The sequence below is a fragment of the Phaethon aethereus genome, assembly GCF_964289735.1.
Source record: "Phaethon aethereus genome assembly, chromosome: 5".
In the NCBI taxonomy this organism is placed as follows: domain Eukaryota; kingdom Metazoa; phylum Chordata; class Aves; order Phaethontiformes; family Phaethontidae; genus Phaethon; species Phaethon aethereus.
This window is the reverse complement of record NC_138579.1, coordinates 57,243,125-57,531,482: the sequence shown is the minus strand read 5'-3', so window position 1 is coordinate 57,531,482 and position 288,358 is coordinate 57,243,125. Positions and strand designations below refer to the sequence as shown.

Sequence of the window (288,358 nt, the reverse complement as noted above, 5' to 3'; positions counted from 1 at the left end):
GAAAAAAAAAAAAAAATAGCCAATATATTCAAGGCGTTGAGATTTATTAACAGATATGAGAAACTGCCAGCTCAGGCTGAAAATTAACACGTTCAGCAGTGCTCTACAGAAAGTGAGGCAGGCACAGGAGATGGTACACAATTTCTGTTGCTTTATTTTACCATGACCTATTTCACTCTGAGATCCCAAACATTGATTTAAGCCCCGCCTCCCATGCTCAGTACTGTTTTATTTCTACAGCTCCAGTAACTAACAATGTTTAAATGAAACCCGTCTCCTCCCACAAGTATGCACAGAAGTCCCAAAAATTATTTTAGAACAAGAAACTGGACAGAACAGCCTCAAGCTTAAGGAAAAGTTGTAATCAGGAAGGGTAGGCTCATTCAGATAGCATCTAATGTTTTAGCAGATCAAGTAAAAAGCCAGACAAAATTGGCTGCAGCACTCAAGCTCTTCCATCAGAAAGGATTTCTGCCTGATACTAGGAATTAAGTGCATACTCCACCCCTCCAATGACTCATGAGAACAGAGTGAGATTCTCCTTTACCTCACCTTCACTGACATGGCAATATTGTGTCATGTGAGGCAGCACACGAGTAGAGAAAGGAAAGGGATTAGAGCACAGATACGAGGCTGTAACCCACAAGGTTTCTTGCAGGTTTAACCACATGCAGGAGGTACTCTAAATCCCTGCACCCAGCTGCAGAATAAAGCATATCAGGCATGAATACTTCTGTGTCTACTCTGGTACAATCAAAAGAGAACCGTACTTGTAAGATTAGACCAGAGAGGACAGGCCACCTTGGGAACCAATGACAATAAATATCAGCTAACCATGAAATTTAGTACCTTTTTTTAACCTTTTGTTCAGGATACTCTTTAAAAACCTCATACTTCCCATGGCAATTTTATTAGGTCAGATCAGAGTTTAACAGATTATCATGCTTTCACTGTTTCTGAAACACAGAAGTTACTGTTTAGTGACTTTTTTAGAAATATATTCTTAACACACTTACATACTTATATAAGTTTCTTCATAGCAATTAATATTTGAAAAATGTAGAGTAGCTTGAAATCCTGTTTAAACCACGGAATGTATACCACGTGGATGGTGGCAGGACAAACTCCTCCATGCTGCTCTCACCTGCTCTTTAGCCTTCCAGGTTTTCAAATGCTGGTTGCTCCACTGAAAGCTATAATGCAAGTGACATTTCACGGTTCTGCAAAAACTGTTACGTGTTCACAATCACCAGCACAAAGTGACTGAGGATCCTATTCCCCCTATGTGAAAACTCATTCGGGACGACTCAGAGCTGTCCCATCTTGACTTGGACTGAAACTACTGAATCCTGAACATGAACAAATGGCTATGAATTATTACACTAAGTAACATCAAAGAGTCTAGAAAGTAAGTAAACAAAGCAGGTACTATACAAAATATCATAAGGCAAACAATATAAGCTGAACGATACAAGGTGAAGAACTCCTCAGCTTCTCACAAATACTTTCCTCAGTTTAAGATCAGAATTGTTGCTGCCTTTTTAATCTTATGAAAGCTTTAGGGGCATGATGCTCTGTGACACTTAATGGGACGCCAACTCTTTTTTTAGCTCAGATAAGAATGGCACTGCTGTGCAACCACTTTGTGGCCCATATGAAAACATCTAAGCAAGGCACAGAGAAATCAGTCTTCCTGCTTTTAAACACCACTCTCATTAAGAAAAGCATCTGGAGCTAGTCTGGTACTAAAATACACTCATAGGGAAATCACTCTGCCTATGCAGCACTAAGTAAATAGTTCTGTATGACATTTGTTTCAGAGCTGACAAAAAACCAAACCAAAACACACACTAAATCCCTCTTCCCTCACCCTCAATTACCAGCCACCACCTTATCAGCGGTACCATTACAACTGCTTAGTAAACTAGTTCACTGAAAAGATCGGGCTTAAAGTAGCTGGGTTAAGATGGAGGACAGTTCACCAATCCAGCTTACAGTGTGGTCATGCAGAGATGCATAGACAAGTTAAGAAGACAGCATGCAACAATGCCAAGGCATGAACTGAAGTCTGTTTTGACACTGAAGCAAGCCCATCAAGGAACTACACTTTCTGCATACCCCAAGGAGAGGCTAAGGGTGCAGGAGCAGTTCGAGTACTAAGAAAACAAAACATTGCATTCTTATAAAAATCTATTCACTTAGCATTTAGAACACTTTACACACTACATCAAAATACCCAGGACACTACACTGGAGCCCATTCACTAACTTGACAGTGTAACTAACAGCAGGACCCTAATCTACTTGATGAACGAGTCCTCCAAAGTCTAGATAGGTAAACAGCACAGAGGAATGAAGTTTCTTGAAAACAAAATTGCTGCATATGACAAAACCATTCTTACACGCAATCCAAGGTTCCTAGTGAGTAGAGAGGTGAAGCTCTAAATTAGGAAAGTGAATTTACCAGCTTTATACCTTGAGGATCAATTCCTTATGTCCCTTGACTGCATCCACACACAAGTCCAAGTCCCTTAGCACCACATACCCGAATTTACTTTTTCTTCTTTAGCCTCTTACCTCTCCTGCTCCACTATCTTACCTGTCATGTCTCCAAAGCAGGACCCTTCATCCCATCCTTTCCCAACTCTGACTACCCCATCTACTCATCTTTTCCCTTACCTCTCAACCCTCCTGAATATATACAAGATATACACAGATTGTATCACATTATCTAGTGATAAATGCAAGATAACTTACTCTTTTTCAGGACAGCAAATGTGAGGTAGCCTGATAGGAGAAGGCTACACAGGCTAGTTGTCCAAGACCCCAGGCAGTCACTTTGACTGCTAATGTCTAAGACAAAGCCTGTGTGTTAATGAAACTAGAAACTACTGCTTTGTCTCTTGTAGTGAATTCCTGCTTTGCTAGGTCTTAGAATGAATACTAAAGACTGTGTGGTCAGAACTGAAAGGTATAAAATCAAACACCCTCATACCAAGTACTTATTACTTAGTGGTCCCAACCACTAACTCCAGGAGCTGTTTCAAAGTGAACCTTAGTGATGACACACTGAATTTCTTGGCTGGGGGAGGTGGGAGGAGAGAGATATTTTCCAGCCCATCCATAACACACACACACTTCCCTCACATGTTCCTCCATCACATATTTGAGAAACAGAACTTGAATAGTAACTAAAGGGTTGGTATATGCAGTGGAGATTAAAGGCTATATGTTCAAATAGACACTAATTTTGGTGCGTTGGTCAAATTCTCCCTACAGATTTTCCCCTACTGGATATGGCGGGGAATATTGTCTCCAAGGACGAGGACAAGGCTGAGGTACTTAATGCCTTCTTTGCCTCAGCCTTTAATAGCCAGTCCAGGTATCCACAGGGTATTCAGCCCCCTGAGCTGGAAGACGGGGATGGAGAGCACAATGTACTCTTCATAATCCAGAAGGAAGCAGTCAAGGACATGCTAAACTACCTGGACACCCACAAGTCTATGGGGCCTGATGGGATCCACCCGAGAGTACTGAGAGAGCTGGCGGAGGAGCTTGCCAAGCCACTCTCTGTCATTTATCAGCAGTCCTGGTTAACAGGGGAGGTCCTAGATCACTGGAGGCTTGCCAATGTGATGCCCATCTACAAGAAAGGCCGGAAGGAGGATCCTGGGAACTACAGGCCTGTCAGCCTGACCTCTGTACCGGGGAAGATTATGGAGCGGTTGGTCTTGAGAGTGCTCACAGGGCATGTGCAGGACAACCAAAGGATCAGGCCCAGCCAGCATGGGTTCATGAAAGGCAGGTCCTGCTTGACCAACCTGATCTCCTTCTATGACCAGGTGACCCGCCTAGTGGATGAGGGAAAGACTGTGGACATTGTCTACCTGGACTTTAGTAAAGCCTTTGACAGCGTCTCCCACAGCATTCTCCTGGAGAAACTGGCGGCTCGTGGCTTAGACAGGTTTAATCTTCGCTGGGTGAGGAACTGGCTGGATGGCTGAGCCCAGAGAGTTGTGGTGAACGGCGTTAAATCTGGCTGGCGGCCAGTCACAAGTGGTGTTCCCCAGGGCTCAGTTCTGGGGCCGGTCTTGTTCAATATCTTTATTGATGATCTGGATGAGGGAATCGAGTGCTCCCTCAGTAAGTTTGCAGATGACACCAAGTTGAGCAGGAGTGTTGATCTGCTGGAGGGTAGGAGGGCTCTGCAGAGGGATCTGGACAGGCTGGATCAATGGGCAGAGGCCAACTGTATGAGGTTTAATAAGGCCAAGTGCAGGGTCCTGCATTTGGGTCACAACAACCCCATGCAACGCTACAGGCTTGGGGAGGAGTGGCTAGAGAGCAGCCCGGCGGAAAGGGACCTGGAGGTGCTGGTTGGCAGCCGGCTGAATATGAGCCGGCAGTGTGCCCAGGTGGCCAAGAAGGCCAACAGCGTCCTGGCCTGTATCAGGAATAGTGTGGCCAGCAGGAGTAGGGAAGTGATTGTGCCCCTGTACTCGGCACTGGTGAGGCCACACCTCGAATACTGTGTTCAGTTTTGGGCCCCTCACTACCAGAAGAATGTTGAGGTGCTGGAGCGTGTCCGGAGAAGGGCAACGAAGATAGCGAGGGGTCTGGAGCACAAGTCTTATGAGGAGCGGCTGAGGGAACTGGGGCTGTTTAGTCTGAAGAAGAGGAGGCTGAGAGGAGACCTTTTTGCTTTCTACAACTACCTGAAAGGGGGTTGTGGCGACAAGAGTGTTGGTCTCTTCTCCCAAGTAACTAGTGATAGGACAAGAGGAAATGGCCTCAAGTTGCGCCAGGGGCGGTTTAGATTGGATATTAGGAAAAATTTCTTCACTGAGAGAGTGGTCAGGCATTGGAACAGGCTGCCCAGGGAGGTGGTGGAGTCGCCATCTCTGGAAGTGTTCAAAAAACGTGTGGATGTGGCGCTTCAGGACATGGTTTAGGGGACATGGTGGCGCTGGATTAATAGTTGGACTTGATGATCTTGAAGGTCCTTTCCAACCTAGTGATTCTGTGATACAGTTGTTTTATTCTGGGAACCCCACAATGGAGAAAAGAATGCTTTTGATATTCACATTTCAAAGAGCACACTTTTGTGAATATTTTCAACAGAAGATGATAGCACTACTGATTTATATAGACTGTATATAAACCTACACATGCATATGCACAAATATATATAGCATATACATATCTATACGTAGAACTGTCTGTAACAGATAAAGAGATTCTTTCATTTTGCCTTTTGTGCTGCTCGCTCCAGGAATCTATCCTTGATCTTGACAGAACTGATAGTTTATAATGAATACTTTCCCAGCTTTCATGGCTGGCATCAAGGAAACACCTGGGAGTAACATTTGTTCACTGTGGTTTGTGTATTTCTTTTTTAAACATAGTTACTGTGCTGTTTGCCTCTAATAAACATTTTTATTGTGTTTAAATATTTTATTAGTTCAGGTAAAAACAAAACAAAACAAACAAGTAAACAAAAGGGTCTGCTGTACTGCTGCAAGTGAAAAGATACCCTGAAAGGATAAAGAAACTGGGCCAAAGTCAGGAGATGTACCACTGATTGTACTATGGATTAGCTACATGTGACATTTAATAGTGCCTCATTTTCCCTTTAGTTACCTACATAGAAAGGGAGATGTAGGAAAATGGTGATAACTCTCAGGAAAGCCCTGACTCCTGTTTAAAGTACTTGCATGGTCCTCAGAATCTTGGCACTCACTTTCTTTTATACCCATCTCCACAACAACCCTGTGACATTCAGAATATGTTCTTCTCGTCTAACAGAAAGGAACCAATGCATTAAGAGGCTAAATGATACACTGAGGTTGACACCAGAAATTTCTGGCAAAACTCTAAATCTCAAATAAAAGATACTAACACTTTTAAGTACGGCATATTTTGTTGCATCAGTTTAATATAACTGATATTAATCCCAGAAATAATATCAAAAGGATGATAATATAACAGATGTATAGCACGGTAAGAGGAACATTTGAAGGAGAAATTTAGAGACAATACCCCATTCATTCTATTTTAAGGAACCAAGTCAGCACAGCCAGATAACACTGACGTTCTACACTGATGTGGTCAGACTTCCTTTGTCATTAGGACGTTCTTTCCTCCTTTCTTTCTGTGTGTTTGCTTGAGATTAGAAACCTCCTTGAATCTAGGTACTAGACTTAAAACTTCCTATTCCAAGATTTGAACTATACCCAATAACAACTACTGTTCTAAGTAAGTTATAGAGATTAGAAATAGAGGTAGCTGAAAAGGTATGATGTATTTTAGGTCATCTGTTTTCAAATGCTTTTCAATAGTTCTGTAAACTGAATAGGAAAAAAATTTTTGAAGAATCATAGATCTCACAAAATCGAGAACATCTGTTCCACAGGTACAGGCTTTGTTAGTCAACCCAAATAGTCAACTTGTGATCTACAGTTAAAGCCCTGGTTTGCTATCTTCTTTGTATGTATGAAAAATTAATTTTAAATAGTCTTAAAACACAATCAGTGAGCGAGGTCTTATTCTATCACCTCTTTGCAAAAGTATAAATTCCACACAGGGTAGAAACCAGTGAAGAGTCAGTCCTTTGTTCACCTGCAGATTAGCAGGAAGAGGCTCTTTCAAGGCCAGTGAAATGCTTACATGAAAGCCCTAGAGCTTATGTAGTCAGTTTAAGACAGCAACTATGGAGTCTGTAAACCTCAACATCCCTCTGTAGTTCTACTGCTCCAGCTGAGCATGCAGAGGAACAGCATTCTGCAGGATATATTTGCTTCCTGTGATACACTGCATTTTAGTTTAGCCCATCTCTGGAAAGAAACATCACTAGAAATTCAATCAATTCCACAGCTTCAAATATGTTTTAAAACTAGCATACACGAAAAGGGGAAAAAAGGAGAGCTTCTAATTCTGTCTCTTTATAAATACTTATGAAAATATGTGGATCAAAGCCTCTTCCTCTGCAAGTAAATTTCGAGCCTCCTGTAGGACTCAAAGCAAAAGTATTAGAATTCATTTTATATTTCAGTTAGCATACAGCACATGGTCTCACAACAGGCTTTTCCCTAACTTGCAGAGAACTGCTTCAGAAATGGAGCAAAGCAGTCTAAACAGGTTAGCTACCTGCCAGGTTAAACCACAACACTCTGTCATTACCTTAACAAGTAGCTCTAGCTACCTTATGCACATGAAAAGTATGCTTAAAGAGAGAAATGACCCTAGGTTAAACATAACCTCCTGAGCTCTCTTCTTGCTAAAATGAACATCAGACAACCCAGTATCTGCCAAAGCCCTTTTGACCTCAGGATTATTGATCATACTGAACATTTATTTGAACACATCGGTCACAGCTCTTCCCAATCACTGTCATTTCTCCTGGAGAAGAATCATTCTGTTGCTAAGGGACTGACCACGATGGAGAAGTTCAACATTCAATACTCAGCCAACCTAAGAAGGGCCTGTCAACACAGAGAAATACATTTCACCTGAGTTTCTCTTACTAAACTCTGAGTTGCCCAGAACCCAAGCAGTCATGTTAGCACAGGGCAGTGCCTTGGCTACCATGGCCATTCTCCTGAGGGTGAGCTCCTCAGCAAGGCCTTCTGGCACAGGAAGAGATCTGCACCAACACGGTTATAACAACTTCCAGGCCAGCACTAGATAACATCTCCACAGCAAAGACAGCAGGCCGAGGACCGTGATGAATCCACCTAACTCAAAAAGTCACGTGACCTTTTCCTGCACCATCCTTTATTTTTCCTACTCACATACCTGTTAAGAAATTTGGGAGAAAAAGAAGTTATGTGTACAATGTTTGCTCTGTATGCAGGACAGAGCTGCAGTGGCTACTGCGGTTTGGTCTTTTGGGTGAAATTATCTTTCCAGTGAGATAGAATTAGTACCACAACAGGATAACCAAGAAAGAAACACAAAAAAACATGATTTGGAAATACCTTTTTGGATGTTAGTCAGAAGGAAGAAAGAAAAGAAGATGAAAGAAAGCAGTTAACTGAGACTTAATTAAGAAACTTCCTATGCTTAGGAGGAGGGGAGTTTCTGCTAGTAGGGAGAAGTTAGTTTTGAAAAATACCTGCACATGTTAAGTAGTACTGCGAAAGGAGAACACTGAATTCTGTTGAGAGAGCACCTCCCAACTTTCAAAACCTGCCCAGGACCCTGGGAAAGCCACTGATAACAACAGTTTTGTGTTGGCACGGAACTAGTGCATCTCTTATTGCATCTACTCAAATGCCACATAACACCAAAACCTCCAATAACTAGCCATGAATTTCAGAGAACTCAAAATAGGGTAATGGCATTTGAATATTCAATAGCTTTGAATTTTGGTGCACATCAGTTCGTTCTTTCTTTCCACATTTATGGACATTTATTTTGAGAAGAAAAAAATAACTAGGTGGTATCTCAGGAGAAAGGGAGTCACTTCCCAGTTCTGGCACAGACACAATGCACAATTTAAATCATTTAATCTTTGAGTCTCAGTATGCCAGCAGTAAAAACCGGGCAGCAGTTCATTTATTCTGTTCTTTGTCTCATTTACATATGTTGTAAATGCTGAAGGGCAGGGGCCATCTCTTATTATGGATTTGTGCGGTGTCTAATACAATAGAGATCTGAACACAGCAGGGCCATTAAGAGCTATCTCATGTTTGAAGTACATTGAAAAGTACATTGTTCCATATGTCTCCCAGAGCTTATTACAGTAAGAACTAAATAAAGATTCATTATCACTGAATATAATTTAGTGTCAGAAATTAAAGGGTCAAAAAAAGCATCTATTGATAATTGCCCGTCTCCCCTCCTTCCCTACATAGATTACCAACAATAAAGTATGTGGGAAAAGAAAGGGGACACAAAAGCTAAACCTGGCTTTGGTGAATAAATAGCAAAAAGCTCCTAGGAAATCTCAGCCTAAGTTCTGCAGCCCTAAATTGCCTACAAAAAAAAAGTTTCCATAAATTGGCACTAATGAAGAACAATCTTCTTGCTTTGTCTGGCATGAAGAGCCACCTTTTCTAAGAAAGAAATGCACGACAATCTAGAAATCCTATTAATAACATTAGAGTCCTGAACTTTAATGTATTAATGAATGGATGTGCACCCATGCTGTAATCATGAATTTCAGCATTGCCTTTGATGCTTCATTGGGCACAAAGCTCTTACAAAATGTTTGAAGTGTCTGGCTGTGTAATAATGATTTATAATTCTCTTGAACCAAAGCAAAATTTGCTAGTAAAAATCATTTTTGAAATAAAAAATAAATTGTAACTGGAGGGTCTGGGTTTGTTTCAAAAAGAGATCACCCACAAGCAGCAAATTATTTAAAAAGCCACTGGTTCTAGTGTTTTGAGATAGGGAGCGTACAACTCAGAATTTCAAAGTACTGTTAATTAAGATCAGTTTATTAAAACGTCAATCTTTTCAACCAAAAATTCTACTATGAATACTAGCTGCAAGTTCCTTCACGTTCAACTTCTCATGAAGAAAATTATTTTTCCTCATACCGCATATTCAGTTTTATCTCTTTTCCTTCCGTTTTCTTCCTTCCCTGCATCATTTCTGTCAGGATTTACTTATAGAATAAGTGGTCTTTGTCTTAGATTACTGCTTCCACCCTCCCCCTGCACTATCAGAAAGGTCTCTGAATTAGGTTAAGAGCTGTGCTTGGCATTGGGAAAAAAAAATAAATATTAGTTTAATGAATTTTCTTTTTTCCTTTTCAGCTCAGTCCAACAGCCACCAGAGTCAATGAAAAGAATATTTTTTACTTCAGAACAATGTGGATCAGGCCGATGTTTGAAATTAATTTCATAATTTTATTTTCATGAGTGCTTCCATTCCAAGACTTCTTTCTGGGAAAGTGTGAGGAAACAGGGGAACAGAAATGAACCTGGCAAGAGTATGTCCTTATCACTCTCAAAACAGTTATTTTTGAAAAAAATATTTAGCAGATCAGTCCCATATTAAAAAAAAAAAATCTGCCAAGGAAAAAAGAATGTACATGGTACAGCTAGAGACAACCGTCTGTATTCCTTTCAGGAACTTGGAGGCAAAAGACACAGAGTGGGGTTGGGGGGGGTGTGGAAAAACAATTTAAACAACTTTCATGAAGTTCTTCTAAGTCCTCACACCAAATAAGGAGGTTTACTTCTTTTGCTACATATTGTAATTCCTTCTTCAAAAACCTAGTGGCTGTGAAAAGTGTTATTTAGTCAGACAATTAACTGTTTAAGGTACATGTGGCTGATCTGCTCACGCCAGTTGTGGAGCCAAGCAAAGCGATTCTGCCCTGGTCTATGATAAAGTCTCTTCTGCTTATGATAGAACAGGAAGAGGAACTGAATTTCTTCCCAGGTAAGCAGCCTGTAACTATATGCAGCACTCCCACGTGGCTGTAATCATACACATCTTAGGTACACCTACAATAAGTTTAGTTCAAATTTCAGCAAAAGCAACCTGTTAAAGCCAAGAGCAACATGTTGGCTTCTCTCGAGACAAACACCAAAAATGGTTAGGCATTCACCAAACCACCAACACCATGTAATGAAGAAGCTTGTAAGCACCTGAAGCCACATCCTAGGTACCACTGCTATAGTGGTCAGTTCATAGACAACTGAGACTCTTCTGGCTCTTTTGCAGAGTAATCACATGTATTTTTTAAAATAAAATTGACATTTGGTTGGGTTTGTTGTTTTTTATTTAAAGTTTTTGTCAGGATCTTCCCCATGTGGCCCAGAAGAAGTTGTCTGACTATTACAGACTTAAAGCAAAAAGGATATCAATATAAAATTATAAAATACATGTAACAAACCAGAGAGCATATGTGCACACTGGGCAGGAAGGGCAAACAGGGCAGTCCCATCCTAGACCAAACTGACCCTGGAAACCGAACTGCATCAAAATTCTGGCATGACGTCTGAGAACATGACTACTCTTTTCCCAGCATTTGCAGAGGAGGAGATTCTACTTTAAGTTTTAGACTGATTTTAGACTTAAGACGCTCATTCAGTTGTGTTCCTTAAGATTATCTTCACTTATGTATGCTTCAAACTGGAAATAACCACCTGGATTTTTAATAGCAAATTAAAAATTATTTCTTAACTTTTCCTTCAAGTGGCAAGATTATGTTTTTAATATTTGTGATAAATGTTATGGTTTCTTTCCCTTCTCAACCTTTACAAGGAATTCCTTTACTTTTTATTTCAAATGAGGCTGTGTTGCTGAAGGAGTTACTCCAAAGCAGAGGCAATGAGCAGTGCTTCTAACTATGTCTACAGATTCAGTGCTGAATGAACTCCAGAAATTCAAGAAGACCAAGAGTGGAGATTATCTGTGGCACACCACAGCAGAAGAAATACCTATTCACTGTCATTGTGAACAAGAGTGTTACACCTTCTCACAGAATCATTAAGGTTGGAGAAGACCTTTAAGATCCTCAAGACCAACCATCAGCCCAACACCACCATGCCCACTAAATCATATCCTGAAGTACCACGTCTACACATTTTTTGAATACTTCCAGTGATGGTGACTCCACCACCTCCCTGAGAAGCCTGTTCCAATGCTTGACCACTCTCTCAGTGAAGAAATTTTTCCTAATATCTAGTCTAAACCTCCCCTGGCACAACTTGAGGCCATTTTGTCTCATTCTATCGCTAGTTACTCGGGAGAAGAGTCCAACACCCTCCTCACCACAACCCCCTTTCAGGTAGTTGTAGAGAACGATAAGGTCTCCCCTCAGCCTCCTCCTCTCCAGACTGAACAACCCCAGTTACCTCAGCCGCTCCTCATAAGACTCGTGCTCCAGAGCCCTCACCAGCTTTGTGGCTCTTTCGACATGCTCCAGCACCTCAACGTCCTTCTTACAGTGAGGGGCCCAAAACTGAACACAGTACTCTAGGTGTGGCCTCACCAGTGCCGAGTACAGAGGTACGATAACTTCCCTACTCCTGCTGGCCCCACAATTCCTGATACAGGCCAGGATGCTGCTGGCCTTCTTGGCCACCTGGTCATACTGCTGGCTCATGTTCAGCCAGCTGTCAACCAGCACCCCCAGGTCCTTTTCCACCAGGCAGCTCTCCAGCCACTCCTCCCCAGGCCTGTAGCGTTGCATGGGGTTGTTGTGACCCAAGTGCAGCATCCAGAACTTGGCCTTATTAAGCCTCCTACAACTGAACTTGGCCCATCGATCCAGCATGTCCACATCCCTCCAGCAGACCAACACTCCCACTCCATCTGCAAACTTACTGAGGGAGCACTCAATTCCCTCATCCAGGTCATTGACAAAGATATTGAACAAGACCGGCCCCAAAACCGAGCCCTGGGGAACGCCGCTTGTGACCGGCCGCCAACTGGATTTAATGCCATTCACCACGACTCTCTGAGCTCGGCCATCCAGCTAGTTCTTTACCCAGTGAAGAGTACATCTGTCTGAGCCACAAGCTGCCAGTTTCTCCAGGAGAATGCTGTGGGAGACAGTATCAAAGGCTTTACTAAAGTCCAGGTAGACAACATCCACAGTCTTTCCCCCATCCACTAGGTGGGTCACCTGGTCATAGAAGGAGATCAGGTTGGTCAAGCAGGATCTGCCTTTCACGAATCCAAGTGGGCTGCGCCTGATCCCTTGGTTGTCCTGCACATGCCCTGTGAACACTCTCAAGACCAACCGCTCCATGATCTTCCCTGGTACAGAGGTCAGGCTGACAGGCCTGTAGTTCCCAGGATCCTCCTTCCGGCCTTTCTTGTAGATGGGCATCACATTGGCAAGCCTCCAGTGATCTAGGACCTCCCCTGTTAACCAGGACTGCTGATAAATGACAGAGAGTGGCTTGGCACGCTCCTCTGCCAGCTCCCTCAGTACTCTTGGGTGGATCCCATCAGGCCCCATAGACTTGTGGGTATCCAGGTGACACAGCAGATCCTTAACTGTTTCTTGCTGGATTATGAGGAGTTTATTCTGCTCTCCATCCCTGTCTTCCAGCTCAGGAGGCTGAATACCCTGAGGATACCTGGTCTGGCTATTAAAGACTGAGGTAAGAAGGCATTAAGTACCTCAGCCTTTTCCTCATCTTTGGTGACAATGTTCCCCCCCATATCCAATAAGGGATGAAGATTCTCCTTGGCTCTCTGTTGTTAATATATTTGTAAAAACATTTTTTGTTATCTTACAACCATGGCCACATTGAGTTCTAGCTGGGCTTTTGCCTTTCTAATTTTGTCTCTGACTGACCTAACAAGATCCTCGTACTCTTCCTGAGTTGCCTGCCCCTTCTTCCAGAGGTGATAAACTCTCCTCTTTTCCCTGAGTCCCAGCAAAAGCTCCCTGTTCAGCCAGGCCGGTTGTCTTCCCCGCCAGCTCTTCTTACGGCACATGGGAACCACCTGCTCCTGCGCCTTTAAGATTTCCTTCTTGAAGGCTGTCCAGCCTTCCTGGACCCTTTTGCCCTTCAGGACTGTCTCCCAAGGGACTCTCTCAACCAGTTACCTGAACAGGCCAAAGTCTGCCCTCCGGAAGTCCATGGTAGTTTTGCTGACCCTCCCTCCTTACTTCACCAAGGATTGAGAATTCTATCATGTCGTGGTTGCTAAACCCAAGACGGCCTCTGACCACCACATCTCCCACCAGTTCTTCTCTGTTTGTAAACAGCAGGTCAAGTGAGGCACCTCCCCTGGTAGGCTCACTTACCAGCTGTGTCAGGAAGTTATCTTCCACATACTCCAGGAACCTCCTAGACTGTTTTAACTTGCCTATAAATTGTTGGAAAAAATGTGTGCTAGGATATGCCACCATAAAGAAAATTATGCCAAGAGGAAGGCATTTCCTAAGACCTCACTAAGCTGAGACAAAAGGGCAACAGCCTTTCTTCCCATTAAGACTTGGGTCATTATCATGTATGTTTGAGAAATACACTTAGCATTAACAGAGCAAACATCATCCCCTTGTTCATTTTTGTCTTTTCTTCCTTGATCCTTTGCCTCAAGAAAAAGATGAAAGAACAGGATCCCACTGCTTCGCTGTATGTTTATTTCCCCCCCCATCAGCTCCTCTTTCCACCTTGAATGTTTCCAGGGATGCTGTTCCAATGTTTCACCACCCTCGTTGTGAGGAATTTCTTCCTTAAATCTCATCTAAATCTGTCCTCTTTCACTTTAAAACCATTATTCCTTGTCCTATTGCTACAGACCCTGCTAAAAAGTCTGTCCCCATTTTCCTTATAAGCCACCCTTTAAGTACTGAAAGGCTGCTATAAGGCCTCCCTGGAGCCTTCTCTTCTCCAGGCTGAACAACCCCAACTCTCTCAGCATGTCCTCATAGGAAAGGTGCTCCAGCCCTCCGATCATTTTTGTGGCCCTCCTCTGGACCCTCTCCAACAGGTCCATGTCTTTCCTGTGCTGAGGGCTCCAGAGCTGGACGCAGGACTCCAGGTGGGTCTCACCAGAGCAGAGTAGAGGGGCAGAATCACCTCCCTTGACCTGCTGGTCATGCTTCTTTTGATGCAGCCCAGGGTATGGTTGGCCTTCTGGGCTATGAGTGCACATTGCCAGCTCACGTCCAGCTTTTCATCCACCAGTACCCCCAAGTCCTCCTCAGCAGGGCTGCTCTCAATCCCTTCATGCCCCAGTGTGTGTTGACACTGGGGCCTGCCCTGTCCCAGGTGCAGGACCCTGTACTTGGCCTTGTTGAACCTCATGAGGTTCACATGGGCCCATTCTGTGAGCTTCTCCAGGTCCTTCTGGATGGCATCCCATCCCTCGGGTGTGTCAAACACACCACTTCATCTCGGTGTTGTCTGTAAACTTGCTGAGGGTGCACTTGATCCCGCTATGTCATTGATGAAGATATTAAACAGTACTGGTCCCAATACGGATCCCTGAGGGACACCACTCGTCACCGATCTCCATCTGGACATTGTGCCATTGAGATATAATGTCATGAACCAAAGCAAACTAGAGACGCTCATATCAAGTTCAGTCAGGATCTTAACACAACCTACTTTCCTCTAGAGGCATCACTTTAGTTAAAAGGTGTAACTGATGTCTTCATATCCTGTTCAATTACCAAAATTACCAACCCAATTGGCTTTAACTGATCTTTACTTTATGGAAATTTCTGTAAAATTAGTATTGCTGCACTTATGTTCCATACAGATTAAAATCTGTTTCTTCCGTATTTGAAGTCATATCCACGTGCAGTAACTGTTTCCACCCACATTTCTGTTTTTAAGTCATGGATAAGCATCACAGCGCAAGCTCCTACTCTGCTTCCCATGGGAGAACAAGAACTCTGGTAACCACTGGTTGATTTAAGGGAATTCATATATGACAGAAGGCACTGAGGAAACAGTCTTGGATCCATCACTGCAAGGAAGTACAGTTCTCACTGTCATCCTCTCTTTTAAGGAAGACGCTATTCCAGATCATAAGTTGTTTAACTAGGTCATCTTCTGACAGGCTTTTAGCTTGTAGAGGGAAGAATTCCTTTTCTGCTGAAACACCAGGTTTCCCTATATAGACCCTGTTTGCTTGGGCATAGACAGAACTCAGTGTAACGTAAATAAATTTTCAAAGTCTGGCGATTTAGCTTCCTCTCACTGAAGTCAATGGGATTCTTGCCAGGGAGAAGTTCAGTCCTTTCACTTTGAGACTAAAGATTTCCTGCCACCACTCCAAAGGTTTTTTTTTTTTTTCTTCTCCAGTAGAAGGCAGCAACTAAGCCTGGCAAAATGCCTTATCAATTTATGCTCCAACACAACAAAACACATTAGCTGAAATAACAAGCCACTATTTGCAAAATATGAACTATCTGTAAGTGCATTCCCTAAAGCTGTGTGTTGAGACAAAAAACACCCAAACAACAAATAATAGAAGTAAAATCTGCAGGAAGCAAATGATGCAACTCCTCCCATCCTCACATGATATCATGGAGGGGGGGATCACATTAAAATCTGACAAACATAGTAAGACTAAGTTTTCAGGTACACTTTGCTTCCACTAAAGATATAAAATTCTATTGCTCCTTTTTCCAAAACTTTCCTCATAATACAATACATTTTTGTTAGGTGCTCCTACATTATAATAAATACCCACTTTACAAAGGCTTTAAAAAATTACTCATTTTCATAGTTATTATTGAGATATACTAATAGTACAAATCCAGTTTCAGTGCAAATACCTGCAAGAGGTTTATGCTACAAACCTCCTGCCAGTCTACTAACAATCAAGTAGCCTATTTTCCAAAACCAAGGCAGAGCTTAATCTGATAATTTATCCTTTAGAAAGCAAAGGCAGACAGATACAGTGTATTTGCTACAATATTCCAGGCTGGCCATATTTTAACATTGCAAGAGGTTAACATGCCTATATTATTGGTAAAAACACAAATTTTTAAGTACCTGTATCTTTTCATTGATATTTTTATACATTTAGGTATTATATATTTATTTATTTATAAATATTTATACATACACATGCCACATTCATATGGCATAAATATTTAGTACATGTATTTTAAAATAATTCATATTGTGCTTATATAGAAAGATGATGCATCATCCAAATTCCTTCTGATAATGATTTAGGCAGGATACTAGCTTTTAATACGAATTGATTAATAACAGTAGAAAGAAGAGAATGAAGATCATTATAGCAAGATCCCCAAATCCAGCAAAATACAGTACTGACACAGCAACCTAACAACTGTCATATTTATATAGGCACCAATGAGCCAATCTGCATAAAATCGGATTTGAACACAAGTCATCTTCACACAAAGGTTCAAGTCAATGCAACAGCTTTTGCAGAACTAGGATAGATCTGTCTAGATAAAATAGAGATGAACTGGAGGTGCCTTAAAGATGACAATGTTTTGAAGCCAAGTATCACTTATTTGAGCACCATTAGCCAAGCACAAAGACACTGCAAGCAGGATATACTTAACTGAGAAGTATCATGCAATTACTTATTGGTTAAACGCATGCAAAATACAGTGAAGATTTAACAAGCTATGAAGCCAAGCATTACTGCTCACCACGCTAATAAGGCAGCTGCACAGTGTTCACAGGCTAGGCAGGCAATAATCTGCCTCCAGAGTTCCCTGGAAGGCGTTCTCAGCCTGGCTGAGTTGCCACCTTCTACCAGCTTCATCGATGCAGACTCTGTCCCCCGTTCCCTGACTCCCCATTTCGTTTTAGGATTCTACACCTTTCCATGCTGGCTTTTTCCCTCTAGAACACTGGAGCTACTAATGACCCTCTCTCAACAATTGTGTGTCTGCCTGTATTTTTTACATTTCTTATCTCTTTACACATTTTTATCACAGGTCTTCTTTAGCAGCTTACAGCCCAGATGAAGCAGCTATGCTATATCAGCACTGGGCCTTGAATCCTTGGTACACAGGCAACTTAACACTTACAGCAGGACTTGCAAACCGGGCACTACACATGTCTCTGACAAATCCAAGTCTCCAGTATAAAACAATCCAGAATTTTGTGAAATAAGCTTCTTGTTACACACAGCAGCTTTCATGATGGCACATTTGGTACAGTTTTATCCAGGGATTACAATGAGGTAACAAAATGATAAATCATGTCTCCAACTTCTAAACCAGCTTCCCTTATAGACCTGGGGCCCATTGCCATTGGGCTCTGAAGTCTGCTTAACTTCCAGCACTATAAAGGAAAGCCAAATAATTCACTCTATAATAGCACATTATACAAACATTTTAAAACATTCAGATGTATCTCAGTGTTTGTGGAGAACAGCGTCATGTTGTAGATTTATACCATCTTCAGGAGCTTTTTTTTAAGTTGAAAAAGGGAGGATTGTCATGTAACTAGGTGAAGAGAGCACTATGAAATTTAAGCAAGGAGCCAAAATCGATCCCATGCACAGACTCTGGAGGAATAGAGTATTTTATTCACAAGTCCATCCAGAGCTAGTATCAATATATTACTGTCTAGATGTCAAACTGAGGACAGACTTAGCTTCTCTCTGCATCTCTGGAAAATGAGAAAAACTACTTCCCCTTTTAAAACATACTCTGAGGTATGGCACCTTAACATTTCTTTAACACAGATTCTCAGGTAGAATGCATTGGCACTACATAAGTCAAAGTATTATTCTATTATTACCTATTTAACACCTGGTTAAACATTGCTTAACCCACTGGCATAAACCCAATACATCCCCATTAAGTTAAATATTGCTAATGCACTATTGTTTAAATTAAGCACTAGTCTGAGCAGCAGTAAATGTCATTCACTGTCATTAGGGTAAATTGGTTCCCTGGGCAACATAGCAGGAACGCAGGTGTCCTGATTACATGGGTCCTCATTAAATACAGTACACTATTTCTTAAAAATGGAACTCAAGCTGATTGTGACAAAAACCTCCACTATTCCTTTTTGCAGTGAGGGAAGATGCACAAACACAACTACCAGAACATACATGTGCCCATCTCCCTGCAGCAACAACCTGGTCCCTTTACAGAACAACATTTGCCAATTGTGTCATGGTTTAGTCACAGGCCCTGAGCACAGAAGCAGCCCTACCAAGATAGGGATCTACGCCAGAACAAGGAACTATTGAAGCCAGATCTCCTCCTGTAGAGAGCTCTTTATATGACTGAAACCTTGAAGCAGATAAGGCTCTGCACAGATGGGAAGTACTGCTCCTGTAGTAAATTGCGGGAGCAGAGCTTGAGATGATAATCACTTGCTATTTATCAAGGATTGTGTCTTCTGTGAAGACCCTAGTATACCTCAAGGGGTTAGATAATAGTGAGACATACTGTATCTCACACACCTGAAGTATTACAGATCATCTGTGATAACACATTCATGTTCTTATTGCATTTTACAGTTACTAACGTGATCAAATAGCCTAAAGTGCATTAGCTTAATAACCATAAAAAACCCACAGATTTACAAAATGTGCTACCTTCCTTTTAAAAAGAAACACAAGCTTTGAAATGCTAACTTAAGTATTTTTATTTCTCTTCAATAAGGGATTCATGCATTGGAAGAGTTAAGAAGTAATAGTAGTGCTGAGAATCGTATGAACTGCTCCTGTTAGCAACTACTTTATGGAACTGAAGGACAGCTGGTGATCCTTGCCTTGAGGTTAGCAATTCGATATCTATTTCATTTTTTTCTTGACAATATGAACCCTATACATCATTTACATAATGCAACACACTTGCATTCTTCTGCTGGGCTTCAGAATTTAGATTAGTAACAGAAACATGAGTTACACTGGTTAAACAATATAGATGTCATCCATTAAAATATTAGTTTTACTCATTGTCCCAGTGCAACCTTTTAAATAGAACATTTTCAGCCTGGAGACGCAGTTCCTTCCACACAGCCCTTTCTAATAAAATTACATGTAGACTGAATGACAGAGCGCTGTTTATTGATTCTATGTTCTATTGGTAATGACAACCAAAGCAATTCATTCTTTGGAACCTACAGCAAAGTAAGACCATTATGACTTTAAAACGTGGCTATGCAATAAACATTAAAGATATGTATGTTAAGAATCAACTAGAGAAACTGAAATGAAAAATGGGCTTATACGAAGAATGATAGCATTTTACATAAATAAGGCATCATACAGGTGCAAAGCTGTATGAGCACATGCAAAGAAGAAGAGCCTAGGAGGACTATGCTCCTTCATTAGTCATTTCTGAGGCCCTTAGAGCAGCAAGCATCATATGCTAAGATGTCAAAGTGTGCTCTCCTCTCCCCTCATTCCTGTTAAGCAGCAAAGCCAGTAGTCAGGCAGCAAGTTTGACAAAAATATAGTAAACCTTACACAAGAGTTTACCTAGAAGCTTTTATATGGGGAAGAAATGCAAGGAGAAGTGACTGCATAGGTTTGGATGAAGTCCATCACACTGAAAGCAGTCAGATATGGTAAGTCATCTACTCAACTCCCAAAACTCCTTGAGCTCTTCCAAATGTATGCAGCAAAACCACAGAAAATTTGAAAAATTGCCTAGTTTTGAATTTTGTTCTAAGCTTGAAAAAAATCACTGTCTCTATGAAAAGATTTGCTAAGAGACTCATGAACAACACACATCAGTTTTAAGTATGTCAAGACTGAGTAGTGAGTGACAAGAGGTACTATTATAGAAGATCTTACACAATTTGCCAGTGTCTTAATATATAGGTAGCTAGATGTTGGAGGAAGTTCTATCTCCCCAGAGACTGGGAAATTCTGCTATAAATTTTAATATTATCAATGGAATCTGGCATTGCCAAACACAAACATTTAGAAAACATAAGCCAGACCATTATCAAATCATGAGATTGAACTAGAAATTGTGAGATTTGAAATACACTCAATATGCATTTCTTCCAACTGACTTTTTAATTTCTAAGATTTACATCACATTCAAATCTCATTTTGAGATATTCATGGACAACAACAACAAAGAAAAAAAGGAGAGAAAAAGAGGGGGAAAAAGAAAGCTTCTTGCCTACAGAATTAAAGAGAACTGAAGAAAAGTATTAAATGAAGCAGTAGCAGCTGACAGGAGAGCTAGCTTGCTCTCCTCAACCAAGTCCTTTAGACTATTTAATTCACTAAATAGTCCTTGAGACTATTTAGTTCGCTGTTTAGTGAGCCAACACAATGTTTACAGTGCCTGTCAGGGTGCAACTGCAGTTCACACAGACACATCAGAAACAGTTTGAATGCTGGTAGAAGTGCACTAACAGCATACACAATAGGCCAGGCCAGAAGCATTCAGCCAATATTGCAGCCACAGTTTAGCAAACCAAGCTCAGTGCTGCACTAGTTTCACAGCCATGGGTACTTGCTTTTTTTTTTCTTAGTTAAAATTTATTTTAGCTAAGAGAATGTGATATGCATTGAGTATAGCACATTCCATTCATTTCTTATTATTTCAGTTCCTTACCTAATTTGGAACAGTCCCTTTTTTTTTTTCCTCATCTTTACTTTCACCTGTCTGATTGCAGGAAACTTCTCAGGACAGTGTCTTACTTTTTGTTAATTTCATTTAGGTGTTTTTTTAATCAGGTATATGGAAAACGCCCAACGTAACAAAGCTAAATCACAAGTGGTGTTTGCAGGCACATCTCTCTAACAATTGTACAACAATTGTACAACACTGCTGTTGAAATCTAGTAAGCACTTGCAAAGCTTCCTATATACTGAAGCCACACACTGCTGTGGAAGATGCTTGCAAGTGCAGATGTGGTTGAAATTTTGACCCTTTGCATTAAAAAAAAAAAAATAGAAAGGTTCAGTTCAAACCACAGTCTGGGACTTAGATCATCCTAAAAGTTCAGTACTGATGCAGGCTCTCCCCACAGCAGGAATAACAACAGTATCGGTAAAGTGTGATAACATGACTAATCTATCTACTACGCAGAAATCTTAATATAAATACAGAGGTAGCCTATAACTTAAAATAGCAGTTTATGCTCAGATTTCTAGAAACAAACTTAGATGAGAACTTGCCAAAATAGTCACAGAAATTTTTCTACCTGGTTAAACTACTTAAAGAAAAGAAGAAACAGTGGCTATGTAACAGACCATATAACCTGATAACAAAAAAAAAGCACTGACAGAACAGAAATTGGCAAAAGGACAAACAGATAAGCACAGAAACATCATTTCTGTAAAACGGGGGGAAATTAAAAAAAAAATTAGCTCCAAGACCCTCCTTCTCAGTAATATTGTACTTCTGAGTCGGCTCCTCCCACAATGGGACTTATCATCAATGCAGCCACTTGGAATACATTCAGCCATGGCTTTTTCAGACAAAAGAAGTGGAAAGGAGAAAGAAGAGACACACAATAGAATGCCACATGGCACAAGAGTGTCTATCACTTCCACTGCTAAATACCAATGACTTTTGTATTTGTGCTTTTAGGCAGGAAATCCTGTCTCCTTAGCCAAGGAGCCCATCATACTGTGGCTATGGGAGGAGGGGATTTCCCTCTGCCTTATTCCCGTAACAACTCTGGCTACTTTCAGAAACTATGTGGAAGAGTTCAAAAAGACTACATTGCATGAACATGGTTCCAACGAAGTGCAATCAATCTGCATATTTGCTGTGAGGACAGTCAAATTATTCCCATACCTGGTTGTTTCGTTTTGCCTCCAGGAGTGCTGTATCCCTGCATTTCCTGATGATATGAAGAGGTGCAGAACTTCTGACCTCAATGCATTTCTGACTTGATAACAGATTGGTATGCACTGAAAACTTACTGCATCCCACCAGATGACAAAAATTGCTCCCACCAGTTGAAAAGCTAGCACTTACAAATATCTGATTAAGGAATGCACTTCCAATCCTTCAGAAGAGCATAGGTTTTTCTGAACCTGGACAACCCTTAAAACTGTTGCAATGGCCTCCATCTGCAACATGGCATCAATACCAGGGGCCTGAGCTCTTACGTACAACAGTCACCTGTTCCAGGACAGGGGCAGAACAAGAGTCCAACAAATAGCAAAGTAAGCCCAAAACAAAAGGAGGGTGGCTGGATCTGGGCATAGGTCTACAGAAATGCCAGGAATTACACACACCTCTACATGCTGACTATCTGGTCCTGACTCCTCTTGTCCTGTCAAATAAATGGGGACAGAGAAGAGGCTTGCGGGTGAAACATACTTGCACTTTGGTCACCCCAATTCTCATAAGAGAAAGCAGTTCTCTATCCCATGGTGCAGTCAGTCAGAACGACTGAGCCGTAAATCAGTCCCCTCCTCCTTCCTCGTGCCAAGCAAACCACAGCAGAGAAGAGAATCTGGACTCTGCTCCTTTGATATTCTAGAGGGCCTACACCCTAATTCACTAGTTAAAGAAGCCTTATTGCCTTTCCCTGCCCCTTATGGAACCTTAGTGATTACAGAACATCATGCATGCTTTGAAACCTCTCCTTTACTCACTCATCCAAACACCAAACTTTGCTCATAGCTTTGTACAACGCTCAAGATGAGCGCAGGCAGTGGAAGCCAGGACAGGTATCCTGGGATGCGTACAGGGACACTGCCCGGTTGTGTAGGGATGGGGTCAGGAAGGCCAAGGCACAGCTGGCACTGAACTTGGCAAGGGATGCAAAGAATAATAAGGGCTTCTACAGGTATGTCAGCCAAAAAAGGAAGGTCAAAGAAGGCATACCTCCCTTGGTGAGTAAGACTGGCAGACTGGTAACAACAGATGAGGAGAAGGCTGAGGTACTCAACGATTTCTTTCCCTCAGTCTTCACTGGCAGCCTCTCTCCCCACACCTCTTGAGGGGAAAGATGTCAAGACAGGGACTGGAGGAGCAGAATTCCTCCCGCTGTAAGAAAAGATCAGGTTGGTGACCACCTGAGGAACCTGAACATACACAAGTCTATCGGACCTGATGAGATGCATCCCAGAGTCCTGAGGGAATTGGCTGATGTAGTTGCCAAGCCACTCTCCACGATATCTCTATCCCAGCTGAAATCAGGACAAAGAGTCATAGCAGTCAGGTGAAGTGCCTAGTGACTAGAAAAAGGGAAACATTGCACCCATTTTTAAGAAGGGTGAAAGGAGGACCGAGGAACTACTGACCAGTCAGCCTCAGCTCTGTGCCTGGGAAGACCATGGAACAGATCATCCTAGAAGCTAAGGCACATGGAAGACAGGGAACCGATCCAAGACAGCAAGCATGGCTTCACCAAGGGCAAGTCCTGCCTGACCAACCTAGCGGCCTTCCATGACGTCCACATCAGTGGACAAGGGAAGAACTACAGATGTCATCTATCTGGACTTCTGTACAGCCTTTGACATGGTCCCCCAAAACATCCTTCTCTCTCAACTGGAGAACTATGGATTTGATGGGTGGATTGTTTGGTGGATGAGGAATTGGATGGATGGTTGCATCCAGAGGGTAGTGGTCAATGGCTCAGTGTCCACATGGAGACTGGCAACAAGCGGTGTACCTCAAAGGGTCCATACTGGGACCAGTACTGTTTAATATCTTCATCAATGACATAGCGAGATCAAGTGCACCCTCAGCAAGTTTACAGACAACACCGAGATGAAGTGGTGTGTTTGACACACCCGAGGGATGGGATGCCATCCAGAAGGACCTGGAGAAGCTCACAGAATGGGCCCATGTGAACCTCATGAGGTTCAACAAGGCCAAGTACAGGGTCCTGCACCTGGGACAGGGCAGGCCCCAGTGTCAACACACACTGAGGCATGAAGGGATTGAGAGCAGCCCTGCTGAGGAGGACTTGGGGGTACTGGTGGATGAAAAGCTGGACGTGAGCTGGCAATGTGCACTCATAGCCCAGAAGGCCAACCATACCCTGGGCTGCATCAAAAGAAGCATGACCAGCAGGTCAAGGGAGGTGATTCTGCCCCTCTACTCTGCTCTGGTGAGACCCACCTGGAGTCCTGCGTCCAGCTCTGGAGCCCTCAGCACAGGAAAGACATGGACCTGTTGGAGAGGGTCCAGAGGAGGGCCACAAAAATGATCGGAGGGCTGGAGCACCTTTCCTATGAGGACATGCTGAGAGAGTTGGGGTTGTTCAGCCTGGAGAAGAGAAGGCTCCAGGGAGGCCTTATAGCAGCCTTTCAGTACTTAAAGGGTGGCTTATAAGGAAAATGGGGACAGACTTTTTAGCAGGGTCTGTAGAATAGGACAAGGAATAATGGTTTTAAAGTGAAAGAGGACAGATTTAGATGAGATTTAAGGAAGAAACTCCTCACAACGAGAGTGGTGAAACACTGGCACAGGTTGCCCAGAGAGCTGGTAGATGCCCCATCCCTGGAAACATTCAAGGTCAGGTTGGACAAGGCTCTGAACAATTTGCTCTAGTTGAAGAGGTCCCTGTTCATTGTAGGGGAAGTGGACTAGATAACCTTTAAAAGGTCCCTTCCAACCCAAACTATTCTAGGATTCTAAAACAGTTACCTGGGAGTCAAACACTATGCATGACAAAAGAAAGCAATAAATAAATAAATGTTGGGCTGTCAACTGAGGCAAACTCTATAAACTATTGTGTTTGCAATATCACACTGCATGTTTCAGTACTCAAAGTCATACACTATATACCTTACTGATCGATTTGCATACCATATCGATCTCAAGGGTTGTATAATGTGTTTGATTTGTGGCACTTCTGCATAATTTTCTGATTAAGTTACTTATTTAACCTATTGACCTTTACTCTTAATTAAAGAGCCTATGTAAATGTTGAGCAGTAATCAACTTGCACACTACTGAGTGGAATTTACATCTTGTGGAATTTACTTACTCTTTAAGGCTTTACACTGACACTGTGTGGTATGCAATGGACATTTTCATCCTTTGCAGTTTAAATTTGTGAAGCATCCTAGGAATCTAACTTTACTTCCAACAACTTTCAAACAAAGTTCCCATAGGCATTTGGTGCTTTACAAAAAAAAAAAAATTAAATCACACAATAGAAATTCCTACTTTGAAAGCCTAAAAGAGAAAGAGCAAGTTAAATCTGTGTCTTGTTTTCTTATGCAACTGGTCACTTGTACCAATACCTGTTGAACATTCAAGAATTCAGTTTTGGATCAGATGTCTGTTGCGTACACCATGTACACCTATGCTGTACATACCCAACAAGAAGACCCTGCTCCACAGAGCTGGCAGCACATTACATTCAGCATTGGTCACCACTCAAAATTTTAAAGTTACAGTAGAACTGATTATCCCTCACTAGCGTGGAATTCTAATTTGAGCAAATCAGTTGGTGAACAAAGCAAAAAAAACCCACAACACAGTCATTGCATTGCACTACATTTTGTTTATCATTGTTGAAAAGTCCAATTTAGTTTTAATAATTTATGGCATGTGGTTGTTCTTACTAAGTTTAATACAGTATTTTACTGATTCACTGTAAAGCTAGAGGACATCTCAATAATTCAGTTAAGAAACAAACTGCAATGCTTTGCGTGTGTGCAAAACGTTATGTTCATGGCTTGGAAAGTTGGCAGTTTGACAGCAGACATTAACTAAGTACTTAGAAGCTGCAGTTATATCTTCCATACAATCACATATCCCTCATCTCTCCCTGCATATACCCCAACAGAAAGATAAAGATTAGATAAAAGATGACAAGATGATAACGTTCAGTTATCATTCTGAGCCAAAGAGTTTGACAATGCCATGCCCCTTGAGACAGTTCTTATTGCTCCACAATGAGCAAACAGAAAAAAAAGTCACCGACTTGTTCAATTACTGATGGCCTTAAGATCAAACTATGCCAGTGGTTAAATGCAAAGGTTATAAGTCAAAAACTAACAGGCATAAGGATAATGATATAAAACAAGCTGGTGAATTGAAGCTGAGGGGGTTGCACTCCATGCAGATTGAACAAAGCAAAAGACACTTCCAAACAATTGGAACTAAACCTCCAGCCTTCCTGTACAACTGCTTGCTAATAGCACTCTACATTGAGGTTACCTACAAGAAGGTCCGTTTTCACACCAATCTTAGTTCTCTGCCCCCCACCCCAGCTCAGAAAGCCTTTCTTGACTGGGGATTTTACTCACCTTGTTTCCATATGGACAGCAATCACAGGCATTTTTTCAAACCACCAATATTCCTATCATGCCATTTTTTAAGTTCCTGAAACACACAGACTGAAATCTTTCCTTAGTGAAGGATGCCACCGCATACAGTTGACCACAGGTGTCCCTGTGTTAAAATCCATAGTGAAGCAAACAAAATGGCAGAAGGAGGCTTGACTCAGATTGAAGGAATCAATTCTTCCCTGCAATACGTGCAAACAAGTCCATCAGCATTTTGCAAACAGAGGAAGAATTTACCCCTAGATTAGGCCCAGAAGACCACCAAGGCTAGAACAGGTGAACTTTCAAGACAGACAGGGTACCTACTAGACCTTATTATCACATGTGGGTGGAGAGTAGGAACGTATGGAATTGAGTTTTCAGTATTTATTCTCTTTCCCCTCTCTTCCACCCTGTATGCTTCACTTTTCCCTCAAAAAAAAAAAAAAAGACATCTTAGTCTTCTCTTAGTCTTCTTAATTGTACATTTTACCATTATACCCTAAACTAGTTAAAATGCATTGTTTCTTGTTACATTGTCTCCATGTAACTTGTTCAGTCCTAGTGCTGAAAAATGCTGCTACCAAATTTTCCACAGTGACTGTTTGTACCTCCATGGCTTCACATATTTCCCAATATATTCTGGCTCTTATTGGCATGACAGGAAGAGACAAAACTACCATTCCTCTACTTTTGTCAATTAGTTTAGAGACATTTAGAGACATGACTGAGATGCACTGAAGAAAGAATTCAGAATTAAAACTGAATTAAGACTATCTGAATGAGGACAATGATCACCATGAGAGGGCTTTAAAGATCAGTTACTTCTATAAGAAACCTGCAGACCAAATTGAGGTGCAAAAGTCATATGCATCCTTGCTATTGGTAGGAACTGCTATGGTAGGAATGTGTTCCAATGTAATCCAATGAGAGTTATCAAAGGGAAACAGTGTCGTTTGCTCACTAGGGCTAATTTTGATTACTTCTTCTCTAAGCTTTACTGGAGGAAGTATCAAAGCAAAAGCTCACATTCCTTCCATTGTCAGTAATGCAATAGCTGCTGGTGGCTTTTTGCTAGCCATGTATATAGGCAATAAGAGGTCTCCAAGCCAGTTACCAGAGTACATAAACTCTGCATTTAAAATATTCAGCTTGCTCAACAAAGAATGCACCTTGATTAGTAGAGTGTATTAAATTTCACCTACTTAACTTTGCAGCTTGATTAGTGAAGTATGCAGCTTAATCAGCACAGCATGCAACTTATGACAACATGCACCACCTAAAACTGAAAGTAATGGTAGGACCTAACAGAATCTCCAGTATATGTCTCCAAGTAAAACATGTAGTGCAGGAGATTCAAAGCAGGCTCTTGGGTCTGTAAAAGAACAATCAAAACGTTCAGTTCTGGCAGCAACCTTGTGGCTTTGTAAGGTGTATGATTTAGGCTGTAAAGTTTCAACTGTCTTGCACTTGTCAGGCAACAGCCAGCTTCTTTCAGTGCAAAACCAAGCAGCGCCCTCATCAGTAAAGCTGGTCACTGTGACAACAGCCCTTTACTCACCATCCATGGGCAGTACAGAGCCAAATCCGACCTTCAGTATTTAAGAACACCTGAAATCATCTGTCATCCAAAGCATGATTTCATTATCCCAGGGAAATTAGGGGAAATATTTGAAGATAGCAAGCATGTCAGCAATTGAGGTAAATCACCATTACAATTTTACACACTAGCAAGCTAAACATAAGAGTTCGACAGGGGTTCAAGTCTACACAGTTAGGATCCGGAGGCATTTCAGATATGAGCCAAATTTGGATTTTAAATAATCCTAAAGCTGAAGATTGTTCAGAGACAGTGTTTTGGCTTAAACTGCTTTGCTGCGCAGAAATAAAAACAAACTGACATAATTAGGAAGTAACTTCAGTTTTGGTAGAATTGTAACTACATGTTCTGTCCCTAGACTATAAAGAAATGCTGTTATAGCTGTATCTTTCTGTAGCTATCGCTCTGCAAAGTATTTCTTTAATGATTTCTTTTTTTTTTTAATTCTCCCTCCATAGTCATCCTATATGCTGTCAACACGAGATGAATTCAGTGTTGTTATTTACGGTACAGATTCTAAGACTGCTGCAGTTAATGGAAACATTGTGTGCTGTCTACAGGAGAGTTTTGCAGAATATGTGGCATTTACCAGAGCATAAATCTTAGAGGTACCTGTACTCATATAATTCTTAAACCACACCCTTCCTTTTGGATACTACACATTCACTAAGGAAGAGAAAAATAGGTATGTGTCTCAAACTCTCAGATACGCAGCTGTTTCTCAGCGGGACTGGATGCCATTCCCATCTCAATAAACCTAGAGCTATTAATAGTCAAAGTTTTGGCCTGGCAACTTCTGCAACACTTAGAAAAAATACACAACAATTGCCAGACAAATAAAGTATAGCTATTACTATTTACCATGCCCTGTGTCAAAAAAAACCCCAAACCCACCCAACCAAAAAAACCCCCAAAATCTAATCTTTTTAATTCCTCAGAAAGGCTCTCATGACTAAGAACAAGTAAATACCAAACAGCATTTAACTTTGATTTTTGAGGTTTCATCTTATAGCTCCTACACAGCAAATATAAACACACACAAAAAAAATCTCAATCTTTCAATCAAGAAGTTAACCCCCAGGTAAGACTGAAAAAAAGCTGCATTGTTCACCCATCTTTAACCACATACCGAAAAAAAACAGAATAGTGATAGAAGTATGCTAGCATCAATTCAGACCCGCTTCTGAGAGGTGATGCCAGTAGAAACAAGAAGGATACAAGGCTTCACAGTTTGGGAATCAGGACTTCAGCAGCAAACCTGAAAATCCAAAAGTTAGTTTTCAGCCTGTAACCTTTCTATCACAACTTGCTAGACTGGGATTCCCATTCTGTCATGTTTCTGGAAGTAGTTCAAAGGAATATTTAGAAGTCCTGTGTTGGTCCATGCACCCATTCTGCTATAAACATATGTAGAAAAAAAACCTTTGATATCCTTACACCATTTGACTCTAACCTTTCAGTCCCCTGTGCCAGCTGGGTGGTACTGTCCCTGTTGCTCATTGCTGTACATGTATGCAAATATTTCTGCCACACCTTTCAGAAAAAGTAGTAGAAACTTTTATACTTCCAAAGTGCTATTTTAAACATCTTAGTTTGAAACAGAGTAATGTCATATTTTTAGCATCTATATTTTAATTAAAAGTATTTTCTTATTGAACGCTAATTGGAGTAGCAAATTAAAATAAACAGTGTTCGCTTTCTAAAGCATTCCACTGATCACTTCCTGGTACGGTAAAGGCTACGATGTTAAGTTCTCATTCTATGAATTTAAGCAGGAGAACTTGCAATAGAACTTGAAGTGTATTTAACATAAGATTGAGTGGATTAGGAAAACACATCAGATTAATATTATAGGTCTTACTGAATGCAACACACCACTGTCTATGGCATTCCCAATACAGAAGACTCAAAACTTAGTAAGTCTGAGAACATTAGTACTCCAACAAAGCGTAGTCCACAGGACATACGCCCTGAATATGAATATAGATGTGAAGGAGTTTTAACCTGTATTTTTACTCATACCCATTTTACACCGTGCTGTATGCATATATCCTTCTTCCAAATATACAGTAATACAACTCTGGGTTCTGCTGTTCTTTGAATTTGGCTGCCAGAGGTTTTTGCATAAATTTTTGGTTATTCTGAATGTTAGGGAAAACATTACCATAGAAAAGATCAACATAATAGCATTGTTTGAAGTACACTACTTTCCCTATTTGAAACCTTGCCAGTTATTCCCTATCCATTCCTGAAACCACAGACACTAAAACGGCAAGTATCTTATTGACTTCAGTTGAAGTAAAGCATAACTATCAACCCAACAATCACCCCTCTCAATTGTGTACCATAGCTGCAGAACTTTTGCACTTGATTTTACAGAGACAACAGAAAAATCGTTTGAAAGTTAATTTTGGAAGAACAATGCAAGTTTAGTGTACATTCTGAACACAAAATTTATCCTGGTTATGTTGTTGGCAATATCTTTTTCCTTTAAAATAATGCGCAAGACAAAGCTTTGGAAAATCTAGCAATTTTCAGCAGGTTGCTAGTTAGCATTGCGATTTACATGTCCCCTGGAAATCTGATGTTTCTTTAAGCAAGGTGAAGATGGCATTTCCATCTATTAGCCTAGGATTAGTCAAGAGGTAGAGGTTATTCTGAACCCTCCTTTTCTGAAAATAGTCTCAAGTATTATTTAGAAGTCCTATCAGCTATGAAAAGCAAGACCAAATGCAACACAGATCAGCTCAGTTCTGAGACAGAACTAGACCAAGAAACATGTACAAGTATTTCCTGGTTTTGTTCAACCTAATCTCTCCCTTATTAAACAAAAAGTCCATTACAATGGTCATTATTGCAGCTGGTATAATTTACCAAATCATTCTACATAGCAGTAACACAGGAGTGATGAGCAGTGGCAAGACAACAAGTACCTAACATTACTAAACAATATCTAGTCATGGTTATTGCCTGGAATACAGCAGAACAGGGGAGAGAAGGGAGCTGGATGACAACAGAAAATTGGTTAAGGAGCTCATGTAGATTCAAGATATTTCAGATGCTTCCCACAGGTACTTCCCCCCCTATTCAAAGAAATAGCTGCAGTACCACAGAATCCAGCATGTGGTGTCTGTTAGCAGATGTTGACTTTTTCATGGCGACTGGTATAGGTACATCTAGACTGTGTATTTAAACATAACAGTTTTGTTTTCATTTCTTGCAAGAAGCATTTCACTGAGGTTAATGTTTTATATCAACAGAGTAAAAATAGCTAATTCTGGGCCCAAAGGTCATACACATCAGCACAACTTGAGTTCTGAAGTGCTTTTAACCTTGATTTTTCCTTGTAAACCAGGTCCTTTAAAATATACAACACATTTAACCCAGTCTAACAAGCACGGGGGGAGGTGGGGGGTGGAGCAGGGAACAAACACCAAAACATTTCTACTGTCTTTGGAAGACCATAATCATTTGACTATCAGAGGGGTCTGACTGTATTTGAGGCAATACTTGACAGGAAATACATCAGACAAATACAGTTCACTTTACAAAAAGGAATACAAATCAGAAATATCAGCACACAGAAAAAGAAAAGACATCTTCCCTATCTGATTCATGAGATTTTTGGCACCCCAATTAAGTTCTGACAAGCTAGTATTCCAGGCACAGTAAAATATTGTTGTTCCACTAGGCTTGCTCCAATGTTTAGTCATAAGATCCACACAATAATAACAGAACAGTGGCCTATCTTGACCAACAGTACATTAGTTATTATCTGCAGCACAAACACCTACCACTTTATACTAACATTTTGGCAGTTAATCTAAACATAGCACTTAAAGCTACATCATAATTTTGAGATCTAACTGGGTCATTTTCCTTCCAGCTGGCACCAGTAAAAAGTATTTTATAACAAAAAAGTAAATGAAACTTTTTTTACGAGGGCTTTTTTTTCATTCTTTAATGGCAGGAGCACAAGTATGATTTCAAGCACACACGACACATTTTTCAAGGCCTGTTCGTGGTGATGCTAGCTGGGTGAATTACAATAAGATTTATTGTGCAGTGTTGTATGTCTGATTTTCCATCTACTGCTGGGAGCTTCAGTTGGCGGGAACTAACAGAGACGCCCATTATGTACAGCCTGGTTCAAACTGTGGTTTTGGTGCAAACTCTCAGGGACAGGAACTTACTGCACATGCTGGCAAGAGGACAGGGAGAAAGCTGACGAAGAGAACAAAAAAGGACTTTTTAAGTGGCTTCTTAAATATATGGTATCCCATCCCTTCTCCAAATTGTTTTGTAGCAAGGGGAGAGGCGGGGAGAACAGAGAAATCACAACAGATTTTCTTGTAAAAATTGTGTCATATTCAATGGATATAAAACAAGGCAGCTAATGACTTCTTGTTATTGTAGTAAGGTCCCCTGCTGACAGGATTCAAAATTAACAGGAGCTCACCAGAACAAAATTCTCAATACTTTACTCACCCTGGCCTTCCCCCTCCGCCTTCCCCCCCCTCCGCAAAGTACTGGAAACACAAGTCCCTTTTTAAACAACCAGCTAGAGACTTTTTTCCCTTACCTTCCTCTACCTTATTCTGGTTCTCTCAAACATTCCATGTACACTCTCAGCTAGCTGACTTGACACAGTCCATGTAAAGTGAAAGTGGAAAGAGGAAATAACAGAAGGAAGAGAGGCAGAGAGAAGAAAACCAGAAGAGACACAACAAGAAAAAACAAAGTCCTGGAGAGGTAAGAGAGAAGAAGAGCAAGACTCTGGCGTCAGGATTCCCAGCAAAAGATACACACAGGATATGAGAGGTTAGCAGGGATGGAGAGAGAGCTTGAGGAAAGGAAAAGGTTAGTAAGAAAAATTTTTAAATGGGAGTGGAAAAACCAGTATGAATAATATAGCGGGAGGGTGAAATAACAGAGTAAATTACTTATTTAGAGCAGAGCTGGGATCCATCTTGCTGAGTCTCAAAGCACATCATCATCTGAATATGCTGAGCACCTCATCTCAGAGATGTAGATGGAGACAAGCTCCACAACCACAACCCTGCTTCCTTGGGAACAGCTTGTCAGGGAGAGAGCAAACCATACAACACACCATGCTGCTTCTATGCCAGAGCAATGGAGGGGGAAAAAAAAAAAAAAGATTATTTGCATAGTCTGCTCCACAACTGGCACTCAGAAAAGTTTTGCATTTTGCTTTAACAATGCAAATCAAGCAAAAAGTGAAAAATACACAACAGTCCATAAACCTGATGTTCTTTCTCATTGGTTTGCAAACATTCATATAACCAAACACAAAATTATGCTTCAAGTTTACAGTACAGAGTGATGAACGAGGAATAATATCTTTTTCTATCTTCTGGTTTATGTTAGGTACCATTTAGTGCCCTCATAACATCTGTTTATCAAATCTGATGTCATCCTTTCGATTCTGTCAGGGGTGCTAGTTTGCCATCTATAACCTACAGTGTAGTTCCGTAGCCACACACGGGATGGCACTGTTAAAATTAGTCCTCACACACCAAATCTCTCCTCCACTCTGACTCTTTGTAGGCAGCAGATTCCAGACAAAGGTACATTTTTAGTCCCCAGAATTGTATTTATCCACCACAAACTGACATCACTTATTTTTATGCCTGGTTACTCAGTTATATTTTTACTTTGTATCAAGCATGGAAAACCAGTGCCCGTAAATGTATTAATGCTATGTTACGATTTTTGGAAGGTTTGGCAGCAGAGAGAAGAAGCAAACGATTGGGTGCGGTATTACAATGTGCAATGTGGTATTTCATTCTCTCTAGAGATCTGTAATTTTATGCATGTTGAAAAAAATGTTAAGGAAGCTTAATGTACGGAACATAAGGAACCAATTTTCTTCCTTAAGGAGAAAAAAAAATAAAAAACAAAAACACACCTTTGGGCTGTAAGCATTAAAAACATCAGTCCAAATGAAACCATTCAGCAAACCAGAGTGAGGAATAGAGAGGGTAGGCAAAGTTAAGAAATAACCATTAATTTTTGTCTGCCTCCTCTTTCCAGCCACATCTCTCAATCACTCAATTCATTAGCGCACTATAATTGTATGTCCATGTGACCATGAACTATATATGGGCAGATGGAGACTCCCTTGTACCACATTGACCGACTCAGAACAGAGGACATCACAGAAGTTTTTTGTTGTTGTTAGATAAATGCATAGACAGAACAAGGTCTGAAAAAGACAGATAAAGTACAGTTAGAGTCCACCTAAAGCTAAGTCTCAAAAAGGCAAGCTTTCCTCAGATTTCTGCTATTACACCCATGCCAAAAATCCCCTTCTGATCTCTAATCAAGCAATGAGCTCAACCATATGCAAGGTAGCAAAAGTGACCCAATACTGTCATGCAGAAAACAACATGGTATTGTACAGCGCAGCCCTGTTCTATGTCCCGACATAGAAGCATGGCTCCAGAAATAGCATATACCTGTAGGTGATATTTAAAAAGAAAACCCACACATATGCTTTCAAGGACCTTTAGTACAACATACACATTGTGTGGACTGTAGTCTGGAACAGGATATTTTATAATACGCTGCCAGACAGGCTTCTCCGCACTTAGATTCAAAAACAAGTACTAGACATAGCACATCCTTGATGCCAATGCCTTTTTTTGACGAGCAGGAAGGGGTACAGAACTCAGTGTTGTAGAAAATGGTTATTAACATCTGTCCATTGATAGCAGGGGCCTGGAACTGCATATTCTTTAGGTATACCTTTATCCAGTCTTGTGTAAGAGCTAATGGTAACTGCAGCCCTCTTCTCCACTTAAGAAACCTTCACATTAGACTTGAGAAACAGACGAATTGCATACTGCTGTAGTTGCCACTAGCATAAAATAGCACCACCACATCAATAACATGTCCTTCCAGATAACTGGGTAAGCTCGCTGTTGTCTTTTGGACAGGAAGAAGTTCCACATCCAGAAAAATTCCCTTGAGAAGTCGTCAGAGATCTTTGAGAGATACCGATTTGGCACAAGACACAGTAAGGAGGGCATAATTATCTCAAGCGTCCAATGGATTCACAGCACACAAACCAAAATGGGCAAGCTGAGGTAACCTCAAAGGTTGCCAGCATTGTTTTCTATAGACTGTCACCCGCATCCTTGAAGCCTTCTCTATCCTATTTTTTTAATGGGTGGTTCAACACAAGGAGCCAGGAAAACTGTCATCCCATGACACGAGCACAAGGAAATCTGTCTACCCTTATGCCTCTCTAAACTCTACATATCTTTCCCCACATAGTCTTGTCATAACCCACTCAGACCAAAAGAGATGAAAAAGAATAGGTGGAGGATGCTGTGCACTAGCAAACTAACTTCACAAAACATCCAGGAGGCTAGGATCAGCATTTGGGGGCAACAGTTCCCCTTCACAACTTCCACTTAAGGTCTTGCAGGGGTTTTAGCATGGCTGCAATTAGCGGCCTGGGCCTTACTTTCTAGTAACAAAAGAGAGATCCATCAGTTTCTGCTGGAAGCTGAACAAATGTAAGAGTGCAAATCACAAGTTTTCTTGAAAGTATTCACAACTTGCATGAACAAAACAAATTTTTTTACCAACCAGTATTACCTGCATAATTTTTAAGATCATAAACTAAAAGAAAGGAAATTTTCAAAGGCTGTTAATCACCAAACTCCATCTGCCACTGGCCTTTGTGCTGGAAAATCGCTGCAAAATATCAAAGACAAATTTCCGCTGCGTTTGATTATGAGTTCGTTGAACTTCACCACTACAACACATACTGGTAGAAGTACTATTGCCATTACATTTAAAACCAGAGGAGCATTTCTTTGGATAAGCTGAGTTCCAAATTACTTTGAAATGCTTCAAGACTTTGAAGAAACCCTACTTTCACATGTATTTCTAATAAGAGTAATAAAAGAAGCAGATGTCATTATGCTGTATTGTGAAGAAAGCAGAACAAAATAACCAGATAAACCAATTTACTGAGGAAAAGAACCCAAATAATCAGATAGACAAAATACTAACAGCTCCAATTTACACTACCTCTTTCTTTATATAGCTGTATCTAACAAACTGAACAAACTCAGGACAGAGCTCACCTAGGAGGCCATAGATTTCTGAAACTGCAGTGCAAGGTTTTGCGAGTGCTTGTAGTAAAGCCTTCTAGCTCTACAGATGTAAGCCCTCCTTCCACAGGAGCAAAAAGCAGAGTTCTCCCCCTACCTCTTTTATAGAGAACAGGTGTCATACCTTCCTAACACATTTGTATGTACGAGACCCTGATGTGGATGAGTGGGATCTTCCAAGGAGGGCGGTCTTCACTAAACAGAGATTTGAGACACCTGTGGCAGTATTTCAGTTCCCCAGGTGTCTTCTTCCTCACTCACATCCACCTGGGCAGCACACAGACAGATTGAGGGGGTTTTCTCCTTCCTGAAAAGGTCTTTGTCAACATAATAGGGCAAGGACAGATTGAGCTCACCTGTACTTTAACATACTAGGTCTGTAGTGCCATCCCAATATGAAGAAGCAAACACCAGTGACAGCAAGATGAAGTCAAGGACTGTGCTGCTTGCAATCAATGCTGATGCAAGCAGTGCCATTCTTCATTTTTTTGAGAGTTATACAGGTACTTGGGCCCTGCTTTACACAGACCTGCCTTGGACTTACTACAGCAGCTGGCTTTGGCAAAGTAAAGGTACAAGACACTCCCAAGGCACTGGTGGTGCAGCTAGCTTGTTCGCTTGTCATCCAGAGCTTTCCAGTCAGATTACTCATATTGAAAATGTAGGACTGGAAAAGAGGCAAGACTAATTAAAAAAAAAAAAACACACACACCAAAAAAACCCCCCAAAACCCCTAAGAATTCCTACCTTTGCTGTAATGTGAGGAGGAGTCCTGCCCAACCAATGTTTAATGGTGTGGGAAGGCAGATGCAGTGATAGTTGTCATTCGAATACATCTCTAGCAGTCACATTATCCACTGATTAGCTTCCATGATTAAAGAAACCATAAAAGGTATCACAGACAAAAATGACATTTTATGAAAAAGAATAAAGTGAGAATGAGTTCCCATTTCCGGTATTCTGTCACATTTCACTGTAGTGTGCAACATCAACTCATTATTGATAGACTAATTATTTACCAGAATTTTTTGCTATTGCAATATAGAAAATATCAGGCTTGAGGTCACTCAAGTCATCAAGCCACCCTAGACTTCAAGTATGCAACAGAGCTTTGTACTCTGTGAAAGGAAGCAGAAATGTTGCAGGCTAAGGAAAGTCACTCCCAAAAGTTGAGAACTCAAAGTGTTTATTGTTCATTTTCAGAAAACATCAAGCATTTTAAGGCTAGGATTTTCAAACGAGCCTAATTAGAATTAGGTACTTCTAAACCTATTGCATTTCAGTGGAATTTAAATACCTCTATTTCTAAGTCTGCCCTGAAAGAGATTTAAGGTGGATTTTTTCCTTTTAATTTACCATTCTCAAGCTTGGTGCCTTATCTTGAATGGGCACCATGAGACATAACACAGACCCCTCAAGTCAAAGCCTTCCTGGGAACCAGGAATTTGCTACTGTAGTGGTGGTTGTAGGACTGGAATTTCTCTTAGCAATTTTTCAATTTTGTTTTTCAGTCACTTGTACTGTAAATTATTGTCTTCTTTCTTGCATTGGGAGGAAAAAAAGCAAGCATAAGAAGAATGCATCATTCAGAAATACAAGCAGATAAATTTCTGATTAACATGAGGTAAAAATCCCAACATCCATTAGCCTAACAAGAACCCCATTTGCTGTTTAAAAAAACAAACAAACAAAAGTGTGAGAAATTACGCATCTGTTCCCACCAACAGCAGTAAAAGCTAGTAACAGGCTTGCACCCAGATAGCTACATTTTGGGTGCCAATATTACATTAATTACATTAAAAATGGAAAAGCAGAAACCCTTCTGCCTTCTTCATTTAGCTCATAAACACTTTTTTTTCTATTTTTTCTAGAAAATGAGTGTTTTTCCATTTAAAAGGTGAGAGCCACTCCGTAGTTACAAGTGGTACTTTTTGACTTTCTTAATACAACCCTGTGGCTACAATTAACACAACGGATAAATAGCAGATCAAATTAAGGTCTGATCCTGTCTTACTTATAGGTACAATCCTTGCAATAAATTGCAGGTTAAGCTGTCGGAGGTAAATGAGGAGAGGTGGAAAGCATGATCTATGATGCCTGAATTTTAAGTGCTCAGACATTAAAAGCAAGCATGTGAGAGAATATAAGTAAATATCAAGACAGAAAAATTCAACATTTTAGGACACTTTAGTGATTACTGTAGGATTCGAAATATAGTCAAGATGCATGTTTTGCATGAAGCTTTAAGAAAATGTAGCAAATTCTGTATTTCTCTATACGAGCTATTTAATGCTTACTTTTATCCCTCACATGGGAATAACTTTTTCAAAAGAGAACACCACCACGATTTTTCTTCTCATTACTTCAGAGCACTTTAGGTTCATTTCAGAACTTCATTGTCTTTGACGTCTGGGGAATAAGGGAACGCAGACTGTTTCCGTGCATGGTCTTATTGTTGTGGAAATCCACCATTTCATCCCCATAAAAATGAATAAATAACTGAACCAACTGGAAGTCCTTCACAACCTGCGATTCTTACATGCATCTGAAGACTGCATACTGTCTGATCTATTTCATTTACAATTCAATCAAAACTTCCTTGCAGTATAAAAATCAAAACATTGTAAAAGAAGTGTGTACTGTCTTTAAGCATGATCAGTCTAAGGATTTTTAGGGAGGGATTAAATCAAGGAAGGTAGCTTTATGAGTCATTGTCTGAGGCATATAACATCTAATATGAATCCTGTGATTGTATCTGGAAAAATACCGTGCACTTACTGCCAAGCGCTGAGCCAACTGTCCACTTCCTGTGACACAAGTGGGAGCAGGACGTACTCAGAACCACAAAGCGGCAACCTGTTATCTGAAAAAAAACCCAAAAAGCGCGACCAGGTAATTTAAAATCATTCACTGCCCTTTATATCATGAGGTGTTTACCAAACAATGTATTTTTGTAACTCCACTCTTCCTCTCACCACACAAATTATCAAAAGACAGAGCTAGTGACATTTCTGCATTCTCCATCACAGCCTTAGCACTTTCAAAATGCCGTTTGATAGGGTGCCTATCAAGGTTGCTCAGTTACACTAGACCTCTCCTTTCCTTTTGTTTTTTTCCCCCCATTAAACTCCAGAGAACACTGTAAACAAAACATGAGCATATATCCCAAACTCTGCCTTTCACTTCTTCTACTGCAAGAAAGACAGAAAGAACAGTACAAACTACCAGCCCTCACATTCTCAGGTAACTCTGACCTCTCTTCACCCAGGCCAAGTTTGTCCCACAGGATCAGGAATTTGTGCCAGCTGAGGGCACTTAACCCATTCGTCCCTTTGTATCAGCTCACAGTCCAACAAGAATCACTTGTGTGGTAGAGCCTTCAGGGCTGGACCCACAGCTGTTCTGCTTAGACTGCATCATCAACAGCCTCTGGGTCCCACTGAAGGTGGGCAGATACATTTCAGACAAATTCCTCAGCACCAAAGGCTGTAGTAGGAAAAAAAAATGGAAGCTGGGTCAAAATTTGAAGTTTTAAACTGTAATTTTCTCTGACTGTTCATACCCTGTGACTACTGAATTACACAAGAAAAAAAGCTTTCCTATATCCATTCAGAGGTCTTTCTGAAGGCAATTCTGCTTCCAGCAGACTGTGAGAGTCGCAAGACTTGGTCCACGTTCCTCACATCCCCTCCCAGTGACACAAGCCCTCCTCAGCCTCTCCCAGGAGGTCACCCTCAGCGCCAGCACCCGCAGCAAGATGCGATGGAGTAAACGCTTTAACCTCTACCTGCTTTCTCTCAGGTCAAAATAAGCCCGTTCGAAGAGGACTGGAGGTGCTGAGAGGGTGCCAGAAGCGTGGAGGGGACGGAGGGGTGTGTTTGCCTCGCCCTCCCCTGCAGGAGGATGGGAGGCGGCGGGAAGAGGCGCGGGCGGAGAGCCGCTTACGGCACCGGGAGGGCCGGAGAGGTGGCTGCTCTCGGCCCGGCAGGAGCGGCGGCGGTGACCGCCGGCAACCGCTGCCCTCATCCCGCTGCGCGCGCGGGACCTCTGGTCGGCCGTTACTAACGGCCCGCCGCCCAGGGCGCGCGCCGGGCCGTTGGAGGGCCGTTAGCAGCGGGACCACCCTCCCGCGGCGGCAGCGCAGGGCGCGCGCTAGCCCATCTTTGCGGGGGGCCCGGGCGGGGAAGGGGGCGCGCGGCGCCTGTAAGCGTGGCTGCAGAACTGATGGACGCGAGCGGGCGGGCGGGCCGTGCTCGGCCAGGCCCGGGCCGGGCCTCGCCGTCTCGTCCTCCCATGCCCTCCGAAGAGCTCCAGAGCGGCGGTGCTGCGCGTTTAGCCGTGGCGGTCCGGAAGTGGCGTGACTGTGAATATGAAACGCTGGGCGGCATCTCGGCAAGAAACGGTCTACCCTGTGCGGGGCTGAGAGTGGGCTGGTAACGGCCGACGGACACGACTTCCAAGCTGGCTGAACTTGGCGGTCTTGCTGCCCACTGACCGCGGGAGGGGCTGGTGACTTCTACTAAATATGAGTCTGCTCCTAAGTTTGTAGTTTTAGAGGTCCACCTTAAATAACTGATAAATTGCAAATACAGCGAATGATCATTAAACAATTTATCATATGATAGAAGAGCCATTAATCTTTTATAAACTACTACACATGCTTACATGTATGCATGGGAGAAGTGAAGCGATGCCATTTTTAGTAACAGGTTACTGGAGCTCAGTGAAATAGCATAATGTGAATATTCATACTTACTCATTTTCCTTGAAATAAGGCCTTTTTTCCTTAAAATAACCTAAAGCTGCTAGGGTATCTAGTGCTTCCCTCCTGTAGTTAGAGTCATACAGAATCAAAGCAGTGTTTAGGGGGATTTTGCAGGCTCTGTCCACAGGAGACACATGTAGATAAGATCATGTAAGGCAACTATCCCCCACTTTTCCTTTCAACCCGTATCATACCTGTCAAAACTAGAAGACGTTACTAGTCTCCACAGCCACAGTTCTCAAAAAATGTAGTTTGTAGCTAAAGGTTTTTCCAAAAGCCCTTTTTCCTGCATGATCTCTCAACATGTGGCAAAAGACTTGCATTTCTTTTTGTGTGGGAGGGTAGGTTTCGAGGGATTTCTTTTTCCCTCTCTAGCACTTGCCCTTTGGTTTTCCAGCAGCTGCAGCTATTCTAGTGGAATTAACTAAGTCTTGCATCAAGTGTGGATTTCCTGATGTTTGAATAAAAGAGATTTCATTGTGATTGAGTAATTTGATCATTAAAATCGATGATCTCCAGATTTTCTGAATTAAGTCTGTAAAGTTTTAACCAGATCCTGCAAAATAGTTGGACTTGATGATCTTAAAGGTCTTTTCCAACCTTAATGGTTCTGTGAAAAAATGGGAGAAATTTAGCATCCTAAATATTTTAGATCGTATGATAGACTTGGCAGTTCAGTTGTACATAGACTGACTGTTTTGATTCTCTGATTTTCTTCCATTAAAAAAAAATAAATAGCGCTGTTACAAAACTCCTCAGCAAGGCCCTTCGTTGAAAGATGAGGCTGCAAACTTAATTGCTAATCTGCCCCCAATCACGTCATCTACCAAAACACCACACCGCGTTCCTGAGTAGGAAAGGGCTGTACCCGTCAGTGGCCCAGCGCAATGGCTGTAGATGCTGAGGAATATGAGAACGAGCCGCAGATGTTGGCTGGGCTCAGATGCCCTCATTAGTTGCTATCTGTTATTGCCGCTGTTGAACATAAAATTATGGGGCTAGGTGGACTAGTAATATAACCCTGTAGGACAGTTACTGGGTTTTCAATTTTATAGGTTATTTGTGACTGATTAGTTGTGAACATACAGTAGCTATAAAGACATTATTAGCCATCGTGGAGCGCTGGTGGCAGAGATACCTCTCCACGTGCTGGTTGGAGTGCCTTGCAAGCTGGGGTCCCTCTGCATGACTTTGAATCATAGCACAATATTTATATTTCCTGATAACCCTGTGTGACCTCAGTTAAAAAGGAACTTAGTCATGTGTCTGAAGTGATTCATAAAATTAAAGCTGGATGTTGTAGAAGTAATGCGAGAGTCAGGGGGGGTTGTACTTCATGTTTACAGCTTTTGAGCTTACATCCCATTTTTTAAACCTAATTTAAGACGATTGGTTGGTTTCTTATATGTCCTGCTAGTAGCTAATTAACCAGAAGAGTGGCAAAAAAATACCCAAATAAGCGATATGCATTTCTTTTGTAATTTGATTATTTGAAGAGAATTATTTAAAGCTCTAATAACTACCTTTTTTCTTACTGAGTGATCCTTTGCTGATGAGCTACAACAACAAGCAGACCTCTAAGTAGGTTTTAATACAAGTATAGAAGCTTTTCAAGTCTGTGGTGTCAGAGTAAATTAAAGTGTCCCTAAGTAGTTCTTAATACAACTGACCACAGTGATTTCTACAGGGCAATTATATTTTACTGTGTCAATCATCCAATAGGCATTAATATAAAGCAGAACAGCTCTGAAGAAATTTGTTGGGGACTGTCATGTCAAGAACCCAAATGCTAACCTGCAATGGCCTTGGTATTATTAGAACTACTAAGGGTCAGATTCCAATTAATCTGCAGATTTAACAGTCCTCCACTGTAGTGGGTCTTGATACAATTAAGTAATAATGGATGACAGGAAGGATACTTCCTGGCAGTTAATGACCAATGGCAGTATTTGAAGGCCCTTAACCCAGCTGGTCATTAACTGCTTAGAGACACAACCTGGAGCTCATATTTTCTATTGTAAACCATATATTAAAGAAATAAATCAACTACTATTTTTCTCCCCTTCCTCTCGCTCCCTCCCCCTCCTGTGTGAGCTGTTGCTGTTGGGCTGCTGTGGTAGCAATTAATCGCCACAGGAAAATCCCGATGCAAGTAACCAGTGGGGAGACAGACCATCAGCCCGAACCTCGTAATCCTGAAAACGCCCAAGTGCAGTGAGTCCTAAGGGCTCCCAAGGAACCCGCCGCTGCAGCTGGTGAGCGGAGTTTGTGTTCTGAGGCCACATTTCAGTGTTCGGCCAGAGGGAGGAACGCGTCTGAGGGAAGGAGAACAGACCTGGGTAGCAGGAGCGCCTCAGTTCTCATCTTGGTTGTGCTCTGTCACTCGTTTGGTGCCAGAGAAGTTACTTGGCTTCCAATGCGGTAGGTCCTTCCTGTGATGACTAGAATAACAACAGTAACGGAGGAGGCCAAAAGGCTTATTTATTACTCATCCAGCACTGTGCTAGCTTTCTCTTATAATGGCCTGATGCATACGCTGTATTATTAGCAAAATTTCTGAAGGCTAAGATGGCCACGTAGAGTGACAACAAGGCTAGCGCAGGGAAGCCAGCATGATGGTGTTGGTCAGAGGTGCTGTCCTCCAGGGAAGGAGACAAGACAGTACCTGTGCATGGCCACCTGACTGTCCTGGGCACACAAATCCCCTTGGCACCAGGAGCAACATGTGGGCTGCTCTGCAGCCTCCAGCACACTACTTTCTTCAGAAGACTGTTGTATGTGCAGGACAGCACCCTGTTCTGCATGGTAATTTGGGTGTATTTTTTTAGATTGACATTTAGAGGTATCAGATAAACATTTTGTCTCTTATTGCTTGTCTTGGCTTTGGCTGGGATGGTGGTGTTTTTTCTTCCCAATATTGCTGCAGGGAGCAGTGACTTCTTGTATGCCATTCCTCAGCTTGCTTTTCATTGTACCCGTGCAACAACCCAACTGATACCCTCAGTGTTTTCCCAGATTACTGATCATTATTCATAGCTGCAGATTCCAGCAAGACAAGGAGACAAATCATGAGGGGTGCGTGGGGAAAAACAGAGAAAAAGCTAAAATTTGGATGGCATCAGTTGACTTAAGTGGAGAAATATGAAAATACAGCCCCAGAGCATTAGATCCCATTTCGGATCTATGAAAGCAAAATTCAGGCCCAAAGACTTTGTGCTTCATCTTCAGCTACCTTTGACATTAGTAGTTTAAGTTGGACTGACTATTATCTATGGCCTAATTCTGTTTTTCAAATTTATAGTATGGCCGTTGCCACATTTTGTTGAACTGTTGTAGATTCAGTAGCAGAAATGCAGGTTTTTGTGCTGCCTTCTCCTCAAGACCACTTTAGTGTTGCAGTCTAAGTAAGTAGTCGATTGCTTACCAGAAGCCAAGGCTTAAATTGCACAAGTAAATAATTATGTATTTATCCATTATAACATGTTGGTCAGCAACTTCATTATATCCAATTTCGACCCTGAAGTATTTAATCAAATAGGTTCATGATGCAGTATGTAATTGTTAATAATTTCAGGTATGATGGTCTCTCCAGGGAAGTAAGGATTCTTTCTCACTTAGACGTTTCAGGGAGGTTTGTGCAATAACAAACTAGGCTGAAATCTGATGTAATGCACAATCAAAATGTTCTGTTACATTATAGTACAGTACACTTCAATGCAATTATTCTTTTCCTACGAGAACCATGATTAATTACTTGGTCAAAAGCCAGTCATCATAATGCACAAATGGCAGCAGTTTACAGACATGGCAATATGGCAACTATAGTTTTTTTTATTGTCAACTTCAGTTAGTTTGTTTAATGCTATATGTGGCAGAAAAGGGGAAGGCAAAGAAAGCAGAAAGATGAGAACCGTTTTGTCTCACTTCTACTCAGTAAAAATCCTTCTGAGATTATGTTGCTACCAACAGCACTTCCTGCTTACAAAATTGACGGTACCCAGTTAATATTATCAAATTAGGTTGGTTATCATGCATGTCTTTTACAGCATATGGTGTTAATGGATTTCAGAGGCTGATAAATGCCTTTGTAGAATGGAAAGGCATGAGGAAAACCTAAGAGCTGGAAGATTCAGTCACCAAATTTAAAGGAGGCCAGCTGAACAGACCTAGTTGCATTTTCCTGTCCATCAAATCATCATGGTCAATCTTTAATGCTAACTTCAAAGGAATAATAAGGAATGCATAGAAGAAGTCACACACACATCTCATAAAACAAAATTTATCTTTAATTTGTAAGTGTCAACAGCAGTACAAAAGATGGAGTGATGGTGAATAGATTAAGGGTAGAGAGGACAGTCTTGAGGTAAATGAGCATAAATAGGCAGTCTTATAGACACTCCCCTGAGGGGTCTAAACCCCTATCATGGCATATACTGTATCACCCAAGGATGACATGTTTAACATATCAGGAAAGCACCTTGTGCAAAAAAAAAAAAAAAAAAAAAAAAAATTAAAAAAAAAAAATCCCCCCCACCCAAAACATATAGGTAAGGTGCCAACGTACACCAGAACATACTGTATATGGACAGTGTCTTTCAATTTTGTCTTTTCCATTAATAACTGAGGCAGAGGAGGAGAAGACTCTTAAAAGTACCACTGAAAGATTATTTAATATTTAATTTACCTCACGTCAATACTGCACAACAAAATCCAAGAAGTCTGTTTATGCAATGAAGCAGAGCTAAGAATAACTATTCTCTTTTTTAAATTGAGAACAGATTTTTTTTTTTTAAATCAGTATCCTTAGCAAACTTTTTTCTTTTTTTTTTTTTTTTACTGTATCAAGAGGAGAGTGTGAGATGCGATGGCAACCTTTAAGTTCATTTAAAAACTTTACACTGGACTGTACAAGATTTTTTTGATAAACTATTTACATTTTCAGACTTTAAAACATATTCAAAGCAGCAATAGACACTAGTTTTTCCTCTAAACGCCCAAATAATTACCGGCCATGGGCCTGGGTAGGTACCTGCATTGTATATAGAATTTCTACAAAGAAAACCTGCCCATTAAGTTAGCCAGTGGGTGTCCAATGAGCAGCCCTTGCCGTTAAGAGCTGCACCCACAGTGTTGCTATAGGAATCAAAGCATAGTACCTTGACAAGAGAGTCTCCGTTGTCCCAACAGCTCTACACAAACTTTACAATTTGAAACAGCAGCTAGCATGTCAGTCCAGCATGTCAGTGAATTGTGCTGATTAAATTAACATAGAGTACAATCTCACAATATACATCACAAACAAATTACAATGTCAGGAAATAAGAGTTACAGTAAGATAAGTTATGTAGTAACAGCTTATAAGCTTGTCTTAATGTAATAAAAAAATTTTTACATGGGAAATACAATAATGAATGAACATAAATGCTAAGCATTCTAGTTTGCTACAAGCTGAAGAAGGGTACAAGAAAAAAAACGTTGCTTTCTAGAAAGCAAAACACAAATGACAAAGGAAGACAAACGGAGAATGCACACTAGCAGGTCTGCAATGTGCAGCATACAAACAGTTAAATATTTGCACATTCCCCATACTCCAAGAGCACCAAGGACCTCACTTGTGGTTTTTAGAAAGCGGAAATTACAAAGCAAGCCATGTCACTAAGTTGCTTTATAGCTTTCATATTGCCATAAATACCAATTTGATAAGTTTTCCTTTATCCCAGTTCACCCCACCCCACCCCCTTGTTACCCAGCGTGTGAAATCTCAGAATACTTCTTTGTCACCATTTCCAACAAATCTGGTAGTTAAAAAAGGGCAATGGATTAAAATGAAATAGATTTGCATATACATTTTTTTTCCCTTCTGTAGCAGGACATTACAGTATATAAAAAATGTGGTTTGATCTGAGAAAAATCACAGATATTAATGGGTTATATAAAAAAAAGGGCTTGGGGGAAGTTTTTTTTAAAGGAAAATGAGTGTTTTGTAAAAGATCAAATGAGGTCATATAGTATTATTCTTTTAAAAGAACATGCTTAAGTGCCAACTTGAATCTTAAAAAAGCATGCAAAACACCAAGGGTCCAAGCCCGTTCATTAACTTCTCATAAAAACATGAAGAACTCTATCATACATTCTGCTGGCTGCGTCTCCAGTGCAGTTGTTCACACTGTGGCCCTGGCTCAGCAAAGTTTGCCCCGCTTAACGCTATCGCTTTACTGGTCCTCATGACCGCCATGGAAGTACTGACATGCTTAATGTTAAGCAGGTAGATAAGTGTTCTGCTGGGGGAGGATGGGGGTGTTAATCTTGTAGTATGTGTGGCTAGGAAATGATTTTGAAATGCTACGCCTTTGATGTGACCAAAAAATAAAACCAGAAAGCCAGCCCAGAGAGAGGACTATGTTTTAGATTGCGTTGGGAGGTGGTCGTGTTTGGACTCAAAGCAGGGACTGCCCACAGCTGACTGCTGTACGCTTTGCACAGGGTATCCTATTTATTGTGACTAAGGCTGCTGTTTGTTTTGCATTCCCATCCCGGAGCAATTCTATCTTTTGTCCTCCGCCTGCCTCATGCTGCACCTGAGTACGCTGATTTAGGAGCACATTGCGATCCCGTGTATTCTCAGCAGGCGGTTTCACAAGCTAAATAGTGATGCCCAAACATACAGGCAGACCAGAAGTGGGCCAGTTCATCAGAGTAATTTCTCTGTGTAAACCTGAACCCTGGAAAGCAGTTCCGTTTCCATTAAGACTTTTATCTTCCATTTTTATGAAATAAGAAGTGAACTATTCTAGCTGGTATCAGACTGTTTCGGGAGTGTTCTTCTCTTGAAAATAAGTATTTTATAATTTTCCAAAAAGAAAATATATTGTATCTGTTAAGTAAATAAACTGTCTGTTCACAGAGAAAATAGTATTACTATATTTGTGCATTACCTGAATGGAGTTGTTATTTTTTTCAGCCAGAGTTATTAAGGGGGGGCTCAAACACAGTGCTTAAAAAGCAATTCCACAAGTCCTCTTTGTGTACTGTGTGAACAATTTCCCCTGGTATTATAGCCTAATACAATAATAACATGATTTAATGAGTGTAGAAAATAAAGGTTTGATAATATTAAGTCTTGACTGCACTGCAAGGGCCATCTTAGTCATGATAATCTTTCCAGGGATATGCTTTTGCCTTCCAAATGCCATTCTTGTTAAGAAGTAAAATATCTCATCAGTTTTACTTGGATTCAGAAGACTAACTCTGTTTCCTATCAAATGTATCAGAAATTTGGTATGTTTAATGTATCAACTTTCTAAAAAAGAAGAAAGTATTCTGTGTTTGTGGAATATGCTATTAAAAATCAGTGAGAGCACAAGTGAGGCATCTTGCTGTCCCAGCTACAGGTCCACAATACTGCGCTCACACTGCGGGTGTAAATTCAGCATCTACATGAGGTACAGTGACTTGTCAGCATTTAATATGGACCAACATACACTGATATAGAACAAAAGTAAATACATAACTTATACTTCACTAAGTATCCATGAACAAAAAATAAAATTCTATTTCCTATGTTATATTTACACAATTTTAAAAAAATCTAAAATGAGATGGTAAATTCATCAAAAACTTTGTTTTGAGCTCCGATTAATAAAGTAAAAATGTTGTTTTTTATCCTTATGATTGTCCTTCCTTGATTTTTACTGACATTTTAGAGCCAATGTCGGCTAATAAATAGAATAAAATGCTCATATGCACAATTCAGATTCAAATATGTTCCTCCCACTCACCCAGCCAATAAATGCAATTTCTACCAGCTGGTGATACCTGAACAGCCAGTCATTTTCAAGAATGTGGCTTTAACATACAGAGCATCAGCATTGAGGCAGGGCTGGAGCTAAAACAAAGTGTTCATACATACATGTATTTTGCATAAATAAATGAAATAACAAGACATAAAAATGACTCAAATCCGGCAACTGTGAGGCAGGCCCACACGAGTCGAAACAGATGACTTTTGTTCATGTAGTTTTCGTACAACAGTTTCACATTAGTCAGAAGTGATAAAAAATACCATTTATATCCAGTGCTTATAACACTTATGAAACAACATCTGTGAGTGTGTGTTTTTTTGTACTACAAGCAAAATCAAGTTTCAGTCCTAAAGAACAGTCCTTTGTTCTCCACAAGCCTGCAGAATATTATTTTGGCATGGTCATAAAATTAAAAAAAATTAACCAACTAATCTAAATGTTTGCCTTTGTGCAAAAAAATAATTACATAAAATACAATGCTAGCAATACAGCATTCTACCTATGCAACAAAACCAGAAAAAAAGAGAGCAAGAGAGAAAGAAATGACATGGGGGGAGGGAGAGATACTTCTAACTGGAGAATTATGTAAGACATTAATAAATAGTCATTTTTTTAGGAAATAATGGTCTCCTCCCCCCAATCTGAGCTGAATGTATTAAAAACAGTTCAAATTCCCAAGCAGTTATAAGAACAAAACCCACTTTCTATCAGTACCTTAGCCAGCTTAAAGAGGGCGCTCACCAGCTAATGACACAGCATATGCCTTTAAAGTCTTGGCTAGACCAGTTTATTGCTTATTAGACATGGACTCAGAACACATTTAAATAAATATTAAAAATATAGCATTTTGTTCCAAATTACAAAATGGTCAGAGAAATTTGACCATTGTGTTTCTATGTCATTATCTTTATAATTTGTCCTGTAAATTGAACAATCTTCTTCGTCTCGGGAGTTGTTCTCGCACATTTAAATGTGATTCCTACAGTGGCGACAATGGCTGTCTCTGCTCAAACGGGTATTAGTGGGGCTATGAGGAGGATGACTGCTGCTGATACAGCACCTTGGAGTATAGCTAGCATTAACACTAGACTTCTGTCATTGTCTGGGCCCTAAACAAAGCCTGTTCAGCTCGGTGGGAAGATTCCCACAGACTTCAAGAGGAGCTGCTCTAGGCCCACTCATACCTCTCAGCCCGAGTCTGAATTTATCACCAATGTGCTGAACATATCCAATTCAAAATAAAAGCTGAGGGAATTGAGGAGCTTTCAGCACGTGTATTCATCAGGCCCATTGGATCTGCATGTGTATACAGTGATGTATTTGTGAATGGGAGTGGAGTGTGAGGGAAAAAAATAAAGGCAGTTTCTTCTCTGTCTCTGAAATTTAATAAATTTGCAATCTTTGAATATCTCTCTCTTGTATATTTCCCGGAATTTTCTCTAGCAATTGCATTGTTTCTAGTAGTAAAACAAATAAAAATCTGAGTTTCTATAGCACCTTACATCCAGAGATCCCAAAACACTTGACAAGCACTCATCAAGGTCTGGCTCACATTCCCACGTGACTAATATTCAATAAATATTTTTGATGCACCATTTTCCCAGCTTTGCAAGTCACATATTTGTGTGGCCTTCCCTCCCCCACTAGGAGTCTCACATATAAATCACTGCATAAATACTTAAGGTAGCAAACAGTTCCTTCAGGTGACACCAGGAACATGATGTACAGAGCCATGATTCACTGCAGGATTCTACAGGCCCTAAAAATTCATCATGGTGGACTCTACATGCAGTTTGGATTTTACATCTGCCTTTGCTGTCTGTCCAACTATGGAGGTTTATAGCTATAAACACTTTTTTTTTTTAGGAATATTTGTACTGTATGTACATACAAAAGTACTCGCTTTATTTTGCATTACATATAGCAGAGTGTTTCCAAGTGCTCCTTGAACATACATTGTTACAGGAACAACTGAATTTCTCACTCATAAATGTCAAGTTCATTTTAGTAGCAGGTGCACTTTTATTTTCATATACCTGTGTGATCTAGGGGAGGAGAAAGGGGCTCTTTAAAATATCAACAAGGAATTGTAAGTGTAATGCCACCAACAGTACTTTTAAAAATAAATATTAAGTATCTGGACCCTTGACATTCTGGAATGAATAAATTACTTAAGAGAAAATGTGTTAAGACTGAATGCAAGGGTTAAAAGCAAAGGGGTAAAGAATGTAATCAGAGGTGGCCTCACACTGCTAAGACAGGCCTGTCCATAGCTGGTGATCGCTCTTTTGTGCTTACTTAAAATTTCACACTAATGGCACATCAAGAGGCAAAAGCAATTGGGCACATGCACTATGGCAACCATGTTCACTACTTATGAGTATCCTGTCTCCAGATTCCTGAGTACTTTACCATATTCTGGAAAAAATTAGGTTTTATATATAATTGTTTTAAGATGCCGAAGGATTGTCTAAGACTTTACAGTGTCTCCTTTAAGACTTTTTTCCTAAATGTTAAGATTCAAAAGTTATGAAAAGTTTGGCACATCAGAAGTTCAGCTATACATATGGAAAAAATGGAATTCAGAGACTATTTTTTAAAGACAAGCTATGATGCACAGATGTGCACACTTGCGGACTTGTTCTGTTTCACAATATGAAATCTGCAGTTTTTGTTTTCTAAAATAATCCAGAATAAAAACACATTCACAACCTGTAGGCTGGCACAGCATACCTGAGTGAGAATGTATAACCCCCATCTAAAACAGTAACTTAAACCTTTATCAGCATCCATAAGGAAAAAGACAAAAGGTAAGACTTGTAAGACAGCTATTGATTCATATAAGTTTTCAAGTTCTGATGTCTGATATTTAATATATGTCTTCATCTAAATTAAAAAAAAACAAAACAAAAACAAAAAACCCAAGTTCATGAAAAATTAGGGAAACAATCTGTCTCACACGTTAAGAAACATTTAAGACCATTCTGCTGATGTAACTTGTAGGAGCCACACATGCATGCAGGCTCTTTAAGAACTTTTGTTCAGAAAAAAACCCAAAAAACCCAAATGAGTCTGAGTACTTTAATTCTGTGAACACTCCTCAGTTGGCACTGACTGCCTCATGGGCTTCGTTTTCACTACTATAGTCTGATTTGGGATCATCTTCATAGTCCTCGTACATTTCTATTTCATCCTCTCCATTTATCATTTCATTTCCAGCAAGGCTTCCGCTGTCCGTCTTCATACCGTAAGTGCTCTGAATGACGGGGATGCTGGGCTCAGGGCTGGCAGAGGTGCTCGAGCAATCTGATGTCATCTGAGGTGATGGCGTGGTAGTCGCCATGGTAATAGCACCAGGATAGACAACCCCCGTTCCCGTGGTGATTGGAATTTGAGGCTGTTGTCTGGAAGGAAAAACAAGAGGGGGAACGTGATTTGCTGTGTTCAGAGGAGGGAAGACCACCTGCAAGTCCAAATGCAAGAAAGGCAGGTGGTTTCCTAGAAAGGCTGCATGCATTCCTCTGGGGTTCGCAGTCCGCTCCCGTATGGTATTGGTTCATCTTAGCTCCCCCCAAGAACAACTGGGAAGTAAACTGTTTAGTAACTACCAGATGCTGATTCTTTTATGTACTTCATGTGTTTGTTTAAACCATACTGCAAACTAGCACTTGGACAGAGATCATCAAAAGGCTTCAGGCACCTGTGTGATGCCTAACTGCTACTGTAGACATCATGTATCAAAAAATCTAAATCCTCCAAATGCCTAACAAGAGCTTCTATTAATGAAGGGACTTCAAGATTACTTGTAAGTACCTAAAATGGCAGACAGGTGACTAAGTAACATTGTCTAACTGTAAGTATATAATTTACTATTTAACAGCTAAGGTAGGCTCCTACATCACTTAGAAATACTTTTGATATTTTATTGCTGGCTTTTGATTTTTATTTAAATCCATGATCAGAATGCCATTTGTTCTTCAGGATTTAATATGTAAGACTGAGTTTTCGAAGCAATGTCCTTTAAAAAAAAAGAACAAATGTTCTTTTTTTTATGGTAACGAACAGTCTACAGAATTTAAGACTTCCTCCTGAGGACCCAATATCAGATCTGATTTATTCTGACAATGCAAATAAATGGGAATACTCAGTTAAGGGTGTGCTACCTTTACTTCTGACACATCTTACCTTCTGATATCTTTGTACTATGTAATGTTGTCTTTTTCATGTGTGTGATTTTAAGAATACTGCAGCAATACCACACTTCGACTAAAATAGGCTTATATCACTGCCAGTCAAGCAATTCAGCACAAGCTTTACTGTAAGCATGGACATAGTTTTACAAAGTGATGGATGTCTTTTCTTACAGTGATGTATGTATATTCTAATGCTTTGCTGAGTACAGGTCAAGTTGCTGAACCCATTCCATGATCAAGTCCTTATTTGCTACAAATAATTAAATCTACTTCTTACATTTGGGTTAATTAACTAGTAACATACTTTCTATATTAAAATACTCATACAAATATTCGCATATTATTTCTGGATCATTACCTTTAGTAAAGCTAAGAGAAAAAGAACAGATATAACTTGTCTGAAGGAAAAGAATCTCCATCATACTTTAGATTGCATGAATATATTCCAGTACCAGAAATACCTAAGTGCCCTGGAAGATGCTGTTTTAGTATTGACTAGTTATTGAACTTACATAGCTATTTGCATAATCTGTTTAAAGAATCATATATTTCAGTATATTCCCAACCTTCTTTAGAGCAATACTGACCAAGTATTAGAGAACTCCTATATAATTTTAGCAGAAGAAATAGTCAGATGTGTTTGAATAGTCTAACGAATCTGTAACTTCTTGACCACTATGTCATTCTATGTTAAATTCAAAAGGACATTCCATAAACCAGTCTCTTACAAATCCTTGATCACTGACTAAATCAAGACACAAAAAAATGTAAAGGTTATTTACAAGACCCTAAATGTTGAGTCTTTATTGTTTATTGACCAAACTCTAATTTTGATAAAGCTCACATTACAGAGTTACTGGGAACCAATACAGACAATCAAATCATGAACACTCTGTGTAAGACAATGTTAAAATAGCATGTAGTACTGTCATTGCTGGTACTGCTAGCCTGACTCTTAAAGCCTCTGCACAGCTTGAGAAATTCAAACATCTGTTGTACAAGTATGGTACACCTGGCTAGCAGTGAGCAAAAACATCGCAGTAATTCATTTGACACAGTCATTATACTCCTTTTTGCAAATGATGATTTGCAGATGATTTACAAACAGCTAGGGATTTTTCACTAAATTTTCACTTTTTAAATGGTCTGATAAATGTTCTGTGAAAACAATTTTCAGCCAATGTATTTGCTTCCTAGTGATTTTCTGCAAACATCTTTCAATACTTTATCCATAAAGTTGAACACCTACCTCACATGGGAACATTTCTGTTTTAGGATTGCGTATTGTCTGGAGTATAAACTGTTACTGTTAAAAGCTCACATGTACATCCTCCACAACTTTTAGACACAGAAAATGTTCACATCAATGACTGGTTCCACAAAGCAAAGGAAAAATAAACCCACACGTGGTCACAGCAAAATTCTACGTAGTTGTCAACAGGCCATACACACTTATTTCTCTCTAATCTGCCCATCTAACGACTGCTGATTATAATATATTCCCAATATTTCTTAGAATAAATAAATTCACAAAACAAAGCATTCCCAATCATTCATCATAGAACACCACAATATTAATGCCAAAAGATGTTTTGAGAAAAGTTGTTTTTACAGCTCTTCTAATGAGAGTCGCAGAATATACCCAAAGAAGATTGAGTGCAAGCTGCTCTTGTGTTATAGATGACAGTAAGGATCAGAATCTTAATATCCACCTCTTCCCCCAAAAAGTTTGCATTTTTTAGAAGCAAATTGCCTTTTTATAAGCAGCAAGAAGGAAAAAAATCTGTTTAAGACAGTGGTGTCTTGATAAAATGATGGTTCTCAGTGATAAGCCCTAAAGGACAGACTAAGTGAAGAAATTCAGATACTCTTTCAAATGTTTATCAAGTCAGCAAAACTCTTTTGCATATCCATATTTTAGTGTGACAGTGTATGTTTGTCCAAGTACCACCCATTTGAAAGTATAAAGGGAGTGAGTCATCTCAGCATAATGAAGCAGAATTTACAGAGCTACCTTTTACTTGAGAATGTACCAAATACATAGCAAACTGTAGAATTAATCTAACTGGTAAAGAATTTGATTGGTATAACAGGAAAGTTAAAGGCTTACTGAATTTGTCATTCATAAACGCAGCTTTTTTTTTACATGTTAATCAAAAATCAGACATGGTGTGCATGCTTGCTTCTGGGTGGGTAATAACTGTGTGTTTTAAATTACCTATATCTCAGTGTGGAACTGTAAACATGTGGTAACTGTACCACCTAAATGGGAAGTGTCTCAAATTGCTACCCATTTGCTAGCAAAAATTTGCTAGCACTTAAATGTGGGCACCCACACACCCCCAGTAACTGGACACCTCTCACATGAGCCCTGTTGTTATTTAGAACTAATCAGGTTGTCACTGTAAACTCTGCTCAAGTTGCTGATTACATCTCAGAAAGCCTTATTTTGAGATATCACAAACTATAGGGATGGCATATGTTACTGGAGATGAGTGTTACCATTTTCTAAGTAGTTAAATTTTATGGGAGGGGGGAAGAAGTCAGAGTATTTATTTAAATTCTAACCATTGTACCTGAAAGGAAGGGTTGGAGTTTCTAACCTATGACTCTGGACAATATGGTTTCATTTATCTGTAGTTGTTAAAGGCATTCTTGTTAATGTTATTTTTTATAACATTAAATTCTACATGTTTAATCCTTCTATCTAGCTAGAGTTTTGCCTATCATAGGACCTTGGAGTGAGGAGATAAAAACATGCTTTACTGCAAGCTACAGGTTACAATTCATCTCAGTTATGGTTAAAGCAAGGATGTTTTCTGCCTGGTTAAGATTTCCAGAACCCAACATAAATCTTCCTGTCTCTTCAGATCTGTGAAGAACGGTGACGGATGGCTATGTACCCCAGCTTCAAACCACTCCTGTCTCCACCATCTCCTCTTTGCCCAAGAAATCCTTATGTGGCCAATTAGTACAGGTCACTTGCCTCTCTGCTCTGCCAACATTGCTAACATGTCTGTCCAGTCTGGGGCCAAAGATTTGGCCCACAATAGTTAGGTAAATATAAAAAAAGGAGGTAATATGAAAATTCTTAGACCAATTGACCTGCTCACAAGTTTGCGGAATTAATATTCTCAGGATTTTCCTGGAGAACGTTCCACTTTTGACTTTTGCAAAACTAGCTAAACATTTAAATTGGCAAACTACCATTCTTTTCTGATCCCTTCCCAACTGTTTTCTGACAGCTCTTTAAATGACTGAAGCAAAATCGATTGCATTAAGGAAAATGCTTATATGCTACACACCCCTGAAACTTACATTCCCATAAGGAATGAAATAACAGTAAATCTCACAAAAGCACCCATTGTGTACTTACTTTAAGTTCAAGCTACAGGAGTATAATATTACAGCCTTATTCAAAACCGTAGTCTAGCAACATTCAGACTATGTGTGTGCAGTAGTTATAAACACTATAAAGGCTTTATTCTAAACATCTTACACTGGTAAAACACACAAAACGTTACTGCTTACATCATTTTGCAGAGAAATGTATATATCATATACTTGTATTTAGAGTGTATTAGACTGTAAAAATGACTAAGAATTGAATTATTTTTGTCAGACAAGGCAACAAAAGACAGACTCTTAACTTAAAATGTCTGAATTTATGGCTTATATATGATCCATTTGTTAGTTCACATTTATTTATGCATTACAAAAAAAAGTACTGTTGGAGAGAAATTGTAAATCACTTGAAGTCTGTTCAGGGATTAATTTACGCTGAAACTATCATTCACAACTTCCCATTAATAATTGTATTATTAAAATAACTCAATTATTTTAAAGACATAGCTGGCTTCAGATTCAGCTTCCACTAGGTTATAAACAGGAAATTTTTAATATACTCTGCATTAAACATTAAATTATTTCTGTCTATTATCTATCTGCCTTATTTGGACAAAACTCATTCACGCAGGGATGCAACAGAAGGCCTACACACATTTTAAGTTCCACTCTGTTCTTTAAAATACTTGCTAGTTCCTAGATTTTTCTTCTGGTCTATCACATATATAACATTCATCTCTAAACATGAATTTCCTGCCCAATTTATTCCCAGAAATCTTCACTCTCATTCAGTTCTTTGGAGGCTTTTCTTCAAAAATCAGAACAGGACCTGGCCATTCAGTAGCTTATTTCTCTATTTTATTTTAAAGCCTGGCTAGTTTGTCTATTGAGATTCTCTAAACAACTTTTGCGCATCTTACCAATGTTTAACAAAGAATGCAGCTCACTGAAGTAAGCAGTGTGAGCTTTTTGCATCTTAAAAGTTCAAGCAGTGTAAAACTCTTCCTATGTTTGTGGTGGTGGGTGTTTTAGTTGTAACTAAAAAAAAAAAGTTGTAACATGTACACATGGAAGGATTATTCTGTGCTAGCCAATGGCTCACCCAAGGGCATCTGATGGGAACTAGCCCCTTCTGGATTGCTTAAGCCATAAATGTACATTTAGTATAAGAGAATACCAAACACAGATCTGAAAGAATATGATTTTTCTTGCTATTTATACTTTCCTCTAGCCATCTGTTTTGAAGGTCTATCTTTCTTATTACACATCTCCTATTTATCTTCTTATTCTGTGATGATAATTTTTTGCCATTTTGGCATACCCATTCCCAACTTCATCGGTATGTTCTTTAAAAAAAAAACAAAACCCAAACACAAAACCAGCAGGACTTTAAGCAGTATGAAGCACTTAGCAGATTTCATTGGAGTCTGTTTTGTACTTTTGTTCTCTATCTTACACTGAAATATTTACTGTAAACATAGAGTTTATTGAATCCTAAACCCCACATTTGTCTCCTATTTTTTTCTGAAAAGGAAACTGCATCTCAACTCCCACGTCTACAGTTCTGAACGACGGTTTATACTGTTTGTTCCATAAAAACAGTGGAAAAATGATGGGTCTACAAGATCAGCTAGGAAAACTGTTCCAGCTGATACTTTATGTGATATTTATGTTAAACACAAGGAAGAGTAAGTTTAAGAAGTTGATGGTCTCAGTTACTGTGTTTCACTTAATTATAATCTGATTTGGATGAAGTGTTGCTTTTTATTACTCAGTAAACTATTCTGCTGAAATAAATAATGCCATGTTTTATGTTTCAGTTCAAAAAGCTGTCCTGGTCTGTTTTTTTCACCTTTTTGCTTGGTCTCTTCCAATAATTTTGTTATAATTTTTTCCTTAGGGAAAAGGGGCATTTGGGGCAACAATGGGAAGTCACAGGAAAGGATGAAATATTTTTTTTAAATCACAGGCTGTGTTTCCTCCATATCAAAATTTATATTCATATTGAGCTTCAACATGGATCTTGTTTCACCTTTACTGAACACATCCATTCGACTTTATATCCTCTTTCATCACTTGCATAACTAAAAGTCATTGTTTCTGGTAAAGTCCACTGCATCATTACATAAGTGTGCAAAGATAATTTACTCTTACTTTAAAATTTCTTCAACAGGGAAGTATTGCATGAAGTGGACGTAGCATAAATATGAATTAGAAGCAATTCTTTCAAGAAAATTGTGACATTCTCATGGTTTTTCTGATGATACTGTTTGATATATGTGAAAGATGTTACATTTAGATTGTACCAGCAGTTTAATTTTAAATAGTTTTCATCATTTTTTTAAATCACGATATCACTCTTTAAGTAGGCACTTTTAGAAGTTTCTTAAATCCATCCTCCATATTCACCTCCATTTTTAACCTCCACTTCCAATGTGTAAAATGCTACTGCTTAATACTGTTTTGAATTAGCAAACAATTCTCAAACTGTTCAGACTCCTGTTTTGGCATTTCTTCTGCGTTTCTTGTCGAGATGTGATTTGGTCTGTCAATCTGCCTTGGAAGACATAAGCTAGAGTTTCATTCCCTCAATCTGAATATAATTTGTGATGTGCTGTATAAATTCAGATTTCTATTTAGAATTCTATGTACAATTTTGATGGAAGCCTATTAGTAAACAATTTCCCTTAGATTGAAAAATAAAAAACAATGTCAAAACTATAGACTGGGAGGTTGTTTCAAGATATCAAAAACACTTCTGTTTACTGATTGAAAAAAGAGCCCACATGGTTGCAGGCTGTACCACAAAATAATTGACTGCAACAGGAGTTCTGCATCCCAAGCCAAAAATGAGCGCACATAATCGACGTCAAGGTCAATTATCTGGTAGTGAAGTATCCAACAAAAGGAGACTATTGTGATTAGAGAAATAAGCAGAACATTGTGAATTTGGAAAGGCTGGCACTTGAGATAGCTTCTAGACTCTTTGTAAACTACCAGAAACATTGTGTTAGAGCACTGAGCATCACAGATTAATTCATAAAAAAACAGGAGAGAGAAATCAGTTATGGTGCAGTTGTTTCACTATACTTTTGTTATCTTTAGCCTGTAGATCTTGCATAGTGCTGCCTTCTTTGCTGAAGAATAGAGGAAATACTGTTAAAAAACACACAGTGTTTTTAAAATTGTACCTAGATCTTTTTGAGCCATATATTCCAAGTTGTAAATCTACCCAGTCTATCCATGCACTACTTGAAAGACTCTTCTTAAAACATTTATTTTTAAAAAATAGTTTTTCCACTGTTCTACATATAACAAAATTCCTAAGAGCCTCATTCTATGATATTCACTCCTGTGTGTTCCTAATGTAACTGCTATTACTCCTGTCCCTTTTCCCTTTTCCCCCTCTCCTGACTCTTTATTCTGCACTGGAATAATCTTTTGTATTTTTCTCTTTGTTCTTGTCTTAATTTAGTAAATGATCCTGGAGTCATTGCTAACCCAGAATGGATTAGCTTACTAATAACTCACAAAAGACATGATTCAAACCTTTCAGGCTAATGGGAAACAACTTCTTTTGCCTTTAAAGAATTCCACAATCAGTTTCATAATCAGCATTCAGTGGCAAGCTGATAGCTCTATATTCCATGATATATCTTATGTTTTTAATAAGGTTTTACAGGTTCAAATCCTTACCTTCTAAATTACATTAGTCAGTGACTTAAACAGATAAGTCTATTTGTTTTCAAACAGTGTGCTCTATCTTTGAAAACAATTACAACAATAGTACTCACCCTACTGTAAAAAACTGCCTCATCTCCTGTCTTCGAGACCTCATCAGTTGTTTGTATTCACCAATACGTAGTTTCTTTCCATCAACAATGCAGGTACGTTTTGGTCGAGGTTTGTATTTGTAATTAGGGTACTTTTCTAGGTGTATTTTACTTAGCCGTGCCTGCTCTTCATAATAAGGTTGTTTCTCTTGATTTGACATGGACTTCCAACGAGACCCTATTAACACAAAACATCAGTGAGTGCTTAAGTAAAGCACGTTTAGCTTTACTCATTCACATTTCAACATGCCTTCTTGCCATAATAAACACATTTTAAATAAGTTAGTTAAATTTATATCAACCAGCACATATATTGGGATGCATAACCTGAGACACCTTAAAAGAACCTTGACTTTCAGATATCGCTGCAGACCAAACATATGTAATTCTCCATTAAATAGGTGCACTTAAAATCAATAGTTACTTCTCAAATTCTCAGCCTCATGCTGCAAAACAGACTATTTAAGTTTTTACAATATGAGCCTTAATCTATGAATAATTCCATACCTTTGCAACACCATGCACAGTGTTATGGTTAAGTAAGGTCTACAACCATACTTTTACTGTTAAAAGCTTAACACATTGCCTAGGAATACATGCTTTTTTGATAGTTTTATGAGGATTTGGTTTATACATTCCTACTAATAGATATTAATACCTTACTATGTAGCAGGAAAAAATTATCAAAACCTTTTAGATTCAAGAAAATTATAAAAATCCCTTGCTGTCTGGATGTCTTATATTTACTAGTCTTCTGATATAAGCTTGGCATAATATTGGCACCTTACCATATTTTAAATCCTATTATGCATATTATCTTCCATCCAGATGTAGTAAATGCACAGAACTGCACTGAGAAACTTACATTTAACAAACTTATATTTTAAAACAGAAGAAAACCAGAAAGTATGTTGTAACTTTATACACCACTTCAGGTACTGTAAACTCATTGAAAGCTGTACCAATAAAAAAGTTAAAAAATTAAGACAGTGTACACAGGAAGAGGAAAAAGTATTCAGATCTCTTGTATTGTTTATAAGAAGCTATCTAAACGCTTGAATGGGATTTTTTCTTTTCCAGGGGATAAGAAATGCAGAAAATAGCTTTTTGGTGTCTTTCAGATGAATAAAACGATTACAGCTGTGGTAAACGTGGGTGGAAGCTATTCTTTTACCAAGATTTTTCATACACCAACAAATGGAAAAGTTGTATAAATATTATCCGTAGCCAGCAATACTCTGTGTCAGTTCTAATATTTCAGTCTCTTTTCTCATTGTCCTGGAAAAGTTGCTCAGATATTATATGGACATAGACTTATTTGTGGCAGAGCAGATACTGACAGGTTAACTCCATGGTTAACAAACACTCAATTGCTGGCACTTCTGAAACATTTATGCTGGAAGTTTACATTTTAATGAATACAGTTACTATGCTCCTAATAGTTTTTTCATAGAATGCACACAAATAATATAGATTCCCTACAGCTGCCAACACTGAAACAGTGCAGGTTTTATACAAAACTGAAAGGCTATTCATATAACTTACTTATATGGTAGACAAAAATATGAGAACTACTAAGTAAGATTTTGGACGTTTTAGGACAAAGTAATATTTATTTCTATGTATTCTTGCCCCTGATTGAACTAACATGCAACAAACCTCATTAAGAATGTATTTGAACTCAAAGTTTACAATAAAATGATTACAGAGGAAACTTGATTTTTACTTTTATTTATTACGAGTTACATTTGGAATCTGTCTTTCACTTCAAAGACTCAGAAAGCAAATATAGGTTTTAACATTTCACCACTCATTCTCACGTATGTTTCTAATTCTCTGGAGGGGTCTTAAAAAGCAGATCAAAATTTCTCAAAAATGAGCCAATTTATTTGCACAATGGCAAAATATAATCCACGGTATATTCCCTGATCATCTCAATCTATACAAATTAAATATTAACTATGGTGTCTTTTAACTAAGCAGTATTTTAATTGTATGATGCTAGTGCTTCCTAAGCCTTTTGAACACTGTAACATTTTGAATCAAACATCATTTTGCATGCAAGCATGTACATGTCTTTTGAACTGTGCTAGGTTTCTTTCTTTGACACTGTACTGTCTGACATAAACCTTTGATTCTGATTTTGTACTTTATTATTTTTTTCCCAGGAATTACTCCAGGAAGTACTATTTTTCATTTGGGTGATTTGTAGTTCAGGTGATTTCTAATGGCATCTTGCAATTAGACCTTTTATCAGGATACACTCTTGCAACAGATTTCACAAAGCATTCCTTTTGAACGTTGCTAAGTTGTTAAAGCATGTTGTGACTCTGCTATTGAAAATAAAAAGCATTAGGGAAGGGGCAGAAAGGGAAAAGGAAGGGAATGAAAATGGAAACAACCCATGAGTCTTCATTTGTATAATTTTCAGTAATTCCAATTTCAGTTAACATCTCCCAAACAAAATATGTCCTAAAATTAGGCAAGTTGCATATCCAAGAAGGAAGTAACTAGCCTCTGTCACCAATATAAATAACCTCATCTTTCCACAGCTCCAAAAATAACTAACCCCAGCCAATTGCCACTACTATAGCAGAGCCTTCTAAGCTTCCCTCAGTTTTGGTTCAGTCACAGTCATGATTTGTTCATTGTCTTGCACTTACCGAGGATTTTGCTAATGTTGGAGTTGTGCATGTCAGGGAAGGCTTGGAGAATTTTTCGGCGCTCATCCTTTGCCCAAACCATGAAAGCATTCATTGGTCGTTTGATGTGCGGTTCGCTACTGGCTCGGCCCCGCGAATCCCGGTAGACTCGGGCTTCGGCCACAGTGGCACCTCCTGTTGGCCAACAATAATACTGCTGTAGTTTAGCTGCAGAGCCATTCATTGCTTTACTCCCTGTAATGTCAGGGCAGGAAGAAACAAGATGGATGCGAAACATTATTACGTGGATTACGCAAGTGTTTTCAGTGTTTGTTTTAGCCTCATTCTCTTTTTCTCTCTCTCTTTTTGCTGCCAGATCTATGAGAGAGAGAGAGAAAGAGAGAAAGGATATCCGCTGATTTCAGTGTAATTGATCAGGCTTGCCCAGCTGAAGGCATCAACATCTGAGTGAGGACAAAAATTGCACTGGTATTTCTCCGGTTAAGGTATGGAGATTTGAAAAAGTTTCCACTGGGGACTTTAAGATAGCATACATGTTCTGAATGCTCAACAAAACTCACATAAAAGTTACACTTGAGAATCCAAACTGTTGTAGACCTGTTCACACAAGTAATTTACAGTGACTTTGATGCTTGAGCAGTGAAACACATGCCAAACATTTCACAAAATAAATTATATAGCTACACCAGGTACATGCTGCTAGTTGCATGGATCCGATTATATTCGGAGCTGACCATTTTAAAGTCACATCTGCTTTAGTTGAATTTCAGATGTGTCTTGGAGCATTCGATCACATATAGGTAATAAAACTGTCTGCCTTCAACAGGTACACGCGCCGCACCCTGGAGCTTCTGGAATGGGAGACAAGCACTCCAGCTTCTCCACGGCTGTTGTGCTTTAATGTCCCCCAGTGTCCTGTCATTACCCACCATCGATTCAACTTGTACATGCTAACCTTAACTGTTTTTTTTAATGCATCCAACCCTGCTTCTTGACCACAAACAGCAAAGCTTCATGAGGTTTTAGAGTTCACAGAGCTGAGTACAAGGTGTAGAACTAGTTGTTAATACAGGAGAAAGAGATAACCGAGCCTAGATAAGGCATGCTTTTACCAGAAAAACTTCCACAATTGTGACTATAACGTATGATTTTAGGGTTATACCTCACCTATAAAAGAAAGGCAAAAAATCTTTACAGTGGGAGAGTGACATATTTAGTCTTAGGCCTCATCAAATTGTTCATATAATTCAATCCGTGGAAGAAACAAGGTACTTGAAACAAATTAGCACGGTAAATAAGCCTCCTTTTTTGTAAACTATTAGAGCTCCTGACATAGATGTATTTGCCAAAAAATATAAGATTAGTTCTTTACACTAAGTAAAACACTGCAGGTGTACTGATTCCAGTGACTGACTCACAAGTTTTTAATCGTGCAAAAACTAAGTTCCCTAATTTAGTGTGAAAACACTGTATGTTAGATATACCATTTTAAAAATTCTATATAGGAAAGACATTTACATGAAAAAAATCCTAAAATAGAAGATGCATAACTAATACGCTACCTTTTTGCCACCAGGTCCACAGTACATTAATTTCATTTAAAACGCACTGACCATGCAGGATAAATTGATTTTGCTTTATATGGTGTTGACAGCCATGTTTATTGTGCAGTGAAATGTAGTGTAGTTTCAAGCTGACTATATCCATCAACACAGGGCAATATGCTGACTACTGGGCCAGATGAAGGCATACATTACCCTGAGAGCAAAACACTCATTCATATACGGCAGTGTCTTCTCCTGAGGATCACCATGGTAATTTATGATGCCTCCAATGCCATTACTTTACAACTGACACCAATTTGGCAATTTGTATACTAACATGCATGCACATAAAAGAAGACAGGTTTGTGGCAAATGTGAGATGCAAAACTATTTTAATACTATTCTAAGTTAAGTACCATGCTACAGGTGTTCAGCATTTACAGGAGGCTGCAGCTGCGGTTAGCTTTTTATTGCAAAAAGGAACAGTAGTTTTGCTGAGCGACCTGCAAAATTCCGACCAATTTAGGAGTCTGTATGGTTAATGAGGCTTGGTCCATTGTTGTCAGAAGGCTTGGAACATGCATATCTGAGATACCATCTTTTGAGAGAGGATGTATTTATTGTGAAACTATGATAAGTGACAAACATAGTAAATCAACACTGAAACTTTCATTGAGACAAATGGCTATACAATTTGAGAAAAATCAAATATATAATGTAATGGTTGTTCCATCTTTTAAAATTAGACTATAAAATGTGTAAGTGGTGTGTGGGCAACTAGGAAGTTGGTGACAAATTAAAAATTTAAGCTATTATTGATGCAAAAGTTGTCATTTGTTATTCAGCTACTCTACTCACAGCAAAGGAAAGAAGACATATTTGAATCCTTATGATGATTTTCCATCTTCACTTTCCCAAAGGTACTTACTCACTATGGCTAGGGAGTTTGTCTTTATAACACAATTTTGGCCTGACATTTCAATCCTAATGCAAAGAGTACCTTTACTAGTATCAAGGTTATAGGCCGCCTTATTAATCTGGATATAATTTAGATAGAATAAAAAAAAAAAAAAGAAGAAAAAACCCACCATAAACGATCTATTTTTAAAGAAAGATTATGTTAGAAAACAATTCTTACTTAGAGTAATAAATTACAACCATCCCAAGAAGGCCAAGAAGCTCTGGCTGTATCTGCTTTAAGCAAGTACATACTTGAAGGATTTAAAAAAGCAGCCAAAGAGTTGATGTTCTTTGTGCTTGATCTCTGGGGGAAATATTTGCAAGTTGACCTATAGGCCATCACAAAAGCATCTGCAAAATGAATTTCTGCAAATAACTAAAGTAATATAATCTCCATGTTCTTCTAACTATCTCAGAACTACATGTTTCTATTCAGTATATAAAGCATTACAAGAAAATACTTCTGTTAGCATGTGATTCTACGTGGGGAGCCAGAAAGTCTCAGTACCTTTTAGCTTAGAAATGAAGTGCTAATGATATGAACAGCACATACCCTCAGTGAGCTCTTACAGGCAAAAACATATAAGAACAAGCTTTCAAAGTGGTTGTTCTTAGGTACTCCATCCTGTCAATCAGCTATTTAGACAGTATTGTGCCCTATATAAACAATTTCAACAGGTTTTACATAGTATGTTTTTTTTTCTTATTGTGATAATTCTAGTACTTGACAGAGGCTAAAAGAGACGCCTGAAATTTTTTGAGATACATACAACTGCAAAGAAGTAGGTGTTTTATTTCTTTCTGAAAATATTTTCAGGGAAGTCTAATAAATAATAAACCCAAAATAATAGATAAAATAAAAATGTACTACTAATGAAGGGTGAAAACAGAGGAGGAAGTTGGTAATTGTCTCTCTATGGCAACTAATGCTCTATCTGTTAGTTACTGTTCATACTGCAATTGCAGGAGGAGGTTTTGATTTTCAGAATTAAGAGGTTGGTCAGAATTAAAAAATATTGCAAAAGCAGTAAAATTTGGCTGCCCTAATTGCTTAGTTGGCAAAGAAGTCTACACTTCGGCCTAAAGGCTGGGGCTGTCCTCGAAGTGACACTTTTAGCTTTTGAGGATGTAGACTGCCTCACTTCCTAGATGCTTTGCATTTGCTCAACTTGTGTTGACTTTGATGATTTCAAACTAAAAGCAGGTTAGAGGAGAATCATAACTTTTTGTCGATATATGGCAGGCAACTCTTCTGTGGAAGCTGGATTCTAGACTAGACTCTAGGACAATACTGGGTCAAAGAACACCACAGAATGAATCTAAAAATGTTACACCTTCATTAAAGTAATTTTAAACAATATTTTTGTTCTGAAAGAGACTGGTTGCTCTCTACTGACAGTGCAGGGGAAGAAGAATCCCTGTTCTTTAGAAAGAGAAAAGAAGGAAAGGTAAATATTTTCTCATTCATTAAATGTTAAGACACATACAGTAACAATTTTTACATTGTTCATTTTTTTATTCCTGCCTTTGTCTGAATTTCTCGCCTTTTATAATGACAAGAATTTTAGGACAGGCACCATCTCTTAACATGTTCCCTGAAATCTTGGCCATATTAGGGTTAATCCTATTGTCTTTAACGAGATGTGGTTTTACCTTCCATTTTATACATCTACCACAACAAATCAGACTGGGCCTATACATGTTACCAGAATGCAGAATGCAAACAATAATAAACATGCCAGAAAGGAGCAAAAAAAGGTTGAGAAAAGATGAGGAGAGAAAGAGAAAAGAGGTGACAGCAAAAAGAAAGATTTTTTCATCAGTCACTCTGTTATTCCTTAATTACTCTTCACACTCTGGCCATTGATTCATGTTTGAAGTGATACATTTCCTTTAACTGCCCCCACATAATGAATCTTTGGCTACTCTGGAGAATATACTGCATACCATCTTCCATAGACATATACTAAGATAGGATATATATCTCCTATATAGAAATAAAGACAACCTTTCTAGATTCCTGGTGTGAAAGTGACTGGCTAGTAGTAAAGCTCCTATCATCAGTTATTCATTAAGCTGAGATGCCATTTTTGTCTACTTTGGAAAAAACTGATTGTGACCTCCAAAATATCTGGCCCTCTCTGTGGCAATACAACTAGCACTGCTAGCGGCTTGCATTGCAGAGACCAGAACCTAATGAAAATGCAAACAGGAGTCACTCTTTTACTACTAGAGATGTGTTACTCATAAACACGGAGATGCCATAAAAACAGGGAGCATGAAAAACTGGCTTGGCAGTCCCCCTTCCTGCTCTTAATCTGTGGACAGACAAATGCAGCCTTTATGAAAGATATAGCAATATTTCAAATCAAATAGAAAAATGCAAATCTGGAAAGAACAGAATGGCAAAAGAAGCTTTGGAAAGTTTAGAGTACAAGAATAATAATTTATTTGGTGTTATTAAGTTCAATGTTTAATTTTGGAGAAAGTTACAAAAAATTTAAGTGACTTGTAGCAGTGTTGGTGTAACATTTATCTGTTTTGCCCCTTGCCTGCCCCTTACTTCTTCATCCACATTCAGAAGACTTTCTCATTCTTTATTACCAGCAAGAGAGGCAAAATAAATGGGTATCTCATGAACTATTGTTATTACTAGCATGTCTTGTCATCACTAGGCAAAACTAACACCCACTTGGAAACATGACTAGCTTTGGGATGGTGATGCCTATAGTTACACAGTGGCACAAATGTTCTGCAGGGAAGTGTCTGTTTGTCAAGCTGCTTTCATTCCAAATGCTAAACAAATATTATTCAGCTGGGATTTGAGGGCCGAACATTTCTTACAGGCTGCATGTCAGTGAATGAAAAGCGGGGGGAGGGAACTGAGAAAGACATGAGTGATTCAGGAAATACCGGAATATTTAAATGGGCTCTAAAATATTTCACCTGCACAGGGTTCTGAAATGTGCTAAGTAAATACTAAGAGGTGGGAATATACTGTGGCACAGGTTAGCTACATCCATGCAACACTCGGTTATGATAAGGCTTCTATTTTTCCTGTTGAGAGACTCCATTCTCTTTAAAACATCAACAAGAAGAACCAAAAGGGAATTCCCTAAACTCAGCTCTGAGGAAACATAAACCTCTAATTCAATAACTCCGCTACTGCACTGAAAAAGGCCTTATTATTGCAACATCCATATGGAGTCAATTGGACATTAATGACTAATCAATCCCTCCCCTTTCTATTCTACTTATAGTGTCACAAGCCATGTTTAGATTAGCCCATTTCCTGCTTAGGATTGCTCAAGATGTCTTTTGTTCTTTCAGGGCTGGCCTGATGGAGGCAGCTTAAACAAACACACGACCCAAGTGGTGCAGGAGTTATAAACTGCCATATGTGAATGAACAAAGGGGCCATACTAAAGCCTTTTGTGGTATTTGTTAATGTTTTTCATCTGAGTTTAAAAAGACCTAATGACTTTGCGGTGAGCTGATGCATGTGGCTCGTGGCTTTGCAAAATGAAGGAAATTCTAGCCAGTTATATATCAGCATATATTTTCCGAAGTGACTTGTTTTCAGTTTTGGTGGCAGTGAGTTTACTTTTTTAGTACATTTGTTTTAGATATGCAAGCAAAATTCTTAATGTCAATTAAACACAGCACCAGTTTTTACAGCCATCCTCACAACCTGCACGTACATCTTTGCCCATTTGAAAGTCTAGAGACAAAATTAATAGTGAAATATCTTCTATGCATGAAATCAAATCAACTAGTCTCAGCTCTATCAGTGGTAGCAGTTCACTCACCAGTGTTTAAAACTGAATTGTTAGTTGGGTCATATTAAATACTGAAACAGTATTTCTAAATAAACTATTAGCACATCCATGCCCCACAGCTAGCCATGCACAACTCTACATTATTTAAATGAATTAAAACTGCTAAATGCAACTACTTTCATGATGGCTTACACAAACAGTTTAGATTTCTTGACCACATTTTATGGCAAAATTAACCCTCATGGAAATTTGGCATGGAATACAGCTAAAACAATACAATAATCTTTTAAATTACATGGAATATTAACTGAATTAATTAGTGCTTAAGGTCTGACTTAAGCCCTCCATGGCCTACATAGTCTGATTTTTGCTGTAACATAAGAGCATGAGAAGTTGTTCTGTGAGAGCCATGAAACATCTAGATAGAAAATGGGATGAAGAAGCAGCCGCTACTACAAATTTAGGGAGGTATGTAAGTGTCATAAGATTTTTCAATCATGTGCCACTTGCAGACTTCAAGACCCTTCACAGATAATTAATTAAATGCTAACAATCCCATTCTGACATAGATATTATTGGTAGAAAAAATGTGAAATATATTTAAGTTGAAAGTTGTTCAGCCTCAGTAATGACACCAGAAGTAGGGGAGTGCCAGTCATCAGATCTAACTACAATCAACATTCCCATGAATGCTGGTGTTGTTTCCCTTTGATATTTCATTTCATACTCAAATGAGGAACCTAGAGGCCCACAGAAAGGAAAACCATGGACAAAACACCCCAGCCCACGAGAAGTATTACTAATAATTATTGTTAGGTGTCTGACAAGATCTACCAATACTGCAAACTGTTGCCTTTTTTTTCCGAAAAACTGTTGTGTTAACAGCTAAGCAATTATTGTTACTATATTAATCATATTCAAAGTCAAATACAAAGAGGAATGAACTAATCTGTTTAACATAAAAATGTTTCCATAAGACTAACAGCTTTATTGCCAGTGGAGATGTTACATAATTTAAAATTTCTCCTGATATGACAGTGTGACCTAGAACATCCAGAAAACATGATACTGAATTAAAACACAGGGATTAATTCTGCAGTCTTCAGTCATCCCTAGCAGTTTAAAAAAAAAAAAATCTCCTGCCTGAACAAGGACTATAGGACATGATCTATTCATATTTCAGTCAATGCTTTTTTTGTTTTAAGACAGAGAAATGACAGATAGGAATTCACCACAGTGAAAAAAGGCAGCCTGACTTCCTATTTGATGGATGCATTGTTCAAGGTGTGGCTGAACACCGTTAATGAACAACTTTGCTTGCTCCTGTGTAGCAAAATAATGATTTTTAAAAGCTTAAGTACAATGTGGTTTATGAAAGGGAATGATGTTTAACAACAGGAGAGATGTTTACAAAAGAAACTCCCTCAAATTATGTGATATTAATGACATGCAGAATACTTTGTAAAAGGTTTTAACGTGCATTGGCATCACTGCTTTAGTGGCCTGTTTCCTGCATTCAGTTGAATTTGTCACCTTCTAGCATATGCAACATGATTCTTTGTATCAATATAATTCCTTCCAACCAGCGTTTGCTGTTCTCACTTGCCATATCACATCAGTAATTAGATGGCAAGGACCTAGGCTTAGGACACACATATGCCATTTCTTCTTGCCTTTCACATGGGATGCTGCTATTATAATAATTAATACTCTAATTAGTAAATAATATATCATGAATGGAGAGAAGCAAAAGCAGCACGATAACAGAAGCTCTAAGTTAACAAGTAATAATAAATGGTAAGAAAAACTCTTAAGGCTAATTTTTCAAATATGACACATCTGTGCATTTGGGATTTATGAGTGAAGCCAGAAAGATGTTTTTACAAAAAGGACAATGGCATGTCCAAATATGTTGCCACATTTACCTGGTTTGGATTAAAAATGGGGCATTTGTCATGAAATAGGGGCTTATGTGAAAATTTACAAATTACTCTTTTTTGAAATACTGCACTTCCTGTGAAAATACCCTCCCAAAGTGAAAACATAATCATTTAATATTTGCAGAAGCTGTGGAGATACTGTAATGCCCACCTCACACACATTTTGGACCATTGATTCTGTAAAATTAAATCAAAGTACAAATTAGGAAAATATTGTCCTCTTGCTACTACGTTCTGCACTAAACACTTGCTTAGATACTTGGCATATCTATGTGGAAGAAAGGCAGGTGCTCTTAAACACTTTCTATTGCTGAGATACCGAGGTTCCTGAAGGAGAAAATGGTGAGCAGTATAAACTTAGAAAAATAGACAGTTGTACAAAGAGGAGGACTTGCCTGAATCTGTATGAATTGCTCATGCTTCACCAGAATATATGTTGTTCTTTCCTTAATATATTCATATTTCTGCTCCACTCCCTGTGCTCAATGATGTAAGGAAGAAGGGCAAGATTACTCCCTTCTCCATACAGTATGATGGAATCGTGGTTTTCTCTGTCAGCTGAAAATTCAGCTGTGCCTGGAACTTTTACACTATTTTAGGCAGTTTCAATCTCCTCTTGCAGTACTGGAGCAATACAAAGACATGTGCAGAGCTAAGAATCAGGACCCTGAGGTGTTTTACACCTGTGGTGGCTGTACATGAATGTGAAAAAATGTTTTAAACATTTTTCACTGACTCCATTTAAAAATAGCTAAGCAAACTGACTGACGCTTTCAGCATTTGTGACAATAATTTTCTCATGGGCAAAATCTTCTGTGTAGAACTGCAGCCCACTTACTTTTTACAGCCTTGTTCTAAATTCCTGAAAACAATGTTTCACTATATAATGGAAATTGCGACAAGCCCTTAACCATGACTGTGCTAATAGGCACCTCTATGTAAAACTCAGACCGTTGTAACAGTGGTTGGTTGTACAACATCAGAAATTCTAACTAGAATTTGTTTAAATAAAGGTACTATTCTGTAAGACTCAATTACTGTAGCATGGAAACAGCAAACAAGAAAGCCTCATATTTAGCAGTAGGAAAAAAATACCTAAGACACATGAAAATCAATAGGTAACACCTGTGGAGGACATCCAGATTTATTATCCGGAAAGTGAGAAGCATACTATGTTTTAAATATTATTGTCTTGAAAGGAATAAGTTTCAATGCCATGGGAAGATCAGCCCACACACCCCCAGCTCAGAGTTTTCAGTACTCAAAGTGGGAGTTCCCCCTATAAAATGTTATGGGGATGCTGGCAACAAGAAGATTCATAAAGTGATTGCCATCAGAAAAGTGACACTTTCGTTCTTAAAACGAAATTTATTCCTATCCTGTTTGCAGGTGTTGAGTTACTCCAGGGCTGAGGTGCTGAATCTCATCCAACACAACTGAAATACTGTGCCTAAGTACTTTATCCCAGATTCCTGATCTGTTATGAGATTTATGAAAAATTTAAGCATATCACTCAAGTATCAGGAACAATCAAATAGATTAATGGGTGTCAAAAATGGCAACCACAATTCATGAAGGCCACCTTTTAGCATTTGGTCTAATTAACAAAGATAATCACAGAATCACAGAATCACAGAATCACTAGGTTGGAAAGGACCTTCAAGATCATCAAGTCCAACCATTAATTCAGTGCCACCATGTCCCCTAAACCATGTCCTGAAGCGCCACATCCACACGTTTTTTGAACACTTCCAGAGATGGCGACTCCACCACCTCCCTGGGCAGCCTGTTCCAATGCCTGACCACTCTCTCAGTGAAGAAATTTTTCCTAATATCCAATCTAAACCGCCCCTGGCGCAACTTGAGGCCATTTCCTCTTGTCCTATCACTAGTTACTTGGGAGAAGAGACCAACACTCTCGTCGCCACAACCCCCTTTCAGGTAGTTGTAGAGAGCGATAAGGTCTCCTCTCAGCCTCCTCTTCTCCAGACTAAACAACCCCAGTTCCCTCAGTCGCTCCTCATAAGCCTTGTGCTCCAGACCCCTCACCAGCTTCGTTGCCCTTCTCTGGACACGCTCCAGCACCTCAACATCCTTCTTGTAGTGAGGGGCTCAAAACTGAACACAATAATAAGTTATTTTATCTTTAAATAATAAAGATACATTTATGGGATATTTTTTAATCGAAGACCTACAACAAGAATTCAAGGGAATAAATATTCCAGTACTTGAGCTTACTGTATTCTCTCTGGAAAGAGTTCTTTGTTTTCAGACAGCTTTCACGGTTTTCTGATTTTCATCTTTCTCCTCTCAACTGCCATAGCAACTATTACAAATATTTATGTGCAACAAATACTGGCGTGGAGAGGCATTCTTTCCTCCAGTATTTATGAAGCACTGTCACAAAAGTAGGTGATGCTTTGTCATGCATGTACTACCTGCTGTTTACACCTCTGCATAGGAGGGTGTTAAACAAGTTACCTCACAGGTTTGGATTGTGTTGGCAGCCTGCCAAGATTGATCTGCCTGCAAATATATGGTTCCCTTTCACCTACCTCTTCCACTGCTCAAAGTCAACCTTTTTTAAAATTAATAAGGAACTGTGTCACCCTTTTGTATTAGCAATAATTTACTAGTGGGCATATATGAGAACATTGAAGATTTGAGTATATGTTGAGGGGCTCCTTTAAGGAAGTGTTGATCTGCTTTTTACTTAACAGATTTTCAAAACCCAGGCACTTGTCATGATGCCTGCTCCATCACCAGGGAGGGAGAAAATGAAGCTTTGACATAGGGACAGAAATTTGAAGCTGGACAAAGTGGCAGTTTCTCCTCACCCTTAGATAACAACCTTGTCCTCCCTTTGTAGCTCCTTTTTCTTATGTTTCTCCACACATGGCCAAGAAACTATTTTCTACATTGCAAAGACTCCCTCTCTTTCCCAGTTAGCTCATTCCTCAACTCCACAAAATTCCACATTCACTGCTGCTGCTGCTGTTGCAACCACTCATTGTTCACCATGTTCTAGCAATTGGTTAAATCCATGATGATGCCTAACACCATTTCTTTCTTTCTCCGCACTTCAATTTCCCATGCTTTTGGGAAGGTAGAATCTCTCATTGTACTACAACATACCTGCCTCGGTGAAGTCAAATACGAATGGGAAGTGCTAATTTTATGGACATAAAAAGACAGACTGCTGTTAACTGCTGCAAATATTGAGCAATTCATTGACTTTATAAGTTGGTCAGCAAATACACCATCTGAAATGCTGCAGAACTGGGTTCTCAAGCTTGCTGCTGTATAGAAATATGTTCTTGTAAAAGCAAAGGTGAGCTTGTGCTCCTTCAAGCTTGGGTTCAGGTCCAAAATCAGGCTCAGACCAAAACCAGTCTTTATTTGAACTGGAATTAATAAGATAAAGCTAGGGCTTACTACTGGAACCAGCCTATTACCAATGATTATGCAGCTCGCAGTCCACAACTGGCTTGCATTCAGTCTACTTGGGCGATGGTCAAAGATACCATGATCAAACAGATAAGACTTAAACCTATATAGTCTCAAATGGTAGCTTGGTATAAAGAAAACCACAACCTTTAAACCAAGGAGCTTACATTTGTAAGTAAAGTAATAGACAACAGGCAGTGAAAGGGAGGACACAGGCACTAAGTCAATGAATTTAAGAAGATGGGCTGATACCAATCCCACGCCCAGGACTCAAAGATACCTTCTTAATGTCTGACTCAATATCTAGATTTCATACTAAAGGTTATCCTTTGGGAGACTTTGGAAAGTAATAGTCTAATACAAGAATAAAGTAAATACATAGATATAGATAAAGTGGACAGACAGATTTTTTATCTAAAATAGCAGGCATGTACCTATCCTTAGAACTATGGTCCCTGCTTAACACACACTGGTAGTAGTGTCAAAGGAAGAAGCAGCAAGTGCTAAACACAAAGTTTACAGAATCAAAGAGAACTACCACATGAGAAATAGAACGAATGAAAACATAGGATTATAGAATAGTTTCAGTTGAAAGGGACCTTTAAAGGTCATCTAGTCCAACCCCCCCCCCCCCAAATGAGCAGGGACATCTTCAACCACATCAGGTTGCTCAGAGCCCCGTCCAACCTGACCTTGAATGTTTCCAGGGATGGGGCATCTATCACCTCTCAGGTTAACATGTGCCAGTGTTTCACCACCTTCATTGTGAAACATTTCTTCCTCATGTCTCGCCTAAATCTATCCTCTTCTAGTTTAAAACTGTTACCCCTTGTCCTATCTCTATAGCCCCTACTAAAATGTGTGTCCCCATCTTTCTTATAAGCCCCCTTTAAGTACTGAAAGGCTGCTATAAGGTCTCCCCAGAGCCTTCTCTTCTCCAGGATAAACAACCCCAACTCTCTCAGCCTGTCCTCACAGGAGAGGTGTTCCAGTCCCCTGAGCATTTTTGTGGCCCTCCTCTGGACACACTCCAACAGGTCCAAGCCTTTCCTGTGCTGAGGGCTCCAGAGCTGGATGCAGGACTCCAGGTGGGGTCTCACCAGAGCAGAGTAGAGGGACAGAATCACCTCCCTTGACCTGCTGACCACGCTTCTTTTGATGCAGCCCAGGATACGGTTGGCCTTCTGGGCTGTAAGCACACATTGCCAGCTCATGTCCAGCTTTTCATCCACCAGTACCCCCAAGTCCTTCTCAGCAGGGCTGCTCTCAATCCCTTCATTCCCCGGCCTGTACTGATACTGAGGGTTGCCCCATCCCAGGTGCAGGACCCTGCACTTGGCCTTGTTGAACCTCATGAGGTTCACATGGGCCCATTCCATGAGCTTCTCCAGGTCCCTCTGGATGACATCCTGTCCTTCAGGCGTGTCAAACACACCACTTCAGCTTGGTGTTGTTTGCAGACTTGCTGAGGGTGCACTCGATCCCGCTATGTCATTGATGAAGATATTAAACGGTACTGGTCCCAAAGCGGACCCCTGAGGGACACCACTTGTCACCGATCTCCATCTGGACACTGAGCCATTGATCACTACCCTCTGGATGCGGCCATCCAACCAATTCCTCATCCACCAAATAGTCCACCCATCAAATTCTTATTTCTCCAATTGAGAGAGAAGGATGTTGTAGGGGACTATGTCAACTATAGAAGTCCTGATAGATGACGTCCATAGCTCTTCCCTTGTCCATGTTTGTAGTCACTCCATCGTAGTAGGACACTAGGTTCAAAATATGACTTAGAAGAAAAGGTCTTTGTGTATGTTGTCCCAAATGGCAAATTGTGAGGCCAAATATTTAACTCACAAGCCCCTGATTCTAATATATTAACAAATGAACATGGAACTAAATGTTAAGTACTAATATGGCGTTTTCATCTGTTTCCATTTGCTTTATAAAAATGAGTTTAGCTTCACAATGAATCTGATTTTTCACTTGGGAAAACAGGACACAGAGAAGTTATTTTTCTTCACAAAATCACACAGTGAGGCAGTGGCAAAAATATAACATTCAGATGTTTTTGCCCTGAGCCCAGGATCCAATCAAGAAAACTATATTTTAACAGATCCAATTCTTTGGCAGAAACGAAGATCAGGTCTTGATGGAATTTGAATCCCTGACTATGACTGCTGAAGGAAACCACAGTGCAACCTGAGCTAAGGTAGAATCAAAAATTGTCTACAGAAATGTTAGGTCTATTATGCAGATTTCTATCTACTAAAACCCAAAACCTTAACATACTTCCTACAAATTTCCAAAGCATTTGACCACAACCACAAAAACAGAAAGATCCATAAACATAGAGCACATTATACAAGCACAAGATACATAAACATACAGCACATTATACCATCCAAAAAAGCAGCATGATCACCAAAAGTGAGCATCTGTGAAAGGAATATCTTTTTTATAACTTGAACCAAAAAACCCTATTCAGATCACTCAATATTGTCACATAACTAAGAACTAAATACTTTAGGTTCCCCCAACAGGAATTTAAACAGGGCTCACCTATGGCTCCTGACTATAATCTATACACTCTTTTCAGTTGAAGTATGCCAGTCATGTTCAAAAAGGGGTTTTAGCTATAGCTAGATTCAAAGCTATCGTGTTGTGTCCATGCTAGCTAGTTGTATTTCAGTACTGACATTCTCAAATGTTCAAAATTATGAAGCCGCCTACAGAAAGAATGATGTTTCCTTTAAAATTATGAGGTTTGGAGGAAAAAAAATCCTTGTTTAGTTCTATAATTGGCTGTTGTTTATAATTTTGCATACCAGTCACTGAACATTTATGATGCTCTCAAATCATGTTTTTGAATTTTGCTAGCTACAAATGTATCATATATTTTAACATGACAACTGGGATTTCCAGGTAATGATATAAGTCTAATAGCTCTGGATTATTCATCAATCGTGTCACAGTCAGTGGCACTGTTTTTGAATACAGTCTGAGCATGATATTTAATATAGTTAGCCCAGTCCTGCTTCTGGCTAAGGAAGTAACAGAGATGCTGGTTAATGTAATATTTAATATATAACTCTTGATGATTTTCAGGCCTCCATTCAGATCACAGTTAGGTCATTATGAGTAACACAAGCTTTGAATATGACTTCATATGCTAGGTCATCTCTGGAATACACCTAGTTACTATTAATCTTAAAAAAGGTTTCACACACCGGGCAAGGACAACAAGTTAAATCTTAAAAGTCATTCTGCAGTATCCTTTCATATCTGTCTTATAATTGCATAGAGCTAAACTTAAAGAATTTCAAGAGTTGTCTTATAATTCATGATTCAAAAAAAATATACATGTAGCTTCAGCTTCTGATCAATGACCCAGCACCGCAAGCACTCCTAAAATTAAAGGAAAACATGACTCTGATCCTGTCAAACTCAGATCATTGCCATGTGTTACAGAAAAGATATAAGAAGTAGAGAGAAATCATTGCTAGATACTATTACAAAGGCATTCCATAAAACACAGAAGTCTGCTGATATTTCTTATAACAAATTACTTGAACCTTGAAGGCTGTGGCAAAGCTATGGGAACCAGGAGCACTTCCCAGATTTGGTCTATCTTGGCTGCCTGCTGGGATGAGGCAGATATGTACCATGCCTCTGCACACTTTAGCTTCCTTTGGAAACACAGGTGTGCAGGTAGGCAGGGAGTGGAACTCCACTTCCATAGTCCCCTTGGTCTAGATCAGTTGGAGGATCAGGATGCAGCCCAAACTGCACTTCCCTCCAGTTTATGGCCAGTAGTGGGACTAAATTTGGAGTGCTTGGCTCAGGAATAAATCTGTTACACCACTCCTTCCTCACCCCCCACTCCACCCTCCTCCTGCTCCCCTCCCCCCAAAAGTCAATATATCTTCTCTAAATGCAGTACATTTCATAATTTTGAAGTTCTAAAATTCTAGTATATTGAGAGTAAAACCATCTGACAGATCTAACAGCCACATGCTGTCTCTGCATAACTCTGTCATAAGTGCACTTGGACCTCAGAGATCTGGATGTATTTCTAATGAAGAAAGACGGGGTCAAAAGTTGACCACCAATATGTTACTTCAGAGATCTTTATTTTCTATATGACTGTGTTATTTGCGTCAAAGCACACAACAAGATACATAATTATCTGAAGATGTCTACAGCAATCTGCACTCAAATGATATCTAAAAAAATTGAAAAAAGATTAAAAGTAAGTAACAATGACAAAACAGAAGGGCTATTAGGAGCCATTGACATTCAGTTGAGATTGTGACCTTGGCAACACACTAAAATGCAACAAGGCTTTCTTCTTAGAGTCCAAAGAAGATCAACAAAGCTGGTGAAGTGTCTAGAGAACAAGCCCTATGATGCGCAGCTGAGGGAACTGGAGTTGTTTAGCTTGGAGAAAAGGAGGCCTGGGGAGACCTTCTCACTCTCTACAACTACCTGAAAGGAGGTTGTAGCGAAGTGGGTGTCAGTCTCTTTTCCCAAGTGACAAGTGATAGGACAAGAGGAAACAGCCCCAAGTTGCACCAGAGGAGGTTTAGGCTGGATATAGGAAACATTTCTTCACTGAAAGGGTTATCAAGCACTGGAACAGGCTGCCCAGGGAAGTGGTTGAGTCACCATCCCTGGAGGTATTTAAAAGACGTGTAGGTGCGGTGCTTAGGGACCTGGTTTAGTGGTGGCCTTGATAGCATTATGTTAGTGGTTGGACTCGATGATCTTAAGGGTCTTTTCCAATCTAAATGATTTCTATGATTCTAAAGAATAAGTTGTCAAGTTTCTTAGTAATCCAGTGCTGAAACAGACACATACGGAAGCACAAAATAATAGAAACACATATAAAAAACTTTGTGACATGGCAAACCTAGAAAGATCTGTAATAATTTCATGACAATTAGAAATATTAGTATTCTTGAAGATGAGCAGAGTCTATAGCATGGTACAGTACATCAGAGACCACAGTTCAACTGCTGATATTTCAGCAGCACTCTTTTCAATGGACTTCCACTCTAAATGATGCCATGGTATAAGTGTCATCTCTTAGCTAGCTTGCCAAGATAAGGGGAAAAACTTGGCTCATATTTTTAATGCCTTTTTTTTATATCCAGCCAATATCTGAATTCACCTTGTCTACAACCAGAAGGACAAACAAGCAGCTCAGTTTTGAACTCCCACCAACGTTTTTTTCAGATCAGCAGAGGTCCAGCACCTCTTTTCCAGAGACATCTCTTGGCTGCTAAAGAAAGTCTGGAAATCTGAATCCATTCATGAACTCAGATTTCCCATGCGGCAACACACCATGCCTGAAACTGCCCCACTAGCTCTCGAAAGACATGTACACTGTCCTTAAAATGGCACACATCATGGTAGCTTGGGTTACATATGTCAAAGTTTCATTCTGCACTATGCAGTAACAGGGGAGGCTCTCAGTATCACTAGATGTATCAAGATACTAAATTAAGGACACTAGAAAGAGAAAGGAAGAATTGAAGGAAATAAGCTAAACCAAGAAAGTCATCAGGGACTTGATGTCATATGAACCAGTAACTGTGTATCTGTAAGTATTCTGTGGCGACTTTTCATCCCAGCTGAGGAAAAAATTATCCTTCAACACGTTGAAATATGAGAAGTTGCCGCAGGATGGAAATTCCTTTACAAAGCAGTTTATAAATAACTGATTAGTCAACAAGTACTTTTGAGAGTCCATGTATCTCCTAAGTCCTTTGCTCTAGAAAAAAAATAATTACAGAAGACCGGACTGAAATTTATTTTTTTACCTACATTCTGTTCATTATTTTTCTGTTTAAAGAAAATACAACAGTGACCAATCACTTCCAATAAAGGATGAATAAATGAAGACCATAAATAAAGCCTCCCTAAAAATGAAAATCTGGAAATGCTTTGTTTTATAAGAAGCTATTAAAAAAATATATAGGGAAAATCTGAGCTATCTCATTAAGGTGATAGCTAGTTCTGAATACTATTTGTAATAAATGGCTGGTGAGCTTCAGTCATCATCTTATCTTACTGTTATGGAGACCTGAAATCTTGACCATGTCAAAATACTTAAAAAAAAAGATTAAGAAAAAACATGTCAGCATGTCCTCCTGGTGCATGTGTCAGTTCCATATGACAAGCTAATCACAATATTAAGCCAATAAATAGAAATATTTTGGTGAATTAAATTTGAGAGTTAACTGTTCCTCTGTACTGGTGAGTCAATACAGGAACATCTTGGAACTGAGCTTGCAGCTTCTCCATTGTTATACAAGTCCTTGCCCAAAATATTTTTAAATTCAGCTTTTTTGATTTGCTTAGAGACTGATTAAAGATAATGTATGTCGGTTGGCAAGCAAGGAGAATCAGGGCTCTAAGATGTTTTATCACAGGCATACCATGTACTACCTATACAGTAAAGAAAAGATAACATTTACATGTGTTGTTGCTGTCAAACTTCAAAATGAAGGGACAATTCATGAGACCTTACCTGGACCATTTATTTCTGGGTCACAGAGAGACAGAACAGAACATGTGCTCATAGAAATATTTCTCTATACAGAAAATATTAATGCCTTTTTATCAGAAGAATTCTGTCACAGTATTTCAGGATTTGAAAACAAACCTATCTGTTAACAATCACAAGTTTATTGGTCCTATTCTTTTGATCCAAGAAAAAAATTCAAATTTTGAACCTGTCAGATGTTTGGCTATTAATGGAAAAAATTAGAGATGTTTTAACCTTTTCTCAATAACACTGGCATAACTAGAACTTGTCAGCTTAAAAAAGAGCAAAATGATTCTTAAACAGAAGTAAATTGAGGGGGCAAAATGTTCCATAATATTCTATCTGAATAGTACATTAATCTTACTACAGTGACTGGTAGGGTTCCTATCTATCTACATGTTCTCCTCTAATGTATCATAGCATAGAGAGGATACCAGTGCCATCCACTTCCAGAGCATGCATGGTAACCCTGCTAGAGACTAAACTCATTCTTGATAAACGCTGATTTCCTCCTGCGGCTTGGCACCGTATGCCTGATATATAGAACTCTCACTGAAATGAGTGCAAATGCACTGAAGGTTTATATCATGAAAAAGACATTTTCATATAGAAAATGTGAAATATTTTTCCATTATCATTTGATAGCTGCCTGTCAATAAAATTGTGCTTGCTATATCTTGAATAGTCTGGGAATGCACTGATGGGTAGGCTTCTTAAAGAGCTCTAACTTTCTTCAAAGCCACTAAATCCTTAAAAACTGGTGAAAAAAAAAATATATATAGCCTTGCTGAGATAATTTTCTCAATGTTTCCTACACTTTTATTAATAGTATAAAATATAAACACTTAATTGACAGCTGCTGGGGGGAAAAAATAGTTGCATTGCAGAAAGTCTTAGAGGGTTATACAGTCCTTTTCATGTATCTGTCCTTTGCTATGGACTTATTACAATCTCACAAAAACACATAGAAATCATTCATGTGTTACCCTGGGATGTAAGCTAGACAATACTGGCAGAATTTCAGCGACACCATTCTGTGATGCAGTGTTCAATAACCCATAGTCAAAATTGCAACTCACCTTCTGCATCTTCTGGCCTTGTAAGATCGATGACACCAGGGCCCAGTTTTCCATCTTCACTGGGTTTCCCTGTTAACTGTGGGCCTAAATTTTCAAACCTTGTTCTTTCCTGGAAAAGAACAGAAGTAGTCTTAATGCTCCATATAGGTGAATTCTCATTATATGCCTGTGCATGTGTGTATGCACTGATACATGCCTTATTTTTTAACCTGAACAAATAATGAGTGCGTTTAATTAGAATTTTAACTCAGAGACAGTTTTTTACAGATTCTGAATGTTTGCATTTATGAAAATAAGTTTTAAATGTGAAACATATACAGAAACTTTGAGATTATTTTGATCTGCACTGCCATAATGCATAAATGATTGTACATGCAAGTACAAAACACTCTTGGCAGGAAACACTGCTGATCGATGCTGCTCACTTTGGCTTTCCACTTATTTTCTAACTTAAAATGGAAAAGACAATCAGCATTTGGGAGACATGAAAATTCAGAAGTTGAAAGAAAAATTTGTGTTAAAATATACTGCTAATTTAATGGAAAAAACACTTTTTCCCCACTATGAGATTCAAGTTTGCATTCATATCTCTGAGAAAACACAAGTCTGAATTTTATGAAAGAGGTTTTCAAATACAAGTATTTGAAAGCAGGAATAATAGATGACAGAACTGATATTATTATTTTGTCTCAGAATTTAAATTGTACCTCACTGGAAAGGGAACCTAACGAGATTTAAAAAAAAAAAAAAAAGGAAAAAGAATGCACACTCCTAGAAAAAAAGAAAGCTTTTGAGAGCTGGAGACCTCCATAGGAAACCTGAAAGTAGAAAGAGGAAACTGAAAGGTATTTTATGTGTTAGCCCAGTTCTTCAATCAACTACTGGATGGGGGCATTATAAATGACTGTGTAATATTGTCTCACAATAGTAGTCTCTGTAGTACTGTGTATCGGTAGCAAAGTATTCAATGGTTATCATTAATTTAGCATTCTCATTTGAAGGAACATAGCATGTTTTCCCTCTTGCCTTGTTGTTACCTCTTCAGACTAAACTTGGCATTATGTTGTACTTGTGAATGAAGGAAACCTTGTTGTTCATTACTATGAAACAATATTAAATGTCATGTCAGCTTGAATTTACAGACATGAAATACCAGCTTTCAGCTCTATGAACAGTTTCTCCATGTTATACTTAATGCATTATGCAGAAGTAGAGTGCTGATTGCTGTTCAGTCTATTGTTCAATGACCTAGTTCTGTGCTGTGCATACTAGACATAAGAAGAAAACATTAGGAATTTCTCTCCTGCAAGATGGTTAGAAGCTTGGAAATGCTCTTAAGGACAAAACAGACTTGATAGCCTTGACTCCTGATTTGCTCCACCTCCAAATACTTCTGCTTTCCAATGTGGTTATTTTTCTATTATCATTATCTTTCAGTAGTAAAACCCCACCAGGCCAGCAACTGAGGAATTCTTCGGTTGCTCATTCTTTCAATTCCTTCAGCCATGGATTTTTAAAAATTATTTTCTGTTTAATTTGCAGAGGACAACAAGCAAGCACAACCTGACACTGGATTTGCCACAACCTGCAGCTGAGGCATTTCAAGTACTAACTGCATTTCTAAAAGTTCCTCAGAATCTTCCAGTTGTTGAACAAAATAACTGCATTTTATATTTGGTTAATATAATCTGAACTCATTTTCTTCTGTAAAATATGTGGTTGATGAAGGAGTTTACATATGCAAAGGAACTCACAAGAAAAGACAGTTACAAATGACATGTGACTGCAGAAAGGCACTGCAATACTAGAGGCCCAATATTTTACTGAAAGATGTTGTGCAATGTAACAATACACCTGAATCATCAGGATGGGCTCTGTTTTACTGGTAGACAGAATAAAAATTAAGTTTATCAAGGATTCTTCATTGCATTGCAAAGGGCTGATTTGCAGTTGAGATAAAAACAAAGATCAGTAGTAAGAAAACAGCTTTTGGCACATATATTGTCTCTTCCAAAATATTTGTGCTAAAAGCTTTTTCTTAAGGATGTTAATATAGCACCTGCAGTATTCTTGGAAGAACAGCCTTTAAGTGTGCTTCAGAAGAAGGAGAAATATCCTTCTGCTGTAAAAATCAACAGACCCTGCTACATATCAATATGCACATTTGAAATATCTTTCTAGTCATTCATTCTCTTTGATTCTACTAGAAAATATTCTGTTAAAAAAAAAAAGACGAAAAAAAGAAAGTTTCTGAAAGAATATCAATATTTTGACATGGAAGGAGAAAAGGGAAAATTACACTGTAAGGTTCAGGAGCAGTAAAATGAAAGCACTTATACCATAAAAATACCTGATCTTGTCAAACAAAGGAAATGTACTTACAGTTATTTCATAACCCCCTCCTTCTAATTCATAAAAAGCTGTAACAAAGCTAGCGGTATTTAAGTCTTTGAAATGTCTTTTAAAGTAATTCCATTGCTTGCTTTTTTACTGAAAATATTCTTCATAGTCATCATAAAAAAAACCCCTCAATATTTGCATTTGGTTTAGACAAATTCAGAGAACTGTAAAAAACAGAAAAATGTTGCTCAATACTAATAATTTTTTTTCTATTAGATGCCTTTACAATTCCATGAAATACAACAAATTCATGTGAAATTTATTATTAGAGAGGAAACCTGTCCCACTAGGCTCTAATCCTTTTTTATGGGATTTGTCTTTGCTCCTGTCTTGAATTAATCCTAAAGAGAATAGTTACTTGCACTAAAAATCCTTTAAAAGTATACCTTTTCCCTAGTATGAGCAAGGACTGAGAAGAAGACTGATTCTGTACATAATGTTCCTATATGAACAAAAAATGACATACCTTCATTAAAAGTAAATGGCTATACATAGCTGCACTAACAAATATGTTACCTACACGTGCATTATATTTGCACACATCGACATGTACATCGACTACTGGGTATATTGCTACCTCCCTAACCTACATTAATAAAAAATTCTGTAATAAAGTGCATCCTTCTGGACAGTGCATGCGTTCTGTTTCCTGTGAAGAAGCATTTTGGAACTCTTATTTTGAACTGATTTTTTGTACTGGCTGTGGAGCTTATACTGTATAGTCACATTAAGTTTTCCCATTTAAATTTCAGAAAAAGGGTTTAGGACATGACACTGACAACCCTTTCTCATGACTAAATCAACACAGTCAATTGAGTTTGCACTAAAAAACTGAAAGCTCTGCCCAGCACAATTCTTATCCTTTATGCTTCTTTATATGTTGAACACACAGTAAAAATAACAACTTCTTTAAAATGAGAAAAAGAAGAGAAAAAAGATTCTTCTTACCAGCAAAATCTTAATTTTCCGTTCTGTGATATGATTAGGCACTTATTTATGCATTGTCAGTCACAAACATGCAGAAAACGTAAAAGTTATTGAAAAAATTAAAGTCTGCTCAACTGTCTTGCAGGACTGTTGGTTCTCTAAGTGCTTTGAAATTATGATGTATGAGGTAGACGTTGCATATTAAATAAAGATATTTAAATTATAAAGCCCCCGTTAGTGAAAGCTGATGAATGTTAAATGTTATGAGCCACAAGGCTGTGGCATCCATCATATTCACATATTATCACAGTCAGTGATGGAGCAGCCCCAGTGATGACAGATAGACTGCTAGATAGTTATCCCTTATTTCCAGAATCGCCAAGCAAGCCTTTCAACCCCTTTGGCATTATTTTTAGCTTTGCATTAAATTAGCAACTTTTCCTTCACATTCTGGCAGAAAATATCAATTCTTTCTTCACGTGTGGAAGGTAAAAGAATGATTTAGTGAAGCAAGGAATAAAGGAAAAGGAAGCAGTAGCCCCTACCTGTGAAAAGGCTGCAAACTTCAAATGACTATAAACAAATATAAAATTGTGATCTTGTGAAAGAACAGCAGTGAAGCAGTAAGCACACAATAATGGCTTTTCTCTGCACTTAGATAAAAGCTGAATTTTAGATGTGCACAGTATATTTTCATAAAATTTTATATACTATGTTTTATACACTTATTGGCTATTCCATAATAATGTGTGTGCTAACAGTAAAATTGCTCTTAAATTTATGTGTGTTATTTATACGTTCCCACGTAACAATGCTTTTTGTTGTAAAAAATATTCTGTTTATTAATGTAACTTTACAACCACTGCATCCAAGATCCGTGGTAAATTAATGACATTTTTATTATTTTATAGTGTCATTAAATTTTTACTGATCACTCCATCAAACAGAAGCAATAAAGGCCATAATACAAACTGGGACACTTAGATCAGGGGAGCAGGAAGGCATTCCATATAGTCTGAAGTAAACGGCTTGCTATAAATGATATTTATACCATCTTTAAGGATGTGAGAATACTTGGACAAGTTTGGCAAAACTGTTTCTGTAGTACCGTGGATTGTGTACTTAAATAACAGTTTACTTGCCAGCAAGACAATTTTTTTTCAAACCATATGCGAGAAGATGACTGATTGCATCCATCTCTTGAAAAATAATATACGAAGTGTAATAATACACTGGGCACCCCTCCCTTCTGGATTACCAAGACTGATCCGACTATACCCATGCCTCAAATTATTTCAACATGCTTGCTTTTTCCACATCTGAAATGTATGCTTAGTCTGAAATGGAAAATGGCATGCACGCTGATCGTTGTGTAAAAGATTTAAAATATATGTATTTTTTGCAAACAAATACTTTTTATTTAAGTAGACATGTTTGGACAATGATGTAATACCCTTTATTTCAATAGTCTAGTATGGAAGCAGTTACCAACATTAATTTAAAGAGCCAGTTTCTAGAAACTGAATTAATACAGGTCATTCACAGAAGCCACAGAGCATACGACTGAGGGGATATTATTTCTTCTGAGGGCAGCACTTTAGTTAGAATGACTACAAATAATTATGACGTTGTCTTTATGTATGAAATGTATTTCAATTGAATTATTCCATACTAAATGTTCTAGTAGCTTATTTGCTAACTGTGATCTACTCCCTTCATGTACCATGGACAGTAAACAACAGGCAAACAACTTACTATATTCAAAACATAGAAAGGACATTTTCAGTAAATCACAGAGAAAATTATTCCCAGTTTGAATAAGGAGGAATCACAAAACCTTTTTTTGCCCCCTGGAAAGTCCAGATACAAATAGCCCAAGCTTTTCACCTTCTTCTTACTACTTTTTAACAACTAGGACTGAAAAGTTAAATTACCCTCCACTTAGAATCTTTTGCAACATCTTGGCACAGCAGGGATAATTACAAATTGACTTTCAGCCTTATCTCTGGATATATTAGTTGTTATGGGTGGGAAGTTTAAACATTAACCTTATTACAACAATGTCAATCATCCTACTGGTGTGCAGGCATGCAACTGCTGGAATTCTTTGGATGGCAAAGCAGATAAACACAATAGTGGCATTATTGTTACAATTAAAAGCAAGGCATTTGGTTTTGCAGAACTGTGGTGAATATCTAGAACTTGTTTTCAACATCATAGCAGCAGGAGCTGCTCCACAAAACCAGAGAAATTAAATTAGCAAAGTAGGCAAATTTGTAGTAGAAATGCTGATATTTTAAGATACTATGAGACACAAAGAATATCTTTTCCAGCCACTGATTTATAGGTTGCATGAATGAAGGATATGCTGGGTTCTGTGATGTTGACACAACCTGACCTTACTTTATTTTCTATGTAAGTGAAATACCTGAATTCAATGATCTCAGGAACCAAAGAGGGACAGTTCAGTGAATTTTCACCCTGACATACTGCTCTTTTCAGTTTTTGAAGGCGCCTATCTTGTTCATAAACTCTTCCAGTACTATCTTTGTACGCTGAACATACAGCATAGACTAGCATCCCTGCCACGGACTACAGATTTGTGTAACATTACAGCGCCTCAAAGCAAACAGTGTGCTTGAAAAAATGTGGGGAGAGATAAGTCATTAGGTCCCCTTTTAAATATATTCTTCCATCTTAAAGCATAACTGAAAAGTAAGAGATTAAAAGCAGATAATAGGGAATATAGACTAAAATTCCTCTGCCTGACTGGCAAGCCTCAGCTGGCTTCCACGTGACAATCACAAGCAGAAAATAGTCCAAAGTTGTTCAGTAACAGAATTTCATAGTGATTATCATGATTTGGGACTTTCTTCTTTTTCTTTTAAGACCCAGGTTCTGGAGTCAAAACCGAGAATTGCAATTTCATCAAAGTTTAAAGTGTCTAGAAAAAAGTTTGAAACTGCAGGCAAAAAATTAATCAGATAAATAAATGCCAACCCAAGCAGCCTACTTGTAAACACTCTCTTTAGTTAATTATTTTGGAAGTGTGATTATAAGGTTCAGAATTCCTAGAGCCTCTGGTTAGTGTGAGCAGTAGCCATCTTGTTCTCTGAACACAAATAAGAAGGATTTAGATGAATTCCCTGATTATTGAGAGCATTCAGCACATACTAATAAGTTAATAGACTTCAGTGCATTGAAGCTTGCCTTTAAAAATAAATGTATGAATCTAAAAATATTTTTAAAAAGCAAAAAATAGAGAACAGATAGCAAATGTTTCCACCTAAGTAGGCTATTATGCCCCCCTACACATGAAGTAATGACATACCCATAACTATTGCCACGCTTGCAGGCACTCCTAAGCTATGGATCTGCCCTGGTTAGATTACTTTCAACAGGATTACTGCACTTACTGAGCCCCCTTAACCAAATGCTTTATGTCTTTGTTCATATGGTTTTAATATGGTTTTAACCAATTGCAAGGTTATTTATAAGTTTGCAACTCCCCAGTAGTTAGAGTTATGAAGCGTTCAGACTTAAGCATATCCAGTTGTGTGGTAACCCAACTACTGCTTTCATGCGGTTTCCAACTTTTTATTCATGCACAAAGGCATGATGCATGGCAATATCTGAGAACTTTCTGATTAACTCTTTGTTTCAGCAGCAAATTCATACAGCAGCCTACAGTAAAATTACACATCAATGAAAATGTAAAGATTTTAAAAAAAAAATCACACAAACTCTGGAATTCCACCTTAGACTGATGAGAAGTCATTAGTCCTTGAGAAACAAAGGAACAATCAATTAAATTAACAGCTGGTAAATGAAAAGCAAACAAAAGGAGTTACTACTTTACACTCTGCATAATACAGCTGTAGAATTCACTAGAGGTCAGAAAGAGTCCAAAGCTTGGGCTGTCACTTGTTTTTAAAAGAGCTGGATAATTTTATGACTGTTAATAACATTTGTAGTAACACATGCTAAGATAATCAAATCTCATGTTCCAGAGTGTAAGCTGTTCAACTGCTGGGGTCAAAGAGAAATTCCCTCATTCTTTCTGCTGCTCCCTTCCCTCCTGACCAACATCCACAGATGATTAACTGGGAGCCTTCTAAGGAGAGAAGTTAATTTTCTTTCATAGCATCAGGTACTGCTCACTAGATTTAAGGGAGAACTGGTAAATGGTATAGACCACATCTATTTACCTTGTAATTAGAAAGAATCTGAATGCAACCATTTAAAAACACATTTACTTTTAACTAAACACATACATGTGCAATTTTGAGAGACAGATAAAAATAAACACAAATTACAATTGACACATACTTGTACTGGGGAATAGGAGGACCTTTTTTTTTCTGCGCTGTGAAGTGACTAATGGAAGCAATTCAATAGCTCCTCTTGGACCTTCAGAATGGTCATTCAAATTTCTAACGTTTGAGTTACAAGAATAGATGCGTAAGGACATGGCAAAATGAAGGTTTTTTTTTCTTAGAGGACTAAATACCACAGAGGAATAATAATATACATTTTGCTATATTTTAGTTTAATTTAGCAGTTGGTTGGACCTTGTCAGTTATGGTGCCACTTTCACCAAGTATTTAAAAATGGAGACATTGAAATGCCATAAAAGTGTACCAAAATTAGTTACCAAATTTAGACAATGCCATGATTCTGTACATATATCTGCATGTTGCCCAAAACTTTTCTCTTTGTGACTAAATTTCATTAAAACTATTGTCATGCATTAGAATCAGAACAGAATTTAGAAGGTCAGAGATCTGGTTGCTAGCTTCAAAACTGTGAATCTCCTTTTCTCCTAATCATCTAGTAATATATTCCAGGCTGAAAACACAGCTTTAGCAAGAAGCCACAGCAGTATAACAACCAGCAGAACTATTCTAGGTTCAGCACAATTTTTTTGGAATGGAAAAAAAAAAGGCAGAAAAGAAGTCACCAATTTCAATTTCATTGCGGTGTTCTGCAAACCTCAACAGCACAAAGCAAATTCAGCTGTCCTCAACACAGAGTTGGGAAAAGAGAGGTCTTTAAACAATCTAGAACACACACACAGACATACACACACACAGACATACACACACACCACTGGTCAAACATCTTGAGAAGCAACATGATGTTCTTTTATGAACAATATGGAAATATAAGTGCATGCAAACAGACACACACATATATATTTGATTTTAGACCTATAAAAGCTAAGAGAGATGATGTTCTCATAGATACTTTCATTCCATCATTTCAACTGTGACTTACGATAGGCACATGTCATATTTTGTGACATGATCAAACAATACTGGAAAACCTGTGATAAAAATGGACTACTTGATGTAATAACCAATTATCAAATAGCAATAAACACACTTTTCCTACTCCACATGTGGGCAGTAGTTATAAAAGTTTAAAGGCAGATATTTCAAATACACTATTTGTAAGTATTTTTACAATTAAAGAACTAAACTTCAGGGAAAATATGAATGGGCTTAAATGTTCATATTCATATTTAGAATTAGAAATGCAATCAAGGCAGTTAACAAAATCCCACCAAATGCTACTGTTTTCAAGTATATGCCTTGCCTTGTGCTGGATGTAAATATTTAATTGCATAGCATGCATATATAGATTAAGTAGGGTTTTTCTGTATTTATCAATCTTATATTTTTTTCATATTTTGTAGCATTTTAACTATACTTTTTCAAAGTAGCATTTTATGATTGCTGCTTATATATTACTCTGTTTATACTCAGGCCTTCTTTGTTATGTTCAGAGAGAAAAGAAACATATCACTAAAGGATAAGGATGGGTGACAATGGAACAATGATAATAACATCATTATGCAGTGTTTTGCCTCTTGTACCCCCATCACTGCCATGTTTTTCTCTGATTATTTCAGCCTCAGGAAAATGTGCTGCTTACTGTTTATGTCAGGAAGGAAGGATTACTGTTTGCATGATTACAATATCAAGTATGATGTACATAATGCCTGTGATAATATAGATGTACCCCTCAACTATCTCCTGTCTTTAATCTTCATTCAACAGAAAAAAAAACCCCAAACAAATAACAAAACAGTGAGTTGCAAATTCTTACAGCCTCATATAGGTCTTAATTTTAAGGTGCTGAGTACTTCCACTCCTTCCAACAGAGGCCTCACAGACATGAATAGTCACTACTAACTCCAGGGGAATTCTTGTGCGCTCATGTTAAGAATGGGCTAATGAATTTCACTGAGTCAGGGCCAAAGTGTGTAGTTCTTGTATGTTTACCCTGAATTTGAGCATAAAAATTTTAAAACTTATTTCCAGGCTGAAAAAGATGCTTTCTCCTTCTTATTGATTACACCTTTTTCCTTTTGAGACAGGCAGGATGAAGGTCTTCTGGTATGAAGAAGAATTATTCTTCTTTAGGAATAAAACAAGAGAAAGTCAAGAACACAGTCCTGTAAGGATTTATGCAAATGGAAAAGACCTTGCATTAACAATGTCCTAGCTGAAGGCAAAGGAACAAAATCCCTATCAGTAAAATTACTGTATTTACTTACTTATCTTTCTAATACAATCAATCAGAACTAAGTTGCTCATTATTTATGTTTTTAAAATTTGTATGCAAGGAAAAAGCAGCCCAAACTGGATTTATGAATACTATAAATTCATCAAAACAAACAAAAAAACAGCAACTGATAAAGTAGGATAAAGGTTCCATTTGCTACATCCAACATGCAAATGCAGGCAAATACATACTTCCTGGAAACTGGGAGACATTTACATCTCTCGGAAGGAGTAACTCTTCCATGCAGGAAGTATGAATCTAAACAATGCAAGAGAGAGAGCACTTAAAAAAGGTAACTGAAGGCTATGCATTTTTTTCATGCAGAATCCAGGAACCCTTACACCTGAAACCATCTTAAATGCAAAATGAATACCTACGGGCTGAAAAAATTATGTGGTTTTACTGCTGCAATATACAAAGACTGCTAGTCATCTATAGCTAATGCTACTGGCAAAAATCCATTCTCTAGCTTTTCATTCGAAGTAGAATGATTTTATAAACCTTGTTTTGTTTTTATCATGAAAAGCTTGTTTCAAATTCCCCACATAAGATATCCATTAAAGTACTCTCCAGCTCAATGCCACAATGACAGTTTAGAAAATGCTTTTATACCTTAACAACCAATCTTGGATGGGAGTTTCAAAGTAGTAGTTTCACCTACAGGGTGTATTAGCCACTTATGTCCCACTTAAGACCTGGTTTTGACCTCATTTTCAGCATAAGTGTAGACTGGGTCCTACTACATCTCCATTTAACATGAACTTTTTCTTTCTTTTCCCCTATCCTTATTCATCCACCCTCGATGACATATATATGGAAAAGTTCATGTGATTCAATGAAGGAACATTCCAGCACTTCATTCCAGTGGAAGATTTTTGCTTCTCTATGGACAAATACAATCTGTGAGTAAGAGGGAATTTCCTGTCTCATACCTTCCTTACTTCTTTGTATACTGGTATACTTTACAACTGTGGTTGTATTTTCTAGTTATGTCGTACAGGAAAGAGAATAGTAATGTCCTGGGGAAGCAATCAATATCTTGGTGCTTTTTACTATTATATATGTAGATAATCGCAATACCTACCACTGTGCATTAGCAGTATCAATATCATATTAAAAAGGAGGTTGGTAGCAGTATCTCCAGGCACAGAGAGGGGAAATTATTATCTCCTGGTTACCTAGAAAGTCAATGATTAAGCTGAGAACTGAACCTGGGACTTCTGAACATTAGGCCAGTCCACTGGCTGTTATGCCACACTGCCTCTGCCGTAAATCTGTTTGATGGATTTTTGTGTCATGGAACATTAACGGCTCTGCTCTTGTCTAATGAATATGTTTAAAGAAAACAGTACAAACAAAAGCAAATGTAACACTTAAATTATCTGAGGTGTACTGCTTTGATGTCACACTTGGATAAAGGATTTCCTACTGGAGACCTATGTACACTTATACATACTGAAAAATATTTTAGCCAGTACCACTAGCTGGCATGCTGGTATCTATTTATGTCTGAAAAGGGAACATAATCAGTTTTAGTTGGTTAAGTACAATCTGAGCCAACTTTTATATTATGACCAAAAGCTTGGCAGTGCAGCAGCAGTGGCAAGTAGCAGAAAATTGCTTACAGTGTTATTTGCCAGATTACTTGAACGATTTACACTGGGTTTTCAAGAGAGTTTGGAGTATTAAAAACTTAAGATTTGGAAAAGCCTTGGATTGTGGATATTTGTTCCTAGCTGCAACAAGATGCATAGATGAAGTTTATGATATACTGTGACTGACTAAATGAAGCATTTTTTTAATATAAACCACCTGAAACATTTAGGAGCAGTTCAGTTTGAACTGTTAAGATTTTTTTTTTTAATTGAAGATTTGGAGAGCCAATTGATTTAGATTAAATGCTCAACCTTTCATATCTACTTGTTTAAGATTCATGTTGACATTGTACTAAATACAGCCATACAGTTTGTATCCCAGATAAATTGATCTGACTACAAGCCTCACTCTTTAGTATGATTCTTACTCCAAGATAAATCAATATTTAATATCTCCTGCAACAGCCCCAGTAGATAATTTTAAACCTTTTCTCCATCCCATTAAGTTACCTTTAAAAATTCTTTATATAAGCCTTCACAGATGACTTCTGAAAAACTAGTTTATGAAAAACAGTCAGAAATTCATTAATTCAGATGGAAAGGGTTTTTTAATCTTGCTGCATTGTGCTGATCTCTAAATCCATCTCTGTTTAGCTAATTCTCCTGCTCAGCTAATTTGAAGAATAAATAAATACTTCCTGTAAATCTGTAACACAGATTTTAGACATAAAGAAAAATACCTTTCTACTGCTTTCTGTATAGGACAAGCTATCTCCAGTGCAGATGGAGATTTTGCAGTGGAATTCTGCAAAAACAGTCTGACCAAGGCTCTCCCTGACTCCCTACTGTGCACCATCAGGTACCAACCTCCACCCAGCTCCAACCCCACTGCCGCATCAGCTAAGTGAAGCAATGATAAACAGCAGTATGCCAGGCTGAGGTATATCACATCCCAGCCTCCACTTTGAATGTTAAAATCTACTGTCTGCTCCCTCTCCCCTCCCCACCTGCCAATCTACTGGAACAGCTAAGGAGGAGGAAAAACATCTCTTCCCCCTCCCTCAAACTTTTTCTACAGCTAAGGGCCCCAGTGGGATAGGAGTGTGATATCAGAAGAATGCAAACAGCAAGGCTCAGGTTTGCTGCTTCTTAGGGTTTATAAACGGAGACATAAGAGGAATTTCAAATGATTATATATTGGGAGAACTGAAAGGGATGATGCCAAAAGGAAGGAAAGAACCTATATTCTGGAGCTATCTGGTTGTATATCCACCATTCAAACTATAGGATCTTCATATTCCTATCTGTGCGCTCCTTTACTCATATTCCCTACTCTGCACTACATTCAAAGCGAAACTCTGTCCCAACCCTCGCCCTCCAACCTAATGGTTCCCAACACAAACAGTCCACAATCACTTAAATCTTCTGCTTCAGCTATTTATAGGGTCATGCTGAAAACTCAAACAGTGAAATGTTCCAGTTTAAAAGGAGTGGGGACTTTTTGTTTTCAAAGCCATGTTTTGCCACTTTTACAGCAGAGTTGCTCAAGTAGTTATGTCCTTGAGGGGGCAGTGAGCTGTAGCCCAGGTTGCTGAGAACTCCCTTTGCGCTGGAGGGGCAGCATGTGGAACCTAGATAGCTCTTTCTTTTAATTCTATTGAAGATCTTCATCTCAGGAGCTATACCTGCTTTGGTTTGATTCAAAGCATAGCCTAAAAGGGTCTGATCCTAAATGAGTTCTTTCATCACTAACAATATAGAAATATTAAAGAAAAAAAAAGTTACTGATTAACTTATAATGCAGTTTTCAATTTTATCTCTATTCTTTTGCTACCTTCAGGCAATCAAAAATGTGATAAATTTTGTGTTTTGCGTATCAAAAATGTTCACTGTTTAGCTTAGTTGTGAACTCACATCCAGGGCAGATTTAGCAACAAGAATGTGGTTGTATAGAGAACATACCTACTGTATAGCAAAAATATGTGAAATAATATTCACTTTTCAACATGTAAGGTGTTAGTGGGAATTCTACTGTGGAAATTGTGTACTATTCTATTAATTAAGATGTGACACACAGCAGCAATATGAGGATGGTGTTTTCATGAGCCACTGCAAGAGTCCCAGCTAAAACACAGTGAGAGTAAGCAGCGGGGAAGAGCAGCAGTAGGGAAAAAAAGGAAAGGAGACACAATCTAGCAGATTATTGCTAACACTGCAAGAGAATTTCCCTCCCTCTCATGATAAGACAATGATAGACACTTCCACTACCTAAAGCATAGTCTGCACCACATCAGGAGCATTCCTAATACCGCAGGAGTGGAGCCCCAGAACAGTTGAAGGATGAATAAGTAAAGTGGGTCCTGATTCAGAGAGGCTCATGTGCTGAAATCCACCCTTAACATAGCAAATGCTTTACATTAGGAAAACTTAAATGGGGTCACGAACAGGAAATTGGGTGCTTTTTTCCCCTTTTAGCAGGATTCTTTATGTTCTCTTAACATGTATTCCCAGGTAGCTACAGTAACATGGCATGGATGGACATAAAGGGAAATCACTCGATAAACCAAGCAAGTGGTACACTTCATCTCCTTCCCTTATAGGATAAGTCACACATTCACTACAATTTTCCCACACTACAGTTCATTACTTTTGCCTGTTCATGGTAGTGAGTATATACTGATAAACTACAGATGGCTTTTGCACTGAATAGAATGAAAATCCTACATAGCAAAGCATGCTCTTTAGTGCAGAGGACTGATAGGCATCGTGGTCTACATATCGTCAGTTTATACTCGTGACTATTAACTCATCCCGTTCCTTGCAAAAAAAGAGAAAAAAAAAAACCTTGGGCAAAAGAGGGTGGGAGCAAGACTTTGCAGGAAAATACCTTTCTTGTATTTATAAGTTTTGGGTTATTTCTGAAAGGAAACAAAGAGTTGACATACACTTCATCAATGAGACATTTGTCATGATGTAGTGTGATCTGTAGTGTAATATTGCAGAAAAAACCACATGAGTTATGCAAAGGTCATGCAAGTAATCCCTTGATAAAGGGGAATCCCTTGGGAGGAAGAATGCAGCCATACAACCTAATCTCATTCAAGAGTATTCAAAGACCTTGAGTGACATCAGGCAAGGACCAGAATTCTGGCATGGAGCTGGCAAGTGAGTATGTTTTGGCAACCTGCTGAACCCTTGACAGACCAAGAAGTTTTACAGTATATGATGTGTCAGTGACTCACTTTGTGTACAGTTTTAATGCACATCCTCCCATTGATGTCTTCTATTCGTACTGCTATCCGAAATATAGCAAAGAGTGTTCCTGTGCTTTAGAAATGGAAAGGAACAAGCACACAAAAGTGGGATGCACTAAGCAAGAATCTGTATGTATATAAAAAGGTAGTTCATCTGAATAAGAGATACATAATGAAATTGTCACTTAACAATTTAACTCAAGGATGCAAAGAAAATGGCAGTGAAATAAGAATTGCCTGCTATCTCAAGAAGCCTTTGGCAAGATAACATTGAAAGCATGCACCCAGCTACTGATCAACATGTGTCTGACATTAAAGCACAAGTGTCCACTTCTCTTAGTGGCTGTTTAATAAACTGCTTTGGAACGGGTGGAGGTGAAGAGGAGGTTTTTCCAAAACCTTGTCTCGCTCTTCTCCCTCAGTTAATGAATGTCAGCAAGTGGAAGAGAACAGAAACTTGATATGTTTTTCCAGCCTTTCTTATAGACGCATTTGCAACATGTTAGAGGCCACAGGCATAAAAGTGAAATACTGGGAAATTAATGTTGTCTGTAGATTTTCAGGATGTAAGCTGGGCAATTTCAGCTTGTGGGTTAGGTTTTAAGTAGTGTTATAACAGTTTACTATGACTTGAACATGATTTTAGTACGAGTAATCTGATGTTGAATATCATTCATTACCCTGCTACACATTTCCAATTGAGATAGACCTGTTTATGGAGTTAGTATTATGTGATTACAGATGGACAACCTATGTGCAGTGAACAATCTGTCCCACAAATGTAGTCTCTCCTACCTTTTCAAACGATCTCTGGAGGATCAGCAATTTCTATACATGTATGAGTAATGTGTCAGTGTCGTAACAACCTAACTTTTGAGTTATGCATGAACTATGCACTTAAATGCTTGTGATTTACGCTGTAGTTGGTCACCTAAGATGAATTATATTATTGTACTTACTATATATAGTTATATAATTGTATATTGTAAAAATATATAATTTTACAAATTATATGTATTGTATTATTGTAATTATATTAATATATTGTTTTCAACACCTGACTCAGTGATAAGTATTGCAACATTGCCTTAAACTACCTGAAAAAAAGCAGCTGGGAATTCTCTCAGCCAAAAGACCTCACAGGTAGTGGAAAGCCTTTACTTCTATCTATCAGCTCCTGCATCCATTAGCTTCAACACCACAGAAAAAACAATGAACCTGCCTCTGACGTACCATTGGTAGGAAAAAGATGGCAGCGGTAAGGCATAGTGCAGCAAGGCCTGCAGGACCCCTAGAATAAATTGCTGCAGAGTTCATAGAGTTGCTGTAAAGATCTATAATTAGCATTGACACTGTATCGGGCTGGAAGAGCTCCCTGATACTGTGTTCCTCATTTGGTCAGCATGGGGTTTGAAGTGGGTGCTGCATCAAAGCCTCCGTTTTTTTATGAACAGGGTGTGAGCAATTTGGGCATGAACATCAAATGCCTAATTGTGCACAAATGTCCATGTTCTTATGCAAATACATCTACAGAAATAAAAATACATTTGCATGGATATTTGTGAAAAGAAAACAAAGGAAGGAATAAGCATGGTCAAACTCCATTAATCAGATTTCAAACAAACATTTGCATTATTCACTCAAGTCTTTTCATAGAAGAAGATAAAAGAAGACAATTTTACCTGCTAGAATGCTTATTCTTTTGTTTGAAGCAAAACAGTTAAGACAGCACAAAGTAGTGTATAATCCCACAAACAGGCAGCTAAGTAAATATCCTTCAACAACAGGGAGTATATTTCAATTTATCATACCTATTGATGCAGCCTAATCATACTCGAGAAACAGGAGACATTTTTAATTTTAGAAAGTAATGAAGTATCAAAGAAAGTAATCCAAATTTATCCTTGCTATACTTAATCTACTGCAGTTAAAAGAGTTATAATGGCAATGCATTTGCTGTTCTGAATTTACTTAGAGGAATACACAGAGCTTGCAAATAAATGGCAGTAACTTTCATGGATTTCTCTGCTTGTATCTAAGTGTGAAATAATATGCAAATGTATTCTGTAGTTCTCAGGACAATTGAAGAAGTGATATGATAGGATTGTGCAGCTGCCATTCTGACCCACAATTTAAATCAATGAATATAGTCCTGTCCTAGCAAATTTACGTTTGAACAATAATTTTCAACCTGTCTACTGTTTTGTGGAAAAGCATAATAAAAACATGGAATACATTTCAGCACATATCTGCAAAGTCTCCTGAGTAGCTTAGGAAATGTACTGTACGTAAGAAGATACAATCATTATGCTGTTACAGACATCACAAAGACACTATCCTTTATGGCAGAACACCATCCTTTGGGAAAGATTATCCTTGTTGGTTTGTGTAAATATTTCAACATTCACCCTCGGGACCCATTTTAATCTAATTCTGTTCCTTTGGGATTTTTTGTTGCCCCAAGATTTAAGGGAGAAGACCAAAACAGGGCAAAGCTTTTATCCTTTTCACAGGAAATAGCCCATACAAGTGAAAAGGCAGTGTATTTGGCATTTTTACTTGAGCTGGCAAGGCAATAGAAGGGGCCAAATCCCCTTCTTTACATTGTTATTATTATTGTTGTTATTATTATTATTATAATAATCATCACCATCGTCATCATCATCATCATCATTATTATTAATGAGGTTTAAAACCTGCAGCTAGGCAACCCCTTCAAGTAGCCCTGACAACAGAAATAAAAGAGCATAGTTCAGCATACAAGCGTACTATTAAGCATAGGTAGTGGCAAAAACTCTAGTAGCCAATACTCAAATGCAAAAATAGCTGTTATTAACAAATAAGTGTGCTTTCCTGAAAATAATAATTTATTGCCAAGTGCTCTTGTGATTTAACTGGAAGCATAAAACTTTAAAACTTCACCTAATGTGGAGAGTTTCTTCACTATGCAGTTTGTGTATATATATATACACACACAGAGCTGTATATGTATAAGTGTGTATGTAGTTATTCAAATAATAATGTTTCATATGTGTTCTTTAGGTGCATTTTCTTTTAATTTCTTACATATGTACCTCATTATTGGACTGGTCAAACTTTTTTTTAATTTATGGTCCAATAAATTTTCCATGATTTATACTTTGCAAAGATTACATATTTTTCACGTAATTAATTGGTTTTGATAATTTAGTCAATAGACAATAATTCAGATTTTATTTTAATCAGCCTCTGCATAATTTGAGGGACTAAGCATTTAACTGCACATCAAATATATTGGAGCAGAAATGCACAAACTACCACCTTTATCAAGACAATTTTGGAAAGTAAGGCAATTGAGCAAAATGCTTAAAAACAAAGGTCTGCACAGCAAATTCTTCCATAGGTGCAAAATTGCATCCATAGTAAGCAGGAACCAAAGCTAACTTAATTGTAAATTTAGATGACCTACATATACCAGAAATTTTGCACTGTTTCTTTTTGTTTTTTCACTGTCAGTTCCACAGTTTCAGTGAACATGCATTTTTAATGTGTAAATTTCAAACACATTATTTTTATGTCTTTCTACACATAGCATACAAAGTAAATCTGAAAAAAACATTAGTAGTTGTATTGGTAGGCATGAATATGAATATTTAGGTGTAAATAGTAGTATTTGAGCCATAGCATGTGATCAATTAAAGGCTGAATCATATGTTACATACAGACAGAAAGTTAACGTTTCATGAGCAGCTTTAATATTTCTATCTCTTGAGTTTGAGGAACAGACTTGACAAGATTTCATACCCACAGCCTTCTGCACCTGGTTCCCATTATAAACCTGGCCTTGATAATGTAGCTATGTTCTTCTACAGAGGCTAATATTAGCGATGGTATTTTCCTCCCATAACTCTTATAACCTGAGTACCAGTGTTAAGGCTGTATTTGACCCCTTGTCCATGTGCAGTTACAATTTCCATCGCCTTCCTCACTAAATACATAAAGATCAGATAAAACATTTCTTTAAGTATAGGAACAATTTCTAAGCCTGATTTTATTTCCTGTGATATCTACAAGAGCTAGTGATATAGTACAGGTTTCAGGATTATACTGGAAGTCAGATTTATTTTTTTTTCCTTGTTTGTTTTTTAATGGAAACATTTATCTTTAAAAGGTATAGTTGGAGACCCAGAGATTAGTTTCTTTTTCCAAGATGCTCTGCTTTGAATTTAATTTCAAATTACATTTTAAAGTTCTAATCATAACACTTGTCCATGTCTGAGAGAGATTAAAATCATTCAGCTATTCAAAAATGCATCTAGTTCCTGATCAGACCTCACAATAGAAAGAAAAAAAGAATGAAAACCAAAAAAACCGACAATGCTCACTGTGCCCTGCTGTTATCCTATAAATACACTGATTTAGAAAACCAATGCAAGCATGTATGGCAATGAAGTTCATACAAAACCAAGAAACATCAACACCTTGAACTTCTTGAAAAAATAGCAGGGAATTCCCTGGTGTGATATGCTGCCTAAGAAGTCCAATCATAACACACACAAAACACCCTGCAAAAATGTTGCTTGGAATAATTTTTTTTTTCCCATTCACTGTTATAAACTTATATTGATTTCATGCTTTATCTTTCCCTGTCATGCAATTTCCAATATTGGAAGGAACAGCATAAATAAACAGAATTTCTGCAGCTACAGAAGTAAATGTCTGAAGTCCAGCATGTTTTCCAGTTCTAATAAAAGGGGGCAGTATTACATCAGCTGAAATTTTGAATTGTCCAAATTATCATAAAAAGAGCTGGAGAAGGATACAAAATTGCTGAATTTCACTGAAAATACACTGTTACTGTATACAGAGTGACAAATCTGCTTCTCTGCCTTAGGGTAAAATTTTCAGAGCTAGTTCAGTGGGACTTAGGCTCCTGCATTGCAGCTACTTTAGAAAATTTTTTCTTGAGTCACTATTTTTTTTCAAAATTATTAAGGAAATATTACAGTTGATATAAAATGAAGGCACATTTTTCATGTAGCTAAGATAACCTTAGCTACAATAAAATGTAATTTGAAATTAAATTCAAGCCTAAAAGGAAATTGCAAAATTATTGCAGTTTCAAAAAAATTTTGGAATGAAAGATTTTTCTATTTCTTTCTCTTTTTTTTTTTTAAATAAAGGGTTTTTAGAATAAAATACTGGTATCCAAATATGGCTTTAGGAAGTTAACTTTGAATACCCAATACAAAAAAAATCATTGCTTATATGTATTATACACAGCCACAAGCAGATTACTAAATTGGCCAAATTCACAGTAAAATATAAAGGACATTTTTTTGGTAAGAATTATGAGGACTGCTGGGATTTGTATTCGAAACTTTTCCCTATTCTGGGGCATTTAACTTAGACAAGTCATTGATCTGTTATAAAAAGATGGAATGGTAAAGAGGTTGTCTCTATGCAACGTGTCCTATGTCTCAGAAACTCCCCAGGGAAAGGTTTGTCAACCAAGCAGAATGACGTATTCAGGAAAAACAGTTTCCCAGTTGCAGTGCCTCTTTGTGGAAATCAGATTCTTCATTAGACAGATGGAATACACTCCCACTGACTTGAATAAATTGCTTATATTCTTGCAAGAAAGCGAGACCACACTAACAGTTCCTTAAGTAAATCAGTGTCTTTCTTTTTTCTCTTTATACAGTAACAGATTTTCTATTATAGAATCTAAATATACATTTTTAAACTTAAATTAAATTATACCTAAGTATAAGCTATATGGGGTGGGGACCTTCCTTAAGTTGCAGTGAGAATAGAACTTGATACAATCACTATCTAGACAATACCATAATAAAAGTAATAACTTTGCAAAACTAGTCATTTGCTGTTGATATTACTATGCATTTTTTGCCTAATTATGAGGTATTTACCCTTTAATTACAAGTAGAACTAAGATTTAACCAACAGAAACAAGGATCCAACTGAAAATGCTGAGTTTCTGTTATGTCTTCCAGCAGACTGAAATGTAAGCATTGACCTCTTATTTAGTAGTTACGAATATTCTTCTATAACAAACTAAAGGAAAAAAGAAAATAGAAGAAGTTTTTCTTAAACGGTAAAAGCAAATGAGAATAGAACAGTCCCTCCAAATCTAAACAATTTATTCATAAAAATTTATAAAAATCCACAAGGCCCTTATGACCAATTTATTCATGTTCTCAATTTAAGGGTGGTCATGACTACTGTCGGTAAAAGGAGAAAAGATAATTGAATGCAGGATGCACTGGAAAATTATTCTCTTAAGTATGTGCTTTTTTTTTTTTTTTTAAACTGAGTTGAGAAATGACTAATAACAAGGTGCTTGTCTTGGTGATTGAGAAATACCCACGCTTGCAGAAAAGACAGTATGACTCCTGCCTCTGCAGTTGTTCTGTCTATAATACTGAATGTAAGGGGAGAAAAAAGCTGGTAAAAAACTGTTGGCCACATAATCCACTGCTGCTTGCACTTAGAAAAAAACAATACATTGATGGAGTCATTGCAGGGCTGTAGGCAGTCAAAAGGAGATTATGCATGACTAGTAACTTTTCCTACAAAGACTTCCTGAAGTCTTTTTATCAGGCAAATTCTGTACGCATGTGCAGTAGCTTCATATAAATGATGAAGCATAACAGCTCCAGAGAAGTTGTTACACTCTATTGTGTCAATAATCCACATATTTAACAGTCCCTAAATACAGCAGACCGTAACACCTCCAAAGGGGTCGTTATGGCTTATCAAGTCAAATCCAAGTGCCTAAATATGGATTTGATCAATAGACTGTAACATCTCCAAGGGTAAATAACACACATTTTTAAGAATGTACACATTTTGCATACAAACTGTGGTCTATATTAGGATAAATGATGTAGATTCAACTTGTAAAACTTTGATTTAGAAATAAGAATGGAATAAAAGGCTCATTATAAGAGGTGCTAAAGTATCATAATTCCCAGGAAGTAGGCAATGACTCATGTCATTTATTTTGGGGTCTAATTCTTGTTTCCTACTGCAAATACACAGTTGCCTGAAAATCTACAAAAGAGTGGGAATGGAATATGAACATAAAAATGTTATATTAAAGATCCTCTCAGATCTCAATGAATTTCCTTCAAGGGTAAGTAAATGGGGAGGTGGGGTGCACACCCTTGGGTCTAGCAGATATGTTGTGATTATTAATATGGTATATATTCTATCTTGACTTCTTATATTTTTCTCCAATGAAATTAACACATTTCTGTCTATATTTTTTCTACAAAGATTTTCTGAAATTTTTTTTCAGTGTTTTCATGTTTTTTGCAGAAAAAAGATAGGATCTGGTCCTTTTAAAAATAATGCCAGTTATCTTACAAATTATATAGCATTTTCAGGTTCATTTACAGCCTTAAATCAAAGCAAATCTTCCAGGCAATCGTGCTAGTTCAAAATACTAAAACAAATACAAGTAGCTCTAGCAATGCGAATTTTTTTAAAGTATTCATTTTTGTTGAAGGTAAGCATGGCTTGACTGGAAAAAAGTCATATCATCTGAACAAAGCCAAATTTGTGTGATTTTACTTTTGCTTATATCACATGGAAAGAGCTCCGTAGCCTATTTTCTGGATTTTCCTAATTCCCTCCCCTTCCCCAGTGTTTCTGTTTACTCTGCGAAACCACTGACACAGTTACTTCTTCCCTTTCCTCAGTCAGACAACACCTGATCAGCACCAGGTGGACTAGAAAAAGTCAGCTCTGCTATAACGACTTTTTGCTTTGTGTACACTGTACTAGTTTTGGCTCAGAGAGAGTTAATTTTAGTTCGCAGGGTGCTGTGTTTTGGATTTGTGACCAAAACAATGCTGATAACACCGGGATGTTTTAGCTATTGCTGAACAGTGCTTCTACAGCATCAAGGCCTTTTCTGTTTCTCATGCTGGCCCGCCAGTGAGGAGGCTGGGGGTGCCAAAGAAGTTGGGAGGCGACACAGCTGGGACAACTGACCCCAACTGACCAAAGGGATATTCCATGCCATAGGACAGCAGTAAAAGCTGGGGGAAGAAGGAGGAAGGGGAAACATTTGAAGTTTCAGCGTTTGTTTTCCCAAGTAACTGTTACACATGCTGAAGCCCTGTTTTCCTGGAGAACAGCTGCCTGCTGATGGGTAGTGAATTAATTCCTTATTTTGCTTTGCTTGCATGCACGGCTTTTGGTTTACTCATTAAACTGTCTCAACCCATGAGTTTTCTCACTTTTACCCTTCTGATTCTCTTCCCCATCCCACTCAGGGGGAGTGAGCGAGCGGCCGCATGGTACTTACCTGCCTACCCTAACCCACAACAGTGCACAAACTGAAATACCTCCGTAATCGTAGACATCCATAGAACGGTATCATCTCGAAAGTATAGCCTAACCTTAATGTTTTAGCAAATGACAAAGTTTGACTGTGCCAGAGTGGTGCATGCTTTTGTTTTGGTCTTTCTGATGAATGAATTTCTGTGAGTGTTTTTAAAGCTCTGTAGGAGATTTTTTTGAACAGCAGAATATGAACAGAGGTAATTTTCAATTCTGTGTCTCTAACCAAATACAAAGCTTTCTGAGTTTTAAATAACACATTTCCAAAAAGGCCTAAGCCCAGTCTTTGAAGCTATGTACATCATTTTGTAAGCGCAATCCTTTGCACAACAAACTATTACCAGCTATCTGTACTTGAAGACCAGTAACTGACCAGAACTCAATAGCTTTTTTTTAAACCAGCTGCAGGCAATTAATTTGTCATCTTTTTCTGGTGCCGGCTTCTAGCTACTTGTTTTTACAAGTCTAATTACCTGAAGCCAATTTCTAAAAATTTGGTCCTGAAAACACAGGGTCCTGATTCTTCAAAAGAAACCAATCCAAAATTGCAACTATGTTATCAAAGCTTCACTGGGATTATGACAGAAACTATACACAACCTTCTTGGCATACAACTATTTCAAAATTATGCTTTTTTAATTGATGTAATCTATCATTCCTCCCTCCAACCCCCATTTTGATCATCCTGCCCATCATTTTTAAAGTAAAAAAAAAATACCATAATGTAAAAATTGAAAGACAGAGGGTAAAGAGGGAAAGAAGAGTATTCTAGAATTCTGTTTGTGCAAAGATTGCTTCTGTTTTTAATGTATTTTATACTTGCTATAAAATATAAATGCATTCCTTTAGTATTCATGACTGACTTAATTCTTTTATTTTCTTTAGGATAGGGAGTGGGGATATATCGTCATTTAAAATGACTGATTAATATCCTATTATTTTGTAAACGCTGCCTTATCTTGCATCTACAGAGCAAGGATAACAGACTACTATACCAAAGGTAAAACCAGAGTACATATTACAACTTTTTCCTGCCATAATGGTTCACTCTATCGTACATGCTACAATAAATAAACCCAGCAGGATTATATAAGGGCAATGAGAGATTTAACAACAGATTTCCTTGCTGCTATTTTATTCTCAGATTTTAAAACTTGCAAGTGTATCGTGAAGAGTCTCTCTGTAAAAGAAGGCATTTGAGAATGATGTTGTTTATATGTGTTAAAGAGTTCCAATTGACTCTGCTATACTTGCAAGTAAAATTTTTTTTTTTCCTCTGACTGCCTGATATATAACCTCAATCTGGAAGTCGTACATCAACATGTGTATTGCTAGTAACAGGCACAAAAAAGAAATTTCCGATTATTCACTGAAATATTTACTGACTCTGCTTTAAAAGGTGAGATGAAACAGAAAAGTGTTATATCAAATACAAGACATAAATATGGTACTGAAAATACGCCATTTTTATACTTACTTTTCAAAGTCAAATAAAATGTTAACATTTCTTTTAATAGCCCTTATAGTGTATTAGATATTTTAAAATGTCAAGCCACTGAAACTCATTTAATATATTTTAAAATAAGCATAATTTTATAAACTCTTAATACTGATCATAGGTGTGATATTTATTTTATTTTTATAACCTGGGCTTTAGTACCCTACCGCTTAGTTAGTTAAGACAAACACTGACTTTACAATTAGAGTGTTGTGTGAATATGGCCTGCTTGATCAGTTATTAATTTATGTATTTTTTCATACTATCAACCTGTATTAAATGAGTTTTTCAATGCTGACACTTAAACTAACACTCGCAGAAGTAAATATTTGTTAGCCTCTGAATTTGACTTCTAAAAGCATTGTTAATCCTGTGTGGTAACAGTTTAACAAATCTTTTTAATAGACACTGGGTCTTTCTCTTGTTTTGAGTACTGTAAAAACCTATCAAGCAAAAATACAAAATGTAGATTAGAAGGTATGTATCAATCTCTGATGGGTCTGTTTACAACATTTCTTTGCCTTTCTGTGGCTTGCAACAATCCACTTGCTCACCGAGTATTCCTTGTGGGTTGAGAAAAGATCATAGTATTATCAAATTCACATTTTAAGGCATACTTAATATTCTTCTCTGTGTTATACTCAACCTGGACTAAAAGTTCCTCTTAGTCTTTGGACTATAATATAATATTCCCTGCCTTCCCCAAGATACATACCCTACCCTCTAATACACAGATATATCACAGAATTTTCATGAATGAATTATAGGCATTGAAACCTACCTGTTTTTCAATTTTTAAATTTTTTTTTTGCAGCAAATAGTCTGAAACACTAGTTGCTTTACAGGCTAACAAACATGTCAGTTTTCGTTCATTACTAAATTACATCATAACTGTTCCTATTTGCCAATGCCATAGGGATTACTGGGATAATATTTTTCCCTTTCTAGTTAACTGGAATAAGTTTTGTGGCATATAACTGATTTTGTGTCAGTGGTGAAAAATAATTTGTGTGCTGTATTTTTTGCAGCATAAGCCACCTCTAGGAAAGGTAACAGAGAAGCATTCTTCATCAAAAGGGCTGCCTTATAGCTCAGCCAACTACCTGATTCAGTGTTCACTGGCTCTGTTAAACACAGAGAGACCTGCTACTGGAGCAGCTCTTGTAGACTTTGGAAAGGCCACAGAGCAGAACAACACAGATACAAAGAATTTTGCAAGAGACCTCTTCGGCCTCTGACTGGTCCTTAATGTGTGTGTGATAGAAACCGTTCCTCACTTTTCGGATATGATCCCAGCTTGCTATTTTGTAAACTGAATGATGTCCTGCTCAGTCCAGCGCTGGTCCTGTTCTCTCATCAGTTTCTCTCATTTACGGTTTTACTGTGGTGCCCCATTTCATTTTAGCATTTGGAAACTACGGCCAAGATTCAACAAAGAACTTTAACGTCTAATTTTCCTTTGAAACCAAGAGCCAAAAGCACTGTTTTGAGCCTAAATACTTTGTTGCATCTGAGTCACAGATTCAAGCACACTCAGATACATTCAATAGCATTGTAATACTCGACCACACTAGTACATAACTGGCCTTTTTGTCATATTTATCAATCCAATCATTCTCAAAAGCACAGTTCAAAATCTAGTGACCACAAACAATTGTAGCTTCAACCAATTCATTTTCCACATTGCTATATGCATGCTTACAGCTTAATCACATGAGTGCACAGGACTGTTTTTTTGAATGCTGTCACGTAAACATAGAGAAGTTTGTAGCACAGCACTGTGAAGTGGCAAGGTGTGTTTAAGCTCTAAAAACAAATTTTCTATAAAAATAAGAAGCTATTTGCAGGGAAAAGAAGAATGAATGACAGACTTTGTGGCAATGGAGACATTACCTTTTCATTCCTACAGTTGTTTAGACCCATGTTATTCAGAGAGGGCAATTTTCCATCAATACCATGCGGCTGCTGTTGCTGCTGCTGCTCCCTTTGGATCTGCTCTCTCATTTTTCGAGCCTCCTGAATGGCTTTCATTACGGTGTCCTGGTCCCCAAATAGGGCAGGTGAATTAAGACTGGAAAGGATATCTAGAAACAGAAAAAAACACTTTATTTAGGTAATTATCCAAATTAGAATCCGGGGTAAGCACTCAGTTCTCATACTGTTAGAGCCGCACCTAACTAACATCTGTAAAAGAAGGAGGAGTAGCAATTGTTGTCTGTTTGAAGGCTGAATTAATCTACAACAGTGATTGATAAGCCTGTGCACTTCTTTTGCTGTTATAAATACAACCACTGAAGTCTTGGCATACCCTGATATGGACGTATCTGAACATACTCATGGACTCAAAGTTCAAAGCTAAATATGTGTTTAAGACAACATATTCTGAAGCTTAAGTGGGAAGCTTTTGAAGTATTAATAATAATTAATAAATTTAACAAAGAAGGAGGAAGAAATCTTGTTTACTTGGCCATGAAAATCTATGTCAATTTTTAGAATTTCTTTATTGAGAGAACCATCACTCCAGACATTTAGCTTTCAATTTCAGAAAGAGCACCCAGTTACTTTGGGGGACAGAGGTTCTTATTACCTTAACATGAATATAAAGCTTTAAATCAGGACAGAAAAAATGGTTTTCTTTCTATCACCCTGGACAGAAAGAGAAACTTTTAAACATGCATCAAACTTACACAAAACATTTCTGTTGTATCTTAAAATGCATGCTAGAGGCAAAGATGAGTACCCCAGATACAGTTTCTGATTTGAGATCAAAAGATAGCAATTATTTTGTGCCTCTGTTTTGTGTTGCTGCAATGAATCTTTAACTTGATCCTCCCTGCATAGGAGTATCCTCTATATTGCTCATGGATAGATTTGTGTATATACATTCTAGCTAGGAAATTTTGAGCAATCAAGGTTTGTGCATGACCTGTGCATTTGCCTGACAAGCAAATGTCTTTTATAAAAGCTCTGAATTTGATAGAATTGTGTGCTTACTAACAGTCCACTATAAAGAAAAATAAAACACCAAACAAAACCAAACAGGCTGACTTGGAATTCTCCTTCAATGATAATTTTCATATTCTTTTAACTTCGTTGAAGTTCAGATGAGTAAAATATAGCAAATTCAACCTTAAAGGACCCTGAATTCTTTTAAAATAAAAAAGGTTAAGATTAAGGGTTTCGCATGCTTTATCCTGGGAAACAAACGGTTGATTTAATACTGTGGTCTAGACAAGAAGAGATGCAAACTGTGATGTTTTAGATGGAACTGCAATATTTTCTGTCTGAATGAAGCACCTCTCTCCAAAATAAAAGTAACATATTAGAGAGCAACCATGGTTCTTGCTGGGTAGAATTTCCAATGCTCTGAACTGATTCAGCAAAGAAGTTCCATTCTAGAGCCTAAGTAAGTTGGGAACTACATTTGCATGACTTTTAATGAGACTTAGACCTCCAATCACCTAATTTTATTGTAAAAATGGAGCAAAACCTCCCAAGTTGCCTCCTGATTTTTGACAATATTTCCTGGGGTTCTTTTATGCTTAAAGATTGAGAGGAAAAGTTTTTATGACTTTACATGAAAAAATATTCACACCTTAGGTGTATCTTCTCTAGCCACTTCTCTGGAATGGTCGTTTCAAACTGATATGACACTTTCTAATGTTAGAAAGTGCGGTGGTACCTGGAAATAAATTGACAGGTAGAATATCTAGCTAGCTGCAGAAAGTATCTTTCAGAGATCATGATGTTCCCAAGTGTTTTGGAAATGAAACAAATCATAATTTTTATATATTTAATGTATGTATTTAATGTATCTGTTCATTATTCACAAGTGTTTCTATATATTTTACAAGTACACTTGAGCTACTGATTGTGAATAAATGGTCTGTAGTAAGTATCTAGTCACTGTTAAAATTTACTATTTGAACTTTAGGGCTGATCATCTACATTTTGCAGCTCTTAAAGGTAGTTAAGGTTAAGGTAGTCTTCATACATAGTTCTCAGATCAATTTTGTTTCATTACTTAATAAGCTTTATTTTTCAATTAAAGAATCTTAAACAAATAGGTCAAAAATTCCCTACTTGCAACCATATAAATTAACAAAATCTTGACAGATGGGTGAACAAATAATAAAAACATGAACAAATAATAAAATTAACAGATAATAAAATAAACTGGCTGGACTGAAGCCTTTCTGTCTTTGTTTAAAAAAAAAGAGTTTATTCAGCATGTGGTTGTTGTAAGATGAACTTAATACCCCGAATGCAGAGGATTAGATTTCTTCTAGAATGCTAAATAGCTGAAAAACACATTTGGAGTTACCTTCTTGCCTGGCTTCTCGTTTACTGTACGCCATTGAGATACTGAATGTTCCCTGATCCTGGTTCAATAAAGTGCTTGAAAACTTGTTTATTTTAAGGTATGTTACAGTGTTGCATCGCATGTACACTAATCACATGAACCATTATGTGTGTACGTGTAGTATCTGGTCAGGGTCTATGTGCAAGCAAAGATATTTTTTTGTTTGTTTAATCCAGAGGTGAAAATTCAAAAGTTAACTTTGCATGTATACACCCAATGGATGTCTGGGGAAGATACTCACACAAACCTCTTTTATATGTTTTATACATGCATCTCTATTTACTTATGTGTATATATTTGTATGTATGTATATGTCTTACGTTATGTATTTATTTGCTGTATTTCTTGTAGATGCATATCAGTGCCGCAACTTTTTCGTTACTTTTGTAAAACCTTGGCATTCAAGAGTTCTTTGAAAACCTTTCCTGCCATTTCTTTTTTCCCTTTAAACAGAAATGTAGGAACAAATATATACTTAATTCAGAAGTAAGTGTGCCCAAGCTGAGATTTCATGTAGAAAACTTGCCAGTTTTCTCCTTTACCCAGGACAGATTAGTTACCTAAAGAGGATCCTCTTCCCAGAGATCCACCGAGCGGGCTCGGGATGCCACTCTTGTTTGTCACTGTGACTGGACTGCTTTTACTAGCTGGGAAGAGGTTCTGTGTTGGAGATGTTGGGGATTTGACAGGTTCAGCTGTTTTGGGTCGGGCTGAAAGATTCAGTGGCTGGGCTGCTTCATCCTACAAGAGTTTAATGTAAATTATTATTAGGAAAAGACAAATGAACACATCATTTTGCAAGCAGCAGTTACTTTACACCTTGAAGACAATACTACATTCTCCAGCAATAATAACAAAAGAAGCTAATTATCTGCCTCCTTTAAGATTCAACGAAAGGAAATCTCATTAATTTCTCTGTGTTATGCTTCTATTTACATTAACTATGTGGCTGGATCATTCTTTTTGCCAAATTAAAATTTGAATTAGCTCACATTACAGCTTAATTTCCTAATGTGTTTTCAGAGATCTAAATTAACCTAGGGCATTTACAAAGAATTATTTAAAATTTCCAGCAGCTCAGTAATGCTTTTGCATAGGTTCTGTTTGCAAAGTTCCTGGCACTATAAAAATAAGTTATGTAGCTTATTTTTAAATGTATTAGAAACTAAGGAATCAGAAGTACTTCTATGAAAGAATCATTTGGAAGCCCTGACAGTTCTTTGGCCTACATTTAATGCTGCTGCTAACTTATACATTCCATGCATCTTACTTTGAGTGCACATTTTGTTTAGTAAAATGATCTATGCTGTTCCCTCATAATAGAAGATAAGAATTTCACAGAATTAAAATTCCTTTACTTACTATGGTAATGAATGTGTACTATATGCATTTCAAAATATATTTTTTTTTACTATTTAATTTTGTATATTTTACAATATTTTATTATTCAAATGCGTCATGTATTTTGACAGATTTATGTAAAATCAAGAATTTTTTTCACAGGAATGGTATTCTGCTTCTTGTTTGATACTTCTGTAATTATTTCTGTATTCTGTGGTTATTTCTGATGCATTCAGCCTTTAGTGTATCTGTATATTTATTTGCATAAAGACAAGGATATTTTTTAAGGTTATGTAAATCTAGTATCAGCACTTTTATATCTTTTGATACTTTTCCTCTGCAATTATGGAAGAAATTCTCTCTGACATATATCTTGTTTCAGTGCTACAGGAGAATAAGTCCATCTCAGTAATATCCTAACTTTTGGAAGAAGAGTCATTCAAGCAATTAATTTCTTTGATCAGGGTAGATATTCACAGTGTAACCTTCTTCCCATTCTTTGAGCTTGTTCCTTTTGCATAATATGTTAAGCAAGACAGAGCATTTGGAAAATTGCGAAACAGTGATTTTCTGTAATTAAAGAGCCCAGTAAGACAGATATCTTATTTAAAATATGCCCAAAGCAGACTTATGCTGGATATAAGAGAATATTGTCCATTTTAAAACACTGCACTGATCACTTCAAAGCTTAGAAATATATGTCAGAATACAATAATACACTACATTATCTCATCTTTTCCATTCTCCTTACTGTCAAGCAGTAATTTAGCAAAATACGTCTGATCATACGCAATGCACTAAACAGGAAAATTTAACAAACAGGTTATTTATAATGCCATCATGTCTCCAATTTTAAACTGTTTCCACAAAACTGAATGACATTTTTATTCTTCCTGACCTTGCAGTGTGCACAAATGCCCACACCTGTTCAGAGTCCAAGTGAAAGCAGAAACACAATGATATATGGGACATAGTCCATTCTTGTGCTTTGTGGCCATGTTTACATGCAAGCTGTTTCCTTGCACAGATACAAAGTGGCTTTAATACATTTCTGTGAGAGTTCAGAGCCCTTTCAGACTATGAAGCTTGCTAGACTAGATACTGTGAGCATGTACACATATGAATCTAGGCTGCCATGTTCAATTTTTAAATAATTTTCTTCCTAGTATTGATACGATCATCTGAAAAAAAACCTCTAAACGCTGCCAGAACCTGATTGTTTGTACTTTATAGACAGCATTCTCATTTCTGCAAGGCAACCGAAAAGCTAGAAACATTCTGGTCACTGACTTAAAAAAAAATATCATTACTTTTTGAAAGATCTGAGTCCTGTAAAAGAATTCCATTAATTCTATAAATAATACATGTAGTATATACAAACAACTGTTTAAAAACAGCGAAAAGATAGAGGATTTGTTAAGCAAAGCATGACCATCAAAACTGTCATGTCTTATAAAGGTAACAGTTTGTAAAGACAGCATATAGGTACTAGTTTATTAGAGTGCTTTTATACTAATAATTAATTTCTTCATTAGCCATTGGTATTTGTCCATGAAGCCCTTGTAGTTTATCTTTAACGTTTTCAATGCAATAGTGTGCTTAATAAAAATAAGAATTAAAAGGCTTCTTTTCTATTAACATGTATTACAGTCCATTCAAGTTAAATCATGTAGGGAAACCCCCAAGAATTTGCATGTGGTCAAGTCTGTAATAGGACTCAGCTGGCCACAAAGCTGGAATGGTATTGGCCTTGGTTCAAGGAGATATGTGCTTGAATTTAACCAGGGAAAATTTTACTCATATAGTAAAGGTTTGGTTTGGTGTAGATCCATTTGGCTGACTCACTTATGAAATTACTTTTTCACATTAAAGTAGTCAGTAGTATATTCTCAATACCATAAATCACTGGTGTCAGGTATCACTATACTATGGCAACTTTGCTGAAACAGTTGGGCTTTGCTTTTGGTGGCTTCTGTATTGACCAGAACAAACTCTGCATATGTGGTAAATTTCTCTGATTGCTCTCAAGCCTGGCATTGGATTACAAGAGGCAAAATATTGAACTAATACACATCCACAGTTAGGTAAAGTGAACGTTTTGCTAAATAAATGTTAGATCTGTCCATAATGGAATAGTTTTTATTTATTAGTACTCTCAGCCTAGCAAAAAAGTGTCATGGAAATTTATCAGCCCAGGCAGAAATATCTACTCACCCACACTTTACCATAATGATTGATGATAATGAAAAAACAAACGATATTTTACTCTCATGTCAAAAAAAAAAAAAAAAAAACCAAACCCTTACCTCAAGTGAGTAAAATCTTCCCAGGCTGATTTGAGGCTAAGGACTGTAAGGTGTTAGCAGCTAGCAAAAAAAATGCTTTCTCTCTCTCTCTCCCCCCCACAAAGTCACTATATGCCTTCTTTAGATCTATTTTAATAGTTCTGCATTTATAGCACTATCATTGAAATTGGTAAAACATTTGAATGTTGGTGTTTTTTTACAGTTTGAAGTACATTGTTTCTCAGCATATTTGTTATCATGAAATTGAGAACCACAGGAGAACACACCAATAAAAGCCAGCCAGTTCCACCCAAAGGTAGTAGCTACACCACAGATTTCAAGGGGTGCACAATGTTTATTTCAAGCTGCTGGCAAGTGCCATGTTGTAGCTGCCTGGTTCCAAGCAAGTGAGAATAAGCAGGCATGAGCATTCAGCAGTGGCGCAAAATCAACAAGGAGCAGCCCGGTTGTCAGCAGCTGTGTGAAATCAGCAAAAGTCAAAGCAATCTGCAGTGAAACAGTGTTTTCCCCGGAGTCCTGACTTACATCTTATTTTTATATGAGGCTTTTTCCAAAAGTGTACAATATGTACCGCTAGAGATTTGTAAAATAATTAGAAGATCTACAGTCTCCCTCGTGCCCTAAAAATATAAGTTAGTACCATTTTTTAAGATACTCAAAAGTTCAATCTGAAACAATTCATGAAATGGATGCCATTTATGCACATTACTAGATTACAAATTGAAATCTTGAAAATACCATGTTTTACTGACGAATCTGTTGTTCTACCTGTGTTAGGAAGAGGCCCAATATTTTTGTAAGCAAGAAGTGAATACTTTCTTTTCCCTTCTCTCTACTAATAATACAGCACTAAAACTGAACACTTTATTTGAATATTGAAGAACTTTCATGTGGTTCAACTTCCAACTGTAAAACAATTAAATATACCATTTAATTTCACTGTCCTGTTCAGACACCAACTTTTTTTCTTTACAGAAAAATACCTTAACTTGAGTTACCGGGCTGGTCCCTCTCTTCTCATTTTTCATCCCAGTGGGTGAGAGTGCCCCTGTCGTACTTGGTGGCTGTGGAGTAGATGGTATTTTGGCTCCAGGAGAAACTTGCATGCTTGCCAGCTGAGCTGCATATAGTTGCTGGAAGACAAGAAGATATACAATACATTCCTGCAAAATTCCTAAAAAAAGCTATAAATGTACATAATTTTTATTGCTCTGCTGTTTCTTCTCTTAAAGGAATTATAGATTTTTTCAGCATTTTCTTGTTTATGGCTTTTCCCTTCTTGCTATTTTCAAAAAGAAGAAAAAAAAAGACTGGAAAAATCCCACACACAAATATCTTTTATCTTAATTTGACTTTTAACTGATTTTTTTTTCTTCTTGTTAATAATGATAATTGTAAAGAGCAAAATGTTAATCTGTGTCCAAATATTTTAAAAAAAAGCAAAATTATAAGGCTGGTTGTAGGTATAGGCCCCTGTCAAAACCAACAAAGCTCCCAGTTTTTCTTTCTTACCCAGAAATTACCCACCAACTCCAGAACCTCTACTGGGAGCTGACATGGGAACCATTTGCTGCCGAAAGGCAACGCTGCATCTTCTCTAGATAACAATGAAAGTTAAAATAGGCAACAGGGTATGTCTCCATCTCAGTGTACAGTGTTTGTTATAACTTCTATAAATGCTAATAGGAATGTAGGCCTTAAAAATTTCTGTAAATCATGACGAAAATACAAAAACACCCTCATGGAACTTTTGAAAAAGTTTAACTGAAATGTAATAAAAGACTTGTATATTAAAATAAACTATTCCTACCAATCTAAAATGTTTACTGAACAAAACCAAATAGGTTTAATTTCTTTCCAGTGGCCAAATTTAAACCCTCACCTTGAATTAGTATCAGCAATAATTCTTCTACCATAAACAGGGAAGATCGTAATCCCTCATCTACACATAAATCTATATAAACTTTGCCTTATTAGTGAGAAAAAAGCCAGGTGGTTTGTATGTAATTTCCAACGTTACTATCATTCAGATGGACAAATAAAAAAAATTACAGTAATCAAAAGCAGACCTTTCAGCACATGTAATTAAATGAAAGCTTAATAAAGAATCATTTGCAAGAGCCAGATGTGCTTATGTCATAATTGTTGCTTTCTTTGGAACAATTTTTCTAATATAACAAGCCTCCACAGAAATGAAAGTTACACAATACTGTAAGCTCAGTGACTCAGTGGCTAGACAAATGTGTGAAGGAGGGGCAGAGTCAGAACTCTGGGTGACAAATGAAAACTCTTGTTTGTTTGTTTGCTGCCATCCCTTTTCAATAGCACACAGAGGCTACGAAAGGATTAATATATTGAAATCAATGGCGTTTAAATATTTTGGCTAAGGTACTATTTTTTCCTGCTCTAGAAAACTAGAAAAATTGAAAATAGACAAATTTCCCAGCTTTCAGTGATGTCCTGGAGAATGAAAATGAAGTATTGGATACAGTAGTAAGTGGGTTTGGTTTTTTTTCTCTAATACTGGGATCTTATCCCCTTTAGCATATTCTTCAGGTCAGTCTGTTTGCTTAATAGGATGCTATGCTTATGTGAGAGTAGGAAGTACGCTTCACAAACTCTGAAATCCTGCATATTCTCAGCTCAAAAATAATCAGGCACCATACTATGAAAGAGACAATAAAATAAACTTGAATACAATTTAAAGACAAACTCCAAAGATTATAATGGCTTTCTCAGTTGTCTGTAATTTGTCTATTTTTTTTTTTTTCTTTTTTAATTAGGAGCCTATTTAACATCTACTTCAACTATCTGGGGGAGATGACTTAGATTTTACTAAAAGTAGACTAAAACTTTAGTACTTAATGTAGCGAGTATTGTGCTTTCAAGAGCGGGAAGGGAATTCTGTGTAAAAACACATCCAGGTTTATCGACTAAAGTTCAAAACAATTTCCTTCTACCTTACCTGATGGTAAGCCATCAGGGCAAAAAAGGTGAGGTATGAGTTATTCTTTCTACAAAATTCAGTCTTTCTTAGAGGATAAAAGTCGATAGTCAATTATGGCAAGCAGCATAGTGTAGTGGGCCGACCCAGGCTGGCTGCCGGCCTCCCACCCAGCTGCTCTCTGCCTCCCCCTCTTCAGCAGGACGAGGGAGAAAATAAGACAGAAAAGCTCATGGGTCAAGATAAAGACAGGGAGATCACTTACCAGTTACCAATCTATTGCCAGTTACAACAAGGGTTGGATGGTGAGAAACACAGACAAAAACTAAAATCCCCCATCCCCGCCATTTTCCCAGGCTCAGCTTCACTCCTCCATTGCTGACTCCTCCACCTCCTCCCCTCCACCCTGGCTGCCGGCAGGGCCGCTCCTCACACTTTGTCCCTCGTTCCTCGCTGCCTGTGAGGCGTTTTGCCCTTTCTGAAGAACATTTTCCCAAGGTACCACCACATCTGGGCTGTCGGGCTCGGCGGTTCCCTGTGGTGGGGCCGTTGTGGAACCGACTGGGTCCGGCGCGAGGCAGCCCCCGGCTGCCCCTCCTCCAGGGGTCGCCTTGCAGGCTCCCCGCTGCCGGCGCCTGGGCACCGGCACCGAGCGCGCACGGCAAATGGAGCTGGTAGCCTGGGTAGACATGGCAAGTAAGCAAAGGTGTATTTATCATCTCTAAAAACTGCAGCCCATGGTGTAGCTGTATCTTGACCGGAGATCTCAAGACCAACACGAAGAGAGAGACGCGTGACGCTGGCCGGAGGAGGGCTTGTCGGTGACCTGGTACCTGAGCCCCAGCAGGGCCGGCAACGGAAACGTGCACAGGCTTCAAGGGTCACAGAGACAGCAACAAGAAAAGCGTCTGTTTCAGTGACTGTCTAGGAAACTGTTTGATTTTGGAAATGCAAACATTAAAAGTAGAATAAAATTAGAACTGTATTCCACTCCCCTCCCAGAGTGTTGAGGGCTGCAGTGGCTGTACTGCAAGGAGCATGAGGAAGAAATGTTTCTAAAGAGAGACAGAGAATTTTGTCATTTATATATGTGTCATTTGTATACATCTATAAATTATATATATTTTTATGTATGTGTCATTAATACATATACATGTGTGCGTGTGCGTATAATTCATCACTGGTCATAGTACTGGCTTTAGCCTGGCATTTCTATAAATTTATTTTATGCCATAAAAGCAAATGTAAAAATAAGTAACACTAGTTAGCTTTCTGGTTTGCTTGGACTTTAAAACAAAACTATTCCACAAATGAGTGCACGTCTTGCAAGAATGCGCACTAGTGCTAGCAACACTGCCGTGTGGACTGGGAGGCTGTATAACTTCTTTTAAATACCAGTTTGTATGGGGAGCTAGCCAGTCTGGAAAAATATGTGCTTACCACCATTGCAGGGATAAAATGGATGTTTTTGCAAATACCAGTGTTGTGTCTCAAAATGGCAATTTAGGACCTCACATTGAGATGGTCAGGTTGTGAAGCATTTATTTGCAAGATTAAGGAGGGGGAAAAACCCCAAACATTGAATGAATGTTGATTGTTAGCTTTTAATGCTCAAAAGCAAAAGTTTCAATGGAATTTGTTCAATTTAAATTCTAACCTACTAACTATTGAGTAGTGACTAAAAAAATTAACCTACCTCAAACACTGAAATATATTTTTTTCAATGTATGTCTAGCACATAAAGAGAATAGCATTTCATAACCCTTATGCCAACCACTGACTCAGAAGACTCTTGATTACAAATTGAATATTGAAAACCATCAAGTATTCATGATTGATTTAAGAAGCCTTAAAAATGTCTAGCCTAGTTTTTATTTTTTTAAAGGGTCAATAAGTGAGATCCTTACAATCCAGTTCCCAGCATCTAAATATAAGTAGTGCTGATTTTGAGTTATGAGTGCTCCTGCGTAGTTAACAGTTTTGAAAACGAGCTCTTAAGCTACGTGAACAAGGATGTAGTTTTACACTTTTCAGAATGAGATTTCTTCTGATCTCGTGATCTGACACTGAAGAGTAGGATTTTGAAATGCCGCAAGTCTCACTGAAGGCAATGGCAAGTGAAGTTTCACATTTAAGTACCTATGAACTTAAAAGCTTATGGACATAAGCACTTGTTACCGAAACCCTATTCCAGCCATAATCAACTAAAAATCTGAGGGGAATTTATGAAAGTCGGAGGTCATTATGGGTCTGAATGATGTTCATCTAAATAAAAAGAAAAATGACAGGCGAGTGGGAAAGTGCTGTACTCAGCATGTGTACAGCACACGTACATACTGATTTTTTTACCTGGAAACAGCAGAATTAATATTAAGCCTTCGTTATAGCTTAGAGCTACTATCCAATAAGAATTGAACAACTAACAAAGATTATAATCCGGGGGGTGTGGGAGGGTGTGGTATTTTCTTCTTCAGAAACTGCCTATGGCATTTGATGAATTATTTTCACTTCACACTTTTTATAGAAAGTATCATTCACAATCTAAGATTTGTCAAAAAAACTATGACCTAGTAACAAAGCATCTTGACTGATCCAAATGTTAAAACATTTCTTAATGCCATCTATGTTTCACAATGCCTTTGCGAGATATTTTCACGATACACAAGGATAACTGCCTTTGCTGCCTGTGCTCATTCATGCCTTGCCAGAAGACAAAAGCCTTAGGCTTGCACATCCCTCTCACAGGCTTCAATATTTTTTCAATAGCTTTTCAGCTAATTTTTTCAACTAGCTTTCAATAATCAAAACTCTTTCATTAGCTCCGGTCCCTTTCCTGTATGACTTTTCTCTTGCACATAGGCCTGTGACATTCCCAGACACGTGCTCTGCCAAATGACAGTGAACACAGTAAATGAGCACAGATCAAAGCTTTCTACACACCAGATGTTTCCCTTTTTTTTTACGGCAGGAATACCAATACTTACTTCTTAGGCTGCAGCATCTATGCCTAAATGAATGAACAAAGGTGAAGAATTTTGAGAATCAAATGTTACAGAAGTAACACATGGTAAGGGAAATAGAATGGGCCTTAAATCAACACAGTTAAGGAAGATTTGCACTGTCAAGAACTTGATAACTTTGTGACAGGCTGTTTTACCACCTAACACAGAATTATGATAATCATAACTTTCTTACCAGTGGCTTGTCAATGACAGGCTTTATGGAAAAAGTTTGTTTAGAGAAGATATTTCAATAAAGAGAAAGTTATCAACTGCTGCATGGGAGAGAGGCAGTTTCTTTAGATATATGAGCCCAGGAAGAAATGGAGAGAGCAGTTGCACTTGTATATATGAGAACAAAAAAGCAAGAGCTAGACATTGCGTCTGACTGCGTTGGTGAGGGAGAATTTGGTCACAGCAGTGGGGATATAACTCAGATGTTATTCTTTGCAGCAGAACTCTGAAGAAACTATAGCAAAGCCATATGTAAAATAAGGAGATAAGAAAGAGAGTGGTTGCAGTAGTCAGTGTAGCAGATAATCAAAGTACAGGTGATGCGGGCTGGCCTAGCACTATGAATTGCAATGGATGTACTTGGAAGGTGCCTCACAAAGAAATTCAGTGGAAGGTGGCTTGATTCAAGGAGAAAGAAGGGATCTGTTCTAGAAACGTTTACCCTTACATTTTGTTTTACTAAAAGATTTATGACCAAAATGAAAAGACATTCTCCTTTTTCTGTATTTGTATGTTATTTCTCCAAAGGTGCTAGAATTTTATTTTTCTTCCTCAGAAACAAATGCTAAATTTTATGGATCCTGATTAATTCTAAAGTCTTCCATTACTAAAAACGCAACTCCTATGTCACATCTTCAACAAATACATTTGCTACAGTAAATGAAACCGAACAATAAAACTACTGCGAATCAAGTGAGAATCCTTATTTGTCAGCATTTTAAATGAATTGTGCAAAGCTGAAATATCTTATTTATAGAGATGAAAGTTCAGCTATTTAGACAATGAGCAATTTGGTTTCTAAAGATGAAAAACTCTAAGGAGTGACTGCAAGTGCTGTTTAAATACTGCACTAGAAGAGGTAATGCAGTTATTTTTTTCCACAGTATATTTAGTATGTAGTGTCGCAAAGCTATAATTCCAGAATTTTCCTTCTGAGTATATAACATGCAATAATAATACTTAGAACTGTCTGATCACAAAGGGTTTTTACAAGCTCACCAAAACCAGCAACATCTTTACTATTTCCAGTGCACATTTCTGAAAAGAAGCTACCCAAAACAAAAAAAAATGACCTTCAGTGGGTCTGCTTATTTTTTATTATTGGTGTAGAGGTGCTTAAAATAAGCTTGATGTCAAACAGATTAAAGGAAACAGAGTCTCTGTTTGAAAACGTTTTTCTTCTGTTTGGAGGAAGAATGAATTAGTGCTCAAACCCATGTTTTGGGTGTCAAAGATAATAACTATGGAAATAAAGGTTAAGTGCTGACCTGAGCCCGATGTCACTGGTATAGCCTTCAGCAGTTCAGGCAAGGTAACCTTTCCAAAAAGCAGTGCAGAAGCATAAATATCCTACTCGAAAATTTCACACACATCTTATTCTAAGTGCAAAAACTGTTTCTAAAGTAACATTAATTGTACATATTCCTTCCTAATTTTGTATATAAATGTAGTTTTTGGTATTGACATGTCTTTTGCACCAAACACATTCAGTGACTAACACTGCAGTTGAGAACTCTGCTATAGCACCAAGGAAAGAAATGGGGTTATTGGCTTATGTATATATAGGAGAAAAAAAAAAAAAAGCACATGGTTGTTTTCCTCTTTGTTTTGAGATTATTTTTATGAGATCCTTAGACTGAGAGGTAGGTTAACAGAAAACGACATCCAGAAACACAAGACAGCCTAAGTAACTCATCAGCAGCTTAATCATATGACAAACCCAGGGGCAACTTGAAGGCAGCTACTGCCTGTAGAGTCTGCCAAAAAGCCAGGTGCCATCACCAGAAAAACACCTCCCGCAGATCAGTATCTGTGTCCTGGCAGTTCTCTCCACACAAAAGGAAGAGGAGGAGGAGAAAGAGAAAGAAAGGTGCATATAAAATTGTTAAAGGAAATGTACATACACATGAAAGCAACCCTTATTTGGATTTAAAAGTCTAAAACTTGGAAAAATCAAAGCTTTTGCTGACAAAACCAAGATCCCTTCAAATTTATAGATAGAATGTTTTATGCTAAACATGTATGTTTTCCTTTGTTTTACAATATATTTGTGCAGGTGCCACCTGTTCAAATAGTGTATTTTATAAATTTGTTTTGATGAAATCTGGATGTCTCAGTAGCATTTTCTCAGTTTGCTCTAAGAAAAATGTTAATCAACCAAAATAGGATGAGTTTTATAGATCTGCTACTACTGTGGGCCAGACCCTCCTCTCATGTTGATGTGTGCCACCACACAGGTAATAGCAGCTTACTATCTAAGAACCAGCAAGTATGTAACATCAACATAACTCACAGGTTCATATTAAATAACTGAGAACTGTTTGGCTTTACCCATGTAAAGCCCCAAAATACTCATGGGTATATCTGAAATGGCGTCAATCAAGTACGTCTACAGGAGGTTGAAGTAACAATTAGGGAAAAAGTGTTTAATTTAGAAATATGATAAATAATAAGTAACAATACACTGCAAAGACTTCATTGTCTCTACAGAATCCAAGTGTCATAATATATGTACACAGTTTCCTTTCAACAGCATCATTCCTTTCTTTCCCCTGTTTGTACATGCCTAACCTATCTGTAGTGGACATAACATTCCGATTTTAAACACCCATATATCACCCTACCACAGAGTCTGCTCAGTGTTACAGAGTGTGAATAGCCTCTACTTCTATAATAATGAACCAAATACCTTTGGAAAAAGGTGTTAAGGTGTAACATGAACCGGGAGCTAATGAATTAGCATAACTAATGTCATAATAACAAAGATTGTTGCAGTGATTATTTATGTATTTGCTAGCTAATGTGCTCTCAGATTTATTACAGCCAAATATGTGCAAACAAACTAACTGTATTTGTGAAAATACAAATAATACATTTTGTAGTCACAGATGGAGTTAGAAGACTTCAATTTTCCTTACATGTTCAGGTGTGCATGTACTGAAAAAAAAATCTCAGATGAAAGAATGATTTTACCAGTTATTCATATGTGTTCACCTCAGGTTTTTTTTAACCATTAACACCAGTAATTTCAGTGTTTGTCAGTTGCTGTTCTGTGTTATCAAGGGAAATTTTTATGTGGCCCGGAATTCCAATCAATTCCTGTCTCCTTAGGAGATACACGCGCCTGTTTTCCTTCTCTCTCAAGCTGCAAAGTAACAGATACCTAATTTCACCACTGAGTGTCTGCTGGTCCCAACTCCTTTTACTGACCACAAATTCATTGTGGTGGCTTAGAAAGAGAAAAATCACTTTCATCACTTCTACTGCCCTGCTGTGGATAATGGCCAACCCATACCAAAAATAAAAGAATCTCTATACATTTTAGATGCTGCAGCTTGTATTGTTGTAGTATTGCAGAATCAAGATCCCCTTATGCAAAATAACAGCTTTATTTTGTTAAAAGGGCCTAACTTTAAGTGGACCATGGAATATTTATGGCTCTCAGTAGTCCTTTGAAAGAGTTATCTTATGTTTTTATGCCAATCATGGGTCAGAGGTTCAAATCAGCACTTCTTTCTGTCACTCCTTATATGTTTTACTATAATTTACAGCTCAGCAAGAGAACTCATAAAACAAAAGTGTCTATTTTACTTCAGCAACTAATACTAGCTAATCAAAGCTTTCCAGCAAAACAACCCAGCATGAAACTCTGCGTGGAAAATATGCAGAGAACAAAGCGTTTTGTCAAATAACACATCTCATGATGTAAACACATATGTCTCTTATAGGAAATTTTATCGCTTCCACATTATCGGCACACAAAAGGAGCATTCTTGTCGCAGACCTGGTGCGACTGTGGAGCCATCGTCACTGGAAACAAGAGCCTGATTAGATTCCCACACAGATATGAATAGATTTTCTTTTTTTAGTGTAATGCTGCCTTTCTTATTTCTTAAACAGACTAGTAATTGTGGCTGTAAAAACAGTGAATTGTGTTTGGAAGACATTTGTTTCTTCATATTTTTTTAGCTACCCAGTGACACCAATTATCCCATATGGTTGTCCTCTTCTGGAAAGTCTGAGTTAATCCACAGCTGTGAAGAAGAAGACGCACCCAGCAGGCTCTAAATCTGGTGGGTCTCTTGTCTGCTAATAAAGTCCGCAGTCTGCTGGACAGATGTTAAGAGGATCTGTTAAATAAGTCAGTGACAAAGACCGAGACTTCTGCTGTGGAAAGTAATTAGCTAAACCATATCTATTCTTCATAGATTTTCAGCTCTTCCCTCATCTTTTGGAGAAGCAAATTTTCATTACTTGATAGAAAAGAGTCCCACAGCACATATAATAGGTCCTGCTCAAAATATGAATGGACTAAATGATCACATCGGCATGTGTTCTGAAGAAATGATAGACCTTTCTGTCCTTGACTTATTCTTACGTGCTGTGGTTTCTGCACTATTATTTTAAGTTTGGTTTTATTCATCACAGTATGGGCTTGTATTGGGAAAGCCTGAATAAGTATTGCCAGCTATAAAATATCTGCTTAAATTTTTAATGTAATGGGAAATGTAAACTGGAGATGAAATTGCCATTTGACTGATTTTTCTTTAAATGTTGTTAATATTTCTTATTTTAAAATCAAGTATTTACAGAGAATACATTCTGACCTCTAAGCTCATGCTGATGTCCTGGGAGGGGGGAAAGGTGGAATGAGAAGATACCTGCAGCAAGATCCACGTTTAGAGACTCACTCACTCACTCACTTTTCCCTATCCCCACCTGTTTATCATCACGGCCTGACAGCATAGACATCCAACCCCAAAGTCTCTCTCAGTTACAGGCATGTAAATTTTGAGAAACACTACAGAGCTAAAATATACGCACCCATGCAATAAAGAACTAACTTGCCTTCAGGCACATGTGCATTAAGGTGCTCTTAAGATCATTTCTGTTTCGTTTGTGAACTGTGTTTCTCATTCTTTTGAGCTCATCCTGCTTTGATGTGATGAAATAGAAATGGCCATCAAAACAGCTCACTCTGCTTGCCCCTTAAATGCAGGCAACTCCCATTTAGGCATTATTCCTGAAATTGTGCCCCTTAGAAATCAAATGGCTTTGATTTCATTGAATTATGACCATTAAATACAATCTCTCAGCAACTGCCTGTTCACAACCTGTTTACTGTAAAGCTGTGGGCAAAGCCAAGAAAGAATGCTTAGAGCTCAAATAAATTATCAATCGCTGCAAGTAACTAAGACTATGTATATAATTTGGCACCTGGCAGTTGTCTCTGTAATACTGTATTTGTTTCCCCTTAGGAAGTAAAGCCATTGGTTTATTAGTTTTACAGCACCTTGACAAGTTTCCAAGATATAATGTCACTCCATCACCTGATGAGGCTGCTGGGAATTTTTAATGAGACAGCACCAAAATTACAAAAGAAAAGTTTACTCTGCAAAAAATATAAATTCAAAAATGTATCCTAAAATTTTTATACAGTTAAAGTCCAGACAGTACATTAGGTATCGTATATCACCATAGAATATATGTGATGTTGGGTCTATTGAAATAAAATAGCTACTCAGCTCACAATTGTCAGTCTGTGATATTTAAATGAGACTTCCTATTTCTTCCAATGTGACCAAGTCAAAAGTCTAGCCGTGAAAAGCATAGGTACCGGTCCTAAGTCCCCCAGAGAGAAAATTATATTTCTGCCATGTCAGAAAAGAACAAAGGGCAGGCTGAAATCTGACTGGGGAAACAGAGTAACAGCTACTAAACAAAAATTAAAAACAATAAATTTGAAAGCCTTCTGTAGAAAATATGGAGCTCTTGCTTTCTGAAAGGAATTCCCTTGTGAAGCCACTGACTGGAGGGAGAGGCAAAAATCCTCACTGACTTGGAGGTTGTGTCTCACCTCATTTCACTCTTTCCCCCCCCGCCCCCCGCCCCTTTCCAAACAGACTGAGTGTTGGTCTGCTGAGAATATGATGCTAAGCCACTTTTCCTGTAGAGTTTTTAAACTGGGCCTCTGAGAAAGGGTTTGATACAATTCAATGACTGAAGTAATACCTTTGTCCATCTGAGCATTAAATGGCCCATTGAAATACAGCTTAGTTAGAAAGAATTTCAGTAAATGGTGCTTTCTAATTTTTTTTTATTATTATTATTCCTCTCCCAACAGATTACAGCCTGGATCTGAAAATGCAGTTCAATCACTTTTGGTTGCCTCTCAGGTCAGGCCTTTAGCCAGTGTTAATTAAATATAACCCCTTTAGAATACTGGAGGTTAAATGAGAGCAACAAACTGGTCTTCAAAATATTACCTCATACTCTCCAAAAAGCCATGATCTGTTTGTGTTAAAATGATCCCTCATTTAAACACATTGGTCTTAACAATGAAAATTAGGGGGGGGATCCAGTGCTAAATGCTGTTTTGTCCAACAGCTAGTAATCACAATACATTAAACACCTATTTCCGTGCAATATACTATGTCTATTGTGTTTAAGTAACACACATCATAAAGGAAAGTGCTGCAGCAGACAATTTAGGCCGTAGCAGCACATGCAGCACAATTTTCAACTTGATAAAGTGAAACTATAAAGAATCAATGCGTAAGCCAGACAGCTTCCATACCTAATATTCTTCCCTGCAGCTGTTAGAAGTTCACATTTTTGTCTCTAGCAGGCATGAACATTAGTATACCTTCAATTTCATGTCTTCCATCACATTTTGTTGTCTGTTCCATAAAATTTGGCCAGACCATGAAATTGGAAAGCAGCTGAAATTGTCTTTTTTCATCTTAATGATTTTAAATGAGAAGGGGGAGGCGTCTGTAAGCTATTTGTTTACTGCTTTGTAAAAAGTTTCCTGAAGTATTCATAACAATTTTACTATTAAATTAGTTGAAAGAAAGCTTTTTAATACATGGTAATTAGTCTTGTCTTTCTGAACATGACTTTACTGTAAATACTCCTCCTTGGCTATCCCTTTGTCCCAAGATTCCTTAGAAGAACGCAACCAAGCGATAATTCAGCATTATTGCTGCTTCAGTGCACTAATCGCTTAAAGAGCAGCAAGGACCCTATGTTCACTGCCACAAGGCTCCTACAGCCTCCCGGCCTAAGGCAGGCTTCCCAGCCCAGCAGCATCCAGATGTCAAGAGGAATATCCAGGTCCTGATGCAGCATGCCGCTCCATTCCAGTATGGCTTAAACATCTGTTTCATCTGCTGGCGTGCAACCTGCTGAATACACCGAGACTACAGCACAAAGTAGGGAATTGAATGAGGGTGGGGGTGAAATACTGCAGTTGCATAGCTCAGTGTACGTATCACTAAAAAAACTCTATGCAGACACATAAATTAGCATGAAATGCTTGGAACCCCAAAACTGGAGTTTGATCATTTGCTGTCTTAAATGGAGCTCTCTGGACTAAAAATCTAGACAAAAAACAGGAAGGACAATATGATAATTAAAACAAAATTTCTATACAATACATGCTTAGTATTTTTCTCCTCATGGAGGAAGAGGCCATAACACCTTAGCTTCTCATATTACTAATTTTACCCAGGTTTTATTCTTCATGGTATAAGAAAAGGACAAAAGAAGAAAAAGCACAGAAGTATGTAACACAAACCGCTTGTTGCATTTATAACAACTGCTCTTTATACAAAATACTTAAAAGTGAGGTGAACTTAGGCATGTCTTACATATTTATAATTTCTTACAGATAGTAACTCAGGAGTTCCAAAAACAATAAGCATCTTTTGTCTAAAAGATGGGAATATGTAAACATTGACATCTTATCTTGAGGCATGACAAAACCAGCAAGAATTTTAGTTGATCTAGCTTAAGTTCTGACAAGGAATAAGGGAATGTTAACTGTCTCATCTCTTCCACTTTGTGTATCTATTCTTCTGTATTTTTTGCTAGCGACAATAATGGACTATTTCGCTACCGTGAAAATTCTTTGAGTCATTTAGGAAAGCAAGATCAAAGCCCAAACTGAGAGTGCCTCCTTTTTCTGCTGTATTTTTTCTCGAGAGGAGGACCTAATGAGAGGTAGTTTAACCAGGAATCTTCCTCTGCCGTTGCAGAGCAGGAGCACTCTCACAGTGCAACCTCCTGGCTTAGTCTTTTCTCTGACCAGCCTGGGGACATGGCTCACCTCTGTGTGCCAGGAACCAGGAGCACAGAAGGCAGGAGAGACTAATTACTGCTGTGTCCCACCTCCACATGGGGTGAGCACCTGCACCTGGAAACTAGGAAGTGTCCCTCAGACCTTCCATGTAAACACACCCTCTGTGAACCTGAACAAGCCACCATTTCCTTCGTGCTGCTCGTGAAATGGATGCACTGTTAATGCATTACCCCAATGTCTGAACTAGGTGTATCTGAATACAATCATAAAGTATTCCTGTTAAAGGTAAAATGTGACCATTAATAAAATCTGTTATTTTAATAAAACATTGTAATTATCAAGAACGACCAGAATGCAACAATATGTAAAAACATCAGCAAATGCCTATAGCCATTTCCTCTGCAGGAAGATAGCAGAAATGTCAATAAAATCTTTCTCTTAAGCACAAAGATTTGCATTCCTTCATTTAATGCTGTCAGATTACTGATATGCTACTTTTTGATCACAGTTCTCCTGTTGTTTACCATGCACAGGAAAGAACACAATCGAGTTATCTTTGTAATTCTCCCACATTATACGTTGTACTGCACAGCTTGGAAATTGGCAAAAAATCTTTAAATTTTATGATTTTACAAAATAACTGTGACACACTCTGCTTAAAACTATTAGGTATTTGATTGTAGAAGTAAACAGATAAATAAATTATACGTTCATTTTAGCCTAAATGCCTTTGGTGGGAAGCCAGTCACAGCAAAGGTCAACTGCATTTGCTTGAAGAAGTAATTTTGGGTTTCCAGTGTTATTCAACAAAAAGTGTGAAATGTTAAAGATAAATCTTTATGTGATGTTCATATGTTTGCTCCTATTAGAATTTGCTTTTCACATTTTTATAGCATAAATTCTTCCTCATCAAAATTGTGGAGGGCACTAAAGTTAACAGAGTAACAAGCTCATCTAGTCCGAAGATACCTGCAAACAAAGGCTCTAGTATTTTAAACTCCTTCTCCTGTATCCAAGGAAAGCAAATAAGCAGCACTAATTTAAAATAAAAATATAATCAGATCTATCAGAAAAATATGAAAATATAACTAGATGGTTGCATCGGAGCACAGTTTTTTCATTCACTTTATGCTATCATAATATTACCTTCTCTGGTGACACTGTAAATCAAATTATTCATAGAAAGAATTTTAAATGCTTTCTGATACTCTTTTAGAAGCTTTTCCAAAACTCAGATTTTTATTCCTTACTGCTAATATAAAGTATCTTTAACAATAAATGTGAGAGGTCTATACGAAGAGCAGTTAAATTACGAATTTAGACAGTTTCACACACCTGATGTGTAGAAATGTGTTCTAGACTAAAACTAGTGTAAAAAGAAGGAGCTGCTTAAAGACAACTCTGTGATAAGGGACATAAAATTATATGATTGAAAAGCAATTAATTACAGTAAGTTTGATGAATGGATGATAGCTATGAAAGCTTATCAAATTTTGCATTTCAGAATTTCACGCATTTATTTTTTTAAAATGTTAACACATAGATGGGCTTTGTGAGAGAAGTCAGAAGTTTCATTCAGGCTCATGTCAGCAGGATTACAAGCAATTATGAGTAACTGCTTGTTGAGCTGTGTGAAATGAGTTGGTGAATGAGTTTCCTAGTAAGCACATGTACATGTCACTGGTGCGATTGCCAGTAATGTAGACAATCTTAGTTGAAGGGGTCTAAAAACATAATTATTCTCCTAGTCCTACAGGGGATGAAATCAATTCAGGGCAGAAGATGGTTGTGCAGTTGCTGCTTTTAGGAGACCTTCTAGGTTTGTCAACCTGGCAGCAGACATAAAAACAGAGGCATAAGTAAAAGAGAAGGAAATCAGGACATGGGAAAAATAAGGGGCAATAAATCTTCTCTAGAAATATTTCTTACAATCTGGCATAGGTTGGTGGCTTCATTCACTATCTGACCACCCAGATGGAGAAATTGTCAAATATGACGACTGCAGTAATTTGCCTGTTTAGAATTGTACAGACACAGAACAAGAAAACTGAACGCTCACCTACTACTGCTACCATACTGAGAGGCAAAATCACTACAGTTAAATTTCTATAGGCTCCCATGACAGAATAATGAGACTCCATCCCAATAATAAATGGGTGCAAGTCAGGAAAAAGGAAGAGCCCCATTTAAACTACCTCGCTCAGTTCTCGCGTCTGAACCCCCGCCCTGTGAGAAGATGCGGAGGCAAATCTACCTTTAAGAGCTGAATTTCTGAAAGTGCTGCTTAGGGTTTGAAGCCGTAACGTTTTCCTACCTTCATAAGAGACACAGACAGTTCATGTGGTAGCTTGCAGCCATTCTATTATTTTCAAGTAAAGAAAATGGACGAAAGACAGGGATGTAATAAATACATACTGGCTCTACTGATCAGGAGCAGCTTTATCAGTCAGCTGGGGCACATCTGGGAAAAAAGTCACTCAGGTGCATCTCTAGCATCCCATTCAATTAACATACCATTAAAAATGGTTTGTCCCTGTTCAGCCTGCTGCGTTACCCGATAAGTCAACATATTTAAAATGTACATTTAAATGCCGAAAACAGTGAAATGTTTTCTTTGTGAAGCAGAAAACAAGGCCAGTTTACAGGTATTTTAAAGCATTAGAAATAATTGTGCTATACAGGCTGCTTAGCAGATATCTCACACTGATCTTTTACTGTATATTTAGAACTTTCATGCACCTTCAAGGAAAATTAAATAATTTCCTTAAAGGAAATGTACATAAAATTATGCAAAACCTATTCAAATTGGCTTATAAAAATTACATCTAAAAAAAATTCACATTTGCACCTCAAAAACAGGTAACTGGGAACTTACTATTACAAATTCATTGTAAGCTGATGTATTTTACACAAGCAAATGTGAATTTGGTGTAAGGCTGCCATGCTTTCTGAACTGCAGTGGGTGTGATGATACTTCAGCATCCATGCTGGGACCAGATTAAAATGGTTATGAGGCCTCGTCTTAGCCCTCCCCTAGATGTTAAAGACTGCAGCAGAAGAGGTGGCCCGTACTGGATGAATTAGTCTGCATAGTTCATAGATGTGTTATTTAATAAAGCTGTAGACTAGTTAAATCTGGTGACTTGTTCTCTTTCTAGTGTGTAGGACAAATGATACAACTTTTTTGAAAGGACTTTTCCTCTTTTATTTCTCATTTCACTTCCCAAAAATGCCAGTGGACATGACAACATACTCTCACTATTCCTGCACCTGAAATACTTCTTCATTTGTTTTCACGCTTAGCTATTTGCTGTAATTCATGCACAACACTAAAATATGTCCTCTATTGTGTTGACTTCACTAGATTTCGTGAATTATTCCTTTAAGTCTTGAATAATCCCTCAATACTGACATTTAAGCACGATGTGTTTTTTCTTTCTGTATTCCTTAAGATGCTACCCCCTCCAGTTTCTTTCTTTCAGGACTGATATGCAAGCCTTCTGTTGTGCCCCATAGCCATATGCAGCCTTCATGCTGAGTCTTAAGAACAGACAGATGATTCCAATACTTTCTATGAGCTAGGACACTTCTCTAGTTTCTCAGTCATATGGATTCCAAAAACATCACAGGCCAAATATACACATCTTAGACAAGCATGGTGTTGGAGGCAAAACCATTTCTATTTTGTCATCTAAAAAGACTCTACTCAGTGATTGCACTATCTACACACTGGTTTGATGAGTTCTAGCTCATCTTCTGTGAACTTCCCTTTCTGAACTGGGTCAGTGGGAGGGAATACTCTCTTATATTCAAAGATGCCCCGAAATAAGGCAGGTGATGGTATCTTTTCAGTCCATGCGTCTTTAAGAGAATTCTTCTGCTTCCTTAGAGCATGCGTGTGTGTTTGTATTTCTACACCTAGACACTCTCATCTAACCATCCTTATTCTTAGAACTTTTACTTCAGATGAAAGGTGACTTATTAAGTTTTCTTTTTCTGTAGCAATTAGTCAGGAAGGAATGATGGTACAGAAGTGTATTATTTTCCTTTGTGTATAGACCTGATTTAAAAGGCATTTTTGTCTTTAATCTGATTGCTGCCAAGTTCCTAAACATCCAAATCTGTTAACCCCTTCACAGGAAAAAGTCTTTCGTGTTTGTAATTTGTAGCCAAATTAAGCAGCTTGCTCTATGGTTATGAGAAGTATAATAAAATTCAAGAAACATATTCACTTGCAGCTAATTCCTGTAAGGCATACACCATATACATTTCTAGAAAGCTTGAAGGAATCCAACCGCCAGAGTATGCCTCACAGTCAGCCTATTCCCCAAAGGCATGCCACAGTTTTAAAAGAGCTTTAAAAACTGTGCTCGTCCCGGTAGTACTGGTGCCTCTGGTGCTGTGTCAGTAAACGCAGCAGTAACTTATTTGCTTCTTACTGGCTTCTGAGTGAATATATACCCCAGGGAGGGAGCTTTGCAAAGCACAATTATCTTAAAATAGAGCGTGGGCTTTCACTAAGGGGCAGCCAGTGGTTAAGGCAGCGAGAACGTCTTGTTGACGCTGGGGGCTCAGCCTCCTCCAGTCACCTGGGCTCAAGCTTCTGCCTTGATACAGACTGAAGAGGCACAGGAAACCTCCTGCAATCCAGGCTATAAGGATGACATCCTTTTAAACATACAAGTTTCCTGATACGTGAGTTTATGTCTGTGCAACTTATGATCTCGTTGGTAAATTCTCCCCGGAACAGAGCATATGGGCCTGGAAGGCAGCTGTCCTGCTTGGTAAGATCTCAAGGTGCAAAAGATGGGAATCACGCCAGGAGCCTGATCCCCAGCTGCCAGACTGAAAAGTCCTCCCTCTTGGGAGAGGAGAGCAGGCGCAGGACGGGAAGGCTTTCCAAGGCAGAGGAGGGGTTGGTCATCTGACGGGAACAGAGACAGAGAGCTATGCCAGACTGGGTGACAGTCTGGTGGCTAGTGTCCTTCCTGCAACATGGGGAAACACAAGCCCAGGACTGGACTTAGGCTTGCCACATCCAAGACAAGTACTAGAAATGCTGAAGACTATAGAAACAGTCTCTTTCTTAAACATTCCTATAAATTTTTAATTAAATACTGTGACACTGTTCCATTAAGCAAGAATGAGAGTAACAAAGACATGCTGTTTAGAGCAGCTGTTGGAGATGCAGGGCATTAAATGGGTGAGAAAAGGGTCTTGCGATGCTGCTGTACCAGGCTGATTACTTTAGCTAATGGTTTTGTTTGTCTGTCCATTTTCACTAACTTGAAGAGAATAGGGAGACTCCCTCTCATTTTGATCAGGGATGCCGTTACTGGGGAAGCTAGGAAAATCCAACTGGCAAAAATTTCATCAGAATGGGTATTTGACTGCAAAAAGTCTCCATTTTGATGGGCTGTCTTTTCCTGAGGAAAATCACTTCAACAGATAATTCAGGGCTGAAGTTGAGAAGGAGTAGGAGAAGATGGAGTATTAAAAAATTCTGCAAAGAAAGGAGGTCATATGGTAAAATATTGACTCAATGACATAATTTTCATTGATGATGCCATTGATATAATTCAACTTGATAACACAGATATTACATACAGAGACATAAACATTCAAGTGGGAAAAGGCACAAGAATAACTATTTCATTGATTTTAATTAAATTTTCCTTAGTATTGCAAGGTTGGCATATTTTTAATTTTATTTTTATTAAAGGGCTTGCTTGGTCTCTCAGAGCCCTAATAAAATCTTCTTTCAACCTCTTTCCTTCCTCTGCTACAACCGAAATTTCTACATAAGAAAAGGACCAAAATATTTAATTTACTACTTCCATATACTGAAATTTGCACACCACATTCACTTAATTTAGGCCACTATTCACTGTATCATAATAAGGAACATTCTGTTAAAATATGCCCTCCTAGAGCTCAGTAGTCTTTGAATCCTAGATAAAATCATTCTATAAGGCTAATGAAGACAGAAACTCTGCCTGTAACAATATTAAGTTTGTTTTCTCTAGTGATTCGAAGAAGTGAGCAATCTGTCAGTAATACATTGAGGGAAATTACTTGTCTTGTAGGAATTCCCGCTGACAGTTGCTCACTCACAGTGCTGACCCAAACATCTACCTGCTGACAAACAAATTACAGTGTCTAACTTTGAAAAGGTAGCTAGGTGGTTTTAATTTTGATTGGTCTCACCAAATCCCTTTCACATTTACCCAATCCCCATTCTTCGTTGTCTTTAAAAAAAAAAAAGGAAAACCCCATGTTTTTTGCATTTGAAGAAATTATTATTGCCTACATCTGAGAGTGTTATGTCAGATAAAACTGTTAAACTGTGTCTAACCAACATTAAGACTGGCAGCCCTGCCAGTGACTGACTGGGTGAGCGAACACATTACTGAGACAGCATTGTAGAAATTAATTTTCTTCAATAAAGTGATTTTTAAGGCTCATATATTTCACAATCTAAACATATGTCACTGTTTCATAAACAAAATAAATGGATTAAAATAATACATTACCAATATGCTGACACATGGAGATATTTTAATTAGAAATACTTAAGCTGCGTGATATTTAACAGCTATATTTGTTGAAGAGGAGCATGCATCATTTAATAAGACATAAGGCAGGTACATCACTTTGCATGATGTGGTACCAGAGTGGGACCAAATCACCTCCAGTGTGAGCTATCACTATCAGATCACATTAGCCCCACTGAAAAATTACTTTAAGGTTTCAGCATATAGAGGAAACTCCGTAAGAGCAGCAGTCCACTAAAACAACTTTTTCATTGAAATAATAAGTCACCAAGATTCTAATTCCTGAGAATAATATTTCTTCATAAAAGGCCACATTTAACATCTTAGCTATTTAAAGGCCGTATTTACATGACTGTCGCATTACATTGGCCTCTTTCCTGCACATTCTTCTTGACTTACTTTAAGGACCAGCACTAAAATAGCTGAGGAAAGCAAATGTCAACTATGTCCTGAAATTTATATGTGTGAGAGAATTGGAATAAGTAGAAATGTAATATATTGTTTACTGTACCAAGTGCCCTCTGTTCTCCTAAGGTCAAAAGCATTGTAACCTTAGAGTTACAGTTTCTGATTGTTCCCAGGGTTAAATACATTATCAAAATTAATGGTTCAAACCCCTCAACCTTCAGATATATGAGTATTCATGCCTCCATCTGCTGAACTGTTCAACTAAAAATAGCATTCTTTGGCCTTCCCTCTACTAATATTGTGCCCCTGAGGCAGGCTATGCAATGCTTCAGCAGCGCACTGGATCCACACCCAGCGGTATAAAAAAAAGGTCATTTACTTTGTCTGCAATTAGAAGAGAGTATGGAGGAGTAAGATGAGATGGGAAGGGAGAAAAGAAACAGACAAATATGTGTTTAGTTAAAATTTAATTTTTTTTTAATGGATTCTAAAAACTTCAGGCTTCAAGAACACAGCTGTAACTATAGTTAAGACTTGCCAAGGTTCATTAATGTTATAAGCGATAAATTTTGAAGGACAAATTACACAAATATTTTGGGAAAAGAGTTATGAACGAAAGCTTTTTTATTTTGCCTTTTTTTCCTAGAGTTCACTTTGTTTAGGAATAACTCCAGCTAGCATCATTGTAGTGCTTCCCTTTCTATCAACAGTTTATCAGTCGTGGTTGAGAGAGTTGCGACATTTCCTTATTTACCACATAGACTGCTTTGTAGAAATATCTAAGAATGAAGGCAGATTTTTTAAAACAATAAAGACCATACAGTAACATTCCTTGTTTGAAAGTAAAGACATACAGGTGCCACCTCTACCACCACTGGGACTTCCCAGTATCTAGGTTACTGCAACCAGAATCATGAGAGCTGAGAAAACCCATTTCATGATCAAGTTCACTCATTTAGCAAGATTACTGGGCACAGATATCTTGAATTAGTTAATAACAGTGCAATCATTTGACAAAATGTTTGTCAGGGAAAAAGATCAGGAAAACGGGAAAGGGGAGAAACTCCACAGAAGGGGGTATAAAAAAGAGGAGCAAAGAGAAAATTATTGACAGGTTTTACTGCTCACACTGATTAATTAAAGCGACACGCTCTTATTACACACATGCATCAGAACTGGTTCACACACCACTATGCATACCTGCTACAGGTGTATTTGGTAATATATCTGTAAACTACTTAGCAGGAGGTTGATTTGACGGGATTCACTCACAGTTGTTTGAAGCTGGAGGGGTGAACAGAAATAGCTTGGTCCTTCTTCTTAGACCACACCTAGAGATCTGTTCGCTCATCAGCAAGACCGTCCCTCATGCTGAGAGACCTAACACACAAGGCTTGGTCCTATCACACATATTATTTAAATCTTGACCAAGTTGTTGAGGAAACTGGTGAGATGGGGCTGAGCTGATGGGAAGTGTCAATGGGAAGACAGAGTTTTAAATCTTTTTGTCAAAAACATCCTCAATGCTACCCTCATGAGATTGGTATACAGATAAAAAGAAGCCATCTGATGTCACCCCAAAGCAGAACAAGCCACCACTTCAGGAACACAGACTGGCATAAACATGTGGTCATTACTACTTTATTTCAGCATATTCAAAGCTACAACTAAATATTAACAGTATTTTACCACTAGCTGATCAATGTGACGCAAAATCTTAAGAGTAGATGGCTCAAACAGGTCTGTTGCCAAAGGAGAACTTAATTTTTTTTTTAATTTTTTTAATGCAAGGCCCATGGGAGTGAAACTAGTTACTTGAGACATTCCTAGATATTATTTCAATAAAGTTTTTTAACTCACGGAGATACATAATTCACTGATGAACAGACGTACAATTCAGAGAAAATACATTTTGATACCAATGTGCTAAATAGCTTGAACAAGATGGGCAAATCATTAATTACAAATTGTCCACTGATGAAACATCATTTATGACATAATTGCTATTGTTACATGATGTACCTGGGAGTAAATTGTTTTCTGTACTATTAGATTCAGAGCTTCCACAGAAGTTGTCCTAACACACAGAAAGATGAGAACACAAAATTACTGCTAGCTCCTACCTGAAGCCTGATCATCGCAAAAAAAAAAAAAAAAAAAAAGGTGAAAAAGACGGAGAGATAATAATCTTGAAGATGACAGCATTTCCACTGCAGCTGGATGTGGATTATGGAATATAATTTTGGAATTAATAATAAAGCCCTGGTAAAGTTGAAATGTTAGAGCTACTGTAAAGCTTTTTAAATTGGAACAGCTTTCTCTCCCCAGGTTCTCCAAACATAGATATCACACACACACTCACGTGTAGAAACAAAACCAAACCTGCAAATGAATTAGCTGTTTCTCCCACTGGCAGAAAGGAAGAGAGATTAGTTTTGTGATCAGTATTTTTAAGCACTTGGGAAATACTCAGATACCATGGTCACAGCATTCATGTAAATAAATAAGTGGGTGGGGTACATGGAAGAAAGGAAGCAAAACAGAGAAAGAAGGGGGGAGGGAAGCAAAGATGGAAAAATGAGCTGAAATGCTACACCCCTAACAGTCTTCATGACGCATCAGGTATAACAACAAATTCCCTCCAACAAACACACCCAAATAAATGTTCATTTAGGGAACACTTAGGGAATTTACACAAAGAGAATATTAATAGTAGGAGTAAATAAAATTTAGTTCGGCCAATTTGACAATCAGATGAGCAGGTACCAACTGAAGCTCAAGTACCCTATTACTTAAGCTCTTATGACCCTGAAACATTAAAGGTTTTGAAATCCCATAAAGGTGAAATTCAAATAAAATAGAAAGGGGGCGGAACAAACAAAAAACCTCTTTTACAACACATATATATGAAGGGAAACTCTGGCCCCTCAAGCACTCAAACGTTTCTGAGTTTATTAGCACCACTTTCTTTGCTGGTTGTTTTTTCTCTAATTGTGCTCCTCAAGTTTAACAGCTCAGTCTATCATTTCTGCAAATTAATGAATTTCTGCACTCTTGCTGAAGGTTCTGATCAAGGTTGATATGCAAACAGATCTGTGGGTCAAGCTACAAATGGACCTTGTAAAAGAAAAGAATCAAGAATGTCTGTGATTCTGATCCTGTTTCTTTTGCAGTTGAATGGTTTTTATCCTTTCCTGCCTTACAGTCTTGTGTAGGCTCACAATTTGTTGTACTGCATGTCAAAGGTAGCAAGAATAGTCTCTCTATTCACAAAGGTGATTTCGGAAGTATTTTCTCAACTAAAGCTAACGAGACTTTTGCTTCAGTAAGTATTCAAATATAGGTTTTCAAAAGGACACCTGCTATTATTTCTTTTGAAGAGCTTCCCTTCGGTTTGAAGCCTGTCCAAGGTACAGTCTTAACACAATACTATCATGACCCAAAAGTATTTTTGGGAGATCTTTCCCTGCAGTGGCAGGGTGTTCTCTTTTCAAGTTTTGATTGTAGGTTCATAAGACAATATGACATAAGCTCAAGGGGTCTTTTTCACCAGTTCTGGACCACTCTGAACAGTGAGTTCTGGTCCCAGTCTTACTTCTCCTAAATTAACTTGGCAAGAAGAATACCAGCACTGGGTAAAGATGAGAAAAAAAAAATAATTGCAGAAGGGTAAGCAAAGTAAATATTTGGATATTAACATGGCAGTACTTTGCTACTATAGGCACAATTTCTTCCTACTTTGCGTCTGAACCCAACTCTAATCTAAGTCAAACAGAGTTTTCAAAGGTTTACTTGCAAATAGTTACGTGCATCTTTAATGGCCTTTCCTCTCATGTTCACTGTCACTTCCTTTCCGCACATTTTACCTCTGAAAGCTTTTGACTGTTTCTTCATTATTTATGACATTGTTGTGTCTTTTCTTGTGAAATTAAAAACTTCTTGCCACAAAAAGCTAGCTAATAATATGGCACATAAATCTTTCTCTCACAACATTTCATTATATACATGCCAAAAATAAATAAATGACCAAACCAACGCTCCTGACTATGCTTGGCATCTGACCAGCTCAATGCACGGAAAGGTTGAGATTACCTAAATACAGAAGCTAAAAGAGTTTGCAATTTATTGTATTGTCAGCACCACACTGTCTGAAAAAAAGAAAAAACCCCAGTAAGACACGTTTGTGTGGATACACTCACTGCTCCAATTAAACGTAGTGCATTGCAGCTACAGGGGAAAGACTAAATGAAAATAAAGCACAAAAAGATCTTTGAACATATCTCCCATCAACTGGTCATATAATTAAAGAAATACCATTAACTCTGCCGATATAAAATACACAGTACAATGTCTTTCACTCGCAGTATCAAGGTTGGCCGCACGTTTCTATGTTTGCAGTACGGTAAGTATATAAGGTGTTAATCCTCCTGGGCTGTGCTCAATAATTATTTAACATTCAGACTATTATTTAGCATACAGCTGGTTAGCAGTTTTCCCCTAAAATGCTGGCTTCAATCCCACATTTTTTTGTTCTGGCACATACCTGGAGCTGTAAAGGGCTGAGTCCAGAAGCAGCAGCAGCTGCCATTGTTGATGGAATGAACTGCACAGGGTAGTTATCACCTGTCGGGAGAACAATGCGTGCAGGTTCAGACAATGAGCAGAGAATAGCAGCAGACAAGTGCAAACACGGACCTAGGACTGCCTGTGCTCCACAGCACTCCTCTAAGCCTAAACATCTGCAAAAACAAAAGGCTTCGCTGGGCACGGACTTGCCATGCTCCCTCGGAACTTTTTTGTTAGCAGATAGCTGGTAGGCAAACTGGCAAAACATAAATGTGAGACTCGTGATTTTCATTTCAAAAGCAAATGTGCAAATCAAGCGTGTAAGACAAGATACCCCAGGAAACCCCAGTGGTTCCCAGAGGAAAAAAATTGTTGTTGCCACATGTTTCTTAAAACAGGAGAAATTTGTTATAACCCAAGAAATTTCAGCCCTGTTTCATGCCAGGTGATTTCTTTTCAGTATCGAGTGGCTCTTTCCTGGGAAAGCTACCTAGCTGGCTCCACACAGGTGGAGGTTGTTTCTTGTTTTGCTTTGAGGTTCTCTGTCTTGGGACAACTCCCTTAAGGTAGCCATAGAGAAAAATGAAATTAAATCACTTTTAAATAGAGCTCAAAATATACTTTTAACTTTCTCTTAGATCTGTGACCCTGCTGAAGTCGATAGATTACGTAGTTGTTCAATTACATGAAGATTTTCAGGCACTAAAATTTCTGTGTTCTGTTCACTGGAAACTGAAAATGTGTGCTCTCTGCACAGAGGGGATAACAAATACTCCAGAAAATACGAGATATTATTGAACCAAAATTAAGCGTTGCAATGTTATATTTTATAACATCTATGGAAGCTCTCATTTCTGAGCCACTGCAACAGTGCATCACACAGTGCCATTGAGACTCTTAGTCAATGTAAAGAATGAAGGAAGGCTGAAATACTTTAGCAGTGTCGATCTGTAATGTTAAAACTAATACAGTGATGGATAAATTACACAGTAACTACGATTTAATGGAATATCACTTTGGCTCAACTTCTTATTTAAAGTCAGTGTTATGTGCTATCTGTAGGCTACATGCTCCTCTATACATTTTTGAGTTTTATAGTACTTAGTCTGTTTTACATGAACTTTTCCACACTGAAAGCAGAATGTAGCAATGAGGGAAAATACAGAAATCCAAAAGAACATAATGAGGGTGTTCCAAGAGTTAGCTTTTTTTTTGTCAACACCCCTCAAATAAATAACAATAGCCGAAGACTTTGCAGTCACTGGATTACTCAGAAATATCCTTGTTTACCACCTGAAGTGCTATTGTATTCAGCTCAGCTTAAATGTTTGGTGGTTTCACTTTTTTAATAAATTGTACATGTCCAATCCACAAGGTCTCTTTGCATCATATCCATAATACCTCATCAGGCCATTGAGCACAGTGTGCGCTTGTACACAGTCCAGTAACAATTGGATTCTGATTGCATATGGAGCTCTGCTACAATGCATTCACTAACGCTATATTGTACTGGTGTCCTATGGAGTAATGTTCAAAATATCTCCTCTTATTTTCCCCCTTCCATGAGGCTGATTTTAGTTTGCAATGATGTTGGGGTTTTTTTCTTAAAAAAACCAACAAAAAAACCCTAGATCCTTTTCTTAAAGTACTAAAGCTGTCTCTTTATGCTTAAATAATTCTACTCATCTCTTTGATATTTATATGAAATTATCTGAATAAATAAGATCCTAATCAAAGTTAAATAATGTTTCTTTCAGAAATATCTTACAAGGTTTTAAAAAAATCACAAAGATGTTGAATTAATGATGCTCTAAATGGGGGGGGGGGGGGAATAACCATCCGAGTTATCAGCATGGACTGCCTTGCAGAACATTTCGGAGGCATTCTTTCTTTAAATATCATGAATTATTCATTCATGTTCCACACAGCAATCTCTTCTTTCTCCCTCCCCCTCCACATACACTTCTTAAGTTCAATACCAGTTGCTTTATTTGTACTAAAACATTTTCCATGTCAAACATATTTTTAAAAAAATCAAACTCTAAAAGAATTCCCTGCGGCACTCCTTTTTCACAGCTGTCATGCTCCTATGGTTTGAAATAGCCAGATATTTTATACACACATACACGCACACGCGCACACGCACACACACACAGAGTTTTTGGCTTCGCGGTAAGCTTATTAGTACCTCTACCACGCCCTGTGGTGTTCTTTACTCACCTGCTGTCTACGGTTCGTTCTTTTGTTACGGGAAAAATAATTTTATAGTTATGCCATTTATTTGTTATTAAAACATAATACCGTCCCTTTCCCCCCTCATTTTAACATGTTAAATTATGGCTAGTCCTGGTACGTTAGCAGTATCTTTGTGCTGAGAACAAAAATTAATAGTGTCTCAGCTCTGGAGTACTTTGCTGACACCAGGCAGTAAAAGCAGAGCAAAGGTACTTTTTTTCTCCCTTGAGGAAACTGAGCATGCAGGGAATGGACTGGTTTTAATTTTTAATTACAGAAGGTACGTATTTCCCCCTCTCGTTTTGTCAGTGCAAGAATGGATCAAGAAGCTTCTCAGTAGCTGTCTTGGAAAGAAATCAGTCAATGTATTGTAGCAATTTTTTTCAAATTTGTTTCTCAATTTGGAATGCTTGCATGAGGATCCTTTCTTTTAAATTTGTACAAAAGGCGTCAGAACATGTTTGAACAGGCCTGCTTTAGGTACCGGTGTGTGCCGGCCTTTGATAAACAGGAGCAAGAAGAATGCCGGAAGAAGAAAATCTGTCATGTTTTGCAAACTGATCTCTTCAATCTCCTTGCTGTGCTGATTGTCTATTTACATTTGGCTGCTGTTGTTTATATATAAATCGGTGTTTACAAGCCGTGGAGAAGTATGCCAGACTTCTGTTTCATTTGTCAGGTTGAGCAACATTTCCAAATGAATAAAAGCAGCGAGCAATTGTACCATGCTATTCTACATAGAAATAATGTAAATGTTTCTTTTTGTCTTGGATGAAATGATGAAGCTTAGTGGACTTTATTTATAGGATGTATGGACTGACTTTCCGGATCAAGGCTTTGTGAGCTGTGAGGAAAGAAGGACGTCTGGCTCTTGTGAGACTGAGGGTAGGGGGAAGGTGTTGCTTTATTACCCGTCTTTCCTAAAACACAATTGTAAGACACAAGCTGACTCTCCTCATCTGACTTACAAAGCTTTCAGCTTGGTGATGGTTTCCCTGTTTTGGGATTGTAACTTGAAACCTGTCTCTTCACGCATGGATCTCAAACTGCCCTTGCACACTCTCCATGTGGAACCACAGAATAATACGAAAGCGAATTGGAAGAGATGTAAGCGATCACAAATTCCAGGGCCCTACCTTTCCAGGCATAATGAGCGCGTCGAGGAAAGCGTACCTCTCCTCTGGGTGTTGTTGGGATACAGCAAGGATGCAGATGCCCCCTCCTGCAGTATTCCCACACAGGGCATGCATTTTGTTTGTGCAGCAGCATCAGGATTGAGGAAGATGTTAACAGAGACAACTGGCGAAGGCAATACTTTGGAGCACCTCCTCTGTCCGATGACACTACATCAGTTCTGCCTTTGTTCTGAGCAGAGTTTGACAGAACACAGCTCTACTGCCATCCTCATGTTGCAGCAAAATCAGTTGCCCCAACAATTGTCTGCAGGTAAAGAACTTCAGTGCAAAATCCCAGTTGAAAATATTCAGCTGCCTACTACAACTTCCAGCTCTTACCTCAACGTTTAGGAGTGAGGCACGTATGGATTGCTACAACAAATCCTGAGGTTACGAATTCTTTGTTCAAACCAGTAAAACCCAGCAGAGAACACATGACAGACTTTCACTCAGTCCTGGGGAATTTCCATTAGAAACAAGACTCATGCAGCACCTCTGCCATGCAAAGATACATGGCCAACTCAGTACACAGTTGATTTGATGTACGCTTTCTGTTCTCACCTGCCAAGAGGAACAGCAGCCTACGGAAAATAGAGTACTGTGCCATGTAAAATTTAAACCACCTTGCAGCTTTAGGAAAAACTTCGAAAAGGCCTGTTCCAAATGGAAACTGCAATGATGGATATCAGTGGAATCCAGTAGATCCAAGATGATGTTAGTTATGTGGATTAGCTACTGTAATCAAGGAGTTTAATTAGTCTGATGACAAATATCTCACACTGTTGGAATGTTCTGAGGTCCAGCCAGATGACAATAAGCCTGAGTTTTGTTTGTCATCCTTTACCTAATTTTACTTTCATTGATTTCAAAGGAGTCACAGTTGATTTGCCCCAATACAAGTAGGAATAGAACCAGGCCAAAGTGTTAGCTCCACTTCTCACCATTTTTGCCACCAGCCTGGGAAAACAGTCTCCATTTTCACATTTCATTGTATTGCTAGCATAGCAAAATCGCTCGTAAAATATTTTTGTGTATAAAGCAAAATGACCTAGGTAGGCACACCGGAGTTGTTTCTTAGCCATTCTAATAATGATTTTTATATATTTTGTGTATGAAATATGAAGAAATGCTTTGAAAATACACTGCAGCATATGACTCTACAAACCCTTTTATGTAGAGGTAGACAAGCTCCATACTTCAATGTCTCTATTTTCAACAATCTTTTTCAGGGTTGCTTGCCACATCTGGCAAAGAACTGATATAATACAAAATGTTTGCAGAAGACTATCAACCAAAAGTGTTCATTCGTTTCCAAGTCATATGGACTGCCGTTATGCAGCCAGCATGGAGAGCAGCCCTCCCAGTCCCTGCTCAGAGCAAACCATAGCTCTGTTTGAGCTCTGCTCAATGTATGGTCTGGCTCCTGCCCAGCGTTGCTCTAGATCTTTACTCTGTTGTCATCCTACTTCCCCATTCCCTCTTAGCCACAGAACTTGAAGGAAGTAATACTTTAGGCACTGCAAGATGGAGAAGGGAACCGTCTTCTCCTCTTGACCCGGGGCACTAATGGGGACATGCTAATCACATTCAAGGATACTCCAGCCCACTGACTTTTCCTGGATGCATGTGGATGGTCAAGTGAAGGGAAATTTGCACTGGGAGAGGAGGTATAATGTTACTTATGTTACCCACCAGTTCCAAGTGTAAGTATAGTGGTCACAGCCAGAAAGCCAGCGCAGTTGCTTTGCTGTACTTGGAATGCAAAATAATTATATTAACTGTGTAGCATCTCTGGGCAAGTATTAGCTTCCTAACAGCTGCCACTCTCAGCTTCCCACTGGAATAAGTGGCAACCCCCACAACCAGGTACTCTACAAGGCTCGTCAAGTGCCTGCAGGTCAATAGTCACAACAGTCATTTGAGATGCACAGCGCCCTAAAGTTTTAATTAATCCAGTATACAGTATAAATACTGAAATATGTATAAAAAATTAATTAGGTGGTCTATGCAGCTCTGATTTCTCAATTAGTACTTACCATGCCGGAAAATTATATTACATGACTTTGAGATACATAAGGAAGCATGGGACTTTGGGGATTTTTTTTCTAATGTAATTATTACTTGTCATCAGCACTTGCTAACTTTGGCCTGTTTCACCTTCTAGAGCTACAAAATATGGGGGCAGGGCTACAGCCACCTCATGCTAGGCAGTAGGAAACTCTGTTCTCTCAGGTTTTAATACAAATCATAGCTGTATATCAGCAATACCTCGAGTTCTCTATTCATAATGACTTTCTGAGCTCAGTTCAGGAGCAGCTAAGGCATGTGCTGGAAGGGCCTCAGAACCTAATAAATTCTCCTCTTTTCTATAGGTCCTTCCACTGAGGGCGTGACCTAGTGTAGTTTGTTATAGGAATACCATTTTCTTACTTCAAGGCATAGAGTTTATGTGCAGATTTGCAACAATACTCGGTAACTGCCATCTTGGCATTGAACTAAACAGCATGAAATCGATTCCCACTAAGCCCATGAAGATATATCTGCACAGCCATGTGCACATAATCATATCCCAGCTTGTGCACCAAGGCAGGACTTCTCATCTTGGCTGCACTGTCACACGAACACTTATATGCCGCTTCCAAGTCGGAGATAGCTTATACCTAGACCATTTTGCAGGCAAAGGAAATTGAGCGACTGTGTGCGCACAATATTCCATATTCCCTAAATGACAGAGTCAGTTTGAAAAGTACTCAGTTCCCACAGCTCCTATTATTGAAATCCCTCTTACTGTATTTTCTGAATGTCAGGGAAAACTGGCACTGTCAAAGCTTAGTCTTGCCTACATCAAACTAGAGTAAAATGAAACAGAAAAGAAACAGGCAACCAAAAAGAAAACTGTAAGAACCTGAAGGGTTAACCCATCTCCTATCTTTCCTCAGAAGTATGAGCGAGTCTAAACTGACAGTTCTAGAGGTGAAAGTTTCATTTCTCACAAAAGTAGTAGGGTACAGGTAGTAGCAGTCAAGTTCATAAATATTCCTCCGAAACGACTTTGAAGAACCCTCTCTATGAAAGAGTGTAGCTTAATCTCCAGTTTCATTAATTCCTTAACTACTGTGCCGAGTGCCAAAAATAGGAATTAATCAATACCAAGTGTAGTTACAGTGGTTTTTTTATCATGATATCTCTCCAACAGAAACTACTAACCTGCCCAGCTACCTCTGCCACACACACTGTAGAATTTAATAAATATATTAAATATATAAATATTCTTATTTCTTGCAAGCCACTGTATACAATCACATCATTGTGACTTCTGGTCCTTACTAACATTAGCTGGATATAAACCAACATACCAGCAAATAGCTTAGCTGTATTCTGAGATAACTAGGCCTTGACATCTGCCTGCACTTCAATCTTTTAACATTTGCTATGGATCTCTTTTTCTGCATTCTGTCAAGTAAAAAAAAAATGCCCTAAAGCCGTATCACCTTCTGCTCTGAGGTCAACAGGATCAGCAGTAAAGCAGTATAAGCTCGATAAAGTGTTAGGATAGGAACTGTAAGGAACACTTTAGAATAAGTGCAGAAATCTGTTCTTGTGCAGGAAATCATACCGGTACTCTTCTTCCCAAGTCATTATTGTACCAAGTAGCCTACAGAGCCAAAATTAACACAATGTGATTTGACATACCACCTTTCAGAGGGAAGCACAACATTAATAGTTGCTGTTCAGAAAGCATCTCAGATTAAAATGGGAAAAGCAAGGAAACTAAAGCACATGCTTTCTCTTGTCTATAAGAAGAAAGGTATTAGTCAGGGTGTCGTAGACAATTTCCACAACTGGCAGCTCATGTCTTTGGGGACAAAATATTCTTCACTTTGGTCCCCAACTGTTGTGAGGTGGTGATGTGTGTGAACAACCATCATCCTGTCCCATCTAGAGCTAGCTGCCTTTCAGACCTCCATTAACTGGTTCCTGCATACAGTGTGCCAGTTTGTCAAATTGGAAAAGAACTTCGGTATTTCTAAACTTGAAAATAAGATAATAACTGGACAAAGATTCTGTGTTTAAAGAGGAAGAAGGGAGTGGGACAAACGGAAATGCTTGTTGAAATCCTGTTTGGCTTCACTTCATCTAATGCTAAGTAAACTTGCTAGAAAAGAATTTAAGTTCAACCTGGCTTTTAATTAGTATGCTGTTTACATCATCTATTATGAGGCTTTACTTTGGATTTGACCCTGCTCCTGCTGCAGTCAACAGCAAAAACACCACTAACATCAGTGGGAGCAGGATCAATGCTTTACTTTGTACATTTCATATTTAATGTCAAAAAAAGAAACTGGTATTTATGTTTTGTAGTTATTAGTTATCAGGTTAATAGGCTAAAGGCAGCTTGACAGGGAATACTATTAATGAGCAAAATAAGGTTGCTGCTTCTGGACTGAGGTCACTTACAAAGAATGTACAAATGAAAATAAGGTTGACTTTTATTTACTTAACTATCTTCCTACATTGAATTCCTTTGGCAACGTGTCTTTAAACATTTAAAGCTCTGTTTACAAGGAGGCTCTGAAAGTAGCTTCAAACCATTATATCCCTAATTGAATTCCCCAGGAGTCCTGTAAACCCGGAGGAAAAAAGAAAGAAATCGTAACATTTGCTAAATCATCTCAAAACATATTTCACTGCAAGGTTATGTGACCTGTTACAAGTCTGAATGATGACTGGGATTGAACTACTGAAACCTTTTATTATTCAGATTGAAATCAAACAAAAAGTTGCCCATTTGAAGCCTCCTAATTACATTATACTTCCTCTGACTTTTACCACTAATTAGGAGTAAGAATTTTGGCACAAAAGACAAGTATACGGAAGATAACAGAATTAATTAAAGATACACAGCTTTTGTATAATGACACGGGGCAGAGTAGATGCAAATTACGAGATGAGTGGGCAAATATATTTAGAGCAAATTATTTCGTGGGAAATAAAGGTTAAAAAAAATCGTTGTGTTCAATAACCAATATTCCATCCACCTCCTTCAAACCAGATTTTTTTTTTCAAGTGGAGTTGCAAAACTCCACATTATTTCCAGCCAGCTATGCCTGTTGTGTAACATCATTGATACGAGACAGATCACACAAGAAGCTACAGTTAATTTCTTAAAATGTTAAATATCTTCACATCCCTGTCAGCTTACCTGGCTTGTAAGTTATTCCTGGGGGGAAGAGGAATCCCTGCTGGGCTGCAGCAGCCGCTGCCAGCGTCCGCTGGTCGTGTGGAAAAATTGGGATCATGAGCGGAGGCATGTGACCCTGAACCTGCTAAACAGAAGAAAGCCTCTGATCAGAAATAGCACAAATTTGTCTTGACAGGTATTTCTCCAGTACTGATAGTGTTCTTGTGTTCACACAGTCCCACAGAACCTTCGCCTTAATGTAATCCCTGCCAATTTCACATTAACACATCAAAGCCCTCACTAACATTGTTTTCCTTCAGTGTCAAAGGTGTGACGGTCTCAGTGAACTGCACGTTTTCCTACTTTTTCTTGGTTGTCTTTTTTTTTTTTTAAATTAATATTCCCTGTCCTGGCACAAGGTAAAAAGGTACAAAACCTTTGTAACATACCGTAGGTTCTTTAAAAAGAAGAGAAGTATGTAGTTCTATTAATTTTTCACAAGTTTTCTCATCTTTGGCCACAGACAGCAGAGTGACAAACATTTTAGAAGTAAGCTAACACTGCAGTAGCTACTTTGATGTTCAAATTTTAGTATCCTTAGGGTAATTTTAATTCTGAGATCTTACAACATTGTATTGTTCATATATATACCAACAATCCAGGTATGTTATTTCAAAATCTCAACACAGTATTAAATAGTCTTCTAGTCAACACCCCAGCTCTTAAGATTTAAGGCTCCAACATCTTGGCTCCCAATTAAACTAACATCCTTTGCCATACACACCTCACTATAACATATAAATTTCTTGTCTGTCTAAGCAGTTTTATAGCTTTATGCACTATCATGTAGCTTGGTAATTATGGAGCTGTATTCAGAGACCATTTCAGAATAAAACCTACTATATCAAATTTAATTTGACCTTAATAAATGTATCAAAAAGCACAAACATGCAAAAGCAAAAAAAATTCTTCACCTTATACCAGCATTTGTATTCAACATATAGATAAATGGGATATGGGATAGAATCGTGTCTGTTACATCCACATGTTAATTTTCTAGTTCCTTAATTTATGCTACATGTGTTTCAGAGACAGTGGCTAGGATCACAAAGAGGTTTTATCCATCATTCCTTAACCCCAGAAGTACCCAAGAGTTTGACTATGATTTTTCTGATTAGTAGTTAAGCAAACATATAATGGTTTATATATCAAAGCTAGTAAATGTAGGAAGAAATTGGGTTTTTAGGCAGAGAAGAAATGTTGCCCTCCTCCTACTATAAATCGGTGGCATTAAATACTATTAAAAAGTTAAAGCACACTTCAAGCAATTTTTTTTCCATTTAATTCCTAAAAAACTTTTTTTTGTCAAATCCCATATGTTGACCTATGACATTGTTTAAATAGTGCCAAATTTTCTTGTCATATCCCCGTTACTTTCACAACCATTGATGCAGTGCAGAAATGCTACTGTGTGTGTCTATGAGGGTTAATTTACCAACAACTCTTCTCTTGGGAAAGCTCAAAGATGTAGGTTAATAAAGGTCAAGCAAAAAATAAACACTTTACAGTATTTTTTTAATCCATTTCTCAGGAAAATCAACTTATAATAAAAAGGTCTTTGTGCAATTACTGCCATGGCACTGGGGCGTGAAAGAAACTAGCTTTGAGCAGCTATTTCTCTCATTTTAGCTGAGGTAAGCCTGGCTATGCATTTTAGGATATGAGTTAAACTTGGTTAGATTGAAGTTGATCCCCATGTGCCCAGCACTGGCATTTACCTCTGAAAAAATGGTGCTAGACTTCTGTGTGGTGTTCCTCTCTGCTGGCTCTACAGGAGTACAGCAAATGAAAACCACAGGTTTTGTCTGATAGAAACTACTATAGGATATATTGGAAGGAATTCAACACAATACAGTCTGCAATTATTTTCAGTACTTCCCAACTACAATCTAATCAAATGGAGCCAAGGCTTAAGAAATATCCCTTTCAATCACCCCGCACAGAAAGTATTTCCGTGGGGTTGCAAAGGTACAAGACACCACCACAATCTCACAAGACACAGAAGAGCTCAGAGTGAGTACCGTGGTTAGGGTGATGACGCATACATACCCATAGCAATACTTTGCACAACAGTATCATAAAAATAACTTGAAACTTCTAATAACCAAATCCTACAACAGATATTTCCCAGTGCAATCCAGTAGAGTTGTATCCACTCCACCATACCCAAAAAGATTTTTTTAAAACTCTCAAATAAATGCAATTCTGTAAATGTGGAGAACAATCATTGCATGTTCTGGCTATCTGCTATTCTTCCTTGAAATACTACTCTGAATGCTGGATCAGTCCCTCAGCTTACATAAATCAATATAACTTTGGCTAAAGGTGGATTACACTTAGGGTATAAGTTTGAGTTTACACTTAAGAGAGCTATATGGACTGAAAAAAGCCTAGAGCAAGTGGCAACCATTCACTTCCATGAGTCTTCCCTCTGGCACATGTTAAATACTATTCCTAGGCATATGTTGGTTTCACCCAGAATTATTGTATACGTAGGTGTTGATTTTTACCAGAGGTCAACTGAAAAGCACAAATAAGCGTTAAAAAGGAAGAGAATGTACAAGTATCACTGATCACCGAATTATTAAAGATGTAAAATTAATGCCAAAAAAATAGTAGACACCTTGATTTTTGACAAATTTTTTTCCTGAGGGTTTTATTATTATTATTATTTTGATTTTGCTGAGGGGGGAGAAATTGGGAGGGGTTAATTGGTGTACTTCATAAAATCGGCTACAAGCCCAGAAATTTTAATTGCTGAGATGTTCCTCAGGTCTTTCTGAAAACCAAGACTGTATCAGATGCCTGAGAAACACTCCGACTCTGTCTCTTCCCATTCGTAAAAATAGAGTATTGTTGGATCGGCACTTTCCCCTTTTGTCTCCTCTGTGCTAAGTTGTTGATGATGCCATTTTTTGCCATCTGCCCCAGAGCTTCATTAAAGATACATGAATGGACTAACTGGGCTGCTATCTTGTGAGGAACAGGTGCTATTGTTTGTCCCCAAAGACTTGCACTAAAGATCTCACTCAGAATACTTGAGAAAGAGCATCTGCAGCAGTCAGTCAGAGAGTAACTTGGCAGAGCCCGTACTATGGGCTAATATGCAAACAGTGACACTCAGGGGGACTCATTTTCTCTTTCATGAAGATTATTTATTTTTTTTGTGACGGGTATTAAATGTTTCATTTTGAACAACTCTGCCTGTATCTTTATAGGCAGAAGTCTATGAAGTCTGTATCTTTAACTGAACTGTACAAACCCTGGAGGAGACCTCAGTATATTCTTTCCAAAATCCAGTTTGGCAACCTCAAGTAAAATCCTCTCTTACATAAGGCTACCTCATAAAATTAGTCTCTCTTTCTATACAACAAGCTCAGGTTTAACTGTGTTAAACATGAGAAGCCACCAAGATTAGGGAACTCTTAAAAGGTAGTGTACCATTCCTTTAATATCCCATCACAACTCTGACGGCCCTTGGGAACTGATTACAGCACTTCCTTGCCTGAGATCTAAGTCAGGAAGCAACTTTAGAGCAAATCAGCCCTGATTAGTTCAAGAAGCAACTTCCAATTTGATTCTCCCTGAAATAATGAAAGCTGGTGGCCCGTTTGATAAGCTGGGCAAATCTGCAGCGCTTTGTCCCATGGCCATGTGAATGCTAATCTCAGAAGCTGGCTGGACAATCCTCCTTATTAGAAAGTCATTGATGGTTAGCATTGCGCGTGGAAAAATGGAAGCCAAAGTGGCATGTCATACAAAAATAATGCTTTGAATGAAAATGATCTGCGTCTTTGGAATAAGGAACACAGCACATTTAGTGGGACTAAGGAATAGGAAGGGTTCTACCTTTAAAATCCAAAGCTGCCTCCACAACAACTAATCTCGCAGCTAGAGAAGTAAAGGCATTCAGAGAAAAGGATGGCAGCAGTGCAAGCAAAAAGGCAGCTCACACATTAGCTGTGAGGATCACAGGCTTCAAGAGCAGAAGTAAATCCTACCCTATAATGGCAGCTGAATTCCTTGCAAACTCTTCAAGATCAAACTTGACACATTGCCTCTCTGTTGTGCGGTTTTCTTCAGTAAAGGCAGGAATTAAGTGCCATCTTTTTGAGAAGGGGTAAGCACAATCTTTATAATATTTTATCCCTTTCTTCCAGCTTTTTTTTTAATTACAACCAGCTCTAGCATAAACCAGTGTGATAGGCTAAATATGCTCTAATTTCCTAGACTAATCCAACATCACTATTTAAAGCCATTGCCCCACACTTCTTCCACCAGTAAAATCTCTGTCTCAACCTCTAGAAAACCTGAGATTTGCATTGAGTCTAACAGACACTCCAACGCATGTTAGCTGAGAAGCCAGTCTTTGAAATTTACTGAACAGACTTTTTTTTCTTTAGTATAGGACGTACAATACCTCTTGTCCTTGTGATGTTGTACCTCTGTGAGAACCTAATTCTTTCACAGGCAGGTTTAAACTTTTCATAGTTTAAACTTGAATTTCTACCTATGATTTTTTAAATTCTTACAGCTAGACTACAACTTTAATCTGTCTATGCAGCCATTAAGCTTTTAATTTCCGTAGTAAAAAAGTGTTTGAAATTTTATATTCTCTCATTGAAAAACTGCAGTGAAATAGAAGAGTTTCCCAGGTAATGGCAGTGTATCAATTAAGAATGTGCATTTTCAGAATGCTCAGAATACGTGTTGATAGGCTAGAACATAATGGCTATAACTGATAGCTCAACAGGTTACATTTTAGGTTGATTCATTTTAAAAATCTTAATGGCACTGCAAGCAGTGTTTGTGTCCCCACTACTACTAGTGCAAGTTTTTAAATACCCTGCATATTTTATGTTTTACCTCATCTGCATTTTAAATAGTCTGTATATAATACATGGCACTATTATTTTATACTGCTATTGGAAGTTTATTTATTTCAATATCTAGGGTTGGATGTTGTTGTTTTTGTAAGAGAAGAAATATAAGAAGTTCCGTTAATTTGAATTTTATTTTGATTAGGTCATTTTGGTGACTCTGCGAGAAAGCAAACACCATGTTGCATAAAGAAGTAGGGATGACTTCTATGAAAACTCATATAAGTGAAAGTCAGTGTGATCACTTAAATGTTTAAGAGCAGCTACGTGCTAAGGATTTTGCAGGTTTGGGCCCAAATCTCCTCCTCAGCTCTGCCAGTGTTGTACTGGAACTTGTGCCATGACCAAGCCCTTTTCTGGTCCCAAAAATGCTCTGTTTAGAAAACTGCAGAAGAGTTGTACTGAAAAAATAAAAAGGTCTCTTTGGTTATAATTGGATGGAGTGGCTGTTTTATTTGCGCTGTTCTGGCGCAGCAAAGCAACCGTAAGGCTGAGTTAACTGACCAGTTCAGCTATAAAGGGACTGGCTACTCTGTGTGTGAGTGGTGGCCGGGCCTGTTCTGAGCTCAGAATGTTCACTGATGAAGTCTCAGGGCTTTGAATTAATGCACCATCAATGCTTAGCATTCTCTAATGTAAAGGTAACGTGTGATAGTGGACCCAAATGCTTAACTGAAAAATCCCCTCTAGCATAAATAATCCCTGGGAAGCAACTGTGACTCTGCGTGAGGAGGAAGGGCAGTTGAGGAAGGGTGAGCTCCAACAGACCAAAAGTGATCACACAGGCGCTGCATCGTACCTAAGACACTGAAAAATTGCATTGACATTGAAAATTATTCAGAGACTACTTTCTGCTCCTGTTAGCAATATAGAATCACTGGAGCTATATCTATATAGGGAGGTATAATATTATGTTCTAATTTATCTGCCATCTAATTATCTACAGTCTAATTGAGAAATATTTCCTCTCAGTGAAAGTACATGAGCCACAAAGAAAATGTCTGCCAATGAGATCCCAGGGGAAGTGTTGGCAAATAAACTGTAAAAAAGATACCATAGACTTGCAAAGTGAGAACATTTCATATGGGAAATACTATGAAAAATATGTAGCCCACTACTGAATTTGTAAATGGATTGTAACTGCTATCTTCTTTCTTTTCCCATATCGTTTTTTCCATTTGTCCAATGGGTCAGCATGATTTGGAGATTTAAGTCTACTGCAGCGGCCACAACATTAATGTGAAAAATGCAGCCATGATCAGAGAGCGAAAGAGAGCATCCTTATTTTTTATTATTTCTTCCTCACTACTTTGAAACTTCAAATGAACTAAACTTAAACTCCATCCACTTGGGAAATAAAGACGGGAGCAGCAGAAAAATACTACCATCCACACTGAAAACAATAGTTTTAAGTGCTAGCTCTCATTTAATTTCTATTAGCTTCTCATTGTGTTGCCCTGTTTTTACCTAGCTCCTTGACTACCTGGAAATACAGAATTCAACTAAAGATGATCTCATGAAGTTAAGAGTATGATAAATGGTAATTAAGTCTATTTAAATTGTCTGTATTTTAAGAAACTCTCACTAGGAGGGATGGAGAACATCTCTGCAATACAGAAATAAATAAAACATGTTATGCAAAAGTGAATTTATAGTTCATTTGGAATTAGAGATCTACCACCTTTTCAATCCATACAAATGCATAATCTTGTCAATTAAATATTATTGTTAAGGCCTAGTAGTATGTTAAAATCACTTTAAAGTGCAACTAAGGAAAATTCATGTGTGTTTATTACTCCTTAAGGGTCTATTAGTGGGTATTTTATTCAGATTTGTGTTGTAAAATCTGCATAAACTCAGCATATTGTTATCCCCATGTGTGCATTTGTTTGGTTAAAGCGTAACAGCAAATCTCTATTTCTGCAACTTCTGGAAAAGTCAAGAGAACTAAAACAGTCCTAATTTTAATCAGATACACACAGTTATCTCTACAGAAGTGAAGAGTTGACTATTATGCAAATTGTCACAGTTAGTGGTCACCAAGCCATCACAGAAGACTGAGCAAGTCAATTATTTCAGATATTTCCAAAGACTAGTGAAGATGTATGTTTCTCATTTGCACCTTGTCTTATTCATGCCAAAATAAGAAAAATATTGCAGCCTAATGATACTTGTTGATATTTTATATAAGGAAGCTCCATTACTTGAGCTCAAATCTAAATATAAATTATGTCAGATATTCCTTATTAGCTTATGTTTTTACGGTAATATCAAAATGTGCAGGATTTTTGGAGTACATTGAAATTTCCTGGTGATGGAAAAATTTAGAGCAAGAAATGCTTTAAAATTTGCATTTTGTATTGGTGCTTTCAAGCAGAGGTTTCCCCTCACATCCTTTCAAGACAGAGTTCTTTTTTTGAATAGTAGCCATCACTAGTTATTAACATGCAATTAATTCCCTCAACAGAAAGGCTTTGCAATGTACAGTATTAAAAAAAAAAAAAATCATCTAATGCCACACACTGATGATTGCTAAAGGAATGATTGTCTTTAAGAAATAGCTCCAGCAGCAGTTGGAATGAAAACAGAAACATCTTTCAATGCCTCTGATCAAAACTTCTGTCCTATAGAGGTTAAAAAGGTACAACAAGACAACAGGTTGGAGGTTTTCTATTATATTAAACAAATACAGAATATATCTGAAACCCAGGGGTCACTGATGCTAACAGGAGTTCTACCACTTACTTTGCTATGGGAAGAATTTCCTCCTGATCAGCACAGTGTTTCTAAAGCTTTCTGTGTTTTCACTGATATTCCAAGATTTGTAACTATATTGTATTGTAACTATATAAGCACTTAGAGATTTTGAATACTTTATAAATATTAATTAAATCAAGATCAAAGACCCATTCAGAGGACAGTGTTGTGTCCCCAGTTTACACGGGAGGACACTCAAAGAGGCCTTGATTAATCTTCCAGTTGCAGAAGTGACAATGCATAGTGGATATAAACTAATTCCATTGTGATCTGCTGCTTATAACCTTTACATCTTACCGCACAATTGTATAAAGAGCTACCCAAAGTGCAGAGCTATGTCTAATGAGAGACATGCTCTGTCAAAAAACGCGAACGAGGCAGCTTTTGAGCAGGCACATGCGAGCCCTTCAGAGTTTAGCCCTCAAACACTTGGATACTGGCAGGATAAAGGGTGGAGGTGAGTCACAGCTGTGAAAAGGAGACGCCGTTTCCATCCCACCCAGTCACGTGGCTGATTTCTTCAGGTATTTATTCCTCTGTGAATTTACTCTTCTTTATTACAGAGACAAGTATTGATATTTTTCCTCAAATATCCTTGAGGAAGTATTGACAAGTATTGATATTTTTCCTCAAAATTTCCTTGCTCATCAAGCATAAATGGATGATATTTAAGAGACTAGGTCAAAGGAGGTATTCACATCTAGTGGGAATATTCTTGCTTCGGTATATTTTTGAAAGAGGTTTAATGCAGAATAGTAGCGTAGATAACTTCCAGAAATCACATGATGTTTATGGAGCGTCTAGATTGAAACACAAAGGATTATCAAAGGCAATTATGTCAAGAAGTAGTTTAATGCAGAAAACTCCCGTGTCTAGAGATCAAAGTCAAATCAGAATACCAATTGCATGCAAAAATTAATTTGTTCCATTTCTCCCTAGGATTCCTCAGATTTTGACATGATCTGACCATCTTTACCCAGAAAAAGCTCCAAGAAACTGGTGTGTTTGCACAGTATGACTGAGGTGATTGCCACCGCTAGGTATACAGTAATTATTGCAGATTTAGGAGCAAGCAACAGAGTTTCTAAACTTCCAGCGACATATACACAGCTTGCTTCTCTCCTATGCCAACTGTGTCTGGCTCAAATCAGTTATAGTGGCTCCTCAACTTTATGATTCATCTACAAAAAAATTTTGAAGGAACAAAATCATAAAAAGGTAAAATAATGCAGAAAACCGGGAAACTCATATTTAAAATGAGTATTAGGTATTTCCTATGCAAGTTTGGGTGTTAAAATTCCAGCAACAGCTATACTTCAGATATAAATCCACACTGTTGTGCTGCCTTTTCTGCAGAGGATCCTGATACTCGAGAAGGAATGCCAATCTTCCCATTTTCTGGCTTTCCCTGATTTGTCAGAACTCCAGTGTTATTTAAAGCACGCTTTCGGCTTGCGAATAGATCCTTGCCACGAATCCTACGATCACACTCACGCTAGAGTGACGCTGCTCTCCAAGTTGGGATATTTTCTTCTGTTTCCCATGACAGTCGGTGGGAATCAACAGCACAAAGCTGCGCTGCAATTCCCTTTCTCTCTGCCTGCCGAACCTGCAGCGAAGGGCTGGCTCCTCTGCAACCATAATGTGCCGGAGTTGGTGTGATGAAATGCCCGGGCAAATCTATATAGAATTACGGGGCAATAACAATGGCCCTTTGTCCAGCTGTGGCTGCTCCCCCTTCTGCAACCAGGCCTTATCTGCTCAGGAAATGCCTGCTTTAACTGACAGGTAGGAGATTAAATCTACAGCTGCCGAAACACAATCTCCGCTCTGTTAGATAGGCTTTCATTGAAAAGCACTACAAACACATAATTTGTTTATGTTGTACCAGCAATCTTTGACAAAGCAGACTGTCTAGCTGAGACAAATGTGGTTAAACCCATTTATTGTATTATTTCTGCTACACAGAACAAGCTCTTAAAACGTAGAAACTAGACAAGGCACAAAGCTCTAGCTGTCTAAAGAAATCAGGAATAGATGACTTCTTGTTACACTAGCCCCCTTTACACAGCGTAGCATGTTCCCCCCTGGAAAACATCCACTGTGATTTCTTTCTTTTCTTTTTCCCTCTCCCTCCCCCCCCGCTTTGTTTTTTTTAAGTGGGTGGTTCAATGGTGTTTATGTTTCCAGGTTTTAAAGTTTCTTTTGTTTTCTCTCCCATCAATAGATATAAAATAACTAAGTCAGTCAAGGGATGCCTTCAGATTTAAGAAACAAGGGAATATTTCTGAGAGACTGCTTCTCAAAGAAAGAATAATTTTCCAGACACACTGTCTGGTCTTCCTGACTTAATGCATGCTCAAATAGAAGTTTTGCCTGACTAATGAAAGCTGGACTGACACCCCCCTACCCCTTCTCTCTCTGTTTTTTAATCATCAATCACATATTTCTCAAAACATGACTTCATTTTTGTTACACCTTCTGCCTTATTTTAAAATAATATTACTGGCTGTTTATTTCAAATGAAAGGCACGGGGAACTGATGAATTAAGTGTTTATAAATCTGAGTTTTCAGGTTGAAAACAACCTTTTTCATAATGCAAAGGCTTTATAAGAAAAACCTGTCTTTTAGCTCTAATTTCTTCTGGCCATATATTACTCCTAGTAAACTCTCCCAGAAGAACTAAATGGGTACTATATGCTGAATATGAGAAGGGCAACTTTTGCCTCAGGAGGAGAGCCTCAAAAACACCACTTACTTCAGTGGAGCAGGACACACTCCCGAGAACAGCGCGTGGCCCATACCAATCTCTGCTTTCTATATTTAAGACTCTGTTCTCCGGCTGATCTGCATATGCAACTCCAACCAATGTTACTGGGAGTTGTGTGTGCACACAGATGTGCTCAGCAACTGGCACATTAACATGTCCCTTCACTCTGATAAAAAATTAATAAATGAATTTTCTTATTATATAGTTATTACCATAGATGCTCAATGAGGAAGATCTTGTAAATCACGGAATTATTGCTCTAATGGTTAACCACAATTAAAAGGAAAAGAAATATAAAGAGTAGTCAACATCTTAATGTTTCATCACTCACGTTACTTCTATAACCTTCTTGCCTCTCCCGAGGCATTCTCCTACATACCCTTTTGCAGCATGTTGGTTTCCGTATTACTTTATTTAACCCTAATCACAGCATTCATCTCTGGGTTTGAGAGGAAACTGTACAGAGCTACCATATGAGCTGCCACTCAGAACACTCAGTTTGGCATAAAATTAAAAAAGTATGCAATAAACTGGCTGAATCCATAGGGAATCCCTCAAACAGCATGGATAATGAGGGGAATCCATAACAGACATAAACAAACCCAGAAAGATGTCTGGGGCCAACATCATTATGTAAGATATATGCCCAAGATGTATGGGCATACGTTTGAATGTTCAACTTCAAACTCGGCCTGTTTTAGATTGATTGAATCTCAGCATGGGGTTCAGTTAATAAACAAACCTTGCCTTTGGAATATATTTGGGGCTGAAATCATGTATTATAGCCAGGCACCTACTACACGTGGCACTAAGATGCCCTCCTACCTTAAAGCCTTGTTAGAGCAGGATGGTAAAGAAAATTATAAATCTATACTATCAGAGGAACAGATACTTTCAGGTTAAGCAGCACAACTCTAAAGACAGTTGTTACCCACAGACTGTATTTCAGTCTACGCACCAGAGGCATATGAATAGAACTCACATTAAAAGTTAGAGACCAGTTTGAATCTTTGGGCTTTGATTCACACTTCCCATGTTTTTTAAACGTTACCCATGTTCTCATAAAGGATACAACAATAATGCTAGCAAATCTTTTTGGTAATTATTAATTTCACTGCAGAATAGCTTTTGTGCTATGCTTGGCTTGTTAAAAAAATACATTTTGCTCACCTTAGGATACACCATTAGCCTGCGTATTTGCTCTTTTCCTTTTTTTTCCAGGTTTTGTTTAAAAATTCTTCTTAAACCTGTATATTAGTCACTGCTTAAAGGGTGAAAGAATTTGCAGGAGCAGCTGAAGTGCTACTTTTTTTCCAAAGTAGGAACTAGTTAGTGCTGACACTTTTTACATACATTGGAATAGGAATGAAAGAGACACAGAGAAAGGAAAAAAAATTAAAATTAGGAGTAAGGATGAGGGCTGACTCGGTGTTACAATCAGAGTCCAACGTATCAGTCTAACGTAATAACATCTTGCAGTGGAATGCCCTAGTGACAGCCAGATCCAGAATGCTACCTTTGTCACAATTTTGATCATTTGGTCAGGTAATAAGAAAACAAGAGAATGAGCTCTGCAAAAATGCCTACTCAAATAGGTTTCCAAAATCAGAAGACAAAAAGCTTATTTCCATAGCTCTGCTCAAAGTCTTACCACCTGTGTTTACTTGCAAGCCGCTGTGCTCTGTTCTGAAGCTCTGTTTTAGAGTTCAACTACACAGGAAACCACCATGCAGTATATCAGTATATGTTTTTGTAGCACCTTAGTTCTTCTGCACTACATCCCCATGTGGACAAAGTTCAAGTACACTGAAGACGCCTTTGTGGAAATTTGTTTACTCACTAAGAGGAGATTACTCTTAAAATGATGCACTATGGAAGTTAGTGTGTAGTACATGCTATTCTAAAGTCACACATCTTAACAAGCAGAAAATTTCCTACTAGACATTTTCTTACAGTGAATGTCTCTTTATATAAACAAATATACATCAGTGTACAGATTATAAAAGTATATAATGCTTATAAAAGTATATTCTATATATACACGTACATATATAATATACAGTTCTATATATATGTAGAATACATATTTATATACATATATACATATACTTTGTATAAACATTTTACAATATACATATGTACACACACACACACATATATATACTACACTATATGTAGAAGAAGCTTTTGTCTTGTTTTCCAAATTCCTCACTTGGGATTTCAGTGCTCTTAGACCCATCTGGCTATACAACTTGCTTGGTGCACTCCTGGATAGTCACCATTGAATGGCTTTCTTGGACACACAAAACCTGTGTTTCTTAAATGTTTACTCTGGGAAGATCACCTCTATCTGTAAAGATGTACTTTGAGCATTATACATTTAACAGGTTTGCTGCTGAGTGAAGAAGCAGCAAGCCAGCTGGGCTAATCGTAGCAGTAGACAACTTGAGTAATAAAAAAGAAAGTCATTTGGAAATCACTCTATCACTCAGATCTATTCTTGATGGATTTCTTTCTGTCTTTTTCTATTTTTCAAATCATTTATTTCTCCTTCACTTAATCTTTTCACTCCTCACCTTCAGTCTTCTTGCAAAACTCCTTGCATTCACTCACTTCATCTCTTCTGGAGAGCATTTTTTATGTATACAAGGTAGCTATCTGGCAGTAAATTCTCCCTTCTAGGCCACTGATACAAATAAAGTCATGCCTAAAAGTTGTCCGTAAACTTCCAGAATGAGGAAGAAGACCACGGTGAAATACATCCGGCTTTCTTGGCTTTAGGATGGTCATTGTCACATATACAAGAAAAGCTTAGACATAAAGGTAGCATCACTTCACGGAAATGAGGACACTCACAAACATCTATTTTTTAAGATAGACACATGCATCTGACACAAATTAAAATCACGTTTTTCTAAAGCCCTCCTAGTGCCTTCAAGGGTCATCAGAGTAAACAATGCTCCTCACCAAATTCCTTGCTTTGTTAGCAGGTGCTTGTCTCCACTGTCTTTTCAGGTTTTCAGAGTGTAATTTTTCATTTCAGTTCAGATGAATTTTTCAAAAGAATTTTTAGGGGTTTGGGGTTTTTTTTTCTTTCATTGTGAAAGTCAGTCTAACACCAAAATTGCAACAAATGAAAATACAAGAAAATAAGATACCAATATAGGGTTTCTGAGATCGAGGTGTGAGGGCAAATCGATTGAACAGGATTAATGTGAGATGCACAGACCAACTAATCTGTACCTTTATTTTGGACAACATTGGTATTGTATTGTTAAGGGAAATGGAGAGGAGAGGTGTGGTATTATATTTTAAGGAAAACAGAGGAAGAAATTTTGCTTACTGTTAGGTTAGTAGTGTGCCTAACTGATTTAATGCTTAGACGCTGAAGTCCACATCCATGTTTTTTTAAATAGATTGGGTGTGATATTATTGCTAACTATCTGCTTTATTTTCTGGCTGAGCAGAGTAATACCCACTGCTTTTCCAACCGTACGTGCATTCCTGATACCACTGCCCCAGAGTCGGCCGGTGCATGTGGTACTGTACTATTTGCACCTCGCTCATAAACAGCAGAGCGTACATCTAGAGTCATCTCAGCATTTTTATCTTTTCAGTATACGTCAACCTGATCTTGATTCTCTCTCCTGGAAGTCTGGACCGTGTTCAAATCACTCATTCGTTTTCCATACTCACTGTCTGACAGGCTTTTGCTGTTACCAGTCGCTGCTATAACCTCTGTGCTATGCATAATAAAAATCTTTCCCATCTGAGTTGTCTGCCATGGTTACTGGAAATCTGCTGTATGTAGCATTCCCAAGAGCAGGAAAGGAAGATACCTTTACTGCAATTGGATAAATACCACCTCTTCTTTAAAAGGAACATCTGCCCTCGCTGGAAGCACATCTAATGGTGACTGCTAGGCTACCCCCAGGTCTCCAACCAAATTTATGTTAATTTGCATTTTACTTTTTCTGGTGTTGACATAATAATTGAAGTATATGTTCCTCTTCACTTTTCATCCCTTGCATCAAGGAAAAAAACCAGCTCCATAATATTTCCCAAAACTTCACCAGAAAATATAGCTAGGGTAAAAACTATCTGATCACTGCCTACTTACGATGCTTTTTAACTGAGTTTGCATGTTAATTTATTGCATGCTTTGTTTGTAAATGTGCTTCTGAAGTAAATGAAGCATTTACAAATATGATTAATCTACAGATTCAGAAGCATGCAATAAAAAACAAATTAGAGTGCCCTTGTCCTTTTACACAGAAGCTAAAATACAACTTTCAAACATCTAAGACTGCCTAGCTTTGTTTTTTCTTTAACTAATGTTGTTTCAAATGGAAGTTTTCAGCAATCAGATTTTCTCTAAGCTCCTGATTCCAGTTTCATTTATACCAGTGTAACTCAGCAGCAACTGCAACATATGTTGTAAACCAACACCGTCTAAACACTGTGTAGATGAGGTCAAAATAAGGCTGTTACTGTATGATTTTTAAAGTGCTTATGTACATTGATATTCTCACCTTTTAACAGATTTAGGCACATCAGCATGAGCACAGAAATGCAACAAGTTGAAAATTCAAAGTACATTTACTAGTGTATTTTATGCCACTCACATTTTCAGTCAGACCACCCAGAGCAAAGAAAAGAAAAAGCCACAACAAAAAAAGCCCTCTGCATTGTTTGCAATAATATGGAAGGAAATTGAGTGTATATTCTCTTCTTCCTGTATTTTCCAGCTAGATTAAGCTGTTGTCTTCACAATTGCCTCCCAGCTGCTGTGACTTGTGAAAACAACAGACCCTGCTCTGTTGTCTGCAGAAAGCCTGGATTGTTATGAGTAACTTTATTGCAGGCACATGAGTGTGTTAAGACTTTAAAACACGCTCAAATGTCATGTGCACACCCAGTGACGGGCAAGAATAATTATGAAAAAACAAGAATTCTATGTCTACGAAACAGTGTCAGACAAAATGGGCCATTCATTGTGTTCCTTTGGGAATGCTTGGACTCTCCAGCCAGAAAACAAAAAAGGCACTTTTTTCCTGCCGTAGGCTGAATACTTAGCTTTGCCATCTGAGCCCTAAGAAAACATGGGCCCCCTCTCTAACTACTGGCTGGCCCGCACACAGTAGAAAGTATTAATGCCCCCCTTTTTTCCAGCAGTTCCCTCTGTGTAGGCTGCGGCCAATGTAAAGTGAATGCAAAGACAAAACAGTTTGCCTAACATTAGTAAAAAAAACATAACTCTTGTACAGTCTGAAAATCCCTCTGACACACAGAGGTTTTATTCTAAGGCATATCCCCTCTATCCTTCGGCAAGTTACCGTAGCTACTGTTAATGCTTTTAGCAGGTAATAACCACTGCCTGCTGCTCGGCTTCAAGCTTTCTAGGAGTCTACAGACGAGCCTGATTGTGTACAATTGTTAAAATTTATTATCTAACTCCCTAATTTACTGCTGTCCCTATTCACGACTGGTCTTCCTAGTCAGAATCCATCTGCCCCTGAAAGGATTAATATAAACAAGAACATAACATGGCTTAGCTCAACATCGGGTCATTTTGATATCAGTGTTTTCCTCACAGGTGGACTAACTCCAGTCTCATCTGAACAGTGGTAAATTACAAGCAAATAAAAGATTGTAATGTTCTTTTTTATCATAATTTCTATGTCAGAGACCATTTGACAAACATGTCATTTTTAAGGTAAGGAATCACATTTCTCTATATTTTCTTTTGACCTAGCGTTAGTTCAGCACGTTCAGCTAAGTGTCTATACATCTTTTAAAGAGGTGACCACATCTATTCACTATTAAATCTGAGCACTGTTTTACTGAAATAGAAACAACTCACCATTGACTTGAAAAATCCTTGTATGCTACTCATAAGAAGACGAGAATTTTTTTTTTATTAATTTAGCCCAATGTCTGAATATGGATTTGCAGGTTATTATTTAAGACACCTAGCATGGATTTTACCGTGCCGTGCTCAAAGCAGTCTAGGAAATGTGAAATGTGAAACAATGGAACCATCATTCTTGAAGGGCTCTGGTGTGTCTGTGTGTTCATATGGAGCAACAGAAGGAAAAAACGGAGGACGAATTGTACCTCCAATGATTTTATGGGTTGCTATTTTCTTCACTAAGCCTTCTTACTCTGCTTAGATGACATAAGTAGATTACGTCTACAGCATTAAATGCGTTTTGAAAGGATATGGTGCTTTAATGTTAGCTTCTACCCTTCTTCAGGGCACAAACTGTCCCTTCTTATTTGTACAGTATACAAACAGCACCTAGCATAATAAGACACCCATCCTGACTGGGGTCTCAGCCAACTGTGCAAATATTAGTACTTGTAATATTATAATAGGAGGTCATTATGGTTAATATCGGGTCATCCCAAGATATCCCAGGGGGGTACATCAAAGATGAATGTGCACAGGTAAATTGTCTGTCATTTTCTAGAATCTAAAGCAGAAAGGTTTCTGACCATTCCTTTCACTCCTAACATGAAAGTATGGGGTTACCGTCAAACATGTATTTAAATCAGAAACATACAGTACTATGAAATGAACCATCAGGCCATCCATGAATTTGTTTTAACAATCCAACAACATCACCATTTCTCATTCATCCACTTAGCTTAATTTTCCTACCATCACTTTCATTGCTGAGGTTGTCTCTATTAAGCCATTTTTTGTGCATCATTAACTTTTAACCAGGCATCGATAGCTTTATTGTTTAAATTGCGTATGACTTTATTTAACGTCAGCATTTCTTCTGGCTCCTGACATGAAGTCACATTTTATAACTAATTAAATTGATCCCTGGGAAGCAAAAGCCACTAAACGGAATTATTCGTACCCAAGTGTCAATATATTAAATCAAAGGGCTAATGAGTTGGGTCACTGCTTCTTTTATCTGAAAGCTCCTGCAGAATAGAATTCATATCAACCTCTACTTTCTGCTTTAACAATCAATTTTATTTAAACTAAAAGTAACTAATTAATAAATTTTGGTATAGCTGTACATAATACATTTAAGCCAGTTTTTTACCACTTGCACACATGTTAAGGTCACTTTTTTAGGTGGAAAAAATTGTTTTGTTGACATAAGCTGTCTGAAAGTGTATTTTTTGAACTCCCATGTGTAAAGAACATTACTGCTAGGTCATAGGAAGCTTCCAAAATGACCTAAAAGGTGTTTTGTAAGTAAACAGTTTTGAGAACTTTTCAGTTTTCAGCCATTTCTATTATAGGCGTAAATCAAGATGAAAATTTGCCTCTTGGAACTGACAATACCGCCTAACGAAAGTGATTAAGAAATGACTAAATTTGTCATGTCAGCTTTTCCTATAGCTCTTGCAGCTGCTGAGTAATATTTTGGATGCTTTCACTATTTACATCTGGACACTACTTTTAAAATTCATCACCTAATAATTCATACCACTCACAGAATTAGTCATAGTTCAGCTTTCTTTGACAAAATGCTTGTAGATGGTTCAAGAAAGCTATCTTTACTGAAGTTGTCTTCAACTAATCTGTTTATGTCCAGATTGTTTAAAAATACATTCTGAAAATCTCTCATGCCTCAAAAACACATTTTACTGCTGATTTGTTTGGCTGGAGATCCAATCGACTTCTCATATTTTATAACCTTTGGAGAGTTCCATACAGGCAAGTGCACTTTGACACTCGCTAATATTTATAAGGCATTTATAAGCTATAATTATGCTTGAAGTCAAAGGGTATTAAAAAGAAATAAAATAATTAAACAAAAAGGGGTTGAGTGTCATTGCCTTGCTTTGCTTGAGCGGGGAAACAAGGGTGGGTGGGAACACACCTTCTTGTAGTAGCACTCTCAGATCACGACCTCATGCCAACTCCTGCGAGCATACAAGGTGGCAGAGGGCAGAATGGAGAGTCTTGGCTGACCCAAACGACTAATTTTTTGATGCATCTTGCCATGCGCGTGAGATCAGAAGAGGGTGAAATAACACTTTCTCTCATTCATTCATCCTCTTCCCCACAGCAAATAGGGAGCAGGAAAGGAATGTGACTGAGTGACCACCAGCTCCCTAATCTACCTCGAAGGCTGCACCCCTTACGCAAAACAAACTGTAAAATTATAAACTGGTTTAAAAGAAATACCTGAGCAACCATTGAAAGCAAGGCTGTGATTGTTCACTTTAAACTAATGGTTATTTTAACACATAATGGTGAATTAAAAATAGGATGGCAGTAATGTCCCCCTAAAACTCGGTTTTGTTTTACCACTAAGATCAAAATGCAGCACAAGCAACACCACAGATGTTTTTAAAAAATGCATGTTCTTGTACCCACACATCATTTGCTTTTTCAAACGGTAAATTAGGGGGTTTTGGCGGGCACAGTGGTTCCCTTATAAAACAACTTTAAATAGTCACTTTTATGCATTTATAAATGGATATGCTTTGGAGGGTCAAGTATGTGCTGTTGTTTCACACCACAAATGTTTTCTTTCATTTCCAATGGTTAAATGTCATGAGAGCGCTTGACCCCACCACAGAACATCATTCAGTATCTGGGGGAAACTACAAATAGGCTGTACCTGTGGTTGGCATGAGATCATTTGAAAATAAAAGATCATTTCAAAAGTGGGTTTTGTAATAGTGAGACATTTGCACCTACAAATGTTGATTAAATACTGACTGTCTTCATATATATACACTGTAGACTTTATTCTTCTCTAACTTTTTTTTTTTTTTTCAAATACATAAAATATTTGGAGCTATAGCAACACTGTCTTGCAGTTATATTGAACCATGGAATACCATGACTGGTCATTGAATATATGTTGATTATTTTTTCTCCCATTTAGACTCCTTGGGGAGAAAAAATACCATTTTGATACAAATGAGGAAGTTCTACACAGGTATGCATGTCTTTGGGAGAAAGAGAGAGTAATGCTGTTAAAGAAAGACTTAAAACACAACAGTTCTACAACTCTGTCCGCCACAGTTTCCTTGCAAAGCACAGCAGGGTTTTTCTGTAAAGAATGTTTCAGAATCATGTTATAAAATCATGTTGTTGCCTGAGTTCACTGCAAACAAATTTCAGACATGATGCTGGAGATGCACTAGAAATAAATGTTTTAAGATTGACAACTGCAACAAAATCTACCCATACTCGTCAAAAAATCACGCTGTAACTGCTAGTACCAGCTGTATTTAAAAATGGTTTAATACAGTTGAAACAAAAAATATTTGATTTAGAAAAGATTCAGATTCTCATTGATTACAATGGCAACAACTGTCAGCAAAACGGGTGGGTACCTGAGGGGAGGAGGAGAAGAGAGCACTGTTTTCCCAAAGCAATATGGTTCACTGCACATTACCCAGCTAATGTTGTTCGACGGGTATTATAGTTACATCATAGAGAAATCTGTTTTTTAAACTAAGCTACCTAGCAAAGATCCTGATGATATATTTGAGGTTCAATACTGCCCATGAGAAAACAAAACATGGGAATAATGTAAAATCTACCACTAAATATTTAGCATTGGCCAAATAGAATTGTTGGGAAACATTACTGTCATCACATTCAAAAATTGGTTTAGCTTATGGGTTTGGAGAGTTCTGCAAAAATAGAGAAGAATGGCCCTTACTAGGGATATTTCCAAATTCTTTTACATGGTGTCTTTCACCAATGGTTGCAAAATGATGTAATTAATTTATTTAAACGCTGAACATATTTTTTTTTTCTTTTTAGCAATGAGCAAGCTGGAATATGTGATCAAAAAAGAAATTTAGTTTCTAATTGTTTAAAAAGAGAATCACTCATTTTTTATCTGATCTCTTCAGTTTTTGGGGGGGGGCAAGGTATAAACACTAGTGCCAAATAACTTACCTTTTGGGTGTCAATATTAGAAAAAATTATTCAGGATCACAAGTCCATAAGGGAATCCAAGATAGACACATAAAATCCAGTTACCACACCACCAGTTCTTTTTGGGGAGAAAAGTGGGAAAGGAGAGTTTGCAGATGTTAAAGGCAAGCACACACATTAATACCATCAAAATGGAAAAGGAATTGCTCACTAACATGCTAATGCCAATACTTTAAAAGAATTTTTCCCCTAGTTTTTGCCAGTGATTTCACTGTTATGCCATTGCTGTTACTATACCCCGGTGGAAAGTGATTTGTTGATATCCCCTTAGGTCATTCCAAGATGTATGGAGCCTACAGCAATTAACTGCTCATGTTTCTGTCAGTTTTTTGGTGCTAGACCTTCTTTTTCATGAGACTCCCCCCCACTCCATTATACTAGATGCTTGCGGTTCTCTTGCTCTGAGCTATACAGATAACAATTAAGCTGAAATGCTTGAGACCGAGATATTCTTCTTTGTACTCTAGAGTTAGCACAACAATTTCTGAAGGCATCTAATATTCTGCATGAAGGCAGGCAGAGAAAATGTGGTAAGAAATGTGAACTATTTATGTAAATTTTTATGATTTATCCTGGCAATTTTTTTGCATATGATTTTCTCTAAATGTGAGCTCTCCTTTGCCTACATGAATGGACACAACTAGCCTACGTGTGAATTTCCAAACTGCTGTTACACACAAAACTGTCGATGCAAAATGCAGAAGGATAGAATATCTTGATCTCTTCCCTCCTTTGGAATTTATATTTTAAATTCTGCATATCTATATATTTGCATCTATTCTCTTTTCTCACCAAATTTGATAATACCAGTATTTTATTAAGATCACCTAAAAAAGAACAAACTTTGGGGGATCCACATGCTTTAGGTGCAATAAAATGGAGGTGTACATTTTCTAAACTGAACAATTTGGCATCTCATTTGCAGGTGTACTTTGGGATTAGACGTCTAAATTATTTCAACTTCACCTGAAAAGAAATGGTTGGCATAAATTGCTCCTGCCATAAGTTGAGCCCCAAAAATTGGTGGAGTAAAGCCAGGCCAGTCTGAGAAGTATCAGGACCTTCAAATATGTCACTAAGATGCTCAAGATATTTTCATAATATTTAGAAAGCAATAATTGCATTGGATTTCTGTGGTAAGTTGAACATGTATTTTCTGAAATTATATTACTTATAATATTTTATGTTATGTATTTACATATATTTTTATATGTAGTTGTGTAATATATTTATTATATTATTTATAATAGTTATCTTACATTAGATTTATTTTCAACCATTCCCTAAGAAAAAAGAAGGATAATTAAAAAACAGAGCTCTAGGAAACTTGGTGATTTCATTTCACAAGGATTTGTACAACCATTTCTTTATTTTTGTGTTCAATTACTCAAAGTGAAGCAAGAGCTAGCTGATCCAAAGTCAGAATCATGCCAGCCTCACATAAAAATCAGTCTGCAGACATTTAGATACATTCTAGTTAAGTTTGAAGCATGTAAATTAATCTTGCTGAGGGTGAAATTAAAAGAACTCCAGCAACAGATTAGTATTACTGGTTGAAAGAGTAGTACTGATAAAATAATTCTCAAGTACAACAGAAAATATAGAAAAGAACTGAAGGCTTAGACACACTCACTAACAGACACAATTTGGGATTTTGCTAGTGCAAACAGGCATACAAACAATTTTTCCAGGCCACTTTCCAAAAGCCTCTGAGAATACAGCCTTAAGTGAGTATAGTTTTTCATGAAGGACTGAACTGACAGTCTAAGAGCTGGAAAACTTAAAGGCAGGTACACAGTAAAAGTACTATCACTAGTGAAAAAAAAAAATAAATGAACCAGTGTTACTAAAAATTAAATGAACTGGTGATATTTCATCTCTCTGTTTATCTCTCTCTCTAGCATATGGCTTTTGTACTTTGCATGAATCACAATGAAGCATCAAATCCAAAAGTCAAGAGGCATGTTCACTATATACTTAAAAAGAATTCACAAAAATGACTCTCTTTCTGTCAACCGCTCCCATTCAAAGGCCTGAATGAACAGGCTTTATAAATACGGGGTACTCATGGAAGCCTGCACAGCCAAGTATGCCTGCAACCAGATATTTCCTATGTGAATAACTAGACAGGGAATTTTCAAAGGCTTGTAGTAAGCAGTTTCAGCAGCAAATTCTCTCAGCCCTTAGTCACATGTTCCTTAAAAGGAAATCATTAGCAATCTAAAAACTCCCTTTCTTTAGTGTTTTCCAATGTATGCTCAGTGTACTGAGACACTCTGTAAGTGATATTAACCTATGCCTGAAACAGCAACCAACGAGTTTATACTCTCCTATAAAATACCATATACGTACACTGAAGATATATTATGTACCTAGCATGTTCCCCAGCCCGTATCTTCTGCGTCATTCAGAACCTACTTAGTAGATTAATAAAGCCACATTCTAAAACGTTTTAAAGTGGTCTTTTGAGCCAAGCACTCAGACTCGGGTTATCTGTGTTCAATTCCCAGCTCCATCCAGGCTTCCTGTGAGACCCTTAACAAGTCACTTAAGTGTCTGAGTTTCTTGCCTGTAGAATAGGATAAATAAAACTTCCATTCTATAACCCTTCTTTCGAGTCTTATCTAGCAAGATTTTTCAATTCTTTAGGGGGAGTGACATACCTTGCTTCTCAGAGCAATCGTGACTGAAGAGTCTAAGGGCATTCATACCATGACAAAACCTCCAACACATTAAACGGGATTGACTCTACTCCAACGCCATTCCGGTAGCCTAAAACTCTCAGTTCAGCTCTATCAGTGCATTGCAATTAATTGTGGTCAATATCTGATACTTCAAGGGGGAAAAAAAAAATCCAGGAAAGTATGGATGGCTTTTTGCTAAGTCTTTAAACAAAAGGATTATGCGTTTTAAAAGGAATTCAGTTGCTAATTTTAGCAGTGAACTGAACTCATCTCCCATATTTCCTATCCAATTGCTCAGATTTTTTTACGTATATTGAACAAAAATCTCAAACCTTCATTTTTTGTGTGTATGTTTTTCACCGGTACCCACTTGCTACACATAACCAGCAACAACAGAACTATACACATGGTTAAACTGTATTTTTAATCTTGTTTTCTGGTGACATGCAGAAACCAGATGAATCTCTCTCATGGTTTATATTGTTACCAGTTATCCCTGATAAAAGCACAGTCTGATGTAGCACAGCTGGGCAGAGTTTATGTAGTGTGCATGTATGAAAGTAATCATAATGCAACTAGATGTGCAGTTATACCACCCAGGATACCCAAGGTATCTGGTAGAACTTAATTGCTGGAATTTGGGGGTGATTGTATAAATTAGTTGTAGCTATTTTTTAAACTCAAGTAATAAAACTATTTTAGCATGAAAGATCATCAACAACAGATCTTTTCAGAACATCTCCACTGCACAGAGATTTCAGTTTCTTCAATATAATACTTAGATCTTTGCCTACACTTTTGATTTTCAAAGTGCTTTTAAACAATGAATGAATTAAACAACTGTGTAATAACCATCTTTTCCATAACCATGACTATGAATATTAACCTGATATTATTGCATGTGCAGAAGTGGTCTTTCTCAACAGCAAATAAGAAATGAGTGGAAAGAAGAAAACAAAGAAAAAAGGGTAGAATGAACTAACAGATGAGGAAAGAGGATTTTTCAGAGACACCCAGCATAGACAGAGATCTGTCATGCATATGTGTCTATTTCCCACATTTGCACTGTGTCTCACACTATTTTACCTAAAATTTGCCTCCTATTAATTATATAATTGGTCAGAAGAAGCTCATGTTCTTATAACCGTATAAGACTAGAACTACTCCCCAGTAAAAATTTCTGCCAGCATAAAGGAATGACCTATATAAATACTGTATTTTTTATTATTCAGAACTTTCTTCACTTTTCCAGTTTTTCCCACCACTCTACTTAATTTTTCTGCACGTTTTTTTGCCAAAACAAATTCAATATCTTTGATGGTATGATGTGTGTATAATCCACTTGTGATTTTTCAGTTAAAGAAGCTATCCCAAACTCAAGGGTGTTAAAACTTTTTTCTACTGCTACTCCATATTTTCACTTATACCCCTGTGCATTCGCATATGCATTTTAAATACATCTCTAAAACACCAATAATCCGTCTTTGAAGTACTGAATGGAACCCAAAAGATCAGACATTTTCAGTTCATGACTTTTCTTTCACTACAGGAAACACTCAGAGATCATAATTTGACAGAAATTTCCCTCGTCTTCCTGTTCTGAATTGTTTTCTGCAGCGAAATTTATTCCAAATAGGCAGATTTCATCTGGAGCTGCTATCAGGTCACAGCTCATAGATCAACCAATGACAGTGAATATCTTCACTTGCTTCTGGAATACAAGCTGTTAAAATAATAAGCGACACAAGAAGTTTCACAAGTTCAAGGGCAAATACAGCCCAATGGGTTTGTGACTTCCAGGCGTTTGACTTCACTCTCTACGGAGGTGAAAGCTCCAACTGACACTTTTCCTGTGGTTCAGTTATATATAAAGACTCTGCCCATTTTGGATTCTCTCATTCAACAACAAACTGTCACATAGCAACTTTTTGTATAAAGGTAGAGGTAAGAACCCCAACCTGTCTGAAGGACTCTTGGAAAAAAAAATCCTTCAACTCAGACTAGCTGTCTGCTTTCATAAAGATTTTGGAAACTTAGTTTTCTTTGAAACATCTATCCTTCTAACAAATTCAGCTGAAATCATCCAACAGGCTGAAAAGTTAGTGGCATACATACCTTCACGCACACAACACAGAGATGCATAAAGCTTGTTTCCAGGAGCAATCAGGCTAACAATACAATCTTCCTTTTCTACTCAAATTGCAAAACTGACAGCTGTAGAAAGTGAAGCTTTTTTGCCATTGTTGCTGTGTACTACAACAAGTTCTCTTCACAGTACTAACTATAATGCCACAGACAACATTTGAAACAACAAATTTCACAAGGAAAAAGATTAGAGCTCCTACAATCTTAAACTCAACTTTATAGTGCGGCTCGCACAACGCAACACCTCACTCCTCAAAGTGAGGTGCCTGCCCCAGTGCTCCCTCTTCAATCCCTCTCCTTCTCCTCCCAGGCTTGCTTTTTTTGCCAGCTCTGGTGCCCCTTGTTCTGTGAACATATTTTACCCACTGAACTTGAGAGTGAATTGAATCGTATAGCTACTGATCTCTTCACTTTCTGCTGAGATGAATGGAGATTTCAGGAAGCTGTAGGGCTTCTTGTCATAGTGAAAGATGACTCTGATCTGTGAAGTATCAGTACAGGAACCACAGAAAACGTAAGTCATGATAAATGAGTGAGTGCTGGGTGAAACAGTAACATACTATTTTAAGTCAGGTCTTGTTTAAATATGAGGGTTAAAATATCCTGCTGTGCATCTCTAAGACTGAGCCTATGCTCACATGTTTCTTACACAGTCCTGGATTGAGAGTGCATCCAAAGTCTGGATCCCATATCAGGAAGAGACTGGGCTCTGCTCCGCTCCTCTTACATCTAGGTTTTTCTTCCAAGAGAAGCCCGAGAAGCTGAGCAGGACAAAGGCCATGGTGCACACCAATGCATTTCCCTCAGGGAGATAACAACACCACCAGGCTGTGGGGCACACTTGCAGTTTTGGCACATAGTTCAGATATAAATCCTGAAACAGGACTAGGAAGCACGTAAACTCAGCCAACAAGAGAGTCTACAACTATTGGCCCAAAAGAAGCAGCAAATAAGTAGCTTCCTCTGAGGGTTACAATATAGTTTCTAAGATCGTTTCATGACGTTATGCATTTTTAAGCATCACAAAGAATGAACAGATAGGTCCCCCAGCCATTCCTCAATTACACCACACTTTTCTCATCTAATACTTCTGGCTAGGAAGTTTGTCCAGCTTCCCTAGTAGCAAGATCATTGAATGCAGAAGGGTCGTTACGAAGAACTGGACTGATGTGATTATACAGCTAGGAAGCCTTTTACCTCAGAAACAGGACTGATCATAAACCTATCAATGAACACATGGAAAAAAAAGTACAAACTGTCAGGAGAAAATTATAGGCCAGGGATAAAAATTAATAGTAAAGTACTTGACAAAATGCCAGACTTTGTCCAGATCCAGGTTTTACCTCCTTCCTAAGATACACAAAAATAGTTCTGTACATTTTAAGGCCAATTGTTTCTAGCTGTGAATTACTGAAAAATTATTTAGAATTTATGGATTAAATGTGGAGGCTACAGATCTCTCTCTCAGACCCTCTTACTTTAGTGATACCCTAATGAAATAAAAGCACTTCTGTTGCTGGTAGATTGGTTAGAACACTTGCTCCCAGAGTACAGAGCAATATGAAAAGGAATAAATGAGGTGAAACTGATTTTCAAAAAATATAGTTTAAAGTCTCCATGCATCTAAACCTTAATTGCTTTAGTGCGTTCCATAAATTTAATTTAGATAGGACTATCGTCAACGAGTTCATAGTATTGCCACCCCAAGTTTAGAAAGCATTAGTTTTACAAAACTTCTTGTGGATGAAATGGAAAACTTTTTAACTAAGCCTCAACAGTACAAACACAACAAAGGGAAGAACCTGAGAGCTACAGTGGGTGACAGATTGGCTGTTTCTTTAGAGTAAAATCTCCCAGTAAGATCTTCCTGCAAATTGTGCAGCATATTCAAAGTAAATCACTGAAACTTCAGACAAACTTCTAACTGGTGAAACTGCAGAAAACTTGTAGGGTAAGATGAAATATACCACCAGAAAAGAAATCTTTTCCATTCTGTTTTCCCTGACATGTGCAGACCCTCTGCAAGAAGGAAAAAAGACAGTATTTTGGTCAGTACCCAAGGCTCTGTTTCCATGGGAGGCATCTGCATATCCAGAACAAGTAGTTTGGTAAGCAACGTAATTTATGAATGCTTGTTTCCCATGGTTTTACATGAGATGCAAACTCAGAGTTTTGCTTCTCTGCTTTTAAAGTATAGTCTTTTGAAGTCTTTTAAAGTATAAGCTCAGAACAAAACTTCTCCTGAAGTTAGGGCACTTTAACATCTCTTTCCCAAGTACATTCTTCAACTTCTAATCTGGGGAGAGCTTATGCAATACTTTCTAGGCTTCTTCCTAGATCTCAGTTGTGGTTACCTAATTACCTAATGTGTCCAAAAACTATTCAGGTGGAACTGTGATAGACTGGCAGCACAGTTACATAAAAGTCCTTTCCTTACAACATCGGGGTAAAAAATGCTTTGGTTTTGGGGGTTGGGGTTTTTTTTCTTTAAAACTAAATGCTATGACAAACATGGGAAACAGGCAGGTTGACTGAAATTTGCATTAATTATTAACATTTTATGGAAGTAAGCTGCAAAATAGTAATAAACCTCCCACCAGACAAAGGTGGCTGTTTGTAAATATAGAAAAAGATCTAAGAAGTGGGGAGGAGAAGTGTAACACTGAGTCAAAGCATTCAGGTAGCAAGAATGTGAGAGAGAAGTGTTGATTATTCCTTCTTTCTTCAGTAGACTGACACGCTACTTCTACATGATTAACATTTCATTCTTGTAACTGGACAACAATGCAGCAAAGGAATAAAAGTTTATTCTTGGCTGGAAACAGTGAGCATGAGTTCATCTTTTTTTCTATTGTAAAAAAAGCTAAGTACTGTGGAGCCATGGCTTTAATACTCTCCACAGCTCTTCACAAAAGCCTCAGTGAAATCTGGGTCCTGTCATAGCATGACAAGAAGATAATCTGTGTGGGACCTTCCTTTCTGATTAGGAGGTGCTTTTTCGTAATCAGATGGAAAGAAAGTCTCTTGGTAAGGAACCCCTCCTCCTCCAGAGAATAGAAACAAATCTTTAGAGAAAGGCTTAGTCAGAATCTGCATGGAATCCAGGTTAAACCATTTTCCCTGGGCATTGTAACAGTACCAAATGCCCCTGCATATATGTAGCTCCTTAACTTCATCCAAAGCAGAATTTTAATCCCGGCAAGATTTCAACCTGCAATATAGGCCTTTGTAGTATTAACATCTGAATGTTCCTGGAAGCTGCAGTTCATCAAGTGTTATATACTTTGTCATCTCTAGGGAGAAAGGAAATAAATGGGTGACTCTAAGCCTTGACGGCTGTAAATCTGTTACGAGGATGAAGGCAGACGTACTGTTTCTATTCTGTGGAGTTATTCCTGACTTGCACAGAGGTAAGTAGGATCTGGGTCAGGTTTGTGACTTCTATCCAATCAGAATTCCTTTATTTAGTGAAAAGAAACGTAAGTTTATTTACTTAATAATGACTTGAAAAAACCCCAAAACCCTCTTCAAAAAAACTAAAGCAGCTTTGCACTCCTTCCTATTACTGTTATTCCCTTCTTCAGCATGAAAAAGCAAAGCCTTGAAAGAAAAGAGTAGATAAACCAAGAGTCCTATACCCCATTCCAGTGATCCATTGTCCATTCCATTCTTCTCAGAAAGAAAAATGGGTATCTTTCATCTAAAATACTGCCTCTGAAATCTTTAATTCCTCATACTGCTAGAGCACTGTCTACTCAGGGATGATTTAAAGCATGTAAAAGTTTGCAAATAGTTTCATTCCTAGCATTCTGCAACATGTAGTTTGTTCATTCACCATCTTCCTACATATACAGTGGAAGGTCAAAGAATAAAACCTGATTATTTGCTCTTTTCATTCTATGAGGATGTTATATCTATTTATGTTGCCTCAACTACATAATGGATCAGAAATACTGAAAATAGAAAAAAATATTTCTCTAATATTTTTTGAATTACAATTTTTCTTAAAGTAGATCTCAGAGACTATAAGGTTCACTTGACATTTCCAGAACAATTCTGATAATTATAATCATTATATTTGAGATAATATAATATAATAATATATTGGTTCTAAAGGTGGACACTTGAAGTAAAAATTTAAAATAAGGTTATCATACAAAAATTGCATGGCAAAGAAACCATGCAAGACAAAACATTGCTTAGTTTAACATCCTAGCCTTGGAAAGATTAATTCTTGCTTCCAATGCTAAATGTATAACTTGTCAAAAGACCACAGTCAGATTTGGTTGGTTCACTTTTGGTTTGAAACTGCCTGAATGTCAGCCTACAACACTGGTTTTAAAAAAATAAACAAACATGTATAAAGAATCCAATTAAAAAAAAAAAAAACAAACCCATACTTGCATCTGTAACATTAGACAGTGAGTAATCTCACAAAGATTTCATAGGACCTGTGTCAAAGGGGTAACATCTAACATTACCTGTACAAACTCTCTATATAATGTTGGAAGCAGCACTCCGTTAGATGCACCAGTTTCAGTTTTTCTGAATTTTATCCCTTTCACATTCAAAGGCTCATCTCGATCCAAAAAGCAAGCTGCTTCTACTCTATAATTGCTACTGTTGTCTCAGTTTTCACAAATGTACATGTCCTGAGCATAGGCTACGAGCTTTGACACCACACATCCAAAAGCCTTCTCCTGTGCCATGTTGAAGCCCATTCAGCCCGTGACCCCACAGAGCAATGGAAGAACAATTTTTTCCACCTGTTTGGGTTCTGATTTTAAAAGGATCAGTATGTTCTGATCGAGAAGAACCAAATGGGCTGCCTGTTTCACAATAAAGTTTCCTGTTTGTTTCAGAATAGGAAATAAGCCTGAAACCACATAGTATTTCTTGACAAAGTGGTTTGCTAATGGTGACCACAACATTTTCAAACCTGTTGTGCTGGAGTGGCTCATCTTTTTCTCAAGGTAACAACAGAGTTTGGCAACACTGTCCAAAGAAAATAAGTCTGTTTTCCACACTTTAAAAAAAAAATACATCACTCTGTGAAATGATTGGCCTATTCTCCACAGAGAATGCCAACTGCCAGTAACCCAAGTGTGTGACCCAAGGCCCATATTAGAAAAGGGGGACAATACTCTTGTATGGAGTAGCATCAGTAGACTTCTTGAAAGGCACCATAAAAGTCTGCTGGATCTAAACACATATTTAAATACGTAGTGAGAGGCTTATAAAAAGCATACCACACTAGAAACGTAATTAAGTAAATTAATATGCTTTACATATGCTGAACCATTTATCTGGACAATATTAATTATCATATTTATATGAATGCAGTAAGCACTGAGGACAACTCCTACTACTGTATGTGAGACAAAGAAAGACTGAGGAAGACATTGGAGAAGTAATTTCTCTGCAGCTTTTGGGAAAAAAATCTTTCCATGAGCTTAAGAGATGATGCTTTTCATTGCAGACCCCAAATAAAATGAACACATTTCTTATTTTATTTGTGGTCAGCAGGACCTTTAAAATGGCTATTTCACAAAGAGAAATAACACCCTTGTAATTTTAATGTATGTTTGTGTAAAATGAAAGTGGCAGTTCCATGTTAATAAACCTTGCTTAGGAAAAAAAAAAAAAAAAATTGCTGAACTATGGTGAGTAATTAGCCCCTTAGCATCCCCTTTCTCCAGGAATGCTTCCTCCTGAGCTGGCTCTTTTAAATAGCTCCAGTCCTGGCTGCCTTTGTCAAGCTTGGAAATTGTGCACATATGAGAGAAATTAAGCCCTCATTTAACAGGGACACATGCCTGTCAAGTCCACAGGAACAAAGGCTGGTCCCTGGGGGCTACTCAGCTCCCTGAGGCTGCCACTCATTCTGTTAGCAATGCTTACCCTTTACAGATTGTGTATAAAACCCAATAAATCATTTCATCTGCTCTGGTTAATATACACATGAGCCTAGGACTTTCTTCAAAGTATTTTTTTTCTTTTGCTTGCAACTCCATTCATTTATTGAGAGGTGACCTATGTCTGCTAGAGTGTAGCCAGGTTTTTACCTTTATATAATAACATTAACGTCTGCAAAGTAAACCTGAAACATTTACTGAAATAAAGATATCTGATGCTACATCTATTTCACACAGGAAATGTTTTATTACTCTTTAATGGTCAATAATTGTCAGGGTCTATTGTATAAATTACTAGTATATTCTGTTCCTCCTAAAGTTACGTCTGAAATGTATGCATATTTAAACTGATAGCAAAACAACAGGGTAAATAAAATGACAGATGTGTAGCCTTGCCTAGAAAGAGGGTCTTTTCTCAATTAAAACAAACCAAACAGGAAAGTAATATGAGGAAATCATTTTAGCTTTGTTCTCTACAAGGTGTTGTCACAAAGATGCATCTATACTATCCTGCTTAAAACAAAATAAAAAGGACTTTGATGATTAAAAAAATAAATAATTGCACAAAGTGATAACTGAAGTAAATACATGCAAGACAAAAATAGTCATATACAATATATCAGCTACCTCTGAGTGCTCTAGGGTGGATGGGCACAATTATCCCCAAATATAAATGCACACACAGACCAGAGGAATATTTTACAGTGAATGAAAAAAAGCAAAATGAAATGCTGTCATTTCCACGTGAGCTCTTTTTGTTTTTAAAAAGAGGGCCTAATTCTGTACTTCTAGTATTAGGCTGACATAAGTGGAGAGAAAATGAACGACACCAGCTGAGGAAATGGCACCCTGCACCGCATTTAATGAAGCAAAACTCTCACTAAGTTGAGCATGAGTTTTTCCTTATATTTGAGTGTAGGATTAAGCCAATGAAGATAAGTTAGTGGTGTAGAATAAAAACAAATTAAAGTGCAGAGTTGTATCTTCCTTCTCCAAAACGGTGAAAGCAATGTTTCAATGCCTGCTATTAACAGTGATTTTTTTTGTTTTGTCCACTCGGCAATTTTTAACTAACACATTGAAAGCATGCCATTTCTCAAGCAACAATATTACGCTTTGTATTTAAAACCACAAAGTAAAGAGGGCTGACTGTTCTGACAGCTTTAATCCTGATGATACTGGGAGCCGCAAGTAAAAAGAAACTGGTACAGCATGGAGTTTTCCCTGCTCAGCAGGCAGAGAAAAAGCAGTTCTGGATTTGATAAGTAAAACCAGATATAGTCGATGGTTATATGCTAAAGCCTTGCAATTAATGGGAAACATCAACGGTCCAACGAACTTGCATATCACCAGGGTCTTTGAGAAGGCCTTTTCTCCCATCTTGTTAAAAACTCGTCTACTGTAAAACAGTCATGACTTTTTTTGTGTAAAGAATTGTGCATGCTCCACCACGGTCAGAGGGGAAAAGAGATAAGATATCAAGACTCCAGGTCCCATTTATATATTTTAAAAAACCCTGCATGTTGGTATTATTGATATTTTTCACTGCAAATTTGTGTCAGTGTAGCAATGCAAAGTGCCTGACAGGATCATGACCTCAGTATGAGGTGTTTCACAAATACAGAGATGTGGCCCCTTGTCCTGAAAGATCTGACAGGGAGAAGAAACTATTGTAATAGTAGTTATTCCTAGTTAAAAATAGCAACCACAGTTAAAAAATGTCCAACGTTAGCCTATACTCAAAGGCTACAATTCAGTGTATATTAAAACCAAGATATTAACAAATAATTAACTTCTAAGAACAAATTCCTGTAAAGAAAACATGATACTATTATATCATGCCCCTGCAATCCTAAAAGTGCAGAAATGCAATAAATAACCTATTCCTTAGGAATAAAAAGCTGTACAATGCAATGCATATATTTACATTGTTCAACTTAATAGGGATCTACAGCTTCTCCTCCACCATATATACACAAAAAGCATTTCTGAATAATTAACTGAACAGAAATCAAAATGGTAAGAGACTGGGTCTGCTGTGCGGTTGTAACAGTCAGCAATTATTCTGTAAGTATAAGCAAATTAAAACTAAGCCCTTATCAGTAAAAATAAGTTGGTCATAAAAGTAGTTGTCATTCTGGAAAGAGTCTGACTAAACCTAATTTGTGTCAGTAAGGATTGGGTCCAAATTCAAACCCCTGGTGCAAAAGTCACAAAACAAAGGAAAGATTTTCATTTCATCAGAATTTGGTTCGTTCCTCAATACCCATATTGGTTTTACCCGGTTGACAGAAGACCTGTTTCTGGAGTTGGCCATAAGCAAGCATTACCCAGGCTGGTGTTTTCCCCTTGAGCAAAAATGATCAGAAACTCTGAGCCACTTTATCCACCTACTCTTTACAGATCAAAATGCAAAACGTTGCCGTGAAAACAAGGGAGAATATGCAAAGGTGTTATATGCTATATATGCCACTGACATAATACTTTAATAGGATATGCTGTAATTTCCTGCAATTAATATCTTAGCAGAGCTATAAAGGCTTTTTTCCAAAATTATACCATTGCGTTTACAACACTAAAATTAATGTTGTGTCAACCTTTCCATTATAAGCCCCCTTTTTCAAATGTTTATAACTTGGCCGTAAAAATATATTCTGGTCGAAAATGTGGCATGCAAGGTCTCAGTTTAGAAGCAGCCATTTTGATTAAATAAAAAACATTATTTAATGGCTGTTTCACATAAGTCTTTTGAATGCCCTACAAAATGTGTGAAAGACCGTCAAGAAATCTAGGCATTCTTGGAACAAAAAAATTTTTCCTCTCCACAGTAAGCCACAGTTCAAAGGATGTTTCACAGCCATGGAAGTTGCTCCATACCTGTAAGGAAGATACGTAATTTGGGAAACTACACACTTCTTCAGAGAGGGTAGTCTCTCCACTTGCCTCTTCCTGTATGACAACGGCTATATGTGGTCAGCAGCTCGACCACATGGGAGACTCAAGCTAGCAGAAATGGTTTTCACTGAGGCAGAAGAGTGGGTGAAAGGAATTAACAAATATTTCTCTGTCTGACTGAAGTGGATTCACTCTGGCTAAAAGCTCCATCCAAGTAAATTAAGGCAAGTGATAAGTTGACAGAAAGTCACGGTAGAAAAGACAACCAAGACATAAGTGAACCACCCTATGAATTCTGAAACCACAGATTTCAGGTCAGTCAACTTTCATGTAAGAACTGGATCAAGTCACTTAGGAAATTTAACTTAGGTGCTTAAATTAGGAACCTCGTTGTCTAATCAACAGAAGGTAATTCACAGCACCTGGACTACTTTATATATGGAGCCAAATGTCCTAATTCAGTCACCCAAATTAGATATCTAAAATTAGTTGCCCCCAAATATCTATATGCTTTTTATTCTGCTCAAAAGAGTGTTCCGAGGATAATACACTTCAGCTTATGAGACGCTCAGATATGCAGTTACAGAGGACATGAGTATCCTGAAAATATATCACCGATAAAATTCAATGAGATGGAAAAGGTAAAGCTAGAAATGTGATAGTAGAGTTCTTCATACAAATCAGTCGTTGTCAGAGCAAAAAACAAGTGCCATACCTCTTCCTCTGAGAAAAGTTTGTTTCTATATTATATAAATTGCTTTGTCAAATAAGGAACCTCAGTCTTTGCTTAGGCCATTAGGTATACATTGCACTATCAACTTTATTTTGTTAGCTGTAGCAACTACCCACACTACTCATTTATCTACCTGATCTAGATTTTAAACTAATATATGTTCCTCCAACTGGTTAATCTCTTGTTTACAGAATAAAAATGACTAATACATTACTTTAAAATAAAGTTCCCTAACTCAGAAGTGCCCTTCCATACTGTGGGGCGGTGATATGTCTCAAGATGGATTTCACACTTCACCATCAACTGTGAATTTCTTTGCTTTTATTATTTAATCCTTTAATATTTTCTTAACATACTGGCATTTTGAGTGGGTGAATAAGATGAATTCAGCATTTCATAATACACCATTGTATACTGTTTACATCATTTGTTTTCTTTTTATTGAATGATTACAAACTTCAATTTAAAATTAATAACATTTTGTGGGAGTTACTGCATGTGAATTAAGTGTGGTGATGTCAGTGCATCCCTCTGGAATTTAAAAGATATTTCACTGTGTTATATCATGTGCCGCACAGTATATCAATTTTTATTTCCCATCCCTCAAGTATGGAATGCATACTGTGTAACTTCTTAGATTCTCAATATAGACATAATTTACCCAAGCTGTGCAAATGCCCAACTTGCTGAAGATGATATATACAAGATTTATATAAAAGACCGGTTCTTTCAAACAAGCAAAGTCTTGCATACAACACAAGCCACTACATTATCGAATTATTTGGGGAGGGGTTTCTAATGTAACAGACAAAAGGAAATAGGATGTAAACTGCAGTATAAACCAAGTTGTGTTTACTTTAAAGGTGACTTTAAATTTAGGTAGATAAATTCCAGGCAAGGCCATTCACCTTTCCTTGAGAGCTACGCTTTGACATTTTTGCGAGTGTCTGGATTAGCTGGTTGCATAAGACAGTGAACATTAGAAATATTCATTCACTTTACTTTTACATATATGCCAACAAATGTATACCAAATGTTAAACAGCATCTGGTTTGTTCATTTACTGGTTTGCACAAACTACTACTTTCTTTATGTGAATTCATAATTCCTGAATGCATTCAGAGAGCAATGCACTTACTTCCTCCTTGTTATCATGACATTAAATATATACAAAATAAGCTTTTATGCTCAAATTGATTCAGTAATATACTTGCATTCTGGAGCATTTCCACAATTACAACCAAAACACATTTTGATTCTTTAGGTCAGGATTTCGTCCATGTGGTAAATTTAAGATTTTACTGTGAGATTTCAAAAAGTACTTTACAATTTATTTGCTAAATGTTTTTGGCCTTTTTATATGGGACTGTACTTCATCATTTTCCTCCAAATACCTGCTTCTGCAGACAGAAATTTTGACCTCTGATATCATCACATTCCAGTCTTGCCTGTATATCTGAGTATCTCCATAAATCAAGTCATATCAATACTAAAATTTATTAACTATTTTCTTTATTTCCTATCTCCTGATGAATCTGTTAAATGGGTGGGGGGGGTGTTAAAAAAAATTAATTCAAATCCTGATTGTTTTTCCTCTTGGCCATCACATGGTTGTCAATCACAAAAATCATCACTGAAAAAGTAACTAATTAGAAATGAAAGGCCAATATCTTAGGCAGTTTCTCTCAGTCCTGGGATATGTTTCAATGTAACACTGATGTAAGACTTAAAAAAAAGCTGGTGTGCCCAAAAGGTTGCCTGTTTTTTCCAACAACATCTGTTTGTCTAATAAAACAAATTACATCCCCTAAGACCCCTGCCTCATTTGTATCTTTGGTATTCCAACCACACTACTATTATTCTAAGTCCTTCCTCATATGAGGTGCTCAATTCCACAAAGTCTACTTATGTGAGCAACACTTAGATATACAAGTCATCAAATACTGGCTATGCAAGTATTACTCAAGAAAATAAGACTTCACAGGATCAGCCCTGTTGGTAAGCTGCCAGTTGGCTCAATTTCTGCTCCCAGTTATCCATTTTCGTTTGTACACATGCCACTTAGGAAGGAAACTGGTTTTCTGTGCTGGAGCAAATACCGCGTTATTATTGCATTATTCTAAATCTTGCAATATTGCAAATATTACATTATGCAGACTGACAGAGAGGGTGATGCAGACCTGTACTACCAGAGGAATAGCGCCAGAGGGTTTCAGAGGGGCATAATCCCTGCCAAACTCTTCGGGAGCTAGACCAGGGTGTCTGGATCAGCAAGCACTGAGGCTGCCACGGCACGTCACTCCACGCTTGGTTGCAATGGGCAGACCACCAGCTGAGAGTGACCCCTGGGCAGCAGTACAGGTGCGCAGCAAATATTTGCTTGATCCTCTGCTGTTATTTGGGAGCTGGTTATAATCTGCCCCTAAATTAACAGGACTCAAATCTGAGGCCCTTCTGTAAGCAAAGGCTGTAGAACGAGTGTTTGGGCTCAATAGAATCAATGAGATTTTAGCCCCTGGCTTTGAGAGAGGCACGGCTGAGAACAAGCCCTTAAGCCACTGGTGAGATTGCAGTGCAGCACGCCCCGGGTGAACGAAGCAGCAATACTTGAGCTGGGGAGTGTGGATGCCCGTGCCTTCATTTCCAATTTTGAAACAGACGTGGGAGAGGGAAAGTGGGAGGGCAGCTACTATCATTTTCTGCACCAACATGAGCCTGAGAAACAATGACATTTACTTTGGTTTAACTAATTTCCACACACCAGATCATGTTCGGCACCCGTGTGCCAAAGTCCTATTCTTCAAGTCTGTTGAAATATCACTTTCCGAAACATGTGTGCTAACATTTGGCCAACACCACCACAAGATCATTTTATTAACTTGTAGCTCATTTCATAGACTGCTGCTCATGTTGCTAACATATGCTATTCTACCATTTACTGCTCTATAATTAGAGAAGTCATATGAAAGAGATACACAAGGCTTAATTTTTGCATTAAATACAATTTGTTTAGACTCGGGTAGGCGAAATAAAGCTATTCAAAAGAAAAAAAAATATAGTGAATTAGAAAACTACAAGAAAGCTCTTTTAACTCTTAGAAGGTCAGTAAAAATTTTTAAAAACCTACTCCCCCACCTCAAGACGGCATACAGTTTTAAGGATTGTGTTAAGAGTCAAATCCAGAACTACTTTATGCTTTGCCAGGATAAATCTTGTTTCCAGTGGCTGAAGGCCTCAGGGGCAGAGCAGCTAGCAGGATCCTTGCAAATGGGGGACCAAAGTGCAAGACCAGAAGCTTAAGAGTAGCACAGGAGGGGTGCACCTTTAGCACAGTGTGTCTTTTTCCTTGGGCCACTGCTATGCTGTCATGCCAAAGCATTTTTAGTATGGAAGAAGCTGAATAAAGGATAGGGAGCATCGCCGGAATATTTATTAAAGCATGGGCTGCTTGGAGAAGGTAAGGATCCCACATCACTTCTCTTCCCACACCGCTGACAGAGAAAATTCCAAGCCAGCCAGCCACAAAGTTGGCTTTTGTTGGAAAAATCTGGCTTGTAATAGACCTTTTGCTTGGGTAATTATCAAATAAGGATTTTAGAACTCATTAATAAGCCACTATGTAATAATAAATAAAATGTGAAACATTTGACTTTGATGTTTAGCATATGTCTTTCCTCTGTTGGTTCAGTTTCTATTTTCACTAAGCGAGTTATGAGCTGGACAGAAGCTATGATGCCACACCTATGGCAGAGCTCTGTGAATTTGAATCAATGATTTACCAGCCATCTACAAGTTACAGGCACATAACAGCATTTTTCTCTTCTATGTGCACATAACTGCATTGCAGAAGGGAGTTCGACATACTTTTTTTTTAATACTGAACTGTTTTTTTTTTTAAAAAAGATATCAGTGACAGCTGGGAATCAATTCATGAGCAAACGGGAATTTAAGGGAAATGTATCCTTTCTACTGTAAATTAATAAACTGCAGCTATAGTTTATTAAGCCACCACAATAATTTACATTTTCTACTGCCATAATCTTGACTGCTTATAAATTACAGTAGTTTTACCTATTCTTTAATCCAGAAACATCATTATTAAAATGTTTGATGCAGGCTACAGTGCATCTATCATTACTTATAGAAGTTAATTAGATTAGATAAAAGAAATAATTAGATTTGCATTTTTATCCTGGTTTTAAACTTCCAAAGAAGATCACAACAGTGTGCCTGTGGGCAATTAAAAACAGCGTAGAGCAGTGAAATATAAAGGCAAAAAAGGTCTGTTTTTCCTGGCTAATTCATGATTGAAGATACAATTACAAAATATTTTAAGGGTTTGCTGAAGCTGGGGGCTATTCCTAGACTTCTAAGCTTTGTTTATAACTCTCGCTCTCTTTCAAGGGAGTATCTGATCTGCGTATCCTGCCAATAGAAGTATCAAATTGCTTTCGATGGCTTTATTTGGTCCTGTTCAGAGCTTGCTGGAAGGGGATCAGTTTCATGATCAATAAGAAAAAAAAGAAAAGAAAAAAAAAGGTGGGGGAGAATATTCCCTAGTGCCAGAACAGAAGCATTGCAATTGCTTTTTGCTTGTCAATGCTAAATACAGTCTACAAAGAGAGACAAACTCAGAGAGCGTAACTGAACTGACAATAACTAGATTCCAGCCTGGGCACTTTCAGCAAGCTGACTGCAAGGAGCTTTAACCTGTCTCCAAAAGGCAATAAATGAAAGGTTTGGCTCTTAAAATTGGAGGTCAGTTACATACTTAATGATGAAGCATATCTTTAAATCTATTTCTACTATTATTATCCTAGCAAAAAATTAATTAACCAGGGCAGGAAGGCCATGAAGGCTAATGTGGAATGTAATTATTCCTGATCTTTAGACATGTACTTCACATAAAGAGATAGTCCTTATTCAGCTCACCAGGTACCTGAATTGTCAGTAGTTAATCATGGATAAGAAGAGAGACTCATTGGTTCAGCCTCTTAAGTTTTAAACACGATTCAAAGGATTCCTATTCAAGGACAGTTTAAATAGTTGTAATTTTTATGTTACTGTTCCTTTGTTTGTTTACTATCGCAGTAGTCATGTTCACTCTTTTTGACTGAAACAAAATGCAAGAACATTAATATGAAGCTACATCAGCATGAATGTATAGATTAAAACTAGAAAAAAAAATAGTATTAGGAATAGTGTCTAGTGGCTGAATTAAAACAGAATACTTATGAGAGCAGAGGAAGCCAGTTTTTCTATGTGATGGAAATCATACCGATTCAAACAGAAAAAGAAATGCTCTGCAATGGCATTGAGCATGGTACAGAGGAATGAAGTGAAGGAAAATGGACGAAAGCAGTTTGGACCAGCCCTTCCTGTAATAGCCATAGCAAGTTTTTCAGAAAAGCTCAACAGCCAGTATCCCTTTTAAAGATTTCAGTCACAATTTAGGACTTGCCCTAATGAAGCCTGCCCACCAGAGGAGGTAAACCCTCAAACTTTCATCCCTTGCATCCCCCCACCACATAGGGAAATCCTGGAGCAACATGCTCCAAGCATCAGTGGGATCCAACTGCTTCCTCAGCTGGACGTGGTGGGGTCAGAGGCAGTGCCCAAGCCTCAGTCTGAAAGGAGTGAACTCTGGCAACGAGGCACTGAATTCACAGTGATTTCAGGGCTTCAGGGGGTTCTCAAGGTTGGAACCGTTCTAGAGATGCAAACCTTCCCTTCTCCAGTGTAGTCTTATCTTCATGAGGTACCCCTAGATTCCTCCCTTAAACAGCTTTTTCCCATATCCCTAGAGGTTTTCCCTTTCACAGCACAGGCTAAGAGATAGTCCTTGAAATAGTCTCATTTTGTCTCTTTTACTTTGAGAACGAATACTTCTTATTAAAAAAGAAAAAGTTCTTTTAAAAAATCTGAATCAACCTAGAGACTGATCTATGACCTCTTACTTGCCCTACAGTATTTTCTAAACCTTATTTCAACTAAAAACAATGATTTCTCTGCACACCTTTGCAGAATGAAGAACTTAATTTGGCATACTAGATTTCCTCCCATCTCTATGGGCTCCTCTGCAGAACAGCGTTTATGAGCATTATGAACATTTGAGCTGAAAAGTAATAATCCACTGCATTTACTTGAAATTTTTCATTTAAGATTCTCAAAATAGTCTTGATTATTTGAATCAAGGAACAGGAAACAATTTGCCAAATTTCAGATAATCAGAGACAGAACTGAGAACAACTCCAGATTCCTCCTCCTTTTATCCAACAGACAAAACTGCTTTCCCCAACATGCACACCCTGAAAGTAACATTGACTTCACTTCGAAAACATGAGACAATTATGCAGAATCTTTAATGACATCAGTACTCTTGAAATACCTATGTTGTTTCCATATGTTTAGCCTAGCTAATGTCCTCTTTGCTCATAGATCGTTGACAAAGTTTTGGATGTATAACAAGTTTGGAGTAAGGTGCTCCCGTAAATGGTTTAAAAACAAAACAAAACACACAACTAGATTAAATAAGGTGTGAAAATGATTAAATAAATAAATAATATACAACATAATGGAAATAATAAATACCAAATAATGAAAATTCTCAGTAAATTAACCCAGTAGGTATCCAGGGAAAGATGTGTTTTATTTAATATGGATTATTTCCACTTTTATATGTGGTTGACAGAAGTCTTGTAAGCCTTATCTAAAGTCATTTCTAATTGTTTAAATGGTTACTGGATGCACTTATTCACAGAAATTATTGTTTAATAATTGATACCGTAGCTCAGCAGATGACAGTGGTACACTGTGTATGTCTCATGTGATGAAAATGTTGCATCAGCAATGCCCCACTCCTGCATCCTGGAGAACATACTCTACTTATTTAAAGCAGCAGTGCCATGAATAGGCCCATGCCCAGATGGAACTGGCACCTGTGCTGCTTATATTTTGTAATCTTCTCAAAATGGGAGGGGCAGGGAAGAATACTATTGTTTTTCCATGCATACAAAGCACAGAGAAGGATCCATACCATTTTATATAAGTAATCACTGTTTCCTGAGAAGGGGTTGCTCAAGAGTGTCTTTAAACAAATGCACCTTCTGAATAAAATCAAGTAAGTTATTTGGGACACAGTTCAAAATTTTACCAAACCCAAAAACTAAACTGAGAATGTAAATATTTATTGGAAATTTGTTTTTTCCCCTCAAGCCACGGAGAGCGTGATTCACCTCATCTCACTTCAGATCTCTATGTTATAGGCATCGGCTTCCCTATCCTTTATAGTTAATGGAGAGAAACAGCCATTTTGGGGAACAATTCATCTGACATATTTTAAATGCCTACTTTAGGACAAGATGAATTGCATCCTAAAACTATTCACTCTGCTTCTCCCTGTTCACTATAAAAACAATCTGGATAATTAATTGAGACAGAGTCTACACTGCAGTTAGCTACTTTTTGTATGATAAATTCCACCCAGAGTCACCAGCACGACTTCAGTGTCGGTACTGAGGTTTCCTGCGAAGATGCTGGGAGGGGACCTGGGAGAACAGGCACAGCACTGTATCTCTCGCCTGCCTCCTGGTTTGCCTCCATCCCACCTATAGCCCTCAGGGAGCTACAGGTCTCAACAAACTAACACTTGCAATCAACTCAATAGCAACAAACCTATTGCGAACTGCAGAAGTGACGGAGCAACTAACTTCTCTCCCAAGCAACTCCTGGCTAGCAAACCTGCCACAGAATTAAGAAAGAACAAATAAACAAAGAACAACCACTTGGCTCACAAGCAAATGAGCTATGTAAGCTGGTGTTTAGCCTAAGAAACAATCTCCTAACAAATTTTTTTTCGGTAATCTCCTCCTAAGATCAATGTATGTTTGAGATGGCATCTGCCCAACATGCCTAGTGTTTCATACTGCAGTCTACAATGTTGCTTGGGCAATGAGATGCCCACTACCAATGTGGCTAACAAGCTGCGATAGGACACAGTCCTCACTGCCTCAAATACACTGATTAGATTCATGTAAACATAAGGTAAAGACGCCAAACTACTGAGGAAATATGGAATAAGAGGAACTTAATTGGCAAGAATTTTGAAACAACCATAGAGAAGGATCACCAAGAAATAATTTAGCTCTCATGAACAGAACAATCATTAAAACACTTCTTTGCATCTACATTTAAGAAAGGATGGAAAAGAAAACTTGTGGAGGGTTCAGCACTATGCAAGATGGAAATTGTGAGTGAAAAGAAAATGAACCTGCACCCTGTTCTAAGACCGTGTTTCCCTGGAGTCAGTGGAAAGGTAAAGTTACTGGAAAGTAGTGAGTGAACTGAAACATAAAGTACCTTTAAACTTTTTACTATGGAGCAGGATACTTCCCAATAAAACATACACACATTCTCCAAATAGGAACAAAAATTACCTGGTCATGATTCCTCTTTCTGTATCCTAATTTATAAACATGTTTAAAAAATCAGAAATTTCTCATGCAAAGAACTGTTCTGTTTAGCAAACTCGGCTATGTTTCAGTCTTTGTTTTTATGCCAAGAAAAGACTTTTTTATATGATGCTTTGTTTTCTGAAGCCAGACTTGCAAATAATACTTAGAAAAGTTGGTGGTTTTTTTCCTCTTCCACCCTTTATGTACACCTAATATGATCATGCAGTCCTCCAATACGCTATGACAATAATGGTGCTTTAAAATTCAATTGTCTCTCCCATCCCAGGTATCAATGCATTTATATATGTTAATTAAACTCCTTAAAGTGTAACTGAAACAGCATTACAATATTTGCAAAAGCATTTACAAGCATTCCTTTGGGATGAGGGAAGGAAAAACTTCAGTTTTGGCATCTAGTAACATAGCAATCAGCTGATTAAGGAAAAAAACCTGATAGTCCAAACTTGTAAGAAATTACTGGCAGCACAATCATCTGTCAGACCAAACAGAAATACTTAAATCAAAGAACAGGCCCATGGAAATGTTTTCAAAGTGGAAAGCAGAGAAGGTAATACAGTCACTCAGCAATGCTTCTTACGTCCATGTCATTCCCTACTGGCATATATTTGTGCAAAATTAAACCAGGTTTTGAATACAAGTACAGATAACTGAATACCTCCAGAACCCTCCCAGATCCACAAAGGTACAGTTACTCCGAAGGTACATTGGACACATATACCTGTGGTTCTTTGTACATGAGCAGACTGGTCCCAGGGACTTAGTACTGTCTCAATGTCTATCATCCTATTCTATAGCTGTTTGCTTTAGTTAATGAAATGGAAAACATTCTTCTAAACTTCTTATGAAGCCAATTTTGCCTTTGTAGAATAAGGAATCCTATAAACAATGATTGAAACCGTGCTTTTACTTCACACAATACAAGTCAAACTGATTGCAGATTTCAGGATTAAATGACAAGATTTAAGAAAGAGTTCCTAACTTTCCTAAGAAAACTCTGCTTAGTAAACAAAAGCTCTTTCCACAAAAAAGATGTTTGACAGTAATTTTCTAAGACACAAAGACCCTCCATAAGAAGCATCTTTACTGAGGCTTGTTAGTAAAGCATATGGCTGCTTTATTTTAGACCCTTCTCTCTCCATAAATGGAATTTAAGTATAATCAGAAGAGAGCAATAAAACACACTGACCTGAATTTGCTGCTGCAGTAGATTGATTTTGTGCTGCTGTTGCAGAAGTTGCTGCTGTTGTCTTGCAATCTATTAGAAATAAAATTTCCATTAAATTAAAACAGTAATATTGAAACTTCAATATTATGAATGAAAAACATCTTATTAGTTATTCTTTATTATATTTTATTAAACATCATTTATTTTTTAAAAAAATTAAGGATAGTTTAGAGGTATCTATATATGTGACAAACATTTTAAATTTAAATGCAACATAAAAATCTAGTTAGCCAGTAAGGAATATGTATTTTAAGCACTTAGGCCTCAATTCTGCAAAGCATAGAAACACGGGTTTAGCTGTGTGCACGTGAATAATCTCATCACTATTCAACAAAGCATTTAAGCCTGTGGTGATCTTTGACTATGATGCATTACTGTTAGCTACAATGGGAATGAAACACATGCTTAAAATTAAGTGCTTTGCTGAATGGGGATGGGATTACTCAGGTGCTTAAGGTTAAAGACACATTTTCCTGCTTTGCTGAACTGGAGCCTTAGCTAGTATTTATAGATGTTTCACTATTCAGCACAAGCTCCTAGGGCAAGCTTCTCTACCTTCACTCACAATGAGCAGCACAGTACGTCTCTTGTAAATCTCAAAGTCTTTCTTGGAACTCCTCAAGGAAGTAGAGTCTCATTCTGCATAAATGGAGTAATGCTCAGTAACTCACCTTCAACACAACCCTATGAAATATGTAGATATTCTTACCCTCATTTGGTAGGTTCAGTAAAGGATCTGCAGGGTAAAGGTTCACTATATCCCTTCTTTAACATAGATGGAGATAAGCAAGTGCTCAGGGCAGGGAGCGCTGAGGCTAACCAGAGAGAATCTGCTCCAGACACTCCCTCTCCCCAATTCCCACAAACCATCCAAAATCAGCATGCAAGAGCAGAAGGGGTATAGGGTGCTGCCCTCAGACCACAGAGCTGCTCCCTGCAATAGGTAACAGGGACTGCAGCCACGGGGAAGAAGCTGCAGGGAGCTGGGGGAACAACTGGACTTCTGCTTTAGAAGGGTAACTGTGCAGCAGCCTGAAACAAGGACAAGATCTGCGTTTCCTGGAAACCCCAGCCTCAGCAGTGTTCTGCTACCTTCATTTCTTAAGTATAATTTCCCCTCCTATAAATATTTATCTACAGCAGAGGCACCACATAAGCCAGCAAGAAGTTGGTGACAAAGGTAGCTTGGTCACTCAAGTCCACTCTTTCGGTTTTGCCAAAAACCCTCCTGGACTCCTTCCCCACCATCTTCCGACACACTTACTCTCTCTGTTACAAACAGAGAAAGTTAAGTAAAATGCTTTTATGATAAAAAAATCACAGAAATGTAGCAAGGTTGATTTGGAAGTAAACAGTAAACGATCACATAGTTTTAGTGAAAACTGTTCGGATTAACTCCTAAGGAATCTGCAGTTGCATGTTAACAGCTTGTAATTGTGCACACACAGAGATCAAATCTGTCATTTCCTTAATCCCTCACTTTGTCACTTGGAAATAGCTTTGTCTTTTATTTCACTGCTACAGTTAAAATTCAGTTTTGTATAGGAGATCAACACAAAATCCATACATATTTGAAGTCTTGCATACGGCCTCAAAGAGACAAATTGAGGTCTATGTGATTCTGGGGTTGGATCAAGGCCAAGTGCCACACAGAAAAGGAAACAAGCATCTATCATAGCTCCCTACACTGATGCTTGTAACAGGGATCAAGCTCACTTTATGAGACTGGTATTCAAATATTTCTGGATAAATCTCCCCGTAAAGTCAATGAAAATATGGTGAATGAAGACTGAAGAAGCAGGTCCTAGTCTGCTAGTGAAAAAGGCAGTTCAAGCAGAACTAGCAGCCTGTGTGCCCAAGTGACCTACGGGCAGCTCCTAGGACCTCAGGTCATCTATTGTCAGATCAGTGGTCAGCAGTAGTGTCTACACTTGGAAAAGCAACTCTAAGGGTAACTGTGCTACAGGTAATCTTTTAAAACCTACATGAGTTCTTAAGTTACTATTTTTAATGAGTAACGCACCAATTGTGCTATTCCATCTTAGAAGTGTAGCGCTTGTCACTAAAGATAAGCTCTGTCGGGTTTATGTCCACATTGTCCCTGCTGCTAAAATCTCAGTGAAGGTAATAGACAGATTATCATGATATTCAGCTTCAGAAAGTAATTATTTGTCATTTCACATTGAAATTGGACACAGCATGGAGCTGCATCATGGGTCATTTTTTGTGAGTCCTGTATCTTTTTTCACAGATACACAGTATCCGATGCGCAGAATTGTTTGGAGCTGCTGGTGACCTGGATGCTACTTAACCTGGTAAGCTATAGCCAAGGCAAGGGTGACATCTTTGGTACATGTGCAAAGGCACTGATCTGCCGAGTTCAGACTGCTTGTGAACAGTTTTTTGTATGTGTATGTACAATACAGTACCATCTGAATGGGCATTTCTTGATGAAAACCAGAAATACACAATGAAGCATCTAATGTCAATGGTTCCTCTTAGATGAAACAGTACTGTGACAGAAAATGTATTTAATACCCCGCAATGCAATTACCATAGCATAGTCTTGATGTATAGGCTTGACACAGTAAAGTAGGGTACACAAGCACCATGTGGCTCAAATTCTGAATTTTATTTGCCTATCCGTTGAGCTACATACTCGCTTCATTGAGCATGACAACCTAGTTTTAAGTGTCATTTAATTTTCATTTTGAAATATAATTACAAAGTGTTCACTGTAAGATATCACTCGTCTGCAAATGTGTCAAGATTAATTTGTGCTAGCTTATTCACAAGTGTCAATAGTTAATTACTGTGTCATCTCTGGATGGCTAAATGACATTCTAACTTCTGATTTTTTACAGTGTTCCTTTATGTTATTTTCCATTAGGGGATGAGTCCATATTCCTACATGTGGGCAAATACTCAAGCACATAAAATACCAGACGTCACAACTCATTAAAATCAACAGAGCATATATTGCTGTATATATTCCATAAAATACGTTTAACTGAAAAGATAATTCTAGTAATAATGTCAGATTCCTAAAAACCACACATTAATTTGGATCCGTTTGACTAATGCCTAGGGGACTAGTGTATGAGATCACTGTTGTTACACTTTTGTACACTGAGAAAAGGACAGCTCTTTGGACAACTGCATCTTAAAAAACAACAACAACAACAAAAAACCCTATAACACAAACAAACAAATCAAACCTTACTTGTAGAAGATATTTGAAGGTTTGGGGATGCTTAAGGTTTTCTGTTCAATTATTTTCTTTTCAAAAAGAGAAAAAGTTAAGTAATGGTTATACTCTGGCTTATTTGTAACTCCCAAAACTGCATCTCAGTGTAAGAAGCACAAACTGTGAAATCTATCAAATGCCATTTATTCTAGGAAAGAAGTGATTTGAATGTCCACACCCACTTTTTTTCTGAGGGTCTTATAATATTTTCTCCTTCTGGAAAAAGATGTAATTTCTTAAGGTATTTAAGCTCTTATAACAAAAAAGATGAAAGGAAACACCAAGCAGAACAGTGTTTATGATAAGCATTCTGCATGAAACATTTGCACAGGTTTCTTTCTTGGAGCCTCACCTGTTCTTGCTGTTGGCGAGCAAGGTCCATTTGCTGCCGTTGCTTTTCAATTTGTGAGGCTGCCAGCTTTTTCTGTTCATCATGGGCAGCCAGGAGCTGCTCCCGTAAGCTGATCAGCTGGGTGATCATAGTAGAGAGCTGTCGCTCTTTTTCTGCCAGGCTTTCTGGTGTACCTAAATGTGCAGGAAAGATGTACTGTAAATACGAGATAGACAATAGTTACCAAGCAATATTCACCAAAAAAGAAGGCTGAATCACCTACATGCTTATTTCAAGTGGCAGCTTGAATATATATTTTATTAACAAAAGATCCCAAAAGAATCTAACACATAGCTTTGCTGTGCTCTAAGCAGTGGAGGATATAACAAAAATTGGAGCAGAAAAAAAAAAGATATAGAGTATTTCTTTCTTTCTGACAGGATTAATTAATGATGCACAATGTACAAATCCCAATATCTTTTCCATCTAAATCTGCCCAGTGTGATAAATACATTCACAGTTGATTAGACATAATTTTCCTTCACTTTAAATATTTTGTTGTTTTTTTCCCCAAGTATGTAAAGATGCTAAAAAAAAATGCTGTTCAGTGGAGGAAGCAGTTTAATAGTTTATTGATCATTTCTCTAAAATACCCATATATCTGGTAGGTCATCTCGGTGAACGTAAACTTTGGTTATGGAATGCCTACTAAAAATGAGCTCTATTTGTCCCTAAGAGAAATGGCTAACCTGAGAAAATGGCTTAAAAATTTTCATTTAACTTTCAAAGTTTACTCTACAGAGAGGACTTAATTAATATGAAACTACGGTACATTTATTCTTTGCACTAATGATGCTTAATGGTCTGTTTATGGGCAAATTGCATGGGTCTCCTAAATAGAGAGTACTTTTGCAAATAAATCCAAAAATATCTTAGCTTATGTATGAAGATATTACTCTGTCACAAACAGCAATGTCAGCTCCTATATTTGAGCCATACGCTGCATTTCCTTGTGTGAGTATCTCAGACCCACAGGTCTGTAAGACGTAATATAAGTACAGTAAGGTAGCAGTTCAGGAGTACTGGAAGAGCATCTGAAAGAGGTTTACAGTTGGAATGGGATAAATGAAGTAACTTTATGCTGTAGTGGAAAACTGAGCCTTAGAAAAGATGTGAACCAAATCAAGAATTAGTCCAGTCTCTAATCTGCCACAATGATATGAGAAGTGGCAGAAAAGGGAGGGTATTCGCCCCCTTCCTTTCCTCCATTCACAATAGAGGACTGTGGTAAAGCTGTCACGGGACTTTTGAAGAGGAAGAAAATGTGTGAGGAACAGGACCTGGGAGGGAATGGAGAAACTGTCACCAAAATTATGACTCCACCTTCTTCCCAGGAGTAAGATGGATATCTTCTAGGGAAGAGAAGAAAGAGGTTGACAGGTTTCATAAGGAGAGGGAAGGCAAAACAGACTCCTGCCAAGCACATCACAAACCTAAGATGCTCCACTACTTACATTGTGCTATGATGGGACCAACATTAAACAGAATTTTATTTGCAAAAGCAGCATACAAGAAAATATCTGTCTATAGTTGCTTTCAATGGAAAAAGAAACTGCATGGCTGAAGTCATTCACTCCAAACAAAGCAAACTCCCAGAAACAAAGGGTACCTTTTTTCCTGTACATCTCTTAACTGCATTTAACAACATACAGTACTGAAAATATCCAATTTCTTAGCCACTATTAACTATCTTAGTTTTAAAAGAGTCTGCAACAAACTGGTGTTTCAGTATCCTGTAATGCCAAATCTTAATTCAGTATACATGTGACACAGGCCTCCGGACAAAGGAAAATGAATAACTTCTGCTGTAATAGAGGTTTTAGAAATTGTTAGCAATTTTCTTAGTCACAAGCAGTATGATGGATGCATAAAGTTAAAGCTAAAGGACGCTCTAATATTCAGACCAACTCATTGCAAAACCTTAGCGTGAGATGCACAACTGAAGCAGTAAGCGAGTTCTGCGCAAAAAAGGTGTTTCAAAACAATAAAAAAAAAAGATTTTTGAAAGTAAGCTTAGACAGGTATGTGGCCAGAAAAATGACTGCACTGAAGGTACTGCCTTGCCAGGATCCATTAGCTTGTATTGAGCTCCACACTGTTGATACCAGTTCAATTATCTACAACTTCAATATAGACTTACCTTAACCCTCTTAAACTGTATTATTCAGTCTTGAAGATTTTGCATCATGGATCAAAGGTTACTTAGGTGCTTTTGCATATGTTATTGTACACTGAAATTCTTTTTCGCGGATAAAATGCTGTTCTGCCAAAGAAAATCTCCCTTGCCCGTTGTGACTAGAAGAGACCAACCACTCCATCTATTTTAGAAAGCCAATGGGAAGCAACCTGCTGCCTCAAATGATACTTATTGCCATGCACTGCCACCTGGGAAACCACAGCTTGAGACTTTCACATCTGTCAAGCAGCTTTGGCATTGTAATGCAGGGCCCTGATCTTACAGTCATAAAATATTTTACACACCCAAAGCAGATATTAATCTCCTGCTCCATTTCCATATTATTCTGTATACTTTGTACTTGCTTCGTAATATGAGTAGAAAGCTACCACAAAGAGTGACTGCTAAGGCTACAAAATTTGGTTCTTTTGTCATGTTAAGTTAGAACCATTTGATATAGTTGCAGCAAACTTACAAGGTCTTTTTTCTTTTTTTTCTGAATTTTATACAATAGCAGGCAGAAATACTGTTCTTATTCAGGAATTCATAGTAATTGTTTTTCTTTCCTTTTTCCCCCCAGAGAAATATATCTGAAATGAATGACCCCATTTAAAGTACTCTACTCTTTAATTTGTACTGTGCTATGTAATCCAACAGCAGAATAGAACTGATGACCACAAATGTACACTGTGCTCCTGGAAAATAACAAGACCTCCATGAAGCTGCAAGACACCTAACCAAACACTGCTCAAGACAAGAAAAAGCTTAAGATGCAGAATGTTGTTGTACACACAGTGGGGGGGGAGTTATAATTTAATTGTAGAGTGGAAAATCCCAACCATTATTTTACAGTTTAAATACCAATAAAAAACAACTTGCTCAGAATGCAGACCAGATTGAGCTGATCTGGCTGGGCCAAGAGAGGTCATCAGTAGCTGTGTGCCATCATCATCTGTTTTGCATCCACTTACTACAGCAAGCAATGAGATTCCTAAACTCATTACCAGTAAATAAACTTCTTCTGCTGACTAAAAATATCTATAAATAATAAAAATATAGCTATCTGTAAAATGTATTTGCCATAAAAAGAGATAAAACAAAAAACTCAGTAAAAATATACAATAAATATGCCAGCTTCCATAAAATATTATATATCACAGCTCACACTCTGTTCTAATCCTATTCTCTTACTCCAAAGACAGGAGTGCTTTTTTTTTTTTTTTTTTTTCTATGGGGTCTTCCTTATCCCCAAAACACATCTGTCTTGAGTTTCTTTCAGATTTGTCAGGTGGATCAGTGCTCCCCAGGGCCTGCTCCATCTGAAGTATTTTAATTTGACTAAACACCTGATTTATTTTATCTCTCCGATGAGAAAGGCAGTTTGTCTTAATAGAGCCTGTCAGCCTACAGTCCCATTCACAGCAATTTACAGGCAGCCAGGGATGCTGGAAAAGAAGAGTGCTGTGATTCTGTATTTTATCCTCCTCCAGAAAGCACCTAAAAGCAGCTATTCACTACTACTGCATGTGGCATTTTAGAACTGAATTAGCTTTTTATTCAAGTAACTACACTTGTTGTGAATAGCTTATCTGTAAAATTGCAACATTCACTACTGATTTTATTAACCTTTGGCTCTATCACAAAATGGTCTTCAGTTAGGAAAGACCTTTAAAATTGACACATTTTTCTTAGGGGCCTTTATTTCAGTGACTTCAGATATACTGAATTTGATCCATTGACTCCCTTTACCAGCAGTATTTAAATTTTGAGTATTGGTGGGAAGTCAATAGTGTTTAAGGACTTATTTTTAAAATGAAAATGTAACAGCTAGTGTTATCAAAAGTTCAGAAAAAATAGTTATTAATTGTCCTTTGGTTATATATTCTTGCCTTTGTGATTATAATCACAAGCTAAAAAATAATTTGATTGCAGCAATTATTTAATTTTTCCATGTGTGCTTATTGTTTTACCCTTTATTTTTGTATGGATTTGAGCACAAATTGAGATAAAATGGTCTGACTGAACAGAACTAAGGCATCAAAGAGAACTTTTGAGAAATTCTGGTCATAGGTCAATCTAACCAGGAGTGAGAAAATAAAAAGTAGCTATAAATCTGCTGAAAGAGAGAGGAGAGTTCAACTTGTGGTCTAAAAGTACATTTAGAAAGAATTCTGCTTGTGGCAAAAAACTACCTTTTAAAACTGATCACAATACTACATGACTTCTGGTACACAAAATAATAAAAAGATTGTTGTATATCTTAGAATGAAATGCATTTAATAAAAATTATAAACATCATCTTGCATTTTATCTACCTAGATTTCTTTAAGGGTTGCAAAAAAGATTAAAAATCTAGTATCCTGTAGGTATAGGTACGTACTATAACTATAGTTCCTACCAATCTGTGGTTTACCACTTTAACACACTTCTGACACCTCTTACTACATATTCAGTCTATACACACATGTAGGTGCATGTCAACAAGCACAGGAGGCTTTTCAATGTTAAATTTGAAACTGTCCTTGTGGCAAGTTGTCATGAGATAGAGGCAGAGTAATAGCTGCTGGTAAGGGAAAAAAATAAGCAGGAATAAGAAAAAATAGACTTCTAGACTTACCTAGTATAATTTAAACTAATCTCTTTGACACTCAGCAAAAGCAAGCAAGATAAAACCACATATTCTATCAAGTGAATAAAAGACAAAATACTGGAGTCATAAATAAGCCAAAAATTTATAGGCATGAGCCAAGGCTTGCTGAAGTAGGATTCTTAGCCCTGACACTAAATTACTGTGGGTTCTTGAATGTGCTTGCCTTAGTTTCCCAAGGTGAACACCAAGTAAAACACTACCAATCAGAGGTTTTATGCCTGGTTAGTTAATGCTTCTGAAGTGCTTTGAGATCTTTGCATGGAATCTCTACACAGCTGCAAAGTATTATTGGTTCTCTTGAATTCTGTGATTAGAGTAAACCATGACAAATATCATCCTTGTTTATGCATTGCATCTAAACTACCTTTTGCCCCACATGCTTACAGGAAATACAAATTAATAAATCACAAATGATTACTCCTGTTATGTTCTTAGAATAAACACATAGTGTGACTTTCATGAAATCAAGAGACAGTAATGCAAGAAAGTGTGGACTTTGCCAGAAAGTAGGAAGGGCTTTAAATCACGTAACTGCAGTTCCACAGTCTCATCAACCAAAGCAATTTTTGATTATTGTTTGAATTATTTTGAATCAAGTTAAGCAATTTCAGCATTTAAAAAAAAAAAAAAAAAGCCTTTATGAATCCATTCCTCTGTTAGTTCCCTTTTTTTTTTTTAATGGACATTGTTTGAAAAGAAAGAAAAACATAATGCTAGACATAAAAGAATGTGTATTTGATCTTAGCTGCCCAGAGATAACCTGGTTAAACCATTCTGTCTAACACGGCAGCCTGCAGCACACATCAGATAGGCTGTGATGTCTCTACTTCACAGGCTCTGCCCAGCATTTAGCATTTACCCTTTTTTGATTGGGTCACCTTTTAAATGCCACAAAATAGGGCAGCAAAAGTCAACAAAAATAAACACGGAAAACAGAAGAAAGTAAGAATCTAATGGAAAGGCTTCGGAGATAAAAGTCACTTTGTGAGGGCTGCCTGACTAAGGAGCCCCCTTGCCTTTGCAATAGCATCTAATTTGAGTTCCAACTCCAACAGCAGTTTAAAAAGCTTTCCACTCTAAAGGGCCCCAAGTGCATCATAAAGATAAAGCATTTCAGTAGAAAACAGCCACAAAGACCTCTATTATCTTATCAGTCTTTGGTTACAACAGCTGAACCAATATGACTAAGTTCTGAATGACTTCTTTTCCCCCCTTCTTTTTATAACACTAGAATACTGGAATTTCTTTATTTCATGATCAGTTAGCAATTGTTGATGTTCCCATATGCTACTGTCCAGTCCTTAGTCAATAAAAAGTTTTATAAATGCTTCCATTGTGCTTTGTAGCATCCCAGCGCAGAAGGCAGCGCAGCAAACATGTCCAGCATGCAAACCACAGCGGAGAGCTTCTCTTGTGAAGGTGTGAGATCCCCCCGCACCCTCGTGTCTCAAAACGATTCTGTGTTTTAACCTTTGAGCAAGGAAAAATTAATACCCTATGTTCATAAACAGTAACAGGAATTAATATTTGGAACTACTGAAAATGTTCTGTAGAGCAAAATCGGCTTCTCGGGTTTAGAAAAACAAAAGACGGTCCAAGTTAGCTGCGCTTATGAGAAGGGTGAAAATGCTTTACTGACAACCGGCAGGATTCGTCTTTATTTCACATATACTAAATCTCAGATGCTTAAGCTGTCTCTTCGGTGAGAGCAATTTGGAATGATTACGATTCACAGAACAGGGGAGTTTTAATACAATCCTAACCCTATCAAAGGCCAGTGTGCCTTTCCTAGACCAGCCATAAAATTGCAGGTAGTAGAGTGAAAATTAAATTACCTCAGCGAGATGACAATGCCCCTTCCTTTTCCCACGTCAGTATGCCCACAGACAGGAGAGGGAGAGAGCTGGGACCATGACTGCAGGGCTAGCTGCACCCCCATCGCCACAGCCACCTCTCTGGCTCTGCGCAGACCAAGCTGCTGGCACGTCTCACAGCAAACATCAGGCTCCTGCCCCCACTGCTCTTCAGGTTGCATCCTACCAAGGCTTTCGTCCCGTCCGCACATACGTCTTGCCTAGCCAGGGGAGACAGTACACATGCAGGAGGGCAGCGCGCATCCCGCTCTCTCCCTGACGTCGAGCTGGGATAGAGGCAGGAGTCCCTGGACCTGGGTGCCCTCACAGGCCCTCACTTTGCCACCGTGCCTCTGAGCCTTCGGGTGCCCTATTTGATCATTTAACGTGCCGCACTCCGTTGTTTTTTCTCCTTCTCAAAAGAATTTGAAGAATTTATCGCTTCTTCAGACTTCACAAATCATAGAACAGTTTATTCTGCATTAAGAACAAATAAGTCACGAGAATGCATATAGTAATCCAGCTGAATACTTCCCCTAACTATTTGCCATCACTGGATGGCAACTGAGGCAGGCTTACCTGCCTTCGCATTTCCCAGCAAATGCTTGTACCTTAGCTTTGCTCCTGCAAATAACCACCTCTTCTGAGACAATGTGTCTTTCGTGGCCTTTAACTTTTTTTTTGATCTCATGTGTTTGCTGGACTTTCTGTTCTTGCATTGCTTCTTAGCAATTCTCAAGTGTTTCCTGAGGAATATCTTACATTCAGAGGTTTTCTTCCTTGACAGTTCCAAACAAAGTAATGCAATACATTCAAAAGAACAACTCTGCAGTGACTGGATCAACATAAACTGTTCACAAGTTACTATCAAACAGTTCCAACAACTGTCAAAGTAACCTGCTAGGCAAAGGCTTGGATCGAGGAGTGCCGGGTCAGCTCATGGAGCAGCACAATTATAACGTTGCCCCATTTTTAGGGATGTGGTGAATCCACAGTTGAGTCCTAAAATGTAATCCACGTCAGGAATGTGGGAAAGAATGTGATGTTAGCCAGAGCTTCAACCTTCCCCTCCTCCAAACCAGCACCCAGTAAAAAGCGGAATTCCAACAAAAATCTTGGACTCCTTACTTTCTTTAACACGTATGAAAAGAAGAACGATAGCTGACATAAGCCTTGGAGCACTTTAACTATGATTTTGTTACTATCTCATATATACAATTCTACTTTAGTATTGTTTGACTTTTTTTAAAAAGGAAAAAAAAAAATACATTAGCCATTTTCTTAGACTTACTCTCAAATTCCAGAAGAACTTGTCACCTTACATTCTAAAAAATACTTGAACTATATATTAAGTGTTAAGTCAAGTACATATTAAGTGTTAATTCATGCATGCGTATTTGGAAGAAAGACAACGACAATTTTCTGAATAAATTATTCCTAGGGTTTTTCAGAACCAAGTAGAGACTCAATTAGAATGCTTTAGTGCTTTCAGTGGGTGTAGAAATGCTTCATATATAACTAATATGAGCTGTTCAGACTCTATGTGGGAAAAATGTGCTAATACTGGATATAAACAGAGAAATACATATTATGCATTGCAACTAAAAACTCACAGCTAACCTGTTATTGCTGAATTAGAATATAATGATATAGCAGAGGCCATAGGCTGTGAGTAATATGTACAGTGATGCAAACACTAAAATATGATGTAAAGAGAAAAGAAAAATTAGTAGTTTTATTCTGTTGACTGAGAAGAATGTAGTCCAGGGCACAGCACACCAAAATAAAATGGACATGGTGGTGTTCTACAGAGAGCAAAATTTGTATTATTAACATTATTATTATTGTTGACTTTAATGCTCAATTCCAATGCTTTTAAAGGAAAAAAAATTACAAACAAGAGAAGAGGAAAGATGGTCCATCCATTTAAGCTATTCACTCAGGACTTGAGAGAGTTGAAAAAATATCCTGACATTCAGTTTCGGTTTTTCCCATTTAAATACAGACGACTGTACTTCCCCAGATCAGGGAGGGGAGGGGGAGGAGGATGTTATTCTGATATAAACAGTATTTGTGGGCCGTACAACAGAAGGAAATAGTATATTAAAAAATAAAAAATCCAAAGGATAGGGGAGGTATTGGAAGTGAAACAAATTGATAAACAGAAAAAAATAGAAAATCTAACCATTATGTAATTATATAACAGTTCCTCTTCTGTAGAAAAATCACACTGAGATGCCAGAAACTATGTTAATAATGATAGCAGAAATACTGAAACATCAAAGTAGGAAAAAAATTTCAAAAATCTTCTCTGTGCAAACATCCCCACACACAAATCCATTTTTTTTTGTGGAAGTTAGTATCTTAAGTTAAAATGGCACAAGATTGGTTCTCCTTTCACTATCAGAGAACGCACATTAAGCACAAAAAACAATAGCAGGCCAATGCTATGTCTATCTCAAGGAGACAAGAAAGTAATAAAAAGGTTTGAAAATCAAATCCTGTAATTTTTCTCATTTACAAAGGCTGTACAACCAGCTCCAACCGAATGGTCCTATAACGCTTTAAGTTCTCACATAACAAAACAGGAGAAGTTTCATAGGCAAATGGAAATAACCAAACGTTCTCCTTCTGAAGATGGGACACAAGTACTAAATATCAGAATAAACAAGTCCCTCGATAACAATGATGTTCACAGCGCTTATAGCCTCTTCATTACACTGGAATCAACAACTCAGCAGGCCTAATTCTCTGTTCACATTATTTACACATACGTGTAGAACCAGAAACTTCATAAATATCCTTTATTTACAGGACTATGGGAACTGATCCCCATGTTCCCATACATAGTAAGTGAAGCCACTGGTTCACCTTCCCTATTATTTTATCTCTGAACCCGACTGAAAACCCATGGATGCTTTCGTAAGCTTTGGCTGAATTTTGTAATAGTCGGAGGACCAATAGAAGATGCCAAATAGAAGTGCAAAATATCTCATCACTGAACATTATGGAATAACGTTGTTTTTAATGATATTCTATCTCTCAATGCCTACAAAACTCACTATATTAGGTATTTTAAAATGTTACTAGAGAAAGCCTATACTTACACATATTCTATAGCACCATCTCAGTTTTAGATCTGAGGATGCTGTGTCCTGACAGCATCATTTGATGTACAAAACTGCACATAGTATTAGAAATTTTTAATGCGCTTTCTTATTAAATTCTTACCTCTCTCCATAAGCAGCTTATAGCTTAATGTGAAACTATAGATGTAAAACTGCGAATAAGATGCCTACACAGCGAAATACTGCCCCATCTTTTACACCACCTTCATACAGATTCCAACACAACAGCATTTTGTCCTAAACATTATTTTGCTTCCTGGATCATTCTTTCAATTATTTTTTTCTCTTCTGACATGTAAAATTTACTGAATGGAGTTCTGCTGTACTAGTAGTGTCACGATATGTTAATTTAGTTAAGTAATGTTTAAGATGTTTGAAATAAATGGAAAACTCCTACCCTTCATTTCCAGAAAATAAGAAAAATATTTTAGTTCTAGATGAGCATTTGCACCCATTCCTTGATATGGAGGAAAGGATGGTCTGACATATGAATGCCAAGCCACCTCTAATATTCATACAAAACATTGCAGTAAAAGGTGCAAGATACTTTTTTGTAACTTCCACTTTTAGATGTGAAATGATATTTTGTTTTGCTTAATGTACAATCATAGGTAGTATCTTCTTTGGAATTACAATGTTGAAAGCCACAACTAATGACAGTCTGGAATAAGTAGGATCTTATCAACCAACACGAAAAGATTAGGAGTCTGCTGGAGAAAAAAATGTAAATGGAGAATTCAGGACTGATTTTGAAATTGCTCTATTTCATTGATTGTTCTTTCATAACAGCGTACAGCTGGATAAAAATCATTTTGTTTCCATATTCAATTTTAACTTTAACAAGTGATTTCTGGGTACTATGATACTCTTCAAAATGAATATTATTTTTTTATTATGTAAACATGATATGATCCCAAGTGATCTATACAATTTTTCATTCTTTTTAAAGTAGTATTTCTTCCTGTTGTGGTGCGAGTGCAAAAAGCACTTGTTTGGAAGGAAGAGCTCTCCAATTAAAACTTGTATCTTCAATCACAGGGATGAACTGAGTATGTGTTCTATCTAATCTTGTTCTGGAAAGAGAATTGTATATGTACATGCATATAAATGACTGGAAGGAAGCTGAGAGTAAGTTAGTTCAGTATCTCATTTGGTGAGTATAACTTGTATGAATTAGACAACATTAATTTCCCTATATAATAGAATATAGTTACTTATGATTCTATTAGCCAATATTTGTCTTTCATAAAAAAGTTCATGATGTAAAAGAAGCTTTTGGTTGTTTTTTCAGTATTCTCACATTGTCTAAACTATGGATTAATAAAGATGAAAAAGAATTGTATGTCTTAATTAAGTTTTCCATTTTAAACAGCAAGCTATAGAAAATAAGGTTTTTAATTTTTTTTTCTGTTTTTGTGTCACAGTATTTGCAGAAATAACAGGATTCTTCTCTGTAAATAGTGAGGAATACTTTGCACTGTAATGTCTATAACTACCTATATGGCATGATGGTAAGAAAAGGTGACAGCTGAAGTCCATACAGCTTTTATGTATAGTTCTGTGGTTGGACATGTGCAAACCAGGTGAAAAAATATGTCATCACTGTATCTTCCCGCAGGGCTAATCTAGTTTTAAGGAGGACAATGTGGTGCCTTATATTGTACCTGAGCATCTGTGTACTAGAAAGGTCTATGAGAACAGGGACAGGAATTAATACTTTTCTCTGTGGGTGCAAGAAGGGAAGAGATCCTTTCCATAGGTACCATTGCAGCTTTTGTATAAAAAGGCTATCGATTTACATATTAGGATTATTATTGGAGTTCATTTGCCTTAAAGCTAACACTGAGGATCCCACTCCAAAACACTCTAGGAATCTTGCCTCTCTTCCTCTACTCAAAATCGTAACCCAAGTGCGTTTCTTCTACTACATCCAGAATGCACAACATACACAGGAGATGTGCCCCTGTGAAATGTACTCTGACTTATGATGTCTTGCAGTTACTTTTTATATCTCGTTAAATAAGTTATTTCCATGAGTTTTTAGTTAGTAGTTATTAGCTACACCACTCAGAAATGTCTAAATATAAATATGAGGACTATTAGTACTGCAAGATTTATATACTTTAAATATAAATTTTAATTTTGATCTTAATTACATGTTCATCTTTCATGTCTTACAAATACAAACAAGTATATCAATGAAAAACTTATATTTGCCTCTGAAGATTTTTATTGCCTCTGGTGATAAGTAATGAAGAAGCAAAGTTTATTGCAAAACAAGGACATTAGCATAGCCTGTCTATCATGGAAGCTGTAAAGAAGAAACTTCCTACTTCATCTAAGAAGAGACAATTTAATCAAAAGCCTTTGATATGTATGGAACAGCAACAACATTTCATACATTTAGAATGTGCCCACGGAAGTCAGTTGAAGGATTTACACTTATTTCAGTGGCCTCTGAAACAGGTCCATTGATATGTTCATCAATAATGGCATTAGGTGGTCAAAAAAGGCAGCTTCAGGCTTGAAAATATGAATAGTATTTTAAATTTCTCTCATAATCAAACAGTTATAAATTGAAAGTGCTACTTATCTGCTACACACAACCTAGTAATCTGTAAAACAAATTCAGCAGAGCACATTAATGCTACAAATATGAATTATCTTATGTCTTTTGAAATAACCACAACCTCACTGTATGCATATGAGAAATAAAAACCAAACAAGTAAACTATGCTTGTTGTTCCCACTGGGTTTATTTTATATATATATAAATAAATAGAACACATTCCAGAACAAATTAGAATTCTATGACAAGCTGCTTGTGCTCCTATGAAATATGCTACAAAATTAGCCGTCAAGTTTTCTAACTGCGGAAAAGCCTCCTAAATCACATTAACCAGAGCACAAAAGAGGTGGCCTACATTTGCAGACTGAAGTTCCACACATATTCTAAGAGTGTTCTGGTATAATTATACTCTAACCACAAGCATGAGTATGTTTAGCCAGATGTTTCTTAGAAGCAACTAAAAGTACAGTTGGAAATTTTCTTAATTCAATTTATGTGTGTACCTAGTTGATCACAAACCAAAACATTTAACACAGCCCTTCGCTACAGAATGGCTGGTAATGAAATTCTTCACAGTCTCAAACCAGAGAGTGGTATCGTGTTATTTTGTTGTGCTTATATAGGTACTCTACCACTCAAAAGGGATCACTCAGCACGGAAACATAAACACTGCCTATTCAAAAGACCTAATATAATTTAACATTCGAGACCTGAACTCAGGCACAACTTTAAGCAGAGCCTAAAGATAATTCAGAATAAATCTTGAGGCACTGGGAGCATGTAGGAAACACACCAAGAGGTTTTAAATTCCATTATAACGGTATTCTAACTCAATACATTATAAAGAGACCTGGGATATATTTAAGAAATAAGGACCTCCTAATTGTTTCTCTCTCTGTAAGAAAATGAAACACTGTCCAAGTTGCATTTTCATTAATTTATTTCTACAGTGACTGCAATTTCATCATTATTTTTCCCTCATAAGAAGACACTACAACTAAAACCACAAACGAAGAAGCAGCAGGAGGAGGGAAAACGGATTTCTACTGAGAGTTATCTCGATTGGTTTTGAAAGTTAATCATCTGCCTTTTAAGTGTCCTATTAAAAAAATGAGCTATGTCTGCAATAACATACATATTGCAACTCGATGTAATGTTTCTGACATGTTTCTCAGAAGTTACATCAGTATAAATGTGCTGCTGAGATACTGCCCACTAAGATGAAGGCTAGTTGGGGCTGAAAAATATTTTTGCACTTCAGCAACATATTTTAGGGTGATTTCCTCTCTATTAATTTTAAATATACATCAAAATTTCAATCCATCTGCATCTGAGGTATTTTTCCAAGGGGTTTCTTAGTTTTAGGTGTCTCTGGGCCAGGTATTTTAAAGGGATTTAGGACTCTTACTATTGCAGATAAATCTATGGCCATGTTTTAAAAAATACGTTAAGCATCTAACACCCATTAACTCAGATGACATTTTACACTATTTTTAAAAATGAGATAAGTGTATCTGAATCAGATAACAACACCTTAAAAGTTTTCAGTTCATTGTGATCTCAGGCACTTCCTCACACAGTGGACACTAGAGCCACAGAATATCTTCGTAAAAGCTGCTGCGGGTGCAAAGTTTTATATAGGCTCAAGGAGAGACTGGACAAGTATTTGGAAGTGGGTAAGAGAGATCTAGTTGACTGATACAAAATAAGCAAACCACATCAGAGTCAGGAAATCCCTGGAACTGAAAATAGTCAGAGGCTGGGGTAATGTTAGTGTGAAAGCATATGCTTACCCTGTTCTTCCTTGTTCGTGTGTGCCCATTTATCATTCCCACTGGAGTCAAATGGATGTTTGGTTGTTTATTTTCTCTCTATACCAAAGATTTCCTTTCCATTTTTTCTCTGAGTTCTTGGGTAGCAACTTTAGCCCTTCAGACACAGTATTTGATTATTTTTTTATTAAGATTTGTTTTCCCTGTACGAGAATTCATATCTATGAGTCTACCAACTGTCTTTCCTTAAAATAAAAGTAGTTTCATTTACTTTTCTGATGTGCAACACTAGCTGGTGGACATGAGAACCTGGATCTGTGTGAAGGTGTACACAGGCTTAGGGCTGACATGTTTCAATCAAAACCTTAAGTCGCTCACTTTGAGTTTCATATAGTTAATAATCTTAGCACAAAAGAAAGTTTTCAGCTGCACCCTTACAGCTAAATTCTAACATATAACCATCAATACATTATGTTATCATTGTAATTTCAGGGTATCAAAATAAAGACAGTCATAAATGGAAATATTGGTGAAGAACTGCTGAAGGACATGGGGTATTTAGATATCACTTTCTAGAACTCAGTAGCACTTTGGTAACTTCAAAGTAGCAAGGACTGCATTCACTTACAGATTTTCAAATCTTGGACTTCTTACATTACTGGCTTGATATCTAATAGCAAAGATGAGATTTTTCTGCTCTTGTGTACATTAAATATTCTGCATTTAGGGGACCTCCAGCAGCTTGCAGTAAAGCTAAGCTTGCAGTAAGCTTTCAGTTATATCATGGACTCGACATATACAGACAAAAGTCCACATAAGACCACCAGCTTGCACAGCTATGAATACCAATCTAACATGTGAAGACAATACAGAAAATGCATTTATAAGGTAACACTTACACACACTCATTCACATTTACTTCCCTATGAAAAAAATAAAGATTTTTACTAACTGAAGTATTCAGTATTGCTTTAGGTATTAATTCAGTGTATATACTTTAAAAGGAGTGACTTTCTCAGGTGCTTAACCAAATGCGCAACTCTACGCCTGTGATGCCATAGCATAAAAGTGACAAAAAAGAGCACTACTGAACATGTATACATGGCAAAAGCATTACCTAGTTTACCAACTAACCTTCTAATTCTCACAGTATCGTTTAACCAATCCTTATCTTCTAGCTGTCAGGCAAGAAAATGAAATAAATATATCTTGAGTTCATGAACAACAGGAAACAAACTCTTTCAGAAACCCAGTGAAAAATGGCACGCTAGTTTTGTTTAAAAAAAAAATACACACCTCTCAGAGGTTGTTAAGAACCATCACAGAAACTGAGTCTATAAATGTTACCGTTTCAGACAGTAGCCCCAGCCTGAGCATTGGTGATGCCAGCTGCTCTATAGGATCTGACTTTGACCGGTGAGGAGCAGTGTTCTCCTTTTACAGATCATGCTGCAAGTGTTGGAGTGGGCCTATTGCAAGGATCACTCTTCTCCTTTGTCAAGACTATTTCATTAAAACAAGTTAAACAACGTTCATTTTCGTCACATAAAGCTTCACTTTCCCTCACTTCCAAAATTGAACTTTATATTAATTTCTATGTTGAATGCATTCAAACATTTCACACAGGCATAGCTGTCATAATGTAAATTTCTTAAGGCAGATTCAGCTGATGTGCAGTTAACACCTATATTTTGTTGCAGGTGATTTGCTGATTATCACCGCAGCCCTTTTCAGTAGTTGTAGCTATAACTCAGAAATGTGTTTTTCTCAGTGTTTGTTAGCACAATAAACATGGAAGGGGACAGGAAGAGGCAAAGTGAGAGAAGAGACTTACCTACCTATGAAGTTAACTAAACTTGAACATGCATGGAGACTGACTATGGGTTTTCCAGGTCAGCAGATAGAGAGTTCTCAGTATGATCTGCTCACAGCCAGTACTTAGCACCAAGTGTTCATATTTGTCTTACGGTGGGATATATTATCTGAAAGTACGCTGAGAGACTGCAAGTGCCTTTGTCAATCACTGTTATCTTGAAAAGTGGCAGACCATAACCTGAGAGGCTAAAGTATTTCTTTTTAAGAAAAATCCTTACATTTCAGAAGAAGTGGGCACCCTCATCTGAGACACCCAAAACTACACTATAAGACCCTTGGGAGGTGAAGAAAACAACAAAATAGAGAAGAGGTTTAATTAATTTATGAATACAACCTGAAGTAGGAACCCTCTATTCATTACAGCCCCCAAAAGAAAATCCACAGTCATCCTGTGACTGTTGTAGAATCTCAACAATACATCGGCAAATGGATCCTGGTACCAGAGTAAAGCAGCGAAGGTAAAAAGAAGTTCTTTTAGTTACACGTTAAAAGGAACTCTATGATTCTGAATGAATCTGAAAAAACAAACCACAGAACAGTTGTGACCATTTCATTTTCTTTACCTTCCCTAGCAAACCTCTGTACCAATCAAAACTTGAAGTCTCCGTAAACTTTCCTACATTTACAAAAAATTAGGTTGTACAAACCTATATAAAATGTCTGTGTACACTACACTGACTTTTGAAATCCCACAACCTGAGTACACCACCTGCATTTTACCAGTAGATTTTGTTTTAGTATCTGTAATAAGACTGTATTCCAGCTTCCAGAGAGAACTACAATTCTCTGGTAAACAGTTACATCAATGATCAAATCCCGTAACTACATTTCAAAGTATGGTGAACTTTGTCTATAAATAATTTTCTGATCTTAGGGGTTAGAACTGTGATCTTATTTCAACAGAACCCATTAGGGGCATATATCAACCTACAATATTTCCAAGTCAAAACAAATGCAAAAGATGTATCTTCACATACAGTAGTATGTTTAAAAATGTCGGAAATGTCAACCACTTACATATTTTCATATTATCCCTAATTAATACAAATTGCATTTAATTTCACATTTAGTAAAACATATTGCTGCCCAAAATAAGGACTATAATTTTTATCAGCAATTATTATTACTGATGTATCAACACAATTATTTAAATTCAATGTATATAGAGGCAGAATCCATGCAAGCATTTACTGTTTTTGTTCCCTCTGTGCTTCTTCCCTAATTTTTGTGGTTTGGAGCTTCTCCAGATGCTGTCTCTGACTTTGTGGTTTTGTATTTGAGATCCCATCTCCTGATTCATAGCATTCCTTGATTGACAGATTCAGATACGAAAACAAACAGTTACCTGTATATAATCTGCATCTGACAGCTGCACCGTGAAGTTTTCCATTCGTGGTGAACCTATTGTTTCAGATTTTACCCATTTCTTGGGTCTCAGAGTCACTGCTTTTACTGAGCCATTCAATAACTGGTGACATATGTGATCTCCACACTGCAAGCTGCACTTCAGATTCAGAGGATTTTCTTTTTTTCCCTCCCCCTTCATAAACTAAATTATTCAAAAAACAACACAGGGTTTTGTATTTCTAAACTGATGTGCCTCCTAATTGAATGCAGAACACTTTCAAACTATTTTCCATTAGAGGCCCACTTTCTTCTGATTTTAATGCACAGTATAATACCTTCATTGGTAGATTAAAATTGTTTGACTAGAAGTAAAATGTATTATTACATGCTTTTTTAGCGGTTTTGTCTTGTATAATGTAGGATGAATTATGTAAAACACACCAAACAGGATACTCTACAAGCTGCTACTTGCATGCTGCAAACAATCACAGTTTCACTGATAGACTAGGACTTAGCATCTTAAAATTCCTGTGGAAATCAAGTGCATTTTAAGTATTGGGTTTGATTATTTAATCAGACAACTTGCATTTTGCCCTGGCTAATTTGGAAGGCTGATAATATTTTACTCATAAAATAATTGTGCACCTGTTGTGATGGAAACCTATTCAAACAAATCTTAATAGACATGAGGATTCATTCCCAACATGAGTGTGTTAGCCTCTCATTATTGCTATCTACAGGGCAACAAATTTTAAACAGCCATTCAGCAAGTCTCAGTTAATCTTGTGTAACTCTTAAAGAACATTTATGACAATGTGACTAACATTAAAATTTGTTAATTCATCTCGATACAGAGATGAAAAATAAGGTAAATATTAGGATTTGCAGGTCAAACTAACAGTAATTTAAAGAAAAAATGGTAAAAAAAGTATATATAACAGGATTTCAATGTGAGAGCTAATGACAAAGAACCATTTCTTATCAAGCTGCCTGGGTATAAAACTATTACTTTTATTAACACAGAGAGTAATACCTATGTTAAACTCATGGAATCAGGACAGGGTATGTCCGTAATAGATTTCTATTTCTGTTTCCTCTGTTCAACCAAATTTCCTATGGAAACTGTTTCAATATAGCGCTCTCAATTTGCTTTACAATTCATATATTCACATTAATTGATGAGACTTCATGTTTTTTAAAATTTTCTCTCTTGGCAAATCATGTTAAAACCCCCAAAAAAAGTTGGAGAGAGTGGAAAAGAGAGAAATTATTTACTTTAATCCAAAATAAATATCTGGAGGAGAGATACAAGGGAGACAGTGAATTGAGACCAATGCACTCAACAAGTAAAAGGGCAGTATTGTGAATGACCTGACTGGAGCAAGTGGATCCTGATTAGCCCAAAATCACTTTAATGTTGTCAGGAGGAGGTAAAAACAAGGCAAATGAGCACAGTTTGGCTAGATCTGCCCTTGGGCAGAAAACTGTCAGATGTCATGGGTCAGATCTGAAGTGAGGTGACACAGTTAGACAAATCAAGGCCTCTTGAAAATAATACTGATAGTTAACCTCTTCCAAAGGGTCAACCTGTTTAGAGAGGACAACCCTTCTTATATTTCTTCTTCTATTCCTCATTGAGCTTTGGCTTTTGTGGCAGTGGCTGTGTCAGATTGCACATTATGTTCTTGCTATTCTCAGTTGCATGTGAGTTTCCCAAATGTGCTCATACTTCATTTTTCCTTGGTATTAATGCTATGCCCCTTAAGTTTTACAGATGACATTTCTGAGCCACATCTGGGTCCACATTTTGTAAAGTTCCCAATGAGGTATTTTTATGTATCTCTCAAGAAAAAAAATCTGATATCTTTGATATCATCAGGATGCTTTCATTACCACAGAACATCCACACATCAAGACCCCACTTCAAGACAGACTCCCTATTCAGAAAGAGAGATTAAAACCAACTGAGGTGAAAAGAATTGCCACAAATGTTCTCATTAATTGGCGCCAAAGCTTGATGTTGCTCTGAATAGGGATATTTTGTGCAAAAGTTTTCTTTCCAAATTAACTGCAGAGAAGGGTGATGAGAGTGGCCAAAGCGCAGAACAGCTTTCATATAAGGAACAAATAATTAAATATATTTTACTTTTCAACCTGGAGAAGAGACAACTGAATGTAGTGTAACAGAGAAGATGAACAGGGGACAACCATTCCCTGTCCATTACAATACAAGATCTAGGGGACACCTACAAGGTATTAGATTTAAATACACAGCATATTGTTAACTGCTGAGCTTATCCCCACAGACTTTCCAGCTGTCTATTAAAGGGTTCAAAACTGATTTGACATGTTCATAGGTGATAATTCTATCAAGGGCCATTAAATCCAAATGTACCACCTATAAATCAAGAAGCTCATTAATAGTATTTTGTGGGAAATTGGAAGAGTATATTGAAGAATTATTACTGTCTGTTTGCCCTTTCCTTACACCCTTCCCCAGGTTGCTCAGTATCCATACGGACAGAACACTATAGGACCATATGTTCTTTATATCTGACAATATAAAAATCAAAGATTTCCTTAATATGAAACTCCTCTAACAGAAGACCGAGAAAGTACATCTACAGGTTTCCACAGAATCCAAATTGATCAGAAAATTTCAGTCCTTTCCGTACTGTGCCTATCTGCATCTTTCTAGAGAACTGCTTACATTCATTCATTTGTTAGAATTTGACTTCATATGTCTACAGCAGCAAAAAGCCAAAAGCACTGAAACATGATGAAACCTGAGAAATGGAGCTTCCACTCTTGTTTTAGCACTGCAAACTCCTACATATGCACTTGCTTTTTCATAAGTTGTATATTTGTCTTCAGTAGGAGTTTTATTTTGCTAAAGGTAACTTACTTCATTGGCGACTAAGCTGGGACTTGAGTCAAAAGGAAATTTGCCACTGGCATCCATTGTCAGAAGAGAAGGCCTCAAGTTCCAAGTAGTGATAGGCTTCTTCAACATAGAAGCCTTTCAACTACAGTTAAAGACTCTGTATTTATTAAGGAAAACAATTACTGAGATAATGGAAAAAAAAATACATATATATATATACACACACAATACTAAAACAACCTACCAATAGAAGAAAATGGCAAATTTTCAAAGAAAAAGTGAAGGAAGCCTACTTGTCATTTTTAGTTTATATTCACCCCTTCTTCTGTTAAAAAAATTAAATGGCATTTGAAAATAAACACTGTTTAATACTATACATTTTCTTGTCACTATTCGCACAAATGAAGAACGGATCAAATTCCAGAATGTATTCTTTTCTAATGTGCCAAATAAATGTATTGCTGTTTCAAGTTCCTTATTATTAGCATCATTATCCTTCTTATTCCTTAATACTATTCCTTAGTACTCTGTTTGGGACACAGTTCCGCAGAACACATCATGTAAGTGAGCTGCCCCATTGATTTCAGTGCAGTACAGGGTTCATATATTTAGCCCTGAATTGTTAAGCTTAAAAACATACAATGGTAAGGTAAAATATAGATATATGTGATTGCAGTAAGTAACAAATTCATTATGTGCCTGGAAATATACTGCATGCATCCTGGTTGATATTATTTATAAAATGTATTCAACAATATGGAGAACTTGATTTATGTGAAAGGTTGATTACAATGTAATTTACAGTTGTGGAGTTTTAAGAACTAGAAACGCTAATAGTCATTAACTTTTAACATTAGAAGCAGGCACGATCGTGATAGGTGCCACTGAAATATAACCCTCTGACCAAAACACCAGAGCCACAAAAACGTTTACGTCTTTTTTTTTTTTCTTGCTACGTACAGCTTCGATCCTGCCAAGACTTACATGTGCGTAGTTTAAATAACAGAACTATGCACAGTGAGCAGTCTCATTCATTTCCACAGGACAACCCTCCGCCTGTACAGTTCAGGGTATGTCTATTTAAATCCAGAATCTGGAGAAAAGTAATTCATATCAAAAAAAGTCAAGATTACATAAGACCATATAGTTTAATCTACTTCACACTAGTGATTAGTCTAACTATATCGGTACCTCAATCATAACAAATAGATACAATGGGGCATGGTAATTTTAACCAAAATATTTTTATTTTGGAATCCATTACCTTCTTCAAGCACATCAGACAGAAGTGAATGCAAACATTAAATGTTGAAAGTGCTTACGAAATATTCAGTCATTCAAGTATCAAGGTACCACTTAATTTAGAAGGTCAGCTTAGACCTGGAAATGTAGCTTTTGTAACATGTTACACAAAGTGCCAATGGCTTGAGAAATGGCAAAACAAAAATATCTCTCTGATTTGGAGACCTACAACATAAAGATAAACATATCACTTCATTGGGTCATGGTAATAAATACTTTATGAGAAACCTTTATAGCCTGTGGTATATTTCTAATCAGGAACAATTTCTTAAGGATTTGGGTGTAGGGGTTCTGGGTTGCATTGTTTTGTTAATGTTTTCTTGGATGCTTTCATTGGTTTCACTAATTGGAACCAGTTGATCCTTTTTCCTGTGTATTGATTTTTTAAATCCTAGCAGTTAACAATGATTCTAATGTATCATAACACTTTAGACCTTAATCATATAGTGGAGCTTTTGCTTGTAGCTTTTGTTTGAGTTTTAATTAAGAAGACCTTGTGTCTCAAAGCCTGAGCTGGGTTTTTAATTGCTAGTATGTATATCACACAGACTTCAAAAGAAATAAAATACGTTTATAACAGAGAGCACAAAGGAGAGCTTTGAAATGTCTATAGCCATACAAAGTGACATAATTAAAAACCTCTGAGTGCCTCTGTGATATAAGACTTATATATATTTATTTATACATATTTATAAGGCAGACTGTTATATACCCTTAGAATTCATGAGAAAGAAATTTCAGCAATTATACTGAGAAATAATTACTGCAAATCTAGACTGCAGTGTTGGTCAGGGCTACAGGAAAACATCAGTTTTATTTTCCTCAAAATGGTCTTCACATTTTATATAGTGCATCGAGAAACACCCAAAAGCTTATCTGTGAAGACAAATTGGAAGCAAAAATAGCATTTTAAAATGTTTTGTAAATCATGCATATTTTAAGAAAAGATTTAATTCACTGTAAAAACACATAAACCATAACTTTCTCAAGGATTCATTCATGCAGCACTCTCTCCAAGACTATTCCCAAAATGGAAAGTGTTAAATCACTAGATTCAAACAGTTGTGCCTCACTGTTCCCTTCCAGACATTAATGCACACACAGAAAAGTGCTCCTAGAAAACACCTCTTTCCATCTCTCCTGTGTTCTAATACCAGGGACAAATACCATTTTCCATATTGTTTATAGTGTATCTCACAAGGAGACTATCAAGTGGGTGAAGTTGCTTCATTTTACTAAATTCAACATTTCCTAGGAAACAGGCATGCTACCTCCCACCTATCCAAATATTTTGTGGCCATTAAATGTATACGTCACATGAAATAGGAGGTTTAGGCTCTTTTTAATAAAGTGGCAGATATAAAAGGGGAAGGAATAAGCATGGGAAACATGATGCAAACAGCCTTCTGTGTTGGATAAAGCCATGGACATCAATCACTACGCGTCCCAAAATAGAGTATACTGTACAAAGACAGCATGTGACATTCAAGTCACAATGCCTATAAATATAGATAGTTCCAGTTGTAAACACCACCAGTGGAAGCCAGAGAACTAACCTGCAACACAGTAGCCGGTGACCCAGGAGTAACTCTTCTGTAAGACTGCTAGACCAATTCTGACCCTTTCATGATAACATCATTGCTTAAGTTACTTAAAGACTGACCTTTCTTATTTGATCTTCAAAGACCCTGCATGCTGAGAAAGACCATTGTGGGATATTTCAGTAGGACAACTGCCTGATGCAGGCAAGACTATGCTATTCCAGAGATTTATATTTGGAACAGAAACAGAAAACTTAAAACAGACTCTGTATAGTGATAAATGATGCTACTCTGCCTAGCTGTGGCTGCTGAAGAAAAACTAGATAACTAAGCAACAGAAATACATGCAGCGAGGAAGGGTGAGGACAGAACTCTGTGCACCCAAGTATCTGGAAATCTAGAAAAGAGTCCTCCACCACTTTATTTACTCAAATACATAACAGAAATTAGAATGGAAAGTATTTCCTGATCCTAATTTTTACACAAAAAACCAACAATGCAAAAGCTGGACGTAAGCCTAACAAATTGCTTGTAATACCTTAAATACATGTATTTGCACGCACACACTGGCAAAGAGCATACAATCAAATGATTTGCATGGGCAGCTGTGGGGTTTTTTCCAGGTGAGCAGGTCATTTAACTCAGCTCAATTGCTTCATAGACCTTTGAAAATTTGACCTATGTGCTTCATTTATAAACATATCAAATGAACAAGCAGACTTATTTAACCACTGGAATTTGGCTACAAAGCATTCTGCCAAATGCTCCTCTGAGTTTCATGCAACCTCCCTGAAGTCAATGGCTTGTTTGGCTGGAATTCAAGGAAGAATCTGGACCATTATCAATAACTGAAACCCTAATAAAGAAACTCAGAAAAAGCAGTTTTACAAATGAAGCACACTATGCAAGAGTAATTGTGAACAAGAACAATCCCACTTAGAGAAAAAAAAATTATTCACTGTTTGTTACTTTTGTATTGGCTTCTATTGTTTGAATTAATAGATACAGTTTATAATTATATCTTGATTAACCCTATTGTGTTCTAAATATAGAAGATAAAGCAAGAAAATACCATTTTTATTTGTTTCTCTCAGCCAATTATCTTTTCTTCTCGTCTATGTGCTTCCCAAACATGAATAGAAACAGTTTGTGTCAGTGGTACATTTTTTTTCTGCTTTCATCCTTTTTTCTGGCACTGATTCTTAGCGAACTGCCTTCCCACAACCAAGATGCTAGTCTTTCACTGAAGGGGGGAGGGTTGTAGTTGTGCAGACACAGAGGAAGAGTATGTGCTCAGGTTATCCTTAGCAAGAACAACGCCTTCTCTCTAAAATAAACAACTCCCAGTAACAGCCAGTGCAAAGAGCAGTTCCTCACAGGACCACACCTCACTTTCTTATAATCAAGATTTTTTTCCCTAATGACCTCATTTATTTATTTTTACTGCATTGCTTCATGTCTTTAAGTTAGGCTTTCGGTACCATGAGCAGAAAGTCTGCACAAAAGCCAAAAATATCAGCCAGTTATATAAATTGATTTAGAATTTAATGGAAATTAAGGAAAAATATAGTTGACCTCCCAAAGACAACACATTTTCAAAGTAGTTCTTTCAGACCTCAGCATGCCCTGCCAGTTACCTAACTGGAAATTCATTCAGCATTATGGAAACGAACTTCATGATTTGGAAATCTACCACCTTGAACACTGAAAATATTTTTTGTTTTTTAAATATGCTTCTTTGTCAGATTAAAATCGCTCTGGTTCCCCTACTTAGCCTTATTTCCTTCTTGTAATCTGGTTTTCATGATGCCATAGGCTAGATTGTTGGCTTGGGTTTTTTTCTTTCTGACATTATTTAAGGCACACAAATGCTAATATGATACCATGCTATCAGGTTGATGGCAATTTTATCAGCTATGAGCTAACCAGCCTGGAGACAGTAGCTAGGCCACTGGCTTGGGAGCCCAAAGGAAGAGTCCTACTTCAGCTCTGCCACTACTCCTGCTATGTAACTCTGCACATTGTTTTCTTCTACTATAAAATTACCCTAATGACTTTAAGTGTAAAACACGACATAACAGCAACCGCCCTTTATCGTCCATGTTTGTGCATGCTTTTTTGCACTTTTGCCTGTTCATGAAAAATGTTAAAAGCAGTTGCAGTAACAAAGATTCAGTATTGCACCTTGCTGGAAGTCAGCTAGCAGTGGAGAGGAATACCGCTTAAGGATAGGTTTCTAGGCATGAGACACAGGAAGTAAGTTGTGGAAACTAACTGAATGATGGACACACATAAATCTGGTGAGCCTAATCAGGTGATCCTTTTTATACAGCTAATAGACTATACCTCCAGGAAAGGTAGTTGAATGAGTTGACAGTTCTTCCAAATCTGAGTGAGAAAGCTTTGTAGGTGGATGAGAAAAGGATTTGAAGCTAGAATTCTACCCATTCACTCTGCAGTGAATATATATACATGAAGGAAATAGAAGGAATAACATAAATCCAGAAAAACAAACTTTTTTAAATAAATGAAAGCTCATGAAAAAGTTTTTTGTGCCATATAAAAGAATAGAGAACATTATTCTGCATTGTTAGAGATCCCACCTCCTTTAATTTTGATTCACTAATAGCGTTCGAGTAGTTCCTATTTAAAGACTAAGTAGCTCTATTCTGCAATTAATGGACAAACTAGCATTCAATGTTTTCCACACTATTAAGAGACAATACAGATTTAAATAGAATGTGCTTTCAAAACATAATTTTGTTGGATTTTATTACAGTCAATTTTAACATGTTCCTGTAAAACTGCATACTGTATTTCTGCCACTGACATTACTATAGGATTTCTTACCTTCCTAAAATATAAGCATTGTCATAATTCTACCAAAAAAAATCCAACACGAGAATCCAACAGATTTTGGTCCTGAATCAGCTGAAGGAACCAATTATAACTTACTTGTTAAAAAGGGCCAATCTTTCATCTGTTTGTGTAATAATAAATTTGAACTATCTTAAGTTTCCCTGGTAGAAATGTAAAAATCCTAAGCATTAATTTTCAGCAAACAGTATCTTTTTTTTTCACACTAGTAAAGATTTATTCATATGATGCACATGATTTTTTGTTGCCACACATTTGTAGTTGCTATTTAATCAAATTATACCAATGAAAAGATATATATCTTAGGTACCTTGTATACTCCTCAAAAACACCTTATGACCCTTTCTCACGGCACAAAAAACACCTTTTTAATTTTTTGCTTAATCAAAAACACTGAATTTCATGTTCAGTGAAAGGGAAGAAACAGTACCAAGTACTAGTAACTCCATGTTTTCAAGATGTTTCTTCCTCTTTCTCTGGTCACAGGGATATACAGCTAATGTCAATGAACTAACGTAACTAAGCTGGTGTTTGTGATAACGTCCTTGATACTTCCTATAACTGATTGTGACATACTCTAATTTACTTATTTGGCAGACGCATCCATCACCTCAAAGATAAACATTAAGAAACAGGGTGAATTGACTGGAAATTGGAAATCACCCTCTAGTTCTGATTGTTATTTCTATTATTTTTGTGAACTTTGAAAAATCTCGGTCCCCTTTTAAAAATATCTGCAAAATTAAAAATTTGATCTAGTGAGATACCTTTAATTTCTCCAAGTAGATCACTTGTGTTTAATTTTTCCATTTTCTCCTTCCAGTCTTTAGAAAGTAGCTTTTCCATGCAGGACGAATCTATTTAAAAAAAAAAAAAAGAATAATTATCAAATATATTCTCACACATCAGGAAAACAGGTGCCACCTTCATTTTAAAACTGTTCCCTCTATTCGAGTTGGACCATAGTTTCAAAAGAAATGTAACCAAACGGAGTTCTCATTTAACTGCATTTTAAATCCAAAGTAATTCCACCGAGGTTAATGGAGTTACTATGGATTTAACAAGGGTCTAATTGAAAGAAAAACTTCGTTCAGGATTTATGCATGCTAACTGCCAATTTACATGCATAGATTGCCAATGTATATACAAATTCTGTCTTTTTCATATGAGAATGATTGTACACTCGAAATTATACATGAAGATATAGAAGCTTTTTTTGGAAATTTGGCACACAGTGACATCTGAAACCCATTTTTATACCCATGTCAATGCAAAAGTTATTCATATAATGTCTCCATGGAATTCATAAAAGCACTCTACATATTGGATGTTCACAGTATCAGAAAATTTCTCAGTACACTATAAACAACATGCAATGATTAGAAGATACGCTTTCAGAATCTGAAGTTCAGAATACATTTCAAATCTTTGCCCCAATCTGGGAGGCCTCCTGTAGGCAAAACTGACACTGAAGTCATTACACTTAGGAGAAAGTAGAAGACTGGCCTTAGCAGGTTTCATGTAATCAGTCCCCAATTCCACTAGAAAACTTGATAGTGAGCATAAGAGATTTCAATAAAATCTAAAGTTTTTTTTCAGTTCCTAAATTAAACTAATTGGCTCTGAAGTCTAAATAACCTAAACATAACCTTCCAGATAACTTTAAAAAGGTGATTTTTAAGCTGGGAGTTCTTACGGTTTATGTTGCGATCTAGAACTTTATGACTTTAAGAACTGCAATTCAGATTCATAAACAATTATCAAGAAAAATTTACACACAATCGAACGCTTATTTTCTCTTCCTAGTTAGTAGTAATAGAATCTCCATTAAACATTATGCATTTACCTTCATTGGTAGACAGACTCATCAACAATGTCTATGCTAAACTCCTTGGAAACCCTTATGCCCAGTTCACAAGATACCAAACACATTATTTAAATGCAGCTTTAGTCCTAAAATGAATCTTCACAACGAGCCTTCATTAGAAGACTACATATCACTCTGGGTGGTGCTGAGCACGTTATTTCTTAGTGCATGCACTGGGATAGCCATACACCTAAGCTTGTTAGAAACTCTCCTAGCAAGCTGCCATTCGTGTTAGATCAATTTATACAGTGCTTTCTAAATAACTAATAATGTTCCAAATTTTGACAACATTTGTTGATCCCACTCCAGTCACTTAAGAATTAACACTGGGGTGTACAAGAAGACAGAATTCAGCCTAACATAGTTACCGCTAAATTACTGGCAGATTAAGGCCAAATTGTGGCTCAAATTCTCATGTCAGCAGTCCCAGAGTGAGCGGCACTCACATCAGCAAAAACAGAAGCAAGAAGCCCAGATTAAGAATTGCAACACAGAACACATCAGTGCGACGGGTAACAGTTTGTTCCACCTCAGAGGATTCTAAAAACACTCAGAGGGAGGAGAAGCATTCAAAGAGGTCACAAAAGGAGGAGTTAAAGGTTTAGGGAGAATTTTAAGGAAGGAAATAAAAGGTCATAAAGCCAATCACATTTTAGGGTGCAAGTAGTTTCACTGTAAAAATTCACATTAGCATCACTCATTTCAAAGAAAGAAAGAAAGAAAGAAAGAAACAAACAAACAAACAAACATAAAAAACCCAAAAATCAGTTGAAAGCAAACCAAACTGTAACTACCAAAAGATCAAAGATCAGGTTTTAATTGCAGCACATTTATACCGTGCAAGCCTCCGTGGAAAGACAGCACAGCTCATAAATGTTTTTGAAGTAATATTTCAGTAGAAAAGATAATTTATTTACTAATTATATCTTTCTATGAAAGAGATAAAATTAAGGAGCTGTAAGTTGCAATAGGCAGTGTTAAAATACTTGTTATATAATAACAATTTACTTTTAACAATAACAGGCACTTATTACTTTTATGAGTTCTGGCCTGATAATAGAAGAATCAAGAAATAACCATCAATTATCAATAGAACATTATAATTTGTCCTTTTTTGTGATATCATCATTAGTTTAAAAAGATGTTTCTGTGTTTCTCCCCTGCCAAAATTTCAGACCCCTCATCCCTGAAAAAAAAGAGCTTTAGAGTTTTATTTTGATGTTTGCTATAGTTTATTTATTCCACTGCTTTTTAACGAAGATATTTCCCTTGATTCACACAAAGAAAGAAAAACATATAAATTAAAAAAAAAAGAAACAATTAGACTATCAGACGAGTTGATAAAATACTTTCCTCAAAAGCACTTGCTTTGTTTCTCCTCTTACTCTTCTTAAGAACACCCATATTTATCTGTAGTGTTCTTATATTACATAAGGGCAAAAAACATATTTCTAAAGACAGACTGAGAAAGAACTGGAGTGGAAAAGAGGTCTGTCTCTGTGCCTTCTTTTTGATATAACCACATTGCTAGTCACAATTTTTATCTCTATAAATGACTGGAAAATTCCTTAGGAAACATTTCTTCAAACACTCCTATCTCATTCAAAGTCTATGTTATAGATCTGACCACACAATTTATAGCTACTGTATTTTGTTATTGGGAAGATTACAAAAACACACAATGAGTGTTTTAATAAACTTTTCTTATACTATTGTAGAAATATCTCTTTTGAAATTCCTGTAAATTTTCAATTAGCAGGTTTAATCTGCATAATTTTTACAATTTCAAATAATGATATATGTTAAAGCTCTCTGGAGGTCCTCCACATTAGACACAAAATTACATATAAAGGCTTTTACTTGAAAGGCATGTCTCCCTTCAAGTTCTGTATTCTGTGTTCACAAACACACATTTTGAAAAGGGCTGTGAATCAGAAAGGGATTTTTTCTTCTTTCTGTACTGAAAATTAATTTTTACATAAATATAAAATCTACAAAGATATCTTCTGACATCAGTAAAATGTCTTCATTCATATTGATTCATTTGCTGATTTGATTCATTATAGAAACAAAACATCGACTCAGAATCCAGCACTGAGCATTGAAGAAGCCTGAATTCACATCTGCACTGCATCATTCTCCCTGCACTGAGGGAGAATGCTTCAGCACCGTTCCAAAACCTTATGGATCCTGACATTTTCAAATTAAGGGGTATTGTTGTTAAAGACAATTATAAAAGAATTATAAAAGACAATTATAAAAGAAGCAAAGAAAGAAACTAGCATTTATAAATTTTTAGCTCTTCTCGCTGACTTTAGAAACCACAGTTGGGCTTATGCCGCAAAGTAGTGTATTTTGTACTGACACATGTAAGATCAAACTCACGCAGTTGCACTGGAGCAATTTATTATATTAACAACACAGCTTCTCATCCTTTATATCCTTCTCTTATGAACTAGGAAAAATTTTCTTTCAAGGACAGCAAACAGGTTAAGTATAATTAGACTGAGGTGACTAAATGAAATCATTCAGTATTATTTAATATCACGGTTTATTACATACTTTGTTAGCAATTTTAATTGTAGACTAAAAGAGTTTAAAGTACTGTGAGAATCTTGTTAGACATGACAGTTTTGCAAAGGTGAATGAGAAGAGAATGTTAAAAGGTAAATAAGCAGAAAAAAAAAAAAAGCTGAGGCAAAAAAAAGCCTAGGTGTTAGATGAAAAGGATCTCTCCACAATGACAAAGCTTCGATGAAAAGAATTAACATTTGTCCATTGGGTAATCAATCAGTCATGGAATGGATGGAATCCAGCTCTTTGTTGCACAACCGGTGATGAAGAACGAGTGTGTTAGCTATCACAGCCAAGCAGTCAAGTTCTTCCGACTGAATCAAAGTCATCTTGTCCCTATCAAGGATAGCTTTTGCCTCTTGTCCCCTCCTTATTCTTCCCTTTTTTCTTTTAATTTCACTTTTACAGTCTTCAACAAGTTACCAACCCCAGCTATAGCTTACATGAATACTCTATGACCTTACAGTGGCCCGTACCTATCCTCATCGATTTTGGGGGGTTGTTCCTTTTTTTTTTTCCTTCTAATTCACTGAAGTAGCCTCCTATTACTTTCTTTGAAATACAGATATGGGGGGGGAAAAAAGCGTTCATGCCGTGTGTGTGTTTTTGTTTTTTATGGTAAAGTCATACATAAAAGAAAGCCTAAATGTGAGAGTGCAGCAGCAAAACTTCAAAGCACTGACTGTCAGACATTATTATTTCAAATCAGCTTTGACTTTCTGAGACTTAATAAAACACTATAGTACAGACTGGCATATTTATAGCACCTATACCAGTGATCAGCTGAACTGTCTTATTCTTGCTACCGTGCAGTGCCTTGTTATTTCTTTTATAATAAGCTTCCCTCAAAACATGTTGTAACAATACTGCAAACTGATAATTATTAATGATATGAGTTCTAAAACATGACTTGTTTTGCATACAATTCTTTTTGAATACATGCATTACTTTGTGACAGAAGACAAAAGCACATTGATTTATTAATAATGATTGCAAATGCATAGCAAGTTCATAAACAATACAGAAATATAATTCAATCAAAGGTATGGGTGACATATTTTTACACGCATCTGAACTGTTACATCTCAAGGGAAGAGGCACTGGGAAAGACAAGGTAGAGGAATTAGAAGAGAAATCAGGCATGCTACAAGAGAAACCATTCTAAAATGTGATCAGATCCTCAGCAGGAGGAGGATAAACTTCTTTTCTGCATTTTAGAAGAACAATACTACAGAATCAGTGGCAACTTTGTCTCTGTTTGAGAGCTATAGTCTATAGTTACAGCCCATTACAATTGAGTAGATATTGCTAAATATAAAAAGATTGTATTTTTACAAGCTTTGGGACTATATAACAATACGCAAGTTCCTCCACCTCTAATGTTCTATATTCTCTAAGCTACTCTCATTACATTTATTTGCCATCAGGAGAAAAGGTGTCTTTTGGATCAGCCTTTGTCAAAGGAGTTCAAATCGTTGAACCATAGAATAGTTTGGGTTGTAAGGGACCTTTAAAGGTCATCTAGTCCAACCCCCAAATGCCCCATTCAAGTTTACATCATGAGAAAAACAGCACAAATGGAATTACACTGTCAGCACCTGCGAAATATTTGTTAGAGAAAAAATGTTGTGTGGGTTGTTTTTTTTTTCCTTTGAAAGAATGTTAAATGAGATTATGAACTTCTTGGGACAGGCATTTGTGTGCTTATGAGGCCTACCACACTGGATTCCAGTGTGAAGAATCTTCTACAGGAGAAGAGCTGCTTTTTTGCCCCCAATGCCAAGTAACCTGCAAATAAACATTATGGTGCCTACCCTTTGGTTGCCCTGCTCCCTACTGTACCTTTGCACATCTCACCCCATGCCTCAAGTGCAAATGTGCTATTTTCAAGTGCGTGAAGCTAAGGACCTGACATCTAAAATAGTAAAAATAACAACACAGCCCATCACGCATCAGAAAGAGGAAGGTCTGCTTCAGTATTCTTCATAGAACACTAAATCCTGTTCCGACTAGAAAAATCTCAATAAAATCAGTACTCTACAAATATTCCTGAATAAAAGTCAAGCATAATTTAGATTTAACCTAGTCAGTGTTTGTTACTTACAATTAAACTAAAACACCAGGTCCATTGGTGCTATGAGTAGATCATTCATAAAAAATGTGAATTGTTCAGAAAAATAAGTATTTTTTTTATAAATTCGGTGATGAATTTTAATATACCTGTGTTGGGGCCTTTGATTAACTGATCCATCTCTGAGGGCATGACAACAGCTTGCTTACATGCCTTTTGTGAGTTTACTGCCCATCAGATTTCCTCGAGGTAAAGAACCACCTAGCATAGATCTCTATCATGAAAATATTCTCTAATTTTTGTGCTTCATATTACGTATTTTAAAATTATATACAAACGCTAACATTTTAGTATGAAAGGGAAAGGCAAAAGGTTAATTTAATTCACTTTGAACATGATTTTATAATCTTCTAACAATTCAAAATTAAATTAAGGACTTTACATTTACATTCATGATTCAAGAAATAAAAATATAATTTAACCATGACTATCAGAAACTTAACTGCTGGCTGGTACTATCTATTCTTTTTTAATCCAAGGATGTAAAGTTTGTGTAATGTTACTAAAATAGATCTTTTGTTGCCATAGTTACTTTTTTTTCTTCTTTCAAACACAAATTATCCTTTTCTGTTTTAATAAACTTTAAATAAAAGAAAAGGAGACAGCAACAATACAAAACTAATCAAAAATCAGCCTGAAGGCTTAACATCCACAGTTGCAATGTACTGCCACTGTCTCTTGCTTATAAGCAGCTTGGCTTCAATCTTGTCAGTGGAGAGGCAGGTCAGGGGAATTTCATCTCATCCTTCTCAATTTCCATACTGTTCTTGTACAGTAATTAATTGTCGTGGTCTAACAGAAAATTACAATATACGGCATTTCAGACTTGTTGTTAGCCAGTAAACTGATTTCCTTGGCCAACTTTTCAAAATTTTCTTGATTTAACAAGCTTTCCAAATCCAAGTTCTTGAAAAACAAAAATACAATCACAACACAAAAAGGAGCAACATGACATTTAGAACAGGAAAACCTGCTAATTACTTTTGCTGCATTTACTGCAAATTATTTAAAAAAAAAAAAAAAATCACTCCTAAATTCTATATCTTACTCCTGTCATTAAGGAACAAAATAATCCTGGCCAGTCGTTTACTCCCTCCTCTCATATTGACTCATTTCTATCCACCTCTGTCTGCCTTGGCTGTTGAGGCTGTGACATTTCTGGCACAGACTGCATATGTCACGAGGGTTTTATCGAACACCTAGCACATTCCTGATCATTAATTAGAACGTGGTCCTGGTTCTTAGTGCAACCTGTAGGCAGTACTGTAAATTCAAAAAGGAAAAAAGAAAAACAAAAAATGGGCAAAGGAGCCTTCCTAAGTACATTTCTATGCAAAAGGCAGTCAGCTCAGTAGATGTTTTCTTGCAAGAGCCATAATGGCAGTGCAACTGAGATCTGACTACCTACCGTTACAGTTTTGTTTAGGACAGGGAACCAAGTAAATCTGCCAACTGCTGTACATTTTTTCACAGTGACAAGATTTCCACAATATGATAAAATTAGAACTGTAAGAGCTTGGAGAGCTCTCTTAACTTTTAATTAAAATTCTCCAAGCTCACTAAAAATAATTAGGCATTAAAATGTTCTGGTTTTCCTCTGAATTCATTTGCACTACTTGAATGGTCTAGATCTTGCATGAAGCAACAGATATTCTAAACAGAAACATTGGAATTCAACTGGGGGTGATTTCCAGGCTCGCTTTCTATGATGTGGCTAGTGGGAAAAACTGTAGAGAGTCTGAAGCTTGTACCAGTTCCACCTAAAATGGCTTGTTTCAACAGGAATTCTCTGGAGCAAAGAGCATTTGCACCAAGCAGAATGCATTCTGCTCGGGGCAAAACTCTAGATTAAAAGGAGTTTGAATTTCATGGAAAGAATAAGCCAAGATACAGTTCTGACCTTTATTTTTATTTATTTATTAAAAAGCAGAACCTTTAACCTTGCAAATGTTTTTGTTCTCTTAAAATAACTCACACAATGCTATATGCCACACTATTTTTAGAAAAGCAACAAGAGAAAGCATGCTTTTCCCATACAGCAGGGCACGGATATAAACATCAACACAGATGCTCTGTGAGAGAGTGCTGGACTTCTCAAGCACTTGATCATTAAGGAATGCACCAACTGTTTTAGATAATCTCGTGCCAGCTCCAATTCTGCTCTGCACTCCCCTTTGGGAGTGGCAAATCTTGTCCTGCTCCTAATTTTTCATTTTACTCACTCCTCCATTCTTTTTTTTTTTTTTCCCCCCAGAACAGAGGGAAAAAGGCATTGTGTGCCAAGCAATGTAAGACTAGAATCACTTCCCCAAACAGAGCAAAACTTTCAGACAATTAACCCTCCCCTCCTCTTTCAGATAAATTGCTAAGTATAAAATGCAATCTGTTTCCTTTGTTTACTCAATATGAACAATTTGTAAATGACTCAAGGATAAAATTCAGAAAATGTTGTGCTAAATTAGAACCATTATAAACATGCTAATGACTGCTCAACTAAAACATGCAGGATCAGTGTGAAGAAATATATTTAGTTCCTGTGAAATACAGTTGTATTGCCTCAGAACTATTTGGTCACTTAATTGTATATGATTACTTCAGGAAAATGTTAATTTCATGAACACTGCACTAGACGATACACTATGTATGTCAAAAGGAGCTTTCTCAAATGTCAGTGTAATCGCCTGGATGCAATGTTTTGGCATATTAGTAGAAGAGAAAGATCTTTTAAGTCTGTCAAAATTACATGTACATTTCATTCCTCCACTTAAAGTTTCCCTTCCATTATAAGCTATATTTTACTGTTAGATTGGCTGTATTCATTGAAGTACACATCATTGCCTTATTTGCATTACAATGATAGTATACCGCGTATTATATGTAATCACCTATTCCCTAAGTGTGTGCACCTCTATTTACTTCCCAAGTGAATATATAATATTGGCAAGAGAGAGTCTCAGGCTTTACACAACAGCAATCAGGGATAGTCAGGAAAAGAGGAGGACAATTTCCTTGCAATCCCTGGCCAAAAGATTACATAAACCAATATAATAAAGGAGAATGATGCCCTTGTTTTTCTGTCTCTTACTATGTATCAGTAAAGTAACAAAATCAATAGGATTTGCAAAATTTGTTATTTTGCAAATGAAGAAAGTTGTGTTAATGGAAGCAGATCTCAAAATCTTCATTGCTTTCCTTTGCTTCCACATCTTCACATCCTTCGGTATTGACCAGCTCCAGAAGATCATTTTTTTCCTCAGAGTGGAAAAGAAGAACAGACTGAACCAATACCTTACCTAGAACTCATCAGCATAGCTCCATCAAAGTCTACTTAGTCTTAAATAGATTTGAAATTTCTCCCAATATTTGGCATAATTATTCTTTCTTTTAATCTCATGCCTCCGTTCCCTGTTATACTCCTTTTATAACCCTAAACAATTCACTTTCGTCTTTGGTATCCAGTCTTTTCAAACACTTGTGAGTTGAAGTGACATTCTTCTCATTATTGCACAAACTATTGAGAATTTAATCTTTAAATCTTTCTTTGTTAAACTGCTCTGGAACAAATCGTCTATCATATGGCCTTTGGACATGTAGCGTCTTTCTTTTACAAATGAATTTCCCTAGTAGCTCAAGAAGTTGCAGATTGCATGTCAGCCTGTGTTCAGCTATGTGCTAAACCCACTCACTGGACTCATTAAAGACATCGGGGCAGATTTTTATTTTGTCTTAACATTGCACAGCTCTCCCAGATTCTCCTACCAAGCTGAAGCAAGCAGAGGATCCCATCTCAACTCAAGAAATAATTTGGTAGCACAAATAAGCATTTATGTCATTGCACCTTCTCCTATCAAGTGGAATGACAAATAAGTACTGTATCATTAAACAAAGCAGAAATTCCATAAAATTACTATGAAAATATTAGCAAAAGTTTTGGAGAGTAAAAACATCTTAAACAAAAGGTAATACAAAAATACAACTGAGTGTAATCTCCTCCACACCAGGTTAGTTTGCAGGGGTGTGGGGAGTGAGGGGACTTCCTGAAAAGCAAGAAAAGCCATTTTCTATTAAACTCATTAATGTTCCTCAGAAAATTCGTGACACCAGACGATTTATGAACAAAACATGGATGTTTCAAAAGACCTCTATTTTGTTCCCCCAAATCATGTTCTACTCATTACCCTAATAATGCAGTAATAAACATCTGTTTAATGATTTGAAGGCTTCTTAATATTGTGTATAAAAATCTTAACTCAGCTCTTACATAAAATATTCTGAAATTAAAACAATTGTATAACAAAAAGAATTTTTCATGAAAAATCCTTAAGCTTTTGTGTATGTAAAAGTATAATACAAAGAAAGCAAAATAATATGCTCTTGATTTGAAATGACTTCAAACAAGGATGCAAAGGAATGAAAACAATAGCTAGAATCTCCTCTCTATTTACCATTTCTGAAGGTCTCTGTGGCACATGATGCAGTCTTTTCCAGGACACTAAAATACACTGACAAAATCAGTTCTATAGCCTCCTTTATACTAATAAAACTTTGAGTTTAACAAACTATCATATTCTGTATAAATATAAATATAAAACAAACAAGACTTTCCTGAGCTAATTTCAGCAAACAGAGTTTTAAAAGGTTTACAAATCTCACAAGCGCCAGTCTACTTGCCATGGATATATATTTCAGGAATAATAGCTGGTTTGTTACAAATATGTGGAAAGATTTAAGAAAAGAATGCACTAATATCTTCAAGAACAATATCTTAACATTTTCATTTCCCTATACACATAGAGCTGAAAATTAGCCATAATTTTTTTCCTGCAAAATAACTTTATTGATTTTGTAAAGTCAAGTACTGGAACGATATGGAAATGCTACAATTAAATTTGTCCAGGAAATCCTAATGCAGCCCCTGTGTGAATAAACATTATGATACATTCTTTAAACTAAAAACCAAAACCAAAACCAAAAACATTCAATTAAAAAAAAAAAAAAAAGCAGTTTCTGTAGGGGGTTCTTACTACATTCAGCACATGGGACAACCCCAGACAAAAGCATAAACTGGACCTGCAGAGCAGATGAGGCTGTTGCCCATCCAATCATTGGCCACGTTTCATTGCAAAAGTTCAAAGAAATTAGATGAATGACGGAGGGAACCACCAAAGGAGAAATGATGGGTCACAGTTTGATTTTCTGGGAGCTCAATTTAAAAAACTTAGGGTTTTATTTGAGGAATTGCTGAACGTTCACAGCTACAGCTGTGTCAATGTAAAGTCAATTTAAAGATTGAGGCTATAGCATACATAGCCATATATAAACTGCTGCACAGAGTTAAGTCCTCTGGAAAAGAATCAGGACCTCAAGCTGAGCAACCAATAAAACAGTGATGTTTTTAAAGTTATGCTCTTAGTCCCACACGTGTGAAGTTGGTATACTGACTACCCTTTTTCCCTCTCTACAAAGATTTTGAGAAGGTAATTTGTTTGTAGCACATTTACAAATTATGCTGAAAGAAACCCAGCCAGTTGTGTAACATCCATGTCTTGAATAATAAGTAATTAATAGACACTAAGACTTCAGATTGACCAGTAAGGATATAACAAGCTACTAGATAGTTTCACATTCACGGAGGACCACCCTATTAGTGAACTGGATGAATGAGAGTTTCTTTTGAGGAAAAATATTGCTAATTATATAAGAAAAAATATACTTATCTACATGGAAACAAAAATTGTCTTAATTTTAAAACATTTTAAGTTCTGTTGACTACCTGAAGAAATCTTTCACCTGTTATGCAGACATTCTGCAAAATTTAAACAGCTTTAAACCTGTGCTTATATACAGCTCAGACTTTTATAAATTAGATTTAGTAGACATATTTGGAAACAATGGCAATTTGACGGGTACTGATCACATCAAATTAAAGACAGGGTGAACAGGAAATGGACTTTGGTTTCTCCACACCATAATTCACCAATTAAAAGCACTATAATAAAAAAGTACATGTTGCACCCTGTCCTAGTGCGGCAAAACAGACACAGCCCCCCTTTTGGTCTCCTGACAGAGCAAATCCCCCACGTGCAGGCTGACAGACCTATATAGGTTCCCCTGTCTGCTTAGAGCAAGTGATGTCACAGCATGATGTGCTACTTGACCCATTACCTCATCACAGGTTTCTTGGCAGAATATAACTTTTGCCCCCAAAGCTGGTGCACAAATCCACCACCATACACAGCTTCCCAAAATATGTAGCACATTAATACAACAAATTTCAGAGCCAAGAAAATGGGGGTCATTTGGAAATATCTGAGAGAAGATTTAATAATGCTTGGGAAGTTCTCATACCAAAATCTGCTACCCAAAGAGGTAAATACATATTCAGTACAATTAAATCTTCATAGCTACAGAAAAGGGAAACTACAGTAAGCTCACGCTACCTGCTTCAAGTTATTCTTTATTTCCTATTCTGCTAATGAATGTCCTTTCTTTTCCAGAATCCTCCTCACTACGAGCAAGAAATAGGCAATGAAGCTCTAGAGAATTATGCCACAACCTTCAGTAAAAGTTATATTGCAGGTAAAAAAGATAATTTAGAGGATTTCTGTCTGAAATATTTAGTCTTCTTGCTTTTGTTGATTTAATCCAGACTCTATAGTTATAACAGTTTAAATTAATGAGCTGAATTTTAGCTGCATAACTCCCCGGAAAATTTAAGCATGCATGAAATCCTACACAGCTACTTTGAAACTGTAGATTAATGTTGTTTCGTTATATACTCTTTACACAAATGCAAAAGAATCTGGCAAAGACTGAATTGTTCAGAAGGATTTTCCTCATATTTAGGGCCAATAGAAAATGTCATGTTATCAGAACAATCTACACAAAAGATTGTTCAATTATAAGTTCTTATTTATGACCTTAGAAGTACCCATTCCAGAGAACAGTACAGATAGCAAATAACTTTGTTCGAATAGTATATTGGAAAAGTATGACATTGTCCTATTCATTTAAGGATATTACCAAATTCAGTGCATGAGTAACAGGCGAAGATTTGATTCCTATTGCATTCAACAGATCACACTCTAATGCACTTCCTGCATTTGTACTCTAGGAATAACAACATTCAAAACAGGATCACAGAATCGTTAAGATTGGAAAAGACCTTTAAGGTCATCAAGTCCAACCGTCGATCCATATATTTCTTAATTGTAAGCTGTAGTTCCTGTCTTTTAGAGTATCTTTAGCAAGGCCACTGCATGATTTCTAAGGCTAGATCCTTTATATACAAGGTTGTATGTATGGACTTCATGCAGAAAAAGTAGTGTGACCGCAATGATTTGAACACGCAATGCCACAGCTTATTACTATGAAGCCAAAGGCAGAAGTTTGGGCTGCTGCCAGGTTCGCCATGTGCTCACAGTTTGGTCCATCTAATTTGTGTTTACACATGCTAAAGTTGAGATTCTCTTACCCTTTGGTTGCGATTTTCATTGTCTTTACTCCACGTGAGAATTACATTACTGGGGTTTTTATCTTTACGGTACCGACAAAACTCATTGTTTTTAGACAATCATACAATCTTTTTTGTCAACTAATCACTTCCCTAATCTCTGGGCTGCAAACCTGCCTAAACACTACTCCAGCATTTGCACTCACTGTTAATATAACCATGAGCACTAGGAAGGCAGAGTTTCAGACATTGCAAGTTAAATGTCTCTGGTTCCTTAAGCTTTTTTTAAACACTTATTTATGGGCAAGGTATAATTTACACCACCTTATGTATGGCTGGGCAGGTGGTACGCTGTGACTGCTGCTCCTTATATCAAATACGCTAACATCATTGTCAGTGGTGCCCACTTTTCCCCACCGATCATATTCTCACCTGTTCTCTCTCATCATAAGACTTGACTGAGAGCTCTCTGGGACAAGGGCTGTTGTTTGCTTAACAAACAGTAGTAACTGCTATCTGTATAGCACCTAACATAGTTCCTGACAGAGGCCCCTGGAAAAAATTGTAAGGAATCATCTTAATTATTTGTAGTGAAACTCAGAGACCCTTCAGATCTCAGTGGCCTAAGCTCCATGGAATAAGTTACTTTCTTTTTGTTCCTTTTCCCTTTCAAAGCTATACATGTCATATAACTTCCTATCTCAGCTGGAACAACTCCTAGTCCTCAGACTAAGCCAGTAGTCAATGAACATCATACCTTTGCCTGTGCAAAGGGAGAAAGGCAGTATGCACAGGCACAGCTTTTCCCAAGGCAAAGTGGTCACCTCTGGTCCCAGAGCTGCTGGTATACTCCATGAATGCTGAAGTCACATGCATTTTTTTAATTCTACTTGAGTTTCTCAAGTTTAGAAAGTTTCCATTTTTAGGCAACTAGGAACATTTGTGACAAGATCTTGCATTTAGGAACAACAATTCTTTTCAGTGAACATCCAGTTATTCCTTACATCCAGATATTTTCAGGTATTCTGCTAAAGATTTTTAGCTGACAGAAAATAAACTATTTCATTCTTCAGCAAAATGTAACTCCCTAATGAGTTTATTATCTTATAAACAGTGGTGTAAACGTGAACTTTGATATAAAGACAATACCATCTCCCTTCTTCTGAAAACTGTTAACTGGTCCTACTCGGCACCTAAGACTACAGCCATTTAGTCCCAGAACATAGGTTAAAGAATTTAAATTGCCACAGTTCACTACTTTTTGCAGCTATTTACAAAATAAGTATAATATTTTCCCATTCATTTTGATAGGATTTTTTTGCTCTTTTTGCAATAGTGCAATAATTTCAAAAAATGGACAATGACAGAGATCCAGGCCCTAAAAATGGAACCTCATCCTGTATTAAAGAGCTGATCAGAGAATAAGAACAAATATTACCAACAAATATGTAGGAAAACCATGATAATTTTTTACTGCAAAGTCATGCAGGAATCACCACATTGGATCAGACTACTTAACAATTCCTCTCTAACAATGGCATTTTTGCAAAGACTAGATTAAGAGTTTGAATACTATGAGCATGTTCCACCTATATTCCAAACTGCACTTTTAAGCAAAAATCATTTTTCATTTGAAGAGTTTCCACCCCTTTATACCAGAGACGACAAGGACCAGTGTTCCACAGAAAGGGTTAGTAGAGTTTGGCCAAGCAGAAAACCACAAAAAACCAACCTGTAAACCACTAATTTTGCATCCAGAAGGTTATGTTACCTACATGTGCAGATACACATGTTCTCATCTTTGTTCAAATCAAATAAAATTTAGTGGCTTTTTAAACAGTACTTTTATAACTTCCTGTTCTTTGCTTAGATGGAACATCCTAATCTTAAAGCCCAATTTCTCTTGTTTTGCAGGTGTTCTGGTTTCAATTCACAATATCACAGCTCTAACAGGCAAAGTTATCGATAACAGCTCTCCAAAATTAGTTGATTCATATCAGCTACTGGATGCAGTCCATACTTTGGAAAAAAATACCAGCCAGCATCAACCATATTCTGTAACAACTTGCCAGGGCCGAAGTGCCAGGTGCCCTCCTATACTGGACCTTCTTTATGTGTTGTTGCTTGGAGGCTGTGACTCCAATAGTACTGTAAAAATCTGGATTAAATCTAGCAAAGAAAGAGATCATGTATAAGTCATCTGTGGGTACATTCTGTCTTTGGTGTGCGGCTGAAACTCCCATTAACACTAACATGAGCTACGAAGGCCTACTGATGGGTGAATTATATCCCTGACAGAAAAGTGGTTTTTTGCTCGATGGATTTTCTTTGATGAACTTGTTGGCTACTGCACAGTCATGTGTATATATTTAAGTATTTCTCTGTGTGCATGCATTTGTATATCTCTATAGTGATGATGTCAGTTTGACTAAAAATGCAGATAAAGCATTTCTTAAGCCAAAATGGGCCAAAGCTAATTTTCCCCATATAAACTTTGGTTTGGCCCTTATTTATCAAAACCAGAACAAGTTTGACAGAAAAGGGGATCGAAATTGGTTATCCCAACAAAAAATAGAAGTTAGGACCTTTCTTAAGACTTACTTTATAGGAACCGTATGCACAACTTTCACTTTCTAGAAAGTGGTTTTCTCTTGAACACACATCAGAACTATTCATCATCATATAATTGCAAGTTGTCAGTCAGAGCCGCACCCTTCATGCAGTGGCAGGCCGCCAGCACATCTGTCAGAAGCACTCACAAGCTTCCGTGTGTTATTGTAATCCCCTACAAAAGGAACGAGCCCATTCATCCAGTCCACATTTTCCAAATTGAATGACGACTGTAAACCCTGAGCCCAGAAAAATAATAGCACTTACCCTAAAAATGCCATCCTTCTCAGGTGACCATAGGCTAAATGCCAGAGAGCAACTATGAAATAATTGTAATCCCCACATGTAACGCGTATGTTTTAGGGAACTGGGTTCTTTGTGTGTGAAAGAGGAAAGCTGGGTCTGCGCATACCACAGAGTGGTCTCCAATGGTGAAATGGGCTGCAGGGATAAACCGTTGTACCCTTTCTGCAAACGCTCCTTGCGCTCTAGACTTGATTAGGAAAAAATTCTCCTTCTTCCTTAATGTTTCTATTACCTTTTTTGGCTGCTTCTGTTTCCTTTCTCCTTTACCTAGAATCACCTAGTCTTTATGCTAACACGTACTCTCTTCTCCTGTACCTCTTGAAAGACGCATTCTGCTCAGACAGGCTCCACAGGTAGCCCTTTGGGGCCAGCCTGGATTTAGTGAACCTGAGGGCTTGGGCCAATGAATCCAAAGCAGGCAAGATTCCCTTCTCAGAAATGATGTTAAGGACTTTCATGGAGAATTAAACAGCTTTCAAGGAATTAAATACTGCTTTACACAGGGCTTCAGAAGCTTATTTGCAGAGTATAAGCATACAAGAGCCACGATTACTTTGGAGAATGAAGTCGAGCAATCAGTGTTACTTCCTGCTTCCACTAACTCTTTTGCATTCTCTCTCTGGAAAAGTATAGCAGTTCAATGTTCAGAAACATTGAGTGAAACACGTGCCATTGCCCTTCAAGGCAGCAACGCAGCTGACATGAACCCAGCAAGACCTTCAGAGCAGCTTTGCTTCAGCAGGTGGGGCTGTGGATGGAGCCTCATGCTTCCCTCTAACCTGCCAGACCTTTATATGTGCGCAGATACGGAGGTGAAGCCATGACGCCTCTCTGACCCCACTTCCAGCAATCGCCCCTGGGAACTATAAAGGCGCAGGAGCAGTCAGCATGCACACCCAACCACAATGATTAGGCTGGTAAAGGTTTTACGCACTCCACACTGCTATCGGCCATTTTTATCAGCCTTTGATACAGGCAGAATGCATATTATATACACAAACATATACAAACATACATTTCTGAAACAATTTGAAAGACATATGATAGCTGACCTTCTACAAAATTTATTTCCAAGAGCAAATAGAGAAAACATTACTCCTAAGTGATACAGCCAGGAGTAAATGACACCATCTCACTGCACAAAGGAAGGTAAATATTGCAACAAATCAACTCTCAGCTGTGCTACACACCTATAAGCACACAGTGGTGGCGTTCAAACTAGTGTTAAGAAAAACCTAACAATTCTCAGACTAGCTTGGAAAAAAGTCTCCAAGTGCTGTAAAACTACCATGCAAGCAACTACCAAGCTGCAGAAACTGCTCTGCTTACTCCTGGACAGTCACACAGACTAGTCTAGCTGGTCCACCCCACTAGAATGAAGTTGGAATACAGGGATACCAGCGTTTATCATCACACTCCTGCAAAACATCCTGGTTTTCAAAATGTCAACGGGGGAAAATTCAATCCCTCAATCCTTTTGTGACTAAGTTTCCCAGATAGAAAGAAGATCTTTTTATCTCACACAAGTTCTGAAGAATTTAATTCTTTTGCAAAATGGTAATACAAACAGCTTTAAGCACAACAGTATCTTTTTTTTTATTATCCTATCTCAACTTTGACATATTTTCAAAGTTTACTTGACAATATTCATTTTTTCAGAACCACCCATATTCAGAAACTCTTAAATTTTGGCATAAATGAAGACCAAATTTCACTAAATCTGAATGAAATTAATTTTGGGCTTGAGACATCATGAGGTAATAATATCTGCTGTAAACTGGATAAATCAAGATGAATGCTTTCCCTTTATATATATATATGATAATAAATACATGCAAATATAAGTACAACATATGGTCAACAAGAAATAAATAAAACTGAAAACACTTTACAACTGCATGGCAAATATCCAAACTAAATTTCAGGTAGCAGATGGCATGAATAGGATACATGTGAGAAACAGGCAATTTCAATTATCTCTGAATAGTTCATAAACAGGAAAATTTGGCAAACCACAATTTTAAAAAAATGGACTTGAAAAATAACATCACGTAATAGAGAGAACTGACTTGAAAACACAACAATGCAAAGTTATTAAGCTCATCCTGACTATAATTTCATAATGAGTATTAAATGATTACATGTGACAGAAAAGAGCTGCCCCAGATACTCATGCCTGGAAAATGTAATAATTAATTATTCCAAATAGGGCTCAGAATTTCATTTTAGTTATTATCATTACCCAAAAGTGGGCAAGAGATCTTGCTCATCAAGCCCCTTCTTAGCTTTTGTGTAATCTCCAGATGAATAAAAAAACAGGTAGAATTTGGACCTCATAATTTCTTCAAACAGTTATTCAAACTTCAATGGGGTTCATTCAGCAGAGGTCAAATTTGCCTACAGATATCATGCAAAAATCATATTGTTTTGAGTCATACAGAGAAATAAGGTGCAATAAGAAACTATATTTAAAATCTTTTCTGATTCAGACCAAATGAAAATCTTCACAAAAGAATTTGCTCTCCTTTTAACTTATCTGTCAGAAAAATCAAATGTGTCGGGTAGATCTCTGAAATTTCAAAATTCAGTAAGTAGTACAGAGGCTAATTTTCTAAATATTTCGTTGAGATGCTTACAAATGCTGTGTAGACTCAGCCAGGCAAATCACCCAGGAATCAATTCATCAGACATTGTGCTATTGCTTTCATACTCCCCTCCCTAATTTTCATTTCCACATAAGAAATGTGTCAGACATACAGATCTATTAGCTCAAATCCCTGAAGTTATTCAGATATCTAAATAGGATTTAAGTGCCTAATTGCCATTTGTGTAATTGGGAGTTAGATAGCTAAACAATAGTTTGGGTGTCTTTATTCCACTGAGATGTAAGCTTTTCTGTTAATGAAACTCTCAGCATTATCCCAATGAAAAAAATGGTAAAAAAGCTCTCAACCATTCAATTCTTAACATAGATTAAAGACAAAACCAAATAAAAGGAAAAAAATCCTGCCTGCATAAATATAGGCAGAATAAAGTGTAATTTTCACTGAAATACATATAGATTTTTATTTATCAAATTTTCTGGTAGAAGACAAGATAGCACCTCCAAATATCAGAAAAGAAAGGAAGAGTTTATTGACCACTGTGATTCCAGAAACATTTAGTAAGAATTGGAGAAGCTTTTATCCAGTTCAAATGGTAAGTATTTCTCTTTTTTCATGCTAATAAAGAGAATTTGATCCCTTTTAAAACAGAAGGTTTTTCAGAAGGCTTTATCAACAGCACCTTCAGCCTGGCATAATAGAGGCACAGCAAAATCAACAGATGCTTCTGAGCATCTCAATAACTGAGGTCTGGGTCTTTGAAAGAATGACTAGTCTGCCATTTCATAACTGTCATTTGAAAGGGAAAAGTGTTGTTTAATGACAGCTGGGTTTTACTGCCCAGATGAATTGGAATAATACATAGAACCCATGTATTTTATGTACATTGAATGCTTATGAAACTTATTTATACATCTGTGTGCATATAGTTAGATACAGATACATACACAATTGCAGGATTATTTAAATGGCCAGAAGTTTTAGGTATGGTGTTTGAATCAAATTACATCTCATTTTCAAAGCTGGTGGGCCCAGTAGTTTTGGAAGTTGAAGTTATAAGTGCTGAACATATCTGAAAAATCAGTCCCAGTATGTTTCACGTTAGGCATCCAAACGCAGTAACCACAACTGATCATTTGGGTCACTGGAAAGTATGTTCACAGTACACACAACTACAGACTCAAGACACTACGAGCTAAATATCACTTCCATCAGAAAAAAAGACTGTTATGTAATACCTTTCAGACAAAGCAATACAGGAACCACCAGCTGGGAATATGTTTTTAGAATTCCGAGCCTCCCTGGGGGGAAGTCAGCTAATTCTTTTGGGGACCTTAACCCTTTCTCATCATACCTCAGAGAGCATTTTCACAGGTCCTTCTGCCACAACTCACAAAGCCTACGCCGTACCTCCTATCTTGGCAGTTTGGGACACAGCAAAAGCTACTAAGGAGTTGTCAGAAATGTCAGTGGGGACCCCATACATTAGGAGCCCCAGTCAAGCAGGCATCTCTTGAGCCCCTGAGTCCTGTCCTCAGTAAGTGCAGGTAACCGTATAATAACGAGCAGCAAAGTCTGCAAAGTTCACCAAGCTCCAGGTGGCTACTCACTTCAAAATGAACATGGGTCTGATTTCAGAGTCATCGTAAGAGTGGGGGTTCAGCAGACTTGGGTTTAAAATCATTTTTCTTTCCCTACTTGCCTGCCGACTGACAATCCCGCAAAAGAACAGCTACCACTCTCAACTTTTCCATGCTTCACAGCACAGAAGATTGTCTGGTTTTGTAAAAGAAAGATTGTGTGTTAAGCATATTGCTTACTCTCTCTGTAATATAAAAAACAAAGAGAAAATTTTCTAAAATTTAAAAATGCAACAGAAACTTAATTCTTAAAACAAATTAAATGAATCCTAGTGGCCCAACTACCACTTTCAAACCAGTAAATCAGCATGCTTAATGTCAGCAACCTATAAAGCAGAAACATATGTTCTGCTTCACTAATGGCATAAAGAACATTCTCTGATTCTCTTTTGGTTGAAGCCAAATGTTTGTTGGTTAAAATAAGATTTATTTTAGAAACATTAATTTTCAATAGCATGCAAACTGATTTATTTTCTACTAAAATCTGTGCGATTACTTTAAGTTTTAAAAGACTTCCATAATGGTTTCTGCACAAGACCTATCAAATGATGTTTCCTGGCCCATAACAGTCATCTATCCTTTCTCCTGGCTAAGAAACCTTCCCACAGTATATTATAGTACAATATGTGAGCTACTGTGTTTGAAGTTATAGCTTATTTTATCAAGCCATAGATGTTCTTTACAGCTAGTAAGTGGTGGACTCCCTTGGAACAAATAGATCAGTGTTTTCTTTGATTTTGTATTTTCTTTGCCTGAAAAGAATACTAGATGCTAAGGCAACAAAATATCAAGTATTCAATATATAACTGTCAAAATATACACATGCATACCGTATATCACAGCGAACATGATACTAGAATAGACTACGTGACAGCTGCTGAGCTTCCATTTTTCTCATGCATTTATACTAAGAATCAAGTAGTTAGATTTTTCAGAAAGTTCAACTCTTTTTCAAGCACTTGTAAGATGTGAAACAATTTTTCTGAAGTGTTGTTGCTATTCTCAGCACTATGAGTTTTAATAAATGAAACATTTTTTTAATGTGGCTAAATAACAGCTGTTTGAAAATCTGGTCCGGTGGGGATATCTCAGAGTGACGGGAAGTCCAACTAGCATCTTTAATACAACAGTTTGCTACTTTTGGGGCACAACAGCGCATTATCTAAGAAAGAACTGCAAGACTGGTCCCATAAATTGTAAATTTTACTTTTTCAAATTGTGACCAATGTAATTTTAAGAAACCAAATAATTTCAATGTCTCAGAGATCAAAATAAACAAATTGTTTCATGAAAGGGTCAGCTGAAAGTATATGGCATGCAAGTGGCTGACAAAAGATTAAAATGCAATGGCATATGAACAAGCCACTACCTAAAAGAAATCATGCATTCTTGAAAAGATACTTAATACTAATAGATGACATACTTTTACTTGAGTTTGGATCATCTATCCTCATGACTCATTATGTATCTGAGTACATCAATTATATCATAAATAATTTATATCATTACAATGTTCTGTGATTTAATGCATTTAAAACTGTTTTAGACAGGTGAGGGTCTTACATGTCTCACACACCTCAACAGACCAGGACACTAAGAGTGAAACAAAACCTTCTTATTAGTAAGCATTAATACCTCTTCATATAAGTAAATTAATTCAAAAGATATCAAAGCATAGAGCAAAATCAAGTAAGCGCCCCAATTTACAGTCAAAGTATCTGAAGCAGAAAGGTTAACATTTCTGCCCAAACTCAAAGCAAGTCACTGCAATTGCTGTGCTTCTCCCCAGATTCTGAGCCAACTCCTGGAACATAATAGAAAACCTAACAAAAACAGAGCTTGTAGGAAACATTCTCTTAACATACAGCATGATCACGAACACTGAAAGGCTGGTTGACATTTTCAAAGCTGCAAAGGGAATTTGGATGCCGCCAATTCTCATTAACTTTAATGGGAACTGGGCATCCAAATCTCTTAGGCAGTTTTGCAAATCCCACCACAAATGACCATTTAGGTGGTAAGCATTAAATGGTATTGCCTGCCAGGCACCTTTTTCTTAGGGAGCTACGTAAAACGAAGCCCCATTGTTTTCTTCCTTGTAGAATGTGAGCAAAATGAAGTTTCTCACTTGTGGCTTACACAGAAGCAATTTTTCCTGCCACTTCCAAGGTGCAATTCAACCAGTTTCTTTAAACTATCACTAGGAAAGACAGGACAAAGAAAAAACACAGTAAAACAATCACTGCTGAGACATAAAAAGTAAATTCACTGTGAGTTGGTGAGTATTTCTGAGCAGACACTTCTGAAATACATGGGCTTTTTATACATTTCACTTCTAATAGAAATATTTGGCATTATTAGAGTGCTGTATTTCTCACCTATTCATCTTTTACATTCTATATGCCTGTCTTTCTGACTAACACCTTGGCATTCAAACAAGTACTATGCTCAAAAATAAAAAAAATAAAACCTGTATAAATGACAGAGTGTTCAACCATGAACACATTGTCTTTTATGAATATTATAATCACAGAATCAATAAGCCCACAAAGAAAAAACAGGACACAAAATGTGTTTTGTCATTTCTGACGAAGTTATAAAAACAACAGACATTCAATATGCCAAGTGTTCTTCAATCCTTCATAATCATAGCCTTATTGAAGTGAGGACAAAAAGGGTCTAATTGCATAGGAGCAATCTCAATGTAATAGGTTATACACCCAGGCACTGCTGCACAATACAACAAAAACAACGTTCCCTGTGTATAGCAGAATGTCATCTCTCATTTTCAGGCAATTACCTTCTTTCTTGTCAACAGTTTTAATAACCTCCATCATCTCTAAAAGACTTTTGCTTCAGTTAAATAATTTTCAGCTTTTTAATATGCAAATGTGCTTGTTCATATGCATGGGTGAAGTGGCGCTGCTACTTGAAATGTGTCAGTACATTGTGGAGCACCTGCACCTCGGGGAAGCTTGATTTAATTGACACCTAATACTATTCATTATTCCACTTAGTGAGCAACTCCTATTAGTCACCTGTAGGTTTTCCTATAAGCAGTGCTTTGGCCACCAATGAAAATATGAATATTTCTATAAATAGAATGGCCATATTTAGTAAAGGGGGTTCACTACTGGTGAGTCTGGAACATCATCTCATCAGGAATATTTCTTAGGATTCCCCCCCCATTCCTCCCCAAAACTTTTCTTGACTATAATGGAAGTCAAGAGTAACTCCTATTTAAAAAAAAAAAATCGTCTGTATTAAGTATTGACACCTTAATTCTATAACTGCACTAAATGAACGTTGTGTGAAGTCTGCAAAAGAGAACAGGGAAAAGGAATCAAGGTGGGTGGTTTTTATCAATGTAGCTACTGTTTCCTTAAAGTGTGCCCTGAGTTGGATGATTCCAACGCTTGCTTTGCATGATCTGAATGTAATCACTGCCTGTGCAGAGAAATGCAGAATATGTGTTATTAATTGAATATTCCTGTAATAAATATTTACCATTATAGTTTAGTTTAACCTTATCCAGCTAATAGCCAATTTTGCCCAATTGTGAAGGATGTGCAACAAAGATCTTTAAATTGCCACATGAAATAATTGCATTGATGATGGGAATCTCCACCTTTACTGATATGAATGTGATAAATATATGCTATAAATGGATACAGTTTAAGACTGTCATTGTTCTTTTATTGCTGTGTTACAACCCAGGCACAGTGCACCGTATGTGCTGAGTTGATGATATCGGGGTTGTTTCTTTACCACATGGTCTGTAACCTTATTGTTCAGGCCACATTTCTTTCCAGCATTAATGCATTTGTTAGTCCCAGAAGGCTTAAACTACAGATGTTTAACATCCTGCTTATGGACAGATCATCTGGAATATGAACTGAGAAATCTATACGACTTATTAGTATATGTTATGAGTGTAACAGGGATTCAATAGTCTGTTCAAACTAGATTAGTGAAACCGTTTCTTACAAAAATGCAACTTCTTAAAATAGACCCATGTAAAAATGAAAAATTAAGACATCCTTTTGACTAAAATATGATTTTTATCAGAAGAATTTGTCACTAGTTAATGTTGTTTACATAATAGTGCATGTAACATTAATTACAGCTTTCAGAATGTTAACTGCAAACCTTTTTTTTTTTTCTCTGTGAGCACAGATTTACCCGTATGGTGGAAATTAGAGCTCTTTTAAGGGTTTTTCTGCAGTGTATTCAAAGTGATCATAAATCAGGTCTAGAATTCAAAGACAGTTAAGGACATAGGCAGTAAAAAAGACTGAGTAATGTCAACCCAGAACTCCAATCATTTTTAAAGTAAGTGGGGAGAACACTGGTCAACTAGGCGATTGTTGGTATCCCCCAAAATGTAATCTCCAAGCTGAAGAATGGCAGCTGGCAGAACAGCTGGTGAATAGGATTAATGTCAGAAGAAAGAAATAAAACTCAACATATGTCCAAGCCTGCGGTGCTGGGACTGAGCATGATTGTACCCCGACGGATACCATGTGTACAGCTGGAAAGTGCCACTGTGCCATGCTTCTCTACCCCACAAGGTCATTTCTAAGAAGTATAGCTAATATCTGAACTGAACTTTTCCTTGAGAACTCTGACTGATTAAGAAATGAACAAACAAGCTTCATAATGCAAATATTTTGGCCTATTTTTACCCACTCTGGGTGTTTTTTTATAATACAATCTCAGCTAAAAAAGCAGATTAGTATTAAAACTGACAGATTGCACTAATGTAAATATAATTTTAAAGCTATTTAAACCTTTTAATCTCATTCAGATTTCCACATTCAAGGTTCAAATAAGAACTAAAACCACAAGTTTAATAAAATAAATAATTTTATTTCATAGTACTTACATGTTTTACTGAAAATAAATTTTAATAAACAGCATGCATAGCTAGAATAAGCCTAAGAAATTTGGAAAATAGGAAAAAACCTGACACTAGCATTAATTCATATTTACATTTTGAAATGTTAGCTCTTTAAGGATATTTCAGTTCATGTTTTAGCATGCTCCTATTTTTTTACTGTAACAGGGCAGTTGTTGGAATTGGTTATACTGAAGAACAGAAAACATAAAAATTCCTAACATCATGAGAAAGGCCCAAATATTTGTTGAAGTTTGAAAAGAACAAATTCTGTTCAGTCTTCATTTTTCTACTAGTAGCTTGAAATGGATCCTACCAGCTAAATAGCAAAGTTCACATTCCACTCCACAAATATGTCCAGTAAGAAAGAATACAAAGGGTTAAAGCGACCACTTTTGTTCTGTGCTTAATGTCATTTTCAAATTTGGTGACTTTGGGTGCCTTTTATTTTGGATAGGGAATATTAAAAAAAATACAATCCCAAATTCAGGTTACTTTTTAAAATACTGGCTTCAGCTATGTCCCCTTGAACTCAGAAGCATCTATCTAATGAAAATGCAATACTTATTGAGGTGACAAATCACACCCACAGCCCAAAACAGACTTGTCTCCTTTTCTCTTCTTTTCTTTTTCCTTTGTTTTTTTCTTTTCCTTTTCTTTCTGTTGTATTTTTCTTTTCTGTTCTTTTTTCTTTTCCTTGCTGGCATCACATCAGGAAACATGCAGTGGAATAATATCCCACACACTCTTACCAGAGGAAAAGACACATGCATCTCAAAGGATGCAAGCACGCGATGCTTGGTACCTTAAAATGGAATATCCAACTGGTGCTCCATCTGTCAGCTGCAAGACAGCAACAGGTAACCAGAGGTAATATTTTATTACTCATACTAAGTTGACTCCACTAAGGAGGGTAACTGTATTGTTTTCCAGTTAGAGAAAATAATCAAGACATGGCAAACAATCCCAATGACTTGTTCAGCTTAAAAATACATTTTCCTGGCTTGTAGGAAGACCCTGGCTCATATTTTAACAATGGAAATCCTCTACAGTAAGAGCTGTAGAAGAGCTACAAAAAACCAGTACAGATGAGAAACTTGAGCCAGTTTGAAACCAGTTAATGCCAATGGCCACAACTGTTACTGACTTGTAAACAGTGTAATTACAAACAAAATTTCCACTGAAACCCCTAACCTTTTTTTATTCATCAGATTCTTATACAATGCTCCCGTAATTTTAGATACTGTGGTATGTACAGACAAAACTAGAAGACTTCTATTCTTTAAACAGATTTTATCCTGGTATAACCCCATCAGTGGCCTAATTTTATGTGAGCTACAGTAGTATGAACTGATATACATTGTATCTAAGAATTTTCTAATCCGTGTTCATCCTTTTAACAAAGATACATCACAATTTGTGTTCCATCACTTATTGAAAATGTCACTATAGCCCATTCTTCACATCTATTTGGAAATGCCTACCTATTCTCCATTTATGTGGAAATACTTACCCATTTTCCATTTATTTGGAAATGCCTACCCATTTCTACCAAGTTCTCCTACCCATTTTTCAAAACCAAGTTAACAAGGAAAGTGGAAAAATAATCTTATATGATAGTAAATGAATAATTCTTTATTATAGTCTCAAGCCTTGATGACCGACTCCTTCAGCACGAAAAATGCTGAGAAGTTTTAATTTCTCAGTACACACATTTTTGCATTTCTAACAAAGGTAAAACTGGAGAATGATTTTGAGCTTTCTTTGAAGAAGGACTCATGTTAAAGTCTAAATGTCTAATCAAAATAGAAAATATTAGATATTTTTCATCACATAATATTATTCCATCCTATTTTAAGACAGTATTGATTCTAACTAAGATTCTGCAGCAGCACTCATCTGATATCATTATGTACCATCAAAAATGTTTTTGTTTGCACTCACGTAAAAGGGAAAGAAAACCACATTGCTTATTAATATCTACTGAATTGTTTAAGAGGATTTTTAAGATACAAGTTAAAAGAATTTCATAATTTCAATTTCTCCTTTTCATTTAATAGTAGACATTCATTAGGACCTACACACTGTAATAAATTATAATAATTTCAAACAAGAATTAAATTACTAGGTACCTAGTGAAAGAGCCATTTTTTCTTAGTTACCCTGTAATCTAACTGTCAGATTTAAAATCTATTCCCAATCAACTCTTCACAACATTCACATTTATTCATCTATGCTAAATTAATAAAAGGTGTGAATAATACTGACAAAATTGATCATTATTGTTCATGTAGATTTAGAAAATTATAAGGTAATCTAAAATATAAAAGGAATTGAGGGAAACTATTACAGTTCTTATAAATAAATTCATCCTTTGCTATTTTTTTTTAAATCAGGAAAAATCCTCAGCAAGAATTTATTTAGATTGACTGGCAAAGCTATTTAATAAATTGCACATTTCAGAATAGAACTACTTTTTTATTTCAAAAACTACTAAAAGTTGATGATGATGCAACATGGGAGTTCACCCAAAATCTTAAAAAGTAATGCTGAAATACCAAAAATGTGACCTAATGTCAGACTGAATACAAATTTTTTTGTACATTGAACTTAGGATATGCTAAGCACCTTCCATGAGGTCCTGAGCTCAGGTAATAGGGAAGTAAATGGGAATTGAGGTCACTCAGAATCTCTTGGAATCCAGATCTGACCGAGTACAGCAACTCTGAAAAACAGGGCGAGCATCCCTCCCCTTTATCTCTGTAAACCGATAGAAAAGGGGACAGCGTTCTCCAAGGAATTAAAGGTATTACACAATCATCTTCCCTTGTATACAGACTTATCAGCAACCAGAAGTAACCACTGGATATTATTACAGCTCTACATAAAACCAAAGACAATGTCTACATTAGACCATCCCATCCTTTGCACATTTGCAGTAATTCCTACCATCTAACCTCACTGACCCTCTCCCCCCTAACGGGGATCCCTGCAGATAAAGTAAAGCATGTCAACATCTGTTCCCATTCACACCGATTTTAATTTACAAAAAGAGCTCTGCTATTTTCAGAACAGGCTCCAGAGCACAATGACAGCTTTAAGGCCTTTAATGGGGTTGCGTTTTGAGTGTGTCAGCGTTTCATACTCACCAGGACTTGATTCTATGGGGCTGCACCAAAAGAAGCTGCAGGGGCTTATGGAGCCACAGCAAGGGTCACTACCGTGCTATTTACCTGCAAACCAGCTGACAAAGTTTTAATGGCCTTAACAAAGCTCTGTGTGTGCTGCTTTGACCAGAAACCAGAGATATCAGGTGATACAATTCCTTCTCTTCCCGTTTTATTTCTGTGCGTTACTTCTACCGCTACACACCTTTCTGAAACTCAGCATGTATTACTGGGGGTACCTCTTCCAAACTGCTTTCTCCTGACGTAGCTCTGTTGTTACTGACGTTTGAACCCAGAGATTTTTGCGAAAGCCACTCTAGGACAAAGCTCTATGCGTGTTTTGGGTTTTGGTTTTGGGTATTTTCTTTAAAACACAGTCTTAGGTTTCTCCTGCTCTGCAATATTACAAATTCCACGGTAACTAACCGTCATTTTTCTAAACTTCTTTTAACTGGAATTTATTTATAGATTACCCTTGCAATTCTAAAGAACTTACTCATCCTGCTACAAAGTTGCAGAGCTCACAGACTGTGAAGATCACAGTTGTACAAAAACAATTCACAGAGTTTCAGGGAATTCATAGTGACTCAAAATAAATTTTTCCATCTCCTCAAGAGGGTTTAGTTGTTTTTTTAAAGATATACAATATGAAGAACAACTTGGAGAAACAATGCACAAGTTGTGTTGTAATCACGTAACAGCTAAGACATGAGCAGCTGAGCAGAAGGAAGATGGGCAGTGGAATGCCATACAGTAATCAGCACTGTTGACTAATCAGAATTTGAGACACTAGAAGGTAATAAGGGTATTATAAAGAATGGCTTATTGAAGGAGCAGCTGTTTATGTGTAGCTCACTGTTTAAATGAGTTCCACTAGATTGCCATGGTATGTTTTGGTAAAAATGTTTTACTCAAAAAAAAAAAAAAAAAAAAGATATTATATAAGGAAGAGCAAGAACAAGGGAGTAAATATCTGAATATCATGACTGCAAGTATAGTAATAGAAGCAGCCATCTAGGTACTGGGGAACTCTAAAAAATGACATAAATTCAGTGGCCCTGGAAGTTACAAAAGAATATTCATTACTTAGGCAAAGCCTAAATGTCATCTTTGTTAGCCTCCACCACTGAGTGTTGTTGCCATGGGCACAAGAGCTGAGGTGGTTATGAAGGGTAATAGACAAAGAGGAAAAAAACAAGGGAAAGTATAACTAAAAACAACTACAGAGCCATTTTAAGACATTTATATTTGCACTGGCAGCCAACAAACACAATAAATAAATTCAACCTAATTTACAAAACAAGCCAATTTTAATATCCCTCCACATAAACATAATAATAAAATATTGCTATGATCTCAACTAGGAAAATCTAATTAAATAATGTAAAAAGACCAAACCCAGAAACAATATTCAAAACTGCACCAGTGAAAACAATAACTGACTGCAATTCTCGGACAATAATCATGTTCAAATCTATGTGCCATAGGGTTGTTCAACAGTTTTTTGTTTGCTTGTTTGTTATCAGAAACCAACTTGGAGTTTTGATTTTTAAAATATCTTTGAGTTGTTGGGAGCAGAAAGGAGGCTACCTAATAGTAGTGGAAATTTATCATAATCCATTATTTAAAATATTCTACGTTGGACAGCAAGGGCTTGGTAATATTTAAAAGCAGCCAGCAAGCAGTGGAAACTCTGGTATCTTTTGTAACAGTTCACATGTCAAACTGGCAAAGTGCCCACAGTGTACGGCAGAAAAATCTATTTAATGTCTGCCCCACAAGGCGACATGAGGTTTGATTGGCAGAAAGCAGAGAGTGGCTTTTGATCATGTGTCCTAACAAGCAGTTCCAGCTCCTGTCTCTTCGGCTGAACGGCTCCACATTACCTATTCAAACAGAAGTGACAGGCCACTGCACTACTCTTTGGCTCTAGTCTCACGCAGTGGGAGCTATGCTGGAGACAGAGCCACTGATTAAATATATCACTTTTTCAAGACAAGCAGGTTGTCTGAATCAAAGTTGGACAGAATAGACTCAACATTATTAAAAGAGGGTATAAAACTGGAGTTGAGTGATGTTAGGCCAGTTTGTACAGCCTCAGGGATTCACAGACTGACAAGGGGAATAAGGAACAGCAGAACTCATAAAGCAGGGTCAGAAATTAGCTGTGACACCTTGGCCATTTTCCCATCACTTCAGGGCCACTGTGTTTCAAATCCTGTAGTCTCTTTTTGGCCTTTTTTTTAATGATTTAGTGGGCATGGAGGGGGAGGGAGGGACATAAAAATCGTTAACTACCAAAAGTTGCAAATTGCAGTTTTACAATAAAAGATAAAATATTAGCCACGTTTTGCCACCTAATATACAGTGTTTTCTAATTAGATTAGGGCTTTTTCCTTGTATTCTCATCAGCCAAATTATTGTCATCAAATAATTTGTTCATACAGCACTAGCTACTCTTGCTCTAAGGAATAACTGAAAGCTGAGGAAAATAACTGAATAGAGATGCTTATTACATTGCCTTGTTAGTCCATTAACAAATTGGTTTGATTTTTGAGGTGGTATGCCTGGCCACTGTCTGTTGTGTTATCTGATACACAGAAAGGCAACAGACATGATACGATGTCTAGCCATTACATGGTAGAAACAACAGATATGCTGGAACTTGGAGGAACCAATGCTCCGACTAAATTTTTAATTACAGGTATAACTGCAAATATAACCAAACCTATTAATAAAGCTGCAACAACCGCATTTAAACAGTTAAAAACACAAACAGTCCACAGACGAAACAGAAACTGAAGTAAAGGAAGCTTATTTTACTTAGAGATGCATGTGCATGCCAGAACTCCGAAATTACTTCCGAGCTATTCAAAGTTCTGTTAAAAAAACATTAAAATTATGGTACAAAATCTAGATGGATTTTCTCAGAACTACTCTAGCAGTAATTCCATTGAAATTAATAGAGTCAGCTCAGGAATAAACTTGGTTCAATATTTATTTTTCACTACAGCAAGTTCTTCTGACATTTTAACAAACCTCTGCCCAATGTGTTAGGTTTTGTTTCACTGTAAATATTTAAAAGTAATCTGCTTGTTACATATTTAAGATATGATAAGGACTGCTAAGACCTACGCTGAGAACCAGAGCTGTTTTAAACATTGAAAATGAAGGTAAATTTGAAGATAGAGTAGAAAGAGCCAAATTCTGCCCTCATTCATATCCCCTAAGATATACAGCATAGCTATAAATGCAAACAGAATTCAGTCTTAAGGTGGTGTTAGACTAACAAGAAATTCACTACAGAGCTCTCAGTATTTTTGGTGCCACTGCAGGCTCGCTAGACTGTACTATTCAGAGTTCCTCCAGATGGGTGAAAGAGCCTGCTTGCTTCAACATTTTCAAACAAATGAAAGACAGAAGAGCATTCAAGATGGTTTTTTTTAGGTTCAGTGAAGATCATGATTCACCGTAGAAGGTGATGTCACATCAAGTTCTTTAAGAAATGTGAGCAGGCAGCAGCGCATTATAGCTTCATGTCGAAATGGTTATGTAAAGCATTAAGTAAAATAGCTACCAAAAAGGAAGAGGAAAATAAACACGCATTCATACATTGAGCACTGTGCCCAGGAACTCTGGGCACCCATGTAAGTAAAACTAAAAATATATTATGATTAATGGAAGAAAACAGCTATTAGATGCATTCCAAAATGCTAGGCTGTAGAACAAGACATTTTGGCATGGCTTTACTGATTTGCAGCCTGTGTTAAAGACTGACCCAAGACTGCAGCAGAATGGGTGCTGCTAGTCAGGACAGAGCAATCCTAACAGGAGCTATCTGCAGATGTTTTCACAGTACTTGCCCTCACAACTATATTTAACGAGGGCTATTTCCTTCTTTTTTCATTAATATCACAATCTGAACTCTACAGAAACACCACCACTTCTTTATGTTATTAAAGTAATACAGGATAGGGAGAATTTTGACACATTAACTACTATTAATTCTTGCTTTATTTTGGAGATCAACATGCCAATGAGTAAATAAGGAAGAAGCCGGGCTACAAAAGGGAACTAGAAGGATTCATCACAGTCCAAAATACACTTATGAAGCACGGAAACATGTAGTTCAGAACACTGAATTACGTTTTGTTCCTGGTTTTCAATTTGCGCTCATCACCTATACACTGGGACGTGAGAGCACACACACAGGGCTAAAACTCAAATTAGACAGATGAATAGGACTCAGACAGGGCTTGAGCATACTACTGTTGAAGTTCATGATAAAGCCCTTCTTGGCTTTAAAGGTACCAGATCAGTCCCACAGTGCAGAACTAAAGGCCTTAAAAAAAAACAACGCATCTGAGACCACACCTGGGGTGCTGTGTCCAGTTCTGGGCTCCCCAGTACAAGAAAGACATGGGCATACTGGAGAGAGTCCAGCAATGGGCCATAACCGATGGGAGCATTTCTCATGAAGAAGGGCTGAGAGAGCCATGAGTGTTTAGCCTGGAAAAGAGCAGGCTCCAGGCAATAATATATAAACATCTGATGGTGGGAGTAAAGATGACAGATCCACACTCTTTTCAGTGGTGCCCAGTGACAAGCCCAAAGGTAAAGGGGACAAATGGAAACACAGAAAATTCCCTTGAAACATAAGAAAAACCTTTTTTATTGTAAGGATGACCAAACACTGAACAGGTTGTGGAGATTCCCATCATTGGACGTATTCAAAAACTGATATGACAGAGCCCTGAGCAACCTGTTTTAGGTGATCCTGCTCTGAGCAGTTGGGGTTGGACTGGACGATGGGGAGCGGTGCCTTCCCAGCTCAGCCATCCCGTGGTTCTCTGGCTCTGTGAAACTGATGGCAACCTGAGTGCAGGAGAACATGGATACAGCACTGCTGAAATAAACACAGTAAGGCTCCTTCATGTATTGGCCGATATATTTGAAAGAAGAAAGCTGCTTTTAATGATGACAAGTTTTATGACGCTGAACTGAGCAGTTCTTTGTAAAAAGGATAAACTCAAAATCCAATTTCCTCCCTCACTTTATAAACACTCTAGAAGGTTTCCAAATTTTTTAAACTCAAATTTTTCCCATCACAAATTTCAAGGAAAATAAAAATGTCTAAAAAATACTTAAATAAAGCAATATTTTCAACAGAAAAAAAAAAGATTTTTTTTTCTTTTCTGATTCTTACTTGTATTTAATAATAGATTCTTTAACAACTAATATTTGTTTGACGTTAATTAGCATGGCTGAAGGCTATTCTTAATAACTGTTTGTTGTTTCCACTGGAGGCAGGTTTCCCTCATGAAAGAACTGGCACCTTGGAGTTTCAGACTAAAACACAGAGGTGAGAGTAGCTGCTCGCTCCGTTAGATGAACAAGACAGCCTGAGCATGTAGCTGCCTCGTGCAGCCAGGCATCGAATGCCTCTGTGTCTCTTGTGGCAACCAAATAAAGTTGTCAAAATTATTTTTAAGTAATGATAAGGTATCTAAACCAAATACTGTATAGAAAAATAAGGAATATATCAGCATTTAAAATGTATATGCTGCTGAGCATTTTTACTGTCATTTCTTTAAGAAAAGCAGATCTAATTAGCTGTATCTCTAAAGTGCGTACCTAGCATTTTTATTATGTATTATAACATTTTGCTTAGAGTTGACATTTTTATTCTGACAAGCACTGTCTAGAGAGCTCTCAATAAATAATACATTTACAATTTTCAGTAAATAAGCACTGGACACAAATCGTTATCCTTACTTACAGCTGCCCCTCGCTAATAGTGCTTTTACAAGTAAGGTGACTATTCAGTCTAATGCAATACTCTCAGTGCTGGAAAGATATTTTCATTCATTATCCCAGTCACAAGCACTTAAAGCACTTTTAGGCCCTGTTGCAAAAGAGCAGGAATGGCAAAGCAAATAAGACCAACTAAAACTGAAGTTCATCACCAAAGAAATTTGAAGTCATTCACCCTACAGAACTTGGAAAATACAATGGCACACAAGATCGACCATGTTCGAGCCCTATCTTTCCCTCATATTTTTATATTTACATTAGCGATTTTAGGACAGGAAGTATTGCAGTCTAGTCCCAACTATGAACCTGATAACTACAAAATGTATTTCAGTTCTCATTTTAAAGCATGATCTGATCATAACATTCTTTGTGTCACAGTACATCAGAAACCAATGAAGTTTGACTTTATTTTTCTGCTGCCAAGACCACACAACTGAAGCAACTCTCCATGTTTTTAGAGCTATTTACTCACTCACATTCTTCATCACATAGCCCAATGTCAGTTGTACCCATTCATACTGAACTTGCATTTCTTACTGCCCTAAGGAAAAAGCTGGCTTTTTAGATATGCTTTATTAATAATGTTTTCATAACACTAATAACATACAAATAGTGTAAAGCTAGCAGATCTTATAACATGTCTGAAAAGGAGACAAAAATATAGAGGAGCATAGCGCAGAAAATTATGTAAAATGGAAGCATGGAGACAATTTATCACACAGTAAAAATTAAATTAAATTAAACTAAATTGTATCCAGCAGTGGATGATGTCAGAATTGAGAGGTACAGAGAGATTAAAGAAAAAGATGAGATGACCCCTGAAGGTAGGACAATGGAAAATAAAATCACTGGGGAGGAACTGGATGGAATGGTCAATAGATGCTGTGGTTGAGAAGATCTCAGCTTGTTTCAGTTTAAACTGTCCCTGTCTACAGCTCAAATTCAGACACAATGAGGAAAGGCTGAAAGCCCATTTGTTCTAATGAAAAGGATTTTCCTCATCTCAAATATTCAGGGCTGAATAAAGACATTTCCTCAATGTAATGTGAGAATCTCAAAATGGCAAAAGTAAACATCTACCCAAAAATATTTTAAAGAGTTATCATAGCTAGAAGGGATGTCCCAGTCTTCAGAATTAAGACTTGAATTTCAGACTCTCCCCACGTAAGGATTCGAGCTGTGATTAACTATTGGCAAAAGCAACAATTTTGTAGAGATGCAGAGGTATAAAGCTTCAGAAAAACAATCTGCATTGGGAAACAGAACCTCCATAAAAGTAGAAGCTCCATAAAATGCCATAGATCCTACATCTAGGTAACTGCCTGATAGTAATCAAGGTGTATTTTCACCCGACAGGTCCTCATGTAGCTATTTCTGTTCAACTTCCAGCAGATCATCTTACAAAAAATGCTACTATCACACTCAGCACATTCTTGTTGATAATCCTGAATTAGCCATAAGAACTGAAGAGATATGAAAACCCTTTAGCAAAAAGGATGGTCTCCATAATCTATTGACTATTCATAGAGATGTCATTCTTCGTGATACCTATGTAAAAGACAGTACTGTTCCCCATTTCTGTGCTATGAACAAATTTCAGAACAAAGAAAACTGAAGGGAAACTTTCCAATGCAGCATGGGGCATACTGAAAAATGCTGAAGAATTATTATACTGTAATCCACACAGAAACTGCGAGTAATGACTAAATGTTCAAATGCTACAACACTGGGCAAGATTGTAATGTAGGCAGCCAGATGATAAATGCAAAGATAAGGTTGAAAGATGACAACATGTGCCAGTTTCTTAAATAAAAACTGTGAGAAAGCATTTAATCACACAAGTGTACTCTGAAAGACTTAAAGGATATAAGACAAGAAATAATAGAAACTATAAATTCTCATATACCTAGAAGGGTAAACAAAAATATGAATCAAAATATTAATGACCAGATATAGTATGGTTACACAGGCTGGATCTGCATTTGAAAAAAAAAAAAATTACCTAAACACATGTTGCGTTCTAAATGTCATTAAAACAAGTTCATTGAAGTTATTTCTGCTTCAGACAAGAATGAATTATTTTTGATAGAAAAAATCAAATACATCACATAGAGAGAAACTAGGCTACATCTTCTTTTAGTTACCAGGAAAATAATCCTAGAAACCACTTTCTTTGTGGTAATGTTCCTAAAACGTCCTAAATTACTTTAATTTAATACATTAAGACATAGGAATTAACTGTACACTTTAACAAATGAATTCTTAGAAAATTTATGATGTATAAGGCTTCTCTAAATAGAAGAAAATATTTTTCTAAAACAGCAACATAAATTACAAGAAAAAGGAGTGACCAATGTGATTTTACCAAGATCATTGGATGAAAAAAAAAAAAGACAGTGAGTTGCTTTTAATTATATGGTGAAGAGGTAAGTAATTCAAGAAAACAGTGGTTTAGGAAAATGTGCCTCATATCTCTCCTCTAACTTGATCCGAGTCATCTATTTATGGTGTGGATTTTCGGGCTTTTGTGTTTTTATTTTGGAAGCATGTTTGGAGCTTAGCAGAAAAAAATTCCTCAGCCTAGATGCCACTGTATATGGCTTCTGCCACAAAGCAAGTAAATGTTATGTATTAAATTAACTATGTACATAACTGATTCTGAATTTCCTTACCAAAAAATATTTTTAAGAAGAAAAGAGAAACACAATGAGATGTGGCAAGGTTTTGCAGAGATGATGACAGGACTCTGAAAAACATTGGTTTTTTCACATTCAAAGGGCTTGTTTCTAGCTGAGAGAAACCCCGGTTACCATTTACAAATTCCACAGGTATCACAAAAAATAGAACAGTAGTATTAATTAATTTTTAACAATTAGTTTGGATAATCCTCATGCCAAATCCCAATAACATTTTTAAAGCCTTGAAACAGAACAAAATATCTGTAGCCATCAAGAAAACTGAAGAATAAAGAACAAGGGTCTATAAATGCCAGGTGTATTAGGACAAGCAGGGATCATGCCTTCATCAGTGGAAAGTGTGGGTATAGAGCACACCACAAGACAGATGACTTGAATTAAATCTCAGTAAAACTTCTGAAAAACATTCAAAAATGTTCATTGACCACAGTAGTTCACTTCTAGACCTGATCCACAAAAGATAACTGTTGACATGTAATGTCCTCAAAGGTTGTGCTTAAAACTATACCAGAAAACAAGTGTGTATGCCTGAACTCTGTTCTCAACTGTGGCCAGCTTGAAAAAAGAATACAAAACTGAAACTCTCCATTCATTTAATACAATATAGCATCCAGATATCCCATTAAAAAAACAAAACAAAAAAACCATAACAAAAGCAACCCCAAACCCCCAACAACAAAAAGTCCTGCATAAAATTACACAAAAATGGTTTACCAGTGTCCGGTTATAAAACACAGTATGTGAGAGTTTAAGTTTCTTTATTTCCCAGTGTGAAGTCAACAGGAAATATGTACATATTTGTGTGTTCAATACTTGAGTATACTGCCCTTACTGGCATGATAGAAAAATTTATAGGGGAAGTGTTAATCTATTTTAAGTCAATATAAAAGAAAGCCTTCAATTATTATTAACTAATGAAGCTGAAGGGGAAAAAAAAACAAAACACAAAATCAGAAAAACCACCACTACTGAGTAGTGTAGTAAGATTTTCCCTATTGCATATAAAATGAATAATACATGTGAATTCTTAATTTTTAATGTAGATATCTTTGGACGTATTATATATCACTATGAGTTACATATATCCACCCATAGAGAAAGAGTTACAAACAGGTGCACATGACAGAGAATAGATGGAAATTCATGAATATACTACTCTTTATATAGATGCTCATTATTCCAACATGCATACGTAAAAATCTTTGATCTCTGAATGTTCAACTATGGTCTTCAAGGAGGAAACAAGAATGGGAAGCAGTTTATAAAAAGCTTGTGCTAGAATTGTGAACTGAGCTTGGTTGAAAAATGATACTGTATACATCGCTCAGAATCAAGGTCAAAAGTGAATTAGGAATCCAGGCCCTGAGTAATGAGGGCTTAGCACTTAGCAGAAATGACATGCCCAGTTTCCAGCTCAGAAGTGCCAGCTGACCTGCCAACCTAGCATTCCAGATCTGAAAGGGGGAAATCTGCTCTCCTAGCTACAGACAAGATGTGCACTACTAATTATTGCTCGTAGAGGCTTATGATGAAGTACAGTAGGATAGTTGTCCGGAAGCCAATTCTTAGCCTAGAATTCAGGCAGCCCAGACAATGTAAATCTGTCTCACAAAAGTAATATAAGCAACGTTCTGAAAGAAAGGTCTTTTACTGAAGGGGGATAGAAAGGGAAAGAAGCAGTCTCACCATACTATCTAGCATAAACTCTTCATTTGAGCTCTAAAGAGAATTAATACTTGGTTGCACTGGGGGATACTTCCAAAGAAAAAAGTCAGTAAAACAATCCTTCTGCTCATAGAAAAACTAAGATGATGAATATATTGAAGTTATCCAAGAGGTCCTAGAGTCTAGTGTTGTTGATTAAATTAGACACCTGTTCATTTCTGACCTCTTCTGTCTTATGAGAACACATGTCAGCAAAGTCTTTACAGACTCAAATTAACTCTAAACATTTGTAGCATTCTTTTTTTTTTTTCCCCAGTTACAATTTTCTCATCAATTTTCTCATTTCCAAATCACTACAAATTAAGACACAGGAATGCCTTAATGTACAAAATATGCAAATACTGGACCATGAAGTCAAAAAATGTCGTTTATCCTGTGATGTTGGTAATCTTTGTTCAAACTACAAATAATGCTAGAAACATACCTAAGGTATATTCAGTCCTGTATGAGGCGCTCATGTTCCCAGATTTATACACAAGACATGACACTGGCTGAAGCACTATTATTAAAGAGAGATTAAAACAGCTGTACATTATGCTGAAGCACTCACTCTTTCCTTTACAAACAGACGGTCCTGGATTACAAGCAGCACTTGACCATTTAAATCACTACAACAACCAGATTTAACCAGCTGGGCCATATTCTCTTAGGCAATGCATGTTGACCTCCTCAGTCACAGCTGCTCGGATGAAATTCTCATTAGACAACTTATTTTCAGAAGCCAAAGGACTCTGATTAAATATATCTATTTAGACATAATAAAGTCTTTCACTATATCTTTTCCAATGTTATGAGGTACAACAGAGACCACAAGTAGTATATACAAGTATAACAGACACCTAATATCTGAAGGTATACCACAAAATATTTAAGTATTTGACACCAGCAACTCATATTACTCAAACTCAGATCTTACAGATGGATCAAAAAGTTATTACAATAACATTACAAAAGACTTGTTGCTGTACTTGCGCAGGGGTTAGAACAGATGACTGGAATTCTCGAGTTCTTTATTCCACTTCTAACTCTACAATTAACTTGATATATGACCATGTGTTAGCCCAATTCCCACAGCTATATCAACGTTCATGGAGCTCCTCCCTATAAAAGATGCGAACATGTACTATTAATTTATCCAAAGGAGTGATGCAAGACTTCAAGCCCCACAGATTTTACACAGTAGTGTACAGTAGAAATACATGTCTTTTCCCCATTACATTCATTAAAGCAATTATATTATGCTATCTATTTGCTCAAAAAATCAGTAGGTGTTTTCCAATATGGGTAAGCAATTTCGTGACAGATCAGGACTTATTACACAAAGGGTTCCTCAACAGCATTGGCTGCATACCATTTTAAGAAAAAAACTCCATAGAAACATCCTATTTTAAATGATAGATATTAAGGAGCATCATGTATGGTACATGTGCGATTAGGCTATTAATTAGGTTGTTTAAAAGAGACTATAAGATCGCAAAACATTTTCATCATCTCAGACCTCATTTCTCCAACTGACTCCGCACTGAGTCAGTTGCAGCACCCACAGTCACAAAGATCAGAGTCTTAAAATAGTAATTATTTTTAAAATGTTATTTTATTCCAAACAAACAAGCATGGAGAAATTACTTCTTTTTAATTCAGAGAAACCTCTGAATACTGAAATAGGTATTCAAATCTGTCCTAAGAATTTTGGTATTCCTAGTCTACACACGAGTTTAAAATCATTGAACTTCCTAAGTGTAACATTGTAAAGAATTTCCAGTCTTTCCATTAATGATTTTTCTGTGTTAGTTTATATGGTACCAGTCAGATGTTCATTAATTATTTTCCATAAAATGGAAGTGATCTTTTTTTGTACAGAAAATGCTGGATGAACTGAAAAGAACTGAACATGAAAATACAGTCAATGACCTTTGAACTTATAGGGAGACTGTAGAATAGTTTTCCAGTATAATGCGGTCCATAGAAGGCAAGATTACTTTATAGATCAGAAATTACCTTTATTTTGCAGCTTGTGAGAACATACAGCATGGGAGGCTCAGACTCAGTGAGAGGGAGATCTCTGCTGTGCACACACCTCTTAAATCAACTAGTGTATAATAACATGGAGGAAGTGCAGAAGATTCTTGAGGATTCATACAAAAATAAGCTATGAAATGCTTGAATCCTTACAGTAAGATACTATGTTTAAACTTTTTGATGCACATTTTTATTAGCACACCATTCAGTATACTCCTGGAAAAGTCTTAGCTGTGGTGTCACTATAATCAACAGGAACTTGTATATTCCCGCAGCAAAGTATGAGCCAAGACCTTTGATTAGCATGGAGTGCCGAATGACTGTTACTGACTGTAAAAATCAACTTTGCCAAAGTAACATTTAAAATAGTTTTCCTAGCCTAACTACTAAATCTAAGAAAGTAATTTTTAAAAGAGTGATCTTTACAGCTGAAAACTGACAGATGGTAGTAAAGAATCTGGGACATTCTCTCTTTAGAGATGTTTCACCAGCTTCAGAAAGGACACCTATAGAACACATTTGTATATGTGCTGGCATTTAACAACTATGCCAAAAAATTTGAAAGCTTACTTCCATCCCTACATGATTTTATCCCATATTTAAACATGTTATTGTAGCAGCATCAATTTTAATTGAAAACTACAGTGCTATATGGAGCCAAGGGATCCTAAAGTGCACTGTTTGAAGTGCACTGTGACCAAACCATGAAATTGAGGAGGTAAAATCATTCTGAACTCATTCATATTTCAAAGAAAAAAGAAATCACAAAGTTCTACTGCCGTGTCATTCTACTAAGTTACAAATACTCTTCCTGGATTATTTTTAATTCTGCAAAACAACACTGGTAAAATAACTAACAGAATCCACACGGATGCCTCCACACCTGTTTATGTATTTCAGAGCCTCCTGCTCTCACATCTTCCCTGGTTCAAACTCATGCATGAGCTCACAGACTAGAAGGTATTGTTGCAGAAGCAACCAAGAATTCATTCTACTGGACATGGGGAGAGATTTTCATAGTGGACCCTGACCATGTGAACACATATACTGATAAACTCATTCTCCAATTATCTTTAGTTCCTATCGAGGCAAAAATCTTAGCAAAGTCAGTGAAAATATCTGAATAAGGAGTGAATATATAAACTGCCTTAGATTGCAAGGATTTGTCCTCATTTTTATCTCTCCCTTTTAACGCTTGTAACAATATCTGAGCAGACTGTAAAAAAATTTCTTCAGCCACAATTCTAGATATATAGGTCAGAACTAGGTACTCTTTACACTTAAAACTCTTTCCCTTTCACCTAGCCACAAATGTTGGGTCATTAAGGTGATGAAAGATGAGAATTTCTAAGGCAAAACAAACCAGTTCATGTTCTATTCATGCCTATTGTTTAAAACAAACATTTATCTTTTAAAAGAAAAAATACCGCTGAAGAATATCCCTCACAACTCTACAATGTTGTTATGAATTCATCATAACCTTTCAAGAGTTGAGTTTTCACCTATACCAACATTCTTGTTTTGATTCACAGACAGACAACACAATTTAGAAAGTTTGAAAAAACTGGCATATTTGCCTAAAATCCCTAATAGGTCTCAAACTACCATTGTCATGGTAACCTGTGAATAACTTTATCCTAGCCTTTGCCAATTATGCAATTTTCTGGCTCTTGATACCCAACACATTCTTTGTGCCATAAAAACTGTTGGGTTTGGGCGTGGGGAAAATGTATTAGTCTTATCCAACACATACCCTCTTGCTCAGTCCTGGTCATTTCTTCTAGTTTCTTCTGCTTCAATGTGTCCACCACATCTGCAAGGCTTCCTTTGCGGCGTTCTGGCGTTCCAAAATTAACACTGGTCATTAGCTCACTGCGGTCACGACCTCCTTCATCGGGCTTGTTTGGTGAGGTAGAGGTATTTCGGAAGGAATATAGGGAACATAACTTATTACTCTCCGAGTCCTGCAAAGAAACAATACAATGTGAAAACATAAGCTATTCTCTTACAACAAAAAGATCTCAAACAAGCAAAAGTTGAAAGCATTATTTATTATTCTGTAATACTAATGAGCCTACGTGTATACTCCACTTTCTAGAATGAGATTCTATGATTTCAGTTTCTCAGTTTCAGTGCTTGACAGGGGCTCTTTTTTCCTTAAGACCAGTCCTCTCCATGCTTCTAATGATCATACTTCATGCCTGAGACACCCTCATCAAGGATTTTCCTTGTCAGAAACAAGCCACTTCACTTTTTTCAGTGAATGTGTTAAGCTTTTAGTGTTCTTTAGTTCCTTAAGTAAAGGCAATACATGTAGCACTGAGAGAGAAAATACAGGCAAGGACAAATTATTCCTGGATGGATCCTCAGCTAATGGAAAACAGTATCATTTTAAAACTAGAAAAAGAGTTAGGCCAATAATGACTGAGGAGCAAGGAATCTACTTCACAGTTAAACAAAGCTTATGGTATGTGTCTATCCATGCTCATTCACTGCTTTTTAAATTAAACCATTTTCTTAAAGAATTAAGGTTGTAATGCTTCTAATATAGAAAAAGGAGATGTTACTTTCCAGGCTAACATAGTCAAAAATGAGCAAGGAAATGAGTTTATGGCAGAACAAATCATGTTTGCTGATACATAGGTATTGAGACTACATGTATCGGAGAAGGTGTTATATAGTCAAAAACACACAAAGTAAAAATGGTTCATCTCCCTTGTCAATAGATAACACGCAGTATCTGAGCAATAACCTAAAAGAAAAAAAGCATCAAAAAGCAAAGAGCAATGTCAATTCTCCTCAGTTTTATGATACCACCCAACAGTCAAGCCCTTTGTGAACTTCTCTGGCTCTGACTCCTCATTGTCCCAACCATACACGCAACATTTGCTGCATCTCTGCTTTCACTCTTTCAGCTAAAAAGAGCACAAATTCTTCCTCAAAAAAGTGCATAGTGTTCCCCACAAACAATAATATTCCTACCACTCTATGAGCTGAAAATACTCATCTACAGAGAAGAAACTTGTGTTGGGAAATGTCCCAGGTGAAACAAGGTCTGAAGAAAGATGGCCTAGAGAACATTAACCATCGGCAACAACATCAAACATAAACCTTTGCTTCCGTCTTGAACGCATTAAGAAGTAGCTGTGCAATGTAACAGAAGGACTAACACTAACAATGAGCAAGTGTGGTAACTAAGGTGGTGGTGACAAGTCGTCATCAAGCACAGCAGCATATGATCAGCACAGCACTGTTATTGCCATTGGAGAAGGAGGCAGCATTTGCTCATGATGTTGAAAATGTATTTATTCACTAAGACAGGAAACTAGAAGAAGATGCTATCGCATCCCAACAGTAGCAGCACCCCTGTCAACACAGTAGGAGTGACAGAGGTTTTGTAAGCGCAGACAGAGAGGTGACAGGGAACAAAAACTTTACCTTCATTTTTTCATCTATCAAACATTAAAGAAACTTTCATTTCACCCATTTGTATTCATTAAATAATCAAATATCACAAAGGACAATAATAGCTTAGACAAACCAGGTACAGAGTGAAATTTATTTAGTTGCTTTTAGAAAAGGAAGGCTTTCTTATCTTCAATTGTTTCTGAAAACTACTTGGCGTTTTTCTTAAAATTTGGTCTAAGTTACCATGGAGATGAAAAAAGCATCTTCTAGTATTTTTCAAATGTAAAACTTGAATTTCTAGAATACATTTCCTCAGTGAAGAATTAATACTATATAACACGTCATTTTCACCTTTGAAGACTACAGTATAAGAGCATCTTAGTAATTTCAAAGGACTTTGTTCTCAAGAAAGCAATGTCCTCTTACAGCACATGAAGCATACCCATCAGGCTTAATACAGGGTTTTTCATGCTCTCAGCAAGGAACACTAAATCTATTGTTTAGGCCGGAAACAAGAAGATAAGGCTAATCTGTGGAGCAAGTAGAAATGACTGAATGTTCTTCCTCCTGATAACCTAGCCTGTCCCTTGTCTGGATGCGTACATGGTCCTTCACTGTTAATGAAAGATCGTCCAAGTCCAGCATCCGTTAGGCAGCACATCCGCACTTCTTTTTCTTGACCAAAAGACTGTAATGTCCGTAATCATGATGAGAAGTTTAAACTCATTTCAAACTATGTACATTTATGGAATGGAGGAAGAATGACAGCCTGTGCAAGAACGAGGATTTTTTTCAAGTAATAGAGTATTTTATATTGTCAGGTTTGTGGGTAATTAAAATTCAGAATAAAAATAAAAGAGTAAAAGGTATCCCTAATATTTTTTGTTCAGTTTGGCCCTACAGCTATAGTATTGAAGTCACTAAATGGCTAATACATTTGCAGTGTATTATCTGAATTGGCACTCTAAGAAACCCAGCAAGGATGACTTCTTGAGCTTTTCTGAAATATTTCAGAAAAAATCTTTCCATCTTTTTCTGAAATCAGAAATGGTTAAAAGGAGCGGCTGAGGATTCAGCAAGAGAACTGCACAAACTGAAAGACATTCAAAGGATTAAATGGGCAAATGGAAAAACTGTAGACCAGTCCAGTACAAATACCTTATCTAATAATAGCAGAACTCATCTAGAAAAATCTAAATCAGCTGCATGTACAATTATCCACAAGAAACAAAACCAATTCCCATGCATTCTATGATTCTAGATATATTTGTGAATAATCTAGAAATAAAATGTAGCTACAATGAAACACTGAAAAGGTTTCAGAAAGAATTTTATATCTATGCAATCAGAATAGAAATTTTTATTCCAATGCATCTAATGTTGGCAGCCTTCTTTTTTATCCCAGCCATATGAACAGGTTATATTGACCTCACATCCATGGCAAACTAGACAGATCAAAAAACAGTGGGCAAGAGAAGCATCTCTGTTCTGTTTTCTCTAGAAAGGTTACTCAACTGTATTTGAAGGGAAGTGGTTACTGCAGCATTCAGTTTGTTGAAAAGCAAATAAAAGTTGCAGCAATTTTATTAAGGATTTTAATTTGCTTGGTGGACCTTATAATATTTTGCGGACCAATGCATGTCACATTTATGTCCCAGCACCTCATCCACTGCATGACCCTGAATTCTCACGTTTAAAATTCATGTATTTCTGTAAAATGGCATTTTAAGTCTAAACTTGAAATAATATCTTCAACACATGACAGTCCCTTTGAAAGGTGCATTTTTCAAGGTGTGCTATTCTTCCCGATTTCGGTGATATGCATGTAAAGGAGGGGGGAAAAAGAAAAATATTTTGTAATAAGATAAATATCAGACATTTATTCTATGGACAAAAGTTTTAAAACAGAGCATGCTTCTTCATCCAACATTGGTGAAACTTGGTCACAGTAATCTCTACACACTTTTAATCTTGACTGTATTAGTCAAGAAATAGAACAATATCAGCATATTAATAAAGCGTCCGTATGAAAATATTATGCCCATCTGAAGCGTATTTTACTTCCAATAAGAACGGAGTGCTTAGAAAAGCAGAAATTTAAGAAAAAGGTATGTTTGTAAAATTTTGAATTTGGTCCTAACAGAAAGAGTTAGGTAAAAGTATTGCTTACCACAGATAACCTAGCAAAGTGGGTTTCTTCTCAGTTTGATCCAAAGTGACATCTGGTGCAGACTGCTCAGGATCCCACCATACCTTTCCTAGACATATTATAAAACTATCCTCCCACTCACATGCTAATACTGGATAATTGTAGAACAATTGTTTATGCCCATACCAGAATACATAGGGGTATTGCATAGGGATTTTTTCCCAGCATAACGGTGGCTTTTCCAGACTAGCCCTTGATAATTGGCAAACAATAAAATTTAAAGACAGCTTATTACACAAAATTAGGCATAAATCTGACCGCCTAAGGAACAACACATATGACGATTTTGCATCTTAAGCTTTATACTTTGCCTTACTGTGTCAGATATAAAAATGTTTTAAGCTGAATAAGTATCTATTTGCAGATATGACTAAACCAGAAAATCTTACTGCCCAGCAGCTGAAGACAGAAACTCAGTCTGGACTGATCTTACTATTCCAGCTGCTTACTATTCAGCAGGGACAAAATTAACTCTATTTTTGAAAAGTTAGGTTTTAACATCAAGGTAAATAAAGGGCATTTTTTCTGTATACATTTCCTTGCCAGACCATTAGCACAAACAAAATTTTATTACAGATCATTCAGCCCACTGTACCTAGTGTTTTGACAAAATGTCCCTATTATAACACCTTAAATACCTATATATAGCCATTAAAATTTAAGGATTAAGTTTCAAAGTGGGCAAAATGGAGAAAAATAAATAAATGCACAAAAGACAGAAAACCAGAAATTAGCAAGGCATGAATACTAAAATACTACGCATGGCTCACAGAGGTAGGTAGCCTGTGCATGAAATCATACTTTTACTTACCCCTAAAACCTCTACCTAACCCCCTACTCATATGTCAATGAGAAAACAACATTAATATTTTGAGTTGCAATATGGTAAAAGCTTTCCTAGGTCTATCCTTGGCCTTTTTCAAGTTAGAGGGGCAGTGTAATTCTTTAACCAATCCCAGGTTTGCTTTGATGATATGTGGTCCAACAGCAATGTCCTTAGCCCCATCAGCTTTCCAGGCGGCCCAGTGTAAACAATGAGTGGCCTATTGGCCATTCCTTTTAGAATTGCTGTGAATGGCTCAAATATAGTTTTGTTAACAGCAGAAACAATTCTGAATAATTACAAACAACGGCTTGGTATAAATAAAGAGGTAGACTCTTTCTGACTACATACATGGCAGTTTCTTCACACTCCATAATAATTCCTTTAAAACTTTTACATTAAGATAATAAGTACAGATATTTCAGCATGCCTCTTACTCTGATAGACTTATTTTTTTAGCATGTACATTCATTCAATTTCACAAGTTACACTGGTAAAATCCTTAAAAAAGAGAGCTGCTTAGTTTCTGTACAAAGGAAGGAAGATCCTTATACTTTCCTAGATGTTTCTGTTGAAAAGGGATTGAACAAATAGTTATAATTTTCTTGTTAGTGTAAAAAATGTATTTTCTTTTGGTTTTAGATTCTAACAGTTTAAGTAGTTAATTTTCCCATCAGTTGTTACACTGGTTTTAACAGAATAAATGAAGGACTACTGCTGTAAGTACTGGTAAATGTAAATAAAGGTATTGAAAGTTGACCCAATATTTTTTATATCAGGAAGCTAATGTTTATAGCAATATCTGCAAACTGAATCATGAGCCAATTTGTATCAACTTTTATGAAGCCCGTTCATTTCCAAAATAGAGTAAACACACACAAAGTGACAGTTCTATTGGTGCAAGACTGTATACTAAAAACAGGATTCAATATTCTTGTTCCTTCCTCTGAATGACCAAAGTACAAGATATGGGGGCTGCATTTGGGGGCTGCATTTGGGGGCTGAGAAGCAACATCTCAGTTTGGGGACTCCACAATCACAGAATCATGGAATCATTAAGGTAGGAAAGGATCTCTAAGATCAAGTCCAATGGTCAACCCAACATGAGTGGAGATCTGGCTTGGAACAGATCTCTCTTTGGGATCCTCATAAGGGTTTAGGACAGACCAACAGTCTGGTGAACTGGATTGTCTGGTCAGGAGCCTTAGAAGAGGGGAGTGCACAAGGCTGTGGATTTTCATAAAGAGACATTGCAATTGCATTATGGTGGCATTTATATTTCCTGTAGAGAGGATAGATTCTGTCTCAGATGAAGGTGTGAAAAGAGGAAAACTCAGGAACTGAAACTATGGGCTGTACAAAATCAGGGTAACAGTGTTAGCAATTCAATAATAACTACTGTCAATTTTGATTGAAAGTTGATGACTGCAACCCTCCCCAATAGCCAAAGAGAAAACTGTCTCTGTAAGAGTTCAACTGAAAACACAGGATGAATGGCCAAGAAGAAGTAGAAAGCAAATATTACTAACATAAAATGTGTTAGCTGAATTGCTTATTTCCATGTGGATGAGGCTTTTCTGTTATAAATGGATATTTATCTGCCTCTGCATTGAATGGGACACATGTAAACACCCCAGGAAAGTTGGATATCCAGAGCGGTTTTGATTCCAAGTACTAGAGGCATGCTGGCACTTGGAACTAGTCTGGAGTTAACATATAATGAAAGCAAATGTTTACAAAATCATTTCCAATCACTACATTAAATAAGGTTTCCCATTTTGAGGAATTTAATTAAATAGAATTAAGAGAAATTAAAAATCTAAGTGATCATTTCCAATTCTCATCTGATTTAAAAAAAAAATACTTTTATTAAGAAAGATTTATTTAAATCCAAGGCTTGAGAATGACTGCTATGAGCTATTGAGAGAACATAATTTGTAAAGTCTCGGCAAATTATGCTAGTGGGAGGGCAAATGGCAAGTAATGGAATAAAACCTCAAGTCTTTAACTCAGCATCTACTCTGATAAAACTTACACCGATTTCACTGCCAAATTATAGGCTAAATACAACTTGTAAAAGGCTTGTATTTCACCTTTTATACACATCTAAAAACATCAACAAGAACCAGTGCAACAATAAGCATTAGCTCTAAGCCAAGAAATAGTATGCTAAATTAAGAAAAAAAGAAAGGAAAATAAATTTTGTTTAGATCAAAAGTTTGAAAATGAGATGACAAAATAATCAGGCACATATGATACAAATATGGCCTTATGGATAGGCCACTGCAAGACTAGATATCTGTTTGGAAGGAATAGGCAGGGACTTTTTCCTTGATGTAAAATACGACCACTTAATTTCAGCAATCCTTGCATACTCAGTTGTTGGAGCAAACCAAATGAATCTAGGTACACCAACTTTTGGGTAGAGAGATTTCAGGAGATTACAATTATTCACCTATGTGATTTAAATCCTTCTCTTTACAAATGAGCAAATCTGTGAAAAATGTTGACAGGCATTTTGCTCCATTTCAGAACAGAAAATCACCTCAGAATTGTCGACACTACAATGACCAATCATTTTGATATGGCAATCAACTCACCCACAAATGATATACATAAACTCATGTGTGCTTTTCTAAGAGTTAGATGCTAAGGATTTCCTTAATTCTCCAAATACCATATGTCCTAACTCCCTCTGTTTAGGTTTGGTAATAAATCACAACAATATTGAGACTTTATGCCCTGGACTTTGGTTAAATGCTCTTATTAAGGAAAAAGTAATGGAAGAACCATTTATAGAATGAGTATTTAGACTTATATTTTCATCTAAACTGAAACTGAAGTTGCATTGTGATCAATCCCAGCTGATTAGCACTGTTTACCTTTTGGGTAAATAAAGACACATATTTTGTGATGTATGCTTGTCAGAAGCTGCCAAATAAAACAAGGATTCTGTGGCTTGGATATTCCAGACCACTTTGTATATATCCAACTTCCTCCTATTAGGTCGTCTTAGTTGTTCAACTTATAACTAGATCTATTGTAAATATCAAAATAAAATTTGTATTTATGTTTTTAGCAATATCAAATGCACATGGAAATCCTTCTCTGTATATAGTTACATGACATGTATTACATGCTTTATGTTTCCCTTTTAGCATTTGCAGAGGAATGCATGCAGGAAACCAGCCTGCTGCATAGAATACTTGTATTTCTTTAAGGTAAACACTGATGAAACATTTGGAAGATTGAAATAAAAACAAGACATTTATGAGACATAAAGGTATCACATAAAACTGTTGTGAATTACAATAACATTGGCTGAATCCCAGAACAGATAATCCTTATAAACATGCAGGAATGTTGTAAACTGTATATGAATGTCAGTGATATAGTACATTAGGAGATTCATATTACACTTGGTGCTGTGTGAGTCTCAGTCACTGGATTTTTCATGGCCTCAAAGATTAAAATAAATACATGTAGTATCTTTCCTCCCTCCATGAAGACATTTTATGTACACAGTTTTATTATGCTGAACAAAGATACCAAAGTCTGCTCTTTCTTGAGCTGTCAAAGTACAAAAGAAATGCAAAAAGTCCTTGCACAGATGTAGTAAAGTGCTGGATTTTATCTTTTGGCAGGTGCTCAATATGCAGCCCACATAATCACATGTTAATGACTGGAGTGTGTTAATCAGCATGCATACCTGATTCCTTCTTGCCCAAGGAAAAAAAAATTTAACAATTTCGAGCATGTTAATGCTTCTACTTTTGAAAAAATTTATGTCAATATACAGAATGGAATTAAAAACTTTTCAGAAATTGCTTTATAAAAAATAAGTAAGGTTAAAATAAGAGAAAGAAATAGAATGACTACAGGTTGAGACAAACATAAACTTTTGTGAAGAATTCAGGGGATGATTAATTCTGTTTAAACACAGTCCACCCTAGAATATAGGGAAAGGTTTAAAATAGACCGTGCATTTGGAAAAAAAATTATACTGTGTCAAAATGAAAATAATACAAGTATAACAGGCATGCCAAAAAGAACAATTATTTGGTTATTCTTTAAAATAAATTCAATTTTGTATTTCACCACCCTGCTTAAGCGCATTACCCTGCTCACTTTTAGGGAATTGTTTTATAATTTTTCATATTAAATGTAAACATCTTTTTATGCTAAAGCTAGTAAAACTAAGTCCTTGATCTTTCAAACCTTTAGACGTGTGCTTAACATTATAGTTGTTGGTAGTTCTAATAAAGCCAAGTTTAGCGAATACCCAAACGCTTTTTGAATCAAAACAATGTGCTTGGGAAAAAAAAAATATTTCTATCTTTTCTGCAATACCTTTCTCACGTAAGTCATTTAATGCAAAGTAAAATATCATATCATCTGCTTTTTCACACCCTTTACTTTCAGCCAAAACTTTGTATCCATGCAATTACATGTGAAAGTATTTATCTCTTTAGTTAGATAAAAATTCTGATGCACTACCTGGCATGCAGAAATAATATCACAATCACAGTAGAATTGCTTTCGATCATCACAAAACTCAGATTTCTACATGTAAATAACAGCTGCATGAGCAATTTAGTAGATACAGAATTGCCAGAGTTTAAGGCATTTATATTTGATGCATTTTATATGCTCATATCCAGCCTGTAAATGAACTAAAAATAAAATTTCAAAACATGTAATTGTATCTATAACTTTTGAGAATTTGAAGCCATGAATTTATATAACAACAAATTCACAATGTTTAGCATGTGTAAATGGTTTTCAATGATCTTTCCTAAAAACCTGAGTTTATTTTCCTCAAAGGGAAAAACTTTCAACAAGAGGAGTTAATAACAAGGAGTGAGGGGAGCGACAGGATTGTGCTTGTTTTATGTAGAGACAGTAAGCACTGAAACGTTAAGACCTTCAGGATACCGCCTATTTCTGCCTTTCTGATACCAGTAGTTTTGCTAAAGCTATATAAAGTTAAATTTGATACTTGGTGATTTAAAATGATTTTAAAAGCAACAAATACATGTGGCATTAAGAGACCTTCACTTTTTCTGCTGCATATTCAAATTTACTATCAGTGCTGCTGAGATGTGTGTGCAGACACAGGGGAAAGGTAGCAAGCCTTTCGCTCTTTTGGCAAGAAGTCAACAAAAGACAGGGACTTGACATAATTATGAAATACATGTCGACGTTGCCATTTGAGATAAAATCCAATGAGATACATTTCATTTCTAAATCCAAGGTGTCTCTAAATGATGTTACAAAATGTATGGGGAAACATAGCATATATTTGGAGGCAATTAACTTGTATTTGTATATGTATATGTATAAGTGTTTGATTTTCCTCAGTCACAGGGAAGCAACACCCACCCTTCAGCCTTTACTTCCTGCTATGGTTCCCTGTAACAGTCTCTCACTGCATCTTTCCAAGTAACAGTGGAGAAAAAAGATGTGGATGTCCTCATTCTGTGCCTGCACACACTATGTGCCATCTAAGGTGGTGGTCAGGGGAGGAACAACAGTGGGAAAACAAAAGAGTACAGTGACCATCACGGTGCTACGTTGTCATGTATGATGATCGGCACAGTGCCTGCAAGTCCTTCACAAACCCTGTCTGTTACCAGATTGCTATATCGGGGCGGGGGGGGTGGTGTCTGTGGAATCCTACTATTTGGAGAAAGATTCTGAATTTCATTAGGCTAAAGCTGCTCAAATTTATTGTTCATGAAGGCCGCATCTAGCTTTTAGAGCCATGGGAATACACCATCCCATTCCTCAAAGATCAGGGCACTTGCCATCTAATTTTGTATCTTCTTGTTGGCACTGCTTTCTTCTGATACTTCAGAGCAAAAATATAAAACCTTCACAATTTACCTCACAAGCTGTGCGGGGCTCTATATAAAGATGGGGACCATTCCTGGTTCCTCAGCAAACAAAGCACAAATTATGATTCTCCAGTTCTTTACATATTTACTAGTAAACATATCATTGGGATACAACAATTCAATTACTACTAAACTTAGCAAAGGTAAGTATTGTTGGCTTTTCCCCACTCATTCTCTCTCAGTCTGTTGCCCTAAGAGAGACAGGTTTTGGATACAATCTAGAAATTTGACTGTATTTCTTGCCTGCTACTCACTGTCCAAGGGAGAAAGCAGGATAGTTCCCTCATGACCTTAGTACCACTTTGCTCTCTTTCCTACAGTTTACTGCAGCAAACAGATATGTCCTTAGCCTAAAATAGATTTTATTTTATAGTAGAACTACAGGCAGCCACAACTACCCATATGTCCAGTTATTTTTATATTAAGTTACAGTCAGAAATATACATATAATCTTTTCAACTCAGCAATATGAAATTACAGATATCTTTCAGTTGTTTTATTTTCTCCCCACTGTAACATCAAATTGGCTGGTGATACGATACTCGCAGTGTAAGTCATTACAGGTCTGACGTTACAGTTGTTACACATTGCTGAATCTGTCAAATGAAAAGGGAGCACAAAGGGAATTTCCAAATGCAGCTGCTATTTCCCATTTGTTAAATCCTTTTATTACACCATATAAGTACACAGCTGGGAAATACTATAGAGTGGGAGTTAAAACAAAATATTTTGGCTTCCAGACATTCAGAATACACAAAGGACTCAGTGGAAAGCAATGCCTGATATCAAAAGGGAGTGAAAGTTTGAAAACACTTCTAGCCAGTGTGGTTTTTTTATGATAATACACAATGTAGTTTAAAGGTATCTTGTATTACAGAAAGTGCTGCATACCATAAATGTTGGGAAGAAACTCAATGGGTTTTTTTCAGTCAAGTTGCCCTACTACAGTGTCTTTTTTTCACCTAAGATCTGCATGGCCCTCTTAGCATGTTACAATGCATACTGTGTGCTCTCACAAATTCCAGCGAACTCCTTAGTAGTTTTAAGGGCACGAAGGATGCAGGATTGTGCCCTTAATTAGGTACCATATAAAAGAGAATTTTTTTTCCTCCATATATGTCGACACAGCATTCTTTGAATGTACTATCTTATAAAGAGACAACACAAGTTATTGATGCATTTTAATGACAGCACTACTGTCTTTGCTTTCAGTGTAACTGCTATGAGCAGGTGCTTCTTCAAATCTGCTTTAAGAGGATTCATCTGGGAAAGGTCAGAAAGCACTTATCCTTGTAGGAGTTTGGTTTTAGTAAGTAGAAAAGTGGTCACTACCCCAGCACCTATCTCAAAATTGCCCAACCCACCTTCTGGAATTTGTCTTTCTGGAAAGAAACTCCTATCCTCCCTTAAAGGAGTATGAAATTGCCTTCATCAGGAAAATTGCAGACACCTCTGAATTCTTTCTTAGCAATATTGATGATTGCTTGGAGATTGAGCAGTGTTTCAGAGAAACTTTATGCAATTAATTGAAGCTTAAAGGTTTGCTCATGAAGGACATAAATGAGGGAGAAAAAAAAAAAAAAAATTAAACAAGTTACCCTAATTGACAGTCCGTTAAGGAGGGGGGGGAAAAAAAAAAAAAAAATCTTTTCACCACTTCACTCTTGTGATCTAGCTAGTCATCTAACTCACCCAAACTGTAAATACACTGGGACTTTGCTCTGTGCATTTTAGATCACTTAAGTGCTACCAAATAGCATTCTTCAGAACTTCAGTTTTCACTTCTAGCCAAGCCTTTTAAATTATACCCAGCTTTGAGCTGGGGAAAAAAAAAAACCTGTTTGGTTTATCCTTGAGCTACCTAAATAATAATGACACACATCCACCACCAGATTTAACCCAAGGGAATTGTTGAAACTCCTAATGATTTTCAGGACATTCATCTACATATATGATGGAATATTTACTGAAAAAAGGAGAGAGGAAAACCAGAGTGCTAAGTCACTCAAGCAACGTTTATGCACCTGTTCTGAAACACGATAAGCTGTGTATTGATTCATGCCTGTCCAGAGGTACAGCAAGTGTTGACATGATAGTGCAGTATTACGAAAGAAAACAGAGATTGCACTCTGTTGCTGTACGTGTAAACCCACTTCAGAGCAATACAACTGATCATACTGCAAGAGGATCTATCATTTTGGCTGAAGCGTTACTCCAGGTCCAAGAAACAGCCTGAATCAAAAACAAATGCTTTGAGGGACTCCTAGAGGCTAGAAATCCCTTTCTCTCTGGGACAGGGTCATTTTATTAATGTTACTGGTGTCCTAAGGCCGAAATTCCCAGACTGCACATGCCTCTCTGAATGAATAAGAAAGTAGCTAATGAATTCACAGATTTATTTTTTCCATCAACAAACTTGGTCAATCCTTTCTAGTCTGCATCCAGCTTCTTCTCCTGGTAACATAGAAGTTAAAATTATTCTTAAGTGCTTAACGCATGACTTGGGCAAAAGAGCGACTCTCCATCCAAAATGAGGTTCCATCTGAGAATTCTGCATAGAAGCCATATATATAACTCACAACCTACCTTGCCAAATTACTAACCTATGATAATTTTTCTTTTTAGCCATTTTTACAGTTGAAATTTTGCCTTCCTCATGACAGTCACACAAATACACAGGAATATTTTAGGCCTGACAGAAAGTTCTGCACTGTGTTCAACTGTGCATTACATATTAGGTAGCATCTTTCTGGTTTGGTTTGATCTTTTTAGTCAATTAGATTTTAGAAAGAAAAAAAAAACCCACTATATTAACAAAATACGTATTATTGTAGTGATAGTATTTAATTAATTCCAGGTATCACAATATGCATGAAGAATTTCAGTATCTATGTTGATTAATGCATTAGAATTACTATTTCTAGTCAAAATTGAAATAAGCTCATTATTGTTAGTGTTGTCAAAAAATTCTACAATTGCTTTTTAACCTTATTGAAAGCTGTTGATTCATAATAAAAAAAAATACTTGCTGAAAAAAAAAACCCTCAGACATTTAATAAAAATACAGAAGAAATTTTATGAAAACGCAAGGTATTCTTTCTAAATTAGCTGTGTGAATTTAATGTCTGTGAAAGTCACTTTCTGGAGAGTCTGGAATTATGGTGATCTAAATTTACAGAACACCTGGCTGCTCCATATACCTTAATTCTGTTCCTCAGAAACACATGCAAGGAAAATGAATTGACGGAGATGCTATACCCATTCAGTCTGCTCATTTATTGCAGAGTTTTGGGGATAGAGAGACAGAATTACAACTGTAAAATAATCTTATCTAGGTTACTGAAGAGAATACAGATAATAATTCTGATCATTGCTAACATCACCTATATACAAACTGGTGATCTAGAGCAGAAGAGCATGACATAGTTACTCATAAACATCTTTCCCCTCCACACAACACAAGGTTGTAATTTCCTATAAATACAGCAGGATGTTTGTTACCTAAAATGCCAGCCGCTTTGTTGTTATGTAAAGCTATACTACTCTAGATTTCTGAGAGACAAGTAAAAAAATACATTAAAATTTCTTCCTTCAGCACAACACTTTGCAGATGACAAACAGTTGTGAGCTACATCCTCCTGTCAGAAATTAATGCTTGAATATATGAGCTAGAGAGGTTATGACATAAATCAGGTTATGAATGAAAACATGATAAATAGATGCATTTCCTTTCCGAAGGTGAACTCATCAAATGACCTCATTCATATAGACCTGTATACTTAAGAAGATTATACAATTGTAATTTACAATTACACCATATTGATGTTGATCTATTACTAACACTGACACTTTAACATTTAAAGAGCTTTACACCTATGAAGGATTGTACTAAACACGTAATTCAAAATGGAAGTGAACAGTTTTTTACAATCCTAATTTAGAAAGACACTGTGAGAACAATGAAACTCACCATTCTGTGTTGGGCTGAGATGACTCCATCCCACTCAGGATCTTGTTGGATGGTAGTGACCAGAGTTGGTAGCTCCTCAGAGTGAGGTTTGTTGTGCATTACGTTATGTAGAGGCAGATGAGAGGTCACATGTTGATCACTGTTGCCCTCTTCCTTGTCTCGTGATGCTAGATCCTGGGTCATTGTTTCCTCTCCATCAGCTGCACATGCAAATGGAGAGGTAGCCTGCTTGGAAGACATTCTTCTACAAAACAAGAAAAGCAGACAAAAATAAAACATTGGTGTTAAATGAAAATAAAATCAAGCTCAAAACAGTCCTCTAAACACACCACACTTGCCTACAACAGTTAAAAATAAATCATATGTAGTTGACAAAAGTACTCTAAAAAGTATGGGTTTGGGGGATCTGGATGCAAAACACTGAGATAAAGTATTCGTTGATGCCAAGCCAAGGTCAGGGTTAAGTTATATGATGTCATTCTATTCATTTAGACTTGTCAAACAATATAATTTTCTCCAGCCATAAGAAAATAGTGATTTTGTTGGTATTTTCATGTTGATTTTGCATAAGAGTTCAAGTCTTTACATTCTTACTCCCATGAGCAATCTGAAGGTTATAAGCAAACGTTTAAATGAGAGAGTCCATCGTGCTTTCTGAATGTCATTCCTTGCAAGCAGAAGATGTTTTCTACACAGATGAGAATTTTTAATCCATTTCAAATTCTGCTAAATAAGTCCTTTTGCTGTTTGTTTAAAGCTGTATCTGCTCTTAACCTGTTTAAAATTTTACCCAGTTTTACCTTTTGGAAAGTGTTTTGAGAAGTTCATGTGAAAAGTGTTCTAAAACTGAAAGGTTTATCAAATGGGTAGATAATATCTGAGTAATCTTTTACAGTTTGAACTAAAAATCTAAAATAATTATGTTTCATTTCATATTAGGCATCGAGTGCAGGATATAGCTCAACAAATTACTTTAAATGACTTAAAAGTGTAATGAATAAATGCATTGATTTATGTTAAATGTCTTTTCCTAATAATGGCCTCTTACTACCATCTCATATGCAAACACAGCTTTCACCACAGTTTCTGCACTTAAATGAAAATATAACTGACTTCAACTCAAAATCTGAAAACACTTTTTTTTAAATTTCTAATAAGATTAACTACAACTGTTAAAACAATCATTAATAAACCTGAAAGAAGTCAGCTTAAATATATTAGCTATTTTCCCAGGTTTTAGTAACTTTAGAATATCCTTGACACTGAAATTGCTGAGAAACTAAGGAATAAGGTCTTCACCTTAATTGCTTTTTAACAATAATTGATTTCATACCATTTCTTTAAAAATGCACAAATCAGTTAACATAGGAAACCACATGAGCATTTTTCAAATTAGCAAATCATTAACTTGCTAGTACTGTTTCTACAGACAAATAAATACTGATTAAAGGGTCTGGAAATCTGAGACTAACAGTTAAATTTACAAATCTGTCACATGCTTTCATGAATATTACAGTGAAGGAAATATCAAGTGCAAAGAAAAATAATTAAGTTAATTCCAATTTAAACAGTAGTTTTTATGTAGCAGCCCGTGTTTCACATAGGATTTAACAGCTAATGCTAAATTTCTCACAATTAATGAGGGAATTCAGATTTTGTATCCTACAGTGAAAAAAAATTAATATAGGATCAGCTAATCTAATTATGTACAGTTCTATATGAAAGTATTACAAAGCTTTGAAGTGCTTTGAAACATATTAAAACACTGATACCTATTTAGAATAACTATTCTGTAAATAGAGATAATCCTACCTCTTAAACTCGATACTGGTGGGGAAAAAAAGATTTGCATTTTCTTTAGGGAAGCCTAAGTGTAAGTGGGAGTCTATTATTAATGTTGCCAATAAGCAGAACTGAGGAATTTAAACCGTGTATTACATTCTTACTACGCTAAAGAATTTGTGTTGATGCTACAGAGAACATGCCAAGAGTTCAGCAACCGGCATTATTGTACATACTTCAAAAGGTTCTGCTTCATAATTACTGTGATCCAAGATAAAATAAAAGGTTTACTTTCCCTTTTCTCATTAAGAGAGTCACGTTAATGTAATCACTCACATGAAAATATAAGTCAACACTCTATGCAATTTGAAAACCAGGCATGAAAACTGAAAGTCACAATAAAGGATTTGCCTTTCTTTTACCTTCTCAGCAGATCTCGTTCCTGTTTCAAACTGAACGAGCTTCTGTGAAGAGCAATAGCTATGGCTGTTTCTTCACTATAAATTAATCATGACACAAAACTAGAAATGAAAATGTCTCTTAAGAATAATTTCAACTACAAACTGCACCAATGAATAGTAGTGCACAATCCTAATTAAACACAACTCTGCAGCTGCAAAAATAGGCTGAATCTGTCCAAAGCTACGAGTTGGCTTTAAAGGCTGGTTTGTTAGGGACTGTTTTCTTAAGGAAGGCTGGGCCCTCAGTCTTAATCAGCCAATAAATTATTTCCTGCAATTACATTAAATAGAAAATTATCTTCAAATTGGGAATGTTAATTGAAAATCAAAATTCAGACTGAAGTTTAGAAATTACATGCTGAATATAATTAGTCTAGTAAGGCTTCACCTCTATTTCATAAACAGGCTTTTGGTATTTCCTCAAGTGACCATTCAGTAAAGCTATCTACTGGTAATGCACTATAGAGGAAATACTTCTTTTTTTTTTTGCCATATACACTAATATACTTTCCTCTTATTCAGGATGTTTTAAACACAATTAAATAAAAATCTCTATTTATGTTCTGTTGCTTAAGTTGATCACACAGAGAAAAGGGGACTCTGTTAACCTTAAAAATAAAATCATATTGACAAAGATGCATTCATTAATAATCTCAAGCCATGCCCAGCAACTTTTTTCTGTATTAGACTAAGAGAACAGACCAAGAGCTGGGTTCAAATCCTTCCTAGCTCCACCTACCCCTTTTATCCACTGCTGCATTATGATCAGACACGTTTTCATACTGCACTTTACTCAGTTGCCTATAGTCCTGGAGCCTGAAAAGAAAGACAAGCTCAGGCAGGCCTCCCAGGCACTTGCTCTCCTCATGACATAATTTTTAGGGGTGTGTTTCACTTCTATTTTCCCCCAAACCTTTGTTGAAACAGCAAGATTTAGCACATTAATTATGGTCAGAAGTCAGCACTTAATGGTACCTTTCAGGTTTTTGGTTGCTAGATTTTAAACACTGGGGTAAAAGGGACAGAGATATAGGACCCTGCTAGACTGAGCCCTCCACCTTCTTTTCCCAGCACAATCAATGTACCTCATGTATACGTCTTCTGAGGGTGCCAGGTTATGCACCAAATATTGATTATGATATTGATATATTGTTAATTATCGATTATAATCAGTAAAACAGAGTAAATATAAACTCTGTGACTGGGGTTATCCAGTCAATTACTTCATGCAGGTTTTCACTCGTTACCTCTTTGTTTTTACATAAATGCGAGAATTCTGTACAAGGGACCTCATCAGATTTCAGCCAATAACTCCAAGGTCCCATTCAGATTCAGAGAGAGAAGAATCTGGCCCATTTGAGTAGTTTGTGTTTATGATAAAAATAAACCACAGAACAGGTTGTTGCATTAAAATGTTTTAACATTAAAATATGAGTATGAATAGCAGTCAAATTTTAAGTCATGATAACTTCCCAATTTTACATTTAAAATATTCAAAATACATTTGCTAAAATCTCCGGTGTGAGAAAAAAAAAAAATCAATATTCATAATAAATGAGGCTTGGAAAAGGTATGAGAAACTTACTAATTTCATAATAATTTATTTTATTTTTCTCCTATTATCAATTAAATTCACTCAAATGGTTTTTAAAAAAGTTTCTGATAAAAAATATCTCCCTAGTTATAACCCCTGCAAACAGGGGTTTATAATGGAAGTGCTGACACAACCCTAACTACAGCAGCGCAAATGGTGCCGCTATAATACACAAAATCAAGTTCTATTATTCTAAACTATCCTCGCTCGTGGGGTTTTCTTTACTGTGCTCCCAGACAAACTGCTGAAGCATGAAAAATTTAAATGCAATCAAGTGGGTCCAATTCTACTTTACTAGAACAAGTGTCTACAGTGGTACAATCTTAAAAGAAGATGCAACAGATTTGTTTGGTGCTTTTCTTTCTTTTTTCTTTTTTAGCTGTTTATTTATAATACTGTGCAGTGGAGATAAAATAAGAGAGGAAATTACACTCACATTATATCAGTATATTGATTACAGAGCACACAATCAGAAAGAAAACTACATTGTGAAATTGTTGCTTTGGTTAAATTGACAGATTAGCTGAACACAGCAATCACTAAAGGTAGAAAATATACCTAATGGGTATGAAAAAAAAGTTGAAAAGGGCCCTAATTACCTCAAGTCCTATCACCTACTCAACTTTGAGAATTAAATAAATCTTGATTTGTATTTTCCAAACTAGAATAAATTCTATCTCATTTTGAACTCACGACAGAAGAATAATGGGATCATTTATCAAAACCTCAGTAAAGCTGAAGAACTGGACCCCAATTTCAGTTGGCCTTGATACAGAGGTAGTAAAGCTAAAATTGAACTGCTAAGGGTTTTTTATCTGCGTAAAACTAAACACAGTCCCAAGCAGCTCCATTCTCTATATATCTGACAAGACTTTTTTTATTTTAATCCAGAGAAGAAATTCTCTCTGCTCTAATGAAGACTGCCAGTCAGATTCTCAAAACATCACTTTTCCTTCTTTCCTACAGATAACATATGTTCTATCTTCCTAAATACAAATAATAATACTTTTTTTGTGTCTAGGGCTTTTCAATGGTCTCAAATTCTTCAGGCAATGTATATCTTCTTTTTTGAAACAGTTAGATGATATTCCTGACATGAAAGGTTTCCAAAGCCTAAAATCTTCCAACCCTGCTGATTGCACAAACGATTAAATGTTACAGTGGAAATTATGGCTAAACCTGGAATTTTATCTACTAGACATTTAGAATCAAGCCACAAAGCATTAACACACACAACACTGTGATAGTCCAGACACTATTTCAAAAACATATAAACTAAGCAATAACGAGATATATGACAACGCAGACTTGTAGTTGGACGGAGACTCTAGCTTCTGCTCTGCTCCACCCTCACAAAGCATTCATAAACCTAAAGGCATGTCTACACTGCAGCCGCATAAATGACTGCTTTGTAATGCTGAGTTATCCAAACTAATTTTAAACAAGCTCGTTTCTGATAGCACTCCAACTACAGTAGCGTGGTACTCAGATGGACTAATTCATCCTGCTTTAGTGACTGCAGTATAGACATAACCCAGGTCTACAGCTCCAACAGTAGATTGGAATCAGATTAGATTAGAAATACATTCGCTTACAGAGCTTTTATGAACAGTCTCCATTCCTTTTCCCCAAAGTGCCAGATTAAAGTACTTAAGTGCATGATTAACTGTAAGTATGCAAGCAGTCCACTAATTTCTAATTGGACTCCTCAGTTTCAAAAAGTTAAGCACATGCCTAAATGCTTTGGTGACTCCAGAACTAAATAAATTAGGAGAAACCATTTTTAGAAGTACTCGTAACCTTTTAAATAGTTGCTTCTAAACTTCTATGCTAACCTGGTGTTCATGTGAAGTAAAATTCAGCCACAGCATCTTAGCCCTCCCCACCTTTTAAAAGAGCAACAAATGTGCATACTCCTCTCGTAATATGAAGCGTGACTTACAGGACCGTCCCTTACAAACCATCGCTCAGCTTTGGGACAAATGCATTGTATACTCTTCTTTCCCTGCACTGCCCACGGTATCCTCCTCTTTCCATACCTATGGCACACCTCATAACCTGGTAGCCCTGTGTCTTTTGTGGATCCTCAAACTCGTTCTGAAACTCAAGAGCGGACCCATGGAGCATCCTTTATGCAATCTATTTTGCAATACAGACCTGTTGTAGAACGGGGTACGCTGACATAGTTGCATAGAAGTTACTGGCATAGCTGCAAACCAATTTGGCATAGTTTAAACAATCAGGAAAACTGATCTTTATTTTTGCTGTATAAAGATACCAGTTACACTAGGGTTCAGATAGACTTAAAGAAAAATGAAAATGCTATGCCAGCAGCCAAAATATTTCACAGCTCTGCCCCTGTGAAACAATGTTATGTAGGCATAACTCAGTAATGTAATTCACTGTAAATCTAATGCCCTAATCTGTCTGCCATTTTAAAATAAACAGTTATTTCCTAAAATCATGAAATCTCGTATCTATTTTCAAGGAGCCTTAGTAACACAAATGAACAGTTATTAATAGACTCCATTCCCCTGGGGCTCCATACCCCAGAAAGAATCCCCATGCACAAAACCCTATATAAACTGACAAGGCAGCAATGGGAGAGAATCTCTGAATTTCTGTTCCTGGCTCTGGCTCTGAGTCACAGCAAGGCCTTAGACAAATCAGTTCAACTCCCTCAAGCTCTTCCTCGGCTTCATTTTTCAGGAATACTACAAGAATTAGTTACATATGGGTCATAAACAGGATTGCAAGATTAGAGAGTTTATGGTAGTTGCAGGAATCACCTTAGAAATAAAAAGAGGGAGAGTGATGGAAGCAAATATGATTCAAGAAATGACAGCTATAACATTAACTGAGCACCCAAATCTCTAGCTGACATAAGCACCAAGCTAAGCAATACACCCACGGCTCCCAAGATACACACTCAACTATTCTTGCATTTGTTTTTCCAATCCAGACAAATTACACTTCTGCTAATAGATATGAATCCAAATCACAAAGTTGGACTTCAGATTCAGACTTCCTCAAAGCTCAGAGGGTTTGAAACAATTTTTATAGTATTTCTTCTCATTTGTAATCAAACAATGTGAGAGCTGCCATTATAGTGACCTTCTCAGCCATGCAGCCACAGTAAAATATTAGGGTTAGGGAACGAGTTCCTGTCTATTCATCCAGTTGTCAAAAATACTAAAATGGATGCAGCAAAACAGTCTCACAGCCCCTGATGACTTTTCAGTGAAAATCCAAAGTGTTTATTTGGATTCATAAAATGCTAAAAATACAACCTACCTTTCTAGTAGGTTAAATGGTCCATTCTCTTTATTCACTACCAGGAGCTTTCACTGAAAATGCCTAGGGTGAACTCACATTGAATGCAGCAACGGGCAGTGAA

At 37.3% G+C, this 288,358-nt stretch overlaps 1 protein-coding gene across 3 annotated transcripts; it reads right to left on the bottom strand.

The window, feature by feature from the left end:
- Positions 1-51,419: 51,419 nt before the first annotated feature.
- Positions 51,420-281,368, bottom strand: SOX6 (SRY-box transcription factor 6; the record flags this gene model as incomplete). Of its 3 annotated transcripts, none has more annotated exons than XM_082000010.1 (14): positions 51,420-52,312; positions 60,241-60,457; positions 62,943-63,176; positions 82,248-82,356; positions 108,734-108,924; positions 111,764-111,944; positions 115,834-115,983; positions 140,616-140,695; positions 149,252-149,375; positions 193,665-193,733; positions 197,303-197,475; positions 224,083-224,172; positions 266,571-266,781; positions 281,125-281,368. In XM_082000010.1, the coding sequence occupies 14 exons, from the start codon at positions 281,362-281,364 to the stop codon at positions 52,009-52,011; spliced, it is 2,373 nt and encodes a 790-aa protein (XP_081856136.1). In that variant the 3' UTR covers positions 51,420-52,008. The 3 variants fall into 3 exon arrangements, with proteins under 3 accessions (XP_081856136.1, XP_081856137.1, XP_081856138.1); XM_082000011.1 differs by having other exon boundaries at positions 149,252-149,366; positions 193,659-193,733; positions 281,125-281,364; XM_082000012.1 differs by having other exon boundaries at positions 62,943-63,116; positions 149,252-149,366; positions 193,659-193,733; positions 281,125-281,364.
- Positions 281,369-288,358: the final 6,990 nt, after the last annotated feature.